Below are 259,584 nucleotides of genomic sequence, written 5' to 3'. Positions count from 1 at the left end.
CTTTCTTTTCTTGTCTTGACAACCACGCTGGTACCAATTTTAGGTGAGTCCACTCAGCTCCATGTCCTCTTGTACCACATCACTCGATCTCTTCTTGAAGCCGTGCCGTGCCCGTATAGCCCCCCTCTATCCGGCCAAACAAAATCTGTTTGGGCAGGCAAGGCTGCCAGCGTTGGCTGGGGTCATGGAGCTCGCATGCCCAGCCACCGCAGCCTTGCCTGCCGGAGGAGCTCACCGATAAGTGTGTCCAGATCTACACCTAGCCACATATATTTAGACACCCTACCCAGGTTCAACAACATGCCCCACTCTACAATATTAAATCCTGCCGAGCCATTCATGTATGTATATGTATGTTGAACTTCTTTCGCACCATACGTAGCCAGGTGTGGGGGAAGGACAACAAACTAAACACAAAAAGCAGTTCTTAAGAAATTAGTTTTCAATATAGATCTAAAAGTGCATAGCTCCAGTGGCTTCCTAATATCGGAAGAGCGTTCCAGACGGCCGCAGAAACGCATCTGAAAGCGCGCAATGCGGTGACCCGTTTTTGTTCGATGGCTAGCCGAAAGTCGCTGCCAGAATGACCGTAGTTTGCTTGATGGTTTATGGTCCTTGACATCAGCGAAGTATTTTGGTGCATTTGTGGCAAGCACTTTGTGTGTGATGAGTGCGATCTTATAATCTATTCGTTGGGCAACCGGAAGCCGATGCAGCTCGGGAGCTTTGAGGACACACAATTCATGTGAGTAGCGTGTCCTCGAAGTCCCGGGTTAATTTCGGGGTGGGATGCCCTGGTACATCTGCTTTCTCAACAAAACCCGATTATTTTCATGAAACACCGATTATATCCCACGTATAGCTTGTGATGTTATTTGTATCGCGAACATATGTTGGGTTCCATTGGAACCTCATTTGCCCAGTAAAAATATGATGTGGGTTTTTTACCCTTCTATCTGGTAACAAAACTGACACCTTTTTTACAAGGAGTCATGTTTACATAGACCACAATACCTGCAGTCATAATGCAAACAAAAAACATAACTCTGATAATGTGCACTGTCCTTGAAGTTGATTGGTCCACACCCGAGACAGCTTTCCTTAGAGCCTAGTCTCACATGGGTTGCCTTTTGGCGTCATCTGGTCCAACCCACGTGAGACTAGGCTCTAAGGAAAGCTGTCTCGGGTGTGGACCAATCAACTTCAAGGACAGTGCATACATTATCAGAGTTATGTTTTTGTTTGCATTATGACCGCAGGTATTGTGGTCTATGTTAACATGACTCCTTGTAAAAAAGGTGTCAGTTTTGTTGCCAGATAGAAGGGTAAAAAAACACTTATCATATGCTGGGTTGTTTGTTGTTGTTGTTCTGACAGGAGCCAGCAGCTCCCAGGGTGTGGCCGGGACGACCAAGGTGGGGACATCGGTCTCCATCGGCCAGCGGATCACGCTGCAGCTGCCCTCGACGCCCAGCACGCTCAAGCCATGTGAGCTCAGCTCCCGCCCGCCCGCCGCACATCAACGCACTCCAGAAGTTCATCCAAAAGCACCAAGGGAGACGGCCTTTTGGGCCTCCCTCCACGGCTTATTTCCCTAGAGTCCGTCTTATTCGGAAAATACGTTCATTATTTTCGTAGCTTCGCTGGCTGTGAATCCAGCAATATTTTGCTGTCTTTTCTTGGATTTTCTGTTTGCACTTAGTCACATATTCACTTTAAGATGTTTTTTGTTTGTTGCGGTTGCACCCGATTCAAGAGCCGAATGGCTCACAGGGCTGTACCTAATACATGAACTTGAACTTGAGATGTTCACCTCTCTCATTCCATACTCCCAATGACAAACTTGCTCACCATCGTCTCATCTCTGCACCTTTCTTTTGCACGAGTTGTTATAAAAGTGTTCCTCATTCGGTTGTTGGGTAATTCTTTGAGATTGCGCTAAATGTTTGAATTTAAATTCCAACAGTACCAATGTAGGAAAACAAAAAAAATCATAGCTTACAATCCATATCGACACGTTTTGAGATTTCACAAATGTTCTTCTCTCTCTCGGTGTGTCCAGCCACGCCGATCAGCACGGCGGTGCAGAGCGTGCTCATCAACGCGCCGTCGCTCGTGGCGGCCGGCAAGAACATCCTGATCACTACGAGCAGCGCCGGCGCCTCATTCACGCACTCCCCTCTGCAGCCGTCGCAGCAGCAGCAGCAGCAGCAGCAGGCGGGCAGCTCGGACACGAACCCTCTCAAGCGCAAGCACGAGGATGACGACGACGACTACGATAACGCGTGAAGCGTCGCCGCCGACGCGCAAACGCTCAACTTGCCTACCGGCCCACACAGATCTTCCACCAGTCTCACACCCCTCTCGCACAACCCCATCCACCCGCTTGCCCCACCCATCCACTTAACCTACCCGCCAACGCAATTGCACATCCACTCACTAGCCCATGAATGTATTCACATGCATTGTGGCTCTTGAAATATTGAGTTTTGTATCATATAAAAAAAAAATGGCTCTCCAAGTTGTTTTGGTTGACAACCCCTTCACCTAGCCTGACCGCTTACCCCACGTGTTCGGCATGTAACGGCCTTGGCGGTTAAAATTGATTCTTATTCTCACCAGGCGTGCATCCAATGGTGCGTGCCACGATCGATCACTGAACGATGTTTTGCAAATCACACGCAAACGATGCCGTTACGTTGAGTTTCACGGATCGTACGAGACGGCGTATGAGGCAGATAATGCAAACGAAACTAAATGCTGCGTTCTCTTGTATCGTGTTGTGGTCCTGAATTATTACGATTGACAGGCAGGGGCAAATGATTCCATGCCCAACTTCTGTTCCATCTGCCCGCTCGCCCATCTGTACCCTTGCCTGCTTCTCCAGCTGCACTCTCATTCACCCACCCACCTATCACAGTTGCCCACACACTTTGTCCAATTTGCCAACTGGATGATGGCAATACAATTTGTATTGGCATCACCTCTCAATGAAAATGTATCCAATATGGATAAATATGCTCTTTATTCAAGAAGCCTTCTTTAATTACACTTTGTTCATGGTGATATTGCTTGGTATGTTTGACTTATTTTATTTTGTCATTTTGGAGAAAGCCAGATGTCTGGAGAAAAAAACCTACCTACTTACTGTACTGCCAAACTACTGGCCTCCCAGTACCCATGTTTTGGTTTGTGGTCTTGCACTTTCAGGTGCACCTACACCCCTGTCTCGAGTTTTCACGAGACGCTGAACTCAAGTTTGAATTCGAGTTGCCGCTGCAAGCAGTGCGTTGACAAATTTCTAGATGGCCGTGAATTCAAGATACAACCCAACATTTTCCCTGAGCCGATTTTCGCTTCACTGACCGGCACGGGTTTCCCTACGTCGGCTTTCTGGCCGAGCGGAAAACACATCAGCAGTCCACGGTGCAATCGAAATGGGAGTGAATGGCAATAGCGTTTGGTTTTACCGATAGAAGTTACGTATCACGACGTTCCATTTTTTGTCGGCAACGAAGTTGTGACATTCGATTCGGGTATTTCTTGGGGAAAGTCTCACGAGGACCCGTTTCTGGCAAGGATGTGCCAGAGGTCGCAAACGGGTTTTGATTCCTTACCCGTACCCGGCCGCACCAGGGTCGCAAATGGGTACCCGTACCCGGCTGGGTACGGGTAGCCGGGTATCGGGTAGGGTACGGGTATCGGGTACCCGGTTGCGACCTCTGGGATGTGCTCAACTCGTGTGATAAGAGGAGCAACTTGTGGAAATGCCAATGTGTCAGCCGACTCAAGTTGTCCTTCAGCTCGAGTTCGAGAGAAATTTCTCCAACTGAGACCAGTTTTGAGTGGACTCAAGTTGGCTTTCCCATGGAAACTCAAGTTACTGTTGTGGGTTTCGCAACACTGCTGGGTGTTTATAATCTTACCCTGCAGTTTGCAAGACATGTGCCCCCGAGATGTGGTGCACGGGAAGGGCGCAGTACATGACGAATGGTAGTGGTAGAATTGTTACACCGTTCGGATCGTTTATTTGTTGTGAGAACGGAAAACATGTTCGAACGTTAATTTAAATTGAATTCTCAAGGAAGATGGCCCGAATAGCAAATAACTCTTTTTGAAGATAGCTAGCCTGTGTGTGTGTCAGATTGTGTATGACGAAAGCTTGGAAGTAAAACATATATATCTAAAAAAGGTGACTTTAAAAATTGTGTGATAGATGTCACTGCAGCAATGTATACATTTTTTTTTACTAACGGACCACTGGCTCTAGGGGAGGGGGGGGTCAGCTGTTGCCGTGTTGTCACAGACTTTAAAGTTTCGTGTTGCTCATGTCTGAAACATTCTACAACCCGAGATAACAACGTCTCAAGTATTTAAAGGACACAAGGGGGTTTTCGTTTAGGGTTTTTTCACTTTTTTTAAGAACGATAGTTTGATCTGAAAAATATACCGTCATGATATGTTCGTGTAAATAAGATCTAAACATTAAAAACATGATTCCGTTTTGACAGAGACTCCTCGAATGCCCAATTTCACCAACACGCTCATGCAGGGCGATTTTTTTTCTTCTCTCATTTGAACAAGCCCTGAAAAAGCCGTGGCACATTTACTCCTAAAAAAATGCAGTTCATAGGGCAAACCACCCCACTCATAAGTAGTTGTGTGCAGTAAAACCTTGGATTGCGAGCATAATTCGTTCCGGAAACGTGTTTGTAATCCAAAGCACTCGTATATCAGTTGTGATCACGTGACGCTCGGCAGACAGCGTATGCACGCACTACTCGTATTGCAAGACCTCGCTCGTTTATCAAATTAATATTTATTTTAAAAAAATTCTCGTCTTGCAAAACACTCGCAGACCAAGTTACTCGCAATCCAAGGTTTTACTGTAATTTCTATTGACATTTCATATATTTATAAACTGTTGTTTTTACATATATATTTTTATTGTATCCAACGTATATATGGCCTGTTACCAAATTACCTCGAGTACACCTGATCCCATCAAATATTAGAAGCTAAGCAGGCGAAAGGCTGGATAGTGCCTGGATGGGTGACTACCAAGCACAGCATCCATATTGCAGGTTTGATGGGTTGTAGCATGTTGCTATAGGCCAGTGGTTCTTCCCCTGGGGCGCACACACCCCCTGGTGGTGCGAGATGCCCTTTCTGGGGGTGCGAGACACGGCCAGACTTTTTTAGAAGGTAAATAATCGAAATGCAAATTAAACACGGTCACGTTAGTATAACTACTTTGTTTCATCAAACCTGTGTACTAATTAACATGAAACCTTTTTTGTACGATTGAGAACCAAAGAGGTGCAAGGCTGCAGTAAAAGTTAAGAACCATTGCCAAAGGCTGTGGCACTCCATCCACGGTGGTCAGAAAATAGCAGTGCAGAAAAATCCATTTATCGTCCTATACCCTATACGCCCAGGTCAATGCTGTCTCCCTCCACAGCTTCCGTACTGATCGGCATGGCGAAGTATGGTCAAATAACCCGCATGGGTGTGGCGAGGCCCTGATTCAGCATTGGGTTGCCATGAACGGCGCTACGTGAATGCAGAATATCTACAAGAGATAATTAGCCCCCCCCTCCCCCACCAAAAAAATGTATACATGCTATTCGATTACACTTAACAAACACTTGCACACTCTATAATGTATTCTCACGATTTCAATATACATAAATCGCGTAACATACTCGCGAGTCTATTTAACACACGTGCGCTTCGCTAATGCATTCCTAGTGCATTTAAAATACATTGTATACTGCGTGTCGTTATCACAGTGCATTTAACGATTATATGGGTGGTGCTCATCTCGACGGTATCCTGGCATTTTGGCCTCAGCTTGGTGGGAAGTCCGTTTTCTTCTTATGCATGCGGTCCCACTCATAACCACCGCCATTCTCAGCGTGGCCCAGACTCGCGGTCACGTTCCAGCCGGTGCCTCTGGGTCCCGGAACGGGTGGTACCCCTGCCGCTTGGCAACGGCCAGGGCCCAGAAAAGTTGACTTGGCGGAGGCAGCTCCTCCCAGGGCGTCCACACCCAAGCTGCATGACCCAAGAGGCGGCACCACCAGCATCGTCATCATCATCATCTACGCCATCACGGTCACCGTAGCCAGCTCCGTCTACGATCCGCAGTCCACGGTGATCTGCTGTAGCTCCGATTAGCGCGCTCGCTTACGTACGGTGGGAAAAAAGTTCAACGTTCATTCAGACGCTGTCTTTCCAAAAGACCTGTTCTTCACCTGAGGACGGCTGCTTGCGTTGTGGCCGAAAAGTCGTGAGAATTGTATTTGATTATGTTTTATTATTTTATTATTTCCCTTCTACGTGACTTTACCGAAAGAACCAAGAAGATGAATCCCTGCAGTCACGAAAGCTTTAAATCGAAATTTAAGTTCAACATACAATACCTGGAACCAGTTACTGGCTGATGTGCAGGAAATATCCTAGAGTCCTTGAGTCTGAATTCTGCAAAGTATGTATGTACGGTGACCGGGCTGAGACCATGAACTAACTACCATTGAGAACTCGGCTTATTCACGGGTGGCTGAAACCCAGAATTAAACCTAGAATCGAACCCAGAATCTCAGCGCTGCCGGCACGGGGCGCTAAACTGCCGAGCCACACCGGCCACTGCCCCCACGCCTCACCCTCGTTCTTGTGTGGCTCCACGTTCTGTGGCTCCTGCCGGAACGCGAGATCCACGGCGGCCCGCATGAAGATGGTGACGAAGTGGCTGCCCTCGTCACGGCGCACGGAGTTGACGACGGTGGAGAAGCGCACGTCGCACACGCGCAGTCCCGTCTCCTCCAGCGCCTCCCGCCTCGCGCACTCCTCCCACTCCTCGCTGGCCGAGGGGCAGAGGTCGCAAACGGGTTTTGATTCCTTACCCGTACCCGGCCGCACCAGGGTCGCAAACGGGTACCCGTACCCTACCCGTACCCGGCTGGGTATGGGTAGGGTACGGGTATCGGGTACCTGATTGCGACCTCTGGGATGAAGCCATGTTGCAGGCGCGGGTGGGTTGATTCTAGGAACTTGAATTGTGAGAAGAGACAAGACGTTGGGAAATGAGTGACAAACAGTTACTCACCAGTGACTCACGGCCTACCCGTACCCGTACCCGGCCGCACCAGGGTCGCAAATGGGTACCCGTACCCGGCCGGGTACGGGTATCGGGTAGGGTACGGGTATCGGGTACCCAGTTACCTCTGCCGAGGGGATACAGGGTGGGGAAGAAGCAAAGAATGCAGGGCGCAGCGGTGGCTAGGAGATGTTAACTACCTCGCATGGTGTACAGGAGGTTGTGGGATCGATCCCGACACTGATACCTGCGTATTTTGAGTTTGCATGTTCTCCCCGCGGTCGCGTGGATTTTTCTCTGGTTTTTCCCTCCACGTTTATAAACACGTGTTTAGAGTATTTGAAGGCTATAAATTTCCACATGATATTATGTGTGTCCAGGGCGCTTTTGAAAAAGAGCTATATAGCTCAGTGGGCCTTACCTGGTAAAATACAAATAGTTTATAGTTTAATAGTTTAATTACAATCAGTTTCATTATGATTCAGTATTTTTACTTTTTCCAGAAATGAACATAAGTCTCCGGAGACGGACGGACGGACAACTCCCCGGTACAACTATAATAAGCATCCCATATGCTTCCGTAAAACACTGATAACACGGACACCCACAAGCCATTCAAACTCTATTGTTGCATATGATAGCAGCAATATGTTCGGGCGCTAAATGCCAAAGTCGATGTCTCCTAGCCACAACGGGATGGCTTCAGGATAGAGAGTTCATGTCGTTTTGCTGTTCCTCCTACGATGAAGGAACGCAGACTACACTGCTTTACAATATGGGGTTCGGAGATTGGGCTGTATGACCACTATGTACGTATGCTAAACTTATTTTGCACCGTACGTAGCCAACCGTGCTCATCGGAGGTGTGGGGGAAGGACAACAAACTAAACACAAACAGCAGTTCTAAACAAAACGAGTTCACGTATCTTCTTGGTTCTTTCGGTAAAGTCACGTAGAATGGAAATAATAAAATAATAAAAATAAAACATAAGAAAATAATTCTCACGACGTTTCGGCCACAACGCAAGCAGCCGTCCTCAGGTGGAGAACAGGTCTGTCGAGAAGACAGAGTCTGAATGACACACCCCAGGCTTGGAGCGTCTTAGAGTCGCGGCATTTCTTCAGAAAGGTGAGAGACTAGATTAGCTGAGTCTTCTTATCCCGGAGTTTGTTGAAAGATCTTAAAGTTTTGTGGAATCCCACCCCGTAGTGGCGGTTAAATTTCGATTTAAAGCTTTCGTGACTGCAGGGATATGATATGAATCCCTGCAGTCACGAAATAAGAAGGCTCAGCTAATCGAGTCTCACCTTTCTGAAGAGATGCCGCGACTCTAAGACGCTCCAAGCCTGGGGTGTGTCATTCAGACTCTGTCTTCTCGACAGATCTGTTCTCCACCTGAGGACGGCTGCTTGCGTTGTGGCCGAAACGTCGTGAGAATTATTTAATTAGGTTTTATTTTTATTATTTTTTTATTTCCATTCTACGTGACTTTACCGAAAGAACCAAGAAGATGAATCCCTGCAGTCACGAAAGCTTTAAATCAAAATTTTATTACGTTTTATTTTTATTATTTTATTATTTCCATTCTACGTGACTGTACCTAAAGAACCAAGAAGATGAATCCCTGCAGTCACGAAAGCTTTAAACCGAGAGTTCACGTATGTAACGAGTTTATGTATTCGGACCCCACTCGCGTGGTCCGTACGCCGCTGCATTACCCAAACTCCAGGTATCCGCCAGGCAGCTGGTAGAGGCCGGCGCCAAGGCCGGTCTTGCGGCGTCCCAGCAGCACACAGCCGGGGCGCAGGGCGCTGTGCACCACGACCATCACGCCCACACCGGGGCGGCGTTCTTGGTGGTGGTGGTGCCGGTGGTCGGCAGAGACGGCGCTTTTCAAGGGTCGGCTCGGCCCCGGCTTCCTATACGCGCAACCACACACATTGACGGTACGCTGTGCCTCTACGCCAAACAATAACAAAAGTTGTTGGGTAAATGGACCACGTGAACCCCGAATCGGAATCGTTATTCAGACTGGCTGGAGGAATCCGACGAGCTATGAAAGCCCTTTAATTTCACAGGCGTTCAGTGGGGCGTGAATCGGCAAGTCACAGCAACGAACTGGGTAAAGAGGGCACAGCATCCTCGTGTGGAAGTGTCGAGACAGTGTTCAGGGCTATACTCCTGGCAACGCTGCATAACGGCGGTGCCAAGTGGTATCTAAATCTGGCGCTCCCGTTTGTTGAGTTGGACCTAAAATTAGTGCCGTGGCCTCCTGTGCCATGCAAGCTTCCATCAAAAACTAACGGTGTCTCTCCATCCTCCCAACGGGCAATGCGACAGTTGGTCACGGATGCTGGCAGCGCAAAGCCAGTGGTGGAAATTCCACATTGCCATGGTGGGGACCAGTCTACCCATATTTTTGACCACTGTTTACTTCCCATTGTACATGTACAGCTGTATACTTTTAGTTCTTTCGGTAAAGTCACGTAGGTAAAAAAATGAAATTGAAATTAATAAAAAAATAAAATCACGACGTTTCGGAGGCAACACAAGTCTCCGTCATCAGGTGGGACTTGTGTTGCCTCCGAAACGTCGTGATTTTATTGCTTTATTTTTTATTAATTTTAATTTCATTTTTTTACCTACGTGACTTTACCGAAAGAACTAAGAGTATGAATCCTTGCAGTCACGAAAGCTTCAAATTTAGGATGTACAGCTGTGTTTTTTGTCAATCCACTGTTGGATGAGCGTCACCCCACACAACGTGTGGGTCGTGGTGGGGGAGGGTGGGGGGTATTTAACCATACTTCACCAAGCTGGTCAGTGTGGGTCGGTGGGAGCGTAGAATCACAGTACAACAATTTATTTTGCTGTACTGCCTGCAATCGCAGTGTCCACACGGAGACGATGAACCTTTCACCGAGGATGCACGCGATCCATCACCCCGGATATCAGTCGCTAAGGCGGACGGAGCCTGGATGAGTGCTTAGGACAGACGACCACCATGCGCCAAAGACCGGCGTAATATGTAACCGTACTTCACCAAGCTGGTCAGTATGGGTTGAAGCCAGCAAGCCACGTGGCGTTTTCAGTGCAATTGATTTCGGCTGCTGTGTACGACTTGTGCCCACCAGGTGGCCACACAGCATACGCTCACAATCTGTGTAATGCACGGTGGGGCAGAAGTCGCAACCGGGTACCCGATACCCGTACCCTACCCGATACCCGGCTACCCGTACCCGGCCGGTTGCGGGTACCCGTTTGCGACCCTGGTGCGGCCGGGTACGGGTACGGGTAGGCCGTGAGTCACTGGTGAGTAACCGTTTGTCACTCATTTCCCAACGTCTTGTCTCTTCTCACAATTCAAGTTCCTAGAATCAACCCACCCGCGCCTGCAACATGGCTTCATCCCAGAGGTCGCAATCAGGTACCCGATACCTGTACCCTACCCGTACCCCGGCCGGGTACGGGTAGGGTACGGGTACCCGTTTGCGACCCTGGTGCGGCCGGGTACGGGTACGGGTAAGGAATCAAAACCCATTTGCGACCTCTGCGGTGGGGTCACTCATTCCAAGCACTATCCAGGCACCATCCCCCACCTCCACATTTTGAAACATGCATTGAGATGATTTTGCTGCAATACATTCCCACGTGATAAGCCACTTCGTTGAGCCATCATTCGTGACCAGGTCGCTTCTGACAAATAAGTTAATGCCTCGGTGGGTTTTGGCCTGGTAGGATGGGGATGGTTTAGTTGTACAGTAAAACCTTGGATTGCGAGCATAATTCGTTCCGGAAGCGTGTTTGTAATCCAAAGCACTCGTATATCAGTTGTGATCACGTGACGCTCGGCAGACAAAGCGTATACACATACTACTCGTATTGCCAGACCTCGCTCGTTTATCAAATTAATATTTTGTTTTAATTGCTCGTCTTGCAAAACACTCGCAGGCCAAGTTACTCGCAATCCAAGGTTTTACTGTATTTGGGTTTGGGCGATTTGTTTACCCGTCTTGTGCTTTGCACTGCTATCGTGTTTTTGTAACTGTTGGTTGTTGCAACGTTCTTACCCGCCCCGACTGGACATCTGTGAAGAAGAGCTTCATAGCTCTTCGGATTCCTCATGTATAAATCACGATTCTAATTTGATCAAAGGGCAATGCACCACATTTCAAACTAAAAATACATCAGATGGCCTATCGCAGCCCACTGAGGATTCTTGAACTCACAGGCTCTTGCACGCTGCGGGATTGCTCACGAGGCGGGAGAAAGCGCGAAGACAGCGCTGAGAAGTTTGGGTGAGAATCGCCGACATCGAGATCACAAGCGCGGTCCGTTTCCCCCGGCGTCTCTACTCTGCACAACTCGGCGTTCACACGTCCTGGAAAGAGAAACACACAAAGACAGATAAAGATCCCCCGTGTAGCCTTAACAGACTGTTGGAGCAAGTGCTGTTAGCGAGCACCTACGAAGGCCGGCACGGCACGCGAGTGGGTGGGTGACCAGCACCATGTCCGGCCGCCTTTGTCTCCCCAGTGACGATGTTTACACATTGCACCAGGCGCTCATTTAAGGCTGATTCGACATAGGGGGGACTCAGGACTGCTCCCCAACACACAGATTCAAAGTTTCAAAACTGCATACAGAGTTCAACGAGATATAGGTGGCTACGTCTAAAGGTCAGATATGTAAACATCTATAGAAAATTAGAGTGACACCGTGAACAAATAAAACTCAAAATAATCATGGGCATCATTGTGGAGAATATAAATGACAAAAGGAGCAGACAATAATACACTTCTTTCTCAAATCCGTCTGTCCACACAAAATAAAACACATTCAAGTATTCCTTACACAGCCGCATAGCCTTCTGGGAGTGTACAAAATCAGCAGCGTTTCAGCAGCACACACAGATTACTGGACAAAATAACACACGAACCACGTGACAGGTGGGAACATTCTTCGCCGAGCTTTATAAGCGATGCGGACGTACACGAGATTACTGTTAGAATGGCTGTTGGACCTCAGATGTAGTTCTGTGATATCAACTTCCGTGGGCTGTTCGCCACCACAAAAGGGGTTCACTGCTCAGCCAGAGACCCCAATTGGTACATCTTTGCATGGCATGACCGCCAATGGCATAATCGGGATACAATTGGGGGAAACACTGATTCCTATTCACAACATTCTAAAAACATTAAAATGTAAAATACCGCTTTTACTCAATTATAACTAGGTAATCAGAAATATCTTCTTGGTTCTTTCGGTAAAGTCACGTAAAAGGGAAATAATAAAATAATAAAAATAAAACATACTAAAATAATTCTCACGACGTTTCGGCCACAACGCAAGCAGCCGTCATCAGGTGAAGAACAGGTCTGTCGGAAAGACAGCGTCTGAATTATTTTATTTCCCTTCTACGTGACTTTACCGAAAGAACCAAGAAGATGAATCCCTGCAGTCACGAAAGCTTTAAATCGAAATCAGAAAGATGTTTGATTTTCACATCGTGTGTCTTCAGCAGGTTGGGATGAGTGTTGTTTAACCTCGTGACCTTGTGGCTCAATTTGTCTCAGATGTGGCTCCAGGCATTCCTACCGAATCCCAAGAACCCTAAACATGTGTTCGGTGCATGCTCAGTGGGTGCTCACCCACGCTATGATTAAAAGTTGCTGCGCTGTGCAATTCACGCTGGCGGTCACAAAACCCAACAGCAGCTGTCCATTGCTGCAAGGTCAAATGAAAGGCCCTGCAAAAGAATCAGTGAACCAATCTAATGCGCGTGTCCATTCAGACGTAGCAAAATCACAACACGGTAAAGGAATTGCGTTTGACAGTGGTGTGGACAGAGGTCGCAAACGGGTTTTGATTCCTTACCCGTACCCGGCCGCACCAGGGTCGCAAACGGGTACCCGTACCCGGCCGTACCCGTACCCTGGGTACCCGTACCCTGGGTACGGGTACCTGATTGCGACCTCTGGGATGAAGCCATGTTGCAGGCGCGGGTGGGTTTATTCTAGGAACTTGAACTGTGAGAAGAGACAAGACGGGTATTGGGTAGGATATGGGTATCGGGTACCCGGTTGCGACCTCTGGTGTGCGAGCATGATTTTGTTTTTAAAGCTAAACAGCGAGGTTAACTTATTCAGACGCTTAACAAAAACGAAGCATTGAACGGTGGACTTGTGTTGGCAGAGGGCTGGGGACACTTGGGAGAATTGACAGCAACACCGCAGTGCAGGCTGGAAGGAAGAAATAATACAATTTAAAGACATTAAAACAAATTACAGCTCAAATTTCGATTAGTAATGCTAATCTTACTCCCTCCCTTTGATGCTGCTAATCCTGCGTAATGCACGGGCATATTATGACTTTGAAACCCCCCCGCCCACCTCCTACGCATTCCACAAGTAATGACTAATCCCATATCTGCATTTCCAATAAATATGCTAAATTCCTATTGATATGCAAATTATTTTGTCAAGGCGCTCTTCACCCTCCAGCCCAGCTTAAATATACGCTCCAAGCCTGGTGGTGTTTCATTCAGACGCTGTCTTTCCGACAGACCTGTTCTTCACCTGAGGATGGCTGCTTGCGTTGTGGCCGAAACGTCGTGAGAATTTTGTTTTATTTTTATTATTTCCCTTCTACGTGACTTTACCGAAAGAACCAAGAAGATAAATTACAGCTCCTTTTTCAGAAACGACCTTTCCCTAAATGATAGCTCAGCAAAGTGATTTATCACAGCCAAATACTCTTAAGAGCATGGAAGGAAAATAAAACATGCTTCAAATCGCTTTAAACTATTGTCATTGTAGTGCGTATTTAATGTGGCGCTGCACTCTGATGTAGTCGGAGAAAACATTTATTAGAAAGTATATTTAATTAATTGATGTTGTATGAGTGTTGTTATAACAATTAGTGTTGTTATAACAATTCTATATTTATTTAAAGTTGCGCATTTTGATGTGACGTCACATTTCTCAACCCCCCCCCCCCCCTTCGTCACACATCATCACAAATGTCAAATATACAGCAGCAGGCGTCAGGGTCAGGATCAAACCCACGACCTCCTGTCCACCAGGCGAGGTCGTTACCGTCTTCTAACCACCGTGATGATGAGAGACCCGCAAACTCCAAATATACACCCACCACCACCCCCTACCCCCCTACCAACCACCCACCACCACCCACCACCACTACCCCCAACCACCCCCCCCCCTACCACCCACCACCACCCCCTACCACCCACCACCACCCCCCCTACCAACCACCCACCACCACTACCTCCCCCCCTACCACCCACCACCACCACCCCCTACCCACCCCCTACCACCCCCTACCACCCACCACCACTACCCCCAACCACCCCCCCCCTACCACCCACCACCACCACCCCCTACCCCCCCTACCACCCACCACCACCCCCTACCACCCACCACCACCCCCTACCACCCACCACCACCCCCCCTACCACCCACCACCCCCCCTACCACCCACCACCCACCCCCCCTATCACCTACCACACTCCCCCCCCCCACCACTCACCACCCCCCCTACCACTCACCACCACTCAAGCTCCCACCGCCCGCGCGGGGCACTAGGGGGCCTCTCGTGCTCACGAGAAACGTCTGCCCCGGGTCACCATCAGGCGCGGCCACGCGGCCACGCGTTCAGACCGGGAAGTAAAATCCCTCCTCCTCCACCCGTCTCTCTCTCTCTGCCGAAACCGGTAGACGCTCGTTGCGTCTCCTATCGGTTTAGCTGGGGGGAGGGGAGAGGGGGGTGGGGGAGGGGGGAGGGGAGGGGAGAGGGGAGGGGGGAGGGAAGGGGGGAGGGAAGGGGGGAGAGGGGAGGGGGGAGGGGAGAGGGGAGGGGGGAGGGAAGGGGGAGGGGAGGGGGGGAGGGAAGGGGGGAGAGGGGAGGGGGGAGGGAAGGAGGGAGGGAAGGGGGGAGAGGGGAGGGGGGAGGGGAGAGGGGAGGGGGGAGGGAAGGGGGAGGGGGGAGGGGAGGGGGAGGGAATGGGGGAGGGGAAGGGGGGGGGAGGGGAGGTGGGAGAGGGAGGGGAGGGGGGCGATCATCTTCCGGAAGATGTAAAAAAAACATAATTCGGCGGTGGAATCTTCCGGAATAAATAAATAAAGTTCCCAAATATCTTTCGATTTAAAGCTTTCGTGACTGCAGGAATTCATCTTCTTGGTTCTTTCGGTAAAGTCACGTAGAATGGAAATAATAAAATGATAAAAATAAAACATAATAAAATAATTCTCACGACGTTTCGGCCACAACGCAAGCAGCCGTCCTCAGGTGGAGAGCAGGTCTGTCGAGAAGACAGTCTGAATGACAGACCTACGGTGACTTTACCGAAAAAACCTAAATCCTTGCAGTCACGAAAGCTTCAAATCTAGTCTTCTACCTCTTCCAGAATTCCTGCTTTAGGACGGTGTAGAAAGGCAGTGTTACCACCTCTTCTGGTATGAGAATCTCTGCTCTACTAAATCGAGAAGATTGCCGTCCGAATTAACAGAAACGAAATCTTGATTTAAAGCTTTCGTGACTGCAGGGATTCATATTCTTGGTTATTTCGGTAAAGTAACGTAGAAGGGAAATAATAAAATAATACAAATTATTATTATAGTAAAACCTTGGATTGCGAGTAACTTCGTCTGCGAGTGTTTTGCAAGACGAGCAACATTTTTAAATAAATATTAATTTGATAAACGAGCGAGGTCTTGCAATACGAGTAGTACGTGTATACGCTTTGTCTGCCGAGCGTCACGTGATCACAACTGATATACGAGTGCTTTGGATTACAAACACGTTTCCGAAACAAATTATGCTCGCAATGCAAGGTTTCACTGCGTATATATTGCACTTTTTTCGCATCGTACGTAGCTAACGATGCTAGTCGGTAGGTGCGGGAGCACGGGAGGGGAATGACAACAAACTGAACGCACAGTCAAAAGGTAGAGTCGTGTGTTGCGGTTGGGTCGTGGCAAATATTTGCGTGCTTGAGAGCCACATTCAAGGACCCGGGATCGAAGCGCCAACAAACCGAACACAAAAAGCAGTCCTAAAGGAATGAGTTCCCAATCGAGATTTACAAGTGCATAGCTACCTGATGCTTCCTAATAATTATAACAACAGTAAATTTCGATTGAAAGCTTTCGTGACTGCAGGGATTCATATTCTTGGTTATTTCGGTAAAAGTCACGTAGAAGGGAAATAATAAAAGATTAAAAATTCAACAAAATTCTCACGACGTTTCGACTGCAACACAAGCAATCATCATCAGGTGTGAAATCCACAGCAAGAAAATTTGAAAAAAATGATTGTTTTATATTTTTATTATTTTATTATTTCCCTTCTCTCTACCTCTTCTGGAATAAGAATCGCTCTACCAAATCGAGAAGATCGCCGTGAGAATCATCACAAAAACGCGGTCCTCCCACCAGAATCTCTCTACCTCTTCTGGAATGTGAATCTCTCTACCTCTTCTGGAATCTCTGCTTTAGATGATGTGGAAGGCAGACTTCTACCTCTTCCGGAATTAAAATCTCTACCTCTTCTGGAATAAGAATTTTCTACCAAATCGAGAAGACCTCCGTGAGAATCATCACAAAAACGCGGTCCTCCCACCAGAATCTCTCTTCTAGAATAAGAATCTCTCTACCTCTTCTGGAATAAGAATCTCTCTACCTCTTCTGGAATAAGAATCGTTCTACCAAATCGAGAAGACCTCCGTGAGAATCATCACAAAAACGCGGTCCTCCCACCAGAATCTCTCTTCTAGAATAAGAATCTCTCTACCTCTTCCGGAATAAAAATCTCTCTACCTCCTCCGGAATAGGAATCTCTCTACCAAATCGAGAAGATCGCCGTCAGAATCATCACAAAAACGCGGTCCTCCCACAAGCCTCCAGCCCTGGAAGATGGCGGCCGCCGTGCTGAGGCAGGTCGCGACTTGCGTTGCCGGCAGAGGAGCGTTTCAAAGTGGCGCCAAGGTAACAACAACAACATCAACAACAACATCATCAACAACAAGCAAAAAGAGTTTAAACTCGCTACTTTTTAAAATTAGAAATGTCTCTCTCTGTGTGCTGAGGGGAGCGATGGTGGTGGTGGTGGTGGGGGGGGGGAGTTTGGCAGTGGCGCAGATCCGTGCCCTGTGAGGGTTGGAGAGAGGTCATCGCGGCGGCGGCGGCAAAGCTGCTGCTGCTAAACCGTGTGGTTTGTGTTTGTCTGTGTGTGGTGTGTGTGTTTGTCTGTGTGTGTTTATGTGTGTTTGTATGTGTGTGGGGTGGTGTGTGTTTGTCTGTGTGTGGTGCATGGTGTGCGTGTTTGTGTGGTGTGTGTGTTTTCTGTGTTTGTGTGGTGTGTTTGTCTGTGTGTGGTGTGTGTGTTTGTCTGTGTGTTTGTATGTGTGTGGGGTGGTGTGTGTTTGTCTGTGTGTGGTGCATGGTGTGTGTGTGTTTGTGTGGTATGTTTGTGTGGTGTGTTTGTCTGTGTGTGTGTGTATGTCTGTGTGTGTGTTTGTCTGTGTATTTGTGTGTGGTGTGTGTGTTTGTGTGTGGTGACTGATCACTGTTGTTGTGTTGGGTGATGTCGCTACCGTTGCATTGCGATTTGTGTTGCGTTTATATGGAGCAAGCAGCGGCGGTGATTAGTATGTGTCGATGTCGGTGTGTGTGAGTGTGTCAGTGTGTGAATGTGTCAGTGTGAGTGTGTGTCATTGTGTGTGTCAGTGTGTCAGTGTGTGAGTGAATGTCAGTGTGTGAGTGTCAGTGTGTCAGTGTCGGTGTGTCAGTGTGTGTGTGTGTGTCTGTGTGTGAGTGTCTGTGTGTGTGAGTGTCAGTGTGTGAGTGTCAATGTCACCGTGTGAGTGTGTGAGTGAGTGTCAATGTCACCGTGTGAGTGTGTCAGTGTCACTGTGTGTGAATGTGTCACTGTGTGAGTGTGTGTGTCACTGTGTGAGTGTGTGTGTCACTGTGTGAGTGAGTGTGTGTCACTGTGTGTATGTCACTGTGTGTTTGAGCGAGTGTGTCACCGTGTGTGTATAAGCATGTGTCACTTGAGTGTGTTTTTTAATGGGGGAGTACCTGGTGCGTTTTGTAGTAAACATCGCCACTGGGGAGACAAAGGCGGCCGGGCGTGGTGCAGGCCACCCACCCCCTCGTGTGCCGTGCCGCCTTTCATAGGTGCTCGCTAACAGCACTTGCCCCAACAGTCTATGACAGCCTTTACAGGGGGGGGGGCGATCCTTTGTCTTTGTGTTATAGGGTTATGGCGAAGCGATGGTGGTTATCAGCTGCGCCATGAACCCGGCAACCCGGTGATTTAAATCTGAACTGGGGCCTGTGTCTCCTTGGTCGTGTTTGTGTGTACACTTTGTGGTAATATTTGTTGTGGGCAGATTTGGCACCGTGGTTTTTTTGTGCACCCGGCGACCCCGGCATTCATATTGCTGGCCACGGATAACGAAGTTGCGAGTTGCGATATCCGGCCCAGTGCTGCGTGGTCATCTAGGTCTGCTCAGCCCTAGATTAGTACCTGGGGCGTGGTTCTGGCCACCCACTCACTCACTCGCCCTTCCACTCACTCACCCTTCCACTCACCCTTCCACTCACCCTTCCACTCACTCACTCACCCACCCACTCAACCCCTCACTCACCCACTCCCACTCACCCACTCCCACTCACCCACCCACGCGCCCATCCACTCACCCACCCACGCACCCACTCACGCACCCACTGACGCACCCACTCACCCACCCACTCACCCACAGACTCACCCACACACCCACCCACGCATTCACCCACCCATTCACCCACCCACCCATTCACCCACCCATTCACCCACCCACCCATTCACCCACCCATTCACCCACCCACGCATCCACCCACCCACGCATCCACCCACCCACGCACCCACCCATCCATGCACCCTCCCATCCACGCATCCACCCATCCCACCTCGTGTTCCGTCGAGGCGTTTAAAAGGTGCTGGACAATATAACATTATTGCACTTGCCCCCTGCGTGTTAGGCTGCATGGCAGGCTCTTTGTACGTGTGACTGAGTGCATGCGCCTGGACGTACTTTTGGTGGCGGTGGTGATTTTTGTACATGCATTGGGGTGTCCTTGAGTTTGATTCGCCTGCTGCAGGGAATGTTTTTTTAAATCTGGTTTAAAGGTCACCGTTTACACACGCGCACACACACACAGTGAGGTTGAATGTTTTCCTGTCATCTATCCACCCGGTTTGCCGGATTGTGCCCAGACCCAGTCACATGTCGGAAGCTGTGCAGGGTGTTTGAGCCTGACTTGTGCTTGGATGGGCAATCGACGTGCATATCAGGTCGTCCCGGGCTGTGGCGGCATTACGTGGCGTGCAAAATAATCTGTGTCGAGCTGCGGCAAGCTCCATTTGTGTGGGTCTTGGCTCGTATGCTCTCGCGTCCTCCTATGCTGCCTGCCTTCACCCAACTCGCACTGACCAGGTTTGGTGAAGTATGGGCCACATAGCCCCCGATGTCCTGCGTGATCACCTCGGATTAGCACGGTTGGTGACGTACGGTGCGAAAGAAGTTCAGGACGCACATAATTTGTGGTGCAAGAGGATTTGTCGACGGGTGATTTAAGTTTAAATGGCTAAGCTAGCGCTACGTACATTGGCCTGCTCACCTTGCTGCCATCAGCAGTAGTCTGTATCGCTCCTGTTAAAGGTGATAATCATTGCTGCTTCCTCTTAGATGTTTTTTCTCCTTTGGCTATCATTCCGTCACCAGTCTTGACCAGCAGCTGTCATCCCTGCTGCTGCAAGAGTTACTTCTCGTGTTAATGGCCCTTAAAGATAGTAATAGGATGCATGCATGGGGCTGCCAGGTGCCAGTAGCATGGGTTGATATTGAACGTCGCCTGGAAGCAGCTGGTGAATCGGGGTTTAAAAGTATTTCTTGTCAGTTTGTCTGCTGCCCTGTAGGTGAGGCCTAGAATATTAAGTGCGGTGAGAATCGCTGCACCGCCTCGTAAAAGCCTGTTGGAAAGTCTGTTGGCGGACGCTGCTGCGTAGTTTGGATCGATGTCAAGGTGATGGGCTTTTAGAGGTCAGTCATCGCTGGCACCGTGTGCTTACCTTTGTGCCAGTCAGATTAGGTTTTAGGGGACTTCTGTACATGCCAGCTTAGCTACTTTGTTGGCAGCCCTGGTAATCATAATAATCATGGCGTGGAGCAATTCTTACAGGCAGCAGCTGTAGAGTTTGTCTGAGCACCAGCACAAAGTTTAGGCTTTAGTTGCGTGACAGGTAGCAGTTACGCAACGTACTTTAGTGCCGCTTAATTAGTGATTAAAGGGGGCCCCATTCTTGTTGGCTGCTGCCTTGGTGGCTCTAGAATCCTCTTGGGATCGGCTTCTGTGTAGCTTTCTTTCTCACGTGAGCCCAGGTGACTTTTGTCTTCCAGAGATTCCAAATTTGGAAATTGTTACCGTCGAATGTGTGTGTGTGTATGTATGTTGAACGTCTTTCGCCACCGTACATACGGAGCCAACCACGTTAATTGGGAGGTGCGGGGATGGGATGACAACAAACTAAACGCACAGACAAGAAGTTGATCCGATCCGTGTGTTGCAGCCGGGTCGTCGAATATATGTAGGTGTGTTCGTAGCACATTCAAGGACTGGGGATTGAAGCAGCCTTCCAATAAATTGGCAGGGAGAGAAGCACTGCCAATTGGGCACACCCTGTGGCATCTGTGTGTTTATTATTATTTCAAACGAAACTTAACATTTTTGGGGAAAGGGCCCATAGAGCAATGAGGTTTTCCTGCCTGCAATTGTTCCTGCCTATTGTGACGCAGTCTGCCAATCCTTCCACGTCCGCTTTTGTTTGCGTATGCGGTAGTTCCTCGCTTAACTCTGCGCCGGTGTTCACGCTATAACGCGTCTTCGCTTTCACGCGGTTCTTCTGTGAAGGGGACACTTTTCGCGCTACACGTGACGCGCGCACCGTTATAACGCTGAACGTGTGCCATTATAATGCGGAACGCGCACCGCTATAATGCGGAACGCACGCACTGTTATAACGTGAAGCCCGCGCACCGTTATATCGCGGTTTCTCAGCAGTCGACGACAAACTACTTTCTAGAGCTGCGCGGCTGAGCGGACCGGTTATGCAGTAACGCGGAATGATACAGTAACGTGGCAGGGTACCTTCATCTCACTTCCTTGTCCCACCACGGGATCACTGCGGGCCGATTTTTCTAACGCAAACGTGATGCGGTGACTCGGTAATTCCTTGTTTAACACGGCACTCGTCAGGAACGCATCAACCGCGATAAACGAGGAATAGCTGTACGGTATTGTGTTATTGTTACTGGTAGGAACCTCCTGGTTACACCAGCCCACAGGGGATTATTGTGTCCGTCCGTCGTGCATCCAAAAATGGGAGGGGTGAGGCTGGGTGGAGAGGAGAGGGTGGGGAGGGACTGGGTGGGGAGGGTGGTGCTGGGTGGGGGGTGGGAGGGGTGGGGCTGGTTGTGGAGGGGCTGGTCACCCCGTGGTGCCCTTATAAAACTCAACGTTTAACCTACTCACGCCGGCTTGTGCCTGCCCTCACAGTCGGCCATATTTGCGGAATACACCACGCCGCCGTTGACACTGGCCATTGACCGAGCAACCCAACGTTCCTACCAGCTCCCTCCGCAGGAATGTGTTATTATCACCATGCGATGATAGAAGCCGTGATTTGTAATAACAACAAAAAATATTGGCTGCTGTCGATTTTGGTAGAGATATATTTAGACTAGCAATATAGCAATAAAATAACACATTCCCTGCAAGCACACATCGGGTCTTAACGACGTTTACCGAGGAGCTGAAGATGACGTTACGGTGTGGAAGGGTGCATGCCAGCAACTTGGAATTGCGGGATTGGTAAGTCAAGCCGAAACCATGTGTCGGATGCAGCTCGCACAAAGTATCTTTAGGATGCAGTTCGGCAAAGTACGGGTTGCTCACACGTTTGTGTGGAGCTGCAGTGTTCCTCCCTCGTGTGGGTTGTTTTCTTAGGGGCAATCTGGTTTCATGCCACTTGCAAAAAACGCTACAAAACAATAAGGGACTGAAAAGTTGAAACTAGTCCAAGATTTGTTCCTTGAACAAATGCTGCTGCTGCTTAAAAACATTGACTAAGAATGCCAGATGGACATGTACGTAGTAAACCTTGTGAGGCTTTCCATGGCAAAGTACTATGAATATTGTTTTTTAATAAATATGTACGTTTTGCAGTGTACTCCACACCGAATATGCCCTCGGGGAAAAGTGAATTATTCGTACTGCCAGTTTTTACATGAAAACTGTGAAATAATGATATTATGGGTGATAGCAACATTTCCGTTCATCAGTTAATACAATGTCGATATGCGCATCGACAAATGTATGTGAGAATAAATGATTTCACATGTTTTATACGTTGTATGTTTGACCCATGACCAAATTACCCAGCATGCATCAGATCTCAGAAGCCCCGCAAGGGTTAAGCCTCGATTTTAGTTGGACGGGTGAGCATTTATATAAGTGCAGCGGGTTGTTATAGGCTGATAACATCTTGGACAGCAGAGAGCGGTGCAGAAAAATCCATTGTTGTGTTGTACTTCTATTCCTCTGTATCTGTGCTCCCCATCTTAACCAACCCACACTTGACCAGCAAGTTAAAGTTTGGTCAAATCTCCCCCACGACCTGGCACGCTGTCAGGAGACCTTCGCTCGGCCGTGAATTTACAAAAGGGGCAAGTGAATTATTGTTTTTATTCTGAGTTTCTGCAAATATCATTGAGTTGTTCGACCCTATGACCTTGGGACCTACACGTTCGCAGGCACAGACAACCCAATACGGTTGTTGCTTCTGCGTTGGTCTAAATCTGACCACTTTTGCTCTCGGCAGGCTTTCGGGGAACCAAGTCTCACGCACGCGCACACACACGAGGGATCGATTATAATCAATGCCGCCACTCTACCAGTTTGTCTGCAAGAGAGCGAATTCCAGTTGCACAGGGCAGAGCGCAGACCGATAACACCTCGCCATCATCAGCCGTCGTCGCTGATCGCACCGCCCCCATAATAGAAACGTGCGCAGTGGGATAATGTTTCGGGTGATGACCCTTCTTCCGTTTCGTGTACTTTAAGTACTTTCAAGGGCACAGGCAACTACCGCAGCAGACTATTTAGCTCTGTAAGAGCTTTGTTTCAGTTGCCTGTCACGACCTTGGAAGTCTGCGGACTAGACGGTCACACACACGCATTGGAACACCTATAGTCTATCGTGTATCTATTTACTGAAAGCAGAACTCTGTTCTGTCTCCGCATATATTTTCGCGCGTGCAACAGTGGGCCCGGGTTTTGACCTTCACGGGTCTCGTCGGCAGAGTCGAGGGGCGTCTCGCTTTGTGCCTCACAGCGATTCGGCCTGACCCATCGGTGGTGTCACCAGGAACAAAAAATCCTCCCATCGGATAATCATCCGGCGCCAAGCTGCATCCACACAGACCACCCCCCCTCCCCCGGTCCCTCCGCTGTCCTGCTTGATGACACTTCGCTGAAGTCGGTCAAGAAACGTTGCTGCTGAAGGTGGCCGTTGCTCTCCAACATGAACTGGAATTGATCACGAAGCTGCACGATGCATCTCCGAGGACAGCTTCGGCCTATGGTTGGCCGACACGTCAGCGATGGCACGATCGCCCTGCGAGGGATTGCCACAGACCCATTGCATTGCCGCCGTGAGCCCGTGTGAATGGGGACCATTGTACGACGCCCGCTTTATTATCCCCGTCGTCTTCTGGAGGATTTAAATATTTCTTTCCCAAGTTCTTGATTGGCTCGATAGTTACAACAGGCTTGGTGCGTGCGCTTGTTCAACGGTAAGCGGCTTACGCGGCCGCAGTTTAATGAATGTGCGTGTAGATTAACGGTTCCTTTTTGTTGCGTGTCAATCCGCTGCTGGATGAAGGTCTCACCCCACTATCCCGTGGGTCGTGGCGGTACATTGACCATACTTTGCCACGCTGGTTTTTTTTGTAGGCTGGCCAAGACGACGAGCATAGACGCACGAGCATTGAAGCGCAGCGCAACGACGGATTTCGTTGCACCGCCCTCCAATGCCCCCCGCCGCACGTCTCTCCGCGCCCTATAACACCTGTTAAGTCACGTAGAATGGAAATAATAAAATAATAAAAATAAAACATAATAAAATAATTCTCACGACGTTTCGGCAGCAGGACGGCTGCTTGCGTTGTGGCCGAAACGTCGTGAGAATTATTTAAGTTTTATTTTTATTATTTTATTATTTCCATTCTACGTGACTTTAGCGAAAGAACCAAGAAGATGAATCCCTGCAGTCACGAAAGCTTTAAATCGAAATTTAACCTGTTATGCCCTCGCTGTCGTGCACACAAGCACATAATGCGGGGGGGGGGGGGGAGCTTGGCTGCCGAGATCTGAGAACATCGGGCGTGTTCCCTGCGAGTCGGCAACAGGGAGGTTGAGTAATTCCGCGGCGCAGGGGTGGCCAACCTATGGCCGGAGCCGCAGGCGGTGGCTCTTTAAAGACCGCAGCGTGACGTTGTTTTATTGAGGACCACCACCGTCTCGTGGAATGTTTTTTTTCGTTTTTACCCGAATTCAAACCAAAAAAATGTCCACCGTTGTTACTTTGGTTGCCCGACACTCCCTGGCCGTTAGCGGCGTAAATCGCAGGCCGCGTCGGAGCGAGAGGGATCGTTCGAGCTATCGGCACCGAGGCTTTTTTTATTGAACACTTTTATTTAACTTGCCCTGTTGTTGTCTGCTTGTGTTAGCGTGGCACCCACTTTGAAATCAGGCAATCAGAGACGGTAGATATATTCTACAGTAAAACCTTGGATTGCGAGCATAATTCGTTCCGGACACGTGTAATTCAAAGCACTCGCATATCAGTTGTGATCACGTGACGCTCGGCAGACAAAGCGTATACTGTACGTACTACTCGTATTGCAAGACCTCGCTCGTTTATCAAATTAATATTTATTAAAAAAATTTGCTCGTCTTGCAAAACACTCGCAGACCAAGTTGCTCGCAATCCAAGGTTTTACTGTAGTCTGCTTAAAAAACCCATCTCTTTAAAGTGGCCTTCCCTGGTTAGTTTAGTTTGTTGTCACTGGTTCTGCTTTTGTTTCCTGCTTTTCATGCATTGCGCATTGGGATCCGAGGATAGAATGCACGTTATACATTTGAATTATTATGTTTTGAATCGTTGGCGCTTAATATCTTAGGATCTGCAAAGTTTAATGAGCTGACATTGGTTCGCGGACTCGTCATCGTTTCTCATGACGATTCAAGATTTCATTTCAAGAACGGGTCCAGGTCTCTGCCGATCCTGGGCCTCTGTGTGTTTTTTTTTACTTAACTTTTTATTGCACAATATCAATTATGTTAGAATTATCCAGACAATAATAATTGTCTGGATTGAGATCTTAGAATGAATATGGAAATATACAAATAAATTTTACAAGATTAACATTAAAATGTAGGAAAGAAAAAAGTTTTTTTTAATGCACACACACTTTTATTTGCACTCAAAAGTAGAAATAAAAACATTTTGACCCCCGAATTATTCAAATTTGATGTGCTGAATAAAATCGAGTGGCTTGCATGAAGACAATTAAACCCATCGAAAGGAAGCCACCCATTTTTCATCAGTACATCAAATTTGATGAATTTTATGGATCAAAATAACGTATTTTCTACTTTTGAGTGCAAACAAAAGTGTGCGCATTGATAAAACATTTTTTTTTTAACCTAATTTATTAACCGTTGTCCTCCACTGGTTTTCCAGTTCAGTCAGGGTGGCCGTGGATTGGCAGGAATGTGCTAGCATTGCATTGCTGTGTGGCTCACCTTTGACACACTTCTCTTTATGGACCAGCCAGCCAGTCTGCCTGGCCTCAGCTCTAAGTTTAGTTTTTTTCTTCTCCGTGGCTTTAAGCCAAGTGCACACACAGGGGCGGCTATAAACCCTCTACCAGTTTGAAAAGAAACTGGGCAGGTCACGGCACAGATGAAACACAATGAGCTTCGGGGATTTGTAGGCCTATTTTTTTTTTACTTGGAATAAAAGTGAAGACTTACACAAGAAAATAGTTTTTTTTTCCTCTTCTGCGCGGCATTCAATTGGGGTGTGCCATGCTTTTTTTGTTTGTTGATTTGTTCTGAGAGCACATGTCTCGGTCTCTTGCAAGCACACAAATCTTGGGTTCATCCAAGTAGGTCTCCTGCCCGATACATACAAGACACCCTTCAGATTTTACTTCCGTCTACAGCGAGCAAAACTCATCGAAACTTTCACGGATTTTACTTTTTTACATTTCAATGGAATGCACATCTTGCAGGAGGCCAGGCAGTTTGCGTGTCTCTCTCCCCGTGGTCGCGTGGATTTTTTCCTCCTGGCCCTCTGGGTTTCCCCTCCACATTTAGAAACATGCATTGAGATTATTTCGACTGTTTGGGTGCTATAAAAGTCCAAACGATGGGCCACTTTGTTGAGCTATCATTTGTGGCCAGGTCGCTTCTGGGAAATATGTTCATACCTCAGTGGGCTGGTAGGATGGGGATAGTTTAGTTTGTATTTGCATGCGTTTGGGTGATTTGTTTACCTTTCTTGTACTTTGTACGACCATCGTGTTGTTGTACTGTTGTAACGTTCTTACTCCGTGCCCCTACTGGACATCGTTGAAAAATATCTTTTTAGCTCATCGGATTCCTCCAGTATAAATATTCTGATTCTGATAATGGAGCGATGGTGCAGCGGGTTGGTTGTGCTACGAACCCGGGCGACATTGAGTTTGATTGCCTGGTCACCGTGAACATCAGGGGCGAGCGATCTCTAACAACCCGTCTTCCCCCTTTCACCAACCCACACTGACCTGTCTGGGGAAGTATGACCAACAACCCCCATGAGCCGAATTGGCGTGGGGGAAGCTTTTGTCCAGCATTTGTTGTGATAACTTTGTAGTTTGTGCTTTTTGTTTTGGTGCCATTTCTTTAATTTGCGCATTCTTTTTTTTATTTTGCTCGGTAGTAGGGTTTTCAATTGCTTGGTATGTACGTGTGTGTATGTGTGTTGGGCTTCTTTCACGCCGTACGTAGCCAACCGAGTATATATGGGATTTGGTCCTTTTATATAAAATTAATGTTTAGCGTTGTGGGATGCTGTTGGCATGAATGACGCTACATCTAAAATGAAAGTATTATTATTTTTGGATTGCCAAATGCCTGTATGGACAGTGCCTGGCCATGTGGCGCTGTGACAAGATCGCTTGGCTCACAATCAGCAGTTGGTCTGGGCCCCAACCCTGTGGTTGATAATTTGCGGAAAGTTATTAGTGGTTTATTTTTGGATATACAATGTCCCCGCCACAGGAATGTGGAATTTCCACCACTGGCTCGGTGTAACGACAACGGCGCAACGTGAAGACGCTTTTGGCTTACTCGACGGCGTTCGGAGCGGAGTTAAGCAATTGTTCAAAGTAGTTTTTAAAGCGCTAAGACTCGGCGGGAAGAACTGGAAGCACCGTTGACAGTCGTGGATAAAAGAAAGCTGCAGTGTAAATTTCGATTTAAAGCTTTCGTGACTGCAGGGATTCATCTTCTTGGTTCTTTCGGTAAAGTCACGTAGAAGGGAAATAATAAAATAATTAAAATAAAACATAATAAAATAATTCTCACGACGTTTCGGCCACAACGCAAGCAGACCTGGTCTTCACCTGAGCACGGCTGCTTGCGTTGTGGCCGAAACGTCGTGAGAATTATTTTATTATGTTTTTTTATTTTTATTTTATTATTTCCCTTCTACGTGACTTTACCGAAAGAACCAAGAAGATGAAAGCTGCAGTGGTTGGGAGGGCATGAGAGAAGGAGAGGACGACCCAAGATTAATTGGATTACAGCTTTGATGAGCTCTGATTTTTGGTCGAAAGTCAGGGGTCAGCTCCCGACCCTGACGCCTGTATAAATTGAGTTTGCGTGTCTCTCTCTCTCCCCGTGGTCACGTGGATTCATCTCCAGGTCCTCCGGTTTTTCCCCCCACATTTAGAAAAAAGCATTGAGATTATTTAGACTATTTTGGGGCTATAAATGTCTAAATTATTTGTGGATAGCTCGCTTTTGAAAAATGATTTAATACCTCAGTGGGGATGATTTTGTTGTATTTGTGTGTGTGTGTGTTTGGGTGATTTGGTTAGCTTTCTTGTACTTTGCACTACTTTAATCTTTGTACTGTTTGTTGCTGTAACGTTCTTACAACACCCCTACTGTGACATCTGTGAAAAATTACTTTATAGTCATCGGATTTCTCCAGTAGAAATAAATATCCTCATTCTGATAACACGGATTGATAAACCCCGGCATAACACCGGACAAAGACTGAAGAACAGGGAAAAGTTGAAGAGAGATTATCTGTTATTCTTTGGTTCTTTCAGTAAAGTCACGTAGAAAGAGAATAAATTAAATAATATTATTTAATTTATTCTCTTCGGTAAAGTCACGTAGAAAGAAAATTAATGAAATAATATTATTTAATTTACTTATTCTTTTCTGTAAAGTCGCATAGAAAGAAAATAAATAAAATATTTTTTCATTTATTACATAATTTCTGCAGTCACGGTCCAGCAGTTCCATGCTGGATTATTTTTTCCGCCTGAGGACGACCGCTTGTGTTGCAATCGAAACGTCGTGATATATGATTTTTTATTTTATTTTATTATTTTTCTACCTACGTGACTTTACCGAAAGAACCAAAGAGTATGGATTCCTGCAGTCACGAAAGCTTCAAATCAAGATCTAGATTATCTGTATTTTTTTTATTGTTCTCTCTCTCTCTCACGGTTGCCTGGCACAAACCCCCCCACCTACCCTCAAAAGGCCCGAAACGGCCGTCCGTGCAGCCAGCAACAAACGGCACACCCAGGATGAGCGCATGAGGGCATCGCTGGTGGTGCCCCCGGCAACCAGTTGTGGTTAAGGGATAAACGCGCTGAAGGGACTTGGTAATCGCGGGGGTGTCAGTATTGTGCTTCATTTGTCACATTATAAGCTAAGTAGAGTGAGCACATTGCCTTGCGCTGCGAGGACGTTTAGATACATTTTTTTTTAGAACATTGATCGATGTAAGTTAAGGGAGCAGGAGTGCAGCCAAAAAGAGCCGGTACCGCCGCCAACGCACAAAGAAATGTTTCCATTCCGGATTGACACACACGCACGCACACACCCTGTTGGCTGGCTCACGCATTAGCCCACCACGTGCATTGTAAAGTAACATTTTATTAATTGCCACAAAGTCCACATTGAAGAAACGCTTGCCTTCATCATGGGTGGAAATTCCTCGTTCGGACGGTTGGCGGCGGTCAGCCCTGTCGGTATGCAGCAGGGCAACCGAATGCAGTGTGCTGCTCCTTCACTTTATTAGCCCCAGAGGGGATGATGATGATGATGGGCTGGGTCGACCTCTGATCCAGATCTGTGAGGCGAGTGCCTTGCCATGGCGGCGAACGAGCCAGACGCGAGACACCACGGCTGATTTTGAACAGTTTCTAACGCCTTCAAACGAAACTTGAAGGCGTTAATGGATGAGCTTTGTCCATCGGTCTATAGGAGGTGGAGGGTTGGGGGGGGACTATGCAAAATCTCATTAAGGTGATCAAATAAAAAGAAAATTGTATTTGATCAATGGGTACTCCAATGGGTTTTGCAAAACTTCGTGATAACAAAAAACCCAGCATTAAATGAATCATCCCTTTAAGCCACGGTGATGGCGTCGTACAAACGCCCCTTTTGATGACATGATTACGCGTGATGTCATCCCGTGACGTAATGCCGTCGTCACTGATGAACAATAACGTTATTACGGCACGGTGATCGACGTCCGGGGATAAACGCATGCGGGAGTAGCGTTTCGGAATCCACTCTTACGCGTGGCCATTCTTCCCAGTCCTTTTAAAAACTGGACACCACACTGAGCTGTGTTTATTTTAACAGCCGAGTTTGTGTTTTTTTTACGGCAGCGTTTAGACACCGGCGGGCGGGCAATATTTGGCAAAGTCGAACAAAACATCGGGAGCAATTCGCGTCAATCAAGTTGTATATACTCTGCACGTAACATCATAACAAGGGCGTTTTTAAAAAAAAAATGCCTTTCCCCACAAAGCACCCGCGGTCAAATTCCTTTCGGCACGGTCAATCAATCTGTCCGACGCGTAAATGGGCTCGCATTGTTTTTTTTGCTGCTTCAGGAAGGGCCTCCAGTTCCTCTGGACATGTTTTGTTTCTGACTCAAGGCTCCCAACTCGTGTGCAAAGGGGGGCATCGTCGCTTGTCCAAAACTCGCCAACGCTGCTCTTTGTCCAAGTCGCGTTGTTGAGCGGCGCTGCACGTACGTAGCCAACCGTGCTAATCGGAGGTGCGGTTTTTCATCTCGTCACACCCAGCCAATGATGTTTTGCTTCTCAACTTGGCCTGAATCAAATGTTCCCGGTATTTAAATTTAATTCAAAAGGTATTTTACGTGGGAGCGCTGTGTCACTCTTACTTTTCGATTTAAAGCTTTCGTGACTGCAGGGATTCATCTTCTTGGTTCTTTCGGTAAAGTCACGTAGACGCTGTCTCCCCGACAGACCTGGTCTTCACCTGAGGACGGCTGCTTGCGTTGTGGCCGAAACGTCGTGAGAATTATTTTATTATGTTTTTTTTTTAATGACTTCCCTTCTACGTGACTTTACCGAAAGAACCAAGAAGATGGGTCACTCTTACTGTTTCGATCGTCGAGCTCTACTCCACATACGTGCGTGCAGCGGCGGATGCTGAACACAAAGCAGTTCTAAAGGAAGCAGTTTGCCAATCAAGAGCAGTGTGGTTCTTAACCTTCACTGCAGCCTTGCACACCTTTGCTTCTCAATCGTTAAAAACATGTACAATGTTAATAAATGCGCAGGGTCTGATGAAACAAAGTAAGTTGTATCTACGTTGCCCGTGCTTAATTTGTGTTTCGATGAGTTGCCTTCTACACAAAATCTGGCCATGTCTCACACCCCCCCTACCGCCCCCCCAGGAAGGGCATCTCGCACCTCCAGGGGGTTAACAACCACCGCTCGAGATGATTTAAAGATGCATCAGAACTCCCAGTGGCTTCCTAGTACCGGAAGGAAGAGAGCGTTCCAGACGGGCCGCAGAAGCGCGTCTGAAAGCGCCGCGCGTGCGATGCCGTGACTCTGCTCTGCCAGATGTGTAAACGCAACGGCCGCTTCTCTTCCGGCAATCCGCTGCTAGATAACGGCCCTCTGCTCCCGGTCATGCCTGAGCCGGTCACCATGGGGTTATTTGACCACCACCACCACCACCATGCAGAGGTCGCAAACGGGTTTTGATTCCTTACCCGTACCCGTACCCGGCCGCACCAGGATCGCAAATGGGTACCCGTACCCGGCCGGGTACGGGTACCCGTTCCCTACCCGTACCCTACCTGAAATGAGTGACAAACGGTGACTCACCAGTGACTCACGGCCTACCCGTACCCGTATCCGGCCGCACCAGGGTCGCAATCGGGTACCCGAACCCGTACTCGGCCGGGTACGGGTAACCGGGTATCGGGTAGGGTTCGGGTATCGGGTACCCGGTTGCGACCTCTGCCATCATGGCACCACCATGCTGGTCAGTGCCAGGGTTGGCGAAGGCGGGCAGCGTAGACGTGGGGGGGAATTCTGTACGAAAATGGAGTTTTTCCACACTGCTCTCTTGCTGCCCACAAGGCAGTCTCCCAACACATGCTATGCGTGGCGGTTTGCCCATTCGAATGGGATTGGGGGCACACGCGCCTTTCGCTTAGCCTACGAGCTTCTTAGTGGCGACATCGCATTCCGGCTGAGTAGATGATGAAGTGAATGATTGTAAATGTTGTGGATTTGCTCTCCAATGCACCGGTGTGCTGTACTAGTAACGGATTGGCACGTTCTGTTTACGTGACAAAACTTACTAGTTGGCTGTGGCGGGTCGCGGCGGGTTTAACGACAGATTTATATTTACGCCATCTAACGCAAAAAAAACTATTGTGGATGATGAAGTGAGTTTGCCAATGGCGAGTCCGGCTAATTGTCAAGTTGACCTCACTTAAAAAATAGTTTTTTGCCGGGGACCTTTGGCCCACAAAGCTTGTAGCACAACTCGATTATAGCACTTGAGTTGAGTTACATCAACAACAAAAGGCAAAGACGGGGGGTGGGGAGGGGGGTCTTATTGCAGATGTAAAAATGGTTTATTGTCGTGCACGAACATAGGCGTATTTGTATACAAGGCGTCTTTAAGTCCGCAGGCAATCTACGACGAGTGCGTGGTGCATTGTGTCAACATTGGAATGGGGAGTAAAATGTGACTCGATAATTGTTGGTGCTGGCCAGATCACTCGCTTTGCTGGCGCCAAGGTGGCGATGTTATTTCCCTCGCCTGGTATGCAGGAGGTCGTGGGTTCGATCCCCACCCTCACGATTCCTGAATATTTGGAGTTTGCGTGTTCTCTCTCTCTCCCCGTGGTCACGTGGATTCATCTGCGGGTCCTCCGATTTTTCCCTCCACATTTAGAAAAATGCATTGAGATTATTTAGACTAATAAAATAATAAAAATAAAACATAATAAAATAATTCTCATGACGTTTCGGCCACAACGCAAGCAGCCGTCCTCAGGTGAAAGAACCAGGAAGATGAATCCCTGCAGTCACGAAAGCTTTAAATCGAAAATTATTTAGACTATTTTGGCGCTATAAATGTCTAAACTATTTATGGCTGGCTCGCTTTTGAAATATAATTTAATACCTCCACATTTAGAAACACGCGTTTAGAGTATTTGGCTGCTATAAATTTCCACGTGATGATAAGCCACTTGTCGTTGGCCTATCATTTGTGATGGCCACGTGTCTTCTGAAAAAGAGCTATACAGCTCAGTGGGCCTTACGTGGTAAAATAGAAATAGTTCTTAGTTGAGATTAGTTTATAGAGACATTCGCTAACGTGACATTTCCTGGCAGAATACAACGCTTAATGGGAGATCCGTATCTTTGTGCCTGCGCGTCACAACTGGCAGACAGGAATTTCAAACCTGTACCACACACCCAATTGGTGCTTCACTCTTGATTAGTGGGAGAGCAAAAAGTGCATTTTCTCTCATTGGCTTTGATGGGATGGGCCCATTTTACTCTTTGGAACCTGGTTCAACAAAGGCATGAATTTGAACCCAGGATCTCAGCCACCTGTCCACCTGCGTGTTACAGGACCCTGCACATCTATTTAATATCGAACAACACAGTCTTTGGTAATTCAAGTTGCCAGGCTGCTGTGGTGGGAACAGAACCTCTGGCAAGTGGGTCTGTGACGGGGGTGATATTGCTGACGCTGGTGTAGGTGGTCATGGTAGTGATGGTTGTGACGGTGGTGACGTTGGTGACGGCGGTGACGGCGGTGACGTTGGTGACAGCGGTGACGGTGGTGACGTTGGTGACGGTGGTGACGTTGGTGACGGTGGTGACGGTGGTGACGGTAGTGACGGTGGGTGACGGTGGTGACGGTGGTGACGTTGCCGACTGCTGACGGTGGTGACGGTGGTGACGTTGGTGACGTTGGTGACATTGGTGACGGTGGTGACGGTGGTGACGGTGGTGACGTTGGTGACATTGGTGACGGTGGTGACGTTGGTGACGTTGGTGACGGTGGTGACGGTGGTGACGGTGGTGACGGTGGTGACGTTGGTGACGTTGGTGACATTGGTGACGGTGGTGACGGTGGTGACGTTGGTGACGTTGGTGACATTGGTGACGGTGGTGACGGTGGTGACGTTGGTGACGTTGGTGACGTTGGTGACGTTGGTGACGGTGGTGACGGTGGTGACGGTGGTGACGGTGGTGACGGTGGTGACGGTGGTGACGGTGGTGACGGTGGTGACGTTGGTGACATTGGTGACGGTGGTGACGGTGGTGACGGTGGTTGACGGTGGCGACGGCAGGTCACGTTGCTGACGGCGCCGACGGCTGCGGCCGTAAAGCGACGTCACCGTTTGTCGTGTGCTCACTTCTTCAGGTCATGGGGGCGCCCATCCTGCATCAGCAGCCGCATCAGCCGCAGCAGCGGCGGCAGCTGTCCCTGCACGAGTACATGAGCATGGAGCTGCTGCAGGAGGCCGGGGTCAAGGTGCCCAAGGGCACGGTGGCCACCTCCGTCGAGGAGGCCTACAAGGTGGCCAAGGGCATGGGTGAGGCACGCGACGGGTGGCACGCACCGTGGCGGCGTAGAACGAGGCCCCGGTCAACTTTGTCGAGGATATATAAGTCTCGATTTAAAGCGTTCGTGACTGCAGGGATTCATCTTCTTGGTTCTTTCGGTAAAGTCACGTAGAATGGAAATAATAAAATAATAAAAATAAAACATAATGAAATAATTCTCACGACGTTTCGGCCACAACGCAAGCAGCCGTCCTCAGGTGGAGAACAAGTCTGTCGAGAAGACAGTCTGAATGTTCCTGTTTTCCACCTGAGGACGGCTGCTTGCGTTGTGGCCGAAACGTCGTGAGAATTGTATTTTATTATGTTTTATTTTTATTATTTTATTATTTCCATTCTACGTGACTTTACCGAAAGAACAAAGCAGATATATAAGTCATCGTCGTATTTGTAATGTGATCATTATATCCATAGCCCCTCCGATGCATCTTCCAGGTTGTTGTGGTCTCCTGTTCGGCGCGATGTCCAACGTTTTGCTGCACCTGGCAAGCGACACGCGGTGTACGAGCCCAGCAAAAACACATCGGAGAGATTCTAGATTTGAAGTTTTCGTGACTGCAAGGATTCATGCTCTTTGGTTTTGTCGGTAAAGTCACGTAGGTAAAAAATGTAAATAAATGAAATCACGACGTTTCGGAGGCAACACAAACTGTGATACTTGATACAGTAATTTTGCTGTGACGGTTCAACCTGAAGACGGAAGCTTGTGTTGCCTCCGAAACGTCGTGATTTTATTTTTTTTATTTTTTTACCTACGCGACTTTACCGAAAAACCAAAGAGTACGTCGGAGAGAGACCTCATACACCACGTAAACGATGACACCCCAAGCGACGGGAACCGATTTGTGTTCTGAGTATCAGTTTTGGTCAGTCGTCTTCGAACGTCGGACCACTACTCTCAGGGAAATAGCCACGCATCCCATTTGCGATAAGATTGCTTGGCTATGAAAAATTAGTGGCGAGCTCTGAAATAGCATGCGCTAGACCGGGATGTAGTTTGCATCTACAAAGAGTTTGAATGCGCTTGTATTTCCAGACATTATGCCACAAACAAGGGGAATTACAGTTTAACACGTAGTAGGCTTTCGCGACCAATATCATCCATAATAGAGGTTTTTGGGTTAGATCGCGTTAATATATAAATGTGTCGTTAAAACCCGCCACCACCCGACACAGCCAACTAGTAAGGGTTGTCACGTAAACAGAATGTGGGCAATTCGTCACTAGTACAGCACTAGTGTATAGTGTATCGTAGTTTAGTGTATATAGTAGTGTATAGTGTAGTGTATAGTGTATCGTAGTGTAGTGTGTGTAGTGTATAGTGTAGTGTATAGTGTAATATACTAGTACAGCACACCGGTGTAATGGAGAGCCAAGCCACAACATTTACAATCTGAGTACGACGTTTCGCCAGTAATTACAACCAAATTCAGGCGACAGCCACAGATCTAGCTTTCCAACACACCGGTGTGCTGTACCAGTGACGAATTGGCACGTTCTGTTTACATGACAAACCTTACTAGTGGGCTGTGTCCGGGTGGTGGCGGGTTTTAACGACACATATATTTACGCGATCTAACCCAAAAACCTCTATTTTGAAGGGGAATTACGTCGAGTGTGGAGTGGGGTGATCTCGAAACGGGGAAGTGGCTTGGAACACGGGTGACTAATATTTTAGAGGAAGAAAGGAAACCCCTCCACAGTGCAGTAATTTGTTCTCGCAGCAGCAGCAGCGGCTTTTTAGCTGCATCGCGCGCTATCGGATGCGCTTCTGCGACCGTCTGGAACGCTCTCTTCCTTCCGATATTAGGAAGTCACTCAGAGCTGCGCACTTTTAAATCAATTGGCTACGTACGGCGCGAACATACATGCATACATCTTTTTAGGTTTTCGGGGAGAGGAAGTGTAGTGGTTAATGGGCTGCGCTACAAACCCGGCGACCCGAGTTCGATTCCAGCTCACGGCCAACACCAGTATCTGAACCAGTCGTGGGCCTCCCCTAGGTCGACTCGGCCTCAAATGAGTACTTAGTGCGAAGTGCAAGCATCGCCACTAGGGAGCCCAAGTCGGTCGGATGCCGTGTTGGCCACCCACCCCCTCGTGCACCTTGCGTTCAACATACATACATACATATGCACGTGCAAGTTGAGGGTATGGTGAAAAGACATTCAAAAGCGGAAGAGAATGGGGGTTGAGTCATTGAGCCTGGACTTGGAACAGGGCGGCATGTAAACAACGCTCGGTGTGAAGGAGTTTATCGACAGCGGAGACGGCAGGGGTGAAGAAACAACGCTCCATTGGGCCGAGACGAGAAGAGTGAAACCTCATTGTGGGGGGGAGCCGAGAACGCAGAGAGGAGAGAGGAGTGCGATGTCAGCAGTCAGGCGCTGACAAGTGAAATGCAGACTCGTTGAGGCCGGTTGAGAACTGCAGTTACGTTAGTGATCTCGCGTCCAGGGTTTGGTGTTTGCTCACGCAAACATTTTTTTATCGTTCGGTGTAGCGTTTGTAAGCCTTGGCTTTCATCCGACTTTGTTCCCATCACCAAACTCAAACCCGATTTTAAAACCTTGAGATGCTTCCGATTGCCTATTTTGGTGTTGTTGTCGCGTGGGGTCGTGTTTGTTCTACGAAGTGAGCATGTTTCAGCATTTCGTTTTGAATTCTTCGATTTAAAAGAAAAACAAACGGGGATGCGACCTGCAGTAACGATGCGTGTTGTCGTACATTCACTTGGCGTGAAACAAATAGCTCAACATATTTGTTGATGTTTTTATCAAAACGAGCTTTTTATTTTTTTTACATTGTATCAGAACATGCTTTGCTGCATTTTTGTTGTCCTTTGCAGGATGAAGGTCTCCGAAAGTCACCGCCCAATTGCATTGCTTGCCGTACATGAGTTAACAAAGTATACATTTTGGGTGAAGACCCCGGGGCCAGCCCGGGGTGCGCTAGCGGTGGGACTATGCCGCTCGGCTGGCCTGGGAACGCCTGGAAATTCCCCAGGAAGAGCTGGAGTCTGTGTTTCGTAGTGTATAGTGTAGTGTAGTAGGTTATCGTATTGTATTAGAGTACAGTAGTGTATAGTGTGGTGTAGTAGTATATAGTGTAGTGTAGTAGGTTATCGTATTGTATTAGAGTACAGTAGTGTATAGTGTGGTGTAGTAGTATATAGTGTATTGTATAGTGTAGTGGTGTAGTAGTATATAGTATAGTGTAGTGGTGTACGAGTATATAGTGTAGTGTATAGTGTAGTGTAGTGGTGTAGTAGTATATATTGTAGTGTATAGTGTAGTGGTGTATAGTGTAGTATATAGTGTAGTGGTGTAGTAGTGTATAATGTAGTAGTGTATAGTAATGTAGAGCTAGAGTCTGTCCCCAGGAAAAGGGAGGCAGGGGACCGCCACTACTCAACACGCTGCCGCCGCGACCCTCATCAGGACAAGCGGACTGAGAAATGAACAAACGAACATTTTTATTTGGCATCCTTAGCGAAACTCCTCAGCGCAGAATGCTGTTCTACTTCAATAGAATGACGACCACCACGTGCTGTCTGCCCCCTTCATATGTGTGCGGCCTCCGCTCTCAACAGCGATTACTGATGTCCGTGACTCCTGTCTGACCCCTGTCTGACCCCTGTCTGACTCCTTGTGTGACCTCTGCAGGCTCCACAGACCTGGTGGTGAAGGCCCAGGTGCTAGCCGGAGGACGAGGAAAGGGAGTGTTTGAGGGCGGCCTTCGCGGGGGGGTCAAGATCGTCTACTCGTGAGTAAAAATGCGCAAACGAACGTCAAAACAGAAAGGGAAATGCAATGCCCGGGGGTTAAGCGTGGATGGGTCGGGGTGAGGAGTAGGGTTAGGTGGAAGGGTGTTGCCGAGGTTCGATTGGTTAGCTTAATTCGAGTTCACAAGAGAGATGTGTTGATGGGTCCATTCATTGATTGATTATTCAGAATCAGATTATTTATTTTGACTGGAGGAATCAGACGAGCTATGAAGCTCTTTTTCACAGATGTCCACAGATGGTCGCATCATGCGGTTTGAGAATTTAATGATTTATGATGCACGGAAATCATATTCACACGAAGCAAAGAAAACTACGCTACTTAGACAGAAAATCAGTACAAGTGAGAAGGAAGAAATTTTTATTAAAAAAGATGTTTCAATCAAAATCATACACTGAATCGTGATACAGTTAATCATTGATTATCTGGCGAGCAATTATCCAGCTTCCAACATTATCTGCCGGTCCCTGGCTGATCCGGCTGATCCGGCAAAACCGCTCCCAAGGCTGTACCCAGTCCGGCGATCGGCACCATGTACGTGACGAAGAAAAGTATCTCCGCTTGATTTCAGTGTCAAATATGATATGCAGTACATTATACACTACATACAGCAACTTAAACAATGAAAATACTGCACTTGTATACATGTTTCATGACTAACAACCACTGGAGCACTGGTCTAAAGGCTGCATCAGTCCGGCGATCATCAACACGTGTTGTTGAAACAAGAGTTTCGTAGTACTACGTACATTACCCCATGATGTCTTCGCGATTGGAGTGGCAAGTACGGTAAAGTGAACACGGTAACTTTTTTACAGTAGGATATTTATTTTTGTCTATTTGCATGATTATTGATGCCAATTTCATATAGTAATCAAATTTAAAAAAACATACACAACACCTAAAAACATTTTATACAAGAATGTGCAAAAATAAGCAATTTTAAATATCGATTAGCAGTGATTATCTGGCGTTTTTGGTAATCCGGCGCCCCCCTTCCCCTCCAATTTTGGTAATCCGGCGCCCCCCTTGCCCCCCAAATCTGCCGGATCATAGATGATCTGTATTATAAACAAGGGATGGGGTGAATCTGAGATTGACGGTTGTTGTAACACATTGTCCGCTAGAGGGCAGTCTCCCTCCACGATCGCTTTTGCCAGCGAAGACCAGCATTTGTTAACTCGATAGAAAAAAAATGCGCGAATGCGTGAGCAAACTTTGCAGCGTGCATTTCGCGAGTTCTAATTCGGACGTATTATTACGCCAACGGACCAAACGGACGCTGCACCACCGTTGAGAATGATGGAAAAAAAAGAACGATGCGGCCATGAGAGGGGCAGTTCGTTAGAGAGGACTAGCTTCGTCGCGGGACGCATGACGATGAGCGTCGAGCCGAGATCGACTTGAGACGTGCAAGCACGATGGAGATGTTCTCACGCCGAACCGACCCGCTTAGCCGGACACTTGCTTACCAACGGCTTCTCAAAGTTGTCCGAGATGCGCGGGGGGGGCGGCAATGTTTTAAACGTGGCACGTGGTGGAAAGCCGTATCGTCGAACACGTCCTAAGAAGCACAAACGTGCCCAGTTGCAGGTGTGTGCTTTGTCGTAGAGATGAATTGGGGATAAAAAAAAACTGTCTGATTTTATAAGGGCGACAGATTTTTTTTTTGTTATTTTTTTTGCGGACGTTCAGATAATTTTCACCCTGTAACAATTTGACCCACTCGTCAAAAGTGTCGACGCCGCGTACATCGCTACGGGCGTCGTGCGTCTTTCGTGTGGCTTTACCGCGCTCGCGCCTGCGCGTGTGCGATGCCGCACGTGTCCGCTGTTCGATGGCGTGCGTGTGCGATTCCGTGCGCGATGCCGTGCGTACGATCGTCAGGCCCGAGGAAGCGCGGGACCTGGCGAGCCGCATGCTCGGCAAGAAGCTGTACACGAAGCAGACGGGCGAGAAGGGGCGCATCTGTAACCACGTGTTCATCTGCGAGCGCCGTTACCCGCGCCGCGAGTACTACTTCGCCATCGCGCTCGAGAGAGCCTTCCAGGTGTGGCTCCTTCGTACGACACGAGGGTCGGTGCTTTCACACCTTCGTTTCTTTCGTCTGTCCAGATGTGTGTTTTTTTTGCAGGCGCGTTTTTTTTCCCCAAAAGTATTTTATCGAACGAAACTATTGCGGGCAATGCATGGGAATTGACACCCCAGTATATTTTTTGAGACGTGTTTTTTTTTGTCTCTTTGCCAGCATTGTTTCGGTTTTAATTTGTTTTAACGAATGAGACAAAGAAGTTGCGTTGACAGAACACGCGTGCCAAAAAGGACACTCTAATGATTTTGATAATTTTTTAGTTCTGTGCAAAGCGAGTTACTACCGGCCAAGACTAATTGGAGAATCTATCGAGAAATAAATTTTTTTTTAACCGTTTGGATAGCTACAGACTTAGTGCTGCTTGGAAGCAAATCATCAAATAATACATTGTTTAAACGCATGCCTATACAGGTCCCCAGATATCAATAGGGATTACCGTTGAACAATAGGCAGGAGGTACAAGAACAATGGGCTTGCATAATGTACGTTGCTTACCATATAAATAACCCAACCGCCAATGGATACTAAATTAAATTTGGATTTAAAGCTTTCGTGACTGCAGGGATTCATCTTCTTGGTTCTTTCGGTAAAGTCACGTAGAAGGGAAATAATAAAAATAAAACATAATAAAATAATTCTCACGACGTTTCGGCCACAACGCAAGCAGCCGTCCTCAGGTGAGGAACAGGTCTGTCGGAAAGACAGCGTCTGAATGAAACACCACCAGGCTTGGCAGCGTATATTTATGTTTTATTTTTATTATTTTATTATTTCCCTTCTACGTGACTTTACCGAAAGAACCAAGAAGAAGGATACTAAATTGTAATTTATATGCATTCATTAACCCCCCCCCCCCACTTCGCTCAAGAAGGGCTCAGTGGTTTGGCTGTTGGGGGGGCGATATTGCTATTTTGGCTGATTCACTCAAGTAATTTGTAATTTTGTAAATTCGCAAAATTGGACTGTGACGGTGGCACGCAATGGCTTACCCTTGATCAAACGACATCGCAGGTTCCTTAACATCCACTGTGGATCTTAAACTACCACTTCTCGTATGATAATTGGTTGTTTACCCTTCTATCTGGCAACAAAACTGACACCTTTTTACAAGGAGTCATGTTTGCATAGACCGCAATACCTGCAGTCATAATGCAAACAAAAGAACATAACTCTGATAATGTGCACTGTCCTTGAAGTTGATTGGTCCACACCCGAGACAGCTTTCCTTAGAGCCTAGTCTCACATGGGTTGGACCAGAAGGAAAGCTGTCTCGGGTGTGGACCAATCAACTTCAAGGACAGTGCACATTATCAGAGTTATGTTCTTTTGTTTGTATTATGACTGCAGGTATTGCGGTCTATGCAAACATGACTCCTTGTAAAAAGGTGTCAGTTTTGTTGCCAGATAGAAGGGTAAACAACCAATTATCATATTTTTACTGGCAAATGAGGCTACCACTTCTCCTTTAGTATGGCTGATGTAGATGCAGAGCGACATGTAATACTAGGGTTTTTTTTGCCAGGGCATGCACGGCATTAGCCAGTGCGGCCGCTGAGCTGAAAACCGCGAAACCTCTTCAGCAGGCGGCAAATGCGCTCTACTGCTCGGCCACGTGCCGACCTTCAAGGCAACGTCTGTTAGGCCAAGACGGACACGGTCTCTTTGTCTGTCTGTCTGCAACAACAACAACAACAGCCGCCATTCGCCACTAAGTGGTGGTGACGTCACCGTGGCGCTTGTGCCAGGCTAGGTGCACTCTGAGGCCACATGATGTGTCAAAGGTTGCTGCACAGACCCAGGCGCCATGGGTTGACTTGATTGAGATGACTGGCTGATGTGTACCACCTGTGTCTGTATGCACGCAAAAGACAAAGATCCCCCATGTAGCCTTTAACAGACTGTAGGAGTAAGCGCTGTCGGCAAGCAACCTATAAGGGCGATGTTTACACACTGCAACATTTGAGGCCGAGTCGACCTAGGGGAGGACCCAGGACCAGTTCAGATAATCGTCACTGGCATTGGTGGCCGCAAGCAGGAATTGAACGCTAACTGCTGCGCCTCCGCTCTCCGCACGCACCGCACGCGACGCCGCAGGGCCCGGTGATCATCGGCAGCTCCCACGGCGGCGTCAACATCGAGGACGTCGCGGCCGAGAACCCCGACGCCATCGTCAAGGAGCCCATCGACATCATGGAGGGCATCAACCACGAGCAGGCCCTGCGGGTGAGTGGCGGCACCACGGGGGGCACCGCGGGGGGCGCGGGAACGGTGAGACGGCCTTCATGCTGCAGTGGATAGATGGTGACACCACGGTGATGGTTATGAAGACGCGGGCAGCGTTGATTTTCGAAGGACGCCGCATGCGCTTGTGCGCGGGATCGACATACGGGATGTGCGCTGAGCTACATTTCGCACCGGACGTGGCTCACCTCGCTGATGCGGAGGTGAGCGGAGGGGAGGCGTGACTGGGAGCACGGCGACGCCGTCGGAGCCGTCCGCTTGCGTGCCCAGCCAGCAAAACTTTTTGAATCTCTTCACAGAGTGTGACGTGATTTAAAATACTCCCGCAGTGTACGTTTGGGTCGAACTCACGTATTGTTCGGCGCGATGTCGCGACATTTCTCTCGGCAACAGAACAACGTTCAAATAAAAAAACCTATTTTTTCCGTTGTCGTCTTTCTCCACTCTCCCGCCGCTTTCTCCTTCTCTCTCCCGTCAACCCTTCCCCCCGCGACCCCGTACGCTCGGCAGGTGGCTCAGAAGATCGGCTTCCCCGACGAGCTTTGTAACGACGCGGCCGAGCTCATGATGAAGTTGTACGGCGTGTTCATGAAGTACGACGCCAGCATGATCGAGATCAACCCCATGGTGGAGGATTCGTCCGGAGCAGGTTCGTGCTGCCTCCGATCAACCCCACGCAGCCGCCGTCGTCATCGCCGCCATCGCCACCATCGCCGCCATCGCCACCATCGCCGCCATCGCCACCATCGCCGTCATCGCCACCATCGCCGCCATCGCCATCGCCGCCACCATCGCTGTCATCGCCACCATCGCCGCCATCGCCGTCATCGCCACCATCGCCGCCATCGCCACCATCGCCACCATCGCCACCATCGCCGTCATCGCCACCATTGCCGCCATCGCCGCCACCATCGCCGTCATCGCCACCATCGCCGTCATCGCCGCCGTCATCGCCACCATCGCCACCATCGCCGTCATCGCCACCATCGCCACCATCGCCACCATCGCCGCCATCGCCGCCATCGTCGCCGCCATCGTCGCCATCGCCGCCGCCATCGCCGCCACCATCGCCACCATCGCCGCCACCATCGCCACCATCGCCACCATCGCCGTCATCGCCACCATCGCCACCATCAACCCATGATTAGCCTCATGAAGAGGCGGTCGCTATGCCGCCGCGCATTTGAAGCAACCATCTTTACTTGAACCTGCTCACGTTGCTCACTTAAAACAACCCCCAACTCTTCTCCCCTAGCCCAGCATCATCATCATCCTGCTACTGCTACTGCCTGCCCCCGCCCCCCAGCGAGGTCCCACCCGTCACTATCACTACCCATGTCACAGTACCCCTCGTGGATGGACGCGAGGATCAACTTGTGACGTAGGGGGATGTCTGTCTCGTCTCCCTCCCCACCCCCCCCCCCCCGTGGCCGACAGTCATGTGCATGGACGCGAAGATCAACTTCGACGCCAATGCGGCGTACCGCCAGGAGCGCGTCTTCTCGATGCGCGACTGGAGCCAGGAGGACGCCCGTGACGTGCAGGCGGCGCAGGCCAACCTCAACTACATCGGCCTCGACGGAAACATCGGCTGCCTGGGTAACTATTGACTACGACGACGACTACTATTGTTATTATGTTCTTGGTTCTTTCGGTAAAGTCACGTAGAAGGGAAACCATTATATATACGGAGTGGTATCTCTGGTAATCTCTCATTTACTTGATACAGCTGTCGGGCTGTGACGGTTCCACCTGAAGACTGAAGCTTGTGTGGCCTCCGAAACGTCGTGATTTTTATTTTATTTTAATTTTACTTTTATTAATTTTTATTTTTTACCTACGTGACTTTACCGAAAAAACCTAAGAATAAAATAATAAAAATAAAACAATAAAATTCTCACGACGTTTCGATTGCAACACAAGCAATCATCACCACTTTTTTCAAATGTTCTTGCTGTGGTTTTCACACCCGATGATGATTGCATGTGTTGCAATCGAAACGTCGTGAGAATTTTGTTGAATTTTTATTCTTTTATTATTTCCCTTCTACGTGACTTTACCGAAAGAACCAAGAATATGAATCCCTGCAGTCACGAAAGCTTTAAATCGAAATTTACTATTGTTATTATTATCAGGAAGCATCAGGTAGCTATACACTTGTAAATCTCGATTGGGAACTCATTTCTTTAGGACTGCTTTTTGTGTTCGGTTTGTTGGCGCTTCGATCCCGGGTCCTTGAATGTGGCTCTCAAGCACGCAAATATTTGCCACGACCCAACCGCAACACACGAGTCTACCTTTTGACTGTGCGTTCAGTTTGTTGTCATTCCCCTCCCGCGCTCCCGCACCTACCGATTAGCACGGTTAGCTACGTACGATGCGAAAAAAGTGCAATATATACGCAGTGAAACCTTGCATTGCGAGCATAATTTGTTTCGGAAACGTGTTTGTAATCCAAAGCACTCGTACATCAGTTGTGATCACGTGACGCTCGGCAGACAAAGCGTATACACGTACTACTCGTATTGCAAGACCTCTCGCTCGTTTATCAAATTAATATTTATTTAAAAATGTTGCTCGTCTTGCAAAACACTCGCAGACAAAGTTACTCGCAATCCAAGGTTTTACTATAATAATAATAAAAAAAATTTACCAGATAAGGCTGACTGTGCTGTATAGTTCATTTTCAGTAGCGACCTGGACACCACAAATGAAAGCTCAACGAAGTGGGCTTGTCGTCGTGTGGAGATTTACAGCGGCCAAATACTGTAAATAATCTAAAGCGCACGTCGATGCGACATGTGGAGGGAAAAATTGAAGGAAAAAATCATACAACCACGGGGAGAACACGCAAACTCCAAATACACAGCAGGTGTCATGGTCGGGATCGAAGCCACGACCTCCTGTATACCAGGCGAGGTAGTTAACATCTCCGCGCCACCGTGATGATGATGAGAGACACGCAGAATCCAAATATACAGCAGGTGTCCTGGTCAGGATCGAACCCACGACCTCCTGTATACCAAGCTAGGTAGTTAACATCTCCTATCACTACCCCAAACATCTCCTGGCCACTGTGGTGGCCCCCCTAATTGGTGACCCCCAATGAAAGCGCCGGGCTTCGCCGTTTGTCGTCGCAGTGAACGGCGCTGGCCTGGCCATGGCCACGATGGACATCATCAAGCTGCATGGCGGGCTGCCCGCCAACTTCCTCGACGTGGGCGGCGGGGCCACGGCGCAGCAGGTGACGGAGGCCTTCAAGCTCATCACCTCCGACTCCAAGGTGCGAGGCCGCTGCTCTCGACGTCGGGGAAGACGCCCCCGGGGGATTAAGATTCGGATGATTCGGGGGCGACGTTTTGCGGGTTAGGAATGTAACTCGATGTCGCCGGGTAGGGGGGGGTGGGGTGAGTGGGGCGGGGCGGGTGGGTTGGGGTCGCAGTGTGACGCGCGCGCCGACCGCTGTGCTAATGCCGTGCAGGCGCGTGTGTGTGCGTACGGGCGCAACAACACGCGTTGTGTTTAAAAATGATGCGACGGCTCGACGACAACAACAAAAAGCGAGTGAGCCAGAGACGAGAGCACAGGCGTAGCTCTAGCCCCGTGTCCTGGGACTGTCCTGCATGGCTTTGAAGCCTCGCTAAAAAGAAACAGAAAAAAATGCCGGAACATTACCCTCCGATGCGCTATTAAAGCGATTTTAATGATCGTCGCCGTGACTGCCACTTCAGTACGATTCCGATCGTCGGTGTAATGAGACCACCGGACCGCTCGACAATCGCACGCCTGACCACGAGCAGAGTTATTTTTTTCTTCTTCTTCTTCTTCTCAGTAATGAAGCTTCAGAGTTCGTTGCGGGACAGCCTGGGACACGCAGCCTCTCCCCCCCCACCCCCCCTGCCCACACGTCTATGAGAACCGTTTGTCTCTTAGAAGCGAGGAATTAACGTCGACTCGGCGGTTCGGGCATCGATGCCGCAATCAATGAACCACTCGCGGTTAATGAGCGCCGTCTAATGTGAACAAACATAATTTGCTTTGCACTCCCGTACCGGACTGGCCAGATGGCACTGGTTAAGGAGCACGTGATCGTGAGGTTACAAGGTCAGGTTCTGATCAGGTCACGGCTAACAATGAATGGCGCGTGATGTATCCACAAATGGTCTTGCACTGACCCGCAATGAACGGCATGGTGAAGTTGGTTCAGAGGCAAACCCCTGTGGATTGACATTGCAAAGAGGCCTTCATCCAGCAGTGGATTGACAAAGGGCTGTCAACTTTTAACACGAGGATGACTGTGGTCTGGTTTTTTCGTCCATCAGCTGTTTGTCACTTTTCTCCAGTTGCAGATAAGATATTCTCCTCTCCAGTCACCACTTCCTTGAGAATTCTGAATGGAAACATGACATGAGGACAATTGAAATATACATTTTAAATTAACTGCGTGATTAACCGAAGACCGTCATCTCGTTCTCCATGAGGACGTTGGATGGTCTAATCAACCTTTTAATCTTTCAAATTATACACTGATCAACAAAAAAAACATTTTTTTTCTGGCCTGGACTTTTGCAGCTGTTCTAGACTAATTTCAGGGTGCCGATTCCAAATCTGATCTCAGATTTGCTCTATCACATCTCATTTTATGCTATCGGCATACCCCATTTTCATTGATTTTACCCGAAATTATCCCTGTCACTTATGATTGCAAGTTGTTGCGAGTCAGTGACTGCTTTAGTGTTAAAATATGGTGCTGTATTTTTAGGATAGTGTGTTTATAATATCATTTTATGTAGATATCCACATTAATTTAATATTTTTCTTCTGCAGTTTTTATTGAAAATGCAATATTTGATATCTGAAAAACCTGATGTGATAGACAAAAACTGATGCCAGATTTGGAATCGGCACCCCAAAAGTACCTTAAACCCGTTGGAATACCTTATGCCAGAAAAAGTGTGCTGACCAGTGTTATGTTACATACTCTCCATTCTTATGCTTAAAACCACTACTAAGTGGCTTAGACTCTGCGACGATTTTTATTTTACAAGGTGCGGCCCACAGCTATATAGCTCTTTTTCAGAAGCGACGTGCCCACAAACGATAGCTCAAACAAGTGGCTTATCCACCGTGTGGAAACTTACAGCAGCAGCCAAATACGCGCGACGTCGATTCTCAACGTGTTCTGTTCGTGTGTGCATCACCTTGTCGTTCGCTCGATCCGACGCGTCTACGTCTTTCATCGTCAACCACTCCACGAGAGTGCACGTCAGCGCATCGCACGTCAGCGCATCGCACATCAGCGCATCGCACGTCAACGCATCGCGCCTGAAAGCACTCGAGCAGTTTTTGTTTCTTCACCGAGGCTTTTTTTGAACACACGTAAACACAGAATACGTGCGCCTAAACGCGTGACATCGACTGCCAAGACAAGTGGGCCTGGGGCAGACGCGTTTGTCGCAAGAGACGACGGCCGGCGGTCCGAGACTTAACGACGGTGCGGCAGCCCAAAGGGGAGGGAAACTCGTCCCGGGAGGAGATCCGACCGTCGAGATGGAACTGCGAAATCGAGCACATCGCGTAGCTGCTAGGCGGATCGTTCCGTTGCGGGACCGTGAGATTTTGCGATGGCTTGGGGGGAAGGCTTCTTCATCCAGCAGTCGATCGGTCACTGATGACGACGACGATGACGACATCAAGAGTGTATCTGGACTCGAGACTTGGTGTCGATGTACGCGGCGGCGTTAAACTTTTGTTAAGAACTTGCAACGTTTAATCGTCGTGGGTACATTACGCTACGAATGAGCCCAACCTCTGAATGATGGCCAGCTTGGAGGCCTTCATCCAGTAGTGGATTGGCCGTGGCTCGTATGCTCCGTGCAAGGGCTTCGTATGGCACCTGCAGCCGCCCGGCCACGCTACGTTCATGCCTCGTTACCCAGAGTCCCCCTTGCAAAATGATACCATCCCGGTCTGTGGAGTTGTCACCCGGTCAAACAAATTGAACTTGCCGTGACTTTCCCCCCCCCCCCCCCCCCAAAACCCTAACCCTTGGCTCCCGTAGGTCCAGGCCATTCTGGTGAACATCTTTGGCGGGATCATGCGCTGCGACATCATCGCGCAGGGCATCATCGCCGCGGCGAAGGAGCTCAACCTGCGAGTGCCAATCGTCGTTCGCTTGCAAGGTACGCGACTCCCCGGCCGCGGACGATTCACATCGACGATTGAACGTTAAAACTCCGGTGCAAGGGGGATAATCAACAGCAAAAATGGGTGCGGTTTTGGTTTAATGTGATTTTGGTCGAAAGATCCCCTCGCCAAATATGTTGAAATTTGTTTGGAATAACTTAAAACCCCTTTCCCGTTCCGAGACAGTCTGCAAGTCCACCGCTGAATCTCGGGATGCGCAAGAGATTAGCGTTAACTTTATTTAGAGAGGCAAAGTTGCACCGTTGTAGCGACAAGACCGCCACTCTATGATAGCTATAAGAATAGGTTTTACCCTTTCTGGAAATAAAGCAGTTGTGTTAAGATGTTAGAACACCAAACTGAAACCTTTTGTAAGGAATCGTGTTTGCATTAACCACACACACTTGGGGTGAACATGCTAACAAAAAACACTGCTAGTCTATGATGATGCATTGTCTTTGAAACTGATTGGTCCACACCAGAGACAACTTTCTTTAGAGCCAAGTCTCAAACAGTGTTAGACCAGAGGACGCCAAAAGGCGAAAAGGAACAAAGACCACTGAGGTCAAACTGTGCCTACACACCCTCCCGCCATGGTCTTGTGGGAGCCTCGGTACCGATGAATTTATTTTAATCTTTTCTTCCATCAGAAAAGGTTAATCACAAAATTCTGAACGTGTCCGTGACATTCGACCCCAAGCTTCCACCAGCTGTTTGTGTCTCCGATTAGCGCGGTTGGCTAACATACAGTGCGAAAGAAGTTCAACATACACACATCGACTTCGACAGATACCCATAGACTCACACAGAGACCCATAGACTCACACAGAGACCCATAGACTCACACAGAGACCCATAGACCCATAGACTCACAGAGACCCATAGACTCACACAGACTCACACAGAGACCCATAGACTCACACAGAGACCCATAGACTCACAGAGACCCACAGACTCACACAGAGACCCATAGACTCACACAGAGACCCATAGACTCACACAGAGACCCACAGACTCACACAGAGACCCACAGACTCACACAGAGACCCATAGACTCACACAGAGACCCATAGACTCACACAGAGACCCACAGACTCACACAGAGACCCACAGACTCACACAGAGACCCACAGACTCACACAGAGACCCACAGACTCACACAGAGACCCACAGACTCACACAGAGACCAATAGACTCACACAGAGACCCATAGACTCACACAGAGACCCATAGACTCACACAGAGACCCATAGACTCACACAGAGACCCACAGACTCACACAGAGACCCACAGACTCACACAGAGACCCACAGACTCACACAGAGACCCACAGACTCACACAGAGACCCACAGACTCACACAGAGACCCACAGACTCACACAGAGACCCATAGACTCAGAGACCCATAGACTCACACAGAGACCCATAGACTCACACGGAGACCCATAGACTCACACGGAGACCCATAGACTCACACGGAGATTCATAGACTCACACAGAGACCCACAGACTCACACAGAGACCCACAGACTCACACAGAGACCCACAGGCTCACACAGAGACCCACAGGCTCACACAGAGACCCACAGACTCACACAGAGACCCACAGACTCACACAGAGACCCACAGACTCACACAGAGACCCACAGACTCACACAGAGACCCACAGACTCACACAGAGACCCACAGACTCACACAGAGACCCACAGACTCACACAGAGACCCACAGACTCACACAGAGACCCACAGACTCACACAGAGACCCACAGACTCACACAGAGACCCACAGACTCACACAGAGACCCACAGACTCACACAGAGACCCATAGACTCACACAGAGACCCACAGACTCACACAGAGACCCACAGACTCACACAGAGACCCATAGACTCACACAGAGATCCACAGACTCACACAGAGACCCATAGTTTGTTGTCTTTCCCCTGCGCCTCCGATTAACATGGTTGGCTACCTACCGTGCGAAATAAGTTCAACATACACACAAAACACACTGACGGGAGGTGATTCCAAAGCTAAGCAGTGCGAGCAGGGAAAGGAGCGGGAAGAGATGTCTTGGCCTGCGGTGGTGGTGGTTGAACACAGTATGGATGAGAGGAAAGAATCAGTCCGGGAGACCTAGTCCTCAACGCGAGTGGAGGAATCGATGAGTGAGGTTCATGGGCAAGAGTGACCGTGGTAGTAGCAACAGAAGCGTGACATGGGCACGAGTGACCGGACTGAATCGGCGAGTACCCGGATCGGCAATCAACCGTCGCTGTGAAAAGTAACGTGCGTCATTATGAATTCAGCCAATTTCATTTGTAGCACCAAATTGAGAAAATGTGCTGCTACAAATCTGCCTTGCTTTGAGGACTTTAAAAGTGCCGTACTTTTTGATGGAGAAGCTTATTTATTTATTCACGGATTATATCGACTCGGGGAGGGGGCTGGTAACTCCAACAACACCAACACCAAGCAAAGTTTAAATTTCGGTGTAAAGCTTTCGTGACTGCAGGGATTCATCTTCTTGGTTCTTTCGGTAAAGTCACGTAGAAGGGAAATAATAAAAATAAAACATAATAAAATACAATTCTCACGACGTTTCGGCCACAACGCAAGCAGCCGTCCTCAGACACTGTCTTTCCGACAGACCTGTTCTTCACCTGAGGACGGCTGCTTGCGTTGTGGCCGAAACGTCGTGAGAATTGTATTTTATTATGTTATATTTTTATTATTTTATTATTTCCCTTCTACGTGAGTTTACCGAAAGAACCAAGAAGACAAGCAAAGTTTGTTTACAACTTCCCCCTTTTACAAGGCCGCGTTACATAATCGCAGTCGTCGCACTTAGGGGATTGAATTGCAACTGTGCGTACGCGACAATTTAGTACGGATTCAAAATTCCCGTGCGGTAATAATCGGCCGCCGTGGGAGGGGGGACGGGACAGTGGGGAGTGCTTCACATGGAGTCGCGTGCTATTCTCCACTCGGTCAATGTCACAGGAACTCAAGTGGACGACGCCAAGGCGATCATTGCGGCGAGCAGCCTGAAGATCCTGGCATGCGACGACCTGGACGAAGCTGCTAAAATGGTGAGGAAACGCTCCGTCGCTCCTCCATCTCTCTCCTCCTCCGTCTAATTTTGCTCCATCTCTCCTCCTCCGTCTCGGGAGGGGGTCGATCCTGCCTGCAACTTCTCATTTGCTCCCAGAGCAGCAATCCCCCGCTGTACCTTCGCCGCTGTAAGCAAGCGCCGACGTCCGCGAGACCGTTTACCAAAACACGAACGCCCTCGCGCAGTCGAGCGTATCGATACCTTGAACGAGAGAGCTGGGGGGAAAAGCAAATGTATTGGAGTGGCAGAGCACAAACTCGTTTTGGCGTAAGGAAGGGGTGGGGGGGGTCCCGTTTGTAAATGGAATATGCTGCTAACATCGCTATTCCACCGCCGTTTGTTTACTTATTGCCCCCCCACTCCTCCTCTTCCTCCATCTCAGAGATTGTGTTTCGGCACCTGCTGTGCCGGCTGAGAGCATCTGTCTCGGAATTTTTTGCGGGAACGCGAATTATATATGCGCGCGTACGCACGCACGCGCGAATAACCGTTCGCTTGCCCCGTTTCGTTTGCGGGCGCGTTTTCCTCCGCAAGCGATTGTTTACAGAAGTTGAATTGGTGTGCTTGTGTGATCATTTTAAAATAATCCAGCCAAAAAAAAAACCCCACCCTCAAGCCGTGATTGTAAATGTCCGTACGTCTATTGCACCGTACGTAGCCAACCGTGCGAATCGGAGGTGCGGTTTTTCATTTGGTCAAAGTCAGTCAATGATGTTTTGCTTCTGAACATGGCCTAAAATAGAATGTTCCCGGTGTTTAATTTAATTCAAAAGGTAATTTATATGGGAGTGCCTATGTCCCTATTCCTGTTTCTATCAGAGAGCTATACTCTAAATTTCGATTTAAAGCTATCGTGACTGCTGGGATTAATCTTCTTGGTTCTGTCGGTAAAGTCACGTAGAAGGGAAATAATAAAATAAAACAATAAAATACAATTCTCACGACGTTTTGGCCATAACACAAGCAAAGATGCTGTCTTTCCGACAGACCTGTTCTTCACCTGAGGGACGGCTGCTTGCGTTGTGGCCGAAACGTCGTGAGAATTGTATTTTGTTTTATTTTTATTATTTTATTATTTCCCTTCTACATGACTCTACCGAAAGAACCAAGAAGATGCATACGAGTGTTGTCGATAGATTGAGGCAAAAAATGTTGCACTGGGTAAGACACGTTGTGTACAGGATGGGGGGGGGGGAAAGCAAGAACTGTATTGGAATGGTTTCCAAGAATTCCGACAACCACGCAAGAGACGGTTGTGAGGATACGATTCGGGCAACTCTTGGAGCTCTCGTGTCCGAGGGCACAGCGGATGTAGGCTCTGGAGGAGGGCGGTGGTCAAGACTGCTCCACATCCGTGTTTAACCTGCTCCCCCCTTTTGACTTCGCAGGTTGTCAAGTTGTCAGAGATCGTGTCCATCGCCAGACAAGCCAACGTGGATGTAAATTTCCAGCTGCCTCTGTAAACCGGGACGGCGCGGTTTAACATTTAAACCTGCCCGGCACAGCTTGTTAAGACAAGCCTCCCCTGACCACTCGTTTGTATTTATTTCGCTCTCTGCGATAATCCTTTGGGGGTCCTAAGGTGAAACGTAAAACACATTTCTGCGGTCTGCAATGGATTTCATTAGACGTGGTTTTTTCCCCCCTTCCGGGTGGGTGCTCAAACGGGGAAATAAAATCAAACGTAACCACAGGCAAAGTAGCTGCTCTTGCCCCGCACAAGTTATTGCACGCTCTTGTGAATTAAGTTTTTTTCTCCCTGCCCAGCCATGTCATTCGTGAGTTAGATACTGTATGCGCAAGGCTTCCCCCCCCCCCCCCAACGTTAAGACACTTTGTTGTGCTTGAAGAGAATGGGAATGAACAATGCCGCTGTGTTTGTTTGTGGTGTTGGGCCAAGATTGTCGCCCCCTTTGAAGGTGTGAACCGATGAAAAATGTGACTTGAAACAAGGAAACGTTCAAACCATAAAGTTGTGGCTCACCGACTGAAGTTATGTCTTTTATTTGAGTCATTTCCGAAGTTACACAAACTGAACCAGAAAAAAAACCAATCTTTTACACTGGGGTTTAAAGTTGTAAAAATGAACGAACACTGAGAAAGAAAACTTTAACAGAAGAAAAAAACAACTTTTGCAGATTATTCTTCGAATCGATCACACACCACACCCTCGTGGTGGTGAGGATGCGACCTCCCAGCTTCCACGGTCATCTGCGAGACAAAGGAGAGAGTGGGGGGGAGGAAAGGGCATTGCTGCTGTTGTCACCAACTCACAGTGGGTTCCCATCCAGACTGTAGCAGCCTCCCCCACCCAGTGACAAGACATTTCCTGAATCCATCGGTCACCGTGTTGAGCATGTTACAACATCCTGAATGTGCATCATACGTGCGGGTTGTGGTGACACTTGCGCCTAGCAGCGTTGGCCCTAATTAATAGCGATGGGCGGCCACACCCGTGCTCCTGAACTCCAGAGTAAAGAGTTTTATTTGAAAACGTTTTCATTCGTTGCCTTGCGAGGAAGAAGGGTGCTTGAGTTTGATTCCTGACTGGGGCGCCCTTTTATGCTGACCGCAACCTCCGATTGGCACGGCTGGGCTACGTGCGAAAGTCGTTCAACATGCAACGCAAAAAATGTCTTCACGTCACAGTTGTCTAGATGTTGATCAAATTCAGGGCCGTGCAAAACCAACACTGGATCTTCAGAAACAAAAATCCAGGCACCACCTCCCCTCACTCTGCAGTGTGTGTGTGGTGTGGAGTTTGTATGTTCTCCCCCTGTTCTGCATGGGTTCTCCTCCCATAGCTAAACCCCCAATGGTATTGTCAAAAACATCCCAATGCTAAACCCGCAAATGACTTCGATTGTAATTACACGCAAAGCAGCAACACGGTAGCACCAACTGCACAAAAGCTTTGGCAGGACCTCTAAAAAAAAGTCTGGGGACTCAGCCAGCCTTGCCTGGGAAGACGAGCATAGCGAGAATATCCAGCGAGGTCCACACAAGAGGCACCCAATCTCATTTTCAAGGTCCCCCCCATTTGTGCACGCATCATAGCAAATATAAAGACAATAACACGTATGGAAATGATTAACACGCATCGAAATGATTAACACGAATAAAAACTGGGTCAGCTGCTCACGCGTTCCTTCTCCACAATGCTCCTGTGCCCTCCTCTCCAGTCATCAACGTCAACTTGTTCTTTCCATCACCACCTGCCAGCTCATCAAGCCTTCACACCCCTCTTTTCCTCCTGCCCTGCGCCGCTGGCGTGGCATCTCCGAAGAGCATTTTCCTTCAAAACCCCCTCGGTTTTTTCGAGGCGCGTGACAGCGCGCACGCACGCACGCACTCACTCAGGCAGGCAGGGCCCGCGGTTCCTGCCACCGACCTTCCGCATCTCGCGGCGCTTCAATGACAGATTTGCAAGCGAGAGAGGTCAAGTCAGCCACCGTCATTACTTAAGCAAAAAGTTTTACTTTTCTAAGCCGTGTGAGAATGTTATCTTTCTCGCCCTGGGAATGACACAAAGCATTAATAATATTAAATCAACACACGGCGTCAAGAATATTAAGAGTGCATGCCATGGAACATTAGGCTACCATGCAGGGTCAGGACATGTTTCCTCTGCACTAAACGGCATGGATCCTCGTGCAAGGCATGGAATTCCCCCCCCCCCTATCCCTGGTCCATTTCCTACAACCCACTTCATAAACTAAACTATTTTAGCAGGTAAGACCCACTTAGCTCTTTTCAGAAGCGACTATGGTCACAAACGACAACAAAGTGGTCCATCACGTGGAAATTTATAGCATCCAAATACTCTTAAACGCGTTGACGTTGATTCTAAATGTGGAGGGAAAAACCGGAGGACCCTGAGAAGAATCTACGTGGCCACAGGGAGAGCAATAGAGACATGCACATTCCAAATATACAACAGGCGTCAGGGTCGGGATTGCACCCACGACCTCCTGCATAGCAGGCGAGGTAGTTAACATCTCCAAGCCACAGTGATGATGACAGAGACACGCAAACTCCAAATACGTCGGGATAGAACCCAAGACCTGAAAACCAGGTGAGGTGGTTAACATCTCCGAGCCACCGTGATGATGAACGACACAAACTGCACATGTACAGCAGGTGTTGGGGTCAGGATCAAGCCCACAATCGTCGCCCAGCAACTGGCCCCCTTCTGGTCTGTGGGCCCAGGTACAATAGTAACACCAGCTGCACACTCATGATCACTACAATTGAATCCCAAGTTGCTTGTTTATTGAAAAGGAAAAAAACACCCACAAGAGGCGTGCAATGCGGGGGTACGTGTGTTGGCATGCAAGATGACGAGCTCGGTGATAAACTTAAAAACAAATTGTTTGCCTCCCGATGGAGCTGTCAAGAGACCTGTTGTATCCTAACACATTCCTGCGAAGGGAGCTGGTAGGAACGTTGGGTTGCTCGGTCAATGGCCAGGGTCAACGGCGGCGTGGTGTATTCCGCAAATATGCCCGACTGAGGGCGGGCACAAGCCGGCGTGAGTAGGTTAAACGTTGAGTTTTATAAGGGCACCACGGGGTGACCAGCCCCTCCCCACCCAGCCCCAGCCCTCCCACCCTCCCCTCTCCACCCAGCCCGACCCCTCCCATTTTTGGATGCACGACAGACGGACACAATAATCCCCTGTGGGTTGGAGGAACCAGGTGGTTCCTACCAGTATAATTCTCCACCGCTGCATTCCAACGTTGCTATTTGGTGTAATGTCATGATAACTGTCGCGTCACTTTCCAACTAAGTCGCCGCTCTCCATCTACATCCCCGCCCTCGACCGGCTTCTTCGCAGTCCAAGCAGCATGGGTTGTCTCATATGCCCATGGTGAAATCTAAAATTTGTATGGACCCACCATTGGCACCTCATTTGCCAGTAAAAATATGATTGTTTTTTTACCCTTCTATCTGGCAACAAAACTGACACCTTTTTACAAGGAGTCATGTTTGCATAGACCACAATACCTGCAGTCATAATGCAAACAAAAAACACAACTCTGATAATGTGAACTGTCCTTGAAGTTGATTGGTCCACACCCGAGACAGCTTAACTTAGAGCCTAGTCTCACATGGGTTGGACCAGATGACGCCAAAAGGCGGACCCACCAAATCTTACTTCCCAAAGGTAGTGGATTACATCTTGGCGCACCACCACAACCGACCGGCAACCACGTGCTGAGCCAGAGGTGGATCTAGAAACTTTCCAGGGGGAGGAGGGGTAGGGACGATCACCCCCCCATCACCGCCCCCCCCTCCGCCCATGATTCTTGCCACTGGTCAGCTGCCTGCTGCAAGCTTGCGCTGTAAACCAGCGGAGACATTAATACCGCTTGGGGCTTCCTTCGGAACAGACGTTTATTTTTTAATATGCGTTGGTGGAAGGCCAAGCAATGTGAAACACAGAACTGTTCTTGAGACGTGGCCTCTAATTAGGCACACCAAGTCAGAGCTAATTAGGGGCAGGTGATTTCATCTCGTCTTAACGGGAGCTTTGGTCTTTGGAAAAAATAATGTAATTGTTACGCAACGCATGAATTATTAATCGGGGACACTTGGCAGCCCATCACCCACCGCCTCCACATTCATTTCGACGGCTGCCCAAATTAACAGCGATGGGCCAGGCACTCGCTCTCTCGCTCGCTCACTCTCTAACGTGCTCACGAGAAAAGAGTTTCATTTGAAAACTCTAGATTCGTTGGTTTTGCGAGGGGGGCTGTTTTTTGTTTTCCCGGCTTTTCTTCGCGAGGAAAAAATTCTCACCGACGGTTCTAGGTAAAACTCGCTCCAACGTGGCCAAGGGCATATGCATCTTAATGAAGTCACGGCAAATTACATTTTAGAATCCCTTCAACAATACGCTGGGTTATGCATAATAGACAGGAACTGGAAACCGTCAAAAGTATTGGCGCGGTGGCCACGTTATGAAACAATGCAGGGAAATAAATCGTCGACGTATTTTAAGTTGCTTCAGAGGCTAAAAATAACCTTACAACTTTGGCACAGCCGCTTAAATCCCTACGCTACATAGCATAAATAGTATAAATCTCCCCACAGATTCCGTTTATAAACAGCCTCATTAAGCACTCTGACAATTTGAGAACATTTAGTTTGCTTCAGTAGAAAGCACGTTCTAGGGAAAACTAAAAGGTCCCACCACAGGTTTTTGTTGTTGTTGCAAATAAAGGTTTTTACATTTAACAATGAACGCACAGAGTTGCCATGTTTCGATTAGATACTGACAACACAGCCTGGAATCTTAAGCCAAAATTCCCATTTTATTGCGTGCCGTGATTCGGCTTCCCGCACGTACTCCCCCCCCCCTCCCGCCCGAGTCTCTCAACCCCGTGCGCCTCCGGCTCTCGTCACTGAGCTCGGACTCACAAGACGCTCCCCCCCCGCAAGTTTAATTTCTTGAGCCGCCCGGGTTCCTCCGTGGAATAAATCGCACGATAAAAAGAGCACCCAAAGTCTCGGGTTTTCTGAAAATATAAACTGGCAGGGGGCAAAATACGCGTGGGCAAATTGAAAACGACCCCCCAAAATTGCACGACAACAAATACAAATATATAAATATTTTTCACGGGGTCTACTGATGTTCTTGGTTCTTTCGGTAAAGTCACGTAGAAGGGCAGTAATCAAAAAATAAAACATAATGAAATAATTATCACGACGTTTCGGCCACAACGCAAGCAGCTGTCCTCATTATTTTATTACTTCCATTCTACGTGACTTTACCGAAAGAACCAAGAAGATGAATCCCTGCAGTCATGAAAGCTTTAAATCGAAATCTACTGATGTTGTTTCTAGCCGTAATGATATTTACTTAAGATGTATTCAACGTACGTCCACGTCCCCCGAATCTTCACCTTTGTGCGTTGTAATTTTTGAACGCCGCCATACGCACGCACGCACGCGTCATGCGGAAGCCCCTCAACGCACGACGACGCTACTGCGCGCCGGTAACGTCGCATTATGACTCCGCACGCCTCCCAAACGGTAATGCAAGCACCACATTTTTTATATAAAAATTTTTACACAAGGCACATTCAGAGGTGCTGTGTGTTTGAATCGTGTTTTCCGTCGATCTCGCGCATTATTGGAATTTGCATGTCCACCAACGCTTATTAAACTATTAAACAATTTATGTGACCAGGTAAGGCCCGCTGAGCTATATAGCTCAGCTTCAGAAGTGACCTGGCCACAAATGATAGCTCAACCAAGTGGCTTATCACGTGGAAATGTTTTGCAGCCAAATTCTCTCAACGCACGATGGACGATTCTAAATGTGGAGGGAAAAACCGGAGGGCCCAAGAGGAAAATCCACACGACCACGGGGAGAACACGCAAACTCCAAACATACACGCGTTAACTACCTCGCAAACCAGACGAGGTAGTTTACATCTAGCTCCCTTGGCGCCAGGGCAATCATTGCCGCACCATTTTCCATTGTAACAAAAGTATTCTTTCATCTTTCGTAAATGAAATTCCCCATCAATTGGACCGTCGGTGTCGCATCAAGAGATTAAGTATTCAATCGGATCTCTGGCAGAGAAGTGTGCAGCCCTTTGTGGTTAAATAACGGCCTGTGGAAGTGGATATTACGGAGCTGCCGCTGAGATTCCTTCCAGTAGAAGGCAGGCACTTTCCCACTCGGCCTGCATATGAGAATGAGGCTCACCACATGACAGTCGAGCCGATGTGTTAATTCTCAAAGCTGGAATTTTAAAAAAGAAATTAAGCGCGGAATCAAATTGTACTGTCAAGGTTTTTATTGTGCAGCCATCGGCGACTTGAGCTGAGAAACCCATCGACTCGCGAGACTGGAACGAGATTAAATCGCGAGGCTTCTAATCCAGGATCTCGACATTGCCGGCTCTCTTGATGTCCGAGCATAGCCACAGCCTTCTCCAGTAGCGGGGGGCGGGGGGGAACAAAAACATCGAGTTACCCAAATCTGGACAAATCTGATCGCGGCTCCCTCTCGTGGGTAAATTGGAATCGCAACTTCCAAAAGGAGTCGGATTCAGCGGCGATCAAAGGATACTGTTTGAATAAAACTTTTTTAAAAACAGAACGGGTCACTCCATCGTAAACGTCTGAACAGGTTTCCACAGTTGCTCAAGAGTACATGCATTTCATGGGACCTCCTTTGCCAGTATCAAAATATACTAAAAGGGTTTTTCCCCTTTTTTCTGGCAACAAAAACTGACACCTTTTGCAAGGAATCATGCTTACATTAACCACAATACTTGCAGTCAAATGCAAACAAAAAAACAATACTCTGATAATTTATGCATTGTCTTTGAAACTGATTGGTCCACACCAGAGACAGCTTTCTTTTAGAGCCTAGTCTCATACGGTGTTCGACCAGATGACGCCAAAAGGCGCACAGTTCAAAGACAACGCACTACCAGAGTAATGAGAGCTCGGGGTGAGCAACTACATCATTCTCCGCATTTGACTGCAAGTATTGTGGATAATGTAAGCATGATTCCTTGCAAAAGGTGTCAGTTTTTGTTGCCAGAAAAAATTGGAAAACCCCTATTACTAAATGCATTGTCGGCGACAGTTGCGGGGATACATTGCCCTCCCTCGTATATTATTAGACACTTTAGGGGATGTAACCAGCTGCATGTGAGACCGACACTGCAAGTGAATAATTACTATTCTCCCGAGATTAGACAGACATCCTCACTTCTGGTTGCTGTACACCCCTCGTAGAAACCCTCTCCCAACTAATTATATCCGGCACCGTGGATACAGAGCTCCACTCCCAATAAGCGCGAGTTCGAATCCTGCTTGAGGGCTGGGTTTACAAAGCCCACCGTACATCACTCCCTGGGTCAATATAACACGAGTATCACATTGTGGGACTCGTCACATTGACATTCTTTCAGCTGCATATCACCGGTCTTTCCGACAGACCTGTTCTTCACCTGAGGACGGCTGCTTGCATTGTGGCCGAAACGTCGTGAGAATTATTTTATTATGTTTTATTTTTATTATTTTATTATTTCCCTTCTATGTGACTTTACCGAAAAAACCAAGAAGATAAATTATTTTATTTTACCAGGTAAGGTCCACTGAGCTTTGTAGCTCTTTTTCAGAAGCCACCTGACCCACAAATGATAGCTCAACCAAGTGGCTGATTTAGGAGCAGCCAAAATACTCTTTAAGTGCAGGTCGATTCTAAATGTGGAGGGGAAAACCGGAGGACCCAGAGAAAAATCCACGCGACCACGGGGAGAGAGACACGCAAACTCCAAATATACAGCAGGCGTCAAGGGTCGCAATCGAACCCACGACCTCCCGCATACCAGGCGAGGTAATTAACATCTCACCGCCATGCATCAGAGGTCGCAACCGGGTACCCGATACCCGTACCCTACCCGATACCCGGCTACCCATATCCGGCCGGGTACGGGTACCCGTTTGCGACCCTGGTGCGGCCGGGTACGGGTAGACCGTGAGTCACTGGTGAGTCACCGTTTGTCACTCATTTCCCAACGTCTTGTCTCTTCTCACAATTCAAGTTCCTAGAATCAACCCACCCGCGCCTGCAACATGGCTTCATCCCAGAGGTCGCAATCAGGTACCCGATACCCGTACCCTACCCGTACCCGGCTGGGTACGGGTAGGGTACGGGTAACCGGGTACCCATTTGCGACCCTGGTGCGGCCGGGTACGGGTACGGGTACGGAATCAAAACCCGTTTGCGACCTCTGCCGTGCATGCATGCCGTTCTAACGTTGCTGTGAACGCTGCGAGCGCCACACACCCCACCACTCACCGGACTTCTACTCGTCCACGTATTCGAAGGGCTCGGGAGCGTCCGGCTCCTTCTCCTCCTCCTCCAGCTTGGGGCCGTGCGCCGCCACCGTGTCCACCAGTTCCTCGGCGTCCACGCTCAGATCCCGCAGGAGGATGATGCCTCCGATGGAGAGCTGCGGGTTCGCAGACGGGCAGACGACGGGGGGGGGATCGTAAAACACGGCCCTCGGGAGAGTCGGGAAGGCAGAGGGACAAGCCAGCAGGACAGAGGACGTAACAGGTCGAAGGGCAAGTGGACGGACAGAGTGATGGGCAGAGGAAGACAGTAACAGATAGATATTCTTAGGTTTTGTAGGTAAAAAATTAAAATTAATAAAAGTAAAATAAAAAATCACGACGTTTCGGAGGCAACACAAGCTTGTGTTGCCTCCGAAACGTCGTGATTTTTTTTTATTTTTGCAGTCACGAAAGCTTTAAATCTAGAAGTAACAGATAGAATTATAGACAGACTGAACTGTATTTTACCAGGTAAAGCCTACCGCGCTTTTCGCTCTTTTGTTTCAGAAGCGACCTGGGACCTGGTCACGTGGAGAAATTTCTCGTCGACCAAATAATCCTAACGTATGTTTCTAAATGTGGAGGGAAGAATGCACGCAACTACGGGGAGAGAGACACGCAAACTCCAAATATACAGCAGCAGGCGTCAAGGGGTGAGATCGAACCCACGACCTCCTGTATACCAGGCGAGGTAGTTAACATCTCCTAGCCACCGTGATGATGATGAGAGAGAGAGACACTCAAACTCCAAATATACAGCAGCAGGCGTCAAGGGGTCGGGATCGAACCCACGACCTCCTGTACACCAGGCGAGGTAGTTAACATCTCCTAGCCACCGTGATGATGATGAGAGAGAGAGAGACACGCAAACTCCAAATATACAGCAGCAGGCGTCAAGGGGTGAGATCGAACCCACGACCTCCTGTACACCAGGCGAGGTAGTTAACATCTCCTAGCCACCGTGATGATGATGAGAGAGAGAGACACGCAAACTCCAAATATACAGCAGCAGGCGTCAAGGGGTGAGATCGAACCCACGACCTCCTGTATACCAGGCGAGGGCGATAACATCTCGCCCACCCACCTGCTCCGGGTACCCTTGGTGTGTATGCACATAGACAAAGGAACAGATACTTACAGGGGGAGAGACTTGTAGAGAGAGAGAGAGGGATGGGTATAGAAACTGACAGGATAGCAGCCACGTCGATGAACAAAGACAATATTTTGATTTAAAGCTTTCGTGACTGCAGGGATTAATATTCTTGGTTCTTTCGGTAAAGTCACGTAGAAGGGAAATAATAAAATATAAAACAATAAAATTCTCACGACGTTTCGACTGCAACACAAGCAATCATCATCAGGTGTGAAATAATCAGCTGTTGATTTCACACCTGATGATTGCTTGTCGCAGTCGAAACGTCGTGAGAAATCTATTGTTTGTTAATTTTATTATTTCCCTTCTACGTGACTTTACCGAAAGAACCAAGAATATAAAGACAATATTTAAAAGCAAAAAGACTCGATGGTGAATCAATGATATACAGACGGTCAGAGAGTGACCGGGTCAACACAGGCAAACGGAGGGACAGACGGATATGGAAGTAGACTGGAACGCATTGAGACTACATACTGAAACATACTGAAATCAAACAACGGAAATCACACCCCTGCAATTGCCCAGGTTTCATTTGCGGAAAAGGCAATAGGCTTAACGCGTCATCAAACTGTTCAGTGGAGGTGACGGAATCTGAACATCCTACAAGTTCTATTTTTATCTATGGTCAATACGTCGTGTATTTTTTTACCATTTAATTGCCTGCAAAAGAACTCTGCCACTCATAGCATGACCCAGTACTCTTGTCGGACGCGCGCGCAGAACAATCGGCTGTTGACGGCCACAGACGGGGATGACGTTTGTTTGTGCAGAGTCTGTTCGGTTTTAAAATAGCAGAACGGCGGTGCTCAGGCAGCGGTAGCGAGATGTTAATTACCTCGCCCGGTTTACAGGAGCTCGTGGGTTCAATCCCGACCCCGACGCCTGCTGTATATCAATTTTTGTTTTCTATCTCCCCGTGGTCGCGTGGATTTTTTCCCCAGGTCCTCCGTTTTTTTTTTTCCTCCACGTTTTAGAATCGACGTGCGTTCAGTGTAATTTGGCTGCTATAAATGTCCATGTGAGAAGCCGCTTTTGTTGAGCGATCATTTGCGATGGCCACGTCGCTTCTGAAAGAGTGCTCTCCATTTCAGTGGGGCCTTACCTGGTACAATACAAACGTGTTCAGTTTCGATTTAAAGCTTTCGTGACTGCAGGGATTCATATTCTTGTTTTTTTCGGTAAAGGCACGTAGAAGGGAAATAATAACATAATAAAAATAAAACATAATAAAATTCTCACGACGTTTCGGCCACAGCGCAAGCAGCCGTCCTCAGGTGAAGAAACAGAGCTGTCGGAAAGACAGCGTCTTAATGACGCAACACAAGCAATCATTACCACTTTTTTCAAATTTTCTTGCTGTGGTTTTCACACCTAATGATGATTGCATGTGTTGCAATCGAAACGTCGTGAGAATTTGAAAAATGTTTTATTATTTTAATTTTATTATTTCCCTTCTACGTGACTTTACCGAAAGAACCAAGAATATGTTTAGTTTCAGTATAGTGCTGCTAAATTTAGGGGCCACGCCATGAGCCAAATGGTCGCGTGAGCCACAATATGACTTACCTCTCGCCAAGATAACTTTTGTTCAACATCCGGGCCGTATGAGTGAACAAAGTTGATGCCATCTGAACATTTAAAATTAAACGGTAAACTATTTTTTTGTTTACCAGGTAAGGCCTACGGAGCTGTATCGTGCTCTTTCAGAAGCGACCTGGCCACAAATGATAGCTCAACCAAGTGGATTATCATCACGTGGAAATTTATAGCAACCAAATCCTTTAAACGCACATCGATTCTAAATTGTGGAGGAAAAAAAACGGGAGGACCCGGAGAAAAATCCACACGGCCCCGGGGAGAGAGACACGCAAACTCCAAACCTTAGGATTGAACCCCTGAGACCTCCTGCATACCAGGTGAGGGAGTTAATAGTCAAACTGCTGACAACAGAAGACATTATAACAAACAATGGGTATGAATTCGAGGAAACGATAACAAAACATAGCCCATCGTTAGAGGAGTTAGAAATCGCCACTTTAAATAACGGAGATTTCACGGGGCGGCAGACTGGCAGAAGATGAGAACACCGCACCATAATAAACAAAGTTCAAATTGACCAACGCACACCGAGAAGTTCATCATAGCTTTCACCCTTTCTGGCAATAAAACAGGAGTTGTGTTAAGATGCTCAAATACAAAATAGAAACCCTTTGTGCAAGGAATCAAGTTCGCACTAACCACACGTACTTGTGGTGAACATGCAAACAAACACGTGGCTCTGATAATAAATGCGTTGTCTTTGAAACTGATTGGCCTACACCAGAGACAGCTACCTTCTTTATGGCCTAGTCTCACCAGTGTCAGAGCAGGGAGCGACGCTGAAAGGCGACCAGGACAAGGACAATGCCAGACGTATCAGAGCATTTCGGGCTCGGGGTGAGCAGCAGCTGTATCATGGGATACACCGAGAAGCGTGGTGAAATATGGTCAACCCCTCCCCCCACCCAATACGACCTGGAATGACAAGTGGGTTCCCCGTGAATTAAGCGTTATGATTCTTGTTACCGGTGATTTGTACATCTCATTTACACACGTGTCATTGTGGGCCCCGGAAACAGCAGGCAAAGGTAATGGGACGCTGTACGAGTGATGTGTCATGGGGTCTTCAGCATCCACCAAATAGCAAACAGGTGCTCGAGTAAATGCCTTCTAAACCCACCGGGTACGAATTAAAGCAGTCGGAGCTTCAATCGACAACGTGTACATTTGCATCACCAGTTGAACGCTCTGAACACGTCTGGCGTGTTACGTAGGAAAGAACCGAATGAAATCCTCACGCGATGTATTCCATAAACTTCAAATACAACGTTTCGCTTCGAATACAATGTTAGCAGCGGTAAAAAAAATATATATGTAAAAATAAAAAACGGCTAAAATGCATTGGCTAGAGGACTTTACCACCGTCATCCACTGACAACTGCATTTACGCCGAAAAAACAAGGATGAACATCAGCGTATATTGGTGGCTAAAGGCCTTTCTTCACAACGGATGTACAGGATGCTTCAAAAAAATGTTAACACTTATATGAGACTATCGTTTTTACACTGTGACATGTTAACAAGTGTAATGTTAATAGCTTAAAAAAGTCAGAGTCTACACTTGTTCGCCATCGTTGTCAACGCGTGCCTGGAATCTTCTCCAGGTGGTCTCCAGAGCTCAGAGGCACACTTGTGGTACTGTTGCAAATTATCAGAAGTATTAAAAAAAATTTTAAGCACCCTGCATAAAAAAATAAACAAGTATAACCCGTAAAAACAAAGTTTTTCACTATAAATCCTTTATATGCGTGGCGGCTAGAGTCTTCTCGTCCTCTGGCTTGAGATGGCTGCCACCTATGGGTCAGATGATTGCATTGCACCATTAAGCAATTGGTAATTCAATATAATATTTTTGTCCTAAAAAGTGTAAAATTTTTGAAAAAAAATTTCAGGAACATTAATTGTCACGCACAACGAGTATGTGTGCAAAATGTCAGCTCGATTGGATCACGGGAAGTAGGTTAAAAAACGACCGAAAGATTTGCACGGTCCTAAGCAAGCAAGCGAACTTAATATAAAGGATTTAAAAAGAAAAGGCAAGTTGCGCTCTGGGCTCCACCATCGTCAATTCCACATTCATCCTGGGTAGGGGGAGGGGGGGCGAGAGTCTCTCCCACAGCATTGCCTACAGGGCCGGATTAATGTTCTTGTAGGCCCCTAGGCACGTGTGTTTCGTAGGCCTTCAGTGATAACTTCCTACAGGCTGCTACTGCTACCCCATGTCACTACTACGACGACCCGACGCTGTCACTCCGCTTGTTTCACGCGGTACTTCGTACGGCCGCTGGACAGATGTCGTGACTGCCGATACGTTCGTTGTTTAGTCTGTACCCTCATTCTATGGGAGCGCGCTGTGTGCCGCAGATAAGTAGATTGAATTTGAAGGGAAAAAACACGGTAAGCCTAAAAATATTGTAAGCGAAACTGTCAACTATTTTTTACTATGAATATTACTATTTTACTATGATTATGACTATATTTACTATATCGGATGACACATTTTAAAGGATGCTGTTCATTTTCATTGATATCTTGGTCAAATTTGTTTTATACAAACACAAAAACATGTTACAATTTTTTTTTTTCGACCGCCCTTTAGTTTTCGTAGGCCTTACGCACAGTGCCGACTGTGGCCTATTGGATAATACGGCCCTGGTGGGTGGGTGAGTGGGTGGGTGAGTGGGTGGGTGAGTGGGTGAGTGAGTGGATGGGTGAGTGGGTGAGTGGGTGAATGAGTGAGTGAGTGGGTGAATGAGTGAGTGGATGGGTGGGTGAGTGAGTGAGTGGGTGAGTGGGTGGGTGGGTGAGTGAGTGGGTGAATGAGTGAGTGAGTGGGTGGGTGAGTGAGTGGGTGGGTGAGTGAGAGAGTGGGTGGGTGAGTGAGTGGGTGAATGCGTGAGTGGATGAGTGAGTGGATAAATGAGTGAGTGAATGAGTGAGTGTGTGAGATGGTGAGTGGGTGAATGAGTAGGCCCTAGGCACAGTGCCTGTGGAAAATTGAATAATCGACTGCAGAATGACGACGATGGGCCAAGCCGATCCCAGACCTCTGTGGGGGTGGGTGGGAGTAACGGGAACAGATTTCTGCGAGTCACGCCGCCACGGTCGGTTCGTTACCGAACGTTCTGCCCGCGAACAACCGTTCGCAATTTGGTTTTGGTCCCACATTTCACGGTTGGTTTTTTCCGCGTGTCGAGCGATCTCTGGCCGTCAAGTCGCCCGTCCGCTGCCGCTCTCTCTCTCTCTCTCTCCGCTCGGAAGAAGCCGCCGCTTGTAAATGTGACCTTGTTACCTTTTTTTTTTTTCCCAGTCTTAAGGCCGTGTTCATTAAAGATGACAACTGCAAAAGTATTTTCTGCCCTGACATTTTTTTTTTTCCTCTTGGCTCATGAGCAAATCATCCACAATGGAAGCTTAGCAACGTCGGGCCAGGGATAAGTACCTCAATGGGCGATCGCCGCCACCAACACCACCACCACCGTGCATAACGCAGGTTGCTGTCGGCTTTTGTGTTGTGCTGTACTCTGCTCCAAAGTCTATGCTCCCCACCTTCACCAAGATGCAACTGACCAGCGCGGTGAAGTACGGTCAAATAACTGCCACTACGCGCCGGGCTTGGAGGGGGTGGGGGGGGGAGTGGGGAGACCCTCATCATCCAGCAGTGGATAAAAAAAAAACAGCTGCATATGTACATGGGGTTTAATTTCAACCGGCTCTGTCCGAATCAAGGATTCAAATAAAAAAAGATGATGTCCGTATGTATGTTGAGGTTATTTCACATCGTACGTAGCCAACTGTGCTAATCGGAGGAGGGGGGGGGACAACAAAGTAAACATAAAAAGCAGTTCTAAAGAAATGAGTTTCAAATCTAGATTATTTAAAAGTGCACAACTCCAGTGGCTTCCTAATATCGGAAGGAAGAGCGTTCCAGACGGCCGCAGAAACGCATCCGAAAGCGCTACGGCTGCGTCCGCTCGCCACGTCTACGGTTGACCTCCTTTCTGCGCTTCGTTTGATGTGCTTCCCCCGCACCTCCAATTAGCACGCTTGGCTACGTACGGTGCGAAAGAAGTTCAACGTAGGGACATTTACAATCACGTAACATTTTTGATGACACCGCTTTAAGGAAGAAGGGGGGTGTCGTAGCTGCTAAAAAAAAACAACTGCCCGGGCACGCAAGCGTAGCGCCGCCACTTAATCTACAATTTCTCACGCCAGATTACTACCAAGTCTGTGGCCGTAACGTGCGTTAAGCTGTGAATACTAAGTAACATGCGCACGCGCCCGCGGCTAAACGCCGGCCACCCCCCCCCCCCCCATCGGCTAATACCGCGACACCCACGTCACGGCAAGGAACACGCGCAGACGATGGTTTACATTTCGCGTGCAAAAAAAAAAATACAGAATTGAATTGGCAGTTGCCCAGACCATTTGTAGCATGCATTTATCTTTATATGCCCCTACTTTTAATTAATCCGCTCCAATTACGTGCGTAACGTCATCAAGAGACTGCTCACGTAACCCACTGCATTAACCCTCGGTCCTAAAGTGTCCAAGGATTTTGATATTTTTCTCGGTAAAGGATGATGTCACCACGAACTACACGTACGTGTCCACTGCTGGATGAGGAGGGCCTCCCCCCCTGCGCCGTGTGGGTCTTTTCCCAATACTTCACCACCGCCCCCTCCCCCCCCCCCGGCGCTGGTCGCTGTGGGTTGGTGGTGGTGGGCCACAGCACAGACGTTGCGGCAGGGTGCAGCGGAGTGATGAACGTCCGCCACTTTCTCCTCCTCTGGTACAATGAACGCGCTTACAAGGAGACCTCTCAGTGGCGCGCTTGCGTAAGCTCAAATTGGTGGCAAGTTGGGGACAACGCCCCTCAAACTAAAGTTATTGACGACGACGACAAAACACGATTCGTGCCCCAATTAAGTCGCGTGCGGTAAGCGGATGGTGAAGTATGGTAAAACCCGCCCCCCCCCCCCCATACGACCGACACGGCTTGAGCAAAGGGAACTCATCTTCTTGGTTCTTTCGGTAAAGTCACGTAGAATGGAAATAATAAAATAAGAAAAAGAAAACATAATAAAATAAATTACTTTACTATTATATTTTATTATTATATATTATTATTTTATTATATAAACATAATAAAAGAAGTTATTTTATTATGTTTTATTTTTATTTTTTTCATTCTACGTGACTTTACCGAAAGAACCAAGAAGATGAATCCCTGGAGTCACGAAAGCTTTAAATCGAAATTCAAAGGGAACTCATCCAGCGGTGGATTGACAAGAGGGGTCCCTGTGAATTCCGTGCTGCCATCACAAATACCCAGAGGCCGCCTTCAACCTTACGCTGGATAGACCAGGTGGTGGTGGTGCACCTGGCCGAGGAGACACCGGCGATCCGGGAGCCACGGTTGATGCCGCTGGCGGAGGACAGGGCAGGATGGAAGGCCTTGGCGGAGTCGCTGCCCCCCCCCCCCCGCGACCAGATTCAGTTCGGAAAAGCGGGCCGATATTGACCGATTGATTGTTGTTACTGCCGATTTGTATATCTGCTCGCGAACACGAGGAAGTGTGATAATTGGTTTTTTTTACCCTTCTATCTGGCAATAAAACTGACACCTTTTTTTACAAGGAGTCATGTTTGCATTGACCACAATACCTGCGGTCGGAATGCAAAAAAAAACACAACTCTGATAATGTTTGCACTGTCCTTGAAGTTGATTGGTCCACACCCGAGACAGCTTTCCTTAGAGCCTAGTCTCACATGGGTTGGACCAGATGACGCCAAAAGGCGCACAACTCAAAGACAATGCACCATCAGAGTATGAGAGCTCGGGGTAAGCATTTACACCATTGGAACCTCATTTGCCAGTAGCAAAATATGATACGAGGAAGTGTACGACGCCATCGCCCGCCGCTGCAATGCGTAACAAAGTGATGCGCGTTGGTGCGCTAGCGATTCTCGCATTGCAAGATCGCAAGAGGTGGCAGAAGGTTGGCGAGGGTTTTGCAGCCAGCGGTGGATTGATCGTGGCGGATGACGATGATATTTATTTATCTGTTTTGTGCCCCAACAGATAACCCCCACCCCCCCACCACCACGGCCACCTGTATATGCGACGGATGTATTAAATACGAGCAGAGATAAGCATGCCAAGAGACGCACGCGTGGCTACAGTCGTGTGAACTGACAAATTAGCGGCCATACATTACGTTTTCGCATGATGGCACACGAGTGAATATATAATTGTGAGATGGGGGCGCCCGAAACGGACACGATTAGACGCGCGGAAAGGCTGCGGCGGTGGAATGAATAGGACGCACGAGCGCACATATGGATTGATAAATGCGTGGAATGAAAATAATATAGACAAAATAAATCTGCGTCCATGCATCAAACTGCGACGTTGTTCGTCAGTTACGATCCACCTTTCACAATGCGTCCCCGAAGCCCGCGCTTGCCAAACGGGGGGGGGGTGCTACGCGTCCGCATCACGCGTGGTTAATGTGCGATTGCGTACAGCCCCTTTTTTTTGTCAATGGATGACGGGGGGGGGGGGGGGGGGTCGCGGGTGGGTTATTTGGAGGCCCATCAACCGTGCTTGGTGGCTTCCGGGGTTTGGCGATGGCGTGGAGCGCAGACGGAGCATAGCGCAGTAAAGTACAACGATGCTGTTCTGTCCCCGCTCGTGACAACGTAGACCCGCAGCAGCAGCAGCAGCCACCTTCAAAGCCCGTTTCATGCACGGTGGTGGTCGCCCATCTGTCCTGCTTAGCCTCGATGATCCGATGAGATGGGGCGCGTTCTGGCCGATCTGGTCATTGGTTCGCGTATGTGTGCGTGTGTGGGTGTATGTACGTATGTGTGCGTGTGTGGGTGGGTGTATGCATGTATGTGTGCGTGTGTGGGTGTATGTACGAATGTGTGCGTGTGTATGTACGTATGTGTGCGTGTGTATGCACGTATGTGTGCGTGTGTGAGTGTATGCACGTATGTGTGCGTGTGTGGGTGTGTGTACGTAGGCGTGCGTACGTATGTGAGTATGTACGTATGTGTGCATGTGTGGGTGTATGTACGTATGTGTGCGTGTGCGTGTGTATGTACGTATGTGTGCGTGTGTGGGTGTATGTACGTATGTGTGCGTGTGTATGTACGTATGTGTGCGTGTGTGGGTGTATGTACGTATGTGTGCGTGTGCGTGTGTATGTACGTATGTGTGCGTGTACGGGTGTATGTACGTATGTGTGCGTGTGTGGGTGTATGTACGTATGTGTGCGTGTGCGTGTGTATGTACGTATGTGTGCGTGTGTGGGTGTATGTACGCATGTGTGCGTGTGCGTGTGTATGTACGTATGTGTGCGTGTACGGGTGTATGTACGTATGTGTGCGTGTGTATGTACGTATGTGTGCGTGTGGGTGTATGTACGTATGTGTGCGTGTGCGTGTGTATGTACGTATGTGTGCGTGTACGGGTGTATGTACGTATGTGTGCGTGTGCGTGTGTATGTACGTATGTGTGCGTGTGTATGTACGTATGTGTGCGTGTGGGTGTATGTACGTATGTGTGCGTGTGCGTGTGTATGTACGTATGTGTGCGTGTACGGGTGTATGTACGTATGTGTGCGTGTGCGTGTGTATGTACGTATGTGTGCGTGTGGGTGTATGTACGTATGTGTGCGTGTACGGGTGTATGTACGTATGTGTGCGTGTGTGGGTGTATGTACGTATGTGTGCGTGTGCGTGTTAATGTACGTATGTGTGCGTGTACGGGTGTATGTACGTATGTGTGCGTGTGCGTGTGTATGTACGCATGTGTGCGTGTACGGGTGTATGTACGTATGTGTGCGTGTGTGGGTGTATGTACGTATGTGTGCGTGTGCGTGTGTATGTACGTATGTGTGCGTGTACGGGTGTATGTACGTATGTGTGCGTGTGCGTGTGTATGTACGTATGTGTGCGTGTGTATGTACGTATGTGTGCGTGTGGGTGTATGTACGTATGTGTGCGTGTACGGGTGTATGTACGTATGTGTGCGTGTGTATGTACGTATGTGTGCGTGTGGGTGTATGTACGTATGTGTGCGTGTGTGGGTGTATGTACGTATGTGTGCGTGTGCGTGTGTATGTACGCATGTGTGCGTGTACGGGTGTATGTACGTATGTGTGCGTGTGGGTGTATGTACGTATCATGGTCAGTTCACCCACCATCTCCTTTCTCCGTCAAAGAGCGCCTACTACGAGCCATTCACCACGCCGCAGAGTGCAACACGGCATGGCATAAGCGCCGTGGCAAACTGTCGTTGTCCCGTACATCCATGCACATACCTACGCTCATTTTATTGCCCAGAAGTGAAGCTGTGCGCGCGCGGCCGATTGTGTCCCCATGCATGGCATCGCGCGTGTCTGTGTTTGCCAACTTGACTTGGCGTAGCTATAACTTCGTGTGTAATCGTGCTTGCCCGCTCATCTCCCACGCGTACCGATGTGCAACTGGCCATGCGGTACGGGCAAGTCCGTGCGCGCACACGCACGCGGTGCTGGCCACGTGCCCTCCCCACCTCGTGTGCCGTGACAACACTTGCCCCCAACAGTCTGTTCAGGCTATGGTGGTGGAGGGTGGGGGGGGGATTCTTTGTCGTTGTGCTCACGCGTACACGTCTGTCAAGGGTGGCACAGTCGGGTTTTTTTACAATCGGGTTTAATTGTCTTTTTATATTAAACCCGATCATCTTAGATTGGGAGAAATCCGGTTTAATTGGTTCTAATTGCAGAACCGCACTTCGCCAACTTCTCAACGATGGGCTTCATCCATTCCAAGCGAAGGAACTCACTGGTGCCCACGATTGTGGAGGAGAAGCTCGTGTTCATCAAGACCAACCTGCCCACCGAATTCTACTACTACCCCGTGCTCGACGGCCCCGAGTACGATAATAGCAGCACCGACGAGGAAGCAGCCTAAGCCTATCAGAGTTTCGTATTCATTAAAGCAGGTTTTCATTCCCCGAAATCGGGTTGAATTGAATTAAAGAAAAAACCCGATGCCTGCCGCTGGAAAAATCGGGTTTTTTCCACCCATGATGTGCTGTTCGCGAGCACCTATGAAGGCCGGGATGGTACACGAGGAGGTGGTTGGCCAGCACCACTAAGTGGCGGCGACGTCACCACGGCGCTTGTGCCAGGCTGTGCGCACTTTAAAGCCACGTGAAGTATCGAACGCCCGCTGGCAAGAGGTCACGGGACAGAACCAGGTGCCATCGGTTGACCGACCGACATGAGAGACACACACACACACGTACGTACACACGAGCGTATGCGCGTATGCCAGCACGTTCACACACACACACACACGAACACACACGAACACGCGTGCCCACGCGTGCCGCCACTCGCCTGCTTGAAGGGCTGGTAGCGGCTGCCCTCCACGATGCTGAGAACTTTGAGCTGCGCTGGCATCACGCGCGCCGGGTTCTCCAGCTGCTCCGACGTCGGCTCCGGCTCCTTCTTTTTCTTCTCCTCCTTGTCCTTCTCCTTCTCTTTATCTTCGTCCTTCTTCTCGGCCTCCTCCTGGAGCGGGAACCCAAGGGACGAGAGGGGGAAGAGGGCGGCTTCAGACGTGGAGGGGGGCGGGCGACGCGCGGAATAACGGAACGGGGCCTGGTCACGGAGTGGGCGCACCGCCCCACTTACGACGGTCGGAATGTACGTGCGTTGAACTTCTTTCGCGCCCTACGTAAACCAGCCGTGCTAGTTGCAGGTGCGCGTGTAGGTGTATGTATGCACGGTGAACTTCTTTCACACCGTACGTAGCCACCCATGCTAATCCGCAAGGGGGGGGAGGGGAAAGACACCAAACTAAACCCAAAAAAGCAATTCTAAAGAAATTAGTTTTCAATATAGATAATTTAAAAGTGCATAGCTCCCAGTGGCTTCCTGTTGGAAGGAAGAGAGCGTTCCAGACGGCCGCGGAAGCGCATCTGAAAGCGCCGCGCGATGCGGTGACCACCGTCTTTGTTCGATGGCCAGCCAAAAGCCGCTGGCTCGGGCGAAAAACCCGACGGTCGTGTCGTCACACAGCTCATCTGCTGTTTGACCACACTTCAACCGTGCTGGCGAGTGCGAGTTGGTGAAGGCGGGTAACACCACGGACGTGAAAGCGTAGAAGTACAGACAAACAATGAGCTTCTGCTGCACTGCCCTCTGCTGAGCACCACGTGGCGGTGCTGGCAGTCGACAAAGGACGACAACCCGGCACACGCACGCCGGTTGCACCCGCGAGCCTACTCCGGGCTCAATAAAAAATCCTGCTTATCTTTTAAATCCTAATGAGCTCAGGTGAACTACGGTCATAGAAGCTGCGCCCGCACGGTCAACCGTGTATAAGGATCGACACGAACATTGCCGCTTGGTGCGAGGGACGGTAAACAATGAGACGGCCGCCCACTCAAGACATTCAAACGTCTCCTCTCATTGCAGGTCCCCCCGCGTGGGCCGTTTCTGCACGAGCGTGGAATCGTCAGTGGTGGAATAAAAAAAACTCTGAGGTTAACGCCCAGCGCAAGTGAGATCCTGGGTTCGAATCCGCACAGCGAAGCGAGTTCATGGCTTCTGCCCCGGTCACCGATGATGGCACCAAGCAAGAAAAAATAAAACATCACACAGAATTTAATTCTGCACTTTATTTGGATTCTTTATAGTTTTTTTTTTTTCACGGTCATCGGTGACCATATATACTGGGACTCGCGAACACACGGCAATCGGGTTCAATCACAGGTGGAGGGGCCTGGAATACAACCCACGTAATTTCAGCCGTTGTCAGCTCAGCACACTTTGATCTCTGTGGCCACATTGCCCCACTTCGAACCGTGAATAATTGTAAATGTTCCCCCAGCTTCTCTTGGTAAAAAATATGTTTAAGCTGAAGACCGTGCACAAGCTCAGCCCCTGTGTAACGGAGATAAAAGAAATAAAAGATTTATATCAAATAAAAACATTACAACGGGAGGGGTGCTTCATCACTGCCACTTAAAATATATCTGAACGATTTTTTTTTTTACTGCAAAGTTCGTACAAATGCACAGCGGGGGGCTCATTCATTGTGCTTGGAGCTCAACGGAGTACTATTTACGACCGACGAGGATTGGACGTAAATCCGCTCGCTTTTCACAAGAACTTCATGAACCCTCTTCCCGCTCCAAGACGTCTGGAAGTTTGCAAAGTGGGTGGTGTCCCATTCACTGCGGAATCTCGGAACGCGCGAGCGGTTCAACGTTCATTATATTTAGAGAGGCGTAGTAGTTGCGCCGTTGTTTTGCAAGACATCGTGCTCACCGCAGAAAACTGTGGTGACATGACCACACTCTCCGGTCGCTGGCGTCAAACTGTCCCACACGCCGTACTACCCGCATGGCATTGTGGGAGCCCCGGCACCGATAAAGTTATTTTATATGTACACGTACATCATCGGAATGAAAGGGTTAATACATGACTGGGACTGCCAACCTGCATAAACCTTAATAATCGGCTGTGTCGGGTGGTGGCGGGTTTAACGACACATTGATATATACGCGCTTTAACCCAAAAAAAACTTAATTATGGATAATATTGGTTGCGAAAGCGTGCCACGTGTTAAACTGCATAAGGAGCTTTGCGAAAATTATAACGAAGAAAAAATGGAACTGCCGGCACCTGGTCCTCCTCCAAGTTCATCACGATCGCTTACGAGGGGCGGCAAGGTTTTGGCGCACCGTCCGTCACATTTGTCCGTTGTGTGTTCACAGCACTGCTAAACGGGACTTTGAATTTTTCTTTTTAAACGTTGGGCTGCAAGGTGGCCAAGAAGATGGCAGTACGAGAACAGAGGTTTAATTTGATAATTTTAAACCGAATGAAATTGAACGATCTAGTCATTGCGCGGTAAACCTACGCATGCGACAAAATGATTGATGTTGATGATAACGCCACTACCAAACAGGACCAGAATCAACAGATTGAAACCCGGTCAGACTTTGATGTATAAATCAAGACGTGAAGAAACAGATTTCTGGAACACCTTCAAATCTCATCAGGGAAATGTGTGCAGAATATTAACAGTACAGAATTTACTTTTGAACACGACATAACTAGTTCTGACGACACTACAGAACTACTTCCGATGGGCTCTGCGGGCAATTGTTGTTGTAATAACAACATCGTCCAGTGGATGGCGACAATGACGGTCGGGAAATGTGGTTTGCTTCGCATCAATTCTCTTCATAGCTTCATATTTTTTTTTTAGTCCTGCCCAAGCCCAATTACATTTCTTAACGGTCAATAAAACATCTATATAACTTGCGTAAGCATCACCTGTTCAAAGCATCTTTTTTTCTTCAGCTTGTGTTGCTTTCCCTATCGTACCAATGTGCCTGTATATTAACGCAATATAATCAGTGTACGTCACCCCAACGTCACGTGGCACACAGAGCAACCCCACAGGAACGAGAAGCTGGAGAGTGGGGGCCTCCCCCTGTCCAGGATTTCAACTCGTCGCCTCCCAACTGCGAGTCTCATCGGTCGAACCCACTGCGTTCAACGGCAGGGTCGAGACGCATTCGCAGATGTGGAGTCTGAATCAGAATCTTTATTTATACTGGAGGAGGAATCCGATGAGCCGTAAAGCTCTTTCTTCACAGATGTCCAGTCGGGGCACGGTGCCAGGATTACTATTTTTATTTGCACCCGGTAAAGCCCACTGAGCTTATTTTGCACAAGCAACCTGGCCACAAATGATAGCTCAACGAAGTGGCTTATTATGTGGAAATGTATAGCAGCCAAATAATCGAAACAATCTAAAAGCATGTTTCCATTCGCGGCATGCCGCGCACACCAACAGTTGTTCGCGACAGCGAGCCAGAGTCCACGTGCCGGTTGCCACCAAATCCATCGCGTGCATCCCTGGCTCCTGGGGCCAGTGCGTGTGCGTGCGTGAGGAGCTGTGCGGATTTTTAACCCCATCCCGTTCAGAGACATCCGCAAGTCGAAGGGTGGGTCGCGTCTCCGTTCACCGCCGAATCTCGGAACGCGTGAGCGGCTCAGCGTTCATTTTATCTAGAGAGGCGTAGTAGCGCCGTCGTTTTTTAAAGACGTTGTGCTCACCGCAGCGAAGTGTTACGACACGACCGCCACTCTATGACAGCCGGTGCCAAACTGTGCCACACGCTCTTGTGGGAGCCTCGGTACCGATAAAGTTATTTTATATTCTTGGTTCTTTCGGTAAAGTCACGTAGAAGGGAAATAATAAAATATAATAAATTATTCTTATTTCCCTTCTACGTGATTTTACCGAAAGAACCAAGAATATGAATCCCTGCAGTCACGAAAGCTATAAAATCTAAATTGAAAGTTCTTTTAGTTTCTCTTCTGGTTCTGTTCTGGTGACGTAGACTGAAACAGAATCAGAAGAGAACCTGATGGAGTACACGTACGACATTGGAATGGGAAAGGGTTAATTTAGCCGCATGTTTAACCACGCACCCGCTGCGTACGTTTTAATAACCGTACTCCAAGCGGCTGTGTGCGTGTGCAGGGGTCTCGTGCCCCTCGGGAAATGAACAACCGTTTCCTTTCATTTTCGGCTTAAGACATTATAATAAATGTTCCGTTTTTACCACTCGATGGCGAAATGGTGCCCTCGATCCAATGAACACACGGGGGTTGTGGCCTAAACCAGAGGCAGTTTAGAGAATGTCTATGTTCATAGAATGTATGTGTCCATTACGATAATTAAATTTAATAAATAGTACTCGGTTTTTAAAAGCCATTTCTCGAATAAACGATGACAATCTTGCACCGACTAGTGCGATGAATTGCAGTTAACGCCCATGAACTGACAATGCCAATGTAATAATAACAGAATTGTAAAATAATAACATGGAAATTGTTCATCAACTTCCTTTTCGTTATGCGACAATTCATAAACACTTTACCACGCTGATCGTTGCATGCTGGGGGGGGGGGTGCAGCGGTTCAGATATTATCCACCAATAATTTTGAGCTACATAGCTCTTTTAACAGAAGCGGACGAGAACGCGCGTTGGAGGATTTCAGAGCGCCGTGCCCTAACCACTGCGCCACCGCTCCCGGTGGGAGCGTTGAATCAATTCTGTTTACATCTACTAGACGGCGTCGTTCAGCAGAGACGGAGCCCCGCGTAGGTTCACAGTAAGACCTGGCGACAAGAAATTAAACCGGGACAACGGCCACGCGCGCGTGTGCGTGCGTCTCTCTCAGACATTCCCCCGCACTAAATGGAACCAATCGTCGCACGCGGGGATGCTTTAAAAGCCTCAGACGCAGCGCACAGACGCAACACTGCGGAGCAAACGCACTTGCAGCAACAAAAGCTCAGCCACGCTGTCAGTCGAATTAATACACGCGTGCGCTTTTTGTGCATCTGTGCGCGCGTAGACATCCATCCGAGGAGTGGTGGCGTAGCGGTTAGGGGTGCTGCACCGTGAACTTGGTGAGTTTGGTTCGTGGCCAGGGCTAACACATCGGTTGGGTATGATCTCAACTGGTCATTCACCTCCCCTCCTTCTCCCTCCCCCCACCCCCCCAATGCCCCACTTCTGCAACCCACATCAGCTAGAGTGGTGAAGTATGGTCAAACGACACGGTGCGGGGGAGGGCTTCGTCCCGTCATGGTTCGACAATATAATGTAAATTATAATGTTGCTTCTTGTTACTTTTTTTGTGTGACTAACCGTTTCACTGACAAGGAGTATTTTAAACAAAACTAAATGCATCATACTTCATGAAGGATTCCAAAATGCGGACACAAATTTTCAAACAAAGATTCCCCCCCTCCCATAAGTTGCTGGGTATTTTATTCCGCATCGACCGCGTCCTCCACTCGAAAGTCCTTAACCTGTTTGTTGCAAACCAATTTACGATTTTCACCTCCGGCGTGCCCATTATCGTTGCCGGTGTGTCGACCCCTTGCCGGAGAGATAACGGCCGTTCCTTCAGGGAGAGCCGGTCCCCGGCTGCGAGGCGTGTGCGATCGTGATCGATTGAATTGATCTCCGGCGGATCCTGTCATAATTTCCCGGCGCACTTAACAGCACCGATATTACTCGCACGGCCGACGCTCTCTCCGCACGCGACGCGCAGACCAAAATCATCTGCTTATGACCGTGTTGTCTACATCTTCCCCCACAATTATTTTTTTCTGTTGTTGTCCATCCTACATGTGTTCAAATAGTGCCAGTTTCCTTCTCATCACTGCCTACATCATCACCATCATCAGGTTGTCTTCTTCAACGTGCAACCTTTTCTGACTTCTACGTTAGTCACTCTTCCAGTCCAGTTTAGATGCAGTATCCTTCTGCAGCAATACATTTCGAATGTCAACATCTTATCTCTGTCAATCACATAGATAAAAAAAACATATTCTGCCTATGGCCGGTCCACACGTAATGTGCTGGACCTCGTCCCTATCATCTCAGAAGCGACGCAGAGTCGAAGAAGCCTGGACAGTTTCGATTTAAAACTTTCGTGACTGCAGGGATTCATATTCTTGGTTCTTTCGGTAAAGTCACGTAGAAGGGAATCGAAACGTCGTGAAAATTTAAAAAATGTAGTATTTTTATTATTTCCCTTCTACGTGACTTTACCGAAAGAACCAAGAATATGAATCCCTGCAGTCACGAAAGCTTTAAATCGAAATTGAACTGCCTCTACGGGGAGGGTTTCCACATAACTTCACCTGATGATGATTGCTTGTGTTGCAATCGAAACGTCCTGAGAATTTTTATTATGTTCCATTTATATTATTTTATTATTTACCTTCTACGTGACTTTACCGAAAGAACCATGAATATGAAGCCTGGACAATGCTTTAGCCGGGCGACGCACGCCCGTGCGAGTTGCTACGTGTGGCTTGCGGGTCTGCGCGTACGTACGTTGAAATTCTTTCGAACCGCACGGAGCCGACCGTGCTGATCGGAGGTGCGGGGGAAGCACACCAAACCAAGCACAGAAAGGAGGTCAACCGTAGACGTGGCATGGGTAGGCAAAATGGCGAGCGGACGCGCCGTAACGCTTTCGGATGCGTTTCTGTGGCCGTCTGGAACGCTCTTCCTTCCGATATTAGGAAGCCACTGGAGTTATGCACTTTTTAAATAATCTAGATTTGAAACTCATTTCTTTAGAACTGCTTTTTATGTTTAGTTTGTTGTCCCCCCTCCCCCCCCCCCCTCGGGAGGCCGCGGGGGGCTGTACTGCGTGGGCTGTACTGCGTGGGCTGTACTGCGTGGGCTGTACTGCGTGGGCTGTACTGCGTGGGCTGTACTGCGTGGGCTGTACTGCGTGGGCTGTACTGCGTGGGCTGTACTGCGTGGGCTGTACTGCGCGGGCTGTACTGCGCGGGCTGTACTGCGTGGGCTGTACTGCGTGGGCTGTACTGCGTGGGCTGTACTGCAGCCCGCGCACCTCCGATTGGCACGGTTGGCAATGCACGGCGGGAAAAGCCAGCGTAGCAAAATCCACCGTTCTCGACTGTACTGCGCATGTCCGCCAACGTCTGTGCTACTCACCATGAATCGACCCGCACTGGGCTGACAGAGCGTGGTAAAAGTAGAAACCAAGCACATGACGGGCATGGCAAGCTGGGTTGGGGTCTTCATCTGGCAGTGGATTGACCAAGGGCTGTATTGCTGCTACCGCTTGCTACGTAATGCTGAGGACGCGGATGGGTACGTGCACGCGCAGATACACGCGGTTAAAATTTGCTGACGAACAGAAAAAAAAAGTAACACGCGTGCCCGCGGCGCAAAAAAAAAATTAAAATGTTAACTCGGCGCTCGGAGTGAGATCCCATCTGTGAGGCGCAGATGCTGCAGACTGCTCGGACGAGGCGCTAGTCTGTAGAGGCGTGTGCGCATCCTTGCAAATGTAAACTGAAAGAGCAAGGAAGAAAAACCGGGCCGTATGCGTGGATTACACTGGTCAACAAAAAAACATTTTTTTCTGGCCTGGACTTTTGCAGCTGTTTTAGACTAATTTCAGGGTGCTGATTCCAAATCTGATCTCAGATTTGCTCTATCACATCTCACTTTCATTGATTTTACCCGAAATTAACTCTGTCACTTATGATTGCAAGTTGTTGCGAGTCAGTGACTGCTTTAGTGTTAAAATATGGTGCTGTATTTTTAGGATAGTGTGTTTATAATATCATTAATGTAGATATCCACATTTATTTAATATTTTTCTTCTGCAGTTTCTATTGAAAATGCAATATTTGACATCTCAAAAACCTGATGTGATAGACAAAAACTGATGCCAGATTTGGAATCAGCACATTAAAACCGTTGGAATACCTTATGCCAGAAAAAGCGTGTTGACCAGTGTTATGCGACGATTTGCCACACGCATTTTGTCCTCGGAAGCATTTAGTTAGCAGGGGGGGAAGCCGATGGGGGTAGCTTCCAGGGCAAAAAGTGTTTTGTACGTTTGCAAATAGTTCTTATTTGCTCCACTCTGAGTCTCCAGTTAACATCTCGTCACCGGGCGCCATGGTGGCTTGGTATGCAGGAGGTCGTGGGTTCCATCATGACCCTGACGCCTGTTGTATATTTGGAGTTTTCGTGTTCTCCCCGTGGCCGCGTGGATTTCTTCTCCGGGTCCTCTGGTTTTTCCCTCCACATATAAAAATAACGTGGGTTTGTAGAGCATTTTGCTGCTATAAATGTCCACATAAGCCACTTCGTTGACCTATCATATGTGGCCAGGTAGCTTCTGAAAAAGAGCTCTACAACAAAAAAATTTGTTTCGTTTTAATTTTCCAGTTCATTCATATTGGATCATCTTTACGAGAGTTAGCGGTTACGGGTGGTCGGAGAGAGAGAGAGAGAGCTTATGCAAAAAAAATGCCTTCAATCTGCAGTTGGAAGCATTAATAATCAAAAATTCCTTATCTCAAGACCAAAAGATGCCAGGCTCGTCGCTTAGACAGAAGCCAGTGGGGGAGAGGAATACAAACATCCGATTGACGTTTTGCTCAGCTGACATTTGGCTGCCACGTTGATGCTAAGCAACTGCACACTGGCTTTACGAACCCTTCGCTAACACTGCCTGAAAATATAGCCTGAAAAGCCACGGACAATCGGACATGTGTGCACAATAACCGAGAGAGAGGCACAGTGACAATAATGCGCGTGCGCACGCGTGTTAGTTTTACCAATGTTTGGAATGAGATGAGGTCAATCTCTGTTTTTCCCAGCCTAAGCATCATCTCCATCCGCAAGCTATTATTAATTACCCATTCCTCTTACCGTATTCTCTGTATTAGAAGACACTCCAATGCAAACAAAATGCACCCCAAACGTGTTTCCGGGGTCAATATCGACTTATAACACAGATGACACACAAAGATCCCTCACATAGCCTAACAGACCATTGGGGAAATTGCTGTTAGCGACCACCTATGAAGGCCGGAATGGCACACGAGGGGGTGGGTGGCCAGTACCACGCCCGGCCGCCTTATCTCTGGAGCGGCGATGTTTACACACCGTCGAAATGGGAGAGGCCTTTGACCAGTTCAGATAATCGTCACTGGGGTTCCCAGGTTCGTAGCATAGCACGCTAACCACTACACCACCGCTCTCCACAGGTGACGAACACACAAGCGCGAGCACGCGCACACACCAACATACCAAGTGGGGGGAGGACAGAGTGCATCTTGCACATCAGAAAAAACATGGTGATAATTCTAGATTTGAAGCTTTCGTGACTGCAAGGATTCATATTCTTAGGTTTTTTCGGTAAAGTCACGTAGGTAAAAAATTAAAATTATTAATTTAAATTTTTCACCTACGTGACTTTGCTTGCGTACATGCCAACGTATTTGGTGACACGTTAATTGATATTGGTACACCTGTGCATACCCAGGAAGTCACCGCTGATATGTCCCTCGTTCTCCACTAATTAAGTTTGTCAAAAGTAACCCGGATTAAGTGATTTAATACGTAAACAGTGATGGAGTTTCAGCATATCCGCAAATACACTACGATTGTCGGCAACCAGATAGTAATGCTAACTAGAATGAACCCTCATGCTAAAAGTACCCTTAACCCAATCCCCAACGATGAACTTAACCCTACTTGTAAGATTAACCCTATCTATTACCCTTTACAAAACACGAACTCTAACCTAACCCGAAAACGAACACTAGCCCCTGCTGCTAACACGACTCATAACACTAAAGCTATGCCTATCCCTCATCCTATATATAAAATATATCCCTGTCCATAACTCTTACCCATAACACCTAACTCTTTCACTAACACTATTCCACAACCATATCCCGAACACCAACACTATCCCTAATTCCTAACCCTGCACCTAACACTAACCCTGCACCTAACACGACCCCGTAACCCTATTACTAACACTACTCCCAACACTAAGCCCAACCTATCCCCTGACTCTCGGTGAGCAGGGATGATTGACTCACACGTGCGGACGCCAGGTATGCAGGTCAGGGCACGCCTCGCGTTAACCCACGCACACACACGCACGCACACACACACACACGCACGCACACACGCACACACGCACGCACACACGCACACACGCACTCCTCACCACTTCCATCCTCTCTTCCTCCTTCTTCTCCCGTTCCTTCTCCTTCTTCTTTGCTTTGGCGGTGATGGACAGCACTGCGGTGGAGACCTGTAAGCGGTGGCAACAACAGCAACAACAGCAACGACAACAACGGCGCAATTCATTACACCTCCGCCCGCGCTCACGCCCGCGCCCTCACTCGCGGCGTTAAGTGACACCTGCAAGCGAGCGATAAATGGATTGTGTGTGTGTGTGTGACGTGACACCGCATTGTATTCAGGCGCGTCTCCACCATCCCCCGACCGCCCCCCACCCACCCGCCGGGTCACCCGGGTTGCCCTCTCACCTTTTCCTTCTCCTTTTCCTTGGGCACCTCGAGCGGGGCTGGGTAAGCGAACGTCGACGGCTTGCAGCTGGACTTGTACTGAACCTTGGGCATCTGCGCGAGGAAACGCGCCGCGGGCATTAAACGACGCCTGCGGAAACGGGGGAGTTTGGCGACGGTGCGTTTGTCCTCGCAAGCGTTCCACTGGCGGTGCCGCCACAGCCGACCGGACGGGTAGCTGTAATGCTCGCACAGTTAAGTCCTTTTCGCTCGGGTTTGAGTCGTCGGGTGTTTTGCGAAAACCCTTTAATGGATGTGGCCAGGTTTAATTAATGCAAGTCCTGCGTGGCAAACACAACTTAAGGCCAAAGTTTTGTTCACGTGGGATTATCTCCGCGGGTGTTATCGTACCCCATCCCGCCCCGGTTACGGGCGGACAGACGGACAAGAGGGAATGCTTCAATGCTTTCAACTTCAGGTGGGAAACATCACGAAAATCCCTGACACCGAGTTGAGCGAGTCTTGTGTCGCGCTGTAACGTGCCCGCGTTTTGTTACAATAAAAGCAAACCAAACATTAGGAAAATCGCCGCCGTCGACATCGTTTAATAACTATACAAGCAAATCCGTTGAATGGTGGAAGAGTCCAAAAACATCCAAAAAAATAATAAATAAAACTCAGCTAAGCCTTTTTGGGACAAAATAAATGACTTTAAGCTCGTTTGAAATATGCTGCTTTGAAGCATCAACACAGCATCGCAAGACAGTGGAAGCCCAGACACAGCTCACACCTGTAATGACACTCTCTGTCAAAACCAATATCCGTGACCCTATATTCCTAGGAGGGACATGAATCTACGGCGCTCAGCAGAGATACTCATGCTGTGTGCCTAATCTTTCGGTGACTCGTGTCCTTTTCATTGCAAACTGCTTCCTGCCACCACGATTGAAAAATCAGGCCTTGGTTCAACCCATCACGTTGCCATGCTAGGCAACAAAACAGGACAAGAAAATATTTACGCTACAAAATAATAAATCCTTCCACGGGGAAGCACACCTGGAGGTAGGGTTAGTGGACTCCGTGCATATCTGTCTCTGTGTGCGAGTGCATTCACGTGTGTGTGTGCGCGCATGTCTCTGTGTCTGTCTGTCTCTGGGGAGCGGTGGCGTTTCTGTGAGCGCGCTGCGCTACGAACCCGGCGACCCCGACTTCAATTGCCGCTCACGGCCAACACCAGTGACAATTATCTGAACTGGTCCTGGACCTCCTCTAGGTCGACTCAGCTTCAAAATGAATACCTGGTGCGGTGTAGTAAACATCGCCACTTTGGAGACAAAGGCGGCCAGGTGTGGTGCTGGCCACCTACCCCCTAGTGTGACGCGCCAGTCTTCACAGGTGATCGCTAACAGCACTTGCCCCAACAGTCTGCTAAGGGTCATACGGGGGATAGATGTCTTGTCTGTGAGTTTCTCTGTCTGTGTATGTCTCTGTGCTTGTTTCTTGGTCCGTGTGTGTCTCCGTGTCTCTGTGCCTGTTTCTCGTGAAGGACGCTACTGGGCAGTTGAAGGCAGTCGTCCTCCAGCAACAACAGAGGGCAGAGGAGCGATGCTCACAGCAACGAGCGGAGTGCCGGGCAGCTAAAACGCAGCAAGTTGTCACAGTAGGGGGCACAGGTGGTGCATTGGCCAGTTATCTCAGCGAGTCAACCCATGGCACCTGGGTTTGTCCCGTGACCTCCTGCCAGCGGGCGTTCGACACTTCACGTGGCCTTAACGTGCACATAGCCTGGCACAAGCGCCAGGGTGACGTCACCGCCACTTGGTGCCGAATGGCGTTTTTTGTTGTTGTTGTTGTTTGCACAACTGTGCATGCATGGCCGAAGTAGTTGAGTGTGCCTGGGGCTGGGGTTTGACGGCCGTCTGCTGCGATGGAGAGGGTGGTGTGGGGTGGGGATCCGATCGGCCGCTCAACATCTAAGATTTCCAGCTCACCGGTCACGAAGCACTGCTCTGCATGATCAACAAATTATCTTTGTTCGTTATCGTAATTTGTGTTCTCTCATCCATCCTTGTAGGTTATTGGCTTTTTCGGGGAGGGGGAGATACGAGCTGATCCGCGGTGCAACGGGCCGAATTAATATCACTTCGTGAACGAAACAATAAACTGGGCGCAAATTTTTTGAAACAATCAATTAGGATGTCGCCGATAAAAACAAAAATACACCAAATCTCACGAACGGCAAAGACGTCCAAAGACCTCCGCCACGACTCGAAACTGAAAATTCGGCTTGGCTTTTGTTTTCGTTCTCTGGCAACCTGCCATGAAATAATCACTTTTCATCGTCACCCAGAGCCTTCCTCGCCCACCGCTCAGGGCTATTCGACAATCGTACAGCAAGCAACACCACCGACGGGCGTTCGTCCTCTCTGGCATCAAGATAACGACGCGCGCGCCTTTCACGCCGGGATGAGCCACAAGTCAACCGGGGTTTTTTTTTATCGCCACCGCGCACCCAGCATCCACGTTATCTATAAACAACACAACATTTATGGGATTCATTTTTGGGGCCCCTTTAAATTTACCGTTCCCCTTTCCGCTGGTGGAGGCAGTAATGGGATAATTATTCAGCTTAAGTCGTCGAGATTTTTTTGCTTTGCCCCATCGTACGAATACCTACGCACGCACGGGTATCCATCATTATAATTACATTTCCGCAAGCGTTGTTGTTCATCACACATGTTACGTCTCAAAATTACTGGGTGATCCACTTATATATACCCCACCGATATTTAATCAGCCTCTTTACTTTCTTCACAACAGACGATTGAATACCGCAAAGCGACGGCTCCGTACATTACAGAGAAGAGGGTTAGCATATAATTGTTTTTTTACCCTTCTATCTGGCAACAAAACTGACACCTTTTTACAAGGAGTCATGTTTGCATAGACCACAATACCTGCAGTCATAATGCAAACAAAAAACATAACTCTGATAATATATGCACTGTCCTTGAAGTTGATTGGTCCACACCCGAGACAGCTTTCCTTAGAGCCTAGTCTCACATGGGTTGGACCAGATGACGCCAAAAGGCACAATTTTTTATATTTTTTACTGGCAAATGAGGTTCCAGTGGTGTAAAGGGTTAACATAATTAACAAGTGTCACTTTGAAAACGAATTTCACTACAACTGCTTTTTTTGTAATCCACTGCTGGATTAATGCCTTTGGTGGGAAACGTGTGGGGGGATTTAAAATAAAATTTTGCTTTCTCTAAAAATTATCCCTAATGTTTTGGTGGGGCATCTGCAGATGGATCACCTTGTACTTTAAAAATATCTAATTTAGAACGAGAATTCATTCCAAAGTTTCTGTATTATAGCAGACAAACACTTTATAGCCACGACCGTAATGTAATACATTACCACCGTTAAAACATCACGCAAAATAATTCACGGAAACTTCACGCCACACTTGGAAGGCAATGAATGAAATCTTCCCAAGAAATAGCCGTGCCAAATGGGACGTAATACATAAAAAAAAATGCATCTGTACTGAAGATCATGCTGACTGTTCGTTAAGAAGAGTAGGCTTGGGAGTGACACGTCATGGCAGGCAGGGGTGCGGGCAAGACTAACGACGGAGTGGCAGCCAAAGGACGGAGCCAACCACATTTAGAAACAGGCACTGAGATTATTACTGGTAGGAACCACCTGGTTCCACCAGCCCACAGGGGATTATTGTGTCCATCTGTCGTGCATCCAAAAATGGGAGAGGTGGGGCTGAGTGGAGAGGGGAGGGGATGGATGGGGAGGGGCTGGGTGGGGAGGGGCTGGGTGGGGGGTGGGAGGGGTGGGGCTGGGTGGGGAAGGGCTGGTCACCTCGTGGTGCCCTAATAAAACTCAACGTTTAACCTACTCACGCCGGCTTGTGCCCGCCCTCACAGTCGGCCATATTTGCGGAATACACCACGCCGCCGTTGACCCTGGCCATTGACCGAGCAACCCAACGTTCCTACCAGCTCCCTCCGCAGCACAATGTGTTTAGATGATTTTGGTGCTAAAAATATCCAAACGATGGGCCACTTTGTTGAGCTATCATTTATAGCCAGGTCGCTTCTGAAAAATAAATTAACACCTCAGTGGGCTTTGCCTGGTAGGATGGGGATGGTTTAGTTTTATTTGCATGCGTTTAGATGATTTGTTTACCTTTCTCGTACTCTGCGTGATCGTGTTTTGCACTGTTTGTTGCTGAAACGTTCTTACCCGGCACCTTACCTGACATCTATGAAAAAGAGCTTCATAGCCCATCAGATTCCTCCAGTCCAAATAAATATTCCGATGATTCTGAAGCGGCCCAGGAGGACATCCACCGCGGAGAAATGATCGATGAAATCAGCGCGTGCGCGAGGCGAGGCTAGGCTAGACAGATTGTTACATTGCAAGGCCGTGAGAGATGGCGACCAGCTTTGGGGATGCCTTCGAAGCAGCGCACAGACGGGGGGGCTGGTGACGATGAAAGATCCCGAGTGCAGCCAAGTATGTGCGCCCAAGCCCACGAGTTGGTGCGTGTGGCGGGAGTGCTTCCGGCCTCCACAGCAGGATTTTTTTTTTTGGACGCGTCGGTCAATCTAGAGGTGACCCCGCGAAAAATCAACGCTCGCACGAGACCACTGCTGGGATTAATTCTGAAAACGTTGGCACCGTCGCACACTGCACTCGCTCGGCACCCGCCGCTCACCCTGCGGCCGCACGCTCGGTGACGACGGACCGACGCTGGAGAGACCACGGCATTTTCGTTCTTACGTTACTTCCATTACTCGTGTAACGGAGCACTTCCCGCATACACACAGCGCAACGCAATAGACGCGCGGCGTCGCTACCGCTACCGGCCCAACGTTAATACCCCGCCCAGCTCCCCCGCCTGCCGCGACCGCCAACGACGACCTGGCACCACCAACCACCGCTCACCTTGAGGTCCTTGTTGAGGCCGATGCACGCCGTGGGCGTGAAGGAGAGCGACAGGAAGTGCGAGAGCGGGAACCAGAACCAGAACTGCGTGAAGACCAGCACGCCGACCACGGACGGCATGTGCGTGTGGCCCGTGCGCGACTGCAGCGACACCGTCATGTTACGGCCGCCTGCAATGACATGCAAACACAGAGGAGCATTGCCCTGGTTAGCCTTCTTTGTCGTCATCGTCGTCGTCATCGTCGTCGTCATCGTTGTCCTTCCCCCGCACCTGCGATTAGCACGATTGGCTTATGGGCGGTGCGAAAGAAGTGCAACATACATACGTACATCATCATCATTAGCCACGAGCTATCCACTGCTGTGACGGCCGTTGCCGTCACGTAACGATATGCCGTGTGTAACAATCTCCCGAGCAGCTGCACACATGACTGATCGCTGTTACGAATCCAATTACCATCATCAGTTCTACATGGAAAAATAGGGGAGAACATGGAAACTACAAATATACAGGCGTAAGGGTGAGGATCGAACCGACGACCTCCCGCATACTAAGCGAGGGAGTGAACACCAGCCAAACTGCAGACAACACAAAGTCATTGCAACAAACAATGGGAATTAACTAGAGGAAACGACAACAAAACATATCCCACCGTGAGAGGCGTTAGAAACCGCACACTTTAATAACGGAGATTTCACGCCGCGGTGGACCGGGAGAAGATGAGACGAAACCTCGGTGCCAATTTATCGAGTCGCGCACACCGTTTTGCCGAGCAGTCTCAAATCAACCCAGGCTCGCTCGCTCACGCGATGGGGACAGCTGCTGACAGTTTTGACGGGTAGCTAAAGCGCTCCCCTAAATAAAATATGTGAAGCGGTGCATTGCGTACGACGGCCAGAGACGAACGTGACAGGGAATGCCATCGGTGAGCGGTGCTGGCTCAGAAGGGGGGGAAAAAATCGCGGGGGAGCTCAAGCGCCGAGAGGAAGCGCGCCGACATTGACCGTCGACCTCCAAACATTGAGCCAACATCGATAAAACGATGGACGGATGTGTACGGCCCTCACACCTGGGTTCGATTTCAGTGAGATCTGAACCGGGTCCCTTCAATGGTGGATTTTGATGCACGCACTAGCAAGCCCTGCTAAAAAGGTACAGGGGCGAACACTTATTCAATTAGTATTATACAATACATGCCACCGACGCATATCAACCGCACTGAAAAATCATAACCGTTTATTGTTGTGCTGCGGCCAATACGTCCAGAAGGCCCCATGGGGCTAAGCAGCGGTCTCTGCTCTTGTAACCGCTTCGCTCATAAGCAATTCCACACGTGTGTGAGCACGTGGATTTGTGTCACTTCATGTTGCCGAATGCCTCGTGCCTTTGTCGAAAGCTTGTCTTTTGGAAGACCGAGTGGTATTAGTCAGCGAGTGGAACATTACCGTCATATATACACACCCACACAGACAGACTTCTTTGTCCAGGTAATAGCCTAGCAGTGAGTAAGCCTGTCTCTGGGGCAGTGTGCACAAGGGTGAGCTGTTCAATTCGCTCGGTAATTCTTGTAAGGTATTGCCCAAGCGTGCCGTACGCAGTGATGAAGTCCTACAAAGACGCCTCGGGTATATTTCGCAAGAGTCCCAGAGGCAAGATCCCAATGTGCTAAACAAAACAAACAAAGTATCGATTTGAAAAAAACAAATCAAACAAGGAGTTGTTAAAATTACAGCCAATTGGGACATCAAGTACCAAGGCTCGCTCGCCAGAGATAATGAGACTGAACGGGCTCTAGTCAGATCCAACGGGCAGTATCGTTTTGTTCAGGGTAATAATTCACATTTAAATTTCGATAGTGGTCGTGTTATTAATAAACTGCCCCCCCACCTGCCCCACCTGCCCACAGAATTTCTACCGCTGGTGGCCAGGAAGGAAACAAACGCCGCTGCGACACCGTTCGGGGGCTCTTCCTCTCATTAAATGCTGGCGAGCAAATCGTAAAAATGGCCAAAAAGTGGTAGAAATCACCCGGAACGTTCCATGTATTGGGAATCAAATGTTTTAATGATAATTGGTTTTTTACCCTTCTATCTGGCAACAAAACTGACACCTTTTTTACAAGGAGTCATGTTTGCATAGACCACAATACCTGCAGTCATAATGCAAACAAAAAACATAACTCTGATAATGTGCACTGTCCTTGAAGTTGAAGGAAAGCTGTCTCGGGTGTGGACCAATCAACTTCAAGAGTTATGTTTTTTGTTTGCATTATGACTGCAGGTATTGTGGTCTATGCAAACATGACTCCTTGTAAAAAAAGGTGTCAGTTTTGTTGCCAGATAGAAGGGTAAAAAAACAATCATCATATTTTACTGGCAAATGAAGTTCCAATGGTGCAAATGTTTCAAGTTATAAATGTGGACTACCAACGAGGTTTAAAGGAATTATAACACAACACGTACGTACGTTTAAAAATTATTTCGCACCGTACGTAGCCAACCATGCTAATCGGAGGTGCGGAAAAAAAACTAATCGGCTCTCATCAAGTCCTGGCGGGTGCTGCAAAGCGAGAGGCACATCTGTGGCCCAAGCAACAAGCGACGGGCACCCCCCCTCCCCACCACCCCCTCAATTTTGCATCAGACGTCAACTCCCCCCTCGCGGGACATTTTCTCCGGCTCTGCGTTTGCGCCGCGTGAGTTCACACACTGGAGGGTGAGACCCCAACGGCTCAAGCGCTGGAATGTTGTTGATACAACACGTGAAGCTGTGGTGACGACGGAAGCAGCACCTTTGGAGTGCTACGCTACGCCTGCTATCTCAAAAGCAATTCACAGAAACGGCGACCTCTTTGGCACCCGGGATCACAGGCCAGCTCCCGCAAGAGATGAAATCCGACGACAAAAAAGGCAGCTTTGTATTTGTTTTATTTGAGATATACAACAACAACAACCGCCATTCGCCACTAAGTGGCGGTGACGTCAACCAGAAGTGAGATTTTTCTGCTTCAACAACAGCATTTTACCTTTTGCTATAAATAAAACTTGGCAGGCAAAGACAGTAATTAACTGCATAACAAAAGTGTGAAATAAATATTCTCCTCTAAAGCTAAAAGAGGTTATCCCTAATTAATGTCAGCACCCGACGCTTCCAAGATTGAACATAAAAAAAAATACAAACAGACCTGCACATTGCTCAATGAACCCTTTTCCCATTCCGACAACGTGCGTGTCATCAGTTCCGATGACGTACACGTAAGTCATCGGAATAAAAATAAAATATCTTTATTGGTACGTCTTCAGGTTGAAAGACATATACCGAGGCTCCCACAAGGCCATGCGGGAGGGCGTGTGACACAGTTATTTGCAGTGAGTACAACTTCTTTAAAAACAACGGCGCTACTACGCCTCTTTGAATAAAATTGACACGCTAACCGCTTGTGCGTTCCGAGATTCGGCGGTGAACGGGACACCCACCCTGCAACTTGCAGACGTCTCTCGAAATGAGAAAGGATTATATGGAGCATAATACAGAGGGCTCATCCGGCTTTAAACGTCAGACACACTCTACACGCCGTAATACGGTAAACTCAGAAAAGGGAGTCGTGATCAAAATTCCATTGCTTGCGAGTTTCCGCTTGTTTGTCGCTTGCTTATTTAAAAAGCAAATAATACGGGAAGCCCGAAGGCCAACTTGGTCACAGCTCTCGCCCCTTCCAGCTCACCGATTTCACAAGTTCAAATCTAACCTCGCGCATTCGCAAATAAATTCGCGCCGCGGCGGCGTCGGCGTCATCTCCATCAAAGAGACGGTGCAACGTCTCTCATCGTTAGCGTGGGCGCGAACGGAGCCGTGACGACGACGACGAATTGTCATGAAAAAATTGCCTCCAATAATACCCCCTCTTGTTATCACTGGTACAAACTAAACCGAGCGAGCCAATCCACTGTGGGGCTCAGGATGCAGGAGGGTCGGGAGGGGGGGGTGTCACGTGGAACTTTTTCTCCAGGTCCTCTAGTTTCTCCCTCCACGTTTAGAAACATGTGTTTAGATTATTTTGCTGCTATAAATTTCCACTTGATAAGCCACTTCGACCTATCGATTGCAAGTGCGGTTATGCTAACCGTCACACCACGGTAGCAACCCTCATTAGTACCAGAGGGCCCCATCGTTATACGTCCACGCTGCCATTACATTGACAAACTTTTGGACATTACGAGCAGCCCCCGAGTCACACGGCTACTCACAATGTCCTTCATTTTAAGCGGCAACCGCTAGCGATATTTACATGACAACTCCGCTGTAATTAAGTGAGCTGTTTATAGAACACACACACGGACTGCATGCAGTACGTGTGTGCGTTTTCTTTCATCACGTGGGTCCGGTGGCACAGTGGTTAGTGCGCTGCGCTACGAACCTAGCGAGTTCAATTCACTCACGGACAACACCACCGACGATTGTCTGAACCGGTTTGAAGGCCTCTCCTAGGTCCACTCGGACTCAAATGAGTACCTGGCACCGTGCTGGCCTTCATAGACGCTGCTCGCTAAGCAGAACTTAACAAAAAAAGTCTGTTAAGGCTACACGGGGAGATCTTTGTCTTTCCACACCGGAACACAACTGCAAGAAACGCATCGCTTCAAGGGAGTGGGGGGGGATGGAAACAGATGGACTGAATTAGTGACGGAACAGCGGGCCGCGTAAGGAGCAGGCTGGGGAGGTGGCAGCCAAAGGGGAGATGTGGGAACGACATCGCGGGGGGGGGGGGGGGGAAAGAGAGGCGGGTGAGAGGGGGTGGGAACGCGCAAGGGAGCCGGAATGATTATAGCCGCTGGGGCACTGCTGCCACTAAGGGGTCCGTCCTGATGCAAGAGTGGATAATAAAACAAAGGCAGGTCACGCACAAGTGGCTCAAATTAGCTGCAACGTCTCAATGTTTCAGGAGTCCGATGATGGTTTCAATCATAACTGCGGCCTACGCAATGGGTTCGAATGTAACGTGCCTAAAATAAGTGGATGCAAAACTTTGCCGTGTTTGAGTCTAATATATTATAAAAGTCCAGCGTTCCGTTCGTCCATTTGTCAGGTCAACTAAATTATAAGAGCCTTTTAGAAGGCCTGAATCAAAAAGATGTTAGGGTAACAAGTTGATCAACAGGGTTTCATAAATTGTCGACCCCCCCCCCCCCCAAATTGAATTTATTTCGTCGGCATATATGCCTACACATCCTACATGCAATAGTGAATAGATGCTACTGACTTTAGATACTACTGACTATGCCTACACACCGTTTATACAATAGAGTCAGTAGATACCGACTACTCCTAACTTGTGCCTCACATCAAGAAGAACCTGGGTTCGATCACTGCATGGATTTCCTCCGATTTCCACCAAAAGCTAAAAATAAAAACCAAACCCCCATAAAATGCAACTGATATTGGGGCCAAAAACCCCAATGTTGAAAAAGGTTACCTGCAAATTACCTACAGCAAGCAGCAGCAACATCACCCCCACACTACAAAAACTTGGCAGGACCCTCCTGAATTACAAGTCTTGAGACTCTCCTTCCTATATGGGCATAACAACGATAACAAAAGCCACCGCAGAACAAACAATTTTCAAACATTCTCGACGGGAACGGTGTCTTTCGATTCACATTTCCGCACGCACGCACTTACTGAATCCCGCTCATTAAAAGGCGCACACAGGAGGGGAAAGATCTTATTTCAATGGAATGATGGGCAAGACGGCGGAGTGACCTTCGTTTGAACAAAAATATATATAATTGCAGGTTGTACGTCCCGATTCATAAAAAAGCGAGGCTCTGCCATTTCAGATAAGTGGTTCCGCACCGGGGGCTGGGCGAGACTGCTCGTCAGAAAGGGGCAACGCGTGGAGTGGGTGAAAAAGGGACGGGGGCGGGGGGAACAAAAAAAAGCAGCATCATCATCATCAAGCAGTCGATTTGAAATGCTACGGGGTTGGGCGGCAAGTCGCCGTTCTCCCTCCCACAAAGTGGAACGTAACTTTTCACACAAGGATGGGCTAAGTTGACCCAGACTAGGGGGGGGGGGGGGGGGGTCGAGGATTTGAACACAAAACTCTCCGAGTGAAACTTGGAAAACTCAAAAGTGTTGGTGCACCAGGCCTCTGATATACATTTGCACAGCATATATAAATGCAAAATATTACGTATATCATCATCATCAGCAGCAATAATCAATCCACTGTTGGATGAAGGCCTGTAACAATCCGTTACCATCTCTCGCCACCGTGCTTGTAGTAATAACAATAAAGCTTTTCTACGCGCACAACATTCACGACACGGACAAATCGTTGTTCGATTGCAAGAACTCGGGAGGGTGCGAATCCACCCGGCATCGGAACTCGAGCCAATTTCATCGCTCCATCTCATCGGTGGCCGGGGAGGTGGGGGAGGACACTCTCCTCCGGAGGGTGGCCAGATCTCAGAAGCCAAGGAGAGAAGAGAGTTGAGTGCATAAAGAAGATTACTGTCATCTGGTGCGGGTCTATGTGGTGGGCAGCAGAGGGCACTGCAGCAAAAGCCACTGTTGTACTCTACTTCTATGCATCCAGGTCTTTCGCTCTCCCCCTTCACCAAGCGTGCGAGGCCATCATCCAGGAGTGGACTGACACAGGGCCAGAGGTCGCAAACGGGTTTTGATTCCTTACCCGTACCCGGCCGCACCAGGGTCGCAAACGGGTACCCGTACCCTACTCGATACCCGGCTACCCGTACCCGGCCAGGTATCGGGTAGGGTACGGGTACCCGATTGCGACCTCTGGGATGAGGCCATGTTGCAGGCGCGGGTGGGTTGATTCTAGGAACTTGAATTGTGAGAAGAGACAAGACGTTGGGAAATGAGTGACATAAGGTGACTCACCAGTGACTCACGGCCTACCCGTACCCGGCCGCACCAGGGTCGCAAACGGGTACCCGTACCCGGCCGGGTACGGGTAGCCGGGTATCGGGTAGGGTACGGGTATCGGGTACCCGGTTGCAACCTCTGCACAGGGCTGAGCACACGTACGATGCACGTACTCAAGACGCAGTCCTAACACCACATCCCATTTCGTGGGGTTGTTGTGAGGACCGCGCAGTCCGCTACTACAATGCCTAGAGGCGCTCAGGTTGCTAATCGTCGAGAGCAGAGAACGGCAATTACGCAGAGAGTTTCCAATTAACGCAATTATAAGCACATTAAAAGCGGGGACACGTGTTGCGCTGCTAATGGGAGTGCCATTTGTAGTGTAAACAAAAAAAAAATCCTACAGGATATTTGCCGTTATTCATCACAACCGTGATGACGTTGGCGTGCCCAGCAGTGCCGCCCCCCCCAAACCCACTTAAGAAAAGAAAGCCAGGCTGTATCTCAATGAGATCTACATGAAGCAATGCGTTCGTGAATCCGCAACGCGGCAAGAGGCATTCCTTCGCTCAAGTCATTCATGTCTCCTCGCTCGAGCAAGCTTCAGGTGGTTCTTATTCATCTCCGCAGGCGATCGCGCGCCAGTGGTGCAAATTCCAGTCCCGTGGCAGCGTTCATTCCGTCATAAAGAAATTCAGTAAAACCTTGCATTGCGAGCATAATTCGTTCCGGAAAAGTGTTTCTAATCCAAAGCACTCGTATATCAGTTGTGATCACGTGACGCTCGGCAGACAAAGCGTATATACGCACTACTCGTATTGCAAGACCTCGCTCGTTTATCAAATTAATATTCATTAAAAAATTTTGCTCGTCTTGCAAAACACTCGCAGACCAAGTTACTCGCAATCCAAGGTTTTACTGTACTTCTTTCTAGATTTGAAGCTTTCGTGACTGCAAGGATTCATACTCCTAGGTCGGTAAAGTCACGTAGGTAAAAAGAAATAATAAAAATGAAATCATAGAAATAATAATAGAAGTAAAATAAAAAAATCATAATTTTATTTCAATCATTATTTCTATTATTTTATTATTATTTATTTTTACCTACGTGACTTTACCGAAAAAACCTCAAAGTATAAATACTTCTTTGTACGTGCGTATGCGTGTTGAACCTCTTTCGCCGAACGACAGGTAACGGCGGTACGTTGCGTGAAAGCACACCGGCTGTCGCCGTTGTTGCTGCCGACCCTTTTTAAATCCTTTATATTAAGTTCGCTTGCACGCTTACGACCGTGCAAATCTTTCGGTCGTTTTTTAACCCACTTCCCGTGATCCAATCGAGCTGACATTTTGCACACAGACTCGTTGTGCGTGACAATTTCTTTTCGTGAAAATTTTTTTCCAAAATTTTCAACATTTTAGGGAAATTTTTTTTATATTTAATTACCAATTGCTTAATGGTGGCAGGCAATCATCTGACCCATAGGTGGCAGCCATCTCAAGCCAGAGGACGAGAGGACTCTAGCCGCCACGCATATAAAGGATTTATAGTGAAAAACTTTGTTTTTACGGGTTAATTTTTTGTCTATCGCGTACGCTCTCTCCGAAATTAAAGTTGTAACAAACAAATAAATTACGAACTTTTACCCTCCCCTCCCCTCCACCCCTGTCATCCTCCATTCCCCCCTACCACCCACCGTTCTCCAGCGTGCGATGTGTTAAAGGTGCATTAATGAAAGAACCAAAAAAAAAAGACAGAGCGCTGGTTAAGCAAGATAAAGATTCGGGTCATTGTTATTCGCTGTGTGCGCGGGTCGCCGTGCATGTGCCCGTGCAGCGATAGCGCTCATAAACAAGATTATGCCGTTTAATAGAGTCACCGTGCAATGAACAAAGTCAACAAATCAATACGAATGAACCAAACTCACGAGGAGGAGTCGCAGCATCTCCATGCTCGGAACACGCAGTGGGCTCGGGGCTCACTTTCATTAGCGACTTTGGTGGGAATTCCACGTAGCTATACAACAGGGACCGGTGTAAAACTAACTTAAAACTAGACGACTTGACCAGTGAAGGCCAAGCGAGCTGTAGAGTTATTTTTCTAAGCGACCTGGCCACAAATGAGAGCTCAACGAAAGTGGCTTATCACGTGGAAATGTATAGCAGCCAAATACTCTAAACGCGTGATGTTGATTCTAAATTTGGAGGGAAAAACCGGAGGACCTGGAGAAAAATCAACGCGATCAAGGGGGGAGAACATGCAAACTCCAAATATACAGGCGTCATCATGGTTGGGATCGAACCCACAACCTTCTGTATAACAGGTGAGGGAGTTAACATCTCGCCACCATGGTGCCCGTCAAAAGCACAACCACTTAAGGCTCCTACCAAAGCATTACTAATTTTTGCAGGCCCGGTAGGAATGAGCCAGGCTCCACCACCGGTGACACTATTATTGTTTTATTATTTTCATTGTACGCTGTTTACCCAGGAAAGCCTCACTGAGGCTGTCTTTCGGGAGGGTCCTGCCAAGTTTTTTACAGTGATGGGGTGATGTTGCCACATATAATACCAATTGAGTCATAAGAAAGAAGAATAAATGGTTCCCGACAAAAGTCTATGGTTCTCTACACAAGTCTATGGGTCTTTATAGAAGTCTGTGCAAGTGTATGGGTCTTTATGAAAGTGAATTGGCATCTGGTATGTCCATACATATATATGTGGTTCCTTTTGTCAAATGTATGGGTTTGTATGTAAAATGTACGGGTATCTATGCAAGTCAAAGGCTCTCTATATACATCTATACAAGTATTTATGTAAGTATGTGCCTCTGCAAGGTCAATATTACTCTATGGATCTCTTATGTAAGTGTATCGGTCTGGATGTAAAGTGTATGGGTCTATGCAAGTGTACATGTCCCCTATGCAAGTGTATGTGCCCTCTCGTATGCCTACATACCTATGAGTCTCTGTGCCTCTATTCAATTCCACGGTTCTTTATGCAAGTCCATGTCATAATGGGACATTTGGCTTGTCAAGGGAGAATAGAACGATCAGCCGTGAATATCCCTCCACACCGCTTGGCTTCACAACGAGAGGGACGCCGGGCCGACACGGGTACATCGCGACCTCCAGGAAAAGTTTCGAGCGACTCATAAATTATACATTGCGCACACGAGAACAACACAAAAAAACAAATGGAGAGACTCAGAGGCACACGTCACCTTCCGCGGAGATCTGTGTTGTGTCGGCAGTCTCTGACGGTCGTACGCACGCACATATGCACGCACACGCATGGCGAACACACACGAACATGGCAAACACACACGCACATGGGAAACACACACACGCGCGGCACGCACGGCACACGCTCTTTGCACGTTCTCCAAGGGTATCCGCTCGGCAACGCAGCCCCAGCTCAAATAAGCGGCGGCTATGCAGGTCACAACACAGGTGGGGGGGGGGGGGGTGTGCACACCCGCACCCCACTCAAAATATCCGCGGGCGTCATCGCGTTCGATTGAAATCATTTAGCCGCTACACCTCTTGTTACGAGTTTGCGAGCCACAACGCAATCGGCCGTTCTCATCTTCGCGGTTACGGGGCGGATCGCGAGTTGTTTTATTATCCGGCGCACGAGACGGAGTGTCCATTGTGATGTCTTATCTCCCTTTGAGAGCGAGAGAGAGACGAGAGAGGCACAGGTTAACAAAAAAAATAATTTCATTTGGTCGTGTGCGGCATATCCAAAAGGCAGGTTTCTAGTCTAATAATATTCACAACCGATACATGAACAATAACCCGCTCAAGGTTTGCTGTCCATAAATTTGTCAGAAATATCTGGACACATGGGTCAATTTCTAATTAGACTGAGACCTTTCAATTGAATTATTGCTTGTCAGAATGGACCCCACAGTTTACATCAGCGGTATGAGCTATACAGAGATTGACGAGGCCAGCGCATAAGCAGATGTAAATGCAGGTGAACAGGTAGCAAAATCGGACACACGCATGTCCACGTACCACTCTTCAAAGGCAGCATACAAATCATGCAGAATGCCCTGTGATCAATTCACCCCGAGTGCACCCACGATCTCGTCTGATCTTCAAAGCTAAGAAGGGTTGAGCCTGCTGAATAACACCAGGACAGGCGATCACAGTGCGCATAGGGACAGAGTATAACAGGCGTTATAGGGAGGAGAGGGCTGTGCGGAAAAATCCATCATTTTGCACTCCGCTCACCTCCACCAATCTACGCTGACCGACGTGGTGAAGTATGGTCAAATATCCATCAGGGACGACACCAAAGGGTGGGGGAGGCCCTCATCCAGCAGTGGATTTCGACTTGTGTACGTACAAAACGCAACATCAAACGGGGAAAGCGCGTTCAGGGGAATGTATGTATCCCCTGCAAGCACGCGCGCGCGGAGACTTTTATATATATAAGAAGATAAGATGATTTCCCTTCTACGTGATTTTACCGAAAGATCCAAGAATATGAATCCCTGCAGTCACGAAAGCTTTAAATCGAAATCCCTGTTATTGTTGTCACACAGCTGATGCAAAGTATGGGAACCCACGTGCAAGAATAATTATAATTACCACCGACAATGAGAATAGAGTGGACGAGCCGTGAGCTAGGAAGAGTATGATGATGGCTCCCCATTCCTGTGAAACGCTATCCTGGAGGCCAGGGTTGCTGGATCAAGTAGCCTATGCTGATGCGCTGTTAGTTTTACTTCAGCGCGCTCTGCTTGCGAGTTAAACACCACTGACAATGACGTCGGGCACCGCGGTGGCGAGATTTTTATTCTCTCGTCTGGTATGCAGGGGTTCGTGGGTTCGACCCCGACCGTGACGCCTGCTGTATATTTGGAGTTTGCGTGCCTCTCCCCGTGGTCGCGCGGTTTTTCCTCCGGTCGCCCCGATATTTCCCTCCATATTTAGAATCGACATCACGCGTTTAGAGCATTTGGCTGCTGCTTTACATTTCCACGCGATAAGCCACTTCGTTGAGAAGCTATCATTTGTGGCTTCTGAAAAAAAGAGCTATATTAGCACAGTGAGCCTTACCTGCGAAAAAAAATAAATGTTTAGTTTAGTAAGCGCTGCACACTACGAGTGGGGTGGGGGTGGTGGGGGGGGGGGTGTCGGAGAGGTTCAGTTTGATTGAACCACAAGACGGCATAGAAGGTGCCACGGGCTTGCCGATGTGGCGTAGCGACCACGAGCCTCCCCCGCCGTGATGTCAATTTGCGAGGCGCAGCATGAACGTTAACTACGCGCGCACCGGGGGAACTTTTACTCGCGCGCGTGGCGGCGGGAGGGGTCAGCGTCGCGTGTCGCCGTGCAATGTTTAACTCGCACGTCGGTCAACGACATTATTATTCAGCGGGGCATAAATCGTTCGAGTCGATAAAAAAGAACATCAATATGAACATGAGAAGGCCGCCCCGTGGCACAGCGGGTAGCGGACTGCACCACGAACCGGGTCGCCAGAGTTTGATTCCTGATCGCGGCGTATGAAGGCCTTCGTTGCAGCAATGGATCGCAAAAGGGCTGTGAATTTCCATTCGTGAATGCGATTCCAGGCCAGGGGCTAACATCAGCGGCAATTCATATTCTGAAAAGTTTTACGACTGCCGTGACAAGTCTGGTAAAGTATGGTCAAACGACGCCCGTTACCAACGCAACGTGTGGATGCCTTCAACCAGCAGTGGATTGCTAAAGGCTTGAAATTATTTTATTACCATTTATAAATAACAATTTTACTTTTTTTATATCTGGCATTCTAAATATCAAGCCTATGGTTCGTATCAATAATGAAAAGGCGGGTAATAGCCTTCCGAATTGAGATCTATATTTAGGAACAGGTGAGCACTAATAAGATGCAATTACGATTTTTTTTATACATTTGAAACGAGTGCAAGAAGGTCAAGGCTATATGCAAACAACCTTGATAATGCTAAGAATAAGAAATAATCTGTACTATTGTGAGTGCGGCGCGAGCGTAATTATACAGCACAGCGTGTAGGTCAACAGCTGCTAAATGGGGGAAATCTTTCACGCGGTGCTTCCGCAATTTGATGGTCGACAGGCTCTTTAAAGAAAGAACAGGTCATATGCTGTCGTAATAATAAAAATAATACTCTACATTTCTATAGAGCACCTCTCAAGTGAGAGAAAGGAGGGAAGAAAAAAAAGCAGGCGAGCGAGGGAAAGGAGGGGGAGGAAGAGAGTGAGGAATGAGGGGAGAGATCACAGCGAGGGAAGGTAGGGAGAGATCGCAGGCAGGGAGGAGGGAGGGAGGTGGTAAAATTGGATTCGAGGGGCCATTAGGAGTCTAGCTAGGGCTTAATGGCCGAATCTCAGCTAGAATCACAAAAGGCCAATTGTATTCATTCTGAAAGGAGCCTTCAAGCCCACACTGCCTTCACTCTCGCGGAATGTCGCATTGCAGGCACGGCGCTTTAATGCCGAATCCTGCATTCAAGCCCAACATTGCCTTAGCCTTTGGACCCAACTTTTTGGACGAAGCGTGTCACAGCACGCCGGGGTTTTCTGGGGAGACCCGACAGGGCTCATCGCAACAACAACAACAACAATCGCGTCAAGGTTTTGAACCGAGAACATATTTATTTTGCCTGGGGATCCTTTCACCCAGCAGTAGGCTGATGATCATGTATTATCATGATGATGAAGTGGCCAATGAGGACGGTAGTGTTTGTGATGGTTTGATCAGTTCTGTATCAAGTAAATCTGCACTTGAAAAATACTCAAGGATGCAGAAACAAAATTGTAATCATCCTCTTGGGGGCATTCCATCCTTTCGCTGCGATTCCATCAGCAGTCTTGGGCCACCGGCCACCATCCATCCCTTCCAACTGCGTATCCTGCAAGGGCACTGACTTCTATCGACAGTCAATACGATTGACCCTAAGCCATGTATAGCTTCACGTCCCATAGTGTACTTCGAAGCATCTCTGCTCATTTACCAGTTTCGTTTAAAAAAATTCCGGACAATATCCACGTCCCTCATATATACTATGTCATAGCAGATTTCCCCTGACTGCAACAAGAGAGAGCCCTGGAATAATTAATTCCTTTGGTCCGAAATAATAATACGAGCAGTACAGAAACACGCTTCCAGCTGCCAATGCAGCCCAATGTTCCGAGGCCTTTCGGGTCGGCCACGAACATACTTGACAGAAAACAGCTCTCTACGCGGCAGCGGCTGATATTTTAGACTCTGGGATAAATACGCAACAGAGATCACTTAATTCAACGCTCCCCCTTGCGTGCGTCCTATCAAAAAAACGGCCCACCGCGTTCAATTATTCAAAATTGCGTCAGAAGACGGGGGAGGGGTCACCGGCGCACGGCCACCTTGGCATTATTCCAAGCGCAGATGTGAAATCTGTAGCGGCACGGCACGCCGTGCCGCTACAGTGCACAAGAGATGATGAATCTCCCACCTGGTCGAATCAAGGTACCTTCATCGACTCGCAGGAGACTGTCTGCAGCGGTCAGCGTCGCGCTACGAACCCGGCGGCGACCCAGGTTTCGATTCCCGCTCGCGCCCAACGCCAGCGACGATTATTTGAGGCCGAAGTCGACTCGGCCTCAAATGAGCACCTGGTGCGGTGCGTAAAAAACATCGCCACCGGGGGAGACAAAGGTGGCCGGGCGTGGTGCTGGCCACCCACCCCTTCATGTGCTGACAGCCTTCACAGGCGCTGCTCGCCAACAGCACTTGGCTATTAAGGCTACACGGAGGGGGATCTTTGTCTATGTACGCACATTAAAACAAAACAAAAAAACCAAGCAAAAGCCCGTTTCTTATTTTTACAACGCAAGCAGTGGAAATCACCCAGCATTCATCCGAAAACACGTCAGTTCTCAGAAGCCAATCAGGATTGGCGGGCCTGGACAACGATTGCATTGTGTGAGCGCCATGCAAAAGACAAGTGCCGTTGCCATTATTATTGGCAGTAGAGGGCGGTGCAGCAAATGGCACCGTGGCTCCACACTCCTCCTCCCAACACGAGCCCGCACTGAACAGCATGATGAGGTATGGTCAGATATGCTAAATGGCCTGCAAGGTGTAAGGAGGCCCTCATTCAGCAGCGGACCGAGTTTGAATTTCAGTCACCGGTAGCATCAGTGACGAGTGATAGCCAAACCCAGTTGTGGAGCTATCCTTCACCAACACTCACTGACATGCGTGGTGAAGTATGGTCAAGCAACACTCGCGTGGTGAATCCATCAGCCAGAGCCGTATATCACATCTGATTATTATTATTATTCAGGAAGCTATACACATTTATGGCGTTATGTAATTCACATTCTTTTGACAGGAAATGTTCTTGTACCCAACCGTTATGAGACTTTAATCTCGCAAGTGGAAAGCCTACTTTTAATTTGCAGTATTTAATATTATTATTATTGATTTGTTTCACAAACAATTTCACAAACAATAACTGCCATTTGAACACTGGGAATTTAAGAGCAATTTCCAATAGCGGTGATTTACAACCGATTATTGTAAAAACCAGATTTTACAAACATTTCAGCCACGCAATAGAAAACAAAAGTTTAACTATCGTACTCATATTTGTTATACTGTCACTTCTGTGACAATAACCATCTACTAGATTGCATTAGAAAGACAAATAATTATCTAAACTGCAACATTAGGGCAATTGCAGTTCAAATAATCATCCCTGTTTGCAACTCTCAACGAATTGTCACAATTTGGGGGCACGCGATTTTATTTGGCGAGATAAAAAAATAGTTTAGTTTCATTTGTATTATTTTTAAGTGATTTATTTACCTTTCTATTGTTTGTTGTTGGAACGTTCTGACCTGCCCCCGACTGGACATCTGTGAAAGAGCTTCATAGCTCATCGGATTTCTCCAGTATAAATAAATATTTTGATTCACGAATCGAGACGTTTTCATAACAAAGTTTTTTCGGTTAGGTCGCTTACCTCCGATTAGTCCCCGCATCTCCGCTTAGCAAAGTTGGCTACGTACGGTGCGAAAGAAGTTCAACATACGTACATAAATGTCAATGTGTCGTAAACCCACCGTCAACGTTTTGGTTTAGCCATATTTGTTTGTTGATGTACAGAGTTAGACTGATAACTTTAATCTAAATTGTCTTATGGTTGTTATTGTTTGACTTGCATCCCACTGGGATTTTTGCACACGGCGTTGAAATACGGTGCTTTTTCTTGAAGACATTGCTGTTTTTTCCTGGATTTTTCTTTTGCGCGTAGTCACTTTAAGATGTTTCTTGTTCATGTTTTTATTTGTTGCGGTTGCACCCGATTCAAGAGCCGAATGGCTCACAGGGCTATACCTAAAAATATTTCGAAATACTTTTTTTTTAAAACACGCTTTAATGAAATGTACTGTCCGAGCTGGCCCTCCCCCTGCCCCCTTACCCCCCCTCCCCTCCTTCCACATCCCCCACCCCTCTCGGAGTGGCTCCCCGAGGCTTGCCGTGACGTAAGGGACCACGTGGTGATTTACAGCCAACGTGAGTTGAGCGTCGACAATTAAAGCCGTAAAAAAGATTGTTAAAAAATAGATTTTTTTAATTTTCAATGATAGAATATCGTGTTGTCATCAGTATGACATACCTATACGAAGTTTGCAGTCGATAGCACATTGGGAAGTGTGTCAAAGTTGAGTTACAAGATTTATTTTTGGAGGATACAACAGACGAAGTGAGTTAAATAAAAGCGTGTAATAAATTAACTAAAATTAACTGAACTGAAACTGAACCCGACGCAGCCAATTAGTAAAAGTTCGTCGCGTGAACAGAACATGCCAATTGGTTACTACTTCGGCACACCGGTTGTGCGTTGGAGAGCAAACCCACAGCGATGTTTCGCTGGTGATTACAAACAGCATCATCAGGCGACTGCCGGAAGTGTGATAGCCGACGCATGTTCAATCGATAAGTCTTCATCCCGCTCTTCTACACCGTCGCTCGCTTGCCAGAGTGACCCGGAGTCCCCAAAATTACAAAAGCCCCCCAAAAAAAGAGAAAATAAGGCAATTAAGCAAATAAGAACCGGAGCAAAAAAACAACAACTGTGTGACATGAGAAAGGGAAAAAATGTGCGCAAACATAAATCAATGTTTAATATCTAATTCTCTATTGCTCAAGTTGGCCCTCTCAAGCAGAAAATGTTTGCACACTGATCACAGCACAATTGCAATTAAGCTACGACATCATTAAACAAATATAGCTATAGGGTGACTAATTTAACTCATAATAAGTAAGCTGATGAGGATATATTTGCCCGTTTGATAATGCAGTCGGGGCTAACCACTGCAAGCACCCTCATTAGCTATGCAACACATACGTTTAAATAAACGCCTAGGGTGATAAAAAAAAAAGTAGGCGCGTTAACATTCGGAGAACTTTAAATCGACGTTATTTTCTACCCGTCCATAAGAGATTATGAACATTGGCAAGCAGTCTTTTAAAACGGGTGGCGGTGAGAGAGAAAAAAAAACCAGAGTGAGGGAGCAGCGAGTGTGTGTCCAAGCGCACCTTTTAACGTCCGAGTGTCGAAAAAAAAAACGTTTTCACCTCCACTCGAAGGAAAAGAACACACACACACACAGGGATCCGTTTTCAGATTGGCGGTCAACAAACGTCAATGGGGGAAAAAAAAACCCTCATTCAATTTGCCATGTAATCCGCGGAACATCTCAAGTCATTTAAATTCCCACAATGGGCTCTCTTCTCCTGTGTAATTAATAGGGAAGAAACCCCTGCCCCGCAACAAAATTTGCAGTAGGCGTACAAAATGCCCGCCGCCACCGTGAGAGGGACAAACCGCAGATAGCGTTTTAGTTTCCCCAGTGAAGCCTTAATGAGCCTCAAGACGACGTTTATCAGGAGGGTCCTGCCACCCTCGGGATACTTTGGCTATTATAATTTTTGTCAGCACGCGAGATAAACCTCTGGCACGTTGAGAAAGAAAAAAAACCACAAACGTACGAAGGGGGATTATTGAAACGTACATTCGGATATGCCGACGACAAATCGGGAGCGTAATTCAATTATCATAACCCCGAGCGATTAGATTAATTGTCACGAATCGGGGTCGCACACAACTCGATTCATCGATCCGTTCAACGTTATAGGTAAATGGCAGATATATTAAAAAAACACCAATTCTTACACACGCGATTCAACACAAGTATCGTGGCCCGAACAGGACACACTACCAATCGACGAATCAATGCGTCGTTATATGCCTATCAACAACCTACTCTTTGATAATTGGTTTTTAACCCTTCCATCTGGCAACAAAACTGACACCTTTTTTTTACAAGGAGTCATGTTTGCATAGACCACAATACCTGCAGTCATAATGCAAACAAAAAACATAACTCTGATAATGTGCACTGTCCTTGAAGTTGATTGGTCCACACCCGAGACAGCTTTCCTTAGAGCCTAGTCTCACATGGGTTGGACCAGATGACGCCAAAAGGCGCACAACTCAAAGACAATGCACCATCAGAGTATGAGAGCTCGGGGTAAGCATTTACACAATTGGAACCTCATTTGCTAGTAAAACATATGATAATTGGTTTTTTACCCTTCTATCTGGCAACAAAACTTACACCTTTTTTTACAAGGAGTCATGTTTGCATAGACCACAATACCTGCAGTCATAATGCAAAAAAAAAACCTACTCTGTCTTCTTCTTACGCGCATTTGTCGCACTAATGTGGGGTCCGCTGTTCTTGCCAACCATCTGCACGCTGCTCTGTCCCACTTAAGGGCTGCGGGGCCATTTAATGGCCACCTTGTAAACACAATGCATCCTGGGACGCTCACACGCAACGGTGATTTCTGTACAGAGCGCGTCAGCGGAGTTTTATCAATCCAGCTCAATCTGATCACCGGCAATCTCATAACCAGCACGGCACGGGAAGTGCTTCATCTAGCTGTGGATTGATAATGGGCTGTAGAAATTTGTGTTAAACTGATTACACCCCACCCCCGTATAGCCTGAACAGACTGTGGGCTGTTCGTGAGCACCTATGAAGGCCGGCACAGTACACGAGGGGGTGGGTGGCCAACAGAACGCCCGGCCGCCTTTGTCTCCCCAGTGGCAATGTTTACACACCTCGCCGGGTACTAATTTGAGGCTGAGTCCACCTAGGGGAGGTCCATAACCGGTTCAGATAATCGTCACCGGTGTTGGTCGTGAGCAGGAATCGAACTCTGGTTCGCCGGGTTGGTAAGCACAGCACGCTAACTAACCACTACACTACCACTCCCCACACACGCTACATATATAAGCGCACACCGACATACGCACGCATACACGGTTAGGTTTTCCTGCAACGTGTCGTTTAAAAAAAACTTACAGAACTCTCACGCTACGTGGACAAGTAGATTTCGTCAAAATATTCAAAATCCGCCCAATGAATAATACACGAGCGGCTTTTTTTTCTCCCCCCCCCCCCACAAGCTGTTGACCACAGCTGCCCGAGGAAGATGCTGCTGCAAAATAACACACACACAGCCGATGGCGAGCGCACTATCGGAAATCTGCGGAAGCTCAACCCGTCCCCCTCTCTCCTCACCAACCCCAACGCTGGCACCGCTGCGGAAGGGGGGGGGGCAAGCGAGCCGCCAGTCGCAACCGGATCCCTCGTTACAGCGGTTGCAACTACGTCGTTACAACGGCTGTGACGACGCTGTTACAGCGGTTGCAACTACGTCGTTACAACGGTTGTGACTACGTTGTTACAACGGTTGCAACTACATCGTTACAACGGTTGTGACTACGTTGTTACAACGGTTGCAACTACGTCGTTACAACGGCCGTGACTACGTTGTTACAACGGTTGCGACTACGTTGTTACAACGGTTGCGACTACGTTGTTACAACGGTTGCGACGGCGTTGTTACAACGGCCGTGACGACGCTATTACAATAGTTGCGACGGCGTTGTTACAACGGTTGCAACGGCGTTGTTGCAACGGTTGCACCGTTCTCTTCTAAGCAACTTTCGGCAAGAGCAGTGCGCAGGACTTCCGTCAACGGCGGCTACGGTGCAGTTCGTAATATTTGCTGAGCACGCAACGCAATGACAATGTGGATAGAGATTTGACCACATTTCGAGATGCTGTACACAAACAGCGGGCATGTCTATTTCATAGCAAGGACTGGAGCCTGAGCTGTTAGGACAGGCGGCCGAATAGCACAGATGGCTGTAGGAAGGGCGTTGCAATCTACGAAGATCCATGCCACCGGTGATGTCAACGAGAGAGCAGTGCAAGCCCCACCCCACCCTCCCCGTGAGAGAAAATTGGTCCTGTGGATGCAGACATCACCCAACTACTACCGAGATCCCTTCAAGTTGACCTCCGATCCACACTAGAAGAAGGACTTTCTCACCCGCCCTGACGCCACTGGAAGGGAGTAACATTCCTGCGTCTTGAGACGCCTTCGCATTTCGACGGTTGCGACAAAACAAAAAAACATAGGGAAGCAACGGCACGCGTTAGTGAGAAAACAAATAAGAAGAATTTCTTCTTAATTTATTCTGGGGCATCCCTCTCGTACGTTTCCACGGAAGCGGAGGGTTTTGGGTGGGAACGCATTGGGGGCCACCGGTTTGGTCAGCGCGTCTCTCTCTTGTTTTTTGCTGCAACATCCCGCGCTGCTGAATCGTGATTTCCTTTGTGCATACTGCGCGCGCAAAATCGTGAATTTTCTGGTTTGCGAAGCCGGACGGTGCGAGGTGGGGGGAGAAAATGCACACCTCGTCACATTTCCACATTTTTCGATTGTTTGGGGGGGGGGGGGGAGGGATAAAAACCCCACGTGGAAAATGCAAACGCAATAGGAATTGCATTACACGAGCAGAGGGTACGGTGGGGTTTTTTTGTGTTAAGGAGAATTCTCCGCCGTCGCATATCGCATTCGCACGGCCGGTACAGACGGCACAATTTTGTCCATTACACCGACAAAGCCGAAACTGCCTCTGCCGTACGATGCGACATCGGGTCGGAGTCCAAAGAGATTTCCTTCCTCCTCCTGCTACTGCTCAAATGAATGAGCAGAGAGGTGGTGCGCGTCGCACACCTACTCAAAGCTCCGTAAGAGCCCGTGGTGGCAATTACACATTCGTACGGCGAGGGAGAGCCTCTCTGTAGAAAACCCACTGCTAACTTGGCCACAGAGTGTTATATCGGACCACCCAGAAAAACGATGGGCCGGGTCAACGCGAACCGGCATTTCAACCCGCAATATTCCGCTTGCTGTAACCGCTGAACCGCTCGCTGATGTGTACATCTCGTGATATGACAGCACATTTGGAGAAAATGTAAACGCACAAAATGTAACCTTTAAAAAAACAATGGGGAAACAACCTACAACCTCTTGGTTCTGTGACAACATTCAAAGCGTACGTGTGCCCCATCTCCGCAGACACAACAAGCGCAGAAATAGCACCACAATTCTTAAGTCGAATTAAAAAAAAAACACACGCCAGACAAATCTGTGCGTAGATAGTCGTTCCAAGTCAAACGTAGACATATTCTGGAATCTTGGGATTAGCCGGGACCGCGTTTCCACCACAAATTGGTGTCAAACCGAGGCGACCTTGGGAGCAGTCGGAGCAGTCTGAGCAGTAGGAGCGGCTGCGAGCTTAAGCCTATTAACCCTGCTGAGCCAGCCAGTCGCTTGTTTATGGTAATTCCCGACACAAAGGACATTAGGGGGCTTTAGGAGACTTCAATGCACGCCGTTTCTAAGACTCAACTACCTTCTCAAAATTATGACTACAGACAGCGACGTAATCTGGGAGTAATTGGACTTCTAACAGGGCGCCCATCGTGTCAACGTCACATCAAAATGTATCGGTGGGGGGGGAGCTTGGGTTGGGTGGGGGGGTGGGATGGGGGGCTAGAGTTGGGGGGGGCGGGGGCTGGGTGAGGGTGGGGGGCACGGTGCAAGGAGGCAGGGGCTGTAGGGGGGTATGGGGGGGGCGGAGGGCGGTGTTGTACGTTATTCATGTACATTTTTTTTATTTTGGTATTTTAAAGAACGTTTCCGGGAGAAATTTTCCCCCCGCAAAATTAAATTGTAGCGGCGCGAGGATTTACGCAGCGCGGGTAACCATGGTGAACGCCAAAACCTGGTTACAATCTTCGTCATCTTCCTCGTCGTCACTGCTGAAATTGAATGTCTTGGACGGCCTCACGTGTTTAACATATTTATATATATATATAAATAAAATATATAAATATTGCGGGCCCGTTACGCATCGAGCACGCCACCGCCAGCAAACGGGTGGCGGCGGTGGCATTGTGCAAAACGTAACGGGGGGGAAAAGGGAAAAAATATAAAATGTGATTTAACGGCAATGATCTTAATAATCGTCAACCGTACGTCTAGAGGCCAGGTGGAAGCTCAGCGGTTGAGCGAGCGGCTCTCAAACGGAAGGTTTGCGAGTTCAAATCCTGGCCGGGGGTTCGGACTGGGCGTATCGTGCCTTCAGGGTCGATAAAATAGGTACCACACTTTGTTGTGGGGAAGTCAACAGTCGTTGGTAATGTGGATAAAATCGCCCTCCCTCCCCCACCCCACCATAGGAATGTGGAATTTCCACCACTGGCTCAGGGCTCTAAACAAGAGATGACCAAGATATAAGAATAGGTTTTTTCCCCCTTTTTTCTGGCAACAAAACTGAAACCTTTTTACGAGGAATCATGTCTGCATTAACCAAAATACTTGTGGTCAGAATGAAAACAAAAAACATACTCTGATAATATATGCATTGTCTTTGAAACTGATTGGTCCACACCAGATGCTCACTCTGGTAGTGCGTTGTCTTTGAGTTGTCCGCCTTTTGGCATCCTCTGGTCTAACACCGTTTGAGACTTGGCTCAAAAGAAAGCCGTCTCTGGTGTGGAGCAACCAGTTTTAAAGACAATGCATATATTATCAGTGTGTTTTTTGTCTGCATTCTGACCCAAAGTATTGTGGTTAATGTAGATATGATTCCTCGTAAAAAGGTTTCAGTTTGTTGCCAGAAAAAAGGAAAAAAACTTATTCTTATATTTTGGTACTGGCAAAGGAGGTCTCATGATGAAAGAGATAACCACTGCCTTCATGCTCATTTGAGCAGGAAATCACTTCTGGCTTGACTAAAACGCCTATTTTGGTGTAACGACTCATCACAATAAATACGCTTCAAATCAAGTTCAAATACATTTCCATTTAATGCATTACAATATATAAATGTGATATTTTGGATCACGTTTCCATTCAGGCGTCGATTCATATTTTAACATCACAGTGAACGTAGCGGCCTCTTGTGTCTGTAGGCGGGACAAGCTGATGCAACATTACACACCGTATTTGTGTGTCGATCACGGGGGGGGGGGGTCGTATGCCCATACTTTACCAAAACTGATCAGTGCAGGCTGGTCAAGAGGAGGTGGGGGGGGGGGGGAGCCTAGAACTGGTTCACTTGATACTCGCGACCGATGTTAGCCGGGGCCAGGAAACAAACTCGGGTCGCCGCATTCATAGCGTCCGGTGTTAACCAATGAGCCACTGCCAAGGCCCGCAATGGAAATGCATGGCCTTTGTATAGAATCAGACACAAAGAAATGTTTAGACGGTGAGGAGGGGAGTAGACCACGTTGAAAAGAAGGGGAAAAAAGCATGGGGAAGAGAGAGCGAGCCTTGACCATTAACAAGCGGGCAAGCCAGTCAATACAGGAAGCCTCGTGTTTTGCCACGGGGTTCAATGTACACAAGAAACGTGCTCACAGACGCACAACAACAACCGCCATTCGCCACTAAGTGGCGGTGACATCACCACGGCGATTGTGCCAGGCTATGTGCACTTTAAGGCCACGTGAAGTGTCGAACGCCCGCTGGCAGGAGGTCACGGGACAGACCCAGCAGGTGCCATGGGTTGACTGGCCGATGCACCAACTGTGCCTCCTACTGTGACAACTCGATGCATTTTAGCCGCCTGGCACTCCGCTCGTTGTTGCAAGCGTTGCTACTCTGCCCTCCGCACGCTAATGCACGTGTGCACACGCCTCGATTAAACCTGAGCTTACGTGAATATGTGGTACACGTGCATGTGAAGCACTAGCGTGCAGTATTATCTTTTGTTATAAACCTTCGCTGTGATGACTATCACAGCGATTCCTCTCGGGGGCTAATCGCTTTCATCGAAGCAAGTGAGCTGTCCTCGGACGGACAGACGTAACATTTCCCAGGCATTGCGAACGAGCCTACCGGCTTCCTTGAAAAAACACTTGTGAGACATAAGACAACCGCAGGAATAACCCACCCATCACTTAATGGCCAAAGTGGTCACTTGGTATGGCGTGTGATGAAGACCGACCATGCTGACGATGATTTCGCTGGAGTCGAATCGCGGCACGTGGTCTCGCTCACGGGAGAGATTGCGACGTTCCGCACAATTCCTCATTCACAAGAAAACGCCGTCCCCTGGGACCGCGCACCACCGCACGAATAATACGATGCACCCTCCTCTTGTCTCCACAGGAGCTGGCTTTCACGTAGTTTTTGGTGCGATTTCATAGTTTCCGTTTAAAGTCGTCACATTGATAACATTTTATTTTGTAGGTGACACAACTCCCTTTCAGACTGGGGCAGGAGCGCAGGCACGGAAAAAACGGCTCGCCAAAAGGCAAACGTACGCACTTGTAACCCCTTCCACTCTCCCCGCCGCATCACTGCTACGCAGCCTCCGTAGCCCACGGCACGGCAAAGCCGTCGGCACCGGAAGGCAATGGCACGCTACCCAACGAGCACCGTCTCGCCTCCGTGCACACACCCCCGTACACGTTCCTCAAGAGACGCCTCCGAACCGCAGCTGGAGTGATCCCAAACCCCGCTGTGCCAGTCTCCCAGTGCTTCTGCGGCCGCCGCCGCCGCGAGCTGCTGCAATGGTTAATCGTGGCGCGCGGGTTTTTTGCTCGCTCGCTTGCTCACTCGCAGGCCGGCACGGCAAGGTTTGCGAGTGTGCGGTCCGCGCGAGAGGCACACTTTGACTGACGCTGCGGGGACAAGCCTCATTTCTTCACCGCGCGCGAAATCGCTACTGGTGGGCAAGCGGACATCGTCCCGGTTGGATTCTACTTTATTTTTTTTTAACAAACCTCATTCGTTACAAAGTTCACAGGTGAGTTAATTTATAACTACGATTTTCCGTGCGCGTTTTAGGCACAATGTTCATTCATTCATTCGATCGTAATTCCGAGCAAGGAACCGCTCCCAGAGACGAGACGAGTTTTGCTGTACGCAGGAACGCGACGCCGTCCGAAAAATGCCACATCGACGAACTTGCCATTGCCTCGAGTACCAATTTCGCTTCTCGTAATTCATGGCGACGTGACACGTACATCTGATCACCGTTCGGCCATCGTGAGGCTTGACATTCCTTGCACGTCCCGACGGTTTATTACTTCACGGTCGAGCGGATCCTCCCCCCCCCCCCCCCCCCCGAGCTCACCACTCCAAAACAAAAAAGGCTACCGGAGGATTTGGTAAAGTTTCACAAAACGATACTCGTCAGTTTACGTCCCGTACATTTTTCAGCGCCATGGCGCCGTTGCTGGCGGGGGAAAGCGTGGGGACGCGCGCGTAACCAAACGGGAAGCTCTCGGTGTCTCTGTCTCTCTTCCCCATGCATCTCAAAGAAGAGCTTCGAGTGGCTGCGTTTAAGTTCGGCGCACTCTGCCGGGCGGACGATCGAATCTATCCCCACCCCCCCACCCCCAAAAGACGTGTGGCGGAGCAATTTGCGCGTGACTCACCGGCCGAATTTTATCGCCTAAATTGGTTCTCTCGGTTTCGGCAAAATGCAACCGTCCGTGCCAATACCGTCGCTTCACAGGTGCGGCGCGCCTATTGTGTTGCCTCCCAGTCAGCTCGTGTGTGTGCTCGTGTGCACGCGCGTGTGTGTGCGTACGTGCGCACACCGGCACCGTTAACCACCTCACATCGCAGCTGCAATGACAACAGAAACATGTGCTGCGCCTCTCGGCAGCAGTAGCCTCGTGACCACCGATGTTTTACGTGCCGGTTCTATCCATCTCGTTAATCCACTTCTGGAACGAGGGTCCAGGGACCCCCTCCCCTACGTCGTGCCCTGGGGGATATACGACCGTACTTGACCACGCTGGTGCAGTGTTGGGGGGGGGGGGCGGGCGGTTGATGAAGGTGGGAAGCATAGATGTGGCAGCCTAGAAGTACAGTACAACAATGGGTTTTGCCGCACTGCCCTCGCTCACAGCTGGCCACAAAGTGTCCCTACGGCAGCACGTGTTCAACGTTTATTTCTGCTCGGCTTCCGAGATCTGACGAGATCGAGTGCATTGTGGGTGTTGCGGTCAAAGGTACTGGCGTTCACTCAGGTGGACCCCCCCCCCCCCACTGCCCCCACCACCTAATACTGACAGCTAAAAGCGGGGGGGGGGGGGCTGGCTGGCTTTTTCAAGCGGCATTTATAAATCCCTCTTAAGAGAAGAGGGCAAAAAAAAAAAACCCCACCACCACAATTGAAGGTTAGCGTAATGTGGGGGGGGGGGGGGGACCCATTGTTAACCGACAACAAACGATCGGCTCAAGGACCTCACCGTGGCGGTGGTGGCGGCGTGTCAATTGCCCCGCTACAGCCGATGATCTCGTCCGCATATTTCAACCGGAGTTTTGTTTTCTCCGTCAACCCCCGTCCAGCCGTTATCAATTTTCCATCGGTACTTGTTGCAGAGCTCTCAATTGATGTTGCCGGCAGCCGCGATTTAACAGAGACGACAGCGAGTACCGGATAACGGCTTCCCACGGCGACGGATTTAAATGCCCCTTAATGCCGCTCGCGCGGGGAATCGTTTGAGTTATCTTAACGAGTGTATGTACCACCCCACCGGTCAGGAGTATTGCCTTTAGTTTTGTCTAAAATGAATACCCAATGCCTAACATTTACATGGTAGCTCATCGTTAAAAATGGCAAAACAGAAACGATGGTTTAAATGAAGTTCAAACACGGCTAGATTTGCTTTTTTGTAATTACAAATACCTCCCTGTGTGGGTATTATCTTAGATAATTTGGCTAATCATCGTTGGCATTGCAAGTGCTAAGTGGTCACAGATGTTGATTTCCCAGAGCGTGAAGCACTTTCATTTATTAAAGCATCAAACATCATCAATTGTGAATGCTGTCTGCCTGTGTAGTACATGATTGTGAAAGCTAAGACAGATGTGTTACCTTCATCCAGCAGTGGATTGCCGAAAGGGCTGTACATGTAAATACTAAAACACCAACAACACCGATAAAGTCGTGGTAATAGACTTCAGTTTTTAAGTGCTCAACAAAAGCAAATGTGTATGCTTATAATGATAACTATGATGATATTGAACTGCTGCTTATGATGATGACGACGACGACGACGACGATGATGATGGCAATGATGTTGAAGGGTGTGCATCTTCTGTATGAATATGAAAAGAAAACCCTAGACCTTTTAATCTAGTGTAATTCATTGTCTGTATTAAACCTCCATTCACTGCGCCCATTACAATCTTGTAAATGTGATTTATAGGCGCTATTATATGTTTAGTGTTAATATCGGCTCACTGCCTTTCCTCTATCTCATTACGGTTGACCCTGTTGAGAACGTATGGTGGTCTGGAAGACACCTTTGTATATTTGTTCATTGCTGCACAAAATTGAGCTCAATTTGAGACCGACACATAGGGTTAACACAACAACACCTGCCATTCGCTACCAAGTGGCGGTGGATGTCACCACGGCGATTGTGCCAGGCTATGTGCACTTTAAGGCCACGTCAAGTGTCGAATGCCCGCTGGCAGGAGGTCACGGAACAGACCCAGCAGGTGCTATGGGTTGACCGACTGAGATGACTGGCAGATGCACCCACCTGTGCCTCCTACTGTGCCAACTTGCTGTCTTCTAGCCGCCCGGCGCTCCGCTCGTTGTCGCGGGCATCGTCAGCGTGCCCCACACGTACACACACAACAACCCCATCGGGCAAAGGGGAGCTGCGCAGATTAATGCATCAGAGTTCAACGTGTTCGGGGCCTCGCACTAAAACCTTGGTCCAGTATCAACGTCGCCTAATATCATCAGCCGAGTGCTGCCACAAAAGCAATGCCCCAAGAGCTATACAAGTTAGGTGCAAAAACGCCAACACACCCTTGAACACTGGCCAGACGATGCGCATAAACATGCACACGGCGAGTTCGATTGTCAAAATGTTGTTTGCACCGATGCAGGCTACTATTTTATTCAGCCACATTTCACGTCACATGTTTACATGTTTAAAAGACTACAGAATAGCTTTGTGTCGGGCTATCAAATTATGCAGACCCCCCCCCCCCCATTACAATGAATAATCAAGGTTGTAACGATGCATCGATTCTTTGACCATCGTAGATTCTCTTAAGCTAGTGCGAGGTCTGGCGTTTTCTCAATCCGTGCACATCGCTGCATGTTAAATCGACTGCGATGCGGAGACCCTGCAGCCATTAGCGGCCGCTATATATTGGCCTCAACAGTCAAAATTGAGGAAAAAAAACGAGTCGAGAAATGAATCTCGACTCTGAATGCACAACACTTACACCCGCACACGCGCCCGGAACACACGCACGTCTGAGACAACACACACACGCGGCCCGGTATGCGGCAAGTTTTAATACAGATGCGCGCGAGTACTTTGTCAGCAATCTTGCCCGTAAAAAAAAACTTGAACAATTTATGGCAATCGTCTCAGTAAGCTTCGGAGCAATTGGTTTCACGACTCTATGAGCTTCCGTGAAGCATACCGGGGGGAGGCATAATATTCCCCCAAGCATGGCGATAATAAGGAGCGTAACGACTCCCTTTGCAATGGCCAGTTTATGAATGTCTCATGACAGTCTCGGGCTAAATGAATCGACGCAGGGTTGCGAGGTCGGACGTTACAAAGAAGAAAAGATCCCACCGTATAGCCTTAACAGACTGTTGGGGCAAGTGCCGTTAGCGAGCACCTATGAAGGCCGGCACGGCATACAAGGGGGTGGGTGGCCAGCACCACGCCCGGCCGCCTTTGTTTCCCCAGTGGCGATGTTTACACATCACACCAGGTACTCATTTGAGTCCACCTCGGGGAGGCCCATGACGGGTTCAGATAATCGTCACCGGTGTTGGTCGTGAGCAGGAATCGAACTCGGGTTCGCCGGGTTGGTAGTACAACGCTCTAACCACCCACTACACTACCACTCCCCACACACGCTACATATACAAGAGCACACCGACATACGCACACATACACAGTTAGGTTTTCCTGCATCGTTTTGTAAAATAGAAACTTACGGAACTCTCACGCTACGTGGACAAGTAGATTTCATCAGCACCACGCCCGGCCGCCTTTGTCTCCCCAGTGGCGATGTTTACACACCGGGTACTCATTTGAGGCTGAGTCGACTTCGCGAGAGGAGGCCCAGGATAGGTTCAGATAATCGTCACCGGTGTTGGCCGTGAGCGGGAATCCAACTCGGGTGGCCAGGCATCAGAGCGCGGCATGCCAACCGCTACGCTACCGCTCCCCGCACACGCACGCACGCAGAGCCTGCGGTGATATTGGGGTTACACCGAGCAGCGCGTCCTTATCACACTTGTGTTCAAATGACAAAATTACCCAACAACAGGGCCATTTCTTTCCTTTATTAAAGTCTTGCAGCCGCTATATAAACCCCACACACGCCACGAGGTCACCAGGTGGCGGTTTGGGAGTGGGGGGGGGCTCAAAATGGCTATGTCAAGAGAATTGAGTCAGAACCTTTTAAATCCTGGGTATGAATGCAGCCAGCAGAAGCTGCTGCTGCTGCTGGCTGGGATTCTCAAAAAACTAAACGAGTTGATGTTTCTTAAACGGTTACCATGTGATCGCGCAAAAATCTCTCCAAACAGATGTTTATTCCCCGAATGGCTTTACTCAGGATTGCGCAATTACGATATAATTGACTAAAGAAAACAAAATACGTACGACGAACGCTCTCTTTTTATGAAACAAGCAATACGTCGGCACATTTTTTTCGTGGTCCTGAGCCACCGGTGGAAATTTCACATTCACTTTGGCAGGAGCAGAAATTAATTATCCAGTGAATGATGACTTCTTCATCATGTGCCACCCACTAATTGACCCTGGAGGCTATCCCAGACTGGGTTTTCCATTCACAACCTTTCAACTTGAGTCAATTTAGTAGCACGGTGCCACGTAGGCCTAGAGTGAAAATACAATCAAGAGTGGGCAGCCTGTGCGATGGTCTGGATGATAATATGACACTCACATGACACTCCCCTGACCCTCGGCAGACACCCACAACTCATCTGACACCCATCAAACTCACCAATTTATACCAGTATGGAAAGCCTGTTCAGAGTTATAAACTTCCCGCAAACCCCACACACAGCCCCTCCCCGGCCCAAGGGCATACGTAACTATTTTAAAATGTGATTTAACCAGGATAAGGCCCACTGAGCTATATAGCTCTTTTTAACAAGAGACCTGGCCACAAATGATAGCTCAAAGAAGTGGCTTATCGTGTGGATATTTATAGCAGTTGCCAATTGTGACGGGAAAAACCAGAGGACACAAAAAAAATCCCACGGGGTGAACATGCAAACTCCTAATATACAACAGGCGTCAGGGTCGGGATCAAATCCACGACCTCCAGTAAACCAGGCGAAGTAGTTGACATCTTATCACCGTGGCACCCCCATCGATCCATTGTGCGATTTGGAAATGAGGCTAGTGTCATGAGCGGGTCCATTGTAAACAGTGAAGATGATAATCAACGCAAGGAGCGATACGGAAAATAATCTGGCAAAAAATAAATTTCTCCGTTGTGCGTTTTACCTCGTTCGCACAAAGTAAACACCATAAACTTTCGAATGGCTTCTCGTTTGTTGAAATCGGTGAAGTTGTCTAAGGAGGAACTCTCCGCAAAAAAGGTATATTCCAATACATACGTCAAGACAGATTCAGCGCTTAACATACAGACAGACAGACAGCGCACTGGCAGAAAGAGACCTGTCCGTGTGCAAAGCCGCAGAGTTCACTTCATTGATTTATCAAAGTCAAGCTGTGTGACCATGTACGTGCCGGCAAGGTAATAATGGCACCTCAGAGAACAAAGTCCCAATCCCCTCTGCTTTTGCTTTGCCAAGCACATCAGATTGTCATCGGCGTTTTAAAAACAGCCCGACATCCGGACGGTGATTTTGTGGCCCTGACTTTGCCCAGCGTCGCACAGCGGCCCTTCTTTGGAGGGCATTCGCTTAGCACATGGCAATGTCAGAGTTCCCTTCTTGGTCAGCTGGCATGGGGACTGGCATGGAATTAGCTTTAAGCATTGCGGCATGAAAAAAAGATACATCCTCATGCACAGTACCGCCGCCACCACCGCCCCCCCCCCAGCACCGCGCCATTCCCAGAACAAAGGCAGGAGTGAAAAGTCTCACTGCGCGGCCGTGATAAGATAAGGAGACACGTGAAACGCCTGCCTTGCTCCCGCTGACAAATGCAGTGTTCACCCCCGGAGTACATTAGCAAGCATTAGCACTTCCCCCGAGTGATTGTCCGTGTAACTGAATAATGATCAACGCTTGTGGTGATTACACGCGACAGTGCGAGCGAAATATGGCCGCGGGCAATATTCCTCTCCTTCAATACTACTATTACGGGGTACGCTCTCCCGTTGGTGTCATGGTTAGCACCCTGGACCTACAATCCAAAAGGTCACCGATTGGTTTTTTCTCCCGGTGTCATCCGCAGTTGAAACAATGGACAAGTGTCTTAAATCCCCTACGGGGGGAGGCATCTGTCCACACATTAAATCCATCCCAGCAATAGAAAAGGGTAGTAGCTAGTGGTTCGGCAGGTCCAAGAATTCAAGCAAGCGTGAAAGAGGAGGCCAAATACTCCATTCAGAGGCTTGGCAAGAACTCCAGCTAGCAGATGCTCTTCTGCCGGCAGTGGCATGAGCAAAGGAATTGCGGGGCTGCACCCTCACCTTTTTCTACTCCCCCTTTAATGCTTATACGAGAGGAAACTTGATATGAGCAACACGTTCCCTACATTACACTCGTTGGGCCAGGAAGACAAAGGTCAACATCTGCTTGCACGCACGTACGTAGCCAACCGTGCTAATCGGAGGTGCTACAAGCACGGCTGGCCATGCTTCCAAGAGGTGTACCTTTATCCAGAATCTACCGATGTCATTTATTTAGATAGGAAAAAAGCCTTGCGAGGAGTGTCTCAATGCTTTTCTTCAGAAGGGGTCTCTCGCATTGCGAAATTTCGGGCGATAACAAAACTATAAATACGTGACCTAACACACCACACACACACACACTGGTCACGTGTGATTGTGACTGATATTCATTTTGATTGCAAAACGGAAAAAAAACAAACACAGCAAATCAATAACGTCACATTTGATTAGTTTAGGTACACCGCTTGATTGCTTGCTTGCATGCGCGCAACATGCGGCCCTTATTCGGCAATCCACTGCTGGAAGACGGCTTCCACACAAGGCGTGCGAGCGGGATCGCAGGGGTCATTATTTGTCCATACCTCGCCACACTGGTCAGCGGCGATTTGGTCGGAGGAGGGGACACAGAAGGCGATTCAGAGCACGAACCGACGGGCGCCTTTGGGGTTTCACGTGAGCACAGTTGGGGGATACGTATGGTGCGAAAGAAGTTCAACGCACATACTTGCATAAACCCCCAGCAAGTAAGCCACCTCGCCCCTTTGTCTCACCACACACAGTCACATACGTTATCCGCAAATTCACTTACTGCCAGGACTCTGGGGGAGGCAACAGTGAATTAAATGTTCCCAAGGTTTTCGACATTATTATTACACTGGTCAACACTTTTTCTGGCATAAGGTATTCCAACGGTTTTAAGGTAATTTGGGGTGCCGATTCCAAATCTGGCATAGCACCATATTTTAACACTAAAGCAGTCACTGACTCGCAACAACTTGCAATCATAAGTGAGAGTTAATTTTAGGGTAAAATCAATGAAAATGGGGTATGCCGATAGCATAAAAATGAGATGTGATAGAGCAAATCTGAGATCAGATTTGGAATCAGCACCCTGAAATTAGTCTAAAACAGCTGCAAAAGTCCAGGCCAGAATTTTTTTTTTGTTGACCGGTGTTATTATTATGCTCACGGAACGCACAAAAACGCATTTAAAAAAAAACGCTGATGGAGTATATTACTCTTTAGCTTAATGGCATCGAAACGAAAAGCTACTCGGCGGGAATCAATTTATTCTTGGAGACCGCCAAGTCGCGCCGCCGATCCGGCAACTAATACCGGCGACGGGGCTCACACACCACGACGGGCATAAACTTCTTTAAAGCGCTCCGCCACGCCAAAGTGGAGACGGCACGACGCTGGCACCAAACCAAAGCCATTATTGCACAAAGCCATTCTCGCCCGTATCCATCGTTATAGATTTTCATTCGCGAGCCGACCGCCGGAGCAATCTAGATCCATAATCATCAGCTGCCGGCGATGATTGGCAGCCGAGGCGTTGGACAATTTACACTTAACCTGGGTGGGCTCCGGCACGCAATCCAGCACAGCAATAAACAGCCAATCTCCGGCGCGGATTAACTGATTAAATATGATTGATGCTTTAACCTTTTCTCAAAATGCCTGCGCGATGAACATTAGTGGCGACTCTCGGCCAGGCTGCTAAATTCCGACAAGGCGGCAAAAAATGAAACGGCTAAAAAACGGCGGTAAATACGAGTCGTTATTTCTCGAGCCTTGCCGCGAAGGGGCATTAAACGCCGATTACAAAAATGCCAACGATTTTTCTTTTTTCTTTTTCCCTTCATTCTTCTTCTTCTTTTCGTCGTATCCCCCTCCCACCAATCTTTTCGTCTCTTTCCCCAATTTCATCCCAATTGTGCCATCAGTGTCGCGTCACCAAGACGAAGCGTTCGTTCGAATCTGTCGTGGAGAGGAGTGCAATCACGGGCAAACACTTGTCCGGTCGACTGCAGTGAAGCAGAGTCTGAAGTCAAACCACCATCTCCATGCTCCAATAAGCCAGCCATTGGGACAGTTCTCATATATCCACTTGGGGCATGGAACCAACAGTGGAAATTTCACCTTCCGATGATGGAGAGGGCGGCGGTAGATCTAAATGGTCAAAAGTGCTTTCCTGCTCAAATGAGCATTGATGTGGTGCTCATCTTCCCGCTTACAGTCCTGAGCCAGTCTTGAAAATTCCATATTCACATGGCCAGGGTGGGTCTTCTCCATAGGGTAACCAATGCTGACTTCCTCACAAAGCGGTACTAAATGTATTGACCCCAAAAGTGATGATGGGCTGAGTCAACACCCGAACAGGATTTGTAATCGCGGCTTTCCGATGGGAAGCCCCTTGCTCTGCTTGCCGAGCCACGTGGTCGGATATTCAACAAAATGGTACACACTGCACCACGTGCTTGTTTAACTATCATATAGACAACGATTATGATCGCAATAACTAAGATTCCATATGAAGAATGCTTTAAGCCTGTTGCGAGCATAGTGAAATATACCTCCAGCATCGCATCTGCATCGTAAGTCGGGGACTACCTGTATAATATTGGCAACGTTTCGGGTAACGGCCCTTTTCGTTATAGTAGATAGGGAATGGACGCACGCCTACAACACCTGGCAAGCCCCGTTACAGATCACCCATCCAGGCACTAAGGGGTCTAAAACCCGCTTTGGCTTCTGAGATGCGACTTTATCGGGCACACCCAGTAAAATTTGGTGGCAGGCATATCAAAAATGGCAACGTATAAATGGAGAGACAGAACAGACACGCACATGATTTAGGGCACGTGTGCACGTTAAATATATCACTTTGGACCGCTAATACGAGTGGTCTTGGGCAGGACACGTCGCTCGAGGGGGATGATGGGCAGTGGTCAAGAATAATAATCAAGGATAATAAGGGAGAGGGGGGGGCAGCTGAAGGAGACGATGCGTGGTGTGGATTGCTACATTGTTAGCATTGCAAGACCCTGGGAAAGGTGGCAACAGCTTGGGGAGGGCCTTCATCCGACGGTGGATTGTTACATTGTTACTTTTTGGTTCTTTCGGTAAAGTCACGTAGGTAGAAAAAATAATAAATCACGACGTTTAGCTCGCAACACAAGTGACAGTCTTCCTCTCACCTGAAGACGGCCGCTTGTGTTGCGATCGAAACGTCGTGGTCTATTATTTTTTATACCCACGTGACTTTACCGAAAGAACCAAAGAGTATGGATTCCTGCAGTCACGGAAGCTTCAAATCAAGATTGTTACATTGTTAGCATTGCAGGACCCTGAAAAGGTGGCACTAGCTTGTGAAGGGCCTTCATTCCGTGGTGGATTGGGGTATGGATACCAAACTTATTTATTTAAATAAATTTTCTCTGCGAAGATTTTTCTTGTTATGTTCATTTTTTTCGTTATTTACGTATTCGTTATTTTATTTTGCTAAATAGTACTGTTTTATTTTTGTATTTTTTGTGCGGAACTGGATAATTGATGTGTAGCGTTGTGGGATGCAATTGTACGAATGATGCTGTATAAAATTATTATTAAGAAAGGTTGATGCTGCTGCTGGTGGCAAAAATCTGTAAATTGTGTATAGTAGACGGACGTGGATAATCCAAAAATAATCAAACTCCGCCCACTGTTGTAAAGATATGCAACTACTGTACTATAGAGGCGATCGCGTAGATTTCGGATTATCTGGGGCACATATTTGTTCAGTTTAAACACGCGACTTGTAATAACCATTTCCGAGAAAAACAATGTTTCACTGTTTTTAGATTATTCATTTGGGATTAAGGGAAAAACCACGAGTTATTAATTCACGTCCAAATCTCAGGTGTGTGGTTAATCCTCAAATCGGACAAACCTTGTTACATTGTGATTCTTGGAAAAGTTTATTACAAGTTACGTGCTTAAAACAAACAAATGTGCGCTCCAGTTCTTCCGAAATCCACGCGATCGCCTCTACAGTACAGTAGTTGCATATCTTTAAAATAGTGGCTGGCGGAGTTTGATTGATGTTGATTGGCGTGGCTCTGCTGCTGTCCACTTAGTTGGCCAAGTCTTTTGCGCGGGAGCAGGAAAGTATTGTCACGGAGCACGCATATCGATCGGTCGATAGTATTAGTTCTAAATCTAAAGAGTAACAATCAAAATAATCAGTTGTGCTTCATTTTGAGAGATTGATGCGATCGTTTATTGCACGTTTAAATGTACACCTATATTAGTGGTTTTTGGCATAGGGATCCACGGAAAATGGATATTTTGGATTATCCGCGATTTTTTATCCGTGACCGTCCTCCCCATTCTTAGCGCGGATAATCGAGTCCACCGCCCAGGTAAGCAAGCTTGCCTTACCAGCAGACAGCGCATCCTCAGTGTTCCTCGCCCGGCTGTTATAGACTACACTGATAACCTACGCCACACGGCAGCGGTGTCGCATAACCGGGCAGGGTCAAACAAGGTCGCTTAAAAAAAACGCATTACGATTTCACTAGCAGGCTGCAAAAAACATACCGTGAAGATAATTTGATTATGGTAATCGTGGATTCATGGATAATCTATATATGAATACTATATATAATCCAGTACTAAATATATACACAAAGACAAAGATCCCCCGTATAGGCTTAAGACACTTTGGGGCAAGTGCTGTTCAGCGAGCACCTACGAAGACCGACACAGCGCACGAGGCAATGGGTGGCTAGCATCACGCCCGGCCGCCTTTGTCTCCCCAGTGGCGATGTTCACACATCACACCAGGTACTCATTTGAGGCACTCATTTGAGGCAGAGCCGACCTAGGAGAGGCTCAGGAGCAGCTCAGATAATCGTCACTGGTGTTAGCCGTAAGCAGGAATCGAACTCGGGTCACCGGATCCGTAGCACAGCGTGCTAAGCCGCTACACTACCGCTCCCCATTTTTCATACACACACACGTAAAGTCACTCATTACCAAATCGCCTGGAAAGTGCCCGATCTAATCAGATCGTTGAAATATAAGCAGAGTTCAGTCTGCGTAATGCTTGGATGGCTGCTGTGGGGGGGCTACGTGGGGGACTGCAGTGGAGAGTGAAGCAACATCCTTGGTTTGCACGTCTTTGCCTTCACTACTTACCCATGCTGACCAGCGTGGTGAAGTATGGCCAAAAACTGCCCGCCCACATGGTGCGGGGGAGGCTCTCATCCAGCAGTGGATTGACAAAGGGCTCTACATGTGCAAATATCAAGTCACCACACAGACACACCACATTTTTCTCCCACAATGCTGATGTTACCTAATTTTAAGCCTGGAATGACACGAAAGTGGGTAGTGTGACCGCCTGGCCACCTTTGTCTCTCCGGTACCGATGTTAACGCCGCAACAACTCGCACACACATTTAATTCCGAATCAACCTAGAGAAGAGACCCGGGGCCGGTTATGGTATTCCTTTCCATTGACATTACCCACAGGCCGGGAATCGGAAACACAGGTCGCCGGGTTCGTACCGCGGTGTGCTAACCACGGAGCCAGCGCCAAAAACCCCCACGACAACCCACGCACATCTAATGCTTCTTATATACTCCGTCTATTATCATAATGTTATTTCATAGTCATTTCCCACTGTCTATTGACCTGGCGAGAGTGGCACCCCACCCTCCCCCCCCCCACCAAATGTTAGCGCCCACGGTGTCGACGCAAAAGCGAATAAATAAATTAAACGAACAGCGCTCGTGCGGCAGTCAAAAGCCTTCGGCGTGCGTGTGGGGGGGGGGGATTACCAGCCTCGGGGACGCAATGAAACCACCAACACCTTTACCACGTGGATTTACAGCCACCAAACCTGACACGCGTGCTCGCACAAACCCACACCCTCCTAGCGTGCCAAACGCCGTCCCCGATTCGTCGCAGCTTTGCACGGCCGCACAGACGACAAGCGAAACCCCAAGCGACGGAGAAATCCGATTTAAAAAAAGATATAAACATAAGCCCCGCCGAGTCGCAAGACTTGTTTGTAAGAAGGATCCCGCGTTGCGACGCTGACCCCAGTTTCAGAGACAAATGCGGCAGGAGGACCCCGAGGAGGATTGGGGGGCAGAAGCGTTTGAGCCGAACGATGAGGTGAGTGGCAGCCAAAAAGAACAGAGCACAGCTGAGAGGAACGTCCCACCGCGGCCGGCTCGTAGCGACGACGAAGCCAAGCTAAGAGTCGGCCGACTCATAGCGAGTCTTGGAACTCCAAGACTTGACGGATCGTTGCTCGGTGGGACAGCCAGGGACGGAGGCGTCCTCGGGCAGGCCCTCATCCGGCAGCGGATAGATCATGGCTGCTGCCTTCACGATGACAGTGAATGAATAAAAAAAAAACACTCGGGGGCTGCTTGCTGTGAAGCAATTAAATTCACTTGTGAGATGTTAAACGATGACGGCATGGGGAAATCGCAGTGCCTGGACATAATCCACCTATGTACCGGAGAACATATTAACATCATCCATTGCACTTTCAACAGATCCCGTTTTTGTTTGTTGCTCGCCCGCTTGGCGTTTTGAGAGCGAGCCTTCTTGCCGTGCTGCTTGGCGGGTCGTCTCGCAAAGCACGACCTCGTGTCGCTGGACCACGAGGCGCACGTCGCGAGCATCAGCGCCACCCCGCGCTTAATCAAACGTAATCCGCACGCGTATCCGTCTGCTTGCAATGGCGCTACCAGAGCGTAATTCACTTGAATACATGCAGTGTGACTCGGGACTGGCGAGTCCCAAGCTCGTGACATTATACGGCCAAGGCGACGCGCAACGGCCTGTGTTATAGTTTCAATAAAAAAAAGTAATCGGCTTGAAGGCGAGACACATGCTGGCACACTATCGCTATCATCTCTCCATCGCCGGCCTCAATCAATGCCATCTCTCAAGATTCGGGGGAAGTAACAATCTATCTAGCGCCTGCACACGAGTGGATCCAATTGCTTTACAGCAGACGGCCCTTTTCTCCGGTGGTATTTGTTTTTTCCCGTGTGTGGAAATTAAAAAGGGGGCGAGATTTTGGTTGGATGCAAGGATTCACAGGTGGAACGTTCGTTCGCTCGCACTGAAATATGCGCATTCATCGTAAAGAATCGATTGTTTACGGTCCGTGCAAATCGCGCGCACACGTTCCCCTTTAGGCTGACGGGAAAGAAAACCACCAAGACATGCGGCGAGACGGTACAAGCGATGGTGGCGCAAACCTGGGCTAAGATTGATCGCCGAGTTAAATCGTGACCCTGAATTGTGGCAATTCATCGAATCGCAGGAAGATTAATTATCGCAAGCCTAGCAGGTGCTCAGTGCTGCTACAGACAACATCAACGTAAAGGTGACATAGGGTGGGCACGTGGCCACCTGCAACAGGAATGGAACTACGTGTGTAGGTACGTTGAACTTCTTTCGCGCCGTACGTGCTAATCAGAGGGGGTAAGGGCAGCAAAACAGCAATCTAAAGCCTCAAAAAGCATCGATTATCTCCCTCTACGCTTTCACGCCGCTTTCGCTTTTGGCTCCGCGGGCATCGGGAATTTCCATCAAATGTCCGAGCATGCCGAGCGATGAAATGCATTTTAATGTGCGTACGTATGTTGGAACCTCTTTCGCACCGTACGTAACGAACCACGCTAATAGGAGGTGCGACAGGATGGGGGAGGGGGGGAAGGACAACAATCTAAACACAACGAACTAAACGCACATTTAAAATAAAGCTCCCGAACAGAAAGGGAACTTCATCGCATCAATAAGCACCCGTTCTTGCGAGAAAAAATCCTATACAAGTTCAAAAGGTTACGAATAATTATCTACCAAGATGAATGGAATGGCTATAACTATTATCCACTTGGTGCAGTCTTTTTCCCAAAAACGTTGTCGCGCGGCGCGAAACGGTTACACGTAACGTACGATTCGGAGACCGCCAGAGGCGGTTTGCATTCATATTCTTGGTTCTTCCGATAAAGGCACGTAGAAGGGAAGCAACAAAATAATAAAAATATCAAATAATAAAATTCTCACGACTTTTCTATTGCAACACAAGCAATCATCATCAGGTGTGAAAACCACACCCTTCTACATGACTTTACCGAAACAACCAAGAATATTAATCCCTGCAGTCACGAAAGCTTTAAATCAAAAAGTTTGCATTCAGTTGAGAGTTCAATTCCATCTAAAGCCACGTCCGTAAGTTCTACGACGCGATATTACTCCACGACGCCAACATTATAATGCCGTAAACTCAAGGTGTATAAAAACTACTCTTGATTTGCACACAGTTATAAAATTAGACAGGGGCGAAGTTAAATAGGATGGTAATTCGCTAATCAATGTCATGTCAACTTACAAATGAACCTCAACGCATCCCACTATCGCAACACGCGGACTGAAAGCGCCGACTGTTATAGGAAAGAGCAAAAAGTCTTCAACAAATTAAGAATTGTGACACGAAGAGAAGCACTATTCTGTACCCATATTGGAGTGATGAACCAGCAACATTCAGACAACCGTTTCATAGCTCCAAGATCCCACCTGGGATTTGGAGAGCAGGCTCACACGGGTCAACTGAAACCTATGTGGCCTCGTCCAAGCCATTAATTACCTGCGCGAAAAAGTGATATAATACGAGACTATGCGGATTAACTCAGTCACGATGAGCTTCTTCAGGAAAATGCATTCCTTGCGGAGTGAAGCATCGGACATTGCGCTGAGCAAATAGCACGGGGGGGGGGGGGGGCTCTAGTAAAGCGTTAAACACAGTGGGGTGGAGGGTAGGAAGTAGGAAAGAAAGTGTGGGGGGGGGTGATTTTGGGGTACCAAGATGGTGAGATGTTAACGACCTCGCCTGGTGTACAGGAGATCGTGGGTTCAATCCTGATGCTAATCCCTGTATATTTGGAGATGTTACATTCTCCCCGCGGTCGCTTGGAATTTTCTCCGGGTCTCCGATTTTTCCCTCCACATTTAGAATCAACGTGAAGGAATTTCGAGTATTTGGCCGCTACAAATGTCCACGCGATAAGCCACTTCGTTGAGCTATCATTTGCGATGGTCAGGTCGCTTCTGAAAACGAGCTACAATAAATCAGTGGGGGGGGCTCTTACCTGGCGGTAAAAAAAAAAAACATTGTTCAGTTTAGATGCACGTGGCTTTGTTGACCGATGGCGAAGGAAGTTAGTTTAAACGAACGAGAGCAGCGCGCCGGAGGAGGCAGTTGGGGGGAGTTGACGAGCAACTCCGCTCATTTTACCAAATCCCGCCGAGTGCTCCCAAACTGCTGAAGGACGTCGAAGGTTGGATACGAATGGAGGGGGGAAGTCTTGCCCCAGCCACGCAAGACTTAAAAAAGTGAACGTTGCTCAAAATGAAATGCAAACGAACGAACTTTCAGCAAAACAACAAAAAAACAGATGGCCATGGGATTTTAGTCTTTGAAGAAAATACGTCGACGTGTCGAAGCGACTGAATTGGTAGTGCCGTCGACTGGGGTCTGTCCGTCGAGTGCACAAAGGCACTGCAGATCGTCCCGGCGTACAAGGGTTCATTGTCCAATGAACCCAATGGAAACTGGCTCTGTCAGTCTGTGAGTGAAGGCCACGGCATGAAAGGAAATGTCACGGTGCATCTCCAAATAACCCATCGGGGACCGGTATGTGTGCGTGTTTTCAAACGATCCACGGTATATACATCTTGGTGACAAAAGAGATATCTGTATAAAAATAAAAAGCTTTTCATGCGGATTGTAAGTTTCAGCTTAATGAACACAAGCTGTCATAGGGAAGCAAAAGTGCCATCGTTTATAGTTTGAAGGTAAAAATTATGTCATTTACTTAATTGCATCAGTTCATCTAATTTTTTTTTTACACATTCACTTAAATTAAAATTTATCGTGCAATCTTTTAACAGGCACCCCAGCAGCATCCACTTAGGAGGCATGGGCACTGCGCAGGCAAGGACAGGTCAACAACTTACCTGGTCTGCTATTTCCACTACACCGGTGATGTCTAAGGTGGGCTCCCAATTCCACGTGGTCGAACCGACCCCACCAGTACCAGTGCCATACAAAGCCCGAACCCGACTCGTGCGAGGTGACGATGCACGGCTCCAGTGCTGCGTGCTTTGAGGCAGCACAGCCCCAGTGGCGGAGTGCGACTGGAGTACGGCCCCTGTGCAGTTGCACCGCCTGCACACTCAATAGCTAGTACAGCAACGACAACAGCCCCCTTTCGTCACCAAGTGGCGGCAACGTCACAACGGCGCCTGTGCCAGGCCAGGCGCACTCGATGGCCACGTGAAATGTCGAAGCATCGATGACAGGAGGGGTCACGGGACAGACCCAAGTGCCATAGGTTGACTGAGATGACTGGCAGATGCACTACCGTGGCCCCTGCTGTGCCAACTTGTTGCATTTTAGCCCACCGTTGTTGTGAGCATCACTTCTCTGCCCTCTGCCGTTGTTGGGAGGACGACTGCCTCCCAACTGCCCAGTTGAGTACTTCACGAGCCTCCTCCAGAGGCCGATCCTGACACCGCTGGTACCGAATCTTCGGCAAGACCGAGTACACCCCCCATCGTAACAAACCACCAATGCGCGCTCACGCACGACGCGCTCCCGCATCTCACCGGCATCCAGAATCCCCTGGGCGAGGATGGCACCGAACTTGGCCATGACGTCGTCGTGCTTGTCGCTGATGACCTTGGTGTACAGCTGGCGGAAGTGCGTCACCTGAAAAAGCGAGTTGCGTTGTTTACACGTGACCAAGCGATGAGTTTGCACGTACGCACAACTAAGTGGCAACCGCGCTGTTGCAGTCACGATACTAAATAAAGCAATGTTCGATTGGAACTTGCGCACCTCCGGTTAGCACGGTTGGCTACATGTGGTGCAAAAAAATTCACATACATCACCATCACCTCCGATTAGCTGGGCTGGCTACATACGGTGTGAATGAAGTTCATCGCACATACGTACATACTGCAGCCCATGATGAGCAGTATCTCTGATTTGCATCATCATCGTGTTAGTAGGTCACTTAAGGGTTGAGATTTAATCTCAAGTCACTGAACTTTGAAAACGCTCTTGAAGCATAGATTCCACGCGTAAAATGTCACCTTCGATTCGTTGAGGTCTTACGAATTGTGAAATGGCGAAAATTGTGACCATGGTGCACGGCGGTTCAAGAAGCTTAACATTACACTGGGGAGGAGGGGGAAGGGGGTGAGAGCGGGGTGTTGAAATAAACTTGCAGAATCGTTTCAACTGCCACGCGCCGGGAGATCGAATTGACCCGGCGACCTCCGGATTATAACTGCAGTGTGCTGACCGTTACACTGCGTGACAGCATTTTGTAAAAAATTGTGCAGTGGAAAAAAATATGTACGCTTGGTGGGTCACGAAAACAATGTCGTGAAAATCATGTTCAAAACAAGCCTTCACATATGGATTTATTTTATTATGAGTTGATAACCACTGTGGCCGGCACATAGTGGTTTAGTAAACCGAGCACGGACAATGGAGGTACAAACATTAAGTGTTGTGTATGAACGGTGATTACAACCAGAATGTGAACACACCCTTTACCAGCCGGGAAAGCCGTTAAAAGGGCGGCAGTAATATTAACAATCATTAAACAAAAGAGCATTTGCATTCGAGAGAACAAAACAAAGATGTGCCCTTTTTGCCTTTAAGGCTATTAAAATGGTACGGTGCCTTTTCAGTAATGTGGGGAGAAAATTGTTAAATTAAATCCAATAGTCAACATTGTGAGAAACGTTCCCAATTTATGTGCAAGTGACGCAATGAATAAGCATCTCACTGCAAATGTTTAAAACTTTTTGGTATTATAAAAATACCAAATGGACTTAACCAGTCACCTCACACTTTCCATATGCTGAGCAATAACGGAATTAAAACGTTTCAACCCAAAAAAAAAAATGCTAATTAAACTTTAGTGACCCTTAATTAAACCAGTTTACATGAAGAACTGGCACCGCCGTGAAGATTTCAAGGCCTTTAGAGTAACAAATCATGTTCAAAACATTTATGTCACTGGGCATTAGATGGAAAATAACTAAATCTAGCGCATGGCTTTTAAAGGATATATATATCAACACAAATGGAAGAAAACACATGTTCAGAGACTAAAGAAACAAAAACTCTGGTGCATTGAAATAAATCAACCGTGTACAAACAATTAAATTGGCCTCATCTCACAATGTCCCACGGTTTAGCCAAAACAATAAATACACAAACAGCAAAGTGCACTGGCTGGAGAGGTGGAATTCGCATACAATTCGAAAGGCTGATCGGACCTCAGCTGAAAGTGGGGTTTCCAGTGGTTTGTTGATGACCAACGCTTTAGAGAGCGAGCTTTGTGCGTGGCCGGCACATAGCAGCTGGGTGCAATTAGCGGCACGCGATTATCGGGTAGGCCACCCAGCACACACACACACACGCAGACGAAATAGATAAATTGACAGTTATGAACCTCAGAATAGCGTGTGTGCGCACTCAAGTGCGTGAATCACAGCTTCGCAGCGACGTGGATGTTGTGTAACACACGTCTCAGACAAAAGCACACCATGTGGTCAGTGATAATGGTAGCTATGCCCGTGGGGCACTGGCTACAATCAGTCATAACAAGAGGGAGTGGTGGTGGTGGGGGGGAACAAACAACTGTAGCGGATCCCCATTACAATTTTGCACCGGCGAATTTCTCCCGGAAGCATTCTTTAAAATACACGAATAAAAATAAAATGTACACAAAGCTAAGAAAAAAAACATACAGCCGCTGCTCCCCCCACCCATACTCCCCTCACAAAAATGGTCTCTCGAATGGCTCTCGGCCACGTCAAAAAAAGGTGCTCGCTCAAAAAACACTCGTCTCTATACGAGCCATCCTTTTCCGAGCGGGGATTCTTTGTGCTGGTGCGCTGGCATGGCATGCGGCGGGCATAGACGTTGGCACACTCTGTGCTTCGAACCTGACAACCCCTGTAGACTTCTTGGCATGACCACACAAATGGGCATATGGCATCCGATTCTGGCCAAGGACTTCCCCCGCTCGCCAGCCCGCCCCCCATACCGCCCCCACCCCCCCAGTCAATTTAACCAAATATAAAGTGCTGGCACGGTACAGAGAACACCAACAACCTGGGTACAAAGGTGGTCAAGCATGCGTAGTCCTGGCCACATAAATCCCTCTACCTCTCTCTACCGTTTCCGCCAAGTGCTGTCTATTGAACTCAAAAAGACAGCCCTTTACCCCGGCAGACTGTGTGGCTAAACTCGGGATCCTTCCATTTATTTGGATCTCTCGGACAGCAGTGCAAAACATGTTCTATGAGTAAACCATCCCACAAAAGCGAATATCACAGAGCCACCTCTGACCTCTCTTCACAGATCGGAGAGGAACACATCTCCCCACCCGCCGCTGCATGTGCGAGCCAGACTGAGATTTTAATTATCCGTGCTGGAATATATCCAAAGGAAATGCACAACCAAAATAAATGTGATGGTTGATTTTTTTTTTGTGTGCAGTCATTGGGTGACCAGGTTGAGGCATGTTTATTGTATATTTGTGAAACAGCTGGTCATCTGTGAAAAAAAGCTTCATAGCTCTTTGGATTCCTCCATTGTAAAGAACCATTCTGATTCTAAGACCATCATCAACTCTCACTGCACTTGAGAGCCCAGTTTAATCGCGTATTGCTGCCCGGATTCAAACCCAGGATTCTCCCAGTAGATTTGATCTCGGGAGCCAACCCGGGTCACCTTCGGTGCTTTGTCTTTTTTCGTGCGATTTAAGCCTCAAGTCAAATCCAACGGCAACAGGAGTTGTTACGCGCCGCATGCGCGTACGGAGAGAATTGCGAGGCCGCTTCCGAGCGGACTATAAATCCGCCGGTCTCAACGCCGCAGGTCACGGCGAGTTCACGCCTCCGTTACATCGTGGGGTCATGACCGGCAAAAACCTGGATAGAAATCGCCGAGTCGAGCGCCGTTAGCGAGCGCCTATTTGCGGGGCCGAAACGGCACGTGGCGGAGCCGCAGGCAAAAATTAAGCCACGCGGGCACTGGCCGCCTAGGGTGACTAATGTTGACCAGCGTGTACGGCGTGTTCGCTTTGGGCTAAGTCAACTTGGGTACGGTCCACATCCAGGTGCAGAGCCAACAGCAGCCGGTGGTTTTGCGTTACGACCAGGAATCATGGGACCTTTTCTTTTGCCAGTATCAAAGTATGAAAAATTAGAATAGGTTTTACCTTTTCTGGCAATACAACAGGTGTTAAAGATGTTCAAACAACAAAGAGATACATTTTGCAAGGAATCAAGTCTGCATTAACCACACGTACTTGTGGTGAACATGCAAACAAACATACTCTGATAATATATGGCATTGTCTGTGAAACTGATTGGCCTAAAGCAGAAGCAGCCTTGTTCATGGCCTTGTCTCACAAGTGTCAGACCAGAGAACGCCAAATGGCGAACAGTACAAGGACAATGCACATAGAGCATGTTTGCTTGCAAGTTCACCGCAAATACTATTTGGTGTTTGAACATCTCAACACCTGTTGTATTACCAGAAAGGGTAAAACCTATTCAAATTTTTCATAAAATTGTATCTGTATTCATAAGAATAATTGACATTTTAATTGTAAGACGCCTTCCACTAATGCCTCAAGGCGCCTAATTATGTCGACGACGACGACAGATCAAGTGTGTCGCCCGTTAACAGACCGTTGTGGGGAAACAAGTGTTGTTAGCGAGCACCTGTTAAGGCCGGAATGGTTAATGAATGAGGCGGGTGTGGTCAGAACCACGCTCGGCCGCCTTTGTCTTCCAAGGTCTGAGATTTTTCCCACTGCTCCAGGCACCCATTAAAGGCTGAATCGGTGTCGGGAAGGCAAAGGACCAGTTCAAATATCACTCGCGACACCGATGTTAGCCGTGGCCAGGAACTGAAGTCAAGTTTCCGGGTTAAATTTATACATGGGCTTTCACAGCCAATGTTGTTATTCATCGTTCATTTTGTATGGATATTGAACTTCTTTTGCCCCGTACGGAGCCAACCGCGCTAAATCGGAGGTGCGGGCTAATAATAGACGGTGTAGGTATAATGCAAATTTTTTTTTTACCATACGCCTCCACCACCCAACAGAGCCAATCATCAAGTTGTCGCGTGGGGCCAAACATGTCAATTGACTTTGCTTCATCAGCAAACCGAAGCAATGTCGGAAAGCAAGCAAGGTGTCACAATTTCGCACAGCGTTTCACTGGCGATTACAACCAGAAGCATCAAGGTGTTCACGAAAACTCTGCTCTCGCATGCCAGTCTTGAAGTGCAGTGCCATAACGTACTACACCCCGCCTCTCCCCGCACACGTGTGTGCACGCCCGTGAGTTTTAATTCCGTGGGGAGAAGGGGCCCCCCGTTGGGGGAGCACCACTGGAGGCACAGAAGACCCGATGCTCCTTCGGGCCAGTCGGAAGTGGCAGCAGGAGGGAGAAGTGTGGTAGTTGGAGGTGGAGTCATGATAATGGACGAGGGCGGTGGTGGGAGAAGGTTGATACATTTTTTGTAAAAATCCGTGTCCCATACCTTGGGGCAGGTGACGTCCGTCTGCTGCACGAGGATGAGAGCGGAGGCAATGAGCGCGCCCTGTCGCACGTAGTTAACCGGGTCGTTCGTCATGGGTTCCAGCAGAGTGATGGCTTCCTAGTTGGGGGGGTGAGAGGGGAAACAATGGAGAGCGAGAAAGAGAAACAGTGTTGGTGGAGCAATGGGCGGCATAGGATTGGTGAACTGTATCACGCCTCCAGTATTCCGTGCATTTCCCTAATCACCATGTGGGGTGCTTTGATTTTAAATATTAATGGAGCTGGAACATTTTGATTTAAAGCTTTCGTGACTGCAGGGATTCATATTCTTGGTTCTTTCGGTAAAGTCACGTAGAAGGGAAATAATAAAAGAAAAAATATACAGAACAATAAAAAAGTTCTCACGACATTTCGACTGCAACACAAGCAATCATCATCAGGTGTGAAAGCCACGGCAAGAAAATTTGAAATTTCACTTTTTTCAAATTTTCTTGCTGTGGATTTCACACCTGATGATGATTGCTTGTGTTGCAGTCGAAATGTTGTGAGAATTTTTTATTGTTTGATATTTGTATTATTTTATTATTTCCCTTCTACGTGACTTTACCGAAAGAAACAAGAATAGGAGCTGGAACAGTTCAACACTCCCATCTAATCCTCAGGCCTTCCCAAACGCTTCCCAAACCATCCTCAGATCTGGACTTCTCTAGCCCTCCTTTTAACATCGAATGTAATGACGGATTGAGTACTATTCTGACGGTTGGTGTTCCAAAGTTGTTCACTGCTCCCCCATAAATACTTTAAGGTTTCATTTCAGTGTAAACTAGGTGAGAAACTCAAGAGATCAGGATGGTCCTCACTTGCAAGTGACTTGGTTCTCCAAAATTACGATAGAATACAATCACGCGCAAGGAAATTAAACAATGTGGAACAGAACTGCCGCGTTAAAGGAAAAAGAAAAATGACCGCGGAAAAACAGATGACGTTAAATAAAGTAACAATTTCCCTTCTATTCTAGATTTGAAGCTTTCGTGACTGCAAGGAATCATATTCTTAGGTTTTTTCGGTAAAGTCACGTAGGTAAAACATCAAAATTAATGAAAATAAAATAAAATAAAAACAAAAATCACGACGTTTCGGAGGCAACACAAGTCTCCGTCATTCTGATGAGCTCCCCCCTCCCTCTCCTCCCCCCTCAACTCGCTTTTAAGGGATTACATCTTGAATCATTGCCTCACTTGATGCAGCTAATCTGGCTGTGACGGTCCCACCTGATGACGGAGACTTGTGTTGCCTCCGAAACGTCGTGATTTTTGTTTTTATTTTATTTTCATTAATTTTGATGTTTTACCTACGTGACTTTACCGAAAAAACCTAAGAATAGAACTATTTCCCATGACATAAGTTGACTGTCAAATTATTTTTTCAAATTTTTTTTTTTTCTTCAAATAATTTCACGGGAAAAGTCAATGGCAGAACACGACACGCAGAATCATTGCAATCATTTCACCATTAGGTAAACAGTAAACACACATCGTTATCTTTTTGCCTGAGCATTTTAATGTCTCCCTAGCGGCGGAGTTTACTTCTTAAATAAGCTCAAGCGCACCTCCACTCGCCCTCTGTTAAGTGTCCAACGTGACATTTTACTGGCAACAACAGAAATTTATGACGTACTTAAACCCTCCAGAGACAAAATTCCCAAACGAATTCCCGACAAGACGGCCGACCTTAAATCCCCGGTGAAACCTGCACGGCACACCTCTCGCTAATTGCTACCAATTGCGTGGCTTTTTTTTTAATTGCCGCCAATAATCCCCAACGCCATATTTGCCCTGGGATTAAACAGCATGAAATCACAACACGGGAAGGGGTGGGTGAATGGGAGGGGGGGGGAATCCAACGCTAGCAGCCGCTGCCAAGCCAGTAGGAAGTAGAGGGCTGGGAGCGCGTTAATCATTCTTTGCCGCAGGAGGGAATTCCCGATTTCGCCACGAATTTCCAAAGTGGCCACCGGCTGCTGGAAAAGCGCCGTGAAAGAGTACGGTACGTGTGTACGTACGTACGCACGTTGAACTTCTTTCACACCGTACGTAAGCCAACTGTGCTAATTCTAAGAGGCGGTGGAACGACAACAAAACTAAAACGCACGCAAAAAAAAGACACGCCGCCCGTGCACAAACGGTCTATCAGAGCAGATTGCACAGGGAATTGAATTAGATTGCATGGGCTCCGTTGTGTTTTAACGGGGACGTCTTAAGCGTTACCAAAAATGGCAATATTTAAAGCGGCAGGAGGCTAAGTGCAGCATTTGAATAATCGCACACTAAAGTTGAGGATTACACAGAGCCCACCTCGATTTTCAAAACGTGCGTCTTGGCTCTGTTTTTAGTTCTTTATTTCGTTACTCATAACCAGGAGAGCGCCATTACATGCAGTCGATATCTAATACTGTAATTGCACCGAGAGATAAAGGAATCACCGAGATGAATAGCTGGCCCATTAATTGCAGTGGGAGACACGTGGTGTGCGGTGGACTCAAGAAAAATGGCTTTAATGTGAATTTTAGTGGGCAGCCTATTGTTAATTAAATTAGACGACAACAACACCGCTGGTCACATGGCTGAGGTGTCTATCTCCAGAGCCATGCATTAGTTATATTAATATACATGGGATAGATCATGTGCTATTATGCACAGCAGAGAATATCCGTGTCACAATCGCATTGCATATTGTGAAAAAAATAACGTCAAAAAGCAAATGGACATGTCACTAGTTACGTCATGAGTCATCATTTAATTATTTTGCTGATTATCCGTGTGTCGAATCATGAGCCCAAGCACATATATTATTTAAACATCTGCACGAACGTCCAACGAGTAGACGGGAGCGATGAAATCGGCTCGCTGGGTTATTGCACCGCAGGATGACGAGTCGGCGAAAGGCTTGCGAATACCTTCATCCAGGAGTGGGTTTTTACCGTGGATGGTGATGACGACAAAGTAAATGCTCAGATGTATTTGGGTCCATGGAACAATTTAGTACAAAATGAGACCGAGGACACAAGCTTAAACAACACAAATGAGTCACCAAGAGACAAAAAAAATAAAACGAAATAGTAAATCAAATCGTCGCTCCCCAAAAAAAAAAATCGAACGCGCCGATAAATCATCACATTCTTTTTCCTGCCACGTGTACACACACACAAAAATGGCAAGTAAACAACACTTGACCAAACGTGCGTGCGGGGAGGAAGGAATGCGTTTGGGTGAAATCTCTCAGGGGCACAGGGTACCTTATTCCCAGTCCCCGCGCAGCAAATTCCAAGGGCGAGTGCGGCGCCATAGCGCACGTGGGGGTTGTAACTCTCCGACAGCAGGGACACCACGCTCGGGCACTGCTCCGGAGTCCTGCACGCAAACACACGCAGACACGCACACGCGCAGACAATTGCCGCACGCTCACGAAAAAACTGTTTCTGCGCCGGGTCGTCACGACTGCCGCGGACGGCGGATTACACCGAGGTTTCTCTCGAGGCGGTCGTACGATCTGGAGTCTCGGCGGAGAGATTCGTCGGCCCCGAGTTCCTGCCTTCGCGATCGCGTCTCCGATGCTTGCCGGTAAAAGTGCACGTGTACGCGTTTGGGAGGGGTTTCAGGTGGCTCACGGCATGGGGGGGGGGGGTTAAACGCCGTGTTGAGAGCACCCTGCCGGTACGGCTGAGATCCTGGGTTCGAATCCAGGTTTCAGCCACCCCTGATGAAACCGGGTACTCAAGTGTAGCAAGTTCATGACAAAAGCCCCACTGAATGGGCTAAATAGAACAATCACGTTACATTTGGACTTTGCGATTGCTGTGATCATAATGGGAACAATATATCTCTACAGCAGGGGGAGTGAGAAAATTACAGTAGAACACCTCTTAACAACCACCCCTGTGAACGACTAATCGCTTAACGACAGACCTTCACAGAGCTCAAAGTGTTTCGCTGACCGACGATTCCCCTGTTAACGACGGGCTGTTGTAGGTACAGTAAATAGTAAGAAATGCACTGATTAACCATGTTTCTTCTAATATTGTGTTCATAATGTTGTTAGTATCTTTACGTATTAATATCCATTGTTTTAATATTATAAATCAAGTTTTTTCCAGTGAAGAAGGATAACATTCAATGCTATCGGAACGATTTAAGCCTTTAACGTCTATTTCCTATACTCGCTTAATGACCGGATCACTTAACGATCGGTTCCGTGGAACCAATTTGCCGTCGTGAAGAGGGCATTTATCTACTGCAAGTGCTTCACGCGTGGATAATAAAGCACCGATGAAGTGGATGTCACGCAGAAGTGGTTCTGTGTTGCAATCTTCAAGAGGCCATTCCCGAACTCAGGGGTTGGACACACGGCGCCGCATTTTGCCTAGAGCTCGGCGCACCGATTCGATAAACACTATTTTATATACATAGCAGGGTAGTCGACCGAAACAGTTCAAAGAAATAAATATTGGCAAACTTGCAGTGAAGCTTTCGAGAAAGAATGTCTGCGGTGGGGTAAAGTGTGGGTAAGCACACCTAAGAAAAAACAGCCTCTTGGGATGTGGGGTGCTGGGTGTGCGCGATGACCAAGTATTGGGATTACTTTCCAAGTACTCTGGAGTTTTTTTTTTTATAAAAATGTATCCCTTTAAAAAACCCCAGCTAATATCATGTAGTTACACAACTATTCATAATAAAAAATTTTGGGTTAGATCGCGTTATTATTTATAAATGTGTCGTAAACCTCCACCACCCGACATGGCCAATCAGCAAAAAAGTGTCACGTTGACAAAAGACAAATAGTTCACTACTTTAGCCCACCGGTGTGTTGAAGAGTGAATCCAGCAACATTTACAATTTTTGAGTACGACGTTTCGCTGGTAATTACATCCAGCATCATCTTCGGGGAATTCGCCAGTTACACAACTCGTTTGCTTGTCCTGGGATGTGCGCTACAAGTGTGAGATTTAAAAATATAGATAATTAAAGGGACGTCTGGATGTCGCGGTTTATTTCACTACCGACGCTTCAAATGTTGCGTCGCGAATCCCTTTGGACGCAGGCGTAACTGATCGCACCGCCTCGCAAGTCCACCGATTGTCACAACCCAGGGTCGCGATGAATGCCAGGGGCCCTCCAGTGGCAGTACAAGCCCCGTGCACCTACTTGATACGATGTACGCATCGCGAATACGACTCTCACACGCGCGATTCGATGAATGTATCGTTACGATGGGTAAAATAATGCATCGTTGCATCCCTGGCAAAATAGAGACACCAGCTTATTGCTTCACTTCTTCCTTTAAAGTAATGTCCGAGTGACTCTGTATGTGGAAGAGGTTAGAGTACCCAGAGAAAGCTTGCGCATACACAAGGGGCGAAGACACATACGTCGCTCCGTGGTCAAACCTCCTTGCTGTACTGCCTTCTATAAAATTGCCCTTATACAGTACAGCATGCCTCAAACTTGCCCTGCAAGTAGGTGTCTCACACTCAACTAAACTAATTTTTTAATTTACCAGGTAAGGCGCCCCCCTGAGCTGTACCTCTTTTTCAGAAGCGACCCGGCCACAACTGATACCCCAACGAAGTGGCTTATCACGTGGAAATTTATACTGTAAATGCATGTTGATTCTAAATATGAAGGTAAAAACCGGAGGCCCCGGAGAAAAATCCACACGACCATGGGGAGAGAGACATACAAACTCCAAACACACAGGCATCAGGGTCGGGATCGAACCCACAACCTCCTGTATACCAGGCGAGGTAGTTAACATCTCGCCACCGTCACACAAGTAACGACTCAGTCTCCGCATACTCCAACACCAAGTGGCTCTCTAACAAGCGTGTGCAGCGTCTTTACTGGCGAATCCTAGCTTATTAACCTTTTCCAATTCTGATGATGTAAGTGTCCGTCATCAGTTTTCTTCTGATGTGACGTGTATGTCATCGGAACGGAAGAGGAAAAAACACTAAAATAAAAACTTAATCAGTACGTCTTCAGGTCAGAAGACGTAGCGAGGCTCCCACAAGGCCATGCGGGAGGGCGTGTGGCAGTTTGGTGCCAGCTATCAGAGTTAAAGTCGTGTCACTATGGTTCTCCGAGGTAAGCACAACATCTTTAAAAACGACGGTGCTACTACGCCTCGCCAAATAAAATCATCGCCGAGCCGCTTGCGCGTTCCGAGATTCAGCGTTCAACTGGACACCACCCGCACACCCCGCAACGTGCAGACGTCTCAGGACAGGAAAGGGTTAAGCCCAAGGTATTAAAGCGAACAATAGATATTGAGAACACCGTGAACTTTTAACCATTACTCCCTTAAACGATTGAAAAAACACCGTGACAAAACCCATTCAGTGTGCACGGCTGCTCCTTTACATTATCCTCCGTCGTTACAAGAACAATTTCCGCTAACCAGATTCTAAAACGTGCATAGTGTTCCCACGTGAAGCGTGCCGTTGCCCTTTTTTTTCTTAACAGGTGCATTTTAAGAAGGCTTAAGCGTATTTGTCCTTTCAATTAAAAAAGGTCCCCTCTGCATTTAATTACAGATTAAGCGGATTTTTAAAAGGGATCCGCTACCCTCTTTTTTTTTTGGTACAGCACCAGTCACAAAAGTAATTTGGATAATAATTAATCTCAGAGACGCTTTAAGCGCACACGCGCATCAATATCGCCGCTCAAAGCGTTCAAGTCATTTCCCAGCAACCGGCAGGTGAAAATGAACGGTTAAAAAAAACGACAATAATCTATAGATGTGTAAAATTGTAACCAGGTTGACATCTAGGCAAGTCAAGAGCGAAATATACGCCGCTCGTTAAAACACACAGAGAAGCAGTAAAGTAGATTGGACACAGAAGTCTACAAAATTCCACGGCCGGCCACAATTCCACATTCCGTGTTCACCAAACTTTTGCATACACACGCAGACCAGGTGAACGTGATGTTAACGCGAGTTAGGATGGAAAATAAATGCATCGGTTGACAACCCCCTCACCCCTCCACCTCCCCCGACGATTTAATTTTTTTGAGAGCATCGTTCGATTGAAGAATCGGTAATTATTCATGCTGTCTGTACCGTTTGTATTGTCCGTCTCGTATGGTCCGTTTGCTTGTTCTATTAACCAAAATGTACGTGTGCGCAACAATCCTTTCGTCAATTAATTGCTGTATGAGGGCCTCCAACAAATTCCATTTCTGCACTGTACTTCAATGCTCTCATACCTATGCCCCCCCTGCCCGGCACAGACGAGCTTGCGCTTCACTTCTTTACTCCCACATTCTATGCAGCCCGTCTCCACAGACCCTGACCAATCGGCATCACGAAGCACGGTGAAATAGCTCCCATGACCCAGCGCAGCGTGGATTGACCCCTACCCACAGTGCTCAGTTGTGGAGTATAATCGACGTGGCGAATCGACTTGGGGCCGAAGACGCTTTTCTTCACTGCACTATAAGCTGAACCATGAAGTGGGCGTTTGCGGTTCATTCATCTCGTTCTTCTTTCAGGATCCGCAGCGACGCTCTGGCCTCCGAAACGCGATCGCCGATGATGTTCGACAGGCGGCGTCAGCAGCACGGGGGACCGCTCGCGACCGCAGATTACTCCGTCCGATTCTGCCGTCTGTGTGAAGGATAACCTCCCTTCCTCGGCCCCCGCCCACGGTGGCAGTCAATAACTCCCACTTCAGGCTAATTCGGTGCTCCCAGGCACCCTTGCAACTGGATACAATAACGCGCACTTGAGGAAGACCAACGTCAGAAAGCGTCCGCGTGAAATAAAATGGCAGCGCTCCTTGTAAACAACAACCCTTTCGTCAATTAAGCAGCGCTCAGGATCGTTCCGTCTCAGATCAGTCCCCTCTCCTCCCCCACGCACAACGTACGTGGTTTCTTGTCATCTCACCAATGCTACGAGATGATGTTTTTCTCCTCTGCCCATCAAAACCCTTTTCTCCATGTAAAATAAAAACACATTCCCTTTTTGGCAGCTACTCTACCATTTATTAATCGCACGGAGGACAGCTTTTTGAGAGACGGCTGAGCGCAAATGCTTATACTAATTAAAATGCACTGCGTGATGATGAAAAAACAAACTTACCCAATGAGAATTAAAAAAAAATAACATCAGTGGAGACGTAAGGTTTCCAAAAACCTAGTCTCGGCAACGCAGCAACGCACTGCATTGACGGCCAAATTCTTCAAACTGCGAGCGTGATCCGAGACCCCCCCCCCCCCGTCAAAATAGAGGCACGGGGGCACCGTCGCCCGCTCGTCAAATGGCACGCTGGCGCAGCGATTCGGACAGGCGCGCTTGCTTCCCCGCGCAGCGTAAATAAAATCGGCGGCGCGGACGGCGGCCGGCAGTCATGCAGGCGAGCGGCGAGCCGGAGGCGCTGGTAAACGTGTCCGCCGATAGGCAGCGGCCGGCGGGCTGGCTGGACACGACGGCCGGGGAGACCGCATCAGTCGTCAACGGCAGCGGGGGCAACATCTCCGTGGATCTGCGCAAGGGCGCCGGCCACCTGAACCTGCCCGTGCTGCTGCTCTTCGTGGTGGTGTTCCTGACCATTGCCGGGAATGTTTTGGTCATCCTCGCCGTGTCGCTTGAGAAGAAGCTTCAGACGGCCACCAACTACTTTCTCATGTCGCTCGCCGTAGCGGACATGCTGGTGGGCATCCTAGTCATGCCCATCTCGCTGCTCAACATCCTATACGGTGAGGCTGTCACCGCCGCTTATGCCCCCCCCCCCCCCCCCTGCTTACACACATCTCAGCAGATGCGGCATCCCTTTTGAGGATTGTATGTATAGTAACCAAGGCTGATGGCCAATACAAAAACTCTGTTGGAAGATGACAATTACATTATATCACGATGATACATTAATTATCTCATCCACCTTGACTGGCACGGCAAATTTGGGCAATTCTTTGACAATTTGGCCAATTTTCTTTTGGACAAGACCCAAATGACAAAAATACTTCATGACAAATTTTGTTCATATTGGATTATCTCCGGGAATTGTCATGCCCTTCCCCCAATTACAGAGACAGAAAGACAAAGCTAATGCATCAACTCTGTCAACCAAAAGTTTGAAAGTGTAAAAGAGAGGCATTTATTTTTAAGACAGCCTCAAATAGAGTTGTTGTTTTTTTGCAAAGATCCGTCGTTCTGCTAAAATGACGGTCTGGCACTTGTCACGCACCATGCAGCCATACATTTCTGCGCGGGAGTCATGGCCAACGGCCTCATAACTGCAATAAGTAATGCGGCCGACACCTTAAAAGGGACGCTCTTAGCACGAGTGCTTTGCTCTGCCAAGAGGCACCGTCCGTTATTTATGCTTCCCAGTGTGTGCAGTAAATGAATCGGACAGGCAAATTTCCTCACACACACACACACGCACGCTCACAGACGCGTGCGCGCACACTCACAAACGCGTGCGCGCAAAGTACACAAATTCCCGCAGGCACGAAACTACCGCCTCTCGCGTCTTTCCAAGTCAACCTCGTGGCGTGCACAGTAATTCATTTTCCTAACTGCTGCTCGTGGCTCTCATTTATTTATTGTTTAAAATCCTTTCAAACATGGCATTTCTGTTAAGTTACAAGCAGCAGGTTTGCGATGGGAGTCCTGTTTGGTTTCAGGAGAAATGTTATTTATTGCGGGCAGTTAATTTAGGGCAACACGGGATGTCTTTTCTTCGCAGTGCCCCCCCTACAAAACTAATCCGTGCAATAATGTCACAAGAACACAGGACTGATTTTCAATCGAAGAGAATGTAGGCCACGGGACCGGTGCAAATTATTTAAAGAGCACAGCGACATTTGCAATTTCCAAGGACAAATGTGCGCGTGCTTCCAACTAGCAAAGCCTTAATACGCCCCAACCAAGAATGAGTGACTCGAAAATTAATTAAAATTAGGGTATCTTTGTGGATGGAGTGGCTGGTAACGTTGTTAGGTGTCGTGCAACGGGCAAAATGGATTGGTCTGCGGTTACGATAACAGGCAGTCATCGCAGCTTTGGAGAGATCACCCCATCTTAATATCTGTCACTCTCCTGTGCCCCAGCAAACAAGCACCATCCATTAATTAGGCAAAGCCATCTGTGTACTAGTTTAATCAAACATGGCCCCACAATGGATCTTCCGGGCGTTACCGATGTACACCGCGAGCGTTCGTGCGCTCCGTGTTCAAAATCGTGCCATTAGCGCGTAATCAATTAAAGCGTGCCGCCGACATTTAATGAAGCGTCTTAGACCCCTCGACCTCTTCAGCAGTCAAAAAAAAATAAAAATTAACCGCCGCCTAAGGCTGATGGAAATGCGTGCGCGCAATGGACGCGTGTAAAATAACTGCCAATTCGTCTCGGCTGTGGTTTGCCGACACAAGGTAGACTGAACAGCGGTCCACGTGAAGTTGCGGGGGGACGATGCCAGGAATTGTCATGCACAGCACCGTCCCGAAATCCTGAGGTGATCGGTTAAATTCGATCTCTCGGCGCGGCGGTCAAAACCGTTGGCAAGCTTCTACAATGCCCTCCCCCCAGCTTCAGTCCACCTAGCAGTATGAATGGGCACACCACAGTCGGTCATTCGGCAGATCACGTATGGCGAGGTGAAGTAATTCTCACTCGTCCAAAATGTCTGGTCATTGCGGCCGAGCAGGTAAAAAAATAGGTCCCATCTAGTGAAGGCCCTTCCTCCAGTAGAGAAAAGTTAATAAAATGTCTGTCATTGGTCTCACCTGCATGCCATGTTTACGTAAACATAAATGCAAGAATAACGTTGACTTTCAAATAACAAAAGGAAAATATATCCTCGTGAAGATTGTTAAGAGCTACGGCACACCCAACCGTGCCAGCCCTAATTCACATCTATTCTTTTGCTCACAGGCTTCAAGTGGCCACTTCCACTGTCTCTGTGCCCCGTGTGGATTTACCTGGACGTGCTTTTCTCTACCGCGTCCATCATGCACCTGTGCGCAATCTCCCTGGACCGCTACATCGCCATCAAGAAGCCGATAGAGCACAGTCGATTCAACTCCCGGACCAAAGCCTTGCTTAAAATCCTCGCCGTCTGGGTGATATCCGTTGGTAAGTGGTCTTGTTATTCATGGCCCAAATCACTCGCATCCAAGCATCAGCGCTGAACTCAAAATACAGCTTGTTCTCCGATGACACCGCGTTTTCATAACGCGAATTTGATACAACGCGATCAATGTACGAGGAAACACATTTTTTGACAAGGTGGGTGCGAATTGAATACAACGCAATTGAGTGAACACCACTATGTCGCGCGAGTCGGAATGAGCGTTCGTACGGCTGCCTCGGCCTAGCATCGCCTTGTAGATGCTACACCCAGGCGCCTAATGTCTTTGTCCAGCCTGTGTTACGCATCTCAAGGGTACCTCGCCTGGTGGACAGGAGGTCGTGGGTACGATCATTTGTGGCCAGGTCGCTTCTGAAAAAGAGCTACGTAGCTCAGTGGGCCTTACCGAGTAAAAGAAAAAAGGAAAAAAATCAGATATTGGCCTGCCTCGTGTTATTTAAATATATTCCTGCGATAAAGTTAATTCACACACTCATTCATTACGGTATTAAAAAAATGCAGTGAATTGAAGCAAGTTTGCACTACTGCTGATAAAATGACAAGGCTTGCATTGTCCCAGCGATTAAGAGGATCTCTTGCATGAGCACAGCATCTCCTGATAAGTGACAAGAAGATTTGAAACATTTACAATTCCCAAGTGTTCTTCATACAATTAGAGAAAGGTATATTAAGTTAAACAACGGTGCTAATTGTTTTCACTGCCCGAAGCATCTACTGGTTGATAATTGTTTTTTACCCTTCTATCTGGCAACAAAACTGACACCTTTTTTACAAGGAGTCATGTTTGCATAGACCACATTGCATAGACCACATTATGGTCTATGCAAACATGACTCCTTGTAAAAAGGTGTCAGTTTTGTTGCCAGATAGAAGGGTAAAAAAACAATTATCATATTTTTTACTGGCAAATGAGGTTCCAATGGTGTAAACATCTGGTTGTTTTTTTTAAACAGTGGCTGGAGCAAGCAGCTAGACCCCAATGGCGTTTCACGAAGGTTGGCACACATTGCTTGCTCGGACGCACTGCTATATGGTCAATCATATGTGTGCTATACAGCGCTTCATCAATCCACTGCTGGCTGAAAGCCTCCGTTCAGTTCAGTTAGTCACGTTGATCATGGTGGTCGATCGAATTCAACTCGGGTAGCGCAGTCCGCACTGCACTTCCACCACCGCTCGCTCCACTGCGCCCCTAGAATTGTTCACAAAAGTTTTGTTTTATATTATTGCACGCGGCCTTTAAGTGCCTCCCATTTTGCGCAGGCATTTCCATGCCGGTGCCAGTCCTGGGCCTGCAGGACCTCGCCTACGTGTACACGGACGGCAGCTGCCAAATGAACATCTCCGACTTCATCATCTACGGCTCTCTGAGCTCCTTCTTCCTGCCGCTCATCATCATGGTGGCGAGCTACGTATCCACGACGCGCGTGCTCAGGCAACAGGCGTTGCTCTGCGAGGGCATGAACGGCTGCTCCAACTCCAGCAGCTACAACAGCAGCTACAGCAGCGGCGGAGGCAACAACAACCACGGCCGCGGCCGGGCGACCTCGCTCACGTCCGCGACACCGCCCGAAGCCGTCGGCCTCCCGGGCGGGGGGCCCTACGTCGCATTGTCGTCCCTCGACGGGGTCCCCGCGCCTCCCGACGCCGCCCTCTTGCCGCACAGGGCGGGCCGCGCTAAGAGCAAGAGCGTGACGCCTTCGCAGAAGCGGACGATGCAGGCGATAACCAATGAGCAGCGTGCTTCCAAGGTGCTCGGCATAGTCTTCCTGCTATTCGTCGGGATGTGGTGCCCGTTCTTCATCACAAACGTGCTGTCGGCCCTGTGCCCAGCGGACGCGTGCAACAGGCACGCCATGGCGGCGCTGCTCGACGTCTTCGTGTGGGTGGGGTACGTCTCGTCCGGAGTCAACCCGCTCGTCTACACGCTGTTCAACCGCACGTACAGGCAGGCCTTCGCAAGGTGCGTTTCTGCGATTGCGTTACGGCGACGTTCCCGCAAGTGCTTTTTCTTCGCGCCCGCATGTTTCAAAAGGTCTTCTTGCGTGTCGAAAGCATTCCACCAAGTCGATACCGCACCTCGGATTGGCACGGTTGGCTACGTACGGTGCAAAACAAGTTCAACGTACGTACCCCAACCTCGGCATTTAAATATTGCCATCAATAATTTACGAGTTGAAGATCCGATTTGCAAAGCGTAAGGTTTTTCGCGGTCATGCTCCACAGCTGTCCGACACGTTTTTTCCGTTTGTGGTTACCGCTCGCGACGCGTCGTTCGGCACGAACACAAAATCGTGCTCGAGAAGAAACTCACGGGCACCTTCTGCACAACGGTGCAGAACGACTCGCGGCACTAACAGAAAACACATCGGGCGAGCTAAACGGGAATGAAAATTCACAACAAGTCCTGGCCGTTCGATCGGGAAGAAAAGTGCAATTTAAAAAATGTAACGTCTGTCAATGTTTGCGCCATGAGGGTAAACGTCTGCAGTGAGGGTGGAGTGATTGACCCCCCGAACCCCCGATTCAATGGAGTGTATTGTGGATTTCCTCGGAGTGTTGTGTGGCCTGAATGCATTTCACCTTAGCCAGATAATTGAAAACGGTGATCTAGCTGGAGTTTTTTTTTAGGAGGGACTGACATTGCACGCGATGCACCTGGCAGAGAGGGTAAAACATAAAATAGGTGAATATGCGGCGCTGCAGTTTGCTTGGTCACGCCGCTACATCGTGCAATGTTGTTTTTTTTTTACTTCATTAATGCCACTGGCCACTTGCTGGGTCGTGAAATACAGAAATACACGGGTAGAAAATGAGCATTCCTGGTTGAAAGAGGAGTTCAAATCATTTAATGAAATCATAAACCAAATTGAAAACGATTAAAAGATAAAAAAAATAACTGTTCCATTATTATTTAAATGACAACTCCCCCTTGCAATGTAAGCTTCACCACATATCTGGTGGTAATTGTCAGACAATTACAAGAATTTCTTTTTTTTTTCAGACACATTTTCAATCTCCCAATCAAAACAACTGAACGAGCACATTTAAATATATAGCTTCCATTACATCGAAAGGACATGTTTAATAACACTCACATTATTTTCACCCCATGGACTCTTTCATTAGTCTGGGGTAATATCAGATTTTAAAATAACAGTGATAAAAGGCAATGCGTACATGGCTGGACAATAAGGTGCTGTATAGCAGACAGTACATCAAGTAGGCTTGGAGTAGAAAATCCTCGCGGAGTTTATCCATGCTCCTCTCAAATGCATGGGATTTCCCCAGGCACTCCTTTCAAAGATACGTGGCCAGCATGGAAGAGTAGACCAAGGCGATCTCGAGCAGCCCCCACTCGTAGGAGACCCTTGCACGGGCAGCGGCGTGACCAAGCAAACTGCAGTGCTGCATATTCACCTCTTATTTTTAAATCCTTTATATTAAGTTCACTTGCTTGCGCGCTTACGAACGTGCAAATCTTTCGGTCGTTTTTTAACCCACTTCCCGTGATCCAATCGAGCTGACATTTTGCACACAGACTCGTTGTGCGTGACAATTTATTTTCGTGAAAATTTTTTTCCATAACTTTACACTTTTTAGGAATTTTCTTTTAAATATTTAATTACCAATTGCTTAATAGTGGCAGGCAATCATCTGACCCATAGGTGGCAGCCATCTCAAGCCAGAGGACGAGAGGACTCTAGCCGCCACGCATATAAAGGATTTATAGTGAAAAACTTTGTTTTTACGGGTTATACTTGTTTACCCTCTCCGCCAGGTACATCGCGTGCAACTTCAAGACGCCGCAGAATGCTGCGGCGGTGTCGCGCGGAATGAACCGCGAGCCGTCGCACAACGCGTCCATGCTGGCCTCGGCGCGCGACAGCCTCGTGCCGTCGTCGTCCACGCCGGGATTCAGCTCCTCGTACTCCTTCCAAAGCCTCATCGGCAACGCTCGCTCCCCCAACGGGCGCCAGCTTCCCGCCGGTCCCGAGCGAGGCGGAGACGCCGCCGCCGCCATCACGCGAAGCGGAAGTGGCTCCGTCGGCGCAAGCGCCGTGGCGGACAGCCGCGTGTAACCATCGCCGCGCCAAACCCAGCTACGGCTCTCGCAGCAGGAGCCGGATCGTTGTAAGGATGCTGCGTTCTGCCGGCGTGGGCTACAGTGGCCAGGTCCAGGAGGTGCTGCCCCCCGTTGCCGGGATGTGCGAAACGTTACGACTCCGTCTGGTCCAGCCGTGTATAACGCCTAGGAGCTGCAACAGCTGTGCTGCTGCTGCTGCCACTGCTGCGATTCATATCGCAGCAGTGGTGGACAATGCACATCTGCAGTCGAGCAAAGTGGAGCCTCGGTGCGGTGGCTCATGCGAAGATGGGAGCCAGTGATCCAGGCTGGGTGTGGATATGGAGCCGACATGCGTTGAAGGGTTAACGCCTCTCGTATCGGCGAAGTTTTAACGTCGCGATTCCTTCTCGCATGCAAACAAAACAAAAGGAATTGTCCAAAGATCCCAAGCACAGCCTTGAAGCTTTCTTAGGGAAACAAAAAATTAGAAGAGAAAGTTGAATGTGCTAAGAGCATTAAGACTAAAGTTGCGTGACCTATAAAGGCAATAATATAAAACCTCCACAGCATCAAAAAAGCTTTGTAGCCTCGCTATGGTTAAACCACAAATTGCAGTCAAAAGGGAATTGTAGTTCTTCAGTTTTGATGTTATTACTCAACTTTCGATTTTCTTATAGAGCTGAACATCTCGAATGGCGGATGAGGGTGACAACTCTTTGTGGAAGCGCCAACGGACGATCTTGGCGACGTTCGCGACAACAATGAAGCCCGCTCTCACGCCTGTAAAAACGGGCTCCCGAAATTCCGCATGCGGTTTCAATTCGTATCAAGCCGGGGGAATCTCACGGCTGTAACCAAGCGGTGAGGCATTGCCGAAAACCCTGCAAACACGAGGCGTGCTCCAGGTTTGCCACCGAGTCCGGCAAAAACATGTTTGAATCAAGATGAGACATTGGCTCAAAGGCCTGAAACTCCACCTTCCTCAATCCCCAGCTGCCAGGACACTAAGTGACAAGAGATGACAATCTGGCTCTGAGACGCCAGTAAAAAATGTTAATTCTTCACCAATGCGCCTCCACACCCCCCCCCCCCACCTGATTTTGAATACGACAGCGTCCTGTAGAGAACCCAGTGCCAGTCACAAACGATCAGGTCTGACAGGAAATTCTCTATCTCAAAAAGGCACGTTCATGAATAACAATAGTTGGCTTTTAAATTAAATCAATTATAAACCATAAAAATTATTCTGACTCAATGGACTCTTACCTAGTTTTAAAGGCCAATGACAGATTAATTGGAAAATATCCTGAAGGTGCTTTTTTCCCAGACAATATATTTTATTTATTTATGTTCATATTTTATGCAAATGACCTAAAAATAAAACAGTGATTACAGTACCAATACAAGCTTTGGGCACGACTACTATTGTACTTTTAAGAATTTTACGATAATACCAAAAATAATAAAAATATTGACATGTTCACTCAATAGGTTTTTCCCCTTTTTTCTGGCAACAAATCAAGGTGTTAAGTTGTTAAAACACCAAACGGAAACCTTTTACAAGGAATCATGTCTGCATTCACCACAATACTTGTGGTCAGAATGCAAACAAAAACACTCTGATAATATATGCATTATCCTTGAAACTGATTGGTCCACACCAGACAGCTTTCTTTTGAGCCTCATCTCAAACGGTGTTAGACCAGAGGACGCCAAAAGGCGTACAGCTCAAAGACAATGCACTATCAGAGTAATGAGAGCTCGGGGTGAGAATCTACATCATGGGACCTCCTTTGCCAGTACCAAAATATGAGAAGAGGTTGTTCCCCTTTTCTCAAAAGAAAGCTGTCTCTGGTGTGGACCAATCAGTTTCAAAGACATTGCATATATTATCAGAGTATGTTTTTTGTTTGTATTCTGACCACTAGTATTGTGGTTAATGCAGACATGATTCCTTGTAAAAGGTTTCAGTTTGGTGTTTTATCAACTTAACACCTGCTTTGTTGCCAGAAAAAGGGGGAAAACCTATCATCATATTTTGGTACTGACAAAGGAGGTCCCATGATATGTCCACTCAAGACATCACAACACCAATGATGCAACATAATTCCATCAACTTTTAAGCGTCGTATTTGCTTTTGATGCAACTTAAAACAATGTTTTATTAAGTGATTAACCACGTAACAAAGAGGTTTTAATACACCGAAAAAATATATATATACACCACCAATTTACGACACAAAGCAATGGCATGGTACAAAACCGCCCATTCCACTTTGTGTCCGCCGCCAAGTTTATGGTTTTAGCAAGGAGAGAAAATCTGTTTTACTGGTCTGTGAAATCGGTGGATAGCTTTTATAAGTATTTAAACATTTCACAGCGTTGTAAGCGAAGGACGCTGTCATCTGCTGAACACAATTTCTGCCGCGAGACTCAATGCGTCTTTGCTAAGGCTTGGGAGATTTTTCTTTCGCTTCATCAACGATCCGCGAGCGATTACGGTTCGAGTTGCAAGCATACGCGAGTGGGGTTTTTTCTGCATTCAACGAACAAGCCTCCCCGATAACTTGCCAGCAAAAAAGGATGTTAAGAGCAAGGTCTAGGGTGCAACACGTGCACAAGCGCGTGGGTATAATATCACTCGAGGAACATCTACAAATCAAACCGTCGGATAAAACCAACCGAAGGACATTGGGGTAATTTAACGCGCAACAAAATAAACAGCTGCCATCGAAGGAAGTATTTTGTTGTTACGACCTGCTGGACAACACAAACGCAGGGGTTTGTTGATAAACAATGGCCTCAACGAAGAGACACCTGAGTTCCTACCAATAAAACTAATGAGTTGAACTCCTGGCCAGAGTCAATGTCATCATAATCATATTCGTTCCTCCAGGGATGGTAAAATGAGGTACCACTTAATGAGTTGGCACTACACTATGGGAACCTCATTTGCCAGTAAAAATATGATAATTGTTTTTTTACCCTTCTATCTGGCAACAAAACTGACACCTTTTTACAAGGAGTCATGTTTGCATAGACCACAATACCTGCAGTCATAATACAAACAAAAGAACATAACTCTGATAATGTGCACTGTCCTTGAAGTTGATTGTTGACACTACTTGGGTATGAGAATTAACACCAATTGTGCAATGGATCAACAACTGGTTTCCGTCACAGGAATATCTGTTGGGAGGCTCCAGGACCGCAAAGGAGAGACGAGAACAACTTGGTCGCTCGTTGGGATTAAAAAACGCTCGGATTAAAAAAATGATCAAGAGGGAAACAAACGTGTACATAAGGAAGACTAATTTAATAGAGCCTTCAGCAAGACCAATGTATCTGCTTCAAACTCCACCGATGGATTTTATGTGCGTACGTTAATTTAGGCACTGAAGAACGATCTCGGGCATGTCTCTTGGGGCCGGTGGATTATAATTAGATTCTTTACGGAGATGACCGGACTACGTTGAAGCCGAGACACCTGTATTCACTCTCTCTCTGCATACTTCACGCAATATTTCACATGTAGTCTCTGCCAAAAAAAAAAATTCAAAGCTGGGGTGGTTCCATCTCACCACATGCTATGGGGGCAATAATGTAAAACTGTGTTTGGAATGGGGCTCTGTTCAACACAGGTCTCCCCCCCCTGCAATCAGGAGTGGAAAACCACTGGACTATGGGGTGGTGGGGGGGTATACTCTTACTCTGTCCGCAAACTTTAAGCCACTTCGAAACAACCCGCAAATTCCACGTAACCGTGTGTGAAAGAGTCTGAAGCCGCACTGGTCGAGGATTGGAGGGAAATATTTTCAACGTGGCAACACCGTTTTAGTAATGTCAGCACGCGTGGCCACTCATGTCACTGCAAAGGCCTCGACATGCAAGCTACTTTTTTGCATTATTATTGGATAATGCTGCTGCTGCTGCGTGTTAAGTGCGTGGCCCAGGAATACAAGTTCGAAGTACTGTTCGGACCCTCATTAAGGACACGGTTCCCTGCCCCTGACCTACACCGTCTGCCGCTTGCTGGAGTTCAACGACCGAACGCAACGTGTGTTTGCCCCGATACCAAGCGGCTTACAAAGTCGTACGACTGCTACAACGAGCAGCGTTGTTCCACTGACAAGAACACAAACGGGAGCATGCACATGCAAAAAAAAACCTTTTTGTACTTATTAATACCATTCTTTTTTGCTCAACACCAATTCGCATGCCTTTCGCTCAGAGTATTCTGATGAAGATGTTCTTGTGTCCCGCGCATTCTGCATCGTCAAGTACTGTACGATCACCGTTAGGTATTGAAACTGGCTCGTGTAAATACACTGCCGTGACGCAATCAAACAGTGTCGTAATGATAAACACAACACACGTTCTGAGAGTGGAAGGGTTGTGTTAATGTATGACAATAAAAATTGAGCAAAAAAAGTATATGATTGAAATGCAGGACGTTAATGGCTGTGTTATAATTGATGTGTTAAAGTGTAAAAAACATGTAGTTTGAGGTACAAAACTTGGAATGTTCCACTGAGAAAATTACAGCTCGGCTAAGACTGTAATGTTTGCAATTAAAATGATGGCAATATTACGGAATTACGAAAATGTATTGGTTTCCATTGCAAAAAGCACAGAGCAGGGGTGAGCAACACAAATCTCAGGGGCCACATAGGGCCTACCAATTTGGAACAGCCTGCAGGCAATCTATATACTGGTAGGAACCTCCTGGTTACACCAGCCCACAGGGGATTATTGTGCAAGGAGGAGCTGGGTGGGGAGGGAGGGGCTGGGTGGGGAGGGGAGGGTGGGGAGGGGCTGGTCACCCCGTGGTGCCCTTATAAAACTCAACGTTTAACCTACTCACGCCGGCTTGTGCCCGCCCTTCACAGTCGGGCATATCTGCGGAATACACCACGCCGCCGTTGACCCTGGCCATTGGCCGAGCAACCCAACGTTCCTACCAGCTCCCTCCGCAGGAATGTGTTTTAGATCCATCACTGTAAGTACCTTAACCGCTCTAATCGGGTACAAGGGGGGAATATTTTCCACCTGGCACAAGGATGGAACTCAGGTCACCGAGTTTGCAGATGCATGCGCCAATCGCTACTCCAAATGCAAAGTAATACTTTTTTTTTATATCAAGCGTGGAAATGCGGAAACATCTTTTAAAACGTCTTCTGACACGCAGTGACACTCCTCGCAAAATACGGGACATTTATACGTAAATATACCACAATAAACCCGACCATCGTTGGATGGATCGTCATTATTTAGGTTATCTGGCTGCTATAAATTTCCACGTGATAATCCACTTCTTTGAGCTATCAATTGTGGCCAGGTCACTTCTGAAAAAAAGCCAATAACTTAGTGGGCTTTACCTGGTAAGATAAATACGGTTTCGTTTCGTTCTTGTGATTTTCTTACATTTCCTATATTTTGCAAACCTATCGTGTTTTTATACTATTTGTTGTTGCAACGTTCTGACTCGCCCCGACTGGAAATCTGTGAAAAAGAGCTTTATAGCTCATCGGATTCCTCCGGTATAAATATCCCGATTCTGATGACTTCTTGCAACGCTATCAAACTAACTGGATGACGAGTAACACGCAACGATATGCAGCGTCGTCTACGATGGTGGTTTCACGGTGATTTATGACGCCATAGGTTAACCGCCTATGTCACCTGTGCTTATCACAGCATTAATACCAGGCACTAAACCGAGACTGGAGATTTATCAATAAGATTAGCTTAGCTGAGCCATGTGTCCAAATACATCAAGGTCAGGCAGAAGCTGGCTTAGGTAATGATGCATCGATTAATCAATTAATATTGATTGTTAGGTGCATGAAACATCCATCAAAATGTGCCTGTAAGAATCGCTTATTTACAGCGTATATAAATTATGCTAATCATATAATAATAGCGTGGAGCGGTGGGGCACAGTTGAGAATTTACTGCGCTATGAATATGGCAACATAAGTTGGATACCCGACACAGGCAGTCAAACAAATGTAGTTGTAAGTTGCGGCACTACCTGAAGAGGGAAATGTTATAAACTGTACTGTTAAAACTATAAAAAATATATATATATTTGACCAAGTAAGGCCCACTGAGCTATATCGCTCTTTTTCAGAAGCAACCTGGCCAAAAATAAGTAAAATAAAAAATAATTCTTTTTAAAAACACGCTTTTATGAAATGTACCGTACTAGTCATGGGAGAACTCTACGACTCCAGGAAGTGGCCCCGAAGGTTGCCATTATGTAACGGACCGTGGCCAATTACAGCCAACGTCAGTTGACCTTGGACAATTAGACCAAAGCCGAAACATAACATATAAAAAATAATGTTTCAAAATATATATTTTATGGTACAATATAGTATTGTCATCAGTATGACATAAGTATACCAAGTTTGCAGTCGATACCACATTGGGAAGTGGGTTAAAATTGAGTTACAAGATTTGAGGATACGACCAAACAACAACAACAGACAGAGTGAGTTAATAGAAAGCGTGTAATGATTGCTCAACTAAGTGGCTTATCCTTTGGAAATGTATATCAACTAAATACTCTAAATGCATGTTTCTAAAAGTGGAGGAAAAAACGGAGGATCCGAAGTAAAATCCACGCAAACTCCAAATACACAGCAGGAGTCAGGGTCGTGATAGAATCCACAACCTCCTGTATACCAGGTGGGACAGTTAAAATCTTGCCAAACTGCTAAGAATCATGAACCATAAGAGCCCCAAACACAACCTCGATTAAATCCATCAAGACCTGTCTGTGGATGCCGGTGATGGCAAGAACAGTTGGTGTCAGCTTACAAGTTAAAGCTTTGACTTGAGCTTCTTGGTTCTTTTGGTAAAGTCACGTAGAAGGGAAATAATACAATAATAAAAATAAAACATAATAAAATAAAATTCTCACGACGTTTCGGCCACAACGCAAGCAGCAACTTTGACTTCAGCATGAGAAATTGTTGAAAATCATCTCCTGCTTTTCATGTGCTGACATCTTTGCAGTGCGACTGCTTAGAATCTCCATTGAGCACGATTAAACGAAATATAGATACACATTTAGCCATTCAGTCTTTTTCCAAGTACCTGCATCGAAAAAGTGGAACCAGGGCCAGCATTCCATCGCAGTTGAAAAAGGAGTCTTGAAGCATCACTTCAACATTAGCGGCCAGTATGCCGTACACCAGTGTCAATTTCAAAATGTTTCCCGTGAAGGCCATCCTTCGAAAAATCATCAGACGGATGAAGATCTGAGGCTGTCAGATTTGGGCTGTATTGGTGGGACAGGGCAACATAGTTCACCCAACAGGGCAATGGCCTCTGATGTTGTTTTTCTAAGGCTCAACGTGTGGTCTGGCATTGTTGTGTTTGGAGGATGACTGCAGACATCAGAATCAGAATATTTACTCAAACTGGAGGAATGCATGAGCTATAAAGCCCCCCACAATACAGGTTTTCTTGAGTTAGATCGCGTAAATATAAATGTGTCGTTAAACCCGCCACCACACGACACAGCCAATTTGTCAACAGAACAGGCCAATTCGTTACGAGGACAGCACACCGGTGCGTTGGAGAGTAAATCCACAAGATTAACACTCGTGTTCTGTACTCGTAACGAATTGGCACGGTCGCGAAAGCCGACATATTAAACCAGCTATAAAGCTCTTTTTTCACAGATGTCCAACAGGGGCGGGGGTAAGAATGTTCCAACAACCAACAATACATCGAATACGTTTCTGTATGCTATTTTGCGACTCCTTGTCAGAAATTAACGTCCAAAAATGTCATCACATGCCGAGACACGGGAAACAACCCCACCTCCCCCCCAAAAAATGGAAAAGTACACTCTGTACTCTTTGGTTCTTTCGGTAAAGTCACGTAGAAGGGAAATAATAAAATAATAAAAATAAAACTTAATAAAATAATTCTCACGACGTTTCGGCCACAACGCAAGCAGCCGTCCTCAGGTGAAGAACAGGTCTGTCGGACTTTACCGAAAGAACCAAGAAGATGAATCCCTGCAGTCACGAAAGCTTTAAATCGAAAAGGAATAAAATAAATTAAATCACGACGTGCTCTCCCGCCTTCCCACCCCCCTGCGCCCCGCACTACGCAGCTCCCCCCCCCTCTGCATCTCCTCCGTGGCTCCCCCCCCCTTATTTATATAGCGTCTTGTTTCACTGCAGCTCTCTTACCCATTCCAGCAGTTGCTTCTGGCTGTGGTGGTCCCACCTGATGACGAGCGCTTGTGTTGCGCCCGAAACATCGTGATTTAATTTAATGTATTCTTTATTTTTTTACCTACGTGACTTTAACGAAAGAACCAAAGAGTATGGATCCTTGCAGTCACGAAATATTCAAATCTAGAATCAAAAAAGTACATTCCGGGCTCTTTAATGTCACGTTGAGCCAAACTTGAGACACGCAATCAATGAGTGTGATGCTCGAAGTTAATTAGAGTGAGTTTTTACATCCTCCGAAAGGCTTTAATGAAGCAGCTGGCTACTACAGCACTTAGCAATGTGAGATTTCAGAAAACCAAAGAGAATGCAACAAAATAAATTAGGCAGCTGCGATGAATGGCAATAATTTTCGCACGGCATGCTGCGTCAAGAGGACAGTGTCCATACGTAAGCTTAATGAGCAGCGGAAACATTCCAGAGCCTACACCTTGCCAAAGATGCCACAACGGGCAGAGTGATACATTTAATTCCATCACGTCATTCGCACACACGCTCTTTGAAAAGGGGGAAAAAAAGGAAATGCAATGTTCGGTTGAATTCCACTCTTCTGAAAAAGTCTTTAGATTGTTATGACATCAGAAAGGTGTGCTTTAAGTTCAGATAACAGAGCCCCGGGGTCCAAGAAAAAATCGGATTATATAAAAACAAAAGAATAATAAAAATAGACATGCCATTTTAGTTCTCATGCACGAGTGGACTAAAACCCTGAAGTGACTCAAGCATATTGACCCGGTAGGTATGCGAGTGTGTGCGTCTATGCGAGTGGAAAGTCGGGACAATAATAGTTTACATTTATATGGCGCATTTCATCCGCAGACCCCAATGCATTATGGTCCATACACTGCGATACGGAGCCTGTTAAATTCTTGTCCGTGGCTAAGAACAGCAGCGAGGGTTACCAAACTTTTCCTGAGCCTCCCACCTAGGCCATTTCAGCCTCACGCGAGTACCCGGTGCAGCGTGTAAACATCAATATCGGGAAGACAAAGGTGGTCCTGGTGTAGTGGCAGCCAAAAACACCCCCTTGTACTCGGCCTGAAAAGCCACTCGCTAAACAGCTTCCTCCCAACAGGCCATAAGGTTACAAGTAGTACATTTTTCTTTTCTACATGTGTACGTGAACGCATTGTGTTGTATTATTTTGTGAGGGGCGTTAGTGCAGCAGTTGGCGCGCGACACTCCGAAAACGGCGATTGCCGCTCCCACGGCCACGAACGCCAGTGACAATTATCTCAGCCGGTCTCCGGGCCTCACTCTAAATTGACTCCGCCTCAAATGAGTACCTGGTGCGGTGTGTGTAAACATCGCTCCTGGGGAGACAAAGGCGGCCGGGCAAGGTGCTGGCCACCCAACCCCATCGCGTGACGCGCCAACCTTCATAGATGCTACTCGCCAACAGCACGTGCCCCAACAGTCTGTTATGGCTATAGGGGGGGGGGGGGGATCTTTGTCTTTGTGTGTTATTTAGAGCGGGTTGGACAGCCATGCAGTGGGAACTAAATCTTCAGGCGTGGCCTTGGGAGAGTGACAGAATGGCAGTGACCTGGGGCTTCCATCTCGTGATGTATTTCTGAAATGCTCGAGTAGTTCAAAGTTCTGGGAAGCTTCTCATAAATCACGCGACGTAAGGAATATCTCGCAGCCTTACCGCAGCACAGAGCTTGACGAGTGATTAGGCACACACGGTGCAACCTCCACGCGCTGCCTGCGTAAGGAGTCACGTTTAACCCTTCCAGTCAAGAGAATGGCCCACAGAAGCAGACACCACAGAGCAGAGGTCGCAAACTGGTTTTGATTTCTTACCCGTACCCGGCCGCACCAGGGTCGCAAACGTGTACCCGTACCCGGCCGGGTATGGGTAGCCGGGTATCGGGTAGGGTACGGGTATCGGGTACCCGATTGCGACCTCTGCCTCAGAGCTAAGTGAAATCCCTTCAAGTGCGAGCAGTCAGGGGCAGCACTTTCCCCTCTGGTTCGATCAGAGACTGTAATGCTCGTCACGAGTTATAGAAAGGATGTCGTTGATTCTTAAGAGGTGGAATTTAGCCACATTCAGTGCAGTCTTTGGTGATCGAACCAACGCAACCTTCTTTCATACCGTACGTAGCCAACCGCGTTAATCCGAGGTGCGGGGGAAGGACAACAAACTAAACATAAAAAAAGCAGTTGTAAAGAAATAAGTTTTCGATCTAAGTCTATAGCTACAGTGGAGGCTGCCTGGATGAGAATCAGGATTAATCACAGGCAGATGTCTGTAATCGAACACAGGACCTCAGCGGTGCCAGTTCAGCACTTTTAACTTTCAAGCAAATACCCCCCCCCCCCCACAAAGAAACGTCACTTCATGTTCGTTTTTTAACGATGGCACAACTTTTATATTTTCAACTTGGAGTGCATTTAAAAAATGGGTTTAAAAAAATCCAAAGCCATCAATAACATTAGTGCAATGTTTATGATTTAAAAAATAGGCATTCATGGTTGAAAAGCACGATAGGAAAAAAATTGCAGCACTACTGAAAATGTAAATGTGTGCGCTGCTGAGCAATACATTTCAAGAGCCGCCGTGCAAAATGAGACCGTTACCAAAAAATGAAAGGTCTCGTGTGCAATGTCACGAGGTCTAATAGATTCCTCTCTCCATTATGCCACTTTTACGCAGGGGGTTAATGGCTGTGTTATAATTGATGTTTTAAAGTGTAAAAAACATGTACGTAGTTTGAGGTACAAAACTTGGAATTTTCCACAGAGAAAATTACAGCTCGGCTAATACAGTAATGTTTGCAATTATAATGATGGCAATATTACGGAATTATGAAAATTAATTGGTTTCCATTACAAAAAGTACAGAGCAGGGGTGAGAGGAACACAAATCTCAGGGGCCGCATAGGGCCCACCAATTTGAAACAGCCTGCAGGCAATATATATACTGGTAGGAACCTCCTGGTTACACCAGCCCACAGGGGATTATTGTGTCCGTCGTGCAGGGAGGGGCTAGGTGGGGAGGGAGGGGCTGGGTGGGGAGGGGCTGAGTGGAGAGGGTGGGGCTGGGTGGAGAGGGGCTGGTCACCCCGTGGTGCCCTTATAAAACTCAACGTTCAACCTACTCACGCCGGCTTGTGTCCGCCCTCAGTCGGGCATATTTGCGGAATACACCACGCCGCCGTTGACCCTGGCCATTGGCCGAGCAACCCAACGTTCCTACACCAGCTCCCTCCGCAGGAACGTGTTATAGATCCGTCACTGCAAGCACCTTATCCGCTCTAATCGGGTACAAGGGGGGAATATTTTCCACCTGACACAGGGATGGAACTCAGGTCACCGAGTTTGCAGATCAATGCGCCAATCACTACTCCAATTTCAAGAGCCACCGTGCACAAAATGAGACCGTTGCTAAAGTATGAAAGGTCTCGTGCGTAATGTCACGAGGCCTAATAGGCTCCTCCCCTCTCCGTGATGTTATTTTACGTAACAGTAAGAACGGCCCCCCCCACCCCAACGTTAATCCCATCACGAACAGCGCCCGACCCCACCAATTCTCCAGGACCAAGCCCTGAGCGAGACAACACACATCTTCATTTGCATCTGACGTACACTCATTTCGTCGCTATTATATTATGTTCATTTATGAGGTGCTACAACCGGGGGGGGGGGGGTGGGAGGGCGGTTTCTGCAAGATGACAGGAACATGCGATGCTTTGGAAACCTTTGCGAGCGGAGAAATTACTAAAATTCCATAATGTGCACGTTGTTATGGTCGCATTTGTTCGTGGCCTGTGCGTTTTTCTGATGCATTGTAAACTTTTTGCGCGAGGGAATACAACTTTTGTGACTGCCACGATTCAAAACCACACTCGCTAGTCACAGCAGTGACGAGTTTAATGATACAAGACAAGGGTAGGGTTTAATGAAACCGAATGAGAATCCATTAATTAGCCGTGACGCTAATCATTCAATTAAAGACATCGCAGTCGTAATAATCTCGCCAAAATTTTACGGCTCAGTTTTTTTTTTACAACGCATGTGCAGTCAAGGCCACAAATATTAGCTTTGATCACGACTTGGAATCAACAGGATGCTGTGGTGGCACACGCAGAGATAACACTTGGGTCAATCGACTCTGCTGAGGGTCTTCTCGCCCACACAATGTGGGTCATGGAGGTTGTTAGATCGAAGCTCACCACATACTTTTCAGGGTGGGATTGGTGTAAGTATGAATGTATGTTGTGAACTTCTTTCGCACCGTACGTATACAACCGCGCTAATCGGAGGTGGTTGTGCACAACAGTAATACGGAAATTTATAGGAAGGGCTTGGCGGATGACGTTACATTTGGAAAACTCGAACCTCCTGGGCTGCCAGGAGGCCAAGAAATGATGCGGCAAGTGGAATCCGAACCCGTAGCTGTGGATATTTAACTGCTATCCCCCCTTAGTATGTGTGCAGATTTTCTCTGGGTACTCCTTTTCTCCCACGTGCAAACCACTCCTTTATCCATTACTGACAGCATCTTGGCTACACTAATCAGGTACGAGAGGGAAACATTTAACCAGGCAACACTGTGCCGCTAATGTTAGCACGGCTTTACACACGGTCGGCACACACATTAAATTTAGTGTTATTGCCGGATAAGGGCAAGATACGTGTTCATGTGTGGTCTCCCAAATGTATTTGAAAATTCTATCCAGCCTTCAATAAAAGAAAAGATTCCCCACCTCTGCTTTTGATAGACAAATAAATATCATCGTTAACATGGCTACAATCAAGCACAGAACGTGATAATTTCGTACCCAAAATTGTTCACACCTGCAAATATTTGCACTTGTGTGAGACACAGTCGGAAGGACGCAACAATAGCAGGACTCCTACCTGAACAAGATGAAGCCAATGGACTCCACAGCCGCCCTCCTGACATCATCGTTCACGTCACTCACCTGTGGCACACGGAAACACACACACACACAGAGTGAAGCTTTGCACACTGTTGGGGCCATTGCTGTTAGCGAACACCAATTCAATTAAAGACGGCATGGCGCCCCGGGATGGGGGTGGTGTGCAAGCACCGCGTATGGCGCCACTACCATTAAAACGGGGTGCTCCCTTGCAGTCGAAACAGCGTCAATTGGCTTTCCTGCCGAATACACCCAAGGAAATACGCGTACATTATTTGTCTATTGCCGTGCATGATGGCGGTAGCCATACGTTCGGGAGCTAAATGGCAATGTCGAGGTCTGCCGTTGGCCACGGGCTTCAGGAGAATCATTCAGTTTGGCTGTTCCTCCTCCGTTGGAGCGCAGATTCCAGTGGTTTACGATGTGGTCCAGAGTTTGGTTTGCATGGCCAAAATTGCACTACTGTGGCTTGTCTTTAATGTATCTCAATGTATCTCTGAGTCTCTAGGCGTCTCTATGGGCTTACTATATTGGTTTATGGTTTGGGTTGCAGGACTAAAATCGCACTACTGTGGTTTGTCTTTAATGTATCTCTGGGTCTCGATATACCGCAATACGTCTCTATGGGCTAACTGTACGCTTCTTAGTTTGGGTTGCATGGCCACAATCACACTGCAGGGACTTGGTCTTTAATTTTTCCATTCATGAAGATGTGTGCATCGGCCTGTTGTTGATGTTACTCATGCAGTTGTAAATGAATTATTTTAATGGTCACAGAGAGATGACCCTATAGTCTTAACCAGGCAAGGGACAATTACGGGTGAAACAGTTGCAACGGTGTTTCATTTAAAGCCAGCAGAAAAACAGAAGATACATTTTTAATGCATAAAACATTAAAAATAAAATGCGAAACCAAATGTATCGTAGTACATTTTCCAAAGGGAATCAAAGACGAACAACGGATTTTCACTTAATAATTGCTTAACCAGTTTATTTAAATGTACCTACTTATCCATTTGGTGTTATTCGGTCTAATAAAACACATTCACATTCATAAATAACGCTCAAATTAACGGCAAGTTAATGTCATTAGCGTCCAACGGAAAGATTTTAAATCCCTTATCTGCCACTGACTGACAGACCACCGCATGACTAATGAGCAAATTCAGGCTTAAGCTCCTGTTGCGGTTCACCCTACGGCATCACGGGGCAAAAACCATCTGCGTGAAAAATGTTCGATAGATGTGGAATTAAAATAGCTAGGGGCAATATATATATAAAAAAACTCACTCTTTTCTCCTTAAGCCGTTTCCTAAAAATGTGCAAGAGTACATGTACAACAATCCTTTGTCCGTTTATTCCAGATTTGAAGCTTTCGTGACTGCAAGGATTCATATTCTTAGGAGAATATGAATCCTTTGTCCGACCCACTACTGGATGAGAGCCTCTCCACATGGTGTGGATCGTGGTGATTATTTAACCACAGACGGTGGAAGAATAAGAGGGCTGTACATGAACACATGCATAAACACCCAACGCACGGCCAATCGACTCCCGTCAGCTTTCTTTTCAAGCACTCCACTTTTCTCGCTGTGGATTAATTCCTCCCCACCTCGCAGCTCCTTTGGCAAAGACCTCTAATCTCTACGAGGACAGCCAAAGTACGAGGGTTCCAGCCATGCAACAAATACAAACAGCATTGACGGAAGGGGGAGAGGGGGGCAATTAATCAAAATGATTGAGCACTCTTGGGGTAGCATGCGCACAAAACTCGGGAAAAAAATGTCAGCGTACATTTTTTTTTGCCAAAAGGAGGCACTTGGCTCATGTGCCCAGATTGAGTACAGAACCACCCAAGGGGATCAAAGCAAGCTACACACGGGCATATTTTCGGAGGTAGACTGGACAGGATATTACTGCATTATTGCCAAGGCCACGAGACGGCACTGAAAACTATCGGTGCAATTTCAGCGCCGATTAATTCCCGTTGGGCGGTTGATATCGTTTAAAATTTGATAAGCGATGTAAAATGCTACTGAAGATTTGAAATGTATTTAAATCTTACAATGTGCTGCGGTGATATAAATCATGGCGGCTATGTCCACGAAAAGTTACATTTGCTTATTTTCACAAACGTAACAAAACAAAAAACTCCTGTTTGAGCCAAAAATGGATCTCTCCAGAACAGGACATGTAGTTCTCTTGCCGAAATAGGTTTCAGAGACATGAAACATACAATCTGGCCAGGCGGTACACTGTGGTTAAAGTGCAAGACTTTGCGGTATGAATCCTGAGTTCAAATAACAGTCAGGGGCCAACCCAGGACATCGTGACTACGCAGGCGATTCAAACAAGTCCCACTTTCGCTGCGTGCGACGCAAACAATTATCGTGTGGCTTAGCAGGCACACGATATAAACGATGCAGAATTTCCACCACTGGTTCAAAGCCAGTGGTGGAAATTGAAAATACTGCTCTCGATTTGAAGCTTTCATGACTGCAAGGATTCATACTCTTTGGTTTTTTCGGTAAAGTCACTTGGGTAAAAAATCTAATAAAATGAAAACAACTCAATTAAATCACGACGTTTCGGGCGCAACACAAGCATCCGTCATCAGCAGTAGGCCATGCTTTCCCACCTGATGACGGAAGCTTGTGTTGCGCCCGAAACGTCGTGATTTAATTTAGTTTTCATTTGTTTTCTTAAATTTTTTTACCTACGGGACTTTACCGAAAAAACCAAAGAGTAATACTGCTCTCATTTAAATTATAAGGTTGCACTCATTACACACAATGAACCGCAACACCTTGCTGATCTCGTCAATGAGCATAAACCATTATGCCAACTCCGGTCATCCTCGCAGCAGCAGAGGCTTTAGGCTAGCCATCGGACAAAGATGGTCAACCGCAACGTGCGCTTTCAGATGCGCTTCTGAGGCCGAATGGTAGGCGCTTCCTTTCGATACTAGGAAGCCACTGCAGCTATGCACTTTTCAATATAGATTGAAAATTAATTTCTTTAGAACTGCTTTTTGCGTTTAGTTTTTTGTCTTTCCCCCCCACCGCACCTCCGATTAACACGGTTGGCTACATACGTGCATTACAATCACATTTCTAATTTTCACTTCAGGAACCGAAACGTTCCGATTCCTGGAGAGAATCCGCCCAGCGCGTTGGGAGAGCGGAAATGAACAGCACTCGGTACCCAACCCCCGAAAAGAAAACACCGTGGGGACGATCGCGAAAACCTTGCAGGGCACAACGAGCAAACGCATCGGGAGACTCACAGCAACGTGCAGCAGACGTCGGATGGCCTTGTTGCTGCCGGAGCCACAGTATGCCATCGCCACCGTGTACATGCCTGACCTCCGCAGGATGGGGTCCTGCGCTCACACACACACAAGGCAGGCAATTGTCAGCTTTGTTTTTGTTATTTTAAAACATCTGTGGCTGCAGGCACGAGCAGTGGTGAAATAATTTCACCGCGATGGCCGATGCGAAGACGACAGTGCAGCACAATCCATCGATGTACTTCGTGGATATGCCCCCGGCTTTCACTTGCCCGCACTGATCAGTGCGGAGATGCGTGGTTTCACGACTCCTATGACCCACACAGCGTATGGAAGGCAACGAAGTCGCTGTCGGAGGGGAAAAAAAGTGTTTGCATATTTTGCTCCGGTACGCGTTCGTTAAGTTTTGGTTGGACAAACCTTTGTTGAATTTAAATAAAAAACCAAAGTCCTGAAATGCCACGGGACGTTTGATTAAAGTTTAATTAACAATGGATCAGGTTTGAGAGTGTTATTGGAACTCAATTCGCACCCCACGTTACGGGCACAGGGGACATACAGAGCTAATGCATAACCGCTTAATTTTTTTTTGCTAGGAAGCATTAAAAGAGGTCAAGCATCACACCGACTCTTCAGTGAAGATCACAGATTCTTAGGCGACATGTGTTTGTGACATTGCACCTCAGGGATCGGACTTAACGGCTAAAAAGAGAACATGGTGCAGAGCCATCATCTTTGAAAATAGATGAACAGTTGTATATCTATGCAGTACACAGGTTTCCCTCGCTTTACGCGGGTTCGGTTTGTGCAATTTTCGCGGATGTGCGGCGAACCTATTTCAACCCAAAATTTGCGACATCATGCGGTTTTAATTCACTCGTATGTGGCTATGCGCTCGACGTGGGACCACATTGTGCATATTAAATTTTGATTTAAAGCTTTCGTGACTGCAGGGATTCACATTCTTGGTTCTTTCGGATAAGTCACGTAGAAGGAAAATAATAAAATAATATAAATATAAAACAATACAAATTCTCACGACGTTTCGACTGAAACACAAGCAATCATCATCAGGTGTGAAATCCACAGCAAGAAAACATTGTGCGTGTCCTGCTAAGCGCTACTCAGTAGGCAGCTGTCTCTACTACAGACATACAACACTGTATATGTACCCTGTGTACCGCTATGCGCTATTCAGCTGCCAGCTGTCTCCTGAAGTGGTTTCGCTTTGCACGCCCTTTTTGCAAAACGTATTTACCGCATAAAGTGAGGGAAACCTGTACATGGCTTTGGGAAAGTTTTTTACCAAAGGGTATGTCTTGAACGAAAATACAACCCAAAAAGTACTGTATGGGCGTATAACAATGATTGAGAGTGACATCGCCAGAGCCCTATAATGGCACGCTTGAAAATAACTTGAAAGTCTACAGACTGGTTCAGACACCTTCAAAATTATGATGGACAGCCTGCAACACAAAGCCTGTGTGCGCATCTACAAGATGAAACTATTTCCGTCTTTTTGGGTTGCACCTCCCTTATGGAGCGTAGATTAGAAGCATTTTTAAAGGAGAAGGGGGGGGGGAATCTTAATTTATCCGTAGTGGAAATTTGTCGTAAATTAGCATTGATACATCGCATCTATTCCGGAGAACGATGTCTATGGATCTTTCACAATCGCATAATTGAGTTGGCCCGCATGGACGGCTGACGTCATTGCCCCTCGGTTCACGTAATCGTTACGTAGATGATGTTGGATTGAACCAAGAAATAATTGAAAGCGAGTGGCTCCAAAGCATTACGACAACCAGCTGCCTGAATATATATCATTCCGAAAACAGAAAATCTAGCCCAAGGGTAAGGGCGTTAAGCGGGTAACGATAGAGATCCTGGGTTCAAATCCTGGCAGTCGCACGTCACTAAAAAAACAGGTTCTCAAGCATAGCGAGTTGATGGTCTAAGCCAGGTCAACCATGGCTGGACAAAAAAACGCATCACCTTAAATTTAGGTTCTGATACTTAACTTAACTACTATGACTATTTTCGATTTTACCAGGTAAGGCCCACGGAACTTAATAGCTTTTTTCAGAAGCGACCTGTTTATCACAAATGATAGCTCAACGAAGTGGCTTGTCACATGGAAATTTATAGCAGCCCTATACTCAAAACGCACGTCGATTCTAAATGTGGAGGGGAAAACCGGAGGACCTGGGGAAAAGTCCACGTGACCAAGGGGAGAACATGCAAACTCCAAATATACAAGCCTCAGGGTCCCGATCGAATACATGACCTCCTGTATAGCAGGCGAGGAAGTTAACATCGCCACTGTGGCGAGATGTTAAGAAGTAAATTCTTTGTAAATTACAGCTCTGAAAATGTTAAACGTCAATTTGACTTGGAGAAATTAAGATTACGATCAGCGTGAGAGTTGGTGGGAAGTGCTGCACACGTGACTTTGTGGCACAGAGGTCACTTGAAGGGATGTCGGATAGGGCTCCGTGATATTCATGCCTGTGGGCTGCTCTCTCACGGGAAGGGTTCACACTGCCCTGACTCGAGGATCCAACTGGATACTTCATCTTACAACATGATAGCATATATATACGGAGTGGTATCTCTTGTAATCTCTCATTTACTTGATACAGCTGTCGGGCTGTGACGGTTCCACCTGAAGACGGAAGCTTGTGTTGCCTCCGAAACGTCGTGATTTATTTTATTTTTATTTTATTTTACTTTTATTAATTTTAATTTTTTACCTACGTGACTTTAACGAAAAAACCTAAGAATATGAATCCTTGCAGTCACGAAAGCTTCAAATCTAGAATGATAGCACGATTGAGATAACATTTGAATGACAAAAATATAAACAAACATATATTATTTAATCCAACCAGTTTCACATGTATTATTCAACTGTCATTTGTCAAAGACAATTGTTTAATCAAATTCATGTTATTTTTTTTTACTCTCTAAGATAAAACTATTATCTAACTACAACTTAATTTCCACAGTCTGTGTGAATGCATACATACATTTCAGTGGGTGCAAACCACAAAATCTTCATTTACTGTGACAATCTTGAGCCGATATTCTAAGTGCTCGCTCGGATCTAGAGATTAACAACAGCGATGGAAAATCACTTCCGAGCAGTGACGGTGCCCCACTTGCTTCAAGGTGTCAAGACAACTGCAGGGACCAGTTTATGGTGAATTCTCACTTCGTTTGAGCGCATCAACACATCGACGCTTGCACACCTCCAATACGACCCTCAGGCGTTTGTTTTTAACAATTGTTTTTTCACACTGCGGCGCACACATCAGTCTAACACGTGTCTTTCCACAACTCCGACCCTCCCCCCACCGCCGCTTTTCCTCCGTGCATTTAAGCTGGGCCATGCGGAGTTTTTGTACTCCCTACGTCGAAGTTTCTGCTCCGTACCCCGGCTTTTCTTAAAAAAAAAACCTGGGCCACGATGCAGGCCATAATGGTGCACCTTGTGCAAGTTCTGAGTCCCAGCACAGGACCAATAGAGTTAAACTGTGAACAGTCGGAGAGAGTGTGTCCCCCACCTCCGATTAACACGGTTGGCTACGTACTGTGCGAAAGAAGTTCAACGTAAATACATACGTACAGGTACGGGCGGTTTTTGAATTCGGTTAGCCTGGGTCTACCCGGAACATTTATCAAGATGAATAGCTTAATCTGCGTGTCACACAAAGGCAGGGGGAAAAAACCCAATCACAATTAACAAATCCGGTCATAAACAGAGTCGTGTTGAATTTGGAAGAAATAAATTAGTTTTGCCGATGACCAAACCACCCGGAACACATCCCAGTGTATTCAGATTTCAGAAGCTAAGCAGGACGACCGGATGGGTGAGCACCATATGTACGCCGATGTATGCTGAACTTCTTTCACACCGTTGGTAGCCAACCATGCTGATCATAGGTGAGGGGGAAGGACAACAAACAACAGGGCTGCACGGTCGGCAGTACGGGGCACCGCAGTAAAAACACAATTGTTGCACCGCACTTCTACGCTCCTATGTCCATGCTCCCCGCGCCTTCATCAACCCGCACTGTCCTGCGTGGTGAAGTATGGTCAAATATCCCCCACAACCCGCACGGTGTGAGGGAGGGCCCTCATCCAGCAGTGGATTGACTAACGTGTCATAATAATGGCCCATTCGAGGTACAGAGCACGAAGTGGATATGGTACCTACGTAGAACTTCTTTTGCAACGTAACGTAGCCAACCGTGCTAATCGGTGGTGCGGGGTAGTGGTGGAAATGTGCCGGTATACGATGGCAGTGCCATTCCGGCACTTCTCAGAATGGCTTCCAATTCCTGTGTTTCCACCAAGCGGAATCGGCACGTCGCTTGGAGCAGCGGGACGATGAGGTTCACCGCTTTCGGACACTGGTGTATGGGAGTGTTCACGGCGGGAGGAACGGGGGTGGGGGGCGCGACTGAAGCGCTGCGATATGAAGCAGACACTCGCATTTCACCAATAAAAATACCCCACAAACCCCACATATCGGCCGATCGACAAGCGCAGCTGCGAGGCATTAATTGGAGTTCAACCATCTGCCACCTCTCATGGAGGAATTGGCTTCAAATGGATCCTCTGCCTCTTCCTTCAGTCTCTCCCACCCTCCCACCATTTACCAAGTGCATTCGCAATACACGGGGTAATCCATTCGCGGACACCCCACGAAAATAATTGGAAATAATTACAGTGCAGAGGTAAAACATTGCCTCTAGATGCCTCCTACCAATCTCAGTACACCCATTCGAAATGTTTAACGCTCTCCTTCCCCTGCAAGACACAGAGCCATCGCTTTCACATTATTCAATCACCTGTCAAGAAGTAAAAGGGTCATTGGAAATCAGTGGGGTATCCTATAAAAATGTATCATCATGTACACGCAAGATGCAAAGCTGCAAGGTGGACTTAAGGCCAGGAGAGCAAATGGGCTGCAGTTCTGTCTGCACTTTTCCAGGATTGATATTCCATCGTGGGCGTGGAGTGGTGGAGCAATAGTTCGTGCACTGTGCTACGAATCCAGTGGCATAAGTTTTATTCCTGGCCAAGGCTAACATAATCGTTGAGTGATATCTAATAACTAAATCGAGGACAAATGCCTGTAAATGTATTCACTTTTAAATGTTTGAATTCATTGTCATACCAAGCACGTTGATGGATGCAAATAAACATTAGTTGAAAATTATCTTAAGTAGTGCATTCTATTTTGCCAAGTAGAAAAGGTGGCAGCCCTGCAAGTGCCCTTCTGGAGGATAATTTGGGCCTACTCTTTCATGCTGGTCAGATATCGAGGAAGAGATGGGAGGGTACTCACACTTCACCGCACCATACACACAATCTTCTGATAATAAATAGAGTGGCGCACCCATTTATAAACCGCAAGCTGGACAGAGGTAGGGGATATATAGGAAACTTGCCCATTGTTTTCATCTGCCGTGCCGGGAAATTGAACAGACACAACCTCTGCATCGCGAAGTCTAGCCAACGTTACACCCACGGCGAGGTATCCGTGATAAAAATTTGTTTACAAATCATTTCGGAAGAACCGCTCATCATTTAGTTGCCACAATTTTTCTAGCGATCAATGAATGGACTTTCCCGTCGGGGAGAAAGCGGAGCAGCCGCTGATGAATACTTTCCCTCCGGCACAAACTAAAATATAGAAACATCAGAAAAATAATTAAAACAAAAATACGTGAGAAACGTCACGTTAACACGTAAGATTTTGCAACCAATATCTACAATACAGAAACGTCACGCGGGAAAGTTGGGTGACATTAGACCAGTCACTGATCATTTACACGAAGAAATTCGGTATGAAATGCGTAATTACAAAGTGTCCACTACCAAGGTAATATTAGATCACGTGAAATACTGAGAAAGCTTAATGTCTGGATCCAGGGCTGGCAGTTGGCCAAAGAGGGCTGTCAGTGTTGATTCCAGTGGCGAGAAGAAGTGCTACGGGCCTGCAAGTTTCAGGCAGTTGAAGGGCAGCACAAGAGTCAAGCGGGGGGGGGGGGGGGGGGATAAAAGCACGCACAGCCGTGGTTTGCGTAACACCCTCCAAAGCGAGTTTGTGTTTAGAAATAAATTTGCAGAACAAAAGCCGAAGAACAGGCGTCGGGGGCAAAAAATGTATTTGAATATAAACTAATAATCCTCCTTTCTGTCCCGCTCAAAGTCTCATGTTTTGGGCAACGGTTTGGTAGACTTTTTCAACAGGGTCAGTGCCTTGGAGCATCACAACATCGTAACACGTGTTCGCGCATACGAGGTAATATTTGCCAGGCTTATCGTACCCTTCCCCCCTCCCCCTGTTACGGATGATGCCGAGCTGGAAAGCATTGAAGACCCATCGCAGTGGGACGAGGAGAAAGGGGGTAAAGTCAGGTGGCTGGCAATCAACGCCCACCTCCAAAACGCCTACGAAGGCACACGTTCCGTTGCCCCGTGGGGATTACACGAAATGTAATTTTTATGAAGACGCCTGTGGACAAGTAGCAGTGATGTACAAAGAAAGTACATTTATGTGCGGCGGTAACACGGCCACAAGTGATAGACACGGATGTGAAAGACACGTATGTCATAGACACGGCAGTAACATGGCCACAAGCGAAAGACACGGTTGAAAAGGCAGCGACACACATGACCAGCATATGTAAAACTTTCCTTATTGTCAAGAGGCGAGCGATTCTGAGGTGCACGCGCTGACGAAGCGAGCGCGAAAACAGCGCGGCGAGGTCGGTGAAACTCCGCGGGTGTGAATGGAGCCGTCGGCGAAAGCCGGATTGAGAATCCAGAGCACCGCCATGGGCAATGAAGCCTGTTATTGGATGCTCTCCAAGCGCGAAAATATCACCACACAACAGCTCTTAACATTTACCAAGATTTCGCCGAAAGAGAAAAAATCATTGTGACAGGTATTATATTCGTGTTACTTGAAAAAGAAGCAAGTTTTTGCTCTCTTTAAATATAGGACACCCGAAGTACTTTCCAGACAATACTGAGGTTTTATTATGTTTGTGTGCTATTAATAAGCATCACTGACAGAAACATTTCCTTTTATATATTTTTTCTACTTTTATGGCAATGTTATTGACGAGGGTGTCGAGTTTTCCGAGGCATTCATTGTGAACAGAGGTTTGTTTTCTTTTTCCGACGACTTTCCATGACACCGGAGTTTATCAGGCCAGTTTTGGAAGCTCAATGCGAGAAATACCAGAGTAGAAGGTCAAGACCATATTTGCTGACGAAAATAAAATGTTAACATGCCAAGACAAATTCAATGTTCCCACCACCAACGACACTCTGGATTTTTACATCTTTGGCGATTCCTCCCCCCACCCTGATCGATCCCCCCCCTTCGCCCCCCCCCGTTTTCCAATGTAAACAATTCAGGCAGGCCAAGGTATGTACAAAAGTATCCGACTGTCGCGCATTACCACCCAGGAGCGATTAAACGATGCGCTACGCTGACGCGCACAAGCGCGGCGCAACAAGATCACGATGCGCAGAACGCTCGCAGAGCTGACCTTTTCAAATAAATATCTTGCCTGAAGCTCAGTCAGGAGCGGGTCAGATAAATGCGACGTTACTGGACTCGCATTCAGGCAATCGTGTGGAAAAATGAGCAGAAGACGGGGGGGTGGGGGGGAGATTGTCTTTTTGGGTGGCATCTTCCTTGCGGTGCAAATACTAAATATTTCGCGATTATCTTCGTGCAATTACCCGTTAATGATCAAGTGCAACAGATTCGCTACACGCGAGGCTTAATCGCAAACGGCAGATCGCATACGGAGCCCAGGAGTGCAGTGGAGGTTTGCAATCCGATGCGATGGCGTTAGCAACGCGAGCACCATGAAGCATTTTAAAGCACCTCACACTTTTATAATTTTAATTAGCATAATTCTCCAAATGTGAGAGATGAACTTGTCAAATACAATAATGCCCACAAAAAAACAAACATTGCGTGTGTAGGTGGAGAAATAATATCACATTACTGTGTGGCGCACAGGTTTAATATTTCACAATGAATGAACAAATGATGAAATAAAACTCGATTGATTTTAGGCGCACAACCTTCGGCGCTTGGGCAAAATTGAGAATCAAAATAAATAAACGGCTATAAATACATTGACAGCTCCCCCATGAACAGCTGATGCCAGGGCAGATTTGTGTCGTAGATGACGGGGTGTAATATGGGCAATAAAAACGTAAAAAAATTGATATTTCATAACAGTGTGGCACTTGGCAATCTTACGTGGTCTTAGGAGCCCAATTATCTCAACGACTGTCCCCTGGCCAGGATCAATTATTGGGAGGGTGGGGAGGGAAGAAATCCTATAAAATTTTCCGTGCGAGATAACAAAGGTGCATTGATGATGAGCTGCAAGTGAGCTTCATTCATTGGTACGAGTGTGGCGCATGGCTTCACACAAACACGGTGCACAAAGCTCTCCCGCATACAAAAACAAAGATTCCCCCCCCCCCCCCCCGACATAGCCTAAAAAAAGAAAGTCACACTCATTACACACAAAGTGCTTGCCACAAATGAACCACAATACCTTGCCAATCTCGTCAAGGGACATAAACCATCAAGCAAACTCACGGAAACTTCGGTCGTCCTCTCAGCGGCCTTTGGCTATTCTTCGGGCAAAGACGTTCAACCGCATCGCGCGCTTTCAGATGCGCTTCTACGGCCGTCTGGAATGCTCTCTTCCTACCGATATTAGGAAGCCACTGGCAGCGATGCACTTTTAAATCTAGATTGAAAACTGGTTTCTTTAAAACTGCTTTTTGTGTTTAGTTCGTTGTCCTTCCCCTGCACCTCCGATTAGCACGGTTAGCTACAACATACATACACTATTGCAGCAAGTGATGTTAGCGAGCAACTGTCAAGGGCCAGAAGAGCACACCTTTGTCTCGCCAGTGCTGATGTTTACAATCCACACCAGGTACTCAGAGGCTGCTGGTTGATGATTCTTCTGGTGTGTAATGATGAGGAGTGCGTGGATGACAATGTTTGTGTTTTGATGATCCAGAAAAGGCAGAAGATGTGGATTCGGCAACATTGTCAGAGGTAAAAGCTTGACAAAGGAGGTTCTGGCGGGACAGATTTTGGGAAAGCTACCAAGAGGCAGAAGGGAGATGCTGCTCGTCGACTGGATCAGGGGCGGGCACTTACAGTGAACTAGACATTACTGCACATCTTTGAAAAAGAGCTTCATAGCTCATCGGATTTCTCCAGAATAAATAAAGATTCTGATTCTTAACCAAAGACAGCTGAAGGTGGGACAGGTGCTTGTGCCAGGACCTGCCACTGGACTAAAAAAGGTACAAAAAAGGACGGTGTGTGACTGGCACCGTTCATGCCCAACCGCCTTTGTCTCCCAAGTACCGATGTCGCCAACAACAACGTGCACAGCGGTGACCTCGTTCAGATACATAACTGCCACACAATCATGAGTACATTTCAACCCGTTTTAACGGCAAGGAAGGACCGAGATCATTAGACCCGCGTGTATTTTTGCACGAGACATAATGCATCTCGGCAGCCTAGTGTGCAAGTTCAAAAATTTTTTGTAAAACATTAATTGAAAAGTAATGCTTGAAGGACGTATTGTACGAGACATGAGTGCAGGAACAGGATATGAATTATTCTTCAATTGAAAATTGCCTTTTGACGAGATGGTAACAGCCACACATTTAGCTTCACCCCTCCATCCCCATGCCAACCTGACAGAAAAGCTTTTGGCCCGAGGTTAAAGGAATTCATCATTTGCTGAATGTCAAGTTATTACAGCCAATAAAATAAACAGATTTTTTTTAAATCCTAAAATAACATCATTATATTAAGACAGTCACTCATACCGTTACACGCAGTGAGAGCAGACCCCCCCCCACCCCCCCCGTGTCCTAACATCACCCTAGGCCTCGCTTTCTCATGGGGTTACTTATTGCTATGTGGGAGGTGAGAGGGTCGGGGTGGCGGCCGGCCGGAGATCTCACCTTATCACGGCATAGGCTCTCGATGAGGGCATCGGCCTCCTCCATGCGCCCGTACATGACGGTGGCGATGCCGACGGCAAGACCGCGCAGGATCTTCTCGTGCTGCGTCTCTTGCGCGTAGGCCACCATGTCCTCGATGGCTGTGGCGGAGCGCGAGCCCAGCATCACCAGGCCCATGGCCAGACCCGCCGCCTCACCTGCAGACACCGCGTGCCGACGGTGGCGTCGTCATCAAAACACGAGCGTCGTCATCATCGCCGCGGTGGCGGGACTGTTAACTACCTCGCCTGGCATATATAGCAAAGTGGCCACAAATGATAGCCCAAAGAAGTGGCTTATCACGTGGAAATTTATAGCAGCCAAATACTCTAAATGCACGCTTCTAAATGTGGAGGAAAAAACCGGAGGACCCGGATAAATATCAACGCGACCACGGGGAGAATATGCAAACCCCAAATATACAAGACTCAAGGTCGGGATCGAACACATGACCTCCTGAAAACCAGACAAGGTAGTTAACATCTTACCACATGCATGTACATGTACGTATGTTGAACTTCTTTCGCACTGTACGTAACCAACCGTGCTAACCAACTGAATGAAGAGAATACACATGCCAAGCACGCACAAAGGCCATCTCGGAACTCGTGCAATCAGCCGTGCCGCTGTTGCTAGCATCCCGTGGGGCCGGTATTCGGGGCACCGGACAAACGCCGCAGCGAGGGCTAGGTGGTGGACGACACGGGCACAAACCGACCTGTGACGGCGTCGTCCTGGTAGAGGTTGAACTTGAGCTGCTCGTAGACGTCCTGCCTGGCCGTGCCCATCGCGGCGAGACCCAAGCCCAGGCAGCCGCCATGACGGACGATCTGCGCGACACGACACGCATCGCGACACGCACTCGCGTTAGATACACACACCGTGGGCTGGGCTTCTCTGTGCTCGCTCGGTCGCCGCAGTGGGTAGATGAATGCGTTTGTTCTGGATTTGAAGCTTTCGTGACTGCAAGGATTCATATTCTTAGGTTTTTTTCGGTAAAGTCACGTAGGTAAAAAATTAAAATTAATAAAAGTAAAATAACAAATAAAATAAAAATCACGACGTTTCGGAGGCAACACAAGCTTCCGTCTTCAGGTGGAACTGTCACAGCACGATAGCTGTATCAGCTGATTGCACTTGATACAGCTATCGTGCTGTGACAGTTCCACCTGAAGACGGAAGCTTGTGTTGCCTCCGAAACGTCGTGATTTTTATTTTATTTAACTTTTATTAATTTAAATGTTTTACCTACGTGACTTTACCGAAAAAACCTAAAAATGCGTTTGTTGTCGCGGCTCGCTTTTCGGAACCGTCTGACATTGCCAAAAGGGTTGTTATTTAGGGAGGTGGCCAAATGGCTCAAGAGGCTAATTCCACGTCGTAGCACAGAGCAGCCAGCGCTAAAACCACGAGTTAAATCCGTGCATACCACCCTGTAATTAAGTTCCGAGTTTATTTTATGTGACCACGTGAAAACTCAATAGAGCAGGAAAGTCTGATATTCAAGAGTGACCTGTGCAGGTTGTCACGTGTATGAAATCAATGGTCTAATAACAACAATCATGTTAGGATAGATTTTTTTTTTTATTTTTTTTACTTAATTTGCCACCAAGGGCCAAGAAAATGTTCTTTAATTGCCGTGGCAAATAACCAAGAGCACCACCGACTAATTTTGGAGAAGAGGCAGTTGAAGAAAACACAGAAGTAGTTAAAGTGTCTGACGTCATCTTGCAGAATGTTCCCGAACAGGGGGTTGTTGCGCAAAATTGTTTGGATGGTACAAATGTAAATGTATTCCTTCTTTTGACGTCATACCCATCAGAATAAAATTGGTAAATACAGTAAAACCTTGGATTGCGAGAATAATTCGTTCCAGAAACGTGTTTGTAATCCAAAGCACTCGTATATCAGTTGTGATCACGTGACGCTCGGCAAACAAAGCATATTAACGTACTACTCGTATTGCAAGTTTATCAAATTAATATTTATTTAAAAAATTTGCTCGTCTTGCAAAACACTCGCAGACCAAGTTACTCGCAATCCAAGGTTTTACTGTAAAATAAACAATTAGTAAAATGAAGACAAAGCACATATTGCGCATTTCACAAAAAGTTCCCGGGGAACTTCACGAAACTAATCGACAATAAAACAGAGAAAATAACTATACAAAGAATAAAACTGAATAATCACCGAGCTGTAAAAGTACGCAACAATAAGACCACAATTTGGATTGTTAATAAAGGTATAACCAAAGAGAATCAATACAGCCTGAAACCCGTATAACATGAAGACTATCCAACAGCCTCCAAATAAAGAAAAAATACGGACTCCGAGTCCCTGAATGACAAAGTAAAATGTCCTTTGCAGACAGGCAGAAGCATTCGGGGCTTAACGAGGATGCAGTGCAGTAGTTAATTCTGAGAGTAATTACTGCATGAGAATCAAGATTTATTTCCAGCGGACAGCTCCCGGCACTTAATTGTTGAGCGCAAACTTTTGCCCGATGTCTTCTTCACGCCATCAGAAAAGGAGTTCTGTTTTTGGCGAGACGAAGCGGCATCGGCTGAAGGGCAACCTTTAATCGGCGACGCTTTGACAAGTCACTTTCAAAAAGTGCCACCCCTCTTTCATGTAGGGCTTTCGTTAATTTTACGGTCACCGCATCGCGGCGCTTTTCAGGATGCGCTTCTGCGGCCGTCTGGAACGCTCTCTTCCTTTCCGATATTAGGAAGCCACTGGGAGCTATGCACTTTTAAATCATCGTCTAGTTTAAAATCTAATTTCTTTAAAATTGTTTTTTTGTGTTAATTTTTTCTTGTCCTTCCTCCACACCTCCAGTTAGCATGGTTCGCTGCGTACGGTGCGAAAGAAGTTCAACATTCATACATGAAGACCTCAAACTTAATTGTATTTTATGTATCTGCACTTCTATGATGTGAACAGCACTGCTGAATACGTGCAACCATTTAATAAAAATGGATGGACCGTTAAGTTTCTCAAAGGTCACTTGGTTTTATTTTAAATTAGATCGGTGTTTTTACTGAACATTATTATTTTTCATCTACAGTGCGGTGCTTTTAAAGATCATTCTCTGTAAAAATTTACTCCCATTCTGTTTAAATCACAAACCTTAGGCATTTAACCAACCATTCTCCACAATTCATGATCAAAAGTCAATTCAAGAATATCCTTTTTGTATAATTTCTTCCGTCTCATTTGTACCACGAGCCTAAATGTCAGACGAACACAATCACCGACAATCATGATCAATGCACTGGTGGATGAATGCTTCCCCAAGCTTGTCACCATCTCTCTCAGTACCATAATGTAGTAATCCAAACTGGTACCGGCCCAAATGGATATCTAATTATCTCTTTATTTTGAGCCAAACTTTGAAAGATGCCAGAATTTTACATGAGCGCACGACACGCATACACTGTAATTAAGTCATAGACACAAAAGTTAATGCATGAATCGTGCGTGTGAGAATACATTTTAAACAATTAGTTGAAGAATCATTGGATACCTAGTGAACTCAAGTTCCAAAGAATTGCCAACAGCTCTTACGATCAGCATTCATTACCACCATTGCCCCAGGCCATATTAATATGCCATGCCTGTGTAACCTGGACAAATATTAACTACAAATTGACGACCTTACATGTTAGACTGCCCAAGGTACTGAAAAGAAAGTTCATAAAAATCCTTGAGATTAAAAAAAATAGACCAATGTACGAAAAAGTTAAACCAGCATAACCCAACGCATTAGGTCGGGTTATATTTGCTTTACTTTATGGAAATGAATCCAGATGTTATTTTGAACCAGAGGATGAGTGATGGGTGCAGTGGTTTGAACAAAGTGCTATGAACCCTATGACCCCAAGCTTCGGGTCTTCCCAGCCATGGCTAACACCACAGGGCAAGGGACATTTGAACTTGTTAAGAGCAGGGACCCCACCACCCTTTACCAACCCATACCAACCAGCGTGGTGAGGCATGGTCAAACAACCCCCAAATATCTGACATGGCAGAGGACTTTGTCCAATGTTGGATTGACCAAGGGCTGTAAACGATAAAAGTTGAATGTCCAACAATTTTACTGATCGAGGTTTTTTTGGGTTAGAATGTGTAAATAAAAATGTGTCGTTAAACTCGCCACCACCCGTAAGTAAGGTTTGTGATGTAAACAAAACATGCCAATTCGTTCCAAGTTCAGCACACCGGCATGTTGGAGAATAAACCCACAACATTACCATCTTATTTTTCCGAGTATAACGTTTAGCAAAGTGACGTCTTAATTCCTAATCATCCCTCACCATCATTTAATCACCGATAATTGCAACTCTAATTAGCTACGAATTAAGTCACTTCCATAAGGCACTTCACCCAAATGCCATCCCAGAGAAAACAAGAAGTAAAATGTATGCATGGTCCCATGACGATATCTAACAAGCATTTATGCTCTCAAGTATTTCAGAAGTGATCACAATGTAACCTTCCGAGCCTCGACGAAATGTCACACGGTAGGAGATTGTCACTGGCTACGCGGGGGGGGGGGGGGGCAAAGCAAGGCATGCACATGACGTGTGACATCGCCTTGATTCAAAAGGGCTTATCTATTTTATCGACGAGTATTGGGAAACCCTTTCATCAATTTGGTTGGTTTACCAAAAGGCAAGTCCCTCATAGCAAACAACTTCATACAAATTGAATTCTAAATGTCATTGATAATACACATCACGGTTGTACAACTGTTGCCATGGCATTTATAAAATAAATAGGAACCTCTGCAAAAACATAACTACAGTATTTGTAGACGTGTTCAGTCGAGGGTAGCATTTGCTTAACTTCTGTATACCTTTCGATTTAAAGCTTTCGTGACTGCAGGGATTCATCTTCTTGGTTCTTTCGGTAAAGTCATGTAGAAGGGAAGTAATAAAATAATAAAAATAAAACATAATAAAATAATTCTCACGACGTTTCGGCCACAACGCAAGCAGCCGTGTCCTCAGGTGGTTGACGGACCTGTTCTCCACCTGAGGACGGCTGCTTGCGTTGTGGCTGAAACGTTGTGAGAATTATTTTATGTTTTATTTTTATTATTTTATTACTTCCCTTCTACGTGACTTTACCGAAAGAACCAAGAAGATGAATTCTGTATACCTGCTTGTATTAAATCCTGCCTGGGTGGACAACATCACAGCCAATATTAAGACATATACAGACGGGACGGGCAGACCCGACGGACAAAGACATCGCATGAATGCTCTCAACTCAAGTGTGGGAAAGTGTTAAAAAATTAACCCGTAAAAACAAAGTTTTTCACTATAAATCCTTTATATGCGTGGCATCGGTTTTATTTTATTATTCATTTCTGTTTTTCTTCAGTAAGAGTTTCATTTTTATCACATTGGTATTTTAAATTAAATATGAAATAGTTTTTTTCCTAAAAAGTGGAAAATTTTGGAAATGTTTTTTCACGAACATAAATTGTCACGCACAACGAGTCTGTGTGCAAAATGTCAGCTCGATTGGATCACGGGAAGTGGGTTAAAAAACGACCGCAAGATTTGCACGGTCGTAAGCGCGCAAGCAAGCAAGCAAGTGAACTTAATATAAAGGATTTAAAAAGACTCCCTGGAAGTAAAACTTTTTTTTTATCCCAGTAGCAAAAAAAAACGCTCATCCGCCCGGCAGGGGCGCCTTTGGACAACTGCGTACATCACTGTTGGCGTTCTTGAGTTGATTCAGCAGGTACTCGGTGATCTCGCCCCCGTGGTTGGCATGGATCAGTCCAAGCGCGTAGAGCCCGCCGCCCTCCTGATACGCCGAGCCCGGCGACGAGTCCTTGGGCAGGTACGTAGCCATGAGCTGCAGCGCCTCCTTCTCGTGCCCCTGTTAAAGACGACAGCAGCAGCGGCGGCGACGTTACGATCAGTGGCCCACGGCAGGGGCGGGAACCTAAGTTGGCAAAACCATTCGCTGGGCTGCCCACACGGAAAGCCCAGCGGAGTTGAGAGTTTTACACGTCTGCTTGATGAAAATGGAACTGGCAAGACGTCTCTGTGGTGGGGAAACGCCCAGACAGGAGGTATGAAAAGATTGTAAAAGTTGTTCCACACGATTCAGACAGGGGCCAAACACAGACTTAATCCGTCCTTCATCAGGAGCCGAGAAACCCTACGTCATGTTTTCTCCACCACTTCCACCACGTCTTAAAAGTGTCTTCTCAAATCTGCTTGAGCCAACAAGCACCAATTCACTGCATTAGGGGGGTGCGCGCCTACACAGCCGGCTAAGGATGCCACTCGCACAGCGACGTCACTCACGTGCCAGATTACACGTCTTTTACTTCAACATGAAAGCAAAGTGGGCTGACCAGGGTGACGAATTAGGGTGGCTCATGTCTACTGTAGCACACCGAGCCACCAACGTTGAGAACGTGGATTCGATATCCAGGCAACCTTGGATTCGAGTGTAAAGATTTGAAGGTTTTTACCCCCGTCCCCCATTTCCAAGTATTTTATAAAAGTTTATTCATTTGCTATAGCACGTGTTTTATGGATAATTCTAATTTCAAGGGTGAAATATACCGAAACTCACATGCCGAACGATACAAAGGTACAATATCTTAAATAGGTTCCAGAAACAGCCGTGCGATGTCAACTTGTGGAGTAGTTTCCCGACAATGCAAGTCTGCCGAGTCACACAGTTGCAAGTGGACAGTCCATCACCGCATGACAAGGCTCCAGGAGATAATACTTGGGATGTAAATGTTCGTGAAGATGCCAACACTTTTAATTTTATTTTATCTCGTTTGAACTCAGGTATACAATTGAATTATTGCGTCAATTTCCGTGAAAAAACTAAATTCGTACACCCACTTTTCAATCTCTCTTTATGGGAATAACATTGTCAAGCTTTGTATATCAATTCCCTGCCTGCTAAAATAATCTTTATGACATAGGTTCTAGTTTTTAAGATATAATTTGCCATTGACACCAGTTGTAAAGTCTTTATAGTCCGAATATTTATGGTCTTGTGTAGATTACTCTTACTTTGCCTCTAGATTTACCAGTCAAAGTAAATTTGCTAGAATAACAAATAGTACATGGGAACATGAGGGTTTATGAAATGAGACAGGATTATTTTTCCCGAGTGGCTTGTCTATTATGTTTTTATGTATGGAGTCACAGCATCTCCATCAAGTATCTTGAAAACTCTCAATTATAAATTCCTTCCTTTATTCAATTGTAGAATCGCTCCTAAAACTCGTCCGGGAAATCTACCCAACTAATTTCGATCCAAATGACTTGTTTCTTAAAGTATTAATACAAAAGGCTGTTCTCATAACTGCCAACCTTTTATTATTACTCATCGTGTCTGTAAATAATACCTCTTCTTGGTTCTTTCGGTAAAGTCACGTAGAAGGGAAATAATAAAATAAAAAAAATAAAACATAATAAAATGTGAGAATTATTTTATTATGTTTTATTTTTATTATTTTATTATTTCCCTTCTACGTGACTTTAGCGAAAGAACCAAGAAGATGAATCCCTGCAGTCACGAAAGCTTTAAATAGAAATGTAAATAATAAGTGAACAATGTTTTCTCTCGGATGGTAGCACGCGCATGTATATGAATGCCCTCTTTTTTACACGCTTTTATTTAACTCACTCTGTCTATTGTTGTTGTCGTATCCTCAAATGTTGTAACTCAATTTTAACCCACTTCCCAATGTGGTATCGACTGCAAACTTGGTATACTTATGTCATACTGATGACAATACTATATTCTATCATTAAAAATTGAAAATTGAAACCATCATTTTTATATGTTATGTTTCGGCTTGGGTCTAATTGTCCACTGTAAACTGACGTTGGCTGTAAATCACCACGGTTCCTTACGTTATGGCAAGCTTCTGGGCCACTTCCTGGAGTCGTGGAGTTTTGCCATTATGAGTACGGTACAATTGATTAAAGCATATTTAAAAAAAAGTATTTTAAAATATTACTTATTTGGTTACGCAACCACAACCTTTACAGGTGGTGATTAATGTAAAGTATTGGTTCCAAAATTCATTGCGACCGCTATTCAAAGTTGGTTAGCTCACAATCTTTTTGTCACCTCACTTGGACATGCAGGCCCATCCTTTGAAAACTCTTTAGGGTTGTACATTTATTTTTATTTGAATTGCCCTATTGACAAGAGCGCGAAACAGGTTGTATATTTATATAGACAGGGAGAACTAGTTGGAAATATTTTATGGCAATGTTCTTTCCAAGCCAATTTATTGCGGGCCAGTGCACAAGCCGCCTTCATATGTTCAGGATCAAGTAAACTTGATCTACCACCAGACACCCGAGTTAATTAAATTTTATATAATTAATGAACGCACAAAGACCTTCGGCTACATTGCATCTCTTTAGGGCACTCCCATTATAAACGGTTAAATGCTTCTACTTGCTCCGTTAGGCAGCTCGTTAATTTGCTGAAGTGCGTTCACCAAATTGCACAATCGAGCTGCTGCAGATGCAACATTTGGCTTAACCGCGCAAGAGCCGCGAGACTTCCACGGTGGCTGAAGAGCCCAGTGGAAAATGTGATCGCCACTGCTGTGGCACACGGCTGGTTTAATTCCCACCACTGCCAGTTAACACTGCGGGGCGAATTATTATGCGAAAAGACACCCACAGGATGGATGGATGGATGTAGAAGTTATTTCGCACCGTACGTAGCCAACCGTCTGAGCAGAGTAAACGGTTTGACACGCTATCTGTAGTGGCGCATTAAGCATTCTCTCCTCGAATGTGTGGGTATTCTTTAGCCTATCTGGTTAATTTCTATTCCATATGCACTGTACTCAAATTAAGCAGGGTGTTTACTCGAATAAGAACAGTTATAGGTAATATAATTTCAAGCCCTTTGTCAATGCACTGCTGGAGGAAGGACACCCCAAACTGTGTCAGTTCATGAGCGGGTTTGTTTGAGCGTAACTTCACTACGCTGGTCAATGCGAATCGGTAAAAAAATCAGTAAAAAGAGGAACAGATTCATGGAATCTGACGTAAATGGGTCCCGATACGACGCAAATTAATTCTGTCCATAGGTGACCAAAATAATTATGTATGTTTATAAAGTTAAAATCTCTGAGTTTTTTTTTTACTTTCTGACCTGCCCCTACTGGACATCTGTGAAAAAGAGCTTCATAGCTCATCGGATTCATCCTCCAGTATAAATAAATATTCTGATCAAATTGTGATGTGTTTTCGGGTTGTACGGTTTAATGCTCGACGTTTCGCTGGACATGCTGCGAGCTTCTTCGAAGAGCTTAACAGAACTCACTTCACTTCCGTTCAAATCAGGTTCTCAAGACGCTTCCAGAATGTGAAACAAAACATCAAACATCGTGCAAGACACCCTATATAACCAGAGAACGCACCAAAACTCTTTACAGCACAACTGCCAAACATCCAAGAGGCTTGCACACCTGCTGTGCAGTGGACTAAGAGTCACACACCCTGGCACACTATTCGCAAGAGAGCTTGCAAGTTCTTAAAATCCATCAATTGCGACAAATATTTCATCCACACAACTGCCGCGCCAGTCGGGGGGGGGGAGGGGGTCATCCTCTACACGAGACATGATCACCTCCGCTGCGCCCGCGCGCATTGCACCAAATAAATCACTTGGCACCGCAAGACGGCGAGCGAAGAAGAGACGGGGGGGGGGACTTCGAGATGCATTTGTGATGCATTACAGGACGTTTCACGTGAAACGATGCAACGGACATAGAAATCGTCAAAGATAGGGAGGTAAAAAAAAAAACCCTCCACGGTGCAGACTCAGAGAATCTAAGGTCACCAAGAAACACGGTTCCCAGTGTGAGCATCTAGGGCGGGCTGGTGTGTGGTGTTTAATAGTGCGCCGGTAAATGACAGCTAATAATATAACATGAACTAATAAGAAGAGGTTTTACCTTACTGGAAATAAAACAGGAGTTAATATGTTCAAACACCAATTGGATACCGTTTGCAAGTCGTCAGGTCTGCATTAACCACAAATACTTGTGGCAAAACATGAAAACAAACAGGCTCCGATTATAATTTCTGCATTGTCTTTGAAACCAATTGGCCTACAAAAGGTATCTATTTGGTTTTTGAACATCGTAATGCAGTTTTTAAATCGCCAGGAAGGGTCGAACCTAATCTTATTTTTCCATCATTTTGGATACTGCTGAAAGGGTCCCGTAGACAATGATATATCATCATATAATTTCATTAACAGCACTTTTTCAATCCACTGCTTTATGACGGCCTTCCATACGATATGCCAGTCATTGGGGTCATTTGACCATACTTCGCTATGCTGGTCAGTCTGGGTTGGTTAAGATAGAGCCGGACGCATCAGTCCCAGACATCACTGGCCACTGATGTTGGCCGTGGCCATGGCGTGAACTCTGGTCGCTGGGTTCACAGAGCAGGGCGTGAACCACCGCCCCAACGACGTATCAGAATAGGTGATTGTAACCACTTTTTGGATGATGCAAATGAAATAAGATCTCCAAGCTGACAATGTATGGAATTAGCGGTTTTACCAATATTTTTTTTAAATTGTATTTACATTTCATCAATGGAGCTTCTCAGCTGGTGATAAATAAATGAAAAATATAATATTAATATTCATGCCAGCCATTCTATGATGATGTGGTTCGGAGATAGAACCACAGCATGTTCATCACACGTGCACACAAAGTCCACAACAATTATATGTAGCCCGAGGGCAAAGAGATGGGGGACAAAGCCATCATTTCCTATGACTAACCCAACGGCAGATTGAACAAAAAGGGTTTAAAACTAAGAAAACACATTAGACATATGAAATGTGTACATGTGTATGGGGTCAATACAGCCCTGTGTGGCCCTGTTACAATTCAAGGACCAAAAAAATCTGACAATTCTCCCTGGAGCCAAGAGTTTCTGAACTCCAAATCCTCGTAGAAAGAGGGCACTGCAGCAGAGTCTGTTGTTGTACTGGACTTTCTATGCTGCTGCATCTTCAATAACCCACACTCATCAAAATGGGGAAGTATGGTCCAATAACCTCCACGACCCTCAAAGCATGGGCAGGCCCATCATCCATAAGTGAATTGTATGGATTTACGTTGAATTTCTTTCACGCCGTACATAGCCAACCGTGCTAATCGGAGGTGCGGGGGGAAGAACAAACTAAACACAAAAAAACTGTTCTAAAGAAATTAGTTTTCCATCTAGAATTAAAAGTGCATACCTCCAGTGGCTTCCTAATAACGGAAGAGCATTCCAGACGGTCGCAGAAGCCCATCCCGAAGGCGAGCGATGCGGCGACCGTTCTGTTTGAGGGCCAGCCAAAAGCTGCTGCCACCGCGAGGATGACCGGAGTTTGCGTGAAATTGACGGACGATTACACACCTTGTGGATGACACCGAGGCTAGCGGTAGCTGTAAACTTGGCCCAGTTGGTCGCCCTTGCCAGCCACTCCAAGTTGTCTCTGTCAATTGCAAAACGTGTGTATGTTGAACTCCTTTCACACCGTACGTAGCCAACCGCGCTAATCGGAGATGCACGAGATATAAACCATTGTGCATCAACATTAAATCGTTTTACTGTAATTTGCGAAGGTGATTAAGTGTGATTTCTTAATCAGCACTATTTCGCGTTAGCCAACGGCCAAATGATGACCTTTCGTGAACACATTTCCGTACACAAGTTTTATTATTTTAACCAATGGCTTGTTTTAGTAATGCAGCAGCACATATTTGATTGCACGTCTATATAAATTATTGGCGAATTAACTTTCAGTACATTGAAAATTAATTCATAATCTCGTTAAATTTCTAAATGCTCAAGTGTAAAATCTAGTCAATGGGTGTGATTAGGTCATCATGATACACGTCTAAAATGAATTATGAACCAATCAAAGTCAATAAAGTACAGAATTGAAACCCACTTTCAGCTGCCAAAATAAAACAGCCACAACACAAAGACGCAGACAACAACCAGCAGGATGGAGTTATTTTTCTAAGCAGCAATTGTACAACGAAAAGCAACCTACGGACAAACCCGTGAGAGAGAGTTTTCAAATCAGTGCATGTCACCTGCAATGTCATTGATCAAAAACAATGGGAAGTGACAAAACAATTCAACAAAAACTGAAAATGGTGCAAATCATGAGCATGGAGAGAATACCGCGGCACACCAGGGACATTGCCGCTGACTCGCAGGTACAAAACACTGCATGGTAAACCCACTGCTGCAAACGTCTGAGCAGGAAGAGAACGCTCCCTTGTGAAAATAGTGAGAAAGTGCCACGAGATTGCCCCGGGTCGCTTGAAACCAGCAGTGGAAATGGGTACACCAAAGTCGTATATGTATGTATGTTAAACTTTTCGCACCATCCGTAGCCAAACATGCCAATTGGAGATGCGGGAGGAGGATAAAAAAACTAAACAAAAAAAGCAGCTCTAAAAAAATTAGTTTTCAATCTAGATTTTAAAAAGTGCATAGCTCTCCAGTGGCTTCCTAATATCAGAAGATCGTTCCAGATGGCCACATGCGCTCGTTAAAGTGTGGATTACAACTCCCACCTCTGCCGAGAAACTGAAAATCGTGCAAACAATGAGCATGGAGGGAATACAGCGGCACACCTGGGACATTGCCGCTGACTCGCAGGTACAAAACACCGCATGGTAACCCACTGCTTCAAACGTCTGAGCAGGAAGAGAACGCTCTCCCTTGTGAAAATAGTGATTGCCCCGGGTCGCTTGAAACCAGAGGCCCTAAGGGACCGCTGGGACTCGTGAGAATGAACACAGTGGAGAGCCCATTGGCAGAGCAGACAAGGGTAGCAGCTTACTTTATGACAGATCTGAAACACTGTAGGACCAATACCTCGGCCGTGGCCGATCATTGTTTTAATGCGGTGGCTCATACGAAATTGATTTCTCTAAGACGAAGGTACTTTGCAAACCCACTGGCTATCAACAAAAATCGTTCATGAAGCCATCCATATATATACAGACACAATTTCAACCGAGAAGATGGGTACAAACTTAGCAATCATTGGAAGGATGTTATCAACCAGTTTAAGTCATAACTGGCTGTGATGTTCCCTTCCTGCCACCTTCCGATGTAATTTTTTTATTTTTCCCCGTGGCTTCGGCTCTCCGATTTCACATTAGCAAGTTTAATTTCTCGCGTCAACGTGGCCACCTACGGACGCCAACCTCTGCATCGTGGTGGCTCTGCGATCTCACATTAACATGCTAATCTCTCACATAAACATCACTAGCCTTGCCCACTTCGTTTATGACCCTAGGACTACACCCTATAAAAACAGTCTGCATTCAGCAGCTTTCCTCCTGATGACGATCGCTTGTGTTGTGATCGAAACGTTGTAGTTTTTTTAAATTTTCTTTGAACCATCTACGCGACTTTACCGAAAGACTCAAATAATATGAATATAAAATGCCAGTTCCAGTTCAGTAATTGAGTTGCGGTGCACCGCGAGAGATCCAAATTAATTATTTGCCAATGACGTGACACACGTGACAGTACCATTGGGTTAAAAATGAGAAAAATACTTTTTAACGAGAACTGTCCGGGCAGCTTTCAAGAGATCAGGGCAATGAGCTGGCAGGGTTGAGATGATGAGCCTCCACCACCGAGATGCTCATCCAGGTTGCTCGTCAAGTGCGCCAGCCTTTAAATACCTGAGGAACTGATCACTGGTCGTGCCGCAGTGCATGAAGGAGTTGGCGATGACGGTAGCGGTGTGACACACAGAGTTCCTCACCGCGTCCTGCGGGGGGGGGAGGGGGGGGGGAGAGACACGCACGCCAAGGCGTAAACCACGAGCCTAATTGCACCGCTAACGGGCTGGCGTGCTCGCGCCACCCGCTAATGTTACATCGCAGCACTCAATCACCGGGCTGGACACCTGCAATTTATAACAGCTCTGAGCCAACAAAAAAAACGTGAGAAAACGGATGGTTCGAACGCGTGCGCGCGAATGGCGATCAGTCACCGGACATGCTCTACAGCAATCAATACACGCATTTTTGATAGTTGGATCACTTTCGTAAGAATAGAAGATGTTGCTCTGGTGTAATGGTTAGCACACTTGCAATATCCACACCAGTTTAATGCGTCTTCCTGGGTCGACATTTGAAACAATGGGTGCACATTTTCTTAAACCCCCCCCACCCACCATGTCCACCCAGCAGTTGAAATTTGTAAACCATACTTGTATATGTTGAACGTCTTTCGCACCGTACGTAGAAAACCGCGCTAAACGGAGGTGCGGAGGAAGGACAAACTAAACACAAAAGCAGGTTCTAGAGAAGCGAGTTATCATTCTAGAAGAGTGTGCATAGTTCAGGCCTCCTAAAACTGTGCATATCTACGAACTATACAGACTAGCTTAGTTTGTAGACACCGCCAGCATTAGCTTGTAGAATAAATGTAGATCATCTATAAAGCCCCATTGTTTCATTGATTTACGCTCGCTAACGAAGCAACGACACCAGGAGGCGACGCTGCTTTGTCTGGAAGATGCCCTCAAGGGACAGATGCATCATAGAACTGCGGAACTCATCGAGTTCCCACTTGAGTATTGAGAAGTCCGACTCGACCGCTGTCGTGTTGGCGAGCACCGATGCCAACCCGCCGCTGAAAGCGCGGAGGTTGTCGAAACCACTCGGCAGCACATCCCACGCGTCGTTGAATGTCGTCGTGTTGGTGTGCTTGTTGATGGCGTCGTGAATGATCGTGTCCTCCTTGTAGAGCTTGACCAGTTGGCGATGCTCCTCCTCGACCATGTCGACCTTCACAGCTGACCAGAATTTCGTAACATGCACGCGACGCACTGCCAGCACGTCCTTCACGAACACACCAGGACGCATCTTCACGAGCTGAGCGGGCATCACGGGCGCCGCATCCTGGTCGAGAGCTCGATTGGCGTCGTTACGCTCTGCTTTGACGTCGTTGAGACCCGCGATCAGCGTCATCGCATATATCGAGATCTCCTTGACGATCCTTGTCTTGTCGACCTCATTGAGACCCTCGTAGCTCTCCTGCGCAAACGATCCCTGGTCCTCAATGTGGGCAATGATCGCGGCAGACGCGATGCGCATCGACTGATCATGATAACGACACGTACGCCTCATCATGATTGTTGACGCCATCAACAATCTCAACACTGAACAAAACGGTGAGCGACCCGATAAGCGACTGAATATGCTCCTCCTGCTGCGCGATGAGCAGCGACTGGCTCTGGAGCTGGACGATAGTGACGTTGATGGCGTCGATGGCGGGCGCGAGCGCGTAGGTAAGAACCCACCAATCGGCGGTGGGCAGCTTCGCGGGGTTGTTCTCAGTAGTGTACTCGATCAATGCTCGGCGGTACTGCTTGTAGAACTTGAGCACGTTCCCGAGATTGGCCCATCGGTTAGCCTTCCTGGGGCACTTGACCTTCATCTTGATGATCAGGTTGTTTTGGGCGCGGAGGTACACCGAAATCGTACACGATCTTCACCCAGCTGCCATCGAAGATGCACTCGGCGGATTTCTTGACCACAATATCGATCTGATGAGGCGGACACCAGATTCGAATGACGTCGTTCTCGGCCTCCTTCACAATGAGCGTCACCAGCCCCCCATGACGCCCAGTCATCGTATTCTCGCAGTCCGATGAAAAGCCGATCAGCTTGGCGCGCCAGTTGGGGTACAGCGCGTCGAGGAACTTGACGAGCATGCGGAAGATGTTCTGAGCAGTGTGACGCTCGAACATAGGGATCGCGACCAGGTGCAGATTGACGAGGAAGCCGCGGTAACAAACGCGGGTGCGCAGGTCGAAGAACGACTGGCCGCGGTGAGTACTGCCGTCGCCAGCCAGAGAAAAGTCCCACACCGATGGATCGTCGATTATCCTGGCGATCATCTGCAGCCCGACGGCCACCAGAACACGGACTGACTGTGCGACGATGAGGTCGTTCATGCCCTGCAGCTTCGGCGTGTTGGTGCGGATCCTGGCATGATCGATGGCAGCAGCCGTTTGACGGAACGACATGCCGACACCGACGTGGTCCATGGCGAGCTCGAAGCGCATCTCGTTCTTGATTGTTGCCGTGTACGTATACATCCCCGTCTCGATGTTAACTTTCTTGACGAACAGCTTCATCGCGTTGACCTTCTCCTTGGCCTTCTTGGCGGCCTTCTTGGCGATGGCTGCGGCCGCGTCCTCGTCGTCGTTGTCGTCGCCGCTGTCCTCGTCGTCATCGCGAAAGAACAAGTCCCCGATAATTGTCTCAATGATGCTGTTCTGGATCACGTAGTCGATCGACGCGGTCGACAGGTCCATGTAGTTGTGGAGCGTGTTGGTGCGCTTGGCCATGCCGTTGAAGTAGCTCTTCTTCTCATCGGGCGACAGCGTCTGGTAGAGCATCCACGATTCCTTGTGCTGCCCTTCAAGATGGTGGCGGTACTGATGCGGCAGGAACGGCTTCGTGAAGTACTTGATGTCGGTGCGGTTCTTGCGCTTGCGGCCCGAGTCGCCCGTCACCTCGACCACATCACGGCCTTGGTGAACACAGAACAAGCAACGACAGGACTGCGCGCCATTGGCCTCCGTCGTGATGAGCTCCATCCCATACTGAAGGGTGTGTGAGGATTGGAACGGCGTCGCCACTTTCTTCCCTCCCATGTTGCTGCAGCTGCAATGCTCGGTATAACGATGCGGTACGTCTTGCCGCGGATTACGCAACTGCGCACTCCGCGCACTCACTAGTTTGTAGACGCAGCCAGGCTTAGTTTGTAGATATGTGGCGCTATTTATAGCGAATCTACAGTTTTAGGAGGCCTGGCATAGTTCCATGTCGAAAGGAAGAGCGTTCCAGATGGCCGCAGAAGCGCATCTGAAAGCGCGCAATAATGTGTCAATAACAACCACCTTCTCCCACCTCTCATCTCCCGAGATGTCGGGCTATCGTAGGGAGAGGAGGCCTTGTACACTCTAGAGGGGTCTCTAGAGATTCAACTCCAGTGGGGGTCCGTGAGCCAGGAGTAGCGCAAGCAGGCCGCAGCAGGGTCGCACCTTTACCAGTACCATTCAATCCACTTGCACTCGATGACGAGCAGTTTTGTGTATTAAAATAATTATATTTACAAGAAGAGAGCATCGTTGCTCATCATTATATCACAGAGGTCACAACCGGGTACCCGATACCCGTACCCTACCCGATACCCGGCTACCTGTACCCGGCTGGGTACGGGTACCCGTTTGCGACCCTGGTGCGGCCGGGTACGAGTAGACCGTGAGTCACTGGTGAGTAACTGTTTGTCACTCATTTCCCAACGTCTTGTCTCTTCTCACAATTCAAGTTCCTAGAATCAACCCACCCGCGTCTGCAACATGGCTTCATTCCAGAGGTCGCAATCAGGTACCGGATACCCGTACCCTACCCGTACCCGCCCGGGTACGGGTAGGGTACGGGTATGGCCGGGTACGGGTACCCGTTTGCGACCCTGGTGCGGCCGGGTACGGGTAAGGAATCAAAACCCGTTTGCGACCTCTGTTATATCACCATTTGTTTTTCGTCGGCTTGTTTTGCTAAATTAATATTTTCTGACAGCGAGACGGCAAAACAAAGAGAGTGCACGGTGCTCCGTGGAAGCGACGACGCAAGTGCCAAAACAATGTTCTTGTGACTGATGAGTTTGGGGCCCATTCGGAAGCCCAACCTCACTTTTTAATCACAGTCTTAATTAGGCAAGTTCACAGAGGGAGCACCACACAAGATTATGGTAATTATGGCTGGTGCACGATTACTTAACATGCTTTAATTGTTCAATTTTAAATTTGTACGGGTTGTACGTAGAGGTCATTCTCCTGAGCCAAGTGTGATTTATTAATGTCAGGAAAATGTGCATCGTTGTAACCCGCGATATAAAAATAGAGGGATATCTCCCCAAGTAAGATGCTTCTGCGTGGTGGAGTCTTCATTTAAACATTCCTAGTGAAAGCCTTGCCTGCAACTTACACGATACGTTGCTGCTCACCTTTGTGTTTTTTAGGATCATCAGATCTGTGTTGTTATTTCGTATCAGGAACTGGAGATTCAGTTCTATGGACAGTTCTCCGCTCAGGATGGAAATCATCTTCTTCGTTCGCTCCACCTGTTCCGACGACTGTCGAGAAAACAGAGAGCACATCGAACGCATTTATTGGTTTATACAGTAGTAACGACACACACACACACTCGGCGCGTAATTATACATTTTCCTTGGCATGTGCTTATACAGGGTGACGTACCAATTCTGATTGTTTTGGAGGAGTCGGTGTCGTGGGTGGCTTTTCATCTGTTTCCATGGCCTCTCTGGAAGCAATTAAAACAACATTGCAATTACAAACTCCAATCAATATTTGCAGCTGTCTTGGGCCATTACTTCCTGCAATAAGCAATGTACAGAGCGCGTTCATTATCAACTCGACGGTTATTTAAATACCGTTTTCTCTGCAATGGGCTACAGTGACCTCTAAAGGCTAGTTTTAATAATTACAACTGCAAACGAACAGTCGACTTTGGGACTTTCAGAGATACGAACAAACCTGGTCCGTATCCTGTTCGGACCGAGAGTCGTAAGTTCGACCGCCGCGCAATAGATGGCGGTGGTGGCATCTACATCTGCAGGAGCTTATACCACTTCTAAAGCCATTTCCCCGTGTTTAGTGTACATGCCGGACGTGTTTGGGTTCGACAGGAGTAAAGTTGCACTTACGAACAAATCGACTTTTGAACAGACCTCTGGAACCTAACTAGTTCGTAAGCAGAGGAGTCCCTGTACAACCCAGCACAATTTCACACTCTGAGCGCATTAATGTAACTGCATGATAAAATTAACAATAAGAAATACACCACTTCCATCCCAACTATATTCAGCCGTCTGCTATTGATGAAAGGAAGCTCATTAGTGTGACAGTCAATACTTCTGAGTAATGCAGCTGTTGTCTATAAAATTAAATCTTTCGCTTCTTTATTGCATATTCAGATTGGTCACTGGTAAGTTAAGAAATGTGGTCATTTTCCGCCGATGCAAACCCAACTCGCATCGAGGCGCATATCTTCCGGGAAGAAATAACCCATGGCTTGTGCTATTAATACAACCAAGGATTCACAGTTGTGATGCTACAGATCAATTGTTGTGCCACCTCAGCTCTTGCTGGATATTATGAAGATAAGCTCAGCGCATGCCGTTATTCGCTTTTAGTATTGAATCGAAGACCACTGAGCGTCTGTGTTAGGGTGCCCTTTGCCGTTAATCCTGAAACCAACTGCACTGACAAAAAGCCAAGAAACGTTATCATTTGAGAAACAGATAAGATAACGTTTAAGCAATTAAGTAACATAAATTATCCTACATTTTCATTGCAGTATGCATATTCAATTCGTCAACTCAATTTACCTGTGAATCTTTGGAGATACACAACAATAAACATCTTCGTCAATATGAACCAACATCAATAAACTCCTGGATGAAAGCCTCCCCAAGCCATTGGAACCACCAACAGAAAAACTTTTGACGGATCCCCCTGGTGGCCTAGAGACTCGACAAACAATACCGGGACGGAACATGGATTTTTTCCCCCCATACTTACATTTCCCCCTCCGTGGAGGCACCTGCGCTGCTGGTGCCGTTGCCGGAGGCTGTGGTGGTGTCGGCAGCGGTGGCTGCGGGGACGGTGCCCGCGTTGCTCGAGCCCGGCGTGGTCGCGAGCAGCGTGGGTCCCAGGGCTCGCAGGTTCTGCGCGATGGCCGTCAGGAACTGCTGGCTGGCGCTCTCGTAGAGGTCGAAGCAGATCTGGTAAGCCATGAGCACGTTGTCCTCCTTCACCATCTTGTCGAGGATGTCGCTCACCGCCTGCGGGTCGTCCAGGAAGATGAGGCACTGCGCACGGGGAGGGGAGCGGGGAAGAACGAGAAAGAAGAATGTAACGTTGGTTTAGAATGGCAAGTTCTATGAAAAAAACATTTTTTACAGGGTAAGGCCCACTTGAGCTGTATAGATTCATATTCTTGGTTCTTTCGGTAAAGTCACGTAGAAGGGAAGTAATAAAATAAAAATAAAATTATTTTATTATGTTTTATTTTTATTATTTTATTACTTCCCTTCTACGTGACTTTACCGAAAGAACCAAGAAGATGAATCCCTGCAGTCACGAAAGCTTTAAACTGTGTAGCTCTTTTTCAGAAGCGACCTGGCTATCACAGATAATAGCGAAGTGACATTGATTTTAAATGTGGAGGGAGAAACCAGAGGACCCGGATAAAAATTCACACGACCACGGAAAGAACATGCAAACGCCAAATATATAGCAGGCGTCAGGGTCTGGATCGAACCCATGACCTCCAGTATTCTAGGCAAGGGAGATTATGTCTCACCACTGCGGCGAAATATTATAGAGCATTTAATGCATCAATCATATGGAAAGTGAGGATTTAGTCATCCAGCAAGTTGTTAGCAGCTGTAAATTATAACTTTTTGATTGAATTCTTTGAAAATGCACATCAATTTAATCATAAAAGCACTGCTGAATCTCTGCAGGTTTTTTTAAGAGGACCATGCTTTCGATGTTCTACTCGGGCAAACAATATCACAGTTGCCATAAACCAGGGATGAGGAACCTGTTTTGTTACAGATGGCCCAATAGGACTCTCAAATACCTCGACAGGCAAAAAAAACACGAGCACAACTTTCAGAGTCACAACTGTCCCTGCAAGAGGGCCCCTTCGCAGCGAGCAAAGTGAATGAACGCATTAAAATTAGAAACACAGCATTGTTGTCAGTACAAAAAAATTAACCCGTAAAAACAAAGTTTTTCACTATAAATCCTTTATATGCGTGGCGGCTAGAGTCCTCTCGTCCTCTGGCTTGAGATGGCTGCCACCTATGGGTCAGATGATTGCCTGCCACCATTAAGCAATTGGTAATTAAATAAAAAAAATCCAAAAAAGTGTAAAATTTTGGAAATTTTTTCACGAAAATACATTGTCACGCACAACGAGTCTGTGTGCAAAATGTCAGCTCGATTGGATCACGGGAAGTGGGTTAAAAAACGACCGAAAGATTTGCACGGTCGTAAGCGCGCAAGCAAGTGAACTTAATATAAAGGATTTTTAAAAAGTCCACTCGATTGGTGCCGCTAAGATGCTTGCAGTGACAGAAAAATATTGTTTGCAGGCCCGTTTCTAAGTGGCAGGCCTCATTTGGCCACGGGACCCTATGAAGGAGGTTGCAGATCGATTAGGCCCAAAGGTAACGTAGCGTTTTCCACTCCTGTCGTAAACATTCGGAGAAGCCGTCGATACCATACGCTCCCAAACGGCCCTCTCTCTCTCTCACCTGGCAGACGTTGATAAAGTCTGGCTGCTCAAGGTTCATGTAGAGCTTGACCAGGACCCGGAGCACCTCGTTTCTGAACTGTTTGTTCTGGATGAGCGACATGCAGATCTTGACGCTGTACGACAGCATGCCGGCAACGTCGGTCTGCGGGGAAGAACAGTAACACACGCGTCACCATAGGCACAACTGCTCATCCATTCATCTGCAACTAGTCATTTCTTTAGGACAGCTTTCACATTTTTAGTTTGTTGTCCTTCCCCCGCATCTCTGATTAGCACGGTTGGCTATGTACGGTGCTAAAGAAGCTCAACATATATACATACATACAATCAGCGCTCCAAGTAAGTCATGCTGCCAAAGTCCTGGGAGCCTCAGCTGGGATACATGGGGAGCTGCTAGACCCTCAATCGCTCTCAGCCCCACCCATTTTTGCATAGCCACACCTACTCAATCACTAGCCCCACCCAGACAGTGCCCTTGGCTCTGTGATATTGGCCACCCCAACCGCTCAGTGGCTACACCCAATTCTTTTCCACCCATTCCAGCGCACTGCCCATATCTTAAGTCGAGCGTAATACGGGAAATGTTAAACCAGGACAAAACAATGCAAAAAGCAGGCATAACAATATTATGCGGGTCTATGTTGTGGGCAGCAGAATACAGTGAAGCACAATCCATTGTTGTACTGCACTGCTATGCTTCCGTACCTTCCGATTAGCATGGTTGGCTGCATATTGTGCGAAAGAAGTTCAACAAATATAAATATCAATGCCCACCTCCTTAAACGAACTGGCATTGACCAGCTTACTGAAGTGCAGTTAAATAAGCCCCACAACCCATAGAGGCGTGTATTGACAAAAGGGACGTATGTACATGTAGAACGTGCAGATACCATTAATTATGATGTCTAGGACCTCAAATTAGTTTCAAGGGTGGTCACATGGTCGTGCCATGAACTTGAGTGTACATGTTATGTATATCGTTTATTGTTAAATTTGAATCACAGTTCCTATGATCTGTTACATTGTTTTTATAGTTTTATTTTGTGATTTCCAAAACATCTGGTTTAGCCACGTTTGTTTGTTGAAGTACAAAGTTATCCTGAAAACTCTAATCAAAATTGTCTTGCGGTTGATTTTTTTTTACTTTTATCCCACTGGGATTTTTGCACACAGCGTTGATATACGGTGTTTTTTTCTGGAAGACTTTGCTGTTTTTTCCTGGATTTTTCTGTTGCGCGTAGTCACTTTAAGATGTTCTTTGTTCATGTTTTTGTTTGTTGCGGTTGTACCCGAGTCAAGAGCCACATGGCTCACAGGGCTATTCCAAACAAATTAAACTGAAACCGAAAACTAAACAAGGAGGCACTGGGACAGAATAAAGAAAAACGCACGGCCTGCAAAATGGCCCTCTCGAAGATGTCCAGGCGGCGGGTCTCCAGGGCGATGCCGATGGCCTGCTTGTACTTGTGGTCGTCGAAGCAACGTTGGAACATCTTGTCCACGATGCCCTCGAGACGCGGGTCAATGGGACGACCGTCGCCCTCGGGAAGATCCGCATTCTCCACGCGAAGCTTCGTGTAGTGGTCGATGCACTTTGCTGTCGAGCACAGAAGGAAAGCAAATGAATGAACGAAAACTGATCGTACTCAGCCCGCAACAGTTAAAAAAAAAATCTTAAAGAGGACCTGTCAATGAGTGTTTTCCCCAGAACAACAACAGCCATTCGCCACTAAGTGTCAGTAATGTCACCACGGTGCTTGTGCCAGGCCAGGTGTACTTTAAGGCCACGTGAAGTGTCAAACACCTGCTGGCAGGAGGTCACGGGACAGACTCAGGTGCCATGGGTTGACTGACTGAGATGACTGACCGATGCACCATCTGTGCCCCTACTATCCCCAAACATATATGCATACAAACAAGTGTTATTTCTTTTTATTGGACAAACATCCTTAAGCCAGTCCCTGGAGACAAAAAAAGATTGGAGACTCAGTAAAGCTTATGACTTAAGCAATCAGCATTATTAGCATATAAAAGAAAATTAATCTCAATGGGTGGTCATCCATTTAAATTAAGTATATTAGTCATACAAAGCAATCAACTAATATAGAAGGGCTGCAACACCCAGAGCTCTTCAGAAATTTCTTACCATTTCCCCCCAATTTCATGCTGATTGTGCTATTGGCATCATGTCATAAGATAATGTTTTCATTTTGTTCTCCCACCGTGCGACACCTTCATGTAAGGAAAAGCAAATATCACACAAGCTATCTCTGTTCCATACCACTTGAGTTGGAATTTTGTCAAATTAAGTTGCAGATGTTAATTGAAAGGGATTGGGGTTTTTTTTAACTGGGATGAGAACATTAACTCACTGCACTTCAGAAACAGGTTTAATCAGTCGGCTGAAAACTGGATTTGAACATAAGCATCGCAGCAGTGCCAAGCTCAGCACTCTGACAAGGTACCAAAACATGTCAGAGCAGTCAATATTTTATACTGACTGAAACACCCACCTCTTTATTATACCTCTGTTATCTGCCCATCGATATTGTTTCAATTAAAACATAACTATTTTTATTTTACCAGGTAAGGCCCACTGAGCTGTACAGCTCTTTTTCAGAAGCGACTTGACCATAAATGATAGCTCAGCTAAGTGGTTTATCACATGGAAATGAATAGCAGCCAAATACTCCAAATGCATGTTTCTAAATGTGGAGGGAAAAACCGGAGGATCCGGAACAAATCCACCAGACCACGAGACATGCAAAATCCAAATATACAGGTGTCAGGGTTGGGATCAAACCCACGACCTCCTGTATACTAGCCGAGGTAGTTGCCATCTCGCCACCATGGCGCCCAACAATTTCTGCACATCATAGTTGTATAGATGTTGATCAAATTCAAGCCTGTGCAGAACCAACACCGAATCTTCGGGAATAAAAATCCAGGCACCACACCCTCTCACCCTTCTGCGCTCTGCGATCAGCACTCACCGATGGTCGTCTCGACATACTCGGAGGTGTCGTTGACGTTGAAGAGGTCCCCGGCGCCGAGCGCGTAGTTCAGGGACTCCTCGAAGGCGCCCAGGTGGTAGAACACCTTGGAGGCAACCAGCGCAGCAAAGTGGCGGCTGGGAAAGTTCTCGTCCTCGTACAGCACCTCGCTGTGGCAGAACAGTTGTCGCGACACTATGAGTCATTTGTGAAAAATACGAATAGGTTTTACTATTTCTGGCAATAAAAAAGATGTTCAAACACCAAATAGATACCCGTTGCGAGGAATGAAGTCTGTATTAACCACACGTACTTGTGGTGAACATGCAAACAAACATGCTCTGATAATAATATATGAAGTCTTTTAAATGTATGGTCCTACACGAGACAGGCTTCTTTATGGCCTAGTCTCACCAGTGTCAGACTAGAGAATGCGAAAAGGAGAGTTGTACAAAGACAATGCACGTATCAGAGCATTTATAGCTTGGGGCAAAGATTTCCCAAGTGGCATATATTAACCAGGCTTTCCGTGTAAAATTATGCCAATATTTTGCTTTAGTCCTATTTCTACTATTACATTATCAACAACTGGATTAAGGCCACACAAAAGCCACCATCTCTCATGGTCTTGCGATGTAAAAAGCCAATTAGATCCTTCACACGAGTTATCCATGTATCATGAATGGAACACACATCCAAAATCCTACAATATGGATGACCTTTATCTACAGATTAACAAAAGTGGTGAAACAAAGAAATTAAAACAATCTGCAAATTTTTTAGTGTACATACTTACATTTTATCCACATACTCGGAGATTTCCGCCCAAAAGTCATCAACAAGTGTGTTCAACTTTTGCAGCGCAAACTCCTGCAAGGCAATGAATGAAAGCAGTGAATGCATTAATGACAGAGGCAATGTTATTTTTAACAAAACAGTGTCAAAACCACTATTAAAACCAACTTGAGAAAAGTTGACCCGATTTGATTATAATCTAGACAAATCCACATGCAACAATCTTAATTTTAGAACTTGCAACAATATAAAAGTCTGTTTTTATTCCAAATGTGAAGAATTAAGTTATTGTTCCCAACAGTATGGTGGCGCATCAACATTACGAAACCTAGGTATGGGATTTCAGTGCTACAAATGATACTTTTAATTTAAATAATGTTCAGCACATTCCTCGTATTTTATCATGAATTTCTACGAGATTAAATATAATTTTAACGAGTTGCATGACCTTGTGTATGCTAATAATTTTTTGAGAACAGTTGCTGCTAACATTTTATCAGGATAACATTTGGACACCCGTGTTCAACATTTAAATTTGTTGTTAAACTGTAACTGCAATTAATTTTGGAATGCGTTGAAAATGCAAGTTGTGAGCAAAAACAAATGTTCCCGTTCAGACATACCTTTAGCTGAGGCTCATCTTCATCCAGCAAAGATATTACTCCAGCTTCAGGGCACGAAAAGATAATAAAAAAACACATTATTGACATTACAGCAAAGTTAAGCACACACAATAAATAAGCATGAAGAAAATGTTCCAAGGACAGAAAAAAGCAGACAATGAAAATGCAGCCTTCAATGTGTGCGTTTTTAAGTTTATTATTTTAACTTTGGCGAGAATGTAAATTATCTGATGTTGAGCAAAAAGGTAAAAATGGCACGAGCATTGGTTACAGGTGTGAGCATTTACTATGTTGCGATAATCCACGAACTCATGTGGCCGACTTATTTTTGACAAGCCTAAGGTATGCGCTAATGTATTCTTGCATGTGAGGTAATTTGAAGTAGATTTTTGTGCATGTGACTACAAGATCCACTGAGAGTTCTAAATTGACCGCTGTCATGATGCCAATAAGGCTATTTGTAATATGGGACACAAACTTTCAAATTTGACCCGTGCTTGGTACAACGGTGGAATTCAAGTGGCAAATAAACTGGAGTTGGTTATGAAATGTGGCAATTAATTCCGTGGCACTGAAAATTTTGAATGCATAGCAATGCTTCAACATAACAGGTTTTCAAAAAGTCTGTCCTCACATCCTACAGTGCAGGTTTACTTGTTTACAAATCACCAGCCACGTGAAGAAGATAAACAATGAAACAATACACGATCATGAGTTGAATGTGACAATTGGAGTTCATGGTCGGTGACAAAATTGAGACTCAGGACTCAATTACCACTCCTTTGATGGCCACATCATGGATTGTCAGTCCTCCACCATTCTCACTTGACCTAATTTCTAGCCCGATGATGACAATTAATATGTTCAAAACTACACGACAGCTCCGCATATGGTACAATTCGTGCATAATAATTAATGTTAAGTTATTGGTCCTAACAACATCAATCAAACCTACTGACGGGGACCTTTGGGATGACACAGGCGAAACTCGGAAAGTTGAACATGATTCAAAGCTGGCATGCTCAAATTCTGCTCGAAAACATTTATTCACCAAAGGCATAAGTTGAATAACTAACATTGCATTTCACGATACGCTCATGTGCTACGATAAACTCCTGTTTTTCTTAATTTAATACACAATCCAGCACAATAACGCAGAGTTATTATGAACGACGTCCACATTTTTCGCTCAACTATGTTAGTGGAGGGCTCTTTCCTACTATAACATTCAAAAATACGGCAACATTATTAAAGGGTACACACCACTCCTTAGCTGACTCGCGTTAACGTCACACACGTTAAGTATTGAAGATACTAATGGTCACGACATCAGACACGACGAATGTTACACGCGTTACAATTGTAGCCATGTTAAACTTCAACACATGTTCATTCATTGTTACAAGTGTCAACTGTTAACACTTAAAGACACTGAAGTGTTAAGCGATTTAAAATACACAGCGTTACACGCGCTTGCAGCTGACTTTTCAAATCCCAAACATTAACCATTAGACATATCAAGTGGCGCACACATTAAACAAGTTAGCACTTAATGTCCAAAACAAGTTAATTCAAAATTAACGAAAACAAATAAAAAAATATTATAAAGTCACCGGCTGAGGCCTAGCGCAGGCCCTGCCCCGTGACTCAACACTTCCCGTGCATCTCGCTTGTCGCTCACCTGCCGACGTGAGGTTCATCTCTGCGTTCTCCTCGCGTCCTCGGGAGAGACGACGACGTTAGACTAAGAGTGACGATGCGGGGAGATGAGCGAGCTAAATAATCGAAGACTCAATGTGCCGATGATTGACCTGAGGTCCGTCGCCAGCAAACAGACACCGCGAACTCACGCCACGCTCCACAAGGGGCGTCACGTGGTCACTCTCACGTGACGCGGCGGGAGGGTGCGGGGGGGGTGGAGCTTATGTGTTCGCGCATGCGCATTTGCTGTACGTGAAAAAGGCGGGAACGTAAAATCCGAGGACTTCCCCCCCCATCTCCCCCCCTCCCCTACCCCCCTCCCCCAAGCCCCCCCCCCAAGCCCCCCCCAGCCCCCTCCCCTACTCCCCTCCCCCAAGCCCCCATCCCCCCTCCCCCAAGCCCCCACCATCCCCCTCCCCTACCCCCCTCCCCCAAGCCCCCCCCATCTCCCTCCCCTACCCCCCTCCCCCAAGCCCCCCCCATCCCCCTTCCCTACCCCCCTCCCCCAAGCCCCCCCATCCCCCTCCCCTACCCCCCTCCCCCAAGCCCCCCCCATCTCCCTCCCCTACCCCCCTCCCCCAAGCCCCCCCCATCCCCCTTCCCTACCCCCCTCCCCCAAACCCCCCGATCCCGTCTCCCCTACCTAGGCCTCGGCAAGGTAAGGTAAAAGTTAAACGGTAAAAAAACAAGAGAAATTTTACACTACCTTTTACCTTACCACAATACAATCGCGCTACCCTACCTTTTACCCTTTAGCAGGTAAGGTAAAAGGTAAAAAAAAGAACGAGCCTACCTTTACCTTACCTTTTAACCTTATCCCATACAAATTTCGCGATTACAGGGTAAATGACTGGGGTAAAAAACATGGAATTTATTTTTTTACGATAAATGCTAGTTAGAGCGCTTTATTCATTTTTCGATTTAAAGCTTTCGTGACTGCAGGGATTAATCTTCTTGGTTCTTTCGGTAAAGTCACGTAGAAAGGAAATAATAAAATAATACAAATAAAACATAATAAAATAATGCTCACGACGTTTCGGCCACAACGCAAGCAGCCGTCCTCAGGTGAAAACCAGGTCTGTCGGGGAGACAGCGTCTGAATGAAACAGCACCACGCTTGGAGCGTATGTTTAATCTGGGTTGGAAGAGGGGGAAAGGGCGTCTTGACAAAAAAATTGCATATCAAGAGGAATTTAGCATATTAATGGAAAATGCAGGTATGTGATTAGTACTACTTTTGCCCGTGCATTATGCAAGATTAGCAGCAACAAAGGGAGGGGATATGGGAAATGCAGGTATGTGATTAGTACTACTTATGTCCGTGCATTATGCAGGATTAGCAGCATCAAAAGGAGGGGATAGGGGTAGCATTAATAAAGGGAAAGAGTGTTAATAGTATGTAGCTGCAGTAACTAAAACCACCACGTAAACAACTAAAGTATAAACTACATAGTATCATCAGTATACTAAATATACTCTATAATAAGCTGAGTTACTAACAGTAAGTAATACATTACAATACTACGTCGTAAAAAAATATAATATGCTTCCATCTAAACTGTATTCTCTTACATCACACTAGTCTACACCGTACTGCCATAGACAAACCCAACATTAAATTATATACTGTATTGCTATAAACCACATTGTAATATTACACTATGTATTATTCTACCCACCCTAATGTATATCACACTACTGTATATGGTACAGTGTATAATAACAAATAGTATAAAATGTATATGCTTAATACAATGTACAAAGTAATATATAGTATCGTAATTGTATAGTGAAAGATGTAGAGTGGAAGTTGTCTGGTGCCAGGATGTAGAGTGGAGTTTGTCTGGTGCCAGGATGTAGAGTGGAGTTTGTCTGGTGCCAGGATGTAGAGTGGAGTTTGTCTGGTGCCAGGATGTAGAGTGGAGTTTGTCTGGTGCCAGGATGTAGAGTGGAGTTTGTCTGGTGCCAGGATGTAGAGTGGAGTTTGTCTAGTGCCAGGATGTAGAGTGGAGTTTGTCTGGTGCCAGGATGTAGAGTGGAGTTTGTCTGGTGCCAGGATGTAGAGTGGAGTTTGTCTGGTGCCAGGATGTAGAGTGGAGTTTGTCTAGTGCCAGGATGTAGAGTGGAGTTTGTCTGGTGCCAGGATGTAGAGTGGAGTTTGTCTGGTGCCAGGATGTAGAGTGGAGTTTGTCTGGTGCCAGGATGTAGAGTGGAGTTTGTCTGGTGCCAGGATGTAGAGTGGAGTTTGTCTGGTGCCAGGATGTTGAGTGGAGTTTGTCTGGTGCCAGGATGTAGAGTGGAGTTTGTCTGGTGCCAGGATGTAGAGTGGAGTTTGTCTGGTGCCAGGATGTAGAGTGGAGTTTGTCTGGTGCCAGGATGTAGAGTGGAGTTTGTCTGGTGCCAGGATGTAGAGTGGAGTTTGTCTAGTGCCAGGATGTAGAGTGGAGTTTGTCTGGTGCCAGGATGTAGAGTGGAGTTTGTCTGGTGCCAGGATGTTGAGTGGAGTTTGTCTGGTGCCAGGATGTAGAGTGGAGTTTGTCTGGTGCCAGGATGTAGAGTGGAGTTTGTCTGGTGCCAGGATGTAGAGTGGAGTTTGTCTGGTGCCAGGATGTTGAGTGGAGTTTGTCTGGTGCCAGGATGTAGAGTGGAGTTTGTCTGGTGCCAGGATGTATAGTGGAGTTTGTCTGGTGCCAGGATGTAGAGTGGAGTTTGTCTGGTGCCAGGATGTAGAGTGGAGTTTGTCTGGTGCCAGGATGTAGAGTGGAGTTTGTCTGGTGCCAGGATGTAGAGTGGAGTTTGTCTGGTGCCAGGATGTTGAGTGGAGTTTGTCTGGTGCCAGGATGTAGAGTGGAGTTTGTCTGGTGCCAGGATGTAGAGTGGAGTTTGTCTGGTGCCAGGATGTAGAGTGGAGTTTGTCTGGTGCCAGGATGTAGAGTGGAGTTTGTCTGGTGCCAGGATGTAGAGTGGAGTTTGTCTAGTGCCAGGATGTAGATTAGAGTTTGTCTAGTGCCAGGATGTAGAGTGGAGTTTGTCTGGTGCCAGGATGTAGAGTGGAGTTTGTCTGGTGCCAGGATGTAGATTAGAGTTTGTCTAGTGCCAGGATGTAGAGTGGAGTTTGTCTGGTGCCAGGATGTAGAGTGGAGTTTGTCTGGTGCCAGGATGTAGAGTGGAGTTTGTCTGGTGCCAGGATGTAGAGTGGAGTTTGTCTGGTGCCAGGATGTAGAGTGGAGTTTGTCTGGTGCCAGGATGTAGAGTGGAGTTTGTCTGGTGCCAGGATGTAGAGTGGAGTTTGTCTGGTGCGAGGATGTAGAGTGGAGTTTGTCTGGTGCCAGGATGTTGAGTGGAGTTTGTCTGGTGCCAGGATGTAGAGTGTGGAGTTTGTCTGGTGCCAGGATGTTGAGTGGAGTTTGTCTGGTGCCAGGATGTAGAGTGGAGTTTGTCTGGTGCCAGGATGTAGAGTGGAGTTTGTCTGGTGCCAGGATGTAGAGTGGAGTTTGTCTAGTGCCAGGATGTAGAGTGGAGTTTGTCTGGTGCCAGGATGTAGAGTGGAGTTTGTCTGCCCTTAAACCGCCAATAAAAGTGATATTATCATCACGTAATCCAAGTTGACTAGCCATGATGTACGCGAATTGGAATCCCTGGACATTTAATGCCAGTGTGGTCCTGGCCCATAAGGGGATGTTTGTTGTACACTGCGCGTTTCCTCTTTAGGGAAGTCGGAAGCGTTAATGACAATAAATGTTGACTTTTCGTTAATTTTCCAACACGCCGGCAGGTGGCGCCACAAGACACAGTACACCCCCTCAATCAGCAGTGTTATAGCACCTTGATAACCCCCACATTGCCATCATCTCGTATTCGTAGAGGGAGATCTTGAATTGCAAGCGTTGAAGAATTCTTAGCTCGTGTATACACAGAGAGGGGATCAGTTTGGCCTGGGCCTCACACAAAGGAGAGACCCACAACAACGGTTAGCACGGCTGACTGCTTACACCGCCAAAGAAGTTAAACAAAAACACGAGTTAAAACTAAACTTTATTTTAAATAGGTAAGGTACACTGAGCCGTATAGCTCTTTTTCGCTTCCCACTAACTCTCACGCTGATGGTAATGTTCATTGTATCCAAGTAAAATTTATATTTGAATTCTTCAGAGCTGGAATTTACGAAGAATCTACGAATAAACATCTCGCAACGGTGGCGAGATGTTAACTCCCTCGATAAAAACATGAAATTTGGCAATACACTTAACTACGACTATTTAATATTTTACCAGGTAAGGACTACTGAAATGTAAATCTATTTTTCAGAAGCGACCTGGCCACAAATGATAGCCTCAACGAAGTGTCTTTTCCCGTGGGATTATATACTTTAAACGCATGTTCATTCTTAATCTGGAGGGAATAACCGGAGGACCCGGAGAAAAATCCACACGACCACTGGAAGAGAGACATCCACACTTCAAATATACATACAACAGACCATTAGACCCCATGTGGCTTTGTGCAGGTGCTAAACAGGTTGCTTGCTACATCACAGGACCGAGATATATTTTTGTTAAAAGCCCAAAAAATCCTCTTGTTAAATTGAGCAATTATTAAGTTACGTGTTATATGCAGAAAATCCACTTACAGTTCAACAGAAATAGAGTTAGTGTCGCACTCCCATCTGTAACAGCTGTGAAATCGCCAAGCGCGGTTTGGTTGGCAGATGTGATTTAATAAATATGAGGGCCTCCACATGCCGTGCGAGTCATGGGGGCCATATATGAGACGACCACACTGGATACGCACTTGGCAGAAACTTTTCACAAATCACTGATACAGGACCATCACTTTATGATCCAGAATCTCTTCACAAATCACTAATCCAGGACCATCACTTTGTGATCCAGAATCTCTTCACAAATCACTAATCCAGGACCATCACTTTGTGATCCAGAATCTCTTCACAAATCACTGATCCAGGACCATCACTTTATGATCATCCAGGACCTCTTCACAAATAACTAATCCAGGACCATCACTTTATGATCCAGAATCTCTTCACAAATCACTAATCCAGGACCATCACTTTATGATCCAGAATCTCTTCACAAATCACTAATCCAGGACCATCACTTTGTGATCCAGAATCTCTTCACAAATCACTGATCCAGGACCATCACTTTATGATCATCCAGGACCTCTTCACAAATAACTAATCCAGGACCATCACTTTATGATCCAGGACCATCACTTTATTATTCACGAAGATAATGCATTTTATTCCAAAGCCACATTCGTAAATAAAACTGCATATATTAAGATAACCTGAAGCCCCAATTAGGCTTGCTTGTGTTTTTTTTTACATTAGGTGCAATACCGGTGGTGGCTATATGCCCGCCTGTAATTCAACAATGTGGAGATGAGGATTGGTGGATCACCGCACAAATGTTGCAAAACTCCCTTCTCATGGGCGTCGGTGAGAAGCCGTACCCTCGCTCTCCGGGCGAATAAAATACGCAAAAATATTTTTACTTAAACTGTTCCGTCCGTATGGCATCGAGAGTACCCCCCCCCCTCCTCCTCGCACACGTGGGTTATCTCTGAGTGCTCCAGTGTCATCCCACATGTAAGCACTCATTAACACCTTACTATGTAGAGGACCGCAGAGCTTTGGCAATTGTTTGGCTACCTTCCCACTTGTCTGGGGTTCCTCCTTGCGCCTCTTGAGTCGATATTTTGGGATTTTCGAGAGCGAGTGAATACGGTTGGACGCGTTGCAATGTTAAATTAATGTCCATCAGAAGGCGCTCCCAATCATTGTAATTGAGCGTGGTGGAAATATTGGGTCAAGTATATATTTTTGTACGTGTAATTGGTAGTAAAATACGTTACATAGCTCCGTCACCAATATCAAGAACATCCTCTGGTTCCTTACGGTGAAAATGTCCCCTGAGCGACTCTGTGTGGTTAAAAAAGACTAAACTTAGTGTTGTAACCAACGGACTGACGGACGGATGCACTGATGGACAAATGACGTTTCTTACATAGACACACAGTTTTTGCCCTCCACATTTAGAAACATCTGTTTAGATTATATGGCTGCTTAGGCCTCGGCAAGGTAAGGCAATTTACCCTTTTTACCGGGTAAAAGGGTAAAGGTAAAGGGTAAAGGTGTCGACATGCCAAGGGGTAAGGTAAAGGGTAGGGTAAAGGTAGCTCGGAAGAATTACCCGGTAGGGTAAAGGTAGCGCCAAGTATTACCCGGTAAATACGGTACCTTGTTTACCGCTAAAAGCTCCGTGGCGCAGTCCGTGGCCTACATTTAATAAGTAATATTAAAACAAACTTTATTAAAAACACGCTTTTATAAAGTGTACTAGTAATGGCAGAACTCCACGACTCCAGGAAGTGGCCCCGAAGCTTGTCACGTCAGGGACCGTGGCCAATTACAGCCAACGTCAGTTGAGCGTGGACAATTAGAGCCAAGCCGAAACATAACATATAAAAAAGAATGTTTAAAAATATATATATATATTTGTAATGATAGAATATAGTATTGTCATCAGTTTGACCTAAGTATACCAAGTTTGCAGTCGATACCACATTAGGAAGTGGGTAAAAATTGAGTTTCAAGATTTGAGGATACAACAACAACGACAACAACAACAGACAGTGAGTTAAAAGAAAGCATGTAAAATTGGAATCATCGAAAGTATTCTATATGATTAAAGCGCTCTACCTGGCATTTACCGTTCTAAAACCTTGTTCATGTGTAGTAGTTCCCTAGTAATTACCCTGTAATCGGGTAATTTGTATGGGGTAAGGGTAAAAGGTAGGGTAAAGGTAAGCTCGTTGCTTTTTACCTTTTACCTTACCTGCTAAAGGGTAAAAGGTAGGGTAGAGTGATTGTATTGTGGTAAGGTGAAAGGTAGGGTAAAGGTAAGCTCGTTGCTTTTTACCTTTTACCTTACCTGCTAAAGGGTAAAAGGTAGGGTAGAGTGATTGTATTGTGGTAAGGTGAAAGGTAGGGTAAAGGTAAGCTCGTTGCTTTTTACCTTTTACCTTACCTGCTAAAGGGTAAAAGGTAGGGTAGAGTGATTGTATTGTGGTAAGGTGAAAGGTAGGGTAAAGGTAGGCTCGTTGTTTTTACCTTTTAAATTTTACTTTACCTTGCCGAGGCCTATGGCTGCTGGAAATTTACACACGATAAGAAGACACTTCGTTGAGCTATCATTTGTGGCCAGGTCGCTAATGGCTCAGTTGGGATTTACCTCGGTAAATAAAATATGGGTTCTTTTCCATTGTTTTTACTTTATTTAACAAAGACAGCACACATTGGCTCTGTGGTTGTGAACAGCAGGTGCACTCAATATAAAGTGACGTTATCACGCGAGCGCCATTTGATTGAACCTTACTCTCTGGGAACAAATCACCTGCCACATCAGGACTCTATCAGCCGCGTACGCTCAGCCGACTGTTAATAAAAAAAAACTCCCCCCAATGAAGGTACCTGTTATCTTCAAGGCTACGGCAAACATTTGACGTTTAAACTCTAGATAAGGGATCACGAGGGGGGTGGGAGGGGGGGAAATGGCATCGTTATCTTCAGCAAAGGGAGCACAGTTCCAAGGGCATTCGTCACAGAGTGCCCGCATTGAGGTCTCTGTGTAGCTCTTTTGTGTGCGCCAATGACTGGTACCGAGTGGAGCGGAATTGACCAAAACCAGCGGATCTTGACCCTTCCGTGAGTGGTGGAGGGCACAGGCTGCCTGCAGGAGACACTTTTTAATGTGCTCCGGGAATGTTGGCGCCACGTTATGGCGACAAAATAAAGATCAAATAATAACACAGACATGAAACAAATGCCTGGCACTTGACCGAGAGCCATGGACATGTCATCCCTCTGTATTAATGTCTGTATCGATCACTGCCTGAGTAACCTTAGTGGCGTTTTTTGGGGCTAAATGGGGACGGTGGAGGAGGGAAGTGGAGGTGCGGGAAGCAGTGGTTTTAAACTAAACGAAGTTTTTTTTACACCATTGGTACCTCATTTGCTAGTAAAAAATATGATAATTGGTTTTTTACCCTTTTATCTGGCAACAAAACTGGTTTTTTACCCTTTTATCTGGCAACAAAACTGTCAGTTTTGTTGCCAGATAAAAGGGTCAAAAAACAATTATCATAAGTTTTTTTTGTTGAGGGGCCGCAATTATGATAAGGTTGAGACTGCTAGTTTAGATGGTGTGTTCTTGGCTTATTTCCATGCTCCATCGAGATCTTTTCTTCGTTAGAGTTGAGAGGTCCTTCACATTTTAAATATCGGAGAACCCTCGTATCCACTCCCCTATGATCTGCAACTCCTATTATCTACGGGCGCTATAGGGTCTATTGCTTTCCATGCAGGGTTGTGGTGTTTCGAAGATTGTCCCGATCATCATAATCAGTAGCCAAGAGGCAAATGTAGAATTTTCAGGTTTACCAGATTAAATCTTGATTTGAAGCTTTCGTGACTGCAGGAATCCATACTCTTTGGTTCTTTCGGTAAAGTCGCGTAGAAGGGAAATAATTAAATAATAAAAAATAAAACATTAAAAATTCAATTCTCACGACGTTTCGGCCACAACGCCGAAACGGCTGCTTGCGTTGTGGCCGACACGTCGTGAGAATTGTATTTTATAATGTTTTATTTTTATTATTTTATTATTTCCCTTCTACGTGACTTTGCCGAAAGAACCAAGAAGATTTACCGAAAGAACCAAAGAGTATGGTTTACCAAAGTTCACGTGCAGCAGACTTCATTTTCCCAGGGATCCACGTACCCTGTTGCACGTGGTGGTGGTATGAGGCCCAAAGTGCCCTCTCGGGTTTTTATGCAGGTTTCGCGAAATTAACTCTTCAGTCTAAAGTCACCACGGGCACATGGGTGACCTCAACCTCAGGGGTCACATTCCAGCCATGACACCTCACTGCCAGCAGCGGCGCTTCGTGCTGCAGACTATGTATGATACTGGTAGGAACCACCTGGTTCCACCAGCCCACAGGAGAATTATTGTGTCCGTCCGTTCGTCGTGCATCCAAAGATGGGAGGGGTGGGGCTGGGTGGGGAGGGGAGGGTGGGGAGGGGCTGGGTGGGGAGGGTGGGGGGGGGGCTGGGTGGGGAGGGTGGAGAGAGGCTGGGTGGGGAGGGTGGGGCTGGGTGGGGGGTGGGAGGGGTGGGGCTGGGTGGGGAGGGGCTGGTCACCCCGTGGTGCCCTTATAAAACTCAACGTTTAACCTACTCACGCCGGCTTGTGCCCGCCCTCACAGTCGGGCATATTTGCGGAATACACCACGCCGCCGTTGACCCTGGCCATTGACCGAGCAACCTAACGTTCCTACCAGCTCCCTCCGCAGGAATGTGTTATGTTGTACAGTATGATTCTGAAATTGAATCATAATCCCGAATCCAGTGACTAATTGTAACGTTATAATAACCCACCCCGTTGTCTTAGTTATGTTTTTTTACCATACTTCACCATGTTGGTCAGTGCGGGTTTTTTTAAGGGGTGGGTTGATGGGTGGGAGGGGGGGTGCCAGGATTGTTTCAGATATTGACTGGTCATCGATGTTAGCCATGGCGGGGGAATTAAACTCAGGTGAATCCCATTACCATGGTCAAATAAATGTCACAATCATTCTTAAAATCCAATATCTTAATCATTGGCATCAGCCATTGTCTTTATCCACTGTTGGATTAATGCCCTCCCCCATGCCGTTACCACAACTCACAGTACTTGAGGTACCACACAGCACATCTCACACCAGAACTATTAATTTGACAACTGTAATTGTTTGTATATGTCATTGTATCATTTTTTTTCTCTCAAATATATTTATTTTTAATACAATTTTCAGTTTTTGCCACATAAATTAAATCGTTATTTTTGTAAACACAGTATCAAATATGCTGGTCAACCCAGAGTTTATTGTGGATATTTAATTCGTATATTTTCAATTATAAAGGTAAACAGTGATGTAAATAATAATTGTACGGAGCATGTCCAATTCATTTAAAATAACCAGACAACAACGAGGCACCTCCTAACCATTATTTTCCACAATCAATTGTAATGTTTATTTGAAGTTAAAAATACTATATGTAACCATAATATATCACAATTATGCCTGTACAACTCTCGGAAATTTTCACCTCCATCAAATTTCATTAAAATAACAACAACAACAAAATTGCCTTTGGCCATGTAGCATACGCATTTAAAAACAGCTGTTTTCAAAAGTCAAAAGTAGCATATCCGGAAGTATTTATTTAAAACAATTCATAACGTACAGTTCACAAGCCTGAATTGTCTTTTAAAAAATGTACACAACTGCGTTTTTTTGTAAGAACAAAGGATAAAGTGGTCGTTTGGTTTTTGAAGAGATGTGTGCATTCCTGTAGGTTTCTCTCCAGACAGCGATCTCAATGCCCAGGTCATAGAGTTTACCGTTTTATAACCTTTGCTTTTACTTCTTTAATTTTATTTTCTTCTTTTTTAATTTAAACAACTTCATTCTGAAAGAAAAAAACGGGTGGGGGGAAACAGCGGTTCGAGCACAACGGAACATGAGACGCACTGGTGAAGGCAATGGACACGTTGAATGTACTGTTGAGTGTTTAGGGCTGGTCGAAATTATCGCAGTTGAGCAGAGTCGTTGCATTTATGACCCGATTGGAGGTTTACGAATAGGTCAGTTGGTTTGACGTCTACAAACTAATCTGCCTCTCTCTGCTCCAATTGTAGCTATAAAGATTTAAGACTCTGGAAATATAATTTAAAAAACGGTTCATTGTGTTCAAATTTCGATAAAGCAAATGTTTACGTCAATTAACCTATGACATTTTTTATACTTTTCACGACCAATATTATGATTTACAATTAGTTTCTGATTCACGTTGAATCATAATGAGTTCCTTTTGTATTACATCATCATGTAGACATAGTGTCACTTTATTAACTATAACTCCACCACCTAACAGAGCCAATCAAATCAAGTTGTCACGTGGGTGGGGAGGGAATTTGTGAATTGATTTGGTTTTTCAGAAAACCTGGAAGGATGTTACAAAGCAAGCCCGTTTTACAAATGCTTTCAATGTTTCTCCCCCCCCCCTGGAAATGCAAACGAGAATCATCAGGTAGGTGTTCACACCATCTCAACTTTCACCTGAAAGACCTTCCTGAAATCGTGTCTTTAAGTAGTTGCCGTGCTGTCGTCAGATTGCTGGTTGTGATTGGCAGGTTAGATTGGTGTCATATGGTGAATCGATGCAGTGCTCGGCGAAAATAGACTTCTCTTAATTATACTCCATTCAGTTGTACGTGTATGGTGTTAGTTAGAAAGCACGAGTTGTGATGCTATTGTGAATCTATTTAAGTGTTCGTTAGTTTCGGCCTTTCTCTCCTCGCTTAGCTTAATCCCTACCCATTATCTCCAATTTACTCATTCAAATGTCTGCCCGCTGAGACGTTTGCCACATTATGGGTGCACGATAAATTAAAGTTGTCGCTAATGTTGTTGTTATTATTATTATACAGTGGCCCTGGTATTCCTGGGAGAGGCAGATACTACGTTGCGATGTTTTCAACTGGCTTTAAATATCGATGTATGTATGTATTTTAGTTTTCTCTCTCCCTAACTGGGAGTAATGGGAGAGGACCGTTGTAAGTAGCGAGGGGAAGGTTTGCAACGAGGGATTGAATCTTACCTTCATGCAGGTGCCACAGAGCACCCCGATGAGGCCGTTGATCATCTGCGTTGCGCACAGCACGACCTGGGCGCCGCTGAAGCAGATCAGCATCGAGAAGAGCACGATGTTCCACAGGACTACATTTTCAGGCTCGACACATTCCTCCCAAATATCTTGATTGAACAGGTAGTTACCAGTGAGGCTGAAAATCATCACACGGACAGGAACAAAGATAACGCATGTCAGACAACAGCAAATATTGCAGGGACAACAAAAAAAATCGGAGACAACTAAATTAACACACTGATCATGTAAAATTACGTGTATATGTACAGTCCCTATGTCAATCCACTGCTGGATGAGGGCTACCCCACAACCGGATGGGTTTGTGTGAGTTTTGTGACCATACTTTACCACGCTGGTCAGTGAGGGTTGGTTAATTTAACACGTAGGCTTGGTTAAGGTCGGCAGCATAGGTCAAAGGCTGCCAAAAGGCAGACAGTACAAGGACAATGCAAATGCGCCAAACATTAAAAGCTTTGGTTAAGCAGTTATATCTATGGGACTCTTGCCAGTATTAAGATGTTAAAAAAAATATATGATACAGGTGTTAAGGGTGTTAAAACACACCAAATAAACACCAGCAGAAGGGAAATCTGCATCTACAAGCCTTGTCTTACGTGGTGTATTATTGTGAAATTGACAACAAACTGAGACTTTTCAGGGCCTGGGAAGACTCAGAGAGATTTCCCAGGACAGCGACATCAAGAAGAGGACGAGTCTGATAAAAACGAGGATCGGTGGAGCCCGTCTCAGAGAAGGCCTCATCTGGCGTTTTGCCCAGAGCCTCCAAAAAGTTTTGGCGACTCTCGCGAGAGGTTGTGGCGGCAAGGCATGAAAATCCACGTACTTAAGATATTCAGTTGAGATGTTTTCGTTCTTGAATGGGGACACCCAGGATCCATTTTGAACCATGCAAAAGGGTCCATCCACCAAGCCAGTGATTGACACAATGAAGCAGTACCCAGCGCCCACGATGCCCACGGCGTTGAAGAGTACGGAGAACAGCATCTGCAACAACATTCACGTTCACTCGTTAAAATCGTACACGTGACCATTGCCTCGTGCACGTGTGCATGTGCAGCCCTCGTTTTTCTTCCCCCAATCCAAGCTCGACAACGACCTCGGCCACGCCGTGAGTTGTCGTGGGAGTTCTTTGACGATGCTTCGGCGTGCCGGTGAGTGGGTGTTGGTGAAGGCGTCGAGGGCAGAGAGAAGGTGACGTAGAAATACAAAACTATTCATGTATTTAACCCAGGTCACCCTTGCCAATGAGGACATGTTTCACCGCTCTCAATTGCTTTATTTCATATCCTGGTTAAATCAAGGCTAGAACAACTGTACATCTGTGAAAATAGCTTCGTAGGTCAACGGATCCCTCCTGTCTACATAAAGATTTCGTTTTGATGAACAGATTGAGAGACAAGGAGGCGAGACATGGAATCGAGAACCTATGGATGTTAATGACTTCATTCAAATTGTTAAGACAAGAAAGTGGGTTTGGATAGAACTCATCACTCGGCAGAATAATGAGGAGTTATAGAGTGGCAGCCAGGGATGGAGCGCTTCTGAGAGGACGTGCAACATGAAGATGGAGCGATGAAATCATCCGGCTTGATGATGATGAATATAATCAACCGTTTCATAGTTGGGTTTCATTGGCTTATGATATCGATTCATCAGTGTGTGTTCTCTAAAATGGAAATGTAATCTTTACCCCGCAACGATTTCCACAGCAGCCCTTCTCATCCAGCCTGGTGTTGAGCAAGGCTGGAATGAACATCTGAAAGAGCAAAATAAACGACGCAATATAAGCGGCACTCGGTAAAATATTTACAACACTTGTTTAAAATCTTTGGGACCGTCTGCACATAACAAAATTGCTGCTAAGTCATTTACAAAACTTTGTGCTGGCTTAATTAAATCAAAGTTTCTCGACGGGAAAAATGGTGCATCAAATTAAGGTTACAGCAATTTTAGATATCACATTATTTTACATTCTGTATAATCTCTACATAATATACCATGCACATAGTCGTTGTACACAAATGCATACGTGCAATTTACTCGAGTTGTGATAAAATATAAATCAATATATAAAGAGATTAATCTCAAAATACACGTGTTGAACTTTATATGAATATCTGGTGAGGCGAGGCTGTTGCAATGGTTCACACATTGCACGATGAGCCCAGCAATCTGAGTTTGATTCCAAGCCACGACTAACATCAGTGGCGAGTGTTATCTGAACCGTGTCAGGCCCCCCCACCCTATCACCGGACGGCACTCCAGCAGGGTGAAGTAATACCCATGGAGATGTTAGCCATGGACGGGAATCGAGCTGATTCAGAGTGCGATCTTGGTTCGCGGAGCATGGAGTAGCTCGCCAACAACTGCGCCACCACTCCACCGCAATGTATCATTTAAAAAAAAAATAGTCAAACTGATTTCCTACTCCAATGAGCATTTAGCCGTGAGCCAGTGGCATAGAACAACCACGAAAACAGGAATCATTTTATTGACTCCAGTGGGATGATGGGCTGATTTAAGAACCCCCACTAGGATTTGAATTCGAAATTCACAACCATCCCGTGATTCACCTGGCTGGAATGCACCAGCCCTGAAGAATGGAAGACTTACCAGCAGCCCGGCGCCGACTATCCCATGGAAGAACCATACTTGTGGGGTGAGATTACTCTCTGATGCATATTTCACTTTTCCATCGGGGAAAAATAGCAGGATGTTGGCGAGGATTGACAGCACGGCCAGCGGAATGAGGGCCTTGCCAATGAAGTCGGCGCACTTGCCGGTACACATCTTTCAATATCTGGGAGAATTAAAAGAAAAAGTCAAGTCTTTCAACAATGAGGCAATCACATATGTTTGCACGGTGGGTCTAAAAACACATGCAAAGGCTGAGAGGGTTTGGTAAAGGTGCAGTCCTGCAATTGCTCAATCACACAACTGCTGGCAAAATGGCTTCCACGAAATGATGCTCAAGAGAGAACCCCCTCGACAGGGTATTTGGCCTACTCTTCCACGCAGGCCAGATATTTTGGTAGAAGTGTGAGTAGCCATACTCTGCTACCCCATCTCGCACGACCTGACGATGGACTCTGATATATTCCTTTCATACTGCTGGGTGGACAGAGGCGGGTGGGTTGTTTTAGAAACTCGCAACATTGTTTCAACTGCGACTGTGTAAACCATTACACAATTGTTATTGAGATTTAGTGGTAATTTGGCTAAGAAAAATTGCGCCCAATAAAGGCGCAAACAGCTTTTCCGCCAAAACATATATCAGGCCCAGCATTTTAATGGACTCTCATTTGGTTGTTTGAACAAAACCATCATAGTGCAATACAAAATGCCTCCCTGCCTAAATGAGCTGCAAGGCAGCAATCGTCTATGTTGGCAACCCTGAGCCGACGGTTAAAATCCCACACTCCAACAGACAGAGCCAATCCTCTCACTTTTCCACGGATCCACTGTTCGTACTCAACTTCACAAAACCCAGCTCTGCACGTCCTCACTGTTACGTTAATGCACACACACCCTGTCGTGCAAGTTCAGTGCATTTGAACTGACCTTGTTTGCGTTCACAGTCCGAAAGCTCAGGTGAGGATGAGGTGAGGAGGATGAGGAGGAGATGCTTGCTGCTCGTTGCTCCGATCGATGAACGAATGCCTGAGTCGTGCTGCATTGTCGCCTTTTGTACTCCCTAAGCCACAAAATTTCGCAAGTTTCCACGGTGACAAGTCCTCCGCTGTGTGTGTGCGCGGTGGGGGTTGGGAGGGGTGTTGAACCCCCTCCCCACCCTGTCCGTAGTCGGTCGGTACGAGGAGGAGGGGTGGGGGGATACGGAGAAGGGGGCAGCCCTGCTTCACTCGTCACGGCTGTTGACCCGTCCGTTAATGTTTAACCAAAAAAAAATTAAAGCAACGACTTTTTTTTGGGGGTCTCCTATCCGTGTCACGGTGTAAAACAAATTGGTGCAAGGTACCGGGTGGCACAACACGCTGACGCATAATCCCGGCCATATAACTGCACGCAACACCAGCCCAGCCCTCAACCTTGGAGAATGTAAAGCACCGCACATAATGTATATTTGATTTACCAAGATATTGGGTCCTTCTCAAGGGGGCCTCTTGGCGTTCGGGAAAGCCCTCTGTTGTGCCATAACGGCCACCTGCACCCTTTGAAAAAAAAAAACCGGACTGATGGGAGTAAAGGCTGGCACCACGGGATTAGATAAACGAATGAATTCTGGGTAAACCCATGGTGCATGCGGTTTATTGGTTTCAAATACTCAACAAGGTGGTGTTGGGTGGTCACACTTTCCAAGTGGGGCCTTCTGATAAGGAATCTTGAGACACAAAGCGGTCCAGGAAAATGAATACAGTACTTTAGTATTATATGTTCGACATGTATAGTTAAGTACAGGACTGTAAATCACATTGCATGATGTATCTTGAGCTTTGGTCCCTGCGCCTCCAAGTTCTTGATCACACAATTGCGTCCGATTCGCGAGCTTGTGGTTATTATCTCACCAAATATAAAATACCTTTCAGTTTAATTGTTTTTTTACCCTTCTATCTGGCAACAAAACTGACACCTTTTTTAAAAAGAGTCATGTTTGCATAGACCACAATACCTGCAGTCATAATGCAAACAAAAAACACAACTCTGATAATGTGTGCACTGTCCTTGAAGTTGATTGGTCCACACCCGAGACAGCTTTCCTTAGAGCCTAGTCTCACATGGGTTGGACCAACCCATGTGCAAACATGACTCTTTGTAAAAAAAGGTGTCAGTTTTGTTGCCAGATAGAAGGGTAAAAAAAAAACAATTATCATATTTTTACTGGCTAATGAGGTTCCAATGGTGTAAACCTTTCAGTTTATAAACACATTGGCTTTTACAGACGTTTGTAGATTAGACGTACGTTCATGCAAACAGCTGTAAAGGAAATGTACACAAAATCTATAGTTTTTCCTAATTAAAAAATAAGCGTTACTAAATTTGTTGTCATAGGGCAGATGCAACATCTACATTGTTATCATGAAAGTGTAATTAACAATTATTAGACTATACTGCCCAATCCAATTATAGTTAATCGTCAACTCTTAACTGTACTGTGTCAATTCATTTGAAACTCTGCATTGTCCACAACTAAATGTTACATGGGGCTGGCTAACTGAATTATGTGTTAAGTGGTGTTTTGTTGTTGTTGTTGTTAAATGTCCCACCCCCACTACCACCACCATATCTCCTCTCCACCGATCACAGAGAACAACTGAGAGGCCCTCTCTAACCAACCAGGAACTCTTGAGAGCACGCCACCACTCAGCTGCTCACTTGAGCAAGCCGGAGATTGAGCGACGGGTCACACGACAAACCTCTCCAGCTCGCCATCGTACGAGAGAGCGAGAGCGGGCAGCCGCTGGCAAGGGCAGTTCGGAGGTCGTGCTCATTCCAAATGAACCACAATACCTCGCTGATCTCGTCAAGTAACATAAACCGTGACGCGACACTCCGATCGTCTTCACCGTGGCTTTTGGCTGGCCATCGAACAAAGACACTCATTGCATCGCGTGTTTTCGAATGCGTTTCTGTGGCCGTCTGGAACGCTCTTCCTTCCGATATTAGGACGCCGCTGGAGCTATGCACTTTAAAATCATCATCTAGATCGAAAAACTCATTTCCTTAGAACTGCTTTTTGTGATTAGTTTGTTGTCCTTCTCCTGCACCTCAGTACGGTGCGAAAGAAGTTCAACATAATTCGCGTGCAGAAGGGCAAAATACATTCAAATTACGAATGAGCGGCAGTCCTGTTTACTCGTACGGCACGGTGATTGGCACAGTGACATATGTCGATGTCGAGCTTGGTGAGCCAGTTGAGGCCCGTAGCTCTGAAAGTGAATGTTACGAATGTCCGAGGCGTTGCCGGCGAACGAGCGAAGCTGGAATTGGTGGACTATGTGTTCCATCGGTTTGGCTTTGATCGCCGCATTCGCATTGCGCGCTGATTTTAATCGTCCACCAGCGTAAGCGGTGGACGCCGCATCTGCGGTCCGAGGGTTGGGATGCGGATGAAGGCAGACCGCGCGATCATTGTTTGGTAGGTCCATCCGAGCGGTTCGTGCTGATAAATTACCTCTAGCGATAATGTCGCGAAATAGACGATACGATTATCGTGGATTTTTGTATCGTAGCGTTAACCAGCACCAAGGCAACCCTATTCTCCATTTGCTCGCCTCGAAACAAAACCCCAACAAACACACATTCAATCATAAAATGTACTTTATTGCTTGCAGACTTTATGGATGCCTGCATGAATTTCTTTTTTTTTGACGAATTGTATCTTTCCCGTGTGAAAAGCCATAAAATATGATTCACTTGAAAATGTTGTCACTTTGCACACGCACGTGGTCAAATTCAGACCTTATCGGTCACCCCGTGCCCCGTATAAATCTCAACGTTCATCTTTACAAAGTACCATCACAAGGGAGAAACACAAACAAATAGAAAAATACATTTTTGTCGTCCGTATTGAAACGGCTGTAACGCCGTATGGACCTGAAAACTCAATTTGCCTGCACAAGAACACGGGGTATAAACCGTGATGTGTTGGCACGGTATGCTGTTGTACCGTGCCGGCCTTCATAGGTGCTCGCTAACAACACCTTGCCCCGACAGTCCGTTAAGGCTACACGGGGGGTGGCACCGTTGTCTTTGGTAACACCCACCAATTTCCTCCAAGACGGTATGTGGCCGTCCATAAATGACGTCACGCACCTGGGGTGGGGGGGGGGTCAGACATTAGTGACTGTGTGACGAGGGGGGGGGGGGTTGAGAAATGTGACGTCACATCAAAATGCGCAACTTTAAATAAATATAGACAACACGTTCTACTTAATTAAATAGACTTTTTAATAAATGTTTTCTCCTACTACATCAGAGTGCTTTAAATAGCGATTTGAAGCATGTTTTATTTTTGTGGGGGGGGGGGGGCAGAGCTTTGTGACGTCATATTTGAGGGGGGAGGGGGTCTGACTTTTTGTGACGCCGTGTGACGAGGGGGGGGGGGTCAAAAATCGTCCAAAATCGCGTGACGTCATTTATGGACGGCCCCTTTGATAAGCAAAACAAATTATGGAAATCCAAACTCCGCCCCCACCTCAACCTCCTCCGTGTCTAAATATAACCCTTTTTATTGTAATAACCCTAAACGTGGGGAATATATTGGACTTTGCCAGTAGCGTCGACGATAAGTCGGAATCCTCGTCCCGACGTCCGTTTCGCCCTCGAGTGTGCGACCCTACAACAGTGGAAGCCGTCATAAATAATAATAATAATACTCTTAGGATTTTTCGGTAAAGTCACGTAGGGAAAAATAATTAAATAAAAATATTTTTTTTCACATATAAATAATAATTGAAATCAAATAATAAATATAATAATTGAGTATGAATCCTTGCAGTCACGAAAGCTTCAAATCTAAAAATAATAATAATGGAATAGTGTAAATAGTGTCGCGTGATAATGTTTAGTGTTCCGTGTGTGTGTGTAGTGTGTAAAAATGAATATACACGAGGGGAAGATGGGTGTGAGAAGCACGTTTTGGGGGGTTTTGTCACGACGAAGTTGAGTATATGGGGCCGTCCATAAATGACGTCACGCGATTTTGGACGATTTTTGACCCCCCCACCTCCTTCGTCACACAGCGTCATAAAAAGTCAGACCCCCCCTCAAATATGACGTCACTAAGCTCTGCCCCCCTCCCCCCAACAAAATAAAACATGCTTCAAATCGCTTTAAACTATTGTCATTGCAGTGCGTATTTAATGTGTCGCTGCACTCTGATGTTGTAGGAGAAAACATGTATTAAAAAGTCTATTTAATTAAGTAGAACGTGTTGTCTATATTTATCTAAAGTTGCGCATTTTGATGTGACGTCACATTTCTCAAACCCTCCCCCCCCCCTCGTCACACATCGTCACAAATGTCTTGGTCTTCCTGCCTTAGGCCCTCACTCCCCTCAAAGAAATTCAAAACGCTCCTGCACGAGTTAGTTTCCATCTCTCCCATGTAGGCCTCACACGTCGCCTCTCCTCCTTCAACTCCACGTTGGCTATTCTTTGGTTCTTTCGGTTAAGTCACGTCTAAAGATAAAATAATAAATTAAATAATAGCATATTACGACGTTTCGATTGCAACACAAGCAATCATCATCAGGCATAAAAGACCGTCACAGAAACGACCTCTCTCTTTGTGCCGATGTGTTCTCTCTCTGTGTGTCCTTGTGATGTCTGTCTGCTTGTATGTCTATAGTTTTCTAGTTAGATTTTGTTGCTATTTCTTTTATGCCTGATGATGATTGCTTGTGTTGCAATCGAAACGTCGTAATATGCTATTATTTAATTTATTATTTTATCTTTAGACGTGACTTAACCGAAAGAACCAAAGAATAATTCCTGCAGTCACAAAAGCTCCAAAATTAAGATTCCACGTTGGCTTCCCACATTTACAGCCGCCATCTTTTTCAAATACCTGGCCGCCAGTTCTTGAAATCCCATCGTGGCCTCCCGTCTCCTTGCATGCTCCCCCCCCCCTCCTCTTCGTACCCTAGGTTCCCGATCTTCTCCCCGTCTCTCTTGTGCCTCTTCCAGTGTTCGGTCCTCATTCCTTGCACCCCTTCCCCTGTACATGAAGTAGTCCGCCATCTTGGCCTCCTACCGTTCCTCTCTGAAAGCCTCACCCCTTCTCTATTGCCCTATTCCCTTCCCACCCCTCCACTCCTTGCCGTCCCTCCCCTAAAGCCCTTTTCGTGATCCCCTGAGTGGCTCCTTTATCGCTGCTGCCTCTCATTCCTCAACTCTTGTAGCACGCCCCTGGCATATACATCATTTCATTCTGCGGCCATTTTGTAAACTATGTCATAGAGCGCCTTGAGTGAAGGCGCGCTCTCTCTCTATAGATATAAAATTCGATCAGATAGGCAACCTCTTTATCACCACTTTCTCAATTAAAGATGCTTGTCAACTGCTAAAGTGATGTTGGCTGCATTGTACTGCAAACCGCGGACTCTTCTTCACAGTCGAGGTCACGAAGCCATCTCCTTGAAGCGACGGGACACACAGTCGCCTAGCAACACCCGTGTCAAGACAATAGCGCTGCAGAGAAGCTGACAATTACAATAATTTACATTCATTTATAAGGCGCCTTCCACTAATGTGGTTCCAATCCAGGTGTCAACCATCAGTGATTAATGTATTGTCACAAACAATAATAGCATGGTATTCGGCTGGTCACGAATGCTGTAACTAAACAGAACTAATCTTAGATGCATATATATTTTTTTCGCCAAGTTCAGGATTTTCAAGCTCAGTAGAGTTTATGAAGCTATGTAGTTTCGTTGTCATTTGATGAACATTTTTTAGAGGACGACTGAACATAGACCAGCCTTGGCTAAGGGAAACATTGAAATAACTATGGAAGTGGTCCCGAGAATGTCTTTTACACCTCGTGATTTCACACTGCTCCGAATAAATAGAAGCTAACAAAAACAGTAGATTTCGATTTAAAGCATTCGTGACTGCAGGGATTCATCTTCTTGGTTCTTTCGATAAAGTCACGTAGAAGGGAAATAATAAAAGAATAAAAATAAAACATAATAAAATAATTCTCACGACGTTTCGGCCACAACGCAAGCAGCCATCCTCAGGCGAAGAACAGGTCTGTCGGAAAGACAGCGTTTCTACGTGACTTTACCGAAAGAACCAAGAAGAAAAAACAGTAGAGTGGCACACGAAGATTGTATAATAACAATGTGGGGTTCAAGAGTTGACCGTGCAACGGTTGGGAAATCAGAAGGAAGCAATGGCAGGGTGTGATGACATCAGTGGTTTAGGTTGTAATAATATATTGTCTTTGACCACTCTCCTGCATCACTGGTTACTCGGTTCTTTGGCAATGTCCAATATTAAAATCATGAATCAGCTCAGACGTGTCAACGCAGCGATGCGGGAAGCATCTCCTCTCTCCTGAGAGCCGAGCAGGGCTTTCAGATGCCACTGGCAAGCCAAACACCGGTTCGACGGCCATGCTTTCAGCCAATTGGGCTCACGAATTAGCCGAAAACATCTTGATATATAGAGAACTGCAGAGCAACTTTTGGTGGCGCAGCCTGTGTCTGTAGTTCTGTTTGCACGAGCGACGGCGATATTAAACTGACGATTAAATTAAGACTGCACATGCCGCTGCGTGCTAAGAACAACTTGAAATGAAACAGGAGGGGGGCTGAGGGCGCCGAGATTATAAACGCAGCGTTGATGCCAGCAGTGCTAGATTATCCTAGTAGAAAAAGTAGCTACATATGTAGAAGTAGCTACGGGCCCCGCACGTTCAAGGGCCCCGCGCTAAATGTTTTCAAGCTATCAATTCCGGTTCGGTGATTCTGCACTTGCTCTATTACTATAGTACTATACCGCCTTCAACTTTTATGAATGACCGGGTGTTTAAGGTTAGCGATTTGTCGCATTATCTGGCTGTATAGCAAATGCAAAAATACAATTACTTTACTATGCAAGTACAAAATGTGTGTTTTAATATTTATGGGTTTTTTTTATTTCGGGCCCCTTTATAACATTTGCTACAGGCCCCGCATCAGCTTCATCCGGCACTGGAAGCCAGATCCAATTAAATATCGCCCGGGGGTCATAACAACAACAACAAACGGAAGGCCTCAATTCGTAGGCCGGAAAGACATGAGGTCAGGGTCCTTGGGAAATGAATTTGCGGGCAGTAAAAAGTTAAGTCGTGGGCTATACTAAATGAAGTCGTGGGCCATAGGGTATTATCAGATGGATTTGCAAGCCAGACGCGAGGCGTGAAATGCAGTGCCGGGCAATATGTTGCTCAGGCCTCTCTCGTCACATAAAAATCAAACGTCGGCTAAACATAAAATGATCTACCCGACTGTCGCCTGTTAAAGATTCGCATATCATTTTGACTTCAAACTTTCGTGACTGCAGGAATTCATATTCTTTGGTTCTTTCGGTAAAGTCACGGAGATAGAAAAATAATAATCGTAACTAAGTAATAATAATCTTAAAATATTATTATTTTCTATCTACGTGACTTTACCGAAAGAACCAAAGATTATGAATTCCTGCGGTCACGAAAGTTTTGAAGTCAAAATGTAACTGCCTCTACGGGGAGGGTTTCCACATAACCATGAGCATTTAGTGCAGGACCCTTGAAAGTGCGGGGCCCGTAGCACATACGTAGCTACTTTTGCTACGAGGATACAAAGGCACTGCGTGGGTTATTGACGCAACGTGCAAACCAGTACCTAATACGACTCGCCAGCAGTGATGGACTAAGAGAGTCCACATTAAAGACATTCCCCTAACGGGTGGGAAAATAACTACGTGCAAGTTTTTGTGTAACAAAAAAAAAGCCAGCGATATGCTGCTAAAATGAACAATGAGATGGGGCTCATCTAATTACAGCCCTGAGACAAAGGTGTACATTCCACGTTCCTGTGACGGGGGCTGGCATATCCATAGGGACGTCAACTGTTGTTGACTTTCCCACAAAGCAGCAATCACTTTATTGACACCCCTCCCCCCTCCACCTCCAGCGAGGTGGTGGACTGAATGAACCACTTTTTAACACGTGTGAGGCTTTCGCGACCAATATTATTCATAATCAACGTTTTTGGGTTAGATCGCGTTATTTATAAATGTGCCGTAACCCTCCACCACCCGACACGGCCAATCAGCAAAAAAAGTGTCACGTTGACCAAAGACAAAATAGTGCACTGCTTTAGCCCCACACTGGTGTGTTGAAGCGTGAAACCACAACATTTACAATTTTTAAGTTGTACGACGTTTCGCTGGTAATTGCATCCAGCATCATCGGGCAATTCGCCAATTCTGCCCGATGATGCTGGATGCAATTACCAGCGAAACGTCGTACTCAAAAATTGTAAATGTCGTGGTTTCACGCTTCAACACACCGGTTGGGCTAAAGCAGTGAACTATTTGTCTTTTGTCAACGTGACACTTTTTTGCTGATTGGCCGTGTCGGGTGGTGGAGGGTTACGACACATTTATAAATAACGCGATCTAACCCAAAAACGTTGATTTTGAATGAACCACCCCAAACCGTGATTTGAACTCTAAGCATCACGATTGCGAGCTAATCGCTCGATCGCTGCCCCATGGGACCGATGTGCTACTCTTCGTTACTCCGTCGATCAAGTTGCTGGACGAAGTCATCTCCGCGGCGATTCACCCACTCTGACGCCGTGTTCCCTCCTTTGTTTGCTTCCCAACACTCACGTGGGCTTTATTCATAAGCCAAGACAAAACTGAATGTCAAAAACTGCTGGTAAAACATTGTCACGCATTTTGCAACATTATGGCATTTCACTGTTGACGATATAAAGTTAACTCCAGAAGTGTCAGCATCTCTTTCAAAGTTGATCTTAACTGCCAACAATGATGTTGTTCTGTTGGAACCTCATTTGCCAGTAAATAATATAATTGTTTTTTTACCCTTCTACCTGCCAACAAAACTGACACCTTTTTTACAAGGGGTCATGTTTGCATAGACCACAATACCTGCAGTCATAATGCAAACAAAAAACATAACTCTGATAATGTGCACTGTCCTTGAATTTGATTGGTCCACACCCGAGACAGCTTTCCTTAGAGCCAAGTCTCACATGGGTTGGACCAATCAACTTCAAGGACAGTGCACATTATCAGAGTTATGTTTTTTGTTTGCATTATGACTGCAGGTATTGTGGTCTATGCAAACATGACTCCTTGTAAAAAAAGGTGTCAGTTTTGTTGCCAGATGGAAGGGAAAAAAACAATTATCAATGATGTTGTTGATGGGAATATGGATGAGTTTCACAAAGAAGCCGATGAAGCCCTCTATGGCAAAGCCAATTGCCGTTGCTATTGCGATCTTCTGAAACTCCTTGCGGTCGGGGGCTTTGTGCACTCCGTCACCAGCCTCGTCCCATTTTGCTCACAGTGCTGCTAATGCGTTGCATTGCCAAGACGGGTGGCTTAGTCATGCCGGTTTGCAACATTGCGGATGTTAGGGTCACGCGCTTTAAGCTCTCACTCACTCTGTTGATTGTCGCTGAATATATATCAGAAGACGTGTCTGACTGGCGGGGCGAAGGTAGAGAATGATGTGGGTGGGGGTGTGTGCGTGTGGTGGCACGCCGGGACATCGCTCGATTATTCCGTTACGTCACAAATGTGTGACTCGATCTTTTTATTTTTATTTTAGCCAGGTTATTCATTGATCGGGCGATACCCGACTCAAACACAGGCGTGCCTTGTTTGGGGGTCATTGACTGCGAACTTGAGAGTGTGTGTGCGTATCTATGAACAATGCCCGCGTGGGATATGACAGCAGTGAAACATTTATGCCGTGCAAGTTAAACGGAAGACCGTGCTGTAATAGTTATAATAGACCGGATTATACGATGCTCCAGACTATAAGGCGACAGATTCACATCTTGACAAAATGACAACAAGAAAACAACAACAACAACAACAACAACAAAAAACCCGGTGATTCACTTATTTGCAACGGAGGCATCGGAAAATATCCGGCCAAAAAAATGGGATTAAATCATTTGAATCACCGACCTATTTTACCAATTATAGTAATGGAATTTGAACATTTCAATTTAACAAAAAATCGGACCGGATCCACTCAAGACGGGTGGGAAACGAGAACCAATCAGCCTGGCTCAGCTCGTGATTTTCTGTCGCAATTACTTACAATGGATGTTTACGTGCGTGTGCGTCTATAGGTGTGTGTGTACATACACACACCCCGTGTGTGTGTGTGTGTACAAGTGGGAGCGGTAGCATGCTGCGTGACGAACCCGACGATCCGAGTTCGATTCCCGCTCACGGCCAACACCAGTAACGATTATCTGAACTGGTCCTGGGCCTCCCCTAGGTCGACTCGGCCTCAACAGAGTACCCATTGCGGTGTGTAAACATCGTCACTGGGGAGACAACGGTGGCCGGTTGTGGTGTTGGCCACCCACCCCCTCGAGTGCCGTTCCAGCCTTCATAGGTGCTCGCTAACAGCACTTGCCCCAACAGTCTGTTAAGGCTATACGGGGGTTCTTTGTATTTTTATTGCCCACTGATAGCGGGAAATAATTTTGTTCCCACGGTGACATGTGTTTATATTGTAGAGGCAGAACTACATTGTTTCAACACTTAAGAAGCATTCTACTGTACAGCTTAGACCAAATGCCTCCTGGATTTTCTGACAAATATCATTAAGCAGAAGTTGTTTTCAAGCGAGCAAACTCCGAAACAGTTTTGACCTTCTGGAGTGTCATTGGCAGTCAAGTCCCGTTAAACAAAAAAACAATTCCACCGGTTAAATTCTCAGAAAGAGCTCCATGGGGGTGGGAGGGCATATACCCAACACATGCGTGATGTATGAATGTTGCATTTTCGTATCGCACGTAGCCAACCGTGCTGATCGGAAGTGCGGAAATGATATTTCGTCCTCGTATGATTGTACTGCTGCGCCCAGCCAAAAAGGTGTTTTGCATTTTATTTCCTTTAATCAAGCAGAGCAATAGAAAAAAAAACTCCAAACCACTTCCACGTACAAAAAAACTGTATTGCAAGTTTATTCGTTATTACAGTAGTATTTAAAACAGTTATTGTACAAAAATAGGAAGTGCTTTTAGTAAAATTACCCAAAAAAAACACACCAACAAGAACAAAACAAATACAACAAGTGTACACTTAAATTAGAAGATGTTACAGAAAGTAAAAACATTTCACATCCAATCTTTTTTTTTCACGAACGGCAAATTCCTCAAAAGCAGTTCGACGTCCGCGCAATCGCACGTGGAGGAAGCAAAGTGGCATTTAAATTATCCGTTCGCATCACAGGGCCTTCCTGAGCCGAGATCCCGTCCAGATAATTTTCAAAAGTCAGCCGGCCTGATCAATTAATGCGTACAACACAGGCAATCGATTCATGACGTACTTCGGTTGAAATTCCCCGTTACCGTTTTCGTTTTGTTACGATGCGAGAACATACGCGGACGATTCATAGAGATCCTGAATTCAATGGACGATTACAACAATTGCACATTACAGTCCCTTTGTCAATCCACTGCTAGATGAGGGCCTCCTCACACCGTGGGGGCTACTTGAACATACTTCACCACGCTGGTCAGAGGTGGTTGGTGAAGGCGTGGAGCGTAAAGTTTGAGCATAGTACAGTACAACAATGGATGACTTTGCTGCACTGCTACATGTTGATTGAGTAGGCCACCACAAGTCAGATTCAAACGATATCCCACTCAAACTTGCAGTGGGGAGGAAGCTATCGTCACTACCAGACTTGAGCCAGTGGTGGAAATTGAAACATTCTTACGGTGGGGGTCGGCCTCTCAAGCAAAATAATTACTGTTTAACTCCCACAAAGCAGTGCTAATTTTATATACCGGAAGAATGATAAGCAGAGACTAAAATCAATGTTGTCCGGCTGAACATACAATAATTACAACATCAGTTGCTTTTTTTGTACTTATTTTGTATACATCATTAGCACATGTATATGAGGATACGTTTAATTGATAACGCTTATGCCACTACCTTGGTTTGTTAGACCACCCTGACATGTGGCTAGAACTGGCCAGCAAACACGTGTCAAACAAACACGTGTCTTATGGTCAGGCCACCCAGGGGTTTCCTGTAGGCCTAGGGCAGAAGCCCACGCAGGGCCCCCCCACCTATTCATGAGCGACAATAACAACAAAACAAAGGTATGCTTTTGGGCCCTCTTTTGTGTTTAGGCCCGGGGAAAATTGGCCCTTTTCTGTCCCTGCAACTTATGGGCAGCCCTGCTTACAATGGACAGGTGGAATGAGAAGGCTGGTTGAACTGGATGACAGTGACGATGATCAAGTTTCTGAGTGGCTTGGATACAGGGACTCCTCTACTGACGAACATTCGACTTACGAACCTTCAGAGGTACAAACAAACATGTCCGTATGTCCAGTTGCCTGTTCGGACCGAGAGTCGTGAGTTTAACCGCCGTGCAATAGATGGCGGTGGTGGCATCTACATCTGCAGAACATGAAGAACTGGTGGCATCTACATCTACAGGAGATTATACAGCTTTTAAAGCCATTACCCGTGTTTAGTGTACACGCCATACAACGTGTTTGGAATCGACGGCAGTAAAGTTGGACTTACGAACAAATCGACTTACGAACAGACCTCTAGAACTTAATTTGTTCGTAAGTTGAGGAGTCCATATATAGACCTTTGATCGCAAACGCAAGAGGACTTTGATTTTGTTTTATCTCTAAATGACACTTTGCCTCGGCCACAACCAAGTAAACTGTTAAGACACAGTAAACATCGCAATACATTAAACATGTAAAACTCCACGTCCTCTCGGGCAATCTGCACATTTTAAAAACTCTTCCAAATGAGCACAACCGATATATTTTTACACACATTTTAATTTACGTAGCAAGTTAAATATTTCAAACATTAATTTCCTATAATATAAAGGTGGTTAATGTACACATACTTGCAAAATGCATTCATTGCGTATTAGTAAAACCCACAGACATTATCACAACTGCAGACACATTTTTTGTTATCACAAATTAAACAAAACCGTTGGTAAATAAAAAGTTTACACACATTTTAAGTTAACATTTTATTCCACTATAGTCTGATAGCAACACAGCTATCAGTGTGGGGTGCAACATTATCGCAAATGAATATTAATGTATGTGGGTCATAAACATCGATACATGGTACACCAATTAAATATCTTGCATGGTCTGCCAATTTGTTTAATTGATGGTTAAGGGATGGCCAGTCTATTGTCTGAAGACCCCTTCAGAGACCGGTCTGTCAGTCTATTGTCTGAAGACCCCATCAGAGACCGCTTTGCCAGTCTATTGTCTAGAGACCCCATCAAAGACCGGTCTGTCAGTCTATTGTCTAGAGACACCATCAGAGACTGGTCTGCCAGTCTATTGTCTAGAGACCCCATCAGAGACCAGTCTGTCAGTCTATTGTCTAGAGACCCCATCAGAGACCGGTCTGTCAGTCTATTGTCTAGAGACCCCATCAGAGACCGGTCTGTCAGTCTATTGTCTAGCGACTCCATCAGAGACAGATCTGACAGTCTATTGTCTAGAGACCCCATCAGAGATGGGTCTGTCAGTCTATTGTCTAGAGGGCCCATCAGAGACCAGTCTGTCAGTCTATTGTCTAGAGACCCCATCAGAGACCGGTCTGTCAGTCTATTGTCTCGAGACCCCATCAGAGACTGGTCTGTCAGTCTATTGTCTAGAGACCCCATCAAAGACCGGTCTGTCAGTCTATTGTCTAGAGAGCCCATCAGAGACCGGTCTGTCAGTCTATTGTCTAGAGACACCATCAGAGACCAGTCTGTCAGTCTATTGTCTAGAGACCCCATCAGAGACAGGTCTGTCAGTCTATTGTCTAGAGACCCCATCAGAGACCGGTCTGCCAGTCTATTGTCTAGAGACCCCATCAGAGACTGGTCTGTCAGTCTATTGTCTAGCGACTCCATCAGAGACTGGTCTGACAGTCTATTGTCTAGAGACCACATCAGAGACCAGTCTGTCAGTCTATTGTCTAGAGACCCCATCAGAGACCGGTCTGTCAGTCTATTGTCTCGGGACCTCATCAGAGACTGGTCTGTCAGTCTATTGTCTAGAGACCCCATCAGAGACTGATCTGCCAGTCTATTGTCTAGAGACTCCATCAGAAAACGATCTGTCAGTCTATTGTCTAAAGACACCATCATGAGACCGGTCTGTCAGTCTATTGTCTAGAGACCCCATCAGAGGGCGGTCTGTCAGTCTATTGTCTCCAGACCCCATCAGAGACCAGTCTGTCAGTCTATTGTCTAGAGACCCCATCAGAGACAGGTCTGTCAGTCTATTGTCTCCAGACCCCATCAGAGACCAGTCTGTCAGTCTATTGTCTAGAGACCCCATCAGAGACAGGTCTGTCAGTCTATTGTCTAGAGACCCCATCAGAGACCAGTCTGTCAGTCTATTGTCTAGAGACTCCATCAGAGACAGGTCTGTCAGTCTATTGTCTAGAGACCCCATCAGAGACAGGTCTGTCAGTCTATTGTCTAGAGACCCCATCAGAGGGCGGTCTGTCAGTCTATGGTCTCGAGAAGCCCATCAGAGCCCAGTCTGCGAGTCTGCTGTCTAAACGCCCTTTCGAGGGAAAGAGGGGAACATATCAATACAACTTCAGTTATTGTAACGCACGTTTTGAAATCTGCACATGTTTTAATTGTAAAAGCCGTCACTGTTGGGTTAAACAAAATGCTCTAACTTTTGACATCGCTGCCACATTCAGATTTAATTTTTCCCCATAATTCCTTGTTAAATGCACAAGCAAAGAACGCTTTCGTGTCAAACACGAGGGCTTGTGCGTGCACCCTTGCATTTCCAGAAATATTTTCGTTGCTCGTGCAATGTCAGTGAAATTTTTTTTAAATTTAAAAACCAGTAAATTGTATGAATGCTGGGCGATGTAGGCAACCCTTTACAATGGATCGCATTGTTTCTACATAATTATTACTAATTATCACCCAGACACAATGCAATAATTTGGTATCGCCCATACGGAGCAATATCTTGACAAATCAACCATTCCCAAGGTATCGCAATCCCAGAATCATCAAGAAATGTCAATGAATTACGATCACGACTATGTTGAAATCACATTTAGATCACAATGCATATATTGCCAAAACGTTGTATAGTATCCCACGTGATGCCTGTATGATATAGCCATAGTGCATCCTTCACCTGGTGTTCTGTAAGATATGTTTGCATGGATGAATAAATGATTGGCAACATTGAATATTTATAGATGGACTAACAATGTGGATTTCTCTTGCTAAATTCCGTATTTTAAGGTTATACTGAATAAAGGTCAAAAAGTTGAACGAAAAAGACGAAAAAAACGCAAACATAACGCTACATAACGCTACTGCCACCACAGTACGGACATTATAATCGTGATGTCATTAATGTACCGAAATTGCAACATACTTCACCAAACGGTACCGTTCAAATTTGGGCATAATTATATGATTTACACGACCACGAGGCAGTGAATTTGTTGTTAAACGTCCACGTCCAGCCTGACAAAGCCCACGCGTGTAAACAACGAAGCAGTTACCTCCAATCCGTGCCACCAGGGGACTGACATTGAGCCGACTTCACAAACCAGACACGGACTACATTGGACCGGAGGCACAGAGAACAACAACCCTGGCCCAGGTTGTAGTCCATTCCATTCCCCTACAAGTCTTGCGAATCCATGTCAGGTTTACCAAGTGGTGTCACGTAGGATGTGTTCATTGGTGCTATTATTATATTATTTTATTATTTCCCTTCTACGCGACTTTACCGAAAGAACCAAGAAGATTCATTGGTACTGTTATGAATGGTTATGCAGGGTGCTTAAAAAAAACGTTAACGCTTCGGAGAATTTGCAACAATACCACGTAAAATGGAGACCACCTGGAGAAGATTTCAGGCGCGCGTTGACAATGATGGCGAACGAGTGGAGACTCTGACTTTTTGAAGGTATTAACATCACATTTGTGATCATGTTAGAGTGTATCATTATCCGTTCTATTTCCATTAAAACCGATAGTCCCATGTAGGTGTTAACATTTTTTTGAAGCGCCCTGTATTATAGGCAATGAGACAAGTACTGCGATTATGATGATTTTTAAACTTTATCCGGGACAGCCTCGCCGAGCTCACCGTGGTTTTCTTTCCTTCTGCGGAGGCCGAACACCTGAACCACGCCGACCCATAAGGGGCCGGTGCAGTTGCACCGCCTGTACACTCAACGGCTACATCACCGAGTCTTAACTTTATATATTTTTTATGCACAAGGGTCTCACTTGGGATGTTTGGTCAATTTCCATGTTGAATGTTTTTTTTGTGTGAGCAGAAGGAAAACCAAAGTGCGTGCAAAAAAGCCACAAAGACAAAGATGCCCCACGTATAGCATGTACCGGACTGTTTGGGGCAAGTGCTGTCAGCGAGCACCTATGAAGGCCGGCACGGTACACTTTTTGTTGAGGTTGTTGGTTCGAGTTGGTGACAGCGGAACGATGCGGGATGAAGACTTAACGGAAGGCAATGAATGAACCGATACGCACGGCAACAGATGGTTAAAACTCGAACGTGTTACGGTAACGGTCTAAACGATTTCAGGATGAAGAAAAAATCACGGACCTATTGTCTCTCCCCCGTGATATAAGGAGTGTATTGTTCAAACGACATCTTGTTTAATAAATAGCGACACGTCACTACAAACACCTGTTATACACACCTTGATATACAGATAGATAATATTGTTAGCAAGGTGCGGTACTTAACACTAAACAGTATATTACAGTAATTGAAAGTGATGTTTAATTTTTTTTTTCATTTTAGTTGGCGAAGCTGAAGATTCTTTTTTAGTCGGATTTTTTTTTTCTCTCAAAAAATATCGTTTCTGCCTCTCTTCGAAAACCGCGTGCGAATTTTTGCGTCTCTCTCGCCCGCGATACCTGCGCCACTGCCGATTCGACAATAGCGACCGAACGTTGTAAAAAAAAAAATTCTGATAATACACTGTTGCACCGTGCGGATATGATTGTTTGATTACCCTGATTGGCTTTTGCCGCGTGTTCATGTAAAGTGCACCAGCGGCTGTTTGGTTGCGACATTCAGCGACAGATGGGGCGCCGTTATCTTGCAAATGAAATGCCTCGCGAATCAGGCTTTCGCAAGACTTACTACCACTGTACGTATGCGAAAATACGTTGCATGTATTTGTTTTCAATGTTACGTTCGTCCAGATTTCCAAAGATTTATCCAGATTTTTTACGATTTATTCAGATTTTTTAATATCCAGATTTTCAACGATTTATACCGATTGTTTTCATTATACAGATTTTCAACGATTTATCTAGATTTTTTAATATCCGGACTTTCAATGATTTCTCTAGATTTTTCAATATCCATATTTTCAACGATTTGTCCAGATTTTTTTATTATTCCGATTTTCAAAGTTTTATCCAGAATTTTTTATTATACAGATTTTCCACGATTTATCGAGATTTTTTAATATCCAGACTTTCAACGATTTATCCATATTTTTCAATATCCATGTTTTCAACGATTTGTCCAGATTCTTTTTTATTCAGATTTCCAAAGTTTTATCCAGAATTTTTTAATATCCAGATTTTCCACGATTTATCCAGATTGTTTAATATCCAGATTTTCAACGATTTATCCAGATTCTTTCTTATTCAGATTTTAAACGATTTATCCAGATATCCAACTGGCATCCAAATGTATAACATTCAGATTAAAAAACATTCATCCAAATATCTAAGATTCACCCAGCTTTTTAACAGCAGTACCACCTTTTTATCATCATGGAAGTGTTCGTTTGTGATAAGCAATTACCATTCTGAATTATAATTTCTAATTAGATTTTTTTATAAATATATATTTTTGTAGATTCATGCAGAATCATCCATGACGTGGATAAGTTATAGAGATAACATTTTAATTTAAAGCCTCCAACAAGTCTTTGAACCCTCTCCCGATTCACCTTATCCGACATCGGCATCGCTTTTGCAAAATGCAATCATCCGTCGGGAAAGAAAACGCTCATTAGGGAGATCAGCGGGGCCATCGATAAACGGATCACACTGCACACCGTTCAAAACTCAATTACGAATTATGAGTTTCCCCAATCACCACGTCGTCCAAACGTGGAAAACCAAACGCGATGTTTGTTTCTGTTTGCGAGACATCGGACGATGCCGGGCGATGCTGGGTAAGGGGGAGGGTGATGGGGGGCCGAATTATCTTCCTTATTTATGAAGGTCAAAATCGACTGTCGGTTTTGCGCACCACAGGGAGAGAGTCGCCCAATTCTAGTCCTGAAGCCACCGACCAAAACAATTCGTTACGGCTACAGCACGAACCCAGCGTTACGGGGGGGGGGGGGTGGGTGGGGTGGTGACTGAAAGTGCAGGTTGTGCGTGCACGCGGCACGCCGCACGCCGGCTTGTCTGTGCGCGCGTGCGCTTGTGCTATTACGTGCGGCGCTGCGTGACATCCGCCACGCCGCCGCATGCCCGAGACAGCCCAGCCTCCGGACCGCGCGATAGGGTGGGCGCTTGCGATTCGATTCAAGGATTATAATTTTTCTTCTTTGCAGTGGTTTCTAGCAGCTACGGGTTGGCTTCACGTGAACCCATTACGTACAACATGTTACACAATATTAACAAATAACAGCTCTGTCAATCCACTGCCGGATGAAGGCCCTTCCCATGCAGTCGTGTATGCAGTTTGAAAGTTTGACTATACTTCACCACGTTGGTCAGTGCCGGTTGGTGAAGGGGGTAGAGGGGTTGTTGTTTCCAGTTGTCGCTCACCATTCATGTCAGCTGTGGCCGGGACATTGAGCTCAAGAGTGCGAGGTTCAGAGCGCGGCGGGCACACCACTGCACCGCCGCCGCTCCCAACTCCGCGGTATAATTTAAATCGCGCGACCGCAATTCCCATGCGTGGGTCGTGCGCTCAATCGATTCGTCGACGTGAATCGACGAACGGAGGTCGCGCCTCTTCAGCACAGACGCTGGGTGAGCAAGGTCAGACAATTCCAGTCACCGTTCTCGACATCAGACAAAACGCAGCCTGCCCACTACCCCCCCCCCCCCCGTTCACGCCACCGCTCCCCCCACCCCCGTTTTGTTCATACGCTACGAATGTTGTCGAATATTGATTGATGCAAATGTTAACAGTTCTGTACAGCAGCAATCATATCCCACCACAATAAATACAACACGAGCAAATCCGTCGGCACCGCTTCGCCTTATTTACAAATCACGAGTGATTACGGTTAATGATACACACGACACAAAGAGCTCACAGTTGTGAGCTGTAAGCAAGCGAGATACGTCGCGTTAGTAAGCCTGCACTCACCGCACTTGCCTCTATTCATACGAGCGCTCACACACACACACACACAATATATATGTGAGGTGGAGATACAAAAAAATGTTCATGAAAATGAGATGTTAATAAATGGTCATGGTCATTTTAACCAATTTTATTTCCCCTTTTTTTTCTACTCGCAAAACCAAGCCAAGCTTAGCCAATTAGGGGCCCTTGCGTTACGGCTGGACTCCTCTCTACGGTCTAATTGACGAGCCGGAAAAAAAAAACACTGCGATACGCAGGCCTCACAAGACACCGATTCTAGCTCGGGGCCAAGCAGGGCCAGGGGAGGGGCCAATGACGTGTTTACCCACGTGACATCGAAGGCTGAATGGGAAACTGATCATCTGTCAGGCCATCTGAGGTGAGTGAAACGCATCACGCCTGGGTCTGCCCTGTGACCTGCCAGCGGGCAAACCTTCGACACTTCACGCGATAGGTTCGAAGCGCACCTAGCCTGGCGCAAGCGTTGGGGCGACTCAGTCGTTGCTTGACCAAACTTAACCACGCTGCTCAATCTGGGTTGGTGAAGGTGGAGAGGAGTGGGTGGGGTGTTGGGGGGGGGCAGGACTGGTTCAGATATCACTCGCTACTAATGTTAGCCTTGACCAAAATAAACTTAGCCCGCTGGGTTCGTAGTGCAGGGTGCGAACTACCACGTCACCGCTCCACAATACCGTACGATAATTTACAACAAGACGCATGGGAGTCTACGCATACGGTGAACATCTAATTTCCGAGCGCATTTCAGACCTTCCTTGCACATGTATGCTACACACACGATACAATATTTATAAGTTACACTTACGTATTGTGATATATATATAAAAGAAACACACCTACACGTACACACAAACCAACGGTAGAGTCGGCATGTATAAAAGGTTAACCACAAGGACGCGCTGAGAAAAGGTGAATTGCATATTGTCCGCAAGTACAAAGAGAACATTGGAATTCAGCTTCTATTGACTAAATCCTGAGCTAACAGTGGATGCTGGAAGATGTCAGAGAAATAGTGGTGTTTTGCGTATATAAAGTGGTAAAGAGCACCGATAGGAGACAAAAAAAGACAGATTTTCCCCTGCGCAAGCGTAACCTTGTCATTACAGGATACAAATTTTCTACATGTAATTTTTTTTAAAGTTCCGTCTTAAGAATTTTAACTGGCCACGTAACTCAACGGGAGAGTGAGCCACTTGCAATGGGAAGAACTCCTTGGTTCGGGCTTGGCTCAGCCCCATGATATACGAGTACCATCTTGCGTGCAAGTCAAAGGTTGGTTGTCTGATGGTTAGAGACTTTTCTCCGCCCGTCATAGAAATGTGGAATTTCCACCACTGGCTCAGGGCTGTAAACGGGAGATGGAGCACCAGTGTGCCTCAATACTCATTTGGACAGGAAATCTCTTCTGACTTTAAAAATAAAATTTGATTTATTTTCCCACCAGGATAAATTGAGGGCGTATAATTTTTTTTTGTCAAAATTGCGTTTGATTTCAGTGCTTTAATAATGCTCGTTTCGTGCTAACAAAACAATAACAACTCTGCAACAGACCTTACTGACCGCAATGATACGAGCCAACGGCACAGCCACCGTCCTTGCCTTCACGGAACCAAACAGGCCACTTTAAAATTAATCACCTTCTGTTCCGTAGCTCCATTAAACAAAAAAAAGATGTTCCCAGTATTTTGGGCCTACTGGCTTTGCAGCAGCAAATAAGTCTGGTCGATATGTTTAAATATATTTTAAATGTTCAGCCTCGACCACCGCCCTTTCATCCCTTCCAGCGACGTGCCCTGCCAAAGCCCTCTTTGCTTTTTTATGTTCCAAACGTTCAAGGCGGCGCCTACCGCAGAGATGCGGCTCATTGCTCAGGGGGCCTGGCGAGGCTGCGACACCGCCAGACGCCGCGAGAGATGGCGACGGCTTGGGGAGGGGCCCTCATCCGACGGCGGATTGTCCGTGGCGATGACAACGATTGAATTTTTCCGTGAAGAAAGAGACCGGAGGCGATTACATTTTTCGCTGCAGCGCGGTGCTCCTTGAGATTTTAAAACACGCAGCCGTTTTGCCGTTAGAAAGTTAATTTGCTAGGTTTTTTCGGTAAAGTCACGTAGGTAAAAAATAAATAAAAGAAAAATAATATAAATAATCTATTATAATTTCTATGATTTTTATTTTATTATTTATCTTATTATTTATTTTTTACCTACGTGACTTTACCGAAAAAACCTAAGAGTATGATTCCTTGCAGTCACGAAAGCTTCAAATCTAGAATTAATTCGCTACGCTCGTCGGACGAAATCTTACGATAAAGTCGATAAGTGAGGAAGGTGGGTGTGGCCACCAATCATCCCTCGTCTGTTGCTGTTCCTGCCAGTTTCATCAGGGCACCTGACTGAGCAGGCTCACTGAAGTTGAAACCAGTCCAAGCAAGCCCTGCTAATACATGAGGAGGGTGGTATCTTTTTGCAAGGGGTACCTGGCGTAAATGCAAGAATAAATACGGGTGAAAGTTTACAAGAGTACAAAACCGGTACAAAAAGTGTCGAACATTTTCATCAGAACGGCCAGTTTGGGGCCGATATTTATGCATTGTTATTATTTTTTGTTTCTTCTTCATTCGGCGATTAAATAAACTCCACCTTACTGCACGAGTTTGTCTCGACGACGATTGGATTGGATTATAGCCGTGCACCACCTTGCCGGCTCGACGCACATCGAGCACGACGAAGGAGAGAGTGACGGACTGCCTCGCCAGCAGGACACACGCACGTGGGTGGGAAAGAAAGTGCACTTTTAAATCGGATCCGAGCACCAGTCTCTGATTGTAGTGGAATGGACGTCAACTCCGGTGTCCGCGAGTCCAACAAGCGGTGTTCACCAAAACGTCCGGCAGAAAGAAAAAGAGAAGAAGAGAAGAAAAATCACGGCACTCTTCGCGATCTGGCGAACGTGAACCCGGCGCCGTCAAAACGCCGACGGGGCCAAAAACCGCCGGAGGTCACGGCCGCAGGACCTCATGCGGCGTGTGACTTTGTGCGGTCCTGATCCGCCCGCGTGCCGGAAACTCTCCGTCAATCGGAAAGCGGCTTGCACTCCCCAGCCATTCTCTTGACAAGACGGTGTGGGGGGGGGGGGGGCGGCGGGGGGCTCTTTTACGGCGTCCACCTCGATCTCAGCGGGCAACGGCGGGGCTCGACGGGGCGCGACGGCTCGTCTCTCGGGAGAGTCGCGGCACGCTCCAACGACGAATTCCGCGCCGACAAAAAAACTAAACGGCTCGTCGTCGGCGCGCGTCCGCCGCGTGGGAACCGCGTGGGTTTTGGGGAGGGAACGCCCGCGGCCTTTTTGTCGCCGGCGGTCGCTGTTACCCGGGGTGGCAGCGTCGTGCGAGGAAGGTGCGGTGCGGTGCGGCGGGGGACGGGCGGTGGCCACGAGAGGCCGAGCCGGCGAGCGACCGAGCCGGGCTCAACGACCGTCCGTCCTAGCAGATGTCGGACACCTTACAGATCTGCAACGTACAGACACGCGCGCACACACGCGCGCACACACACGCGCGCACACGCACGTACATTGTGTTTAGGTTTACTGCTAAAGGTGTGGTCGCCTAGTGTACTGTGTACTCTTAAAGCCATGACCTCATCCTTTATCAGTTACGCAACAATAATCATGTGCGGTGTTTGTTGCGGGTGTTCTTAGGTTTTTTCGGTAAAGTCACGTAGGTAAGACATCAAAATTGTTTTTATTTTATTTTCATTAATTTTGATGTCTTACCTACGTGACTTTACCGAAAAAACCTAAGAATATGATGCCTTGCAGTCACGAAAGCTTCAAATCTAGAATTTGTTGCGGGTGTTCGACGTTTTATATGTGTATATATATATATATGCCAAAATAAATAAGTATATATGCAGTATTTAGATGCTCCGTGCTATTTAGGTCATTCGGTGGGGCACTGCCTTGACGTGACAGATACAATGTGAAGCTAAACTATTTTTATTTCACCAGGTGAGGGCCCACTGAGCTATGTCGCTCTTTTGCAGGAGCAAGGTGATCGCCCAACAGAAGTGGCGCATCATCATCATCAGCGTCATCATCATCAGCATCATCATCATCAGCATCACGTGGGAATTTACAGCAGTAGCCAAATACTCGAAACGCTGTGACGTCGATTCTAAATGTGGAGGGAAAAACCGGAGGAGCCGGAGAAAATCCATCCGACCACGGGGAGAGAGACACACAAACTCCAAATATAAAGCAAGCGTCAGGGTCAAGATAGAACCCACGACCTCCTGCATACCAGGCAACATCTCCTAGCCACCGTGATGATGATGAGAGAGAGAGACGCAAACTCCAAATATACAGCAGCAGGCGTCAGGGTCGGGATCGAACCCACGAGCTCCTGTATACCCGGCGAGGGAGTTAACATCTCCTAGCCACCGCGGGGCCCTGAAAGAAACTTCAGAGCAGGGGTAGACCCTGGATCGGGGCACCCACAACGGTCAGGCACCCAGATACACGGCGCCGTTGTTGCCAATATTCCCCTTCTGGTACCCAATGGGTGCGGCTAAGATGCCTGCAGCGATGGATAAACAATCGCTTCAAAGCGGCAGGCCTCATGCGGCCGTGGAACGTCCGAAATGGAATTCCGAGGGTCGTGCAAAACGACAACCACGGGTTGTGTTAAATACTTTTTTTTAAATTACGCCACGGGACACATCCGACACATGGGCCGTAGCTTCCTTCTTGAAAACTTTAAACTTCTTCCTCGTGTAAAAAGGGGGGGTAGGTGGAGGGGGGATGGTGGCAGGTGGGGAAGGGGGGGGGGGCAGTGGTGATAGGGGTCAGAGGTCGGGTTGGATGTATTTATGTAGCATCATCAGTAGCACTGTCAGCGTCAGCAACATCAGCAGCAGCACCGTGGGCAGTAGTGTCATCACCAACATCAGCATCGTCAGAAGGATCGTCAGTGGCATCACCAGCTAGCAACATCATCATCAGCAGCAGAATCATCACCAAAACATTGCGGTCCCCTTGTTGCCCCGTCCCTGTGTAGCGAACATTCTCCTGACCTAAAGCCGAGAGACATTTACAATTGAGTTCGACGTTTCGCTGGCGATTACAACCAGCTTCATCAGGTGATTTACCAGAATCACTTGTACATGTTGTGAGTTTACTCGCAATCGCACCGATGTGCCGAAGGGGTAGCTAATTAGCACGTTTTGTTCACGTGTGTATGTACACTGAATTTATTTCGCACCGTACGTAGCCACCCGGGGGAAGGACAACAATCAGTTCTAAAGAAATTAGTTTTCTATCTAGATGATTTAGAAATGCATAGCTCCAGCGGTTTCCTAATATCGGAAAGAAGAGCGTTCCAGACGGCCGCAGAAGCGCATCCGAAAGCGCTGCGATGACGGCGACCGTCTTTGTTGGGTGGCCAGCCAAAGTCCGCCAACCGGAGTTTGCGTGAATCAACGAGAGGGATTGTACAAGTCGTTAGCTCCGAGCGGCTTCCTGACATCGGCCGACGAGCTAAAACGCAACGTTCTGCTCACGGGGTTCGCTTGCTCGTCCACGACGTCCTCCGTCTCCCCGTCCGACGCGTTGAACATCTCCTCCCCGCTCGACCAGCCGCCGTCGGCGGAGCGCTCGCACGGATCCTGGGAGCGCCGGTGGCCGGGGGAGCAGGCTGCCCGCGGCGCCACGGCCGGCGAGGGGGGAGGGGGGGGCAGACACGGAAACGCGGGGGGCCCGAGATTCTCAGATTGTCACGTGACGGAGCGCGGCAGACACAACGCGACGGCAACAACAATGACGGCGGCGGCAGTGGCCGCCGTTCGTCGCGGAGTGGCGGCGCTTGTGCCAGGTCAGGTGGGCCTTGAGGCCGCGTGAAGTGTCGAAGGTCTAGCTTTGACAGGAGGGGGACGGGACAGGCCCAGGTGTTATAATTCGTGGCCAGGTAGCTTCCGAAAAAAGAAGCTAATAGATCAGTTGGGCTTTGCCTGTTAAGACACAAAAAAAATGTTTCGTTTTATTTGTAGAGATTTTTAAAAAGTGATTTGTTTACCTTTCCATTACTTACACTCCTATTGTGCGTTTGTATTGTTTGTTCTTGTTGCAACTTCCTGACCTGCCCCTACTGGACATCTGTGAAAAAGAGCTTTAAGCTCATCGGATTCCTCCAGCATAAACAAATATTCCGATTCTGGTTCTGTTACGAGTTGACCGACGAAGACCTGTTTGACCGACGGCCAACGCAACACCCGTAAGGCATAAAAAAAAAAACTAACAAGTCACGTGACAACCAACCTGGGGCCACGTTGCAACCGACCAGTTCACGTGACAACCGATGAAGCCGCGTGACAAACAACTGGGCCACGTGGCAACGAGGTCACGCGATGGTAACCGACCGGGCGACAGCCAATCAGCTCACGCGACTTCAAACGGCCTCCCTGCCCCAACGGAGCGTTGCGATGGTGCTTATCTGTCGGCGAGGCCCTAAACCGGTGGTGGGAAGTGCCGATTACAATGACCATACTTCACCACGCCGGACATTGGCCGGGTGGTGAGGGCGGGGGGGGGCGTAGAGCGTAGAGCCGTGGGAGATTAAAAGTGCAACAACGTGTTTTCCCGCCAGGCATCGACTTGGCAAGAAACAAAAAACACAAGCAGCCTATAGCAGCTGTTATGCATGGCGGTCACCCTTCCTGGCACTGAAAGACAGCCTCGAGAAATTGCTTCGCTTCAGGAGATCTGGAGGCATTCTGGGGAGATTTAGCCGCGGGAAAACAAAAGGGACATACCCTGTGCATTATCCAAGACGTATGGTACTGTATATCAGCATGTAGCATTCACCAGTGTGTGTGGGTGTATAGGGTATTACACTGGATGCAGCACGAGTTTGTATATCGATAAAGGTATAGAGGGGAGTAGGCCTCGGCAAGGTAAGGTAATTGTACCCTTTTTACCGGGTAAAAGGGTAAAGGTAAAGGTGTCGACATGCCAAGGGGTAAGGGTAAAGGGTAGGCTCGTTGCTTTTTACCTTTTACCTTACCTGCTAAAGGGTAAAAGGTAGGGTAGAGTGATTGTATTGTGGTAAGGTAAACGGTAGGGTAAAGGTAAGCTCGTTGCTTTTTACCTTTTACCTTACCTGCTAAAGGGTAAAAGGTAGGGTAGAGTGATTGTATTGTGGTAAGGTAAAAGGTAGGGTGAAGGTAGCCTCGTTGTTTTTACACTTTTACCTTACCTTGCCGAGGCCTAGAGGGGAGGCATGCATCTCAATACATCAAGCACCTGTGTATTATCAACCCGTCACAGTGTGTACGGCATGCACCTGTAGCACTTAAAAACACACACCTGTACACACGTCAGACAAAAAAACACCACAGCCAAGCTAACCCTTCGCTCTGCACCACGTAGCATGCACACCTGCGAAAAACACCTGCGACACCTGTACTGTTACCCGCACACCTGCGTATAACCCGGGTAAAACACGTACGCGCACACCGATATCACATGCCCACCGTACCGAAAGCAGCGGTCGGCAGGCTGCCGTGTTTCTAAAATCGCTTTTACCACCGCGTAGCGATTTTCACGGCGTAGACCGAGTCGAAAAATACGTTTCGGCATTTTTCGCTTTGCAGTCTGTTCTCCCGTAACGCCGAGTGCTTTCACGACGCGAATTGGGGTAAACGACGAGATGAACGTGCGTGAGAACGCGTTGTTGCTTCTAACGCGGATGCAAAATGGATATGTAACGCGTTCGGGCGAACGGAAACTCCGTCGCGCGTGTCGGAATAGGCGGTTGCGCGGCTGCCTCAGTGTGGCATCACAAAAGGGTGTCGGGATGCTGCTGGATGCTTCTAGATGCTACCCACACGCGCCTCAGTCTTTGTTCGGCCTGCGTACGCGTCTCACGGTGTCATCACGGATTGCGCTTTACCCCGCTATTTTATGTTATTTATTATAACGCGATTCTTACATGACGAGGTGCTCGTCAGGAACGCAACTATCCCGCTCGCCGCGTTACGGGAGAACAGACGGTGTCCCGAAAATTCTGCAAAGCGACGAGAAATCAGCTCTGCAAATAATAAAAAAAATCGGTAAATTGTTTCTACGCTTATGACAGCCTGCTGCTTGCGCCAGTAGTGTCCGGGCATGTGGCAATGTACGTCACAAGCACGCGTGCGTGCGCGCGCGCGCTAGAGTCATCAGCGACCAGCAGGCATGTAACGATGCTTCGATTCGTCGATCAAAATCGATCCTTTTGGCTGACGATGCGCGAGGGACTCGATTTTTTTCGTGAAATTGCACATGGGACGTACGCGTGGGCTTACATGAACGAACCAGTGAAGGTGCGAACGTGGGACACAGCACCGTCAGGCACGTGAGAAGAGACAGACGAGACGAACGATACGATGGAAAAGAAGCTAAGACCGCAAACGAAGATGGACAGGGAAAAAAGAGACGGAACGAATTGTATGAACGGGGGACGAGAGAGACAGAGAGCGACCGAATGAGACAATACAAAATGAGACGAGGCAAAGCTACAAATGAGAGACTCGCGTATTACATACGAGAGAGACAACGCTAATGCGTCTGTAACACAAAGGGAACGGAATCACGACTCTCAATCGCGACAATTCATTTGTAAACGCTGGGAAGTGAATCGTTACATGCCTGACAATCCGGCGGCGCATGCCTGTTCGGCAGTGGCGCAGGAGTGATTGGCGAGGGCTCTGGGACAAGGAATTCAATGCCCCCATCCCCACCATTTGATTTCTGCCCCTCTTTATGATCCGGCAACTTGGGAACCTCCGGATCTGTGGGTCCCAGAGCAGTTGCACCGCCTGCATACTTTACAGCTACGCCACTGCTGTTGGCAAAACACACCGCGATCTGCCGATGGCCCAGAATCATTTGCTTGCACGGGATGATGACGACGACGACGACGACGATGAACTTCACATTGAGCATGCGTTACCAGGTATTGAACTTACACACCACCACGCACACACAAACACACCAAAGCTGGATAAGCCAAGTCCAGGAGATGGAGCATTCCCACTGAAATGAAAGAGCCTGGCGAAGAAACAAGTGGCCCAAAGTGGATCCGCAGGGTTCGGAACGGGGGAAAAACGACAGTTTCATAATGAGCGAGGTGATCATCGACCGCAAGTCCATGGGAACTGACCGCTCGCTGGCGGGAGCTGCCGAGGGTATTTTTCCCCTCGGCCGTTTTCTGGAGGTGCGCGAAGTGGGAACAACGGGAGAGCGCGCTGGCGCTTTGCGAGCTCAACGGATTCCACCGGTATAATAAATAAGTATCCTGATTCCGTTGGGACCAAGGGAACTACTTTGCCAACATCATGGGACCTCCTTTGCCAGTACCAAAATATACTAATAGGGTTTTTCCCCTTTTTTCTGGCAACAAAACTGACACCTTTTGCAAGGAATCATGCTTACATTAACCACAATACCTGCAGTCAAATGCAAACAAAAAACAATACTCTGATAATTTATGCATTGCTCACCGCGAGCTCTCATTACTCTGGTAGTGCGTTGTCTTTGAACTGTGCGCCTTTTGGCGTCATCTGGTCGAACACCATATGAGACTAGGCTCTAAAGAAAGCTGTCTCTGGTGTGGACCAATCAGTTTCAAAGACAATGCATAAATGATCAGAGTATTGTTTTTTGTTTGCATTTGACTGCAAGTATTGTGGTTAATGTAAGCATGATTCCTTGCAAAAGGTGTCAGTTTTGTTGCCAGAAAAAAGGGAAAAAACCCTATTAGTATATTTTGCCAGCGTTAATTGTCAAGGTGCAAAAATATACTGATAGAATTACAACGAAAGCTTTGCGGCCGTTTAAAAGTAAAATTTTTGTCCTCGTCAGGGAATTTCGATGCCAACTGAAATGTTTTTAAATTAAAGATTAACCGGTGAGTTAAATTGTTATGGGCTGCCAACGCACACCAGCGCAGGGTGCGAAAAGTATTATGGCGTTTCCCATAATGCTTTGCAGCATCAGCGCGTGTTGTTATTGTCATTTGTTCCCAATTGTATACACCGGCTGTGCTGTCGGCATCACATCATGAGATCAAGAATTGTTTACTAATTTTCACCAGTGCTACACTTGACGTTAGATAATGGCTCACAGAAGCAGATTATTACTTTTTACTATTATTTTATTTTACCAGGTAAGGCCCACTTGAGCTATGTAGCTCTTATTCAGAAGCGACCTGGCATCAAACGATAGCCTCTACGAAGTGGCTTATCGCGCGGAAATTTACAGCAGCCAAACAACTCCATACGCGTGATGTCGATTCTAAACGTGGAGGGATCAAACGGACGACGCGGAGACAAATCCACGCGACCACGGGGAGAGAGAGAGAGAGAGACATCCAAACTCCCACGACCTCCTGTATACCAGGCGAGGTAGTCAACATCTCGACCACCGTGGTATTCTCATGGACGACGGCGGATGATGTTTGCTCGTTATGAGGGGTATGAGAAAAATAAATCCCCCGGGTAGCGCAAATGAGAACGACGCCTGTTCCCTTCTCCTCACCCTGCAGCCAGGGATGCTCACTTCGGTCTATCAGCTCCTGCGAGCTGAGCCGCGACCGTCTGTAGCCTGCAAAGGTGAGCAATTAAGACACACGCACGGACACAAAGACAACAACACCGGCGAACGTCTCTTCGTTCAGGTTCAGTCTCATAGGATGCCACGGGGGGGGGAGGGGGGGGGTTCAAGCGTTGTTTAGCGAGCGCCTGTCAAAGGTCGGACGCGGCGTTAGTTACTCTCGGCCGCCGGCAATCTTCCCTACTGGCGACGTGTGTTCCTGCCCAAGCACGCGCTTTAACTCTTCTTTTCTCGACGGTTCGAATGGGCCGAATCAACCTGCGGTGTCCATTTACCGATCCACGTTTTTTTTCTTCTCTTCTGTCTCTCGACGGAATTGCAGGCACGCCCGCGTCCCTCCCGGGCGCCCCTTTCGCGCGAAACTTTTGCAGCTTTCGCTTTCCGTGCCAGCCGCCGCTCCTCCGCGTTTCTCGCCCGCACGTCCGAGCGGGGGTTGTGCGCACCGGTCGCGCGATCGTGTGTCGCGCGTAAATCACGCGGCTGCACCGGAGCATCTCCGAGCGGCCGCGAGGGAAGCGCTGACATGCGTGTGAGCGGGCGTGCGGTCTCCGTTGGTGGGGAGCGGTGGTGCAGCGGTTAGCGCTACGCTGCGCCACGAACCCGGCGACCCGAGTTCGATTCCCGCTCACGGCCAACACCGGTGACGGTTATCCTGAACCCATCATGGGTCCTCCTCCCCCGAGGTCGACCCAGTCTCAAATGAGCACCTGGTGAGGCGTGCTGTTGGCCACCCACCCCCTCGTGTGTCTTTTCAGCCTTCATAGGTGCTTGCGAACAGCACTTGCCCCAACAGTCTGTTAAGGCTATACGGGGGTTCTTTGTCTTTGGTCCGTTCGTAGATTTGTCTCCACAAGAGATTTGGTGAACTTGACCAAGAGAAGTTGCGGTGATTGTTGATCAGTGGCAAGCTTCTGGTTCATCAGATGATTTGGGCAATTCTCGTGATTGTGACTTTATTTGTCCGAGCGTCAATTTTGTTTTCCCTTGAAGATGTTTTCTGCCCTCTCTCTCTTCTTATCCCCTCGGCCACGAATGACTTCAACACCCGTTCGCTTTTGCTTTTTTTTAGCACGCTTTATCGCCAATCAAATAAAGATTTACACGATGCACGACCGCACGCGCCGCATATCTCCGCTCTAAACGCCGCGCAGTCGACGCGCAAGGGAGGTCAGGCCCCAGCCTTCCCGGAGTGGGGGGGGGGGCAAAGTCGCCCTCCTGGCCGACCGCAATCTCTCCGCGAGCACGAAAGGCGGGGCGCGGGCGGACACGGGCCGATCGCAGCAAGGAGGCGTCTGCGTGGGATGGGGGGGAAAGTTCGCGTTCACGCGTGGCCACAACTCACCCAGGGGCCACTCATCCTCGCTCCGATTCACCGTCTCCTGGGCGCTCATCCGCCGCTTGGCAAACCCTGTGAGGGTGGGGGGGGGTGGAGGGCATCGGGCAGGCGGGTCAAAAAATATTGTTTGGGGGGGCGTCGACTCAAATGGAGATTTATTTTATGTTACGTACGTATGGATGTACGTTGAACTTCTTTCATGCCGCACGTGGCCGACCGTGTTAATCGGAGGTGCGGGGGAAGGACAACAAACTATGGGTCTCTGTGCAAGTCTATGGGTCTCTGTGTGAGTCTATGGGTCTCTGTGCGAGTCTATGGGTCTCTGTGCGAGTCTATGGGTCTCTGCGCGAGTCTATGGGTCTCTGTGTGAGTCTATGGGTCTCTGTGCGAGTCTATGGGTCTCTGTGCGAGTCTATGGGTCTCTGCGCGAGTCTATGGGTCTCTGCGCGAGTCTATGGGTCTCTGCGCGAGTCTATGGGTCTCTGTGTGAGTCTATGGGTCTCTGTGCAAGTCTATGGGTCTCTGTGCGAGTCTATGGGTCTCTGTGTGAGTCTATGGGTCTCTGTGCGAGTCTATGGGTCTCTGTGTGAGTCTATGGGTCTCTGCGCGAGTCTATGGGTCTCTGTGCGAGTCTATGGGTCTCTGCGCGAGTCTATGGGTCTCTGTGTGAGTCTATGGGTCTCTGTGTGAGTCTATGGGTCTCTGTGTGAGTCTATGGGTCTCTGCGCGAGTCCATGGGTCCCCCGTGTGAGTCTAAGTACACACGTATGTTGAACTTCTTTCGCACCGTACGTAGCCAACCGTGCTAATCGGAGGCACGGGTACTCATCGGAGGTGCTGGGTGGGACAGTGGGTCACACTTGTGGTTCATAGCGAGAAGGGCCTGGGTTCGATTCCTAACTCGGGAACCTGTTCTGTGTGGAGTTTGTATGTTCTCTTCCTGTTCTCTATGGGATTTTTCTCCCGGTATTTCTTGTTTCCTGCCATAGCTAAAATCCCAGATGGGCAGTATCTCTGATTTGCATCATCATCATCATCATCACCACTGTGCCAGGTCACTCAAGGGTTGAGATTTCACCTCAAGGTCTCAGATAACTGGACTTTAAGAAGGCTCGCAAAGTTTTCTTCCACGTGTGAGCTGCGGCCTTTGAGTCGGTGAGGTCTTACAAAATTGTGCAATTGCGGTACGGGGAACAACGTCGGAGCTTCAAGCTGTGGTAGGAAACTAGAGAACCCAGGAGAAATCCCATAGAGGACCGGAGGAGAACATACAAACTCCACACAGAAAAGGTGCCCTTCTTGCTACGAACCACCACAGGTGTTACCCACGGTGCCACCGCGCCCCTCCGATTAGCACGGTTGGCGAACGTACGGTGCGAACGAATTTCAACGTACATACTGCCATCCGTGATGGGCAGTATCTCTGATTTGCATCATCAGCATCATCATCACCACTGTGCCAGGTCACTCAAGGGTTGAGATTTCACCTCAAGGGCCCAGAACACTGCTCTCGAAGCACAGATTCCAGGCGTAAGCGTTTTCGGCCTTCGATTCGGTGAGGTCTTACAAATTGTGCAATTGGCAAAATTGTGACCAAAGTGCACCTCAGTTCAAGGAGCTTAGCAGAGCACTGGGGGGCGGGGCAGGGGGGGGGCAAAGGTTCCAAAAAATATTGGGGGGGGGGGGGGAAGGGAGGTCTGATTTCCGTTAACCACCCGAGATTGTGGGATTCAGCCGCGGTGCAACGGTTATCTCAAGCCAGGCGCTCGCGATCCCAAAGGTCGCCGGTTCGATTTTTTTAAAATCCCGGCGCGGAGAGGGTGAAACAAATGGGGTTTAGTTTCTTGAATCCACCGCCCCCTTCTGCCTCTGTCCACCCAGACGTCATTATCGATGGGTACGGCACCGCTAGACGGACCTTGCGGGGGTTGCGTGTGGTGGGGTAAAATGTGGGTTGATCCCACCAATTTTTTGGGGGAAAACAAAAAATGCTCCAGGCGGTGTGCAGTGACGATGGTCACCCAGAACAGACCATGCAATATATAACAACTACATTTTATTAAACTTGTTTTTTTTATTTTCCCAGGTTAACACCCAACTGAGCTACATAGCTCTTTTTCAGAAGCGTCCTCGCTGTCACAAATGCCAGCTCAATGAAGTGGCTTGTCATTATGAGGCGGTGGCTTATCATTCACAGCAGCCAAATACTCGAGAATACGCGTGGCGACGTCGATTCTGAATGTGGAGGGGAAAAACCGGAGGACCCTGAGAAAAATCCACGCGATCACGGGGAGAGAGAGAGAGAGACACGCAATCTCCAAATACACAGCCCACCTCTTCCAAGACGTCTGGGCCAGCATTGAAGAGCAGGCAAAATTACCTGAAGGCCCTTCCGCCAGCAGTGGCATGAGCAGGCAAATTGCAGGGCTGCGCCTTTATCTCTTGCTATAGGCATTGGATGTGGAGGTGTGGGGAATGCATTACCTCTGTTGTTGAGAGGCATGTTCGGCGAACAGGTTATGCTCTGCATACGAAACGCCGCCTTTGGGCTGCCCAGCTCAAACTTGGAAAACTCAGACTTCCTCGTCCTGTCGAATGAAGACGACAACAGAAATAACCGCCATTTTAAGTTCGACCAGCGTCCGGAGAACGTGCACACGTCAAGGTTTCGCGGAGCGATAAGTGGGGGACGTCGACAAATCAGCGTGCGCCGAAGAGCGTTTCAATCGGCGGGTCGCTACGCACCCTGCTCCGACGCGAATGGATCGGGAACGCGGGCAGCGCCGCAGAGAAAATGGGACACAAGCTGCGACGGCCGCACCGAGGAACGCTTCTAAATTGCACTTCTGAGGCATGAAAGGGGAAACGTGGTAACGCGCGTACGCACGCGGGAGTTCAACGTGGTGGCGACTGAAAGAAACGTCGCCTTTGGGCGGGACACGCCGGTAAAGCCGAGGTGACAACTTGGGGTTTGGAATTGAAAAGCAGAGTGGTAGGGATAGTCGGGCACACACATCCGATTGGACTTCCATTGAGGAGGAGGATGTGTGTGTGTGTTGCGTTGAACCTATTTCGCACCGGACGTAGCTAACCGTGCTAATGAGAGGTGCGGGGGAAGGACAAAAAAACCCGATGCAAAACGCGTCTCTAAACAAGCGAGTTTATTAATCGAGATTGACGATTGCACGGCTCCAGCGACTTCCATATATCGGAAAGGAAGAGCGTTCCAGACGGCCGCGGACGCGCGATGGTGGTGACCGCCCTTCTTTGTTTGACGGCGGGCTAGACTAAAGCCTAATTTTGGAGCTTTCGTGACTGCAGGAATTATTCTTTGGTTCTTTCGGTAAAGTCACGTATAAAGATAAAATAATAAATTAAATACTAGCATACGACGTTTCGATTGCAACACAAGCAATCGTCATCAGGTATAAATGAAATAGAAACACAAATCTAGTATTCTTAGAAATGTAATGTGATACAACAGAGAGTGTGTTGACTGTTATGTTATCCGACTCTCTGTTGTATTACATTACATTTCTAAGTAGACTAGATTTGTGTTTCTATTTCATTTATACCTGATGATGATTGCTTGTGTTGCAATCGAAACGTCGTATGCTAGTATTTAATTTATTATTTTATCTTTATACGTCACTTTACCGAAAGAACCAAAGAATAGACTAAAGCCGCCGCCGCCACCGCCGCGAGGACGACCGGAGTTCACGGAACGTGGAAACACGCACGGCTTTGCTTGGTTGAACAGGATACCTCGACACGGGCGGAGGAATCAACGAGTGAAATTCCGTGGGAACAGCAATGGGACCAGCAAGCACGGCGGTCGTGATGCGAGCGTTACGAGGAGGTGAGCGCGTATAGCGAGGGAGCAACTGGGTGCCTCACGTCAGAATAAATAGGCCATTGCTTTTTTTGTGCGTGTTAATATCACCGTACTTTTTTTTTTTATCTAGAAAAGCCTCACCGAACCTCGGGGCTAAGAGTTTACTTTAATAGCCGGGCAACAAATTGAACGTTTTTTTTTAAACCTTGCAAAATGGGATGGCTCAGCGGAACGCGGGTTGTTACAACGCCCTAAATTGTCACCCCTCAGGTTCTGAGTCAGAATCTGGATTTCAGGCCACCCGTGATTGACTTAGGAGTGAATCAGCGAGTGCTGCACCATCGATCAACCACGACTTGACATTGCCCGGCGCTATTGCTGGCGTGCTATTGCCGCCCGAAATAGCCGCGCTTTATCCCCTCTCCGCAGTAATGGCAACGGCGACTCTGAAAGCGCTGTCGTCACGCTTCTAAAAGTATTGTTTTTTTATCTAACGACTGCCCGTTAAAAAGTTATCTTTTCCGGAAACAAAGTTGAGGTTCGCTGTGCCACGTTCAACTCTGACGCAAGACTCGCAAGGCAAAGTTAGGCTGGGAGAAAAAAGAAAAAAAAACTTACCTCATTTAAGTGTTGGGAAATATTTTTACGATTTAAGTGGCGGTCAATTTTCACTTTCCGAGTTCGGGGGTTATGCAAAGTAGATAATGTTCGGGCCCCTTTACCGATTTCTATTTCTGCCACGTCCGCCTGACAGCGTTGACGACAGAGGCGGTGGCGACATTGTGAGCTCGTTTATATTCACCGCTCCATAATAAAGCGTTTTCTTTTTGGGTTAGATCGCGTAAATATAAATGTGTCATTAAACCTGCCACCACCCAACACAGCCAATTAGTAAGCGTTTGTCACGTAAACAAAACATGCCAATTCGTTACTAGTACAGCACACCGGTGTGTTGGAGATGATAGCCGAATGAAGTGGCTTATCGCGTGGAAATGTAAAGCAGCCAAATACTCTAAATGCGTGATGTCGATTCTAAATGTGGAGGGAAAAACCGGAGGACCCGGCGAAAAATCCACGCGACCACAGGCAGAGAGAGAGAGAGAGACGCAAACTCCAAATATACAGCAGGTGTCAGGGTCGGGATCGAACCCACGACCTCCTGCTTACCAGGCGAGGTGGTTAACATCTCGCCAACGCTGGATCCTGAATGGAAAAACAGGACCAAAGGGGGTCAGGAGAGATGAGGATGGGGAGAAAGAGGCCGCATCAGGGCCGCGACACCGATGCTGCACGGAGGAGGAGCAGCGGAGTCTGTTTTCGAAGTGGGCGGCGGCAAACGGGGTAGAGGGGCGTGGCCTCACACACACAGAAGGTCAAGCGTGATTTACGGGGAGGCTTGGAGACGATTTCCAGAGAGAGATTTACCCTCGGTTGAGTATGGGAGAAGACGGCGTGCAGTAAACTTGCTTGACTTCTTCTGCAACGGCAAGAGCATGGGGATCGTTACCGCGCGGTGCGAAACTTCGCGATGGAAGCGTTTGCGAGTTCAGGCCCCACCTCTCGGGGAGGGTCGATTCCTTATAGGGGAAACACATACTATCTTCTTGGTTCTTTCGATAAAGTCACGTAGAAGGGAAATAATAAAATAATAAAAATGAAACATAATAAAATACAATTCTCACGACGTTTCTGCCACAACGCAAGCAGCCGTCCTCAGGTTAAATATACGCTGCCAAGCTTGGTTGTGCTCATTCAGACGCTGTCTTTCCGACAGACCTGTTCTTCACCTGAGGACGGCTGCTTGCGTTGTGGCCGAAACGTCGTGAGGATTGTATTTTCTTATGTTTTATTTTTATTATTTTATTACTTCCCTTCTACGTGGTGACTTTACCGAAAGAACCAAGAAGATGAATCCCTGCAGTCACGAAAGCTTTAAATCGAAATTTAAACACATACTAATTAACTGATTACTAACGTAGCAGATAATTACAAGAACACACATTACAACTAATTACTAATCTGCAACTCATTACTACTCTTAGGTTTTTTCGGTAAAGTCATGTAGGTAAAAAATGAAATTAATAAAAATAAAATAATAATATGTATTAATTTTAATTTCATTTTTTACCTACGTGACTTTACCGAAAAAACCTAAGAGTATGAATCCTTGCAGTCACGAAAGCTTCAAATCTAGAACTCATTACTAATCATAACAATTGACTGATTACCAATCTATTATATAATTAACTGCTGCTCTATTTAAGACCGGGAGCAAATGAGGGCTTCACTATTCTGGCGAATTGCCCGATGATGCTGGATGTAATTGCCAGCGAAACGTCGTACTCAAAAATTGTAAATGCTATGGATTCACTCTTTAACACACCGGTGGGCTTAAAGTAGGGAACTATTTGTCTTTTGTCAACGTGACACTTTTTTTTACTGTTTGGCCGTGTCGTGTGGTGGAGGGTTACGACACATTTATAAATAACGCGATCTGACCCAGAAACCTTGATTATGAATAATATTGGCCGCGAAAGCCTA

At 47.1% G+C, this 259,584-nt stretch overlaps 7 protein-coding genes across 16 annotated transcripts in view; 3 read left to right on the top strand and 4 right to left on the bottom strand.

Annotated features, from left to right (window-relative positions):
* The window catches only part of LOC144950128 (transcription initiation factor TFIID subunit 9-like), a 6,298-nt gene extending 3,525 nt beyond the window's left edge, over positions 1 to 2,773 (top strand). The window contains exons 4-5 of the mRNA XM_078880189.1: positions 1,311 to 1,488; positions 2,063 to 2,773. Of these exons, the coding sequence (XP_078736315.1) occupies positions 1,311 to 1,488; positions 2,063 to 2,289 (405 nt within the window). The 3' untranslated portion in view covers positions 2,290 to 2,773. The remainder of the gene's footprint in view (positions 1 to 1,310; positions 1,489 to 2,062) is intronic.
* Positions 2,774 to 5,367: 2,594 nt separating this feature from the next.
* Positions 5,368 to 14,807, bottom strand: NUDT15 (nudix hydrolase 15). Of its 2 annotated transcripts, XM_078880146.1 has the most exons (6): positions 14,668 to 14,807; positions 12,752 to 12,849; positions 11,330 to 11,481; positions 8,819 to 9,019; positions 6,666 to 6,862; positions 5,368 to 6,057 (listed from the first exon to the last, which is right to left on the bottom strand). In XM_078880146.1, exons 3-6 carry the CDS (start codon positions 11,413 to 11,415, stop codon positions 5,936 to 5,938), a joined length of 606 nt encoding a protein of 201 aa, XP_078736272.1. In that variant the 5' UTR covers positions 11,416 to 11,481; positions 12,752 to 12,849; positions 14,668 to 14,807; the 3' UTR covers positions 5,368 to 5,935. The 2 variants fall into 2 exon arrangements, with proteins under 2 accessions (XP_078736272.1, XP_078736271.1); XM_078880145.1 differs by lacking the exon at positions 12,752 to 12,849.
* Positions 14,808 to 16,982: 2,175 nt separating this feature from the next.
* Positions 16,983 to 53,848, top strand: SUCLA2 (succinate-CoA ligase ADP-forming subunit beta). Its single transcript, XM_078880150.1, has 11 exons — positions 16,983 to 17,104; positions 34,244 to 34,415; positions 38,109 to 38,208; positions 40,116 to 40,278; positions 42,415 to 42,543; positions 43,072 to 43,210; positions 43,999 to 44,160; positions 45,702 to 45,844; positions 48,623 to 48,743; positions 51,752 to 51,840; positions 53,252 to 53,848. Exons 1-11 carry the CDS (start codon positions 17,033 to 17,035, stop codon positions 53,324 to 53,326), a joined length of 1,365 nt encoding a protein of 454 aa, XP_078736276.1. The 5' UTR covers positions 16,983 to 17,032; the 3' UTR covers positions 53,327 to 53,848.
* Positions 53,849 to 53,851: 3 nt separating this feature from the next.
* Positions 53,852 to 206,528, bottom strand: PSMD1 (proteasome 26S subunit, non-ATPase 1). 2 transcript variants are annotated; one of them, XM_078880147.1, is made up of 25 exons: positions 206,317 to 206,527; positions 204,636 to 204,679; positions 204,014 to 204,087; positions 203,218 to 203,387; positions 201,616 to 201,821; positions 200,223 to 200,366; positions 198,478 to 198,767; positions 197,134 to 197,197; positions 196,881 to 197,009; positions 192,536 to 192,624; positions 190,236 to 190,314; positions 184,507 to 184,680; positions 179,504 to 179,615; positions 178,747 to 178,943; positions 168,694 to 168,789; positions 165,385 to 165,449; positions 140,332 to 140,446; positions 137,038 to 137,154; positions 132,060 to 132,162; positions 89,392 to 89,561; positions 84,445 to 84,537; positions 84,120 to 84,206; positions 73,890 to 74,063; positions 61,696 to 61,849; positions 53,852 to 54,074 (listed from the first exon to the last, which is right to left on the bottom strand). In XM_078880147.1, exons 1-24 carry the CDS (start codon positions 206,333 to 206,335, stop codon positions 61,703 to 61,705), a joined length of 2,958 nt encoding a protein of 985 aa, XP_078736273.1. In that variant the 5' UTR covers positions 206,336 to 206,527; the 3' UTR covers positions 53,852 to 54,074; positions 61,696 to 61,702. The 2 variants fall into 2 exon arrangements, with proteins under 2 accessions (XP_078736273.1, XP_078736275.1); XM_078880149.1 differs by lacking the exon at positions 53,852 to 54,074 and adding an exon at positions 59,657 to 59,807 and having other exon boundaries at positions 206,317 to 206,528.
* HTR2A (5-hydroxytryptamine receptor 2A) lies at positions 145,444 to 152,411 on the top strand. Its single transcript, XM_078880272.1, has 4 exons — positions 145,444 to 145,792; positions 147,972 to 148,172; positions 149,452 to 150,151; positions 151,970 to 152,411. Exons 1-4 carry the CDS (start codon positions 145,444 to 145,446, stop codon positions 152,268 to 152,270), a joined length of 1,551 nt encoding a protein of 516 aa, XP_078736398.1. The 3' UTR covers positions 152,271 to 152,411.
* Positions 206,529 to 216,858: 10,330 nt separating the features above from the next.
* Positions 216,859 to 221,773, bottom strand: LOC144950127 (transmembrane 4 L6 family member 1-like). The gene is made up of 6 exons (XM_078880188.1): positions 221,695 to 221,773; positions 220,747 to 220,933; positions 219,824 to 219,889; positions 218,957 to 219,117; positions 218,065 to 218,248; positions 216,859 to 216,873 (listed from the first exon to the last, which is right to left on the bottom strand). Exons 2-6 carry the CDS (start codon positions 220,921 to 220,923, stop codon positions 216,859 to 216,861), a joined length of 603 nt encoding a protein of 200 aa, XP_078736314.1. The 5' UTR covers positions 220,924 to 220,933; positions 221,695 to 221,773.
* Positions 221,774 to 243,411: 21,638 nt separating this feature from the next.
* The window catches only part of LOC144950095 (guanine nucleotide exchange factor DBS-like), a 105,456-nt gene continuing 89,283 nt past the window's right edge, over positions 243,412 to 259,584 (bottom strand). For 5 of the 8 annotated variants that reach the window (XM_078880137.1, XM_078880138.1, XM_078880140.1 and 2 more), the window contains exons 25-31: positions 258,469 to 258,520; positions 258,211 to 258,246; positions 255,693 to 255,796; positions 253,215 to 253,280; positions 251,798 to 251,863; positions 246,784 to 246,917; positions 243,413 to 244,736 (exon numbers count right to left, since the gene is read on the bottom strand). In XM_078880137.1, the coding sequence (XP_078736263.1) occupies positions 244,710 to 244,736; positions 246,784 to 246,917; positions 251,798 to 251,863; positions 253,215 to 253,280; positions 255,693 to 255,796; positions 258,211 to 258,246; positions 258,469 to 258,520 (485 nt within the window). In that variant the 3' untranslated portion in view covers positions 243,413 to 244,709. Of the gene's footprint in view, positions 244,737 to 246,783; positions 246,918 to 251,797; positions 251,864 to 253,214; positions 253,281 to 255,692; positions 255,797 to 258,210; positions 258,247 to 258,468; positions 258,521 to 259,584 lie in introns of all 8 variants that reach the window. The other 3 variants (XM_078880141.1, XM_078880143.1, XM_078880142.1) reach the window with 3 other exon arrangements.

The sequence above is a fragment of the Lampetra fluviatilis genome, chromosome 56 (genome assembly GCF_964198595.1).
Source record: "Lampetra fluviatilis chromosome 56, kcLamFluv1.1, whole genome shotgun sequence".
NCBI classification, from domain to species: domain Eukaryota; kingdom Metazoa; phylum Chordata; class Hyperoartia; order Petromyzontiformes; family Petromyzontidae; genus Lampetra; species Lampetra fluviatilis.
This window is presented reverse-complemented; position numbering and strand designations above follow the sequence as displayed.

Bases quoted from the DNA above. Each gene is read 5' to 3' on its own strand.
- LOC144950127 (XM_078880188.1), bottom strand. From the start codon at position 220,923: ATGTGTACCGGCAAGTGCGCCGACTTCATTGGCAAGGCCCTCATTCCG. The intron at 219,118-219,823 runs GTAAAGATTACA...ATGTTGTTGCAG, and splicing joins GCTGTGGAAATCGTTGCGGG to ATGCTGTTCTCCGTACTCTT. The intron at 218,249-218,956 runs GTACGTGGATTT...GATGATTTTCAG, and splicing joins ATCTCAACTGAATATCTTAA to CCTCACTGGTAACTACCTGT.
- HTR2A (XM_078880272.1), top strand. From the start codon at position 145,444: ATGCAGGCGAGCGGCGAGCCGGAGGCGCTGGTAAACGTGTCCGCCGAT. The intron at 148,173-149,451 runs GTAAGTGGTCTT...CATTTTGCGCAG, and splicing joins CGTCTGGGTGATATCCGTTG to GCATTTCCATGCCGGTGCCA. The intron at 150,152-151,969 runs GTGCGTTTCTGC...CCTCTCCGCCAG, and splicing joins TACAGGCAGGCCTTCGCAAG to GTACATCGCGTGCAACTTCA.
- SUCLA2 (XM_078880150.1), top strand. From the start codon at position 17,033: ATGGCGGCCGCCGTGCTGAGGCAGGTCGCGACTTGCGTTGCCGGCAGA. The intron at 43,211-43,998 runs GTTCGTGCTGCC...CGTGGCCGACAG, and splicing joins GGAGGATTCGTCCGGAGCAG to TCATGTGCATGGACGCGAAG. The intron at 45,845-48,622 runs GTGCGAGGCCGC...TGGCTCCCGTAG, and splicing joins TCATCACCTCCGACTCCAAG to GTCCAGGCCATTCTGGTGAA.
- NUDT15 (XM_078880146.1), bottom strand. From the start codon at position 11,415: ATGTCGGCGATTCTCACCCAAACTTCTCAGCGCTGTCTTCGCGCTTTC. The intron at 9,020-11,329 runs GTGAGTTCAAGA...TTGCGCGTATAG, and splicing joins CCCGCAGCGTGCAAGAGCCT to GAAGCCGGGGCCGAGCCGAC. The intron at 6,863-8,818 runs GTAATGCAGCGG...CCCCTCGGCCAG, and splicing joins GGCGGATACCTGGAGTTTGG to CGAGGAGTGGGAGGAGTGCG.
- PSMD1 (XM_078880149.1), bottom strand. The intron at 197,198-198,477 runs GTAAGTATGGGG...AATTGCTTCCAG, and splicing joins GCCTCCACGGAGGGGGAAAT to AGAGGCCATGGAAACAGATG. The intron at 137,155-140,331 runs GTACCCTGTGCC...CCCCCCAACTAG, and splicing joins GCGCGGGGACTGGGAATAAG to GAAGCCATCACTCTGCTGGA.